At 39.1% G+C, this 288,358-nt stretch overlaps 5 protein-coding genes across 20 annotated transcripts in view; 1 reads left to right on the forward strand and 4 right to left on the reverse strand.

Annotated features, from left to right (window-relative positions):
- Positions 1-23,519: 23,519 nt before the first annotated feature.
- RFNG (RFNG O-fucosylpeptide 3-beta-N-acetylglucosaminyltransferase) lies at positions 23,520-49,011 on the reverse strand. 2 transcript variants are annotated; one of them, XM_074260493.1, is made up of 8 exons: positions 48,288-49,011; positions 45,336-45,384; positions 42,761-42,863; positions 42,379-42,532; positions 41,504-41,592; positions 41,235-41,400; positions 25,116-25,201; positions 23,520-24,687 (listed from the first exon to the last, which is right to left on the reverse strand). In XM_074260493.1, exons 1-8 carry the CDS (start codon positions 48,654-48,656, stop codon positions 24,621-24,623), a joined length of 1,083 nt encoding a protein of 360 aa, XP_074116594.1. In that variant the 5' UTR covers positions 48,657-49,011; the 3' UTR covers positions 23,520-24,620. The 2 variants fall into 2 exon arrangements, with proteins under 2 accessions (XP_074116594.1, XP_074116593.1); XM_074260492.1 differs by having other exon boundaries at positions 25,116-25,232; positions 41,197-41,400; positions 48,288-48,999.
- GPS1 (G protein pathway suppressor 1) lies at positions 48,997-56,705 on the forward strand. Of its 9 annotated transcripts, none has more exons than XM_074260481.1 (15): positions 49,036-49,117; positions 50,083-50,286; positions 51,364-51,456; positions 52,131-52,312; positions 52,683-52,847; positions 52,957-53,092; positions 53,223-53,300; positions 53,595-53,655; positions 54,035-54,120; positions 54,322-54,416; positions 54,704-54,842; positions 55,130-55,210; positions 55,369-55,506; positions 55,636-55,770; positions 55,939-56,705. In XM_074260481.1, the coding sequence occupies exons 1-15, from the start codon at positions 49,052-49,054 to the stop codon at positions 56,011-56,013; spliced, it is 1,734 nt and encodes a 577-aa protein (XP_074116582.1). In that variant the 5' UTR covers positions 49,036-49,051; the 3' UTR covers positions 56,014-56,705. The 9 variants fall into 9 exon arrangements, with proteins under 9 accessions (XP_074116588.1, XP_074116586.1, XP_074116587.1 ...); XM_074260482.1 differs by having other exon boundaries at positions 49,037-49,117; positions 54,737-54,842; XM_074260483.1 differs by having other exon boundaries at positions 49,037-49,117; positions 53,598-53,655; positions 54,737-54,842.
- A 634-nt stretch (positions 56,706-57,339) lies between these two features.
- Positions 57,340-72,418, reverse strand: DUS1L (dihydrouridine synthase 1 like). Of its 3 annotated transcripts, none has more exons than XM_074260491.1 (14): positions 72,146-72,418; positions 69,526-69,772; positions 68,664-68,772; positions 67,240-67,290; positions 66,572-66,684; positions 64,249-64,331; positions 63,432-63,535; positions 61,930-62,074; positions 61,374-61,470; positions 61,111-61,199; positions 60,401-60,561; positions 59,768-59,805; positions 58,384-58,459; positions 57,340-57,818 (listed from the first exon to the last, which is right to left on the reverse strand). In XM_074260491.1, exons 1-14 carry the CDS (start codon positions 72,352-72,354, stop codon positions 57,676-57,678), a joined length of 1,665 nt encoding a protein of 554 aa, XP_074116592.1. In that variant the 5' UTR covers positions 72,355-72,418; the 3' UTR covers positions 57,340-57,675. The 3 variants fall into 3 exon arrangements, with proteins under 3 accessions (XP_074116592.1, XP_074116590.1, XP_074116591.1); XM_074260489.1 differs by having other exon boundaries at positions 72,142-72,366; XM_074260490.1 differs by lacking the exon at positions 72,146-72,418 and adding an exon at positions 71,567-72,005.
- A 27,703-nt stretch (positions 72,419-100,121) lies between these two features.
- On the reverse strand, positions 100,122-152,822 carry FASN (fatty acid synthase). Its single transcript, XM_074260494.1, has 43 exons — positions 152,491-152,822; positions 146,473-146,614; positions 144,636-144,788; positions 141,464-141,637; positions 140,430-140,630; positions 139,513-139,635; positions 137,898-138,013; positions 137,276-137,410; positions 133,672-134,131; positions 132,935-133,122; positions 132,418-132,607; positions 130,471-130,565; positions 129,667-129,801; positions 128,699-128,902; positions 125,907-126,022; positions 124,222-124,397; positions 120,497-120,688; positions 120,174-120,254; positions 119,818-119,997; positions 118,935-119,114; positions 118,532-118,735; positions 117,391-117,701; positions 115,919-116,308; positions 114,123-114,287; positions 113,847-113,965; positions 113,602-113,756; positions 113,089-113,292; positions 112,581-112,731; positions 112,066-112,244; positions 111,582-111,701; positions 111,192-111,314; positions 110,769-110,992; positions 110,084-110,285; positions 109,750-109,901; positions 109,266-109,357; positions 106,735-106,886; positions 106,270-106,515; positions 105,767-105,955; positions 104,322-104,549; positions 103,848-104,068; positions 103,081-103,179; positions 102,157-102,408; positions 100,122-101,832 (listed from the first exon to the last, which is right to left on the reverse strand). Exons 2-43 carry the CDS (start codon positions 146,597-146,599, stop codon positions 101,695-101,697), a joined length of 7,542 nt encoding a protein of 2,513 aa, XP_074116595.1. The 5' UTR covers positions 146,600-146,614; positions 152,491-152,822; the 3' UTR covers positions 100,122-101,694.
- Positions 152,823-156,450: 3,628 nt separating this feature from the next.
- Positions 156,451-288,358, reverse strand: part of CCDC57 (coiled-coil domain containing 57) — a 275,586-nt gene continuing 143,678 nt past the window's right edge. Inside the window, exons 11-19 of one of the 5 annotated variants that reach the window (XR_012481117.1) lie at positions 282,937-283,159; positions 278,331-278,431; positions 275,077-275,274; positions 247,187-247,409; positions 233,025-233,134; positions 228,085-228,204; positions 222,889-223,105; positions 214,389-214,519; positions 213,378-213,436 (exon numbers count right to left, since the gene is read on the reverse strand). Coding sequence is in view for 4 of the 5 variants with exons in the window: in XM_074260495.1 (XP_074116596.1) it covers positions 158,041-158,246; positions 222,889-223,105; positions 228,085-228,204; positions 233,025-233,134; positions 247,187-247,409; positions 275,077-275,274; positions 278,331-278,431; positions 282,937-283,159 (1,398 nt within the window). In the remaining variant the exon portion in view is untranslated. Of the gene's footprint in view, positions 158,247-213,294; positions 214,520-222,888; positions 223,106-228,084; positions 228,205-233,024; positions 233,135-247,186; positions 247,410-275,076; positions 275,275-278,330; positions 278,432-282,936; positions 283,160-288,358 lie in introns of those variants that run through there. The other 4 variants (XM_074260497.1, XM_074260496.1, XM_074260495.1 and 1 more) reach the window with 4 other exon arrangements.

A 288,358-nucleotide genomic window follows, 5' to 3' on the forward strand; every position in this document is an offset into this window, starting at 1 on the left:
ATCCTGAACACAAGCCATGCTCTCCCTTAAGGGATTTCAAACTATATATTTCCCAGTCATTCTCACTAAATATTTTTGTCACTCTTCCACCTACATTGTATCTTTACCAAAGATTCAAAATATCTCTCAAAGCTAAACTTTTTAAATTCTGGTCTCTGTCTGATTGTCCTTTAATAAGGAGTAATATTTTTGTATCCAGGGTAGAGAGATAAAGGGAAATTGATATGCTTCTGTATAAAATTTTTTGATTCATCTTTCTTTTTTTCCTCTCTGATATGTGTCCAATCAAGGACAGATATATGGCTTTTTTTTATTTAGAGAGCAACAAAATTGCCATCATTCTTCTTCTCTTCTCTGTCTTCCATAATACTCTTTACTTTGTATTCAGTCACACTCTTGACTGTGATTATTATCCACAGTTCTGGAGTTGTACAATGCAAAGAATCTATACCAAAAAGAAAGAAAGAAAGAAATGCAAAGAGCTCAGAATCAGGAAGACCTCGCATCAAGTCCATTTTCACATTTAACTAGTTTTGTGAGCCTTGGGAAATTCATAACATCTCAACCTGCCTCAGCTTCTTCAAATCCATATTGTTTTTCTTCCCTTATCTTCAATCTGTACCCATTCAGCAGCTTCTTATCTCCTGAAAGTCTCCCAAAATTCCTGGAGAATTTGGAAGGAGAAAAACATTCTCTTTAGTGGGGAGCAGTTGCTGCACTTGTCCTTTTCATTTTTATGAGACTCCCTGACTCAAGGGAATATTCCTATTCCTTGTGACAATAGTCAGAATCCCTTAGTCTTCCACCCAGTCAGCCTATCATCTAAGATGTCCCTGGTCCTTTCTTCTCCTAGCTGTCTAGAAGGCATTCAAAGGAAATGGTAACAGGTCAAGGTGGCATTTCAGGAGGGACCTGAAGGAAGACAGGGAATTCAGGAGGCCTAGATGAAGAAGGAGAGACTGCCAGGGATAAGGGACAGCCAGGGCCAATGCACAAGACAAAGGAGAGGGAGGGTTTCATCTGAAAAGCAGCAAGGAGCCTAGAGTCACTGAATCACTGAAGATGGTGAGACAGGAGAGAAGATGCAAGGAGCCTGGAAAGAGGATAGGATGGGGAGGGGCTTGTTGGAGTGGGCTTTGGGGGTGGTTGTGGCAATGTGATCTGATACACCCTAGTCCTATTTCTGCCACTTCCTAGATCTATGCTCTTTGGAGGTACTGCAAAGCAGGGAGTTCCCTTTCCCTGGATTCCATAGTAAATGGAAGGGAATAAAGGTTAAGGAGGCTGGAAAGGGGAGGTGGTCATTGGTGAAAGCCTTGGAATGCTACACAAAATTTTCCATTTGATCATAAAGTAGATAGTCAAGTCTCTGAAGGTTATTGAGTTGGGGGAAGTTGAGGGAAGTGACATGGATCTGTGTTTTGGGAAGATTAATTGCACAGCTGAGTGGAAGAAGGACTGCTGTGAGGAGAAATGTGGCTATTGTTACATGAGATAATTAGTATTTGCTCCACAGTAATAACAATCCCAGATGCCACAAGGGTGTCTATAATAGAAATGTTACAGTGTTAAAAACTGAAGGTATGGGGGATGTGAGGATGGAGAGAGAGTGAGGATTCAACACTGCCATGTAGGGTTTTGATCAATGGCACCATCAACATTACTAGGAAAGTTTAAAAGGTGGAAAATTTTGTAAAGTAAAATATGTTGAGTTTGGGGAATGTTAATGGAATTAGAGTAGATAATGAAAAATGAAAATTATCATTCTCTGTAGATGATATGATGGTATACTTAAGAGAATCCAAGAGAATAATCTAAAAATACTAGGAACAATGAACAGCTTTAGCAAAGTTTCAAGGTACAAAATAAATCCACATAAATTATCAGCCTTTCTATAGGTTACCAATAAAGTCTATCACCAAGATATACAAAAAGAAACTCTATTTAAGATAATTGAAGATCATATAAAGTATTGGGAGTCCACTTCCCAAGACAAAGTCAGGAACTAAATGAATACAATGACAAAGCCCTTTTCACAGAGATAAAGTCAGATCTAAACAATTGGAAGAATATCAAGTGCTCATGGATAGGCTAAACTAATACCATAAAAATGGCAACTTTACCTAAATTCAGCTACTTATTCAGTACCATACCAATCAAACTTCGAAAAAACTACAGAGCTAGAAAAATCATAAGAAAGTTTATCTGGACTAACCAAAGGTCAAGAATATCAAGAGAATTGATAGAAAAAAAATGAAAATGAAGGTAACCTAGTTGTTCCAAACCTAAAATGATAATATAAAGCATCAGTCATCAAAACTATTTGGTACTGGCTAAGAAATAGAGTAGTTAATCAAGTGCAATAAGTTAGGTTCAGAAGATACAATAATCAATGACTATAGTAATCTAGTGTTTGAGAAACCCAAATTTCTGGGATAAGAACTCACTATCTGACAATAATTGCTGAGACAACTGGAAAATACTGAAGTTCCCGAGCAAGAGAAAATACAGGACAGCCAAAATAATGTAAATTTAAGAGCGTTTATTGCTGGCCAGCTATTAACTCCCACCAGAACAGAACTAGGGGAGTCAGTCCTGACCAGTTTCAGGGACACACATTTATAGGAGAAAACCACAAGAATATTCCAAAACATTTATCACACTAAAATTCCATCCTCAGACGGCAAAGGTTAACAAGGAAACAATATTTCTTTAAGTTTTATGCTTGTCAAGTTATCAAAGACTCTGGTTATAGATAGGGTTAGGGCAGCACATCTGGGGGCCATGTGTGTATGTGTGATAGGAAATACCACTTGCATTAAGGAGTGAAGAGCTGGCTACACAGTTCTGACTGCAGACAGAGTTCAAACAGAGGTAACATTCTTGCGGTCTCAGAAGTGCAAGATAGGGGACAGTGTCCATCATTTCAATACAAAGTCTGAAACTAGGCATTGACTATCACCTAAAACATTATGCCAAGATAAAGTCAAAATGGGTTCATTATTTAGACATAAAGACACAAGGTTCTGCAAGGGTGAATATTGAAAATGATCTATGCATACGTTTTGAAAATAAAAAGCATTCACAAAAAAGAAGCATATTTGATTTGATTTGATTTGATTTGATTTGAGAGACTAAATTACCTTAGCTCAAATGTTTGCCTGTTGCTTGTTAAAGAAGTAGAATTTCCCCTAAAAGTGATCTAGGACTTTGCCCGGATGAGATTGGTTTATTTTATTTGGGAGAAGAAAGGGAAAGGCCCTGTCTTGAAAAAAAAAAAAGAATGTTTTTAAGGAGTTATATGCAAGCAGTGTCCTTATCCCTTTCAGCTTCTTAGGAAGCAAAAATTGCTAGCCCAGGCAACTTCTTTTCAGTAGACAGTCCCAGGAGAGTTCCAGGTGCTTACTAAGTCCTGGAAGAAGCAGAGTAGGAAGGACCTTAACAGACACTACAGATGCCTGGGAGTGTAGTCTGCAGGCTTAGAACACCAAAGTTAGGTCAAAGTTCTTAGGGTGGAGTAAAGTCAGGAAGCTGCTGGAGCTCTCCCAGTTTCCCAAGAAAACCATAAGAAACCAAGCTTCTGAACAGAATCTGATGGAATGAAACTACTCTTTAGCTCAAAACACACTGAAAAACCTTCAGGAAAGGTCAGTCTCACTGGGATGAAAAGGGTGTTGAACCTTGGTCACATAGACTCTGGGAAAGTTGGTGAGAGCGTCTTCACGTTGACCTTGCAAAGCTACAATGTTGACAGGGCTGGTAAGTATCTGAAACTGAATTTGATTTCAAATCTTCCTGACTCCAAGGCCAGAGCTCTCTTCCATGAACTGTCATTAACTGAAGGCAATTTGAGGCATCTTCAAATCCCTCTTCCCCAAAGCTCTTCACAATGTACTAGGGATGAGGGAAGAAGGTGATTTTGATTTAAGAAGAACACAGGATGGGATCAATTATTATGCTCATATACACACATGCACCTGGTCTTGTAAACTCCAAAACTACAAACCAAAGGAAAAAAATACTGCAAGCTGACAGATGAAAATAATTCAACTGTTAAGTAGCAACAATCAGAATTACCTAGGACTTAGCAACTTCTATAATAAAGAATTGGAGGGCCTGAAATACCATATTCTGGAAGGCAAAGGACCTGGTGAAAATTCTACTGGAGAATTCATGTTTCTTCTTTGTAGAACTGCCTACTTATTTGTTTCCCTCTCTTATGTTAAGAGAGAATAAACTGTGTAAAAGTTTCTTCCAAATTTCACTATATTTCTCATACTTGTTCTTAATCACATTATAATATCCCATTCCATTCATGTACCATCAATAATTTAACCAGCCTCCTATTAGTAGACATTTAGTTTTCTTCTTCTCCTTCTTCTTCTTCTTCTTCTTCTTCTTCTTCTTCTCCTCCTCCTCCTCCTCCTCCTCCTCCTCCTCCTCTTCCTCCTCCTCCTCCTCCTCCTCCTCCTCCTCCTCCTCCTCCTTCTTCTTCTTCTCCTCTTCCTCCTCCTCCTCCTCCTCCTCCTCCTCTTCCTCCTCCTCCTCCTCCTCCTCCTCCTCCTCCTCCTCCTCCTCCTCCTCCTTCTTCTTCTTCTTCTTCTTCTTCTTCTTCTTCTTCTTCTTCTTCTTCTTCTTCTTCTTCTTCTTCTTCTTCTTCTTCTTCTTCTTCATCTTTTTTGCTACTATATATACTTTCTGATTACTAAGTGGTGCAATGGATAAGAATACTGAGCTAGGAATTAAGAAAAACAATTTTCCTGAATGCAAATCTAGCCTCACACATGTATTAGCTATGTGACCTTGTGCAAGAAATTTTACCCTGGTTACCTCAGTTTCCTCACCTGTAAAATAAGTTGGCAAAAGAAATGGGAAACTGCTTTAGTATGTTTAATAAGAAAGCTCCAAGTGAGATCACAGAGAGTGAGGGAAAACTGAATGACAACAACAAAAAAACAGCATAATGTAACCATGAAAGTCTACACATGAGTTTGGTGTGTCTGTGTGTCTGTGTGTGTGTGTGTCTGTGTGTGTTTTATAGCATTTTCAGGGTATATTCTCAATATTGAATTTATCAAGTTAGAAAGTGTTATTTTTATAATTTTTATTTTTCTTTCTAGATCACTCTTCAAAAAGAGTCTGACAATTCCACAAGCATTAAATATTTGTTTATTTCATATGCTATTTTAAAATCATTAATTACAAAGTCAATTAAGGAATTATTTTCACCAGACTTGTTGACTGATGATTCCCTGGGGCACCAAAATTGTATTCACTGTGGCCTCTAGCTAGACCAGGGCTTTTTAAACTTTTTCCACTCATGATCCCCTTTTCCCTGAGAAATTCTTATGTGGTATCAGATATATACATGAAGTGGAAAAGCATCCCAAATGGGACCATGAGAAATATAATCTTGAATCTTTGCAGTTAGAAGTTTATTATTAGTTCTTCACTCCCTACTACAGATGGTATTTTTAACAACCCCAGATGTACTGTCCTGAGAGACCTGAGACCTTCACGACCTGATAAGCTAGCTGCTGCCTGAAAATGACTCCCTTAGAGTTCCCAACACTGGGAAGTTGATTTCACGGACATGGAAACCTGGGTTCAAGGACATCGTTTTCTTTAGTATTTGTTGATACCTTCTCAGGATGGCCCAAAGCCTTTCCTGTGAAGTCTGAATCTGCTTTGGTCATGGCCAAGAAACTTGTGACTGAGATTCGGGCTCCCTTTCTCCCTCGGGTCTGACAATGGCCTGGCTTTTGTTTCTAATGTTGTTCGGTCCCTGGCATAGGACCTCGGGTTCAAGTGGGACCTGCACTGTGCCTATGGACCACAGGGTTCAGGTCAGATAGAAGGCATAAACAGGACACTTAAGGAGCACATTTCTGAGCCCCAGTTGGGAACTGGCAAGACCTGGGTAAGAGCCTATTCAGTGCTCCATCCCCATCCTTCCCCACATGGGGCAGGACAGCTCTTATGATGTTGCTAATGATTTCCTTTTCAAGTGTCTATAGATTCTCCAGGTCACTCAGGCAGTGGTCAGAGCTCTCTATCTTGCCCCTGCCCAGCCTCCCCCACCCCAGCCTGCTGGACCGGATCTCCACCGGGGGGAATTGGATCCTGACCAGGAAATTTCCTCATGGCTCTTCATTGGGACCCCGCTGGACCAGCCCTCATCAGGCCATCCTCTCCAGTCCCTTAGAAGTGAAGGTGGCTGGCCAGAAGGTTTGGATCCATCGTTCACATGTGAGGCCTTGCCCTGCTCCCTACGTGCCTGCAGAACCTGACTCAGAAAGATGGCCTGAGCCTCCCTCTTTCTTCCCCCGCCCTATTGGGGAAGCTCAGCCACTATTCTCCCCATGGATATGCGTGGACCTTAATAAGAACTACTGGGGGAGGTGGAAACCCGAAATGAGACTTATGGACAGCCATGGTTCTATCTGGACCTATGCCAGCTCTTGGGAAGGACCTGGGGTATCAGGTTTTATGAGCCGGAAGAGATTTGGGAGCCCTGCTCACAATCCAAAGAAGGACCTTCCAGAGGGAAAACATCCCCATAGGCCCTAATGCAGTTATTGATCTTCCTCATTTACCCCTGAGACCAGCCATGACCACTTCTCATCTGGAGGGGAAACCACAACAACACCCCTTCAGCCTCCACTCCCCCAGAACTGCTGTCTCCCTAGGAGACCTTTATGTCAGCCCTTGCTGGATTACACAGGCTGATAAACCTGACCAGCCCCACCCTTGCCACAAGCTGTTGGCTCTGCCTGGACCTGCCCCACCCTACTTTGTGGGCATAGGTGCCACCTGGGGCACAGAGGCCCCCTCCATCCTGAATCTTTCACTCTCAGCTAAGGATCTGCCCCCAGAGTGCACCGCCCACGTTCCCAGGTTAACTTTTGGGGGGGAGGGGGAGGCAGGTGCATCAAATCGGAAGGTTGTACAATCTGGAACACTCCCCATACAAAAAGCACTGTGTGGTGGTTACCGAGGTTCCCCCACACAAGAATAATGTAAACTCCCTAATATGAACCCTGACAGTGTCCTACCTTTGCATGCACTATGAGATTAACCCCTTGTATCAATGAATTTTCTTTGGCCTTGGAAGAATCCCCAGAGCTTTGCCTGCTTGTGTACGTGCTCCCTCAGGTCTCTCTGTATTCTGAGGAAGGAGCTGAAGAACATTTCGGTCTGTTAGATAGGGCAAGGAGGGCTCTCCTATTCTCATGTCCCTTCTAGGGGGGTTGGGGATAGCAGGCTCCACGACTCTAGGGACCACTGCCCTGATCCATGGTGACAGCTGTTGGCTCTGGGTCCCCAGGTGGACCAGGATTTAAAGGACCTGGAAAATCAAATTTCCTTCTTGAAGAACTCCCTAAACGCATTGGCAGAGGTGGTCCTAGAGAATCGTCGGGCCTAAATTTTCTCTATCTTAAGCAAGGAGGGGTACATATGACCCTCAGGGCAGCTATGCTAACAATGGGGTGTTGAGAGTCCCTCTCTGCAGTTAAACGACGAATTGAAGACCAGGAGATGACTCCACGCGGATCAATGTCTTGGTCCTAGTCACTTTTCAATTGGTCCCCCTGAGTAACCTCTCTTGTGACCTCCCTGATAGGCCCTCTTACCTTATTTCTACTGGCTCTACTGATTGCCCCTTGCCTAATTAATTGTTTAACCACATACATCAGGAAGAGGATCCAGGCTGTTAAGGTTTTTGTTGCCAGGTCACTTATTTTCCCCTGGTCTCTGATGAGTCCAGTCTCTGAGGGTGTCAAGAAAAGGGGGGAATGAAATAGAAAAGTACCCCAAATGGGACCATGAGAAATATAATCTTGAATCTTTGTAGTTAGAAGTTTATTATTAGTTCTTCACGCCCTACTGCAGACGGTATTTTAACAACCCTAGATGTACTTTCCTGAGAGACCTGAGACCTTCACAACCTGATAAGCTTAAAGAAATACTGCTTGTTGCTGTCTGGGAATGACCCCCTTAGAATGATAACTTTTTTGCCTCCTGTTTAGAATAGAAATTCCTTAATTATGACAAATGTACCAAGAAATATTTTGATGTCTCTCTCTTCTTTCTATAAATATGTGGCCCTGAGACCACTCATTCACTGACTCCCCTGTTCTGGTGGGGTACAGTCACTAGCTAGCAATAAACGCCCTTAAATTTTCATTATTTTGGCTGCCCTATTTTTCTCTCGCCTGGGTACTTCATAGGTACATAAAATAGGTGTACAAATCAAACATTTACTGATAAAAATCACAATTTCACAACTCCTATATTCAATTATAAGAGCCCACATAGAATCACAACATTTTAAGAAACTGGGGTCTAGATATGCAGTCCATCATCCTTACCTGGAACACCTGGATCACAGAGTGAAGGTTCACATTGATGGTCCTACAGACAGATACTCTATCAGTCATGTATGCCTCCATGAGTTCATAGCATATAGAGAGCTAGAAGTAACCTTAGATACCATCTAACTCAGGTCCCTCATTTTAGAGAAGTAGAATTTGAGACCTAGAAAGAAGAAAAAAGCATGCCCCAAGATTACATAAGTAATTAGTAGCAGGGCTGAGATCTTGTTTTTCATTACCTTCTCCCAACTCTCCAACATCTCTACATTGGACTTCACCAGCATTGTTTTTCCCTCCCCTTAGTACTTAGCACTTAGTAAGAACCTAACACTCCCCTTCCACATCCTTATTCACACAGAGAGTCTGCTCTTCTAGAAAGGAGTGGAACCATGATCTTGTGATGAAGAGATCCATCTATACTTAGAGAGAGTCATGTTGGAACTGAGTGTGGTTCACAACATAGCATTTTCACTTTTTCTTGTTGTTTCCTTGCATTTTCTTTTCTTTTGCTTTTTTTTTCTGTTTGATTTGATTTTTGTTGTGTAGCAAGATAATTGCATAAATATGTATGCACATATTGGATTTAACATATATTTCTGCCATGTTTAACATATGTTGGATTACTTGCCATCTAAAGGAAGGAGTGGAGGAATGGGAGGGAAAATTGGAACACACAAAAAAAAATTATCCATGCATATGTTTTGAAAATAAAAAGCTTTAATAAAAAAGAAAGGAGTGGACCTTTCATGCTTCTCTTTTCTGTTTTTGGTTTATATCCTAACTCTTTAACCCTTACAAGATCCAATTAGGGTCCCCCTCAAGTCCCCAGAGCCTGTCTTTATTCTTCTTTTCTTTCCCTCTCCCTCTAATCCCATCTCTAACCTGTCAAAACCATCTTAAAGACCTCCAAAAAAGCACAAAAGTACAGCTGCATTGCTTATCAAAAGGTCTATGGGACCTATGTTTCCCATAGTACATGCAGTGGTCTCCCAATTTCCCAGGTCCATGCAGACCAGCTCTAATATTGGATGCTGTGAAGCAAAGGAAGCAAATGTCAGGAAGATACTCCTGAGAAGAGAAAGGAAATAGGAAATAGAAAAGGGAAGAGGAGAAATGGGTAGAAGTATACAGGACAGAGAGAAAACTGAAGCAATATATGTGACCATAGACAAAATTATACCCTCCTTACAACTCTGTAACCTCATTTATAAAATGAGGTGGTTGAATTAAATGGTTTAAGATCACTTTCAATTTTAAACTTTTGTATCCTGTTATGTGGAATAGGGAGATAAGGTAAAGAACTCACAGGAATGTATGAATTCTGTTTCTGTATTTTATTTTCATTATTTCTGTGTTTCCCCTATGACCTGTATATGTGCAAGCCCATATTTACTTGAGCCTTGGCCAGCTATAAACATATACTTAACCTGAGCTGATGACTTTTATCAGTATTTGACACTTATCGATATTTAGTCTATTAGCTTGAGCATTGTCTGCTTAATTATCTGAAGCCTAAAGGCCTGATTTTCTGTTTCCTAGAAATCAGGTGATTTAGGGGAAACAGAAACTTTCTTCCAATCTCTCCAAATAGCAACAACCAATTAGATGCCTCTCCCTCCCCTTCTCAATGCTCTCTTACTTGTGATGTAATCTCTTGTATAAAAGCTGTGTATCTTGACTACTTCTTCAGCCCTCCTACCACGAGCTTTCCCTTTCCCTTATCTCATGATAGAATGGCTCATCCTCTGGAGGTTTAATAAACAACCTTTTTGTTTTCCATGAGTGATCTCTGAGTAGTCATTTTGGGTAAGGGTCTTCTACATCCCACACACTGTGATCTTATGTCTCAAGAGCTGTGAAGGTGAAGGACTAACACTTATTACTAGTTAAAGAAGATTGAAAGTGGGCTCAGAACACTGAAATTTAGTATACCTTTGAAAGCTCAGTTAACTGCTTAAAAACAACATGAGCCAGCCTTTCAGGTAGTAAGAATAATTGGTGTAACCAGCTAGTTTCCAATTGGCCTGTTTCCACTCCCTAATTCAATCTCTTTTTTCTGTTCTCTGTCTTGTAGCAGCTTCTCCAGGGCCTTTGCCTCATCCCCCACACATAGGGTGACATCCAGAGTATCAAGGAATATAATCCCTTTGGCTCCAACGGAATTATCTTTAAAAGTTGCTTGAAGTCAGAGTTCTTGACCTTGGCTCCCATTCCCTTTTCTTTATAATTTGATAATGGTCTCTGGATATAATTTGTATTATATTTTATACATTTATATAATTGGTTTCCTTTGTGTTTTATTTTATTTTATGCATTTAAAAACATATTTTGAGGAATCCATAACCTTTGTGATATCTATGAGAAGGGGCCCAAGACTCAAAAAAGGTAATAATTCCTTATTTTAAAAGATGTTTGGTTCCCCATGCCAAGATTAGCAAGCACTGCTCTGCCTGGATATGAGATTTAGAAAGTAGGGAATGGGGTTCAGGGCTGAACTTCCTCACCTCCTTGGAAAGACTGACCAGGTCCTCTTTAGTCCTGCTCACAGCTGCCACTTTGACCCCAGAGTCATTCAGGACAAAGAGATCTCTTACACCTCAGGTCCATTTTCCTGAGTACAAATATTCCTCCAAAATGCTACCTTTCTTGCCATACTCCTCACTAAGCTGCTAGAGTTGGGGTACTGGGCCCACCATGAATAACTTGTACACAATTATATAAACTTGTGATTTCAATTAATCTTCTATTCTGTGCTCCTCACTGAGCAAAAGAGACATTGAGAACTCCAACATATTTCAACATCGTTCTTTCTTTAAAAATACCTAAAATCGATTTAAAATTTAAAATAATTTAATTTAAAATGTAAATTGTAAAACTTTTTAAATTAAGCTTTCAATTGCCCTAAGACTTTTGGGACATGCTGTAAAAGATTAAACAATACCTTTTAGTGCTAGCAAGTATTCTTCACTTTCCTAATCATTGTTCATTACTAAACCTTGTGTTCATTACATAAGTTTTGATTGGATCAAGGTTCAGATTTCTTTGCAAAAACATGAGTTATTAGAAATACAGACCTTGTGTGGTTTCCTTTAGGATTATCTCAAGATAACCATACATTCCTGTCCAATTAATGTATACTAGCTTTGTTCCACAAACTCTTTAGAGACATGTTCCCTACCCTTCTGAATCTTCCTGAACTTAGGATTTTTTTTTTTCATTCAATTTTGAAGGGGAAACAATCAAAACCTTTTATGTCTTAAGAGGCCTCTTATATAAGCTCTCATATGACCATTATGGGACACGGTGTATGGTAAAGTGTAAATGAGATATTTCCCAGCAAGAAAATGGGACAGTCCAGTCAGAGTAGTTCCCCTGAGGATTGGCTAGTACAAATGGGATGGCATCCAGGGAGGAGATGGTGATATTTGGGAATAGTATTGTAGAGCGCTGAAACTCTATATGATTGATTTAAACAAGGTGTTAAGTCAGTGGAATTGTTAAGATAATGGTTGTCTAGTTTAGCATGGTGATTAATAGTTCTCTAGTTCAGTATGATTGAGTTAATCTTACAACAAATAATGGTTCCCTAGTGATATAATGATTGGCTTATACTCAGTATGATGAATAGATTTAATTGTAATAGAGTATTTAAGAGGCCAGAGCCAGACCTAGAGGGTGACTGGAACAGATTCGGGGAAGACAGAGGACTGGAGGCTGGAGCCCAAGCTCCTGGACTCAGAGAGACTTCAAGACAGAGATCATCATGGTGGTCTTCCTGCCCCCCCCCCCAGAAACCAAGACACATTCTGGAGGACCTCCAGAAAGCTGGCAAGGAAACAGATTGTGAAGGAGTTAATAAAAAAAATTTGGACTTTATCCCTGGCTATTCTCGTAGTGATTACTCTGCTGAAATGAAGGCTGGTCCAGAGACCTCCAGAAATCCAACCGGAACCGAGAGCCCCCACAGCTGTGGATCATAACATCTGAAGGAGCTGCAGGGCAGCCTTTGCTGACACAGGTATTGTGGACTGGGAATGAGATAAACTGGAAGCGGAGGGAAGAGGAGAGAGGTCAGAGAACAGCAACTGCCTCTGAGTCTCTCCTTGTGTCATCCTCTCACAAGAGGAGATCCGTTCTGGATTAGATCTCCAGCAGCCACTGTCAGGTGGCTCTGTGTATTCCAACATGGGACCTGTTGCATCTGTGATGGCACACCCAGCAATCCTGGACCCCCCCATTACCCACAGAGTCCCCTAGTCTGACCAGGAAGTTGTCACCCCACTGGCGAGGGCCCACAGAGTAAGACCTGGAGAGAGCTGGAGAGAGAGCAGTGATGAGGAGAGAAGATTATAGACAGTGTAATCCTTCCTTCTACAGAGATTTTTCAGGGTTCTTGAAGATGAGAAACTTCAGGTCCTCTGTGGGCTCACAGGGATATCCTGAAGGAGAGGTAACAGAAGCAGCATTTTTAATCCTAGAAATATGAGTCCAGCTGGGGGACCCTTCCAGTTTGACTGAGGTTGGAGTAGTCAGAATGACCTCGTATGGGCCTTTCCACTTTTCACCCAAAGGATCAGACCCTTGAGACTTTCAGGTTTTTAAGTATACCACATCCCCAGGACTTACAAGGGAGGCAGCTTGAGCATGAGCGTCTGTAGGTTTAGGGAGATGCTCATTTGCGTATTTGGGAAAGGGCTTTCTGAACTGTGCACCAAGCTGAGTAGTAAACTGAGTGGCCAGATATTGCTCCGAATCCACAAGAATGTCCGTGGTTAAGAAAGGGCTCCTATACAGAAGTCCAAAAGGGTTCAGCTTAATCGTCTCCCGAGGGGCAATTCTGACTGTAAGAAGCCCTAAAGGGAGATTCATTATCCATTCTTCTCCAGTCTCTAAGCACAGTTTAATAAGGACTCGCTTGAGGGTGTGGTTCATTTTCTCCCCCTTCCCAGAGGGCTGAGGATGCCAGGCAGAGTGGAAGTGGTAGGGGATTTTAAGGGCTTTGGCTCCCCCTTGGGTTACCTGAGAAGTAAAAGCCGACCCAATATTGCTCTGTAAGGAGCTAGGCAGTCCTAAACCAGCTATGATCTCTTTCAGCAAGCACTTTGATACTTCCTGAGCTTTTTCAGTCCTAGAAGGAAAAGCTTCTATCCAGTTTGTAAATGTGTCAACAAACACCAGAAGCAGCTTGAAACCTCCACGGGGGGGGGGGGGGGCGGGGGGTGGGGAGAGGGGGAACTATGGGTGAAGTCTAGTTCCTGTCCTCACCAGGGTCCGGCCTCTCCTCTGCATTGGCTTCAGGAGAGGTGGGGGCTTAACAGCTCCCTCAGGATTCCCCTGGACAGAGTGGGCAGGCCTGGCAGACCTGCCCGATTGTGTCTCCCAGCTTGTGGCCAGTGAAAACGCGCTTCACTCCAGAATGGAGAGCATTTCACCCCAGGTGTGGGGCCTGGTGCAGACCAGAGACTTGCCTCTGGGACTAAGAGGTGGTCTGAGGGTGTTTGAAACCAACCAAAGAGAGAAAGGCTGTACCCCCTTTCCTCTGCAAGAGCTTTTTCCTGTGGACTGTAGGAAGGGGCAAAAGAATCAGGCAGCTGGGGAATTAAAGGTGCCATAGTCAAGAGTAAACGGGCAGCAGCTCGAGCGGCTGAATCTGCCAGCCTGTTTCCCTCAGCCTGAAGTGAATCTCCCTTCTGATGTCCTTTACAGACTATGACTGAGAAGTCATCAATCCCAATACCACTCATTCTGGCCGCTCACTGGTTCTTGGCAGAGGGACAGTCCTCTTACCGAGCTAATCACTTAGAGTCTCCCCCACCCTCCATCTTCACCAGTTTCTCAGTCACTTGGGTTGTACACACTTACCTAATTTCAAACTTCCCTCAACTGGCTTATCTTCTCCTGGACCAACTAATCCTCTATCTTTGCTATCCTACTTCAATTTTTGCTGTCTCCTAGAATCTCTCTTTAGGAGTTTACCTGATTGGAGCAGGAGTTCCTGAAGCAAGTCCAAGGACTACCAGAGAACTCTCCAGCGCAGGTGAGGGTGGGGGTGGGGGAGAATGACTGCCCAAAGATTTGATACGGGAGAGACCCCTCATGAAATATCCCAGACAAGCCCTCAAACTGTGTGGGATAGTAGGAACCACAAAGACAAGCAGAGACTCTCAGAGTAAGAAAAGCAAAAAGGAGTTTATTACAGTCTTATGAGAGAGAGCAACTCCCACCTGACAAGGTGTTTTCCCATAAAGAAGTCCAAAACACAAACTGCAAAACATAAGATGTATTGACCAGAGGGCCACCCTTGAGCTTTTCTGTCATTGTTTGAAGAAGTCTGGGTTTACAGTGACCTCCAAATTGCTTCTAGTCTGACCTCCACTGCTATCATTCAGCAAATCAGATATTGTTTGGAGAGATATGACCTGGAAATTGTTTCTGCAGGTGCTGTAACCCTCCACTCCAGTAGCCAGAGTTCCTGAAGACCTGGGGTGGGAGGGAAGTTCTTACAATCAAAGTGTTTGGCATAGTCAATTGATTCAACATCAGATGTAGAAGCATAATGATTTTTAATCAGGTGGAAATGGCATTACAGAAGATACATTAACATCTGTTTAGCCATTTTCCATATGTATTGAAGCTGAAACTTCATACATATTGTCTACCTCCATTAGAACATGAGATCCATGTGAAGAGGGACTGTCTTTTATGTTTATCCTAAGCTTAAATACTGGAAAGGGGAAGGGTGGGAAGGAGGAGGGAAAGAAAGGGACAAAGACAGAGACATAGGAAGACTGGGAGAGACAGAGATGAAACAGAGAGAAGCATTTCCATAAACAAAAATAGAAAATATACAGAAAGAAGATTATGAAATTGTGAACTTCATTTCACATTATTTGCTTATTAAAGAATATATAATAAATCCTTTTTAAATTTTTTAAATTTTTAAATATATAATAAAAACTTTTTAAATTGTTCTGTTTGTCAGTTCTAAACTTCCTTCTGTTTGTTCATATGCATTAAAAATGTTTCAATGGCCCTCCTGTTCTGAGCATCATTATTGCTACTCTCCATTCTAACCCTGCCTTAACTTAGAAATGAAAAAGGGAGAAAAATCCCATGGTAATAAATGAAGTAACAAATCTAGCCAAAAAAAAAGTCAGACAGTGGCCATGTCCACAAGTGTGCATCCCATTTGTCATCTTGAATCCATCACCTTTTTTTGTTGTTGTTCAAGCATCTTTTAGTCATGTCCAACTCTTTGTGATCCTTAACAAAGATATAGAATGGTTTGATATTGAAGTTCAAAAGGAAACCCCAAAAGGTTGGAGTTGCAGACCAATATTTTGAGGGATATCAAAAAAATTTGCAGGCTTGAACCCATCCTCAAGTCAAGGGGCAAAGTTTATTGTAACTGCCAAATGAAACAGACTAAATTCCAAAAGAATTTAGTAAAGAACCAGGAGAAAGAAGATAAATTTATAGGACAAAGTTAGACCAGAATTTCATGTTACTTATTTGCTAATTCTATGGCTTACAGGTTGGTTTGAGCAGTTATTCACTATTGTTTCAGGAACGTATTTATTACTGACCAACAGATTATTTTACAGTCAGAAATGTTTGTTGGACTGTCCTTAGGCCAGAAGACTTTAGAATCTAAAAGACAGATTGTTAGAACAATAGCAACCTAAGGTCAGGGGACTTCTATATTTCTAGATATAGAAATATCTAGATCACTGCTATATTTCTCCTAGAGGCCGTACCCTATCAGAATCAATTCATGCTACCTAGGATTCTCTGAATTTGTCTCTTTTGTCATTTATTCCAAGGCAATAATATTCTATTAGGTTCATATGTCACAGTTTGTCCAGCTGTTCCTCAATTATCCTTTAGGAAATATAAGGCATTCTTTTTAGTTCTGATTCAGTTCTTTTCTTTTTTCACTTTTAATCCTGAAGGAGATGTGAGACATTTTTTTTCCTCAGATTATTTTTTTTTAACCCTACACTTCCTAAATTCTTTGTTTATTAAGTTTGATGTCCTCCTTTGATTAGAAAAGTAAAATTCATGAGATATCCATTCTTCCCACCACTTCTACCATGTTTTTTAATTCTTCTCACTTATTCCAGCGATGAGAAATAGAAAATCCCAACTGCTTCTTCCTTCTTTCCACACTACTATATTTCTGCTTGTAGGGTCTGGAATTCCCTAGCCAAGGGAATTCTGAGCCTCTCCTCCACCCCCAACCAAGGGGCAAACTGAATATATCAAAGAGATGGAGAGCTCCCTTAGATTATATAAATGATTTTTAAATAATTGGGTTACTTAGATAGGGTTGTGAATGAATCTCCAGTTCCCACTATGCAATTTAGAGAAGCAGCTAGATTATTTAGTGGATCTGTGCAAAGACTCCTAAAAAATCCCAAGGCAATTAGAGAAATCAGACAAAGGAGGAGGAGTTATAGAGAGTCAGGCGTGTATTAGTATGATTTTGCTAATGTTCTGATTTACTGTTTGGGAACTAGGCCTGGTTCCAGAACCAGTGCAGGTTGTTCAGACACTCAAAGCCACATGCTAGTTGATTTGAGTAAGTTCTTGCTAGACACTGTGTCCTTGTAATGGCATTCATCTCCTTGTTATAGCTTTACCCCACTAGGGATCCCACACACCCCAAAAGGGACCCTAAATTCCACCCCTAGAGCTCTTATCATGGTTTTCACAAATCCGGACCTCACACTGCTTATACCCTTAATTTTTTTCATCTTAAAATCCTCAAAAAAGAACTAACATACTCCTAGATACTTTTTCATATTTAATTCCCTATATTCTCTTACAAGACATTAAAGTGAAAGTGATGAGGTATGGGAATAAGGAGAAGAAATCCCCCTCTTCTCAGAGATGCAGGTCCAAATGCAAAAGAATTTGCAAACCCCAAAATCTGTGGCAAAGGGACACCTATTGCTTTTCTTCCTGTGCATCATCATATAGGCACTTCCAATTGCTAAATAAATTTATCTTTTTAGGGTTTTTTTGGACACATATTTGATTACAAAGTTTCTACTCAACACTGGTCACTTCATTAGAAATACTTACAAGTCCTCCATTCCAGTAAAAATCTTTATTTTTTTCTTGTAATATTACACTCAATTTTATAGCATATGTTATTCTTGACAATAAATTTATATTTTTTGCTTTTTGGAATATTGAATTCCAAGAGCTCTAATTTCTGGTAGAACCTGCTAGATCTTATGTGATTCTGACTGTATTAGTTCTTTACTACTTGATCTGCTTTTTTTTTTTTTTTTTTTTTGATGGGGGGTGGGGAGGACCTGACATTGGTAGGTAGCGAGATTGAGACAATTGGGGTTCAATTACTTGCCCAGAGCCACATAACTAGGAAGTGTCAAGTGTCTAAGCCAGATTTGAACTCAGGTCCTCCTGATTCCATGGCCAGTGGTCTATCCACTGTACCACCTACTTGCCCCTTGATCTGCCTCTTTCTGGTGCTTGTAGTATTTATTTTCTTTGATATGGGAGCTCTGGATTTTAACTGTAACATTTCCTTTGGGGGATCCGTTCATGAGATGATTTTTCAAAGATTTGAGTAATTTTTTATTAAGTATTTCTTATACTTATATAGTGATATAGTGACCAGACCTTTTTTTAATGCCTTTTTAATTAAATTTTTTTCAATTAACAAAACTCTATTTCCTCTTTCTCCCACCTCACAACCCAATTGGTGAAAAAAATAAAGCAAAACCTTTTTTTTAACAAATATGCATAGTTAAACAAAATAAATTTCTGCACTGGTCATGTCCCCCCCAAAAAACATGTTTCAATTAATCTCCTGAGCTTATCCCTTTTCTATCAGCAGTGAGCTAGCATTTTCATCAGGGTCCTCTAGAACCATGGATGGCTATTGTGATGAGGGTACCTATGAAGAAGTTAGGCAAGAATGGGTAAGGTTTCCTTTTCTCCCAAACTTGAGTTCTGAGTGAAGGAATTCGCTTTAAACCCAGAGGCTATGGTAAAAAAAAAGCTTTATTGTTAAAGAAACGCCAAGTGGGATTCTCTTGGCAGGCATATCATTCTCAAGGGAGAAGTGATCTGCAAAAAGTCATTTTTTTGAAGACCCATTTTATTTATGAGTCTAAAAGAAGTCTTAAGTGAATGTGAAATCTTGCCTGGAGTTGTGACTTCCCCCAAGAAAGCTTATCTTGCTCTGAGAGGATGCAAGGCCATTGGGTTTGTAGATCAAAGAGGACATGGTTTTTTGTGATTTTACATAATTTTACAGGGTTCACTCAGGTCATACATCTCCCCCCTCAAGCAACAAGCACAAATTCTTTTGGAAAAGGGTCTATGGTCTCAGTTCTTCCATAGCTACTTCCTGCTGAGAGTAGTCATAGAGTTGGTCCTAATTTAATGGGAGGTTGTGCTTGAAGGAGAAAAGGGAGATCTGAAAGCGGCAGCCGCAGTGTCTAGTGGATATGGAGTTTGCTCATCGTGGATATGGAGTTTGCTCATCAGTTGTCGCAGGAGAAGCTGGAAGTTGGCAGCTCAGAGCCTATAGGAGACAAATCTCATGAACAATCTGACAATACAGGGACCAAATATGAGCAAAAAGACCATAATCATAAGAGGAGGTAGTATAGGGACATATCCAGGAACTCTGCCCAGATCATCCATCTGGCTCTTTAACCTCAAGCCTGATCACAGGGGTACTAGATCCCTGTTGCCTCTCTGCCTTCCCTCCTAGGGAAGTTTTCCTGAATATTAATTCCAAATATTAAGTTTCTATATTAATTTAATGTGAGGGCTGAGTTAGCACCCTGGATACCTTAGAATCAGCCGGAGTCAGGATTAGCAAAAGTCCTTGGTCTTTATTTTTGGTCTTTTAAGAGTAGAAGTGAAGTGAATGGACACAGGATCTCCACAACATTCCTACTCCTCGTCTACCACCAAAGTGACCCTGGCTTGTCTTTCTCCACCTCCCTAATCCCTCCCACAATTCTCTGCATATACCAAAAGATTGAACCAGCACAGAATAGTGGGAAGGGCCATTTTCCAAGTATATGCTAATAGAGCATTGTCCAATCAGTAATTAGCCTTAAATGCTCTGTTGTCTGACCCCAGTGCATCAACTCATGGTTCCAGCCCTTTACAATTTTCAGGGCTCTGGCAGCCTGTGATGCGCCCACATTGGGGCCATCTGTAAAAATGCCTGACCCTGGGCATTCACTTCATTTGCGAACACCCTAGCATTACTCTGCACTTTACATCGCCAGGCCCTCAGAGAATCCTCTGGCCACTTTTTTTTTTTCTTTTGCAATGCACAAACCGATTTTACCCAGCTTACCTCATGCTGAGGTCTTCAGAGGTCTCTGGCCACAGTTTCATAAACTGTAGTTTAAATACACAGCAGGGCGCTCAAGAACACCCATGTGTAAGCTTAAAGTCTTTTATTCACGTGTTCACATTCTGCCCCGACCTCCTGTTGACTCCCAGGTGACCACCAGGTCAAAGAGAGACCCACATGTTCACAAAACCTCCCCGCTATTCCCAGGTAAACATCAGGTTAGAGAAAGAGACTTCCTCCTTCATAAAGCTTAAGTAGGGTCTGTGACGTCAATCAGAGAGGGAGACGTTAGGAAACTACCTCAATACGGCTAGAGTCCTGCCCATGATTTGGTCTCTTCCTGCACATGGAGCTCTCAAGCATTATCTCCTGGTTGCACTGAATGTGACCTTTGTCCTTTGACCCTTACAAGGGTATCCATATCCCCAGGGTTTAGTACAATGCTTTACACCATAGACACTTAATAAAGTCTTTTCCATTCATTCATATGCCATAGTTTGTTCAGCCATTCCTCAATCAGTGGGTATTCCATTAGTTTTCAGTTGTCATCACAAAAAAGATCTGCTATAAATCTATTTTGTTTTATATATGGGTCCTTTTCTTCGTTTTCTGATCTCTACAGGTATTGCTGTATCAAACGGTATATACATGGTTTAGTCATTTGAGGGGTATGGCTCCTGATTGTTCTCAAGAATAAATAGACAAATTTCACAGCTCTAATTGCAGTACATTTACATATCTATGCTCCCAAAGCTCCTTCAATAATTATCATTTTCCTTTTGTGTCATCTTTGCCAATCTGATGGATGTGACAAGGAAGATCACATTCAGAAGATAACAAAGCTCCTACATCCAAAGTCTCCAAGAAAAATAAGAATTGGGCTCCAGTCATGAAAGTTCATAAGAGAGAAAGAGGAAAAATTAGGAAAAAAAATTGAGAGTGATGCAAAAGGAAATGCAAAACGCTAATGAGAAGTGCCTTAAAAAGCAAATGGAATCTAATGAATTTATGCAATATCAAGATACAATAAAGCATAACAAAAACAAACAAACAAAAAATCCTGAAAAAAAATAAGGGGAAAAAATGTGAACTATTTCATTGGGAAAACAACTGACCTGGAAAATAGATCCAGGAGAGATAATTTTTAAATTACTGATCTACTTGAAAGTCATGATCAAAAAAAGAGCTTGGACATCATCTTTCAAGAAATCATCAAGGAAAATTGTCCTGATATTCTAGAACCAGTAGGTAAAATAGAAATTGAAAAAAATCCACTGATCACCTCCCAGAAGAGATCCCAAAATAAAAACTCCTAGGAATATTACAGCCAAATTCCAGAACTCCCAGGTGAGGTTGAAAATATTGCAGGCATCCAGAAAGAAACAATTCACATATAATGGAGCCAAGATTAGCAGCTTCTACATTAAAGGATCAGAAGGCTTGGAATATCATGTTCCAGAGAGCAATGGAGTCAGAATTACAACCAAGAATCCCCTACCCAGAAAACTGAGTAAAATCCTTGAGAGGAAAAGGTAGTCATTTAGTGAAATAAACGGTTTTCAAACATCTGTGATGAAAAGACCAGAACTGAAAGGAAAATCTGATTTTCAAAAATAGGACTCTGGAGAAGCATAAGGAGGTAATCAGGAAAGTGATTTCATAAGAGATTTATCTGTTTATATACCTACTTGAGAGGCTGATACTTGTAACTCATTAGAACTTACTATTATTGGAGTTAGGAGTATATATAGACAGAGGGCACAGGTATGAGTTGAATATAAAAGGATATTACTTTTTTAAAAAATTATGAAATTCAGGGACACAGTGGATAGAGCACCAGCTCTGAAGTCAGGAGGACCTGAGTTCAAAGCTGAACTCAGACATTTAACACTTCCTAGCTGTGTGACCCTGAGCAAGTCACTTAACTCCAATTGCCTCAAAAATAAATAAATAAATAAATGATGAAATTAAGAAGTGAGAGACGAATGTACTGGGAAAAAGGAAAAGGGAGAAGTGGAATGGTGCAAATTACTGCCATAAAAAGCAGCAAGAAAGTTTTTGCAGTGGAGGAGAAAAAGGAAAGGAAGGATTAAGAAATTAGAATTGTCTCAGAGAAATAATATACATACTTAATAGGGATATAGAAATCTATCTCACCCTGCAGTAAGGAGGGGAATGGAATATGGGGGATTTGGGGGGAGGGGTGCACAAGTGATGAGAGGCCATATTGGGGGAAGGAATGGTCAATACCAAAACTTTTGAGGAGGGACAGGGTGAAATGAGAGAATAAATGGGGGGAAATACAGTTAGCAATAATAATTATAAAAAGAATTTCAAAGCAAGTTTCCCTGAAAAGGCCTCATTTTTCAAACATAGGGAACTGAGTGAAATTTATAAAAAATAAGAACCATGCCCAACTGATAAAATGATCAAAAGACAGATCTGTGCCCAAATATTCATGCATATCTTTTGACCTAACTACACCACTACTTGGCATGAACACCAAGAAATTGGGCGGGGGGGAAGCAGGGAAAAAAAAGGCAAATGCCATACAAAAAATATTCATAACAGCTCCCTTCTCAGAGCCAAAAAAAAAAAAAAAATGGAAATTGAGGGGATACGCTTCAATTGGGGAACAGCTTAGTAATGTGTTTATGATGGAATATTATTGTTCTATGGGAAATAATGAGCAGAATGCTCTCAAAAAGAAAAAAACCTGGAAAGTCCTCATGAACATTTATAAGTGATCTGGAGTGAGTCATTTAACCTGTATGCTATTTCCTCATTGGTAAAATGGGGCTAATAGAACCTACTTCCCAAGGTTGTTGTGAGACTTAAATAATTTATGTAAAGTACTTTGCAAATCTTAAAAGAGTTGTGTAAATACTGGCTATCATGATTATTGTGAGTCAAGAGAAGGATGTGACAAATGTAGGGGAAGATTTGACAAGACTTGGTAACATACTGGATACAGGAAAGAGAAGAGTTACAGATGACTCAAATTATGACTGTGGATAACTGGAACAATGGTGGTGCCCTAGACAGAAATAATTTGGGGAGACAAGGATAATCAGAATGATCTGTAAGGACTAGCTAGACTCACTTCACTGAGAAGCATACACTTGGGGCATCTGTCTAGAGGCTATGAAGGCTGCTAAATCTCCTTGAGCAAAGCAGTTGGCCTGGATGGAAACATGAACCACCAGGGCCAGCTGGGTCTATGCTGCTATTTCCCAATGCCTGCCTTCCTATGGCCCAACCCAGCTTATTTGTGGAACCAGCTAATTTGTCTCAGGCATGGAACTAAGCCAGGGGATCAGTGAGCCTGGCAGCAAGACAAACACTGAGTAAACAAATCATGTCCCAGGTAGAGGATATAGGGTGGAAGGGGTACCAAGTCTGTCACAGCTGCTGGTCCCATGCAAGCCATTATAACTAAGGGGGCTGGATTTGAGTCTGGGAACAAACCTGATCCAGCCTGTAAATAAGATCCCAGAATGACCTTAGTGCCCTGAAGTTGGTGGGTGGAAACAGAATTAGGGAATTGGAAGGGTGATGAATACAACTTCAAAGACCTAGTCCTAATGCAGTTTCTAAGAGGTCAGGATAGGGAGGTGTATCCCTGAGGGCCTCCCATCCAGATCCCTGAACTTAAAAGCATGTTGTAAGGTTCAAATGTGATAATGCCTATGTTGCACTTTATAAACCTTAATGCACAATATAAATATTATTATTGTTATTACAGAGTGGGATAATGGAGCCAATGACAGTTACAGAAACGAGAGTCATTATTAACTTTAAATATTATTTATTTGGCTGAAAAACATGAACTGGTTGGTTGGGTTGATGGGCTCTCTGGCTATGGATATCTATGATCTTCAATACTGGCTGAATTAGCTTGGGAGCACACAGGAGGATGACAATACACCCTTTCCTTCCCATTCCACCCAGTTCTTGGAAGATTCAAAGGGTAAAGGAAAAATAGAAAACAAGGAGCAGATTGCGGGAAAAGCCCATTTTTTAAACCCTGGCTCAGGTTCAGGGCAGATCAAGGCTCCTTAGCTTTCCCTCAGTGCCCCAGGAAGGATGGGAAGAAGTCTGAGACAGCCAGAAAGCTAAGTGTCTTATCTGGTCCTCATCCATGCCCCCAGTAACTTTTGAGTAGAGGGGGACTTGGAGGTAGCTATCGAGAAGAACGGCTGCTCCCTTGTCACCAGACCCTCTTCAAATCTGTACCTATTTCAAAGACAGCATAACCCTAAATGGTCCTGGGCTGCCCTTCAAAGAAAAATGAAATCGTGGCCTGTAGCTCATCCAGTCTTCAAGGGCCCCTCAAGGGCCAGCAGCTCAAAGGTCCACCTCAAAGGGTGACTGATCAAAGGCTCTGGTTAATCAAGAATGATAAGCTCAACATGCTACTAGAAGCTCAGTAAACTGAGGCCCTGCCCTGTTTCTATTAAGAAAAGGGCTGCTAGTGCACAGGCCTGTTAATCCTGATAGACCACACCTGCCTTTACTTTTCTGTGCGATCATATGGGGTATGATCTCTTCCAGGATAGAGACCCCATCTTTTCCCTCCCTGGCTCTCTCCAGAGTTCAATGCAGGGTCCCAAATGAGCGCCAAGTACGCTCCTTGATTGGCACCTCTAGTTAACTTCTGCTTACATCCAGGCCTTCTCCAGATCAGCTATGACCCTGAGGAAGCCTGTGAAGATGAGAGAAGGAGAAAAAAGGTTCAATAGGCTCCATCATACTGCTGGTATCTGATACAGGCACAGGATTTCTCCTTGGCAGAAGCCAACAAGTCCATCTTCTCTACTTCCCATAAATGAGATCAGATCATGCCTCAGGATGGGTTTGTTTCCAAAATCAGACACTTCCTGGATTAGGGGTCACAGTGGCTTCTTCAGGGGACACCAAGTAGTGTCAGGGTAGAGAAGGCAATGGATGGATTTAAACCTGAAGAGAAGAAACAAGAGGTGATTAAGCGTCTTGTAGGACTGAGCTTTCCCAGATCACTCTCTTTTTTTGTTTTTTTGGTAGAAATATATGTTAAATCCAATATATGCATATATATTTACACAATTATTTTGCTGCACAAGAAAAATCAAATCAAAAAGGAAAAAAAATGAGAAAGAAGACAAAATACAAGCAAACAATAACAAAAAGAGTGAAAATGTTATGTTATGGTTCATACTCAGTTCCCATTGTTCTCTCTCTGGGTGTAGATAACTCTCTTCATCACAAGATCATTGGGACTGGCTTGAATCATCTCATTGTTGAAGACAGCCACATTCCCAGGTCACTCTCACTGGTGACCTACACACACACACACACACACACACACACACACACACACACACACACACACACACACACACACTCACCTTGTGGGATCCTGTTGCAGGCTGAAGGCACCACCCACACTTACTACATTCCTCCGATTCTCCGGGCCCCCGTAGCTCAGAGTAATCTGGGAGAGGCAGAGGGCAGATGATGAGAGTCTGTGCCTGACTGAGGAAGGTGTTTAAGAAGCTATCTTCCTGCTTTTCTGTAGCATAATTCTCAGCGATTGGGCCACCCTGGGTTGAATAAGTCCCTTAGTAAAAGAGTCAGAGCTATATTTGTGAATGAGAGAGAAATAATAGTTCAAAGAAACAAAACTAGGAATCAGAAGACCTGTATTTAAGACCTAGTGCTACTGTTTGCTATATGACTAAACGTCTCACTATCTAAGGCTCAATTTTCTCATTAGTAAAATGAGGAAATAATATGTGTACTTGGTCATCAATGAACATTTTTGTTAAAAGCTGAAATCAGCTTAACAAAGAGAGCCTCCATTCAAGCCTGGGAATGTGGGCTAAAAATTCATGAATCTAGAGCCCCCTAAAGGAAACACTGCTTTTTTTTCTTCCTTTTTTTTATGTCTGGCTTTTTATTGTTTTGTACATTGTTTATTAAAGAGAGGTAGATTAATACAATGAATGGAAAATCAACTTCAAAACTATGAAGATCTAGTCTGACACAGAGTGGCTAATGGGGCTCTGGACAAGTCATTTAAACTCTCAGGGCTAGAATGCAAGTGACAATGACATCCTAGGTTTGATCCCTAGTCCTACACAAGAAAAGGAAGATCTGCAACATATATTACCCTTGTGGGTACTGAGGGTCTCAACAGGACTCCCTTCCCTTCACAGATCATATTTTAGGCAAGCTTTGAAAAGTGCATTTTAGGATTTGCTAATTTTACACAAATGTACTGACTTTCTTCTTCAGTACTCTCCTCTTACTTTAATCACTTTACTATGGTTGCAAAACAAAAATTTCAAACAGTTCCTGGAATTAACCTGATTCTCATTGTTTTGTATTTATTTCATCTCATAAAGACAGGAGCTTAACAAATGTTAATTAACTGGCTGACAAAGAAGATTCAGTCTTCTCCCTTGTATAAAATAACTATGCTAAAGATCTTTGTAACAATTATGCATTCTTTTTCTCTTGTCATATTTATAAGATTATAAGTCATTCCTCAGTTAATAAGTGGTCAAAGGATATGAACAGGCAGTTTTCAGATGAAGAAATTAAAGCTATCTATGGTCACATGAAAAAATGCTCTATTAGAAAAAATGCAAATTAAAACTACATCTATCGGATTGACTAACATGACAGAAAAGGAAAATTACAAATGTTGGAAAAGATATGGGGAAACTGCAACACTAATGCATTTGCTGGTAAAGTTGTGAACAGATCCAAATAGTTGGGGAGCAATTCGGAACCATATCCAAAGGGCAACCAACCCTTTATCTAACAATACCACTACTTAGGTCTATATCTCAAAGAGATCATAAAAATGGGATAAGGAACTATACAAAAAATATTTAGAGCAGCTATTTTTTATGGTGGCAAAGAAACTGAAAAGTGAGGGGAGACCCATCTAATGGGAAATGACTGAACAAGCTATGGTATGTGAAACATAATGTAATGTTCTTTAAGAAATGATAAGCAGATAGATTTCAGAAAGAGCTTACAAGAAAGACTTACATGAACTGATGCTAAATGAAATGAGCAGAACCAAGAGAACACTCTACACAATAACCACAACATCTATCCACATCTAGAGAACTATGGCGTCTGAATGCAGATCAAAGCGTTGTTATTTTTCACTTTTTTTTCCACTTTCTTGTGGTTTTCCCCTTTTTTGTTCTGATTCCTGTATATGTATAATCTATATTAGATTGCTTGCTGTCTTGGGGCAGGGTGGGGGGTGAAAGTAGGGAGGGAAAAAAATTTGGAACTCAAAATATTACAAAAATGAAGATTGAAAACTATCTTTACATGTAATTGGAAAATAAAAAAATCAAAATTAAACAAAAAAAAAGAAAATGTTGTTTTTCATGAATAGCCTTTGAAATGATAGCCTGTGATGATACAGTGATATTAACGACAATAATGGCAGCTGCCATTACAATTGATTTAATAATTATTGGTAAAGCTGAAAGATGTCATTTTGGCATATGCCCCTCAAAGGAGTGAATGGTAGAAAGGTTCCATATGTTTCAAAATATGTAAAGAAGCACTTTTTGTGGTTTTCAAAAAAAAAAAAAAAAAAAAAAAAAACAGAAAGAAAACAAATAAAAACAGTGGCTGAACACCACATATAAGATTTAATAGAATTATTTTTTAATATTATTGATACTGAAGTATTTGTGTTCAGAGATGGCAAAGGAAACCCTGTGTGGTCTCTTGGTCCTTCTGTCCCATGACAGTAGCAGGGACATTAATTAAAAGAGGATATTCTATCTGTCTATTTGTCTCATCCTTCTTTTCTCCAGACTCCTTTTTGGACCACTCAGATAGTGTCTACGAGTATATGGCAGCAGGCACATACCCTCCTCAGGCCTCTGGCTGAATCTTTAGTTTTATTTCCTTCTTGAGCACAGATGACCAAATGTGGATCCTGAGGGCTATTTCTAATCTAGATTGATTGGAAACTTTTGAGTTTGAATGGTTGGGAAGTCTTGAGTCCTCTCTCCAAGTGCAATCTGTACTTTAGGAGAATCCCCAAGAAACCACTATAGCCCTTCTTGAAAGTGATCAATATTGGCTAAGATGACAGGAACAAATAACAATGAATGTTGGAGGGGCTGTAGGAAAACTGGGACACTGATGCATTGTTGGTGGAGTTGTGAAAGAATCCAACCATTCTGGAGAGCAATCTGGAATTATGCCCAAAAAGTTATCAAAATGTGCATACCCTTTGACCCAGCCATACTACTACTGGGCTTATATCCCAAGGAAATACTAAAGAAGGGAAAGGGACCTGTATGTGCCAAAATGTTTGTGGCAGCCCTTTTCATAGTGGCTAGAAGCTGGAAGATGAATGGATGTCCATCAATTGGAGAATGGTTGGGTAAATTATGGTATATGAATGTTATGGAATATTATTGTTCTGTAAGAAATGACCAACAGGAGAAATACAGAGAGGCTTGGAGAGACTTACATCAACTGATGCTAAGTGAAACGAGCAGAACCAGAAGATCATTATACACTTCAACAATGACACTGTACGAGGATGTATACTGATGGAAGTGGATATCTTCAACATAGAGAAGAGCTAATCCAATTCCAATTGATTAATGATGGACAGAATCAGCTACATCCAGAAAAGGAACACTGGGAAATGAGTGTAAACTGTTACTTTTACCTTCTGAATCCAATTCTTCCTGTGCAACAAGAAATTTGGTTCTACACACATATATTGTATCTAGAATATATTGTAATATATTTAACATGTATAAGACTGCCTGCCATCTGGGGGAGGGGGGTTGGGGGAGGAAGGGAAAAAATCTGAACAGAAGTAAGTGCAAGGGATAATGTTATAAAAAATTACCCATGCATATGTACTGTTAAAAAAAAAAAAGTTATAATTATAAAATAAAATAAAAATTTAAAAAAAAAAAAAAAAAGAAGAAGAAAGTGATCAATATTGACAGGCTTGCCAGAAGATACAGACCTAGAGGAAATAGTTTGACAGTACAAAGCCAAAGTAAGGGAACTAAAGAGTTAGTTTAACAGTTTTACCAAATGCTTCCTGCATTGAGGTTGTAAGTTTCAACTTCCTGGGTAAATATAACAGTAATTCTAAGTTACTGATGTCTAAGTTCTCCTGGTAATATGTCCTTAGTGTGTCTAGCTTTAAGAAAGCCATTTATTTTTTTCTAACAAAAAAAAATTTCTATCTTCTACTGTGTTTACATAGCATATTGAGTACTGCTCTATTTTCTTTTAGAGAGACACTACACATAAATTCTGTTTTATCTCCAGCACTTCAAATGCTGTTATGTATTTTAGGTGCTTAATCAATACTTGTTAAAACAGAATAATTACGCAATCATAATGTCTTGTTCTGATTTCTCACTGGGGATTGGAGGTGGCTTTGATAAGTGGTCCTATAAAGTCGAGAAGGACTGCAGATCTGCCCTGGGAAAGCAATCTTCCTTAACTGATGAAGAGATGAATTATTCTCACACTGACTCCTAGAGTTTTTATTTGTGTTGGTGGAAGGAACAGCCACATTGAGGAATAAATGACTAAGCATACCTTTTGATATGCTACTTATACATATTTAGGCACAGTCAATGGGAGTAGGGCAAAAATTATGCACAAGTAATTTATGTTAAATTTCAAATATTTTTCTAGAAAGCTCAAATTAAGCTGTACATAGTAAAGTTTCAAAGGCAGTGTTTTTCTGTTTTTACAAGAATGCAGGGTTTAATGTTCAAAAGTTGATACATTTGTGTTTCAGACAGTTATCTGTATAAAAGGTCCCAAGAGATAGATGAGAGGCTATTAGAAATTAGAATTACTAAAGAGAATACAATTAACCAAGACAAAGATCACCAAGCTAAGAACAGTTAGTTCCATTATTGATTTCAAGGATAATGGGTAAATTCACCTAGGATAACCTAGCATGAAGCATTGAGTATTTTACATAGTAAAATGACACAGGAAATACAGCCTTCCAGAATTGGAAACTAGAGACCGTTCAAAAATTTTAATACCAGACATCCAGACAGCTAAGTGGCAGAGTGGATAAAGAATTGGCCTAGAGTCAGAAAGAAGTTCAAATCTGAACTCAAACTTACTAGCTATGTGATCCTGGCCAAGTCATTTAATCCCTATGTGCATAAAAATGGGAAAAAGTAACAGCAAAGTAACTGCAGCATCTTTGCCAGACAATTGGTCTATGGAATCAGGAAGAATTGGACCTGATTAAGCAACATCAGAGACCTGGCTCACTCTGGCTGTGGACATGAACATATGAATCCATTAAAGGTTAAGTATAAAGGACAATTTGTGAGAATGGCACAGTAAAACACACTAAAACGACTAATGGGTAATTTATACTTTCCATATTTCAACTTGTAATATAGGGCTAGTTTTCTGGAGGACTTCCATATGGGCCTTGGTTTCAGCTGGATAGTCACCACAAAGATAGACAGGAATAGAATCTAATTAAAGTCTTTATTGTCTCCTTCACAGTCTGTGTCTGTCACAGTCTGAACCCAGTCTTGATCTTAGTGGAGGAGTGTAGGAGGCAGGAGAGCCACCAGGAGGATGGTCAAAGATGGAAGATCTCATTTCCAGTCCTCTCAGCCCTTAAATACCTTAGTATGATTACATCATTACAGCACACTATGTATGTGTGAATTAGAGAACCATTACATCACTATACTAAGTACTAAGTATATGTATACTAAAGATCAATTACACCGAGTTAACACCTTGTTATAAGCATCCTTATTTCAATTATACTTCTTCAAAGTTCGGGCCCTCTATATCAACTCACAAAGAGAACACAGATTACCACCAGCTTCAATAGTTTGTCAAAAATTTCTAATTGTAAAATGTTCAATCTACATGTAAGCTACCATGATGTGGAAGAAAAGATACTAGAATGAGGATCAGGAGTTTAAGTCTAGTCTCTGCTATTTGTGAGCTGAGGTCTTAGAGAAGTCAATGAAACAGTATCTGGCATACAGTAAGTGCTTAACAAATATTTATTAACCAAAACTCCTTGAGTCTCATATTTCATTAAAAAAAAAAAAAAAAAAAAAAAAATATATATATATATATATATATATGTATAGACCAGATAACTTCTATGATCCTTCCATCTCTAACATTTAATGATTCTATGAGTCAAGAAACTCAGATTTGAATCCTGGCTCTTGCTATTAGCTCACCACCTCAACTGTAAATTAAAGGTGTACTAGATGCACAAGAAGCTTAATATGTTTTATTACAGGGTAGATGCAGGACATCTAATTTTGGGGGGCAAATATTTATGGAATCCCGATGCATAAAGACATTAATTTTTATTTAGCAAACTAAAGAAATTAAATTTAATTTAAAATTAGGACTTTAAAAAATACACTTTAAAAAATAAGCAATTCCCCCTTCCCCCAAAGCCATTAGCTTGGCAAATCATATACCTACTCCTATCACTAGATGTCTTAAAGTCCTTTTTTGGCACCAAAAGTAAGATTCTTCCTGTACAGGCTGCTAAGGTATTAGGCAGTCACATAGGACACTGCTGCCCTCTACTGGAAGGTCTGAGCAGTTAATGATCCTTTTCTCTATGAGACCTTCACACACTCTTACCCATATTTCTAAAACTTAAACTATCCTTGAAAGTATCAGGCTTTGCACTTCTGTGGCTAGACCTGCTATTTTCTTGTGAGTACACCGTCCATCAATGGAGCTGACGACTCCAATAACTTCACATATAATTCCATAAAGTCTCGAGTATAGCCTCTACCTGCTGGCTTCTTCTCTACTTAATCTATCTCAAGGCCTACCAATGGAAGGTTGGCCATCTGTTGTTTTGCTCTTGATATGTTTGGCTCCCCCATTTCTCTCAGATTCCTTTTGTCCATTCCAAGTCATTTTTAGCAACATGCAAAAACTGCTTATTACCATCATGTCTATTTCCCTTTGAGTTACTTGTAATTTTAGCCCTTCTGTCATCATGATACTCTGTTTCGCAGCCATATAGAATCTGGGGAAGCTTATATGATTTGAAAAAGGACTTCTGGGACAGCAAACTACTGGGGTCATGGAAAGCAAGCACCTCGTACATTCCTCATACGTGGGCCAGATCCCTTCCTCCGGGACCATTCACTTTGTAGCATCCATACAAGAAACATAAGAAAAGAGATAAATTAATTCCAAGGAAGGGTGCCCAGCTCACTATACATCAGTCTAGGTAATGTAAGTTTTTCAATCCTGTTGATCTTATGAAGATGGGGGCAATCTCTTCCACAGAAATGTAAATTTTGCTGAAGGGACTTATACAGTATTCCAAGCTAGATATGCTTTTGTATGATGTTATCTATAGGGCACTATATATAGAAGCATTTGGAGAAGTTACCATCAGCAGAGAATTCTTTAGAGAACAGAATCCAACACACTGGTAAACATCTTTGATGAGCATTTATCCTTTGTTTCAACTATTATTTAATATCAATAGTCAATGTGTTACATTTATCACTGTAGTCTGTCCAGCTCTCAGTTAGCAGCTAGTACGGGGTTTGAAGTCAGAAAGATACACATTCAAATTTGATCTTGGACACTTCAGCAGCTGTCTCTGAGAAAGTCCCTTAAAATGCTTCAGTTCTCTCAACTGCAAAATGGACATGAGAATAAATCCTATCTTTCAGAGTTGTTGTTACAACAAAAATGAGAACATAATTGTAAAGCAATTTGCAAACACTGAGTGCTATAAAGTGCTATTATTAATTTGCATGACAAACCCAGTTTGAGAGCCTTCAAAGTTTTATCTTGCTCTGTAAAAACTAAATCTTGATTAAAAATGGCACTGGGAACCACAGCAGGACACAGTTCCAACTTTGCACCCAGGCACCAGACCCAGGAAAGCTAGGCAAGAGGCCTGACTAGCGTGCTCTCCAAAATCTCAGTTAGGCCTAGCAGGACTAATGGGAACTCTGCTAAAAACAGTTTCATCCAGTTCCAATGATCAACCATGATGATCAAGTTTTCCAGACTGTCTTGATTATTTTGAGTCTTGATGGAAACTCAGTCTTTCCAGTCTTTAAGATATTCTCAATATCTCAATATATATCCTGCTTTTATTTTTTCCTCCTCCCTTGAAATCTTAATAGTCTTGTTCCCCTCGAACAAGTGGTGTTCAATCACCAATGATTCTGCCTTACCCAGTTGTATTTGTTTGTGCTATTCAGGTAATCAAACAGCAAATCTCTATTACTTGTGATGGATAGCTTATCGTTGTTGCTCCATGTCAAGAACCAAATCTTTAATATATTATTTTTATAATATTCTTTTACAATTATGCTCTTTCAAATCTATTTCATATTTCTACTCCATATTATCACTTCTTGTACTTTTATTACCTCTTCAAGATCATGGAAGGAAGTGGAACTAATGGCTGATTAAGCAACATGAAAAGATAAAAAGAAGGGGACTTTTAATTAAGATGTACAAATAGAGGCTCTGGGGAAAGTGGGAGGGTGGACATAAAAACTCTGAAAGGAGACACTAAACTCTATTTGGATTTTGAAGACAGATGTTCCAAGAGAGGTGGAATCTATGAAAAGTCAGTCCAAATAGGGCCTGACTACCCTATGCAAGAGCTTGGGAAGAGGTGATGTCTGACTCTGGAACAAAAAGTCAAGTCAAGAACTAAGGCTAGAAACAGGAATAAAAGGAGGACACTGAACACAATGAGAAATGATCAAGGGATGCCCACAAGGTCAACAAACTTAGAAGAAACTCAACAAAAATCCACTAGCACAGCATCAGAGCTACAAAAAGCTTGAGATTAAAAAAAAAAATTGAATATGCAAAATAAGAGTTGTAGAAGAAAGTACTGGAAGAATAGCTAAGGAAAAATAGAAACCTCACCAAAGTAACAGGATCCCTGAAAATTAGAAGAGAACAAAGAACTCCAAAAAAATTTTTATTAAGAGCAAAAGATTACAAAAATTGGAGAAAATTTAAGATGAAAACAACTAAGCAACTAAAAAATAGGTGGGAGATATACTCTCTGAAAACCATGATCTCCCTAAATAGCTCTCAAAAAAGCCCAGAAGCTGTCCAGATTGACTGGAATCAGAAGATTGACAGAATGAGAAGTGAAAATAAAAAGAATCTACCAGATGATTTTCTGACAGTTGCCCTAAAACAAATAGTCCCATGAAGTCCAGAGTTTCCAAGTCAAAGAAAAAGTCAGCAAGAATCTTCAAGGACCAAGGAACTAAAGTCAGGACTACAATAAGACTTAGCAGCAACTACGACAAAAAGGGAAGAAAAAATTCAGAATAAGAGCCCAAAGTGCAAAAGATAACAAAGAAAGACCTTTAATGAAAGAGAAGAATTTTAAATAATAATTAAAAAATGATTAAAAAGGGGGCAGCTAGGTAGATAGAGCACTGGCTCTGAAGACAGGAGGACCTGAGTTCAAATCCTGCCTCAGACACTTAACACTTCCTGGCTATGTGACCCTGGGCAAGTCACATAACCCCAATTGCCTCAGCCAAAAAAAAAAAAAGAAAAAAAAAGAAAAAAAAAGAAAGAAAGAAAGAAAAAATGATTAAAAAGACCAGAGCTGGGAAAATTTGAATTGAAAACATAGGAATCAAGTAATACATTTGAACTTTAGAAAGAGCCTAAGCAAGGAGCAAGCACTTACATTCCAATAGAGGGAGAAAAGATAAATGTTCCTTCCAATTTCAAAAAGTGAGAGGAAGTTAAGACAAACGAAGTAATAACTTGGTTTGGTTTTTATATTCCTCGGGGAAAAGACAAGTAAAAAAAAACTTTAGCTTCAGTTTCACAGAAAGGATTGCAAAGATTAAAAGAAAAGAATAAGTGTAAGAATTAGTGAAGAGTGCTGATTGGGGGAGAGAGAAGGAGAAGGAATACAAAGAAAGCAGAACAGATCTTTGCAGAAACAAAAATTCAAAAAGTTTTGAAATGAGGGGCCAGAGCAAAATTTCTTATGCTTAAAAAGAATTTTTTGGAAGCAGGGGTAGCAATTACGATCTCAAAGTAACAACAAAAATAGCTATAAGAAACAAAATATTTTGCTAAGAACTTCACTGACTTAGAAATGAATCCTGGAAGACTTATTTTACATTCTTGAAAGAACAGGGGGTCCAGACTAGTATAGTGAAAAGTCTGATGACCTGGAGTCACAATGACCAATTTTAAATCCTGCCTTCTCTCGACCTCAGTATACTCATCTATAAAATGGAGTTAATAAATAGCACCTACCTTACAAAGTGGTTGTGACAACCAAATGAGACCTCATTATGGTACTTTATATACCTTAAAGTGCTAGATAATTGCTAGCTAGAATTATTATTAGAGGGAGAAATAGCAAGATTATAGTAGCCCCTAACTTAATCAAATAATGTTGAAAAGATAGATAAGAAAGAAATTAAGGATCCAAATAGAATTTCAGAAAAGTTACATATAATAGCCTTCTGGTAACTACTGAAGAGGGATGAAAAGTTATGTTATTTTTCAGTGGTACATGGCAGATTTGCAAAAACTGACCACCTAATAAGATATGAAAATCTCAAATACAGAAAAGCAGATTATCAAGCAAATTCTTTGTTGATCATAATGCAACAAAAATTATAACAAAGGCTATTTGAAGAAAGGATTTAGATTAAATGGAGGTGACTACTATTACTATTACTACTACTACTACTAGCAAATAGCTAACATTTATTGAGCACTTTGAAGTTTGCAAATATATCCTCACAATACCCTGAGGAGAAACAGTAAGTAGATATAAAACTAACAGTCATTCCTAAATAGGAAAATGGTCAAAGGACCAGTCTTTTTTTTTTTGCTGAGGCAATTGGGATTAATTGACTTGCCCAGGGTCACACAGCTAGTGTTAAGTGTCTGAGACACTTTTTGAACTCAGGTCCTCCTGATTTCAGGGCTGGTATTCTATCCACTGTACTACTTAGTCCTCAAAGGACTATTCTTAAGAAAATTAATAAGCACTCACAATCATGAATAAATGCTCCAAGTTTTTAATAATGAGAAATCCAAATCAAAACAACCCTCAAGTTTCACTTATATTCCACAAACTAGCAAAAATGACAAAAAATGGCAACCAGTCAGTGTTGGATGAGTGTGATGAATACAGAGAATCATGGAAAGATCTATAAGAACTGTGAAGAGTAAAATAAACAGAACCAAGAAAACAATATTCTAATTAACTACTATAACAATGTAAATGAAAGAAAAATATACCAAAAATAAATAAATAAAAAGTAAGCACCACAAAATGATAAAGATCAAATAGGACTCAAATGAAGGAATATGAGACAATACCTCCAACCTACCATTCTGTGGAGGTGGAAGGTCTATTGGTGTTACACATTGAACATGTCTTCAGAATTTTTCAATGTGTCAGTTGTGTTGACTTTTTTCCTCTCCAAAAAAGTACTATTGTTGGCAAAGGAAATGAGTAAGGGATGGGCAAAGGAAAGTAACACACAGGATAACTATGGTGATGGTAAGGGAAAAAAAACCAAACTTTTTTTTTTTTTTTTTTAAAGAACTTCTTTTAAAAAAACCATCACCATCACTCTGGGAATGCTATTATTACCCCCATGTTAGAGGTGAAGTATAAAGGAAGAGAGGAATTAATGACTTGTCCAGGATCAAAAAGCTAGCAAGTATCTAAGGCTAAATAAAAATGCAGGTCTTCCTGACTCCTGTTCCATTACTCTAGGTGCCACTGAATAATTTAATCTAATTTAATTTAAATAAAGCATTGGTAAGTCAAAAAACAAATCACAGAAACAGTAAATTCCATCAAAGAAAACAACATAGAAATCATTTATTGGTATGTCACTTAAAGCAACGAAGGGGGTGGGGAGGGAAAAAATTTATGCCTTTAAACACCTTCTCTCAAAAAAGAGAAAAGAACAGATCAAGGAATCAGCCCAGTACTAAAAAACAACAAATTACATCTTTCCCCCGCTAAAGAAGAGTTAGAAATCAGAGATGAATAAAACTGAAAAAACTCTATTGAACTAACAAATAAAACTAATTTCAAACTAATGAAATACAATAGACAAAAGAGAAAAATCAAATTGCCAATATAAAAACTGAAATAGAAGACCTCACAGCAACTGAAGAAGAAACAAAAGAAACTATATTGCCTAGTTACATGCCAGGAAAATCAACAAATGAAATGGGATGAATATATTTGCAAAAAATAAAAAATGCTCAGATTATCAGAATTATAGAGAATTTACATAATCTAAAATCAGAAAAAGAATCTGGAAAAAGCCATAAATGAACTATTGGGGGGGAAAAAATGCATAATGGCAAATAACAGTGATTTTAAAAAGAAGAAAAGAAAAGTGTCAATGGAACATTTTAAAAATACACAGAAGAGTAATATTTAATATTAAAAAAAACAAGCTGAAACAGATTCCTTATTTTATATACAATTCTCTTTTTCACAATTTTAAAATATCAAAAAAAATAAACATAATCTCAAATTTTCTACATTTCTCAGTCAATTGTACCAAGCTAATGATGTGGTCAGTTTCTTTGGAAGCCTGCCTATTAACTTCTCATGTTTTCATCAAGGACATCAGACAAGCATACATAGATTATTTTTACAAAGAGATCAGAGAGACAAAAAAGCTGGCAAATTGGTTGTGAAGTATATGATCAACTGTCAGGTGCCATTTCCCCAAGTATTCAAGTATTTTCCAGGTTTTTCTAGTATGCTCATATATGTGCACTATTTGGCTAAGCTTAACTTCTTAACATGATGACAGACTTAACATATTTACTTTGGTCCATTTCCTGTTTTTCAGAATTAAAATAATCCTTTTAAACAGGTTGGATCTGGATGGCTTTAATCATCAGGGAGAAAATGTCTTTATCCTATTTCCTAATCCAGTATCTATAGTGATGTTTTATTTATCCAATTAATGATCCAACTGCATGCATGCAGTTAATGTTGAAAGAACTTGGACATCCATAATCAGTCGTTCCTGTCTATTAAGACCTGATGCTTTTTTTTTGGTGACACTCTACTACACTCACGACCATGTCTAATGCCCTCTTTTCTTTTGAACAAAATACTTGTGATGTAGACTTTAGAGATGTCTACAAATCCCTGGACACTTTCATATTTTTTAACAGAAAACAGCAATCAACAAAATTAAAGATTTAAATAAACCATATTTTCAATGTAGTTTTTGCCAATGCTATCTTTGTAACTAAGGTCACTGAATACTCAGAGTACATATCAATATATATAATTTATTTAATATATAATTCTATTGGTGCAATCCCCTATGGACAGGGCAGACAGTCTTTGGAAGGTGTCATAACCCAAAATTTTATCATTCTGTTTGTGGCTTTGGTAATGAGCTAATTCAGATAGTGTAGTCTTCAGATAACAAAAAAACAGTAGTATATCACAGAATTTGAAAGCTGGAAGGGATCTCAGCAGCCATCAGATCAAAGTGTGTGTACTACAATATTCCAAATTTGTAGTCCTCTCAAAATTGAAGATCTCCCAGAATGAAATGAAAACCATCCCTTCTTGAGGATACCTGCTCTAATTTCAGACAGCTCAAATGGTTGAAAGTATTTCCTGACAATGAGCCTTAATTTACTTTGCAATGTCCTCCCATTTTTTCTGGTTGTTTGGGGCTAAAAAGAGTGTCATCCATCTTACATACAAAATTACAGATGTGACAGGTAGGATGAGCCACATAACTCACCTAATAAAGCTCATTTTATAAATGAAGAAACTAAGGCCCAGGGGTGAGAAGGGAATTCCCTAAGGTGTTCTCTGGCTCCAGAGTCCACTCATGGCTGCCATGGCAACCCCTGAAGCCTGCTCTTCTCCCTTCAACATTTACTCTTGGCTCACTCTCTGAGGCCTACAAATGTGACCACATCTCCCAAGTCCTTCCAACCTCACCTCCAGGACTCCTGCAATCTGGCATTCAGGCTCACTCAAGTCTGCCCCATCTGATAATTGTTCTCTGTCCTTCTTGTTTCCCTACAGGATCTGCCCCACTTCCTCCCACCTCTGGGTCTGGGGGGGTAGGGGAGTGCCTCTGTTCTTCAGCATCACTCTTCTCTTCTCCTCCTGTCTGACCCCTCCTCTGCAGGCTACTTTTTTGAATCATCTTCCACATCTCACCGCAACCATGGGTGCACCCGCAGGCTCTGCCCTGGACACTCTAATCTCTCTTTACACTTTCTCATTTGGTGATCTCACAGCTCCCATGGGTATAATTACCACCTCCACACAGATGACTCCCAAATAGATACATCTTTCCTGAATGCTCATCTCACATCCTTAAACTGGCAATTGGACATTTTGAACTGGATGCCCAATAAGCATTTTAAAATCACATGTCCCAAACAAGACTTATTATCTTCCCTACATCCCCTAGCCCCACCTCATGCCCCAGGCTATCCTTCTCCCAACTTCTAAGCACCTAAGTTCTCCACTTGACAATCACCTTCCCCACTACCCTGCCCCTCACCAGAGCTTGTTGTCTCTCACTTTTGCACTCATTCAAGCTCTCATCACCTTCTGGACCACTTGGACATCCTCCTTCCTGGAAATTCTGGCTCAAATTCCATCCACTTCAAATTGCCAAAGTAATTTTCTTCAAATACAGGTCTAAACATGTCAGCCTCCCACTCAAACTCCAGTAGCTCCTTAGGATCAAATGGAAATTCCTCTATTTGGCATTTAAGGCCCTGAGAACACAAACTTCTTATAAATAAGGACTGCTTTAGTCTTTGTACTTGTGTTCCCAGGGCCTCATCCAAAACTTGGCACATAGTAGGTACTTAATTGAATGACTGATTTACCATATTGCCCATCCTGCCTTCTTTCCAGTATTATGCTGTACACATCCAGCCTTCCTGAGGTTCCCTCTACAGTACAGACCATCACCTAGTTCTGCACCCTTTAACTGGATGTCTCTCCAAGTCTCCTTAGAATTTACTTGGCCGAAGCATCTCCTTTGTACACAAAGCTTCTCTTGATTCCCCCAATTGCTAGTCTTTTCCCCTCAAAATTACTTAGACATACGCATATATAGCTATGTGGCCTCCCCCAGTAAAAAAAAATGCAAGCTTTTGGAGGATACAGACTGTTTTCTTTTTGTCTGGATTTAGGGTTGAGAACTTGGATTCAAATTCTGGCTTTATGAGTGAGGTGTTCTTTCTACCCACATGACCCCTGGGCCTCCGTTTCCTCCTCCATGTTTTGTTACACTCCTGAGTACTGACACACAAGATAACTCCGCCTGTTCTTGAAGCATGAAGGAGCACAATGAAATCAATTCTGCAACTTTTTCACTGGCCTGAGGTGAGGGTTTGAGGCATCCTTTATGAAGTTGGCTGGACAAGGACAACCACTCATTGGACCCTGTCCTTCACAGTCCCTTCTCCTACACAACTGCCAACTTGAGGTCTGTTTCTAAAGCACCATGGCAACCTGTGGGACTCCTGGAAAAAAGCAAACTCCTTAGCAGGCCCTTGGAAGCCCTTCAGGGCCCACTGATTTCCTCCTTCCCAGGCTAAGCAGGCCCTACTTGCTGGGCCTATGTTCAGGGTCTGCCCAAAATCAGGAGTGCAGTCCTCTTCAATTAACCTTAGAATCCTTTCTTCAAGGCCCCTCTCTCCTCAGGGGTCTCCTAGGGGAAGCTTTCCCCAATATTGCTAGTTCTCTTCCCTTTTTAAAATCTTGTATTTGTCTGTTTAAAAATTGTATAACCCCACTTCAACATAAGCTCAGTGAAATCAAGGATGGCTTTTTGTTTTGCTTTTGTATTCCAGTTAACTAACATAGCACGCTGCATATAGTAAGGACTTATCTTTATCTCTTCCAGTTTCAGTTGTACAAGAATATAAGTAAGAAGAAGGTTCAGTTTTGTTAATGTTGTAAGGGATAGAGTTTAAGGTTTGGAATCAGGAAGGACTGGGTTCAAATCCTGTTTCAGATTGTTACTAGCCAGGTGACCTCAAGCAAGTCCCTACTCTTAGTTACCTCAAATATAAAACAGGTTATAGAGAGTTAATCTTTGGACAACTCCCCAAATCAAAAAGGAATCACAAGAAAATTAAATATGCATGTTCCTGGGTGACCTTTAAAAGATAATTGAAAGTTTAAAGAGCATTAGTGGAATGAGGTCCAATGTGGGGAGGGATTTTATTTTCTTCTTCTGGCCTCAGTCAAGACACCTGGCAGCATATTTACTAGTTCAGGAGTCAGTTCAACAATGACCAGGATCAAGTTGAGAGACTGACACAGATACAAAGAAATAGTCACCCAAGGGAGATAAGTCATTTCTAAGGCACACAAGCTTTGGGGTGGCTGTAGACTCAAGAGTTACCCTTTAAAACTGAGGGCTGGCCAGGACAGAAAGGGCCAGGTGAGATACCTGTCTGAGCAGAGTGTCGGCTGGCAGCCTTTGCAAGTTCTCCAGGTGAGAATGGAAGAGAGTACTATGTAGCAGTTTCACCTGCAGCAGCCCTTCGATGATATAGCCAATGGTGCAGTCATCAGGGAGTCTGACCTTCTCGGCAGTGCTGATGAAGTTACCCAGGCTGAAGGGAAGGAGAAAGGTGCTCAGAGCATGCAGGGGTCTGCCCTTCCCTCTCAACCTGACCTGAATGCTTAGAGCTGGGAAGCCCACAGGCTTCCACTCACCTGGCCCAAGGACTCATTTTGAGGGCAAGACCTCTGCTGATGCAGAACCCAGCTCCTCCTGTGGCAAACCAGAACTTGACTGTAGATGCCTGGGAGGCAAGCAGAGAGAACCCAACATCAAAGGTTGTTGGGTGAAAGGCTTCATTCCTAAGGCCTGGCACATCAGATCCCACCCTCACCCCCCAATTCATTTCCCAAAGCATGCCCTTTGTCTGGAGTTCCTGGTCTGACAAAGCATTGTTGGGTGCAATTTCTCTAAACCTCAGTTTTTTCACTGGTAAAATAAGGACAAGAATACCTGCCTCAAAGAAACAAAACAGATGATACATCTTAAACTATTTTGTGAGACTACAAAGCTATTAAGACATAAATATAAATTCAGGAGATCCTGGTCTTTGATCCCAGGGAAAAATGCTCCCCTTATCACTTTCTTTCCCCCAAGTTCTATCTCTAGCTCCAACCTTGTTTCCCCCAGGAAACTCAAGATTCTACACAGTAATTTCCCACTGGCCATTTTCTAGGTTCTTCCTTTTCAGATCTAGCTGCTCTGGGATGCTTTCATCCTGCCTTCAACTTCCTGGAACATCCCTATCCAGCCTCTTCCTTTCTGCTACTAAATGCTTCTCTATTTCTACCATCTTCAAAAAGCTCTCTTCAGTCTAGTCAGGTCACAGAAGAAAGGGAACATGGAGGGTATCCAGTCCAACTCCCTCACTTTAGGTGACTTGCTCGACTAAGGTAATTCAAGTATAAAAGGCAAATGGCTTTCCAAATAACCTCTCTTCCTAGTCTTAAGTTCTCTTAGTTATTTCCCTTTCCACCCTGATTCTCCCACTTTCAAGAAAAGAGTAAAAATAAGTTTCCAGATCACTCACAGTTCCACTTCCCTGGGCTCTGTCAGCTGCCTCAATAGGGTGATCCAGACTAGGTCGCCCCACATAGACATCCTGACTTGGGGAGAAACCAGAGAGCAGCTGTAGGAGCCCTTTGGAGTTCACATAATTGTCATCATCCACATGGCAGAACCATCTGTGAGGCATGAGAAGGAAAGAAACCCATTAGGCAGGGTAGGAACTATTACCATTGGCAGCCTCAAGAGTCCCAGCTGTTCAGCTCTGGCAGCTGAAAAGATTTCAGAGGGTGTGGGGGTTGGAACTAGAACTGAGGGATAAGGGTCTGTAAAAACAAGCTAACTTCTAGGACTTCATGGCTGGGATTTCTGGAGTTTCCTAATTTTTGTATTGGTAACTCACGTACTTCCTTCCTGACTCAATGAACTTGTCATATTCCACAGACATCTTGCAGCAGAGTGCCTGGCGTGTGTGCATGGCAGAACAATTGGTGTTGATGACATGATCTCCTAGATAGAATAAGAGATGAATGAATAGGAGGGGAGGCAAGATGGCAGTCAATTCCAAGGTTACTTCAAAACATGACATTTGAGTATGACATCTTAAAAGTGGCAACTTGTTATAGTTTAGAAAGCTGACTTTGGAATTAAGATGACTTGAACTCAAATCCTGGCCTCTTGGCCAGTCATCTTTTATATTCAGTGCCCCCCAGAACGCTCTAAGACTTTTTATGCAAATGAGTTGACAATATGAAAAATGGATGGAAGAGAAAGTCTCCATACTGAAAATTACTATCAATGAAATCACAAGTCCTGATCCACAGTATATTCCCAGCCATAGGCATAAACTAAAAATACTGTTGAAGTGGAAATCAGAAAAGAAAACTCTGAGAGCAGAACACAGCTGCTTGGTAAATTCTGTTGCCTATTTCTACTTCCCAGTTCATATGGCATCCTGGAGGCCAGCCAAACATTAGGGCTCAATATAATCTATACCTCTTATGTTTTAGTTCTGGAGTATATGTAGTCAAGTGATTTATTTATTAAAAAATAACTTTTTTTTTTTTTTTTAATAGGAAAGGGGCAGTGATGACCTTTATAATTCTTGAAAATTCTATCCAAAGGCTTGGTGTCATAAAAAACAGATCCAGGCTCTTGTGTGAAACCAATCACTGTTTTAGTGAGTTAAAGGTTCTGATAAAGGACTCATCTAGAAAATATACAGAGAACTGACTCTAATTTATAAGAAATCAAGCCATTCTCCAATTGATAAATGGTCAAAGGATATGAGCAGACAATTTTCAGATGATGAAATTGAAACTATTTCCACTCATATGAAAGAGTGTTCCAAATCACTACTGATCAGAGAAATGAAAATTAAGACAACTCAGAGATACCACTACACACCTGTCAGATTGGCTAAGATGACAGGAACAAATAATGATGAATGTTGGAGGGGATGTGGGGAAACTGGGACACTAATACATTGTTGGTGGAGTGTGAAAGAATCCAACCATTCTGGAGAGCAATCTGGAATTATGCCCAAAAAGTTATCAAACTGTGCATACCCTTTGGTCCAGCAGTGCTGCTACTGGGCTTATATCCCAAAGAAATACTAAAGAAGGGAAAGGGACCTGTATGTGCAAAATGTTTGTGGCAGCTTTTTTGTAGTGGCCAGGAACTGGAAAATGAATGGATGTCCATCAATTGGAGAATGGTTGGGTAAATTTTGGTATATGAAGGTTATGGAATATTATTGTTCTGTAAGAAATGACCAGCAGGAGGAATACAGAGAGGGTTGGAGAGACTTACATCAACTGATGCTGAGTGAAATGAGCAGAACCAGAAGATCGCTGTACACTTCAACAACAATACTGTATGAGGATGTATTCTGATGGAAGTGGAAATCTTCAACATAAAGAAGATCCAACTCACTTCCAGTTGATCAATGATAGACAGAAATAACTACACCCAGAGAAGGAACACTGGGAAGTGAATGTAAACTGTTAGCACTACTGTCTTTCTACCCAGGTTACTTATACCTTCGGAATTCAATTCTTAATGTGCAACAAGAAAATTGGATTTACACACATACATTGTATCTAGGTTATACTGTAACACATGTAAAATGTATGGGATTGCCTGTCATCTAGAGGAGGGAGTAGAGGGAGGGAGGGGAAAATTTGGAAAAATGAATACAAGGGATAATGTTATAAAAAAAAAAATTACTTATGCATATATACTGTCAAAAAAAATTTTTTATAATTATAAAATTAATTTAAAAAAAAATACTATATGAGGACGTATTCTGATGGAAGTGGATATCTTCAACAAAGAGAAGACCTAATCCAGTTCCAATTGATCAATGATGGACAGAATCAGCCACACCCAGAAAAGGAACACTGGGAAATGAGTGTAAACTGTTTGCATTTTTTGTTTTTCTTCCCAGGTTATTTTTACCTTCCGGATCCAATTCTTCCTTTGCAACAGCAACAACAACAAAAAAAATTTGGTTCTGCACACATATATTGTATCTAGGATATACTATAACATATTTAACATGTATGGGAATGCCTGCCATCTAGGGAAGGGGGTGGAGGGAAGGAGGGGAAAAATTCGGAACAGAAGGGAGTACAAGGGATAATGCTGTAAAAAAAAAATTACCTATGCATATGTACTGTCAAAAATGTTATAAAAATAATTTTTTAAAAAAGAAGTAAAAAAAAGTAACTTTTTTTTTTTTTTTTTAATAGGAAAGTCATCACAGCCCTTTATAATTCTTGAAAATTCTATCTAAAGGCTTGGTGTCATAAAAAAACAGATCCAGGCTCTTGTGTGAAACCAATCACTATTTTAGTGAGTTAAAACCCATTCTGGTCTCAAGTTCTTGTGTAAGAAAAGCTAAATATCCCTTATCCTCATTACCTGGCAGATGTAATACCAGTATTCAGTACAAATGGATATGATGGGAAACTTAATTACCTGCTCGAAGGCGTAACCCTGGGTCTTCACCATCTGTAAAGATGAAAGTCTGGAGAAAAAAAAAATTAGACCGAAAAGTTTAAAAAGTTTCTGGTAGAAATACTCATTGCCACTGACCCTTGTTAGTTGCACATGTAGCCTACCAAGGCCTGCTCTGTCAAATGTTCTGGTCAGTGTTTTCAAGAATAGAATCAAGGGGGCAGCTAGGTGGTGCAGTGGATAGAGCACCAGCTTTGAATTCAGGAGGACCCGAGTTCGAATCTGGCCTCAGACACTTAATACTTCCTAGCTGTGTGACCCTGGGCAAGTCACTTAACCCCAGCCTAAAATTTAAAAAAAAAAAAAAAAAAGAATAGAATCAGGAGAGATCTGTCTTTAAATAGTACTTCCGGCATTTACTAAATATGAATTTGAGCAACATAACTAACCTTTCTGTCTCTCAGTGTCCTCATCTGTAAAACCAAGTTAATCCCTATAAGTGTCTATACCTCATGGAGATGCCGTGAGGTTAACTTAAAATAATATATTAACACACTAAGAAATTTTAAAGCATTCCATAATGCCAGCTCCTGCAATCTACAGATTACTGATCCCTGTCCTCTCTTCTGTTAGGAGAGTAAAGCTGAACAGATTCATCTTTGCCTTGGTGCAGTCCCAAGGTTATTACACTCTCTTGGCACCCACAGAAACGTTTTCTCCTTCACTTAGTCAAACAACTATCAAGGTTAAAAAGGACCAGAAAAGAATAACCATTGATCTTGACACCATGTACCTCAATCCATTTTCCAATACTGTTCCAACCCACTTGCCTGGTGGTCACACCAGTCTGCTGCTCAAAAATAGTTGAGACCCCACCCTAAATTCCTTAGCCTAATCATTCAAGACTTTCCACAATTCAATCTCAACCTACTTTCCCGGTTTTTGCTCATACTATTCTCTTTCATAAACCAGAACACATGATTCAGCCCATCTGAACTACTTGTCATTTCTTGAACATGCCCTACCCTCTGTCCACACCTGTGTTCATGCTATTTCCTAAGCCAATTTTTGCCAGCCAACAAACTACCCATTATTCAAGGCTCAGCTAAATGCCATTCACTGCCTTATTAGTAACGATAATAACATTTGTATAATATCTATTATATGCCAGTAAGTGTGCTATCTACTACAAAACTTTCCTCAATCTACATAGATGGACAGGCTCTAGTCCTCCCTTAGTATTTTGTACTTCTCCAGTTCCCTTCTCTCTAGCCTATTTACTCATGCAAAAAGTTTATGCAGTGCCTGGTACCTAATGCTTAATAAAGATTTGATCATGTACATTTTTCTCCGCTTCCTGGACAGGAAGGAGCTAGAAGATCTGAGCTATGCCTTACTTTTTGCCTCTTTTCTTGCTTGCAGCCTCCCCAAACAGTATTAAGCATTTAAGAAGATGCTCTACGGAAAGGGACCTGTATGTGCCAAAATATTTGTGGCAGCTCTTTTTGTTGTAGCTAGAAGCTGGAAGATGAATGGATGTCCATCAGTTGGAGAATGGTTGGGTAAATTATGGTATATGAATGTTATGGAATATTATTGTTCTGTAAGAAATGACCAGCAGGAGGAATACAGAGAGGCTTGGAGAGACTTATATCAACTGATGCTGAGTGAAACGAGCAGAACTAGGAGATCATTATACACTTCAACAATGATACTGTACGAGGATGTATGCTGATGGAAGTGGATATCTTCAACATAGAGAAGAACTAATCCATTTCCAATTGATCAATGATGGACAGAATTAGCTACACCCAGAAAAGGAACACTGGGAAATGAGTGTAAACCGTGAGCATTTTTGTTTTGTTTTGTTTTTCTCCCCAGATTATTTTTACCTTCCGAATACAATTCTTCCTTTGCAACAACAACAACAAAATTGCCACAACACTGCACATATATATTGTAGCTAGGATATACTATAAGATATTTAATATGTATGGCTGCCATCTAGGGGAGGGGGTGGAGGGAAGGAGGGGAAAAATTCGAAACAGAAGGGAGTACAAGGGATAATGTTGTAAAAAATGTTATAATTATTAAAAAATTAATAAAAATAAATAAAATAAAATAAAATAAAAAGAAAGCATCTCTGGAGAGAAGCCCCCTTTAGCATGGTGGCAGCCAAACCGTAAGCTTTTAAATGCTTGTTTGCTTGGGGCAGCTAGATAGAGCACCAGCCTTGAATTCAGGAGGACCTGAGTTCAAATCTGGTCTCAGACACTTAACACTTCCTAGCTGTGTGACCCTGGGCAAGTCACTTAATCCCAATTGTCTCAGGAAAAAAAAAAAATGCTTGTTCGCTTGACAAAAATACGTTTAGGATGCAGTTTCTGGTAAAGTAAGCTAAAACCAAATGACAGACCATTGCACTGCCCTGCAGAAGACAGGTGTATGGAAGGGGGAGGCCTGGGAGAGGAATGGAATGTTCAGAAAATGGAAGTTCCCTGTCCCTGAAGCCTTCAGAGAACAGTGCTATATCTGACTGAGGACACACCCCCGTGCACGTATATACCTATGTGTGTATGCACACACGTACACATGCATATATGTGCATGCATGTATACATGCATGTGTAGTTGAATGTTTGTACACATACATATATATAAGAAACTGTTCCCTGTCCACGTATATGCAAAAAATACTCTAGTCTCGTTCCTAAAGTCACTCTGCAGTGCCTTCGATGCGCCACGCTCGGTGCTGCGAAGGTGCCATGTGACTGTGTTCGCCTTCCTCAGGAAGGCCCCCCTAAGCGCCTGCTCTCTGCCAGCTTGGTACGGTAAATCCCTGGGTGCCACCCTCCTGGGCCAGACAGTCCCCTAAACCCAGCCATGAAGGCCAGCTATGTGCCAGGTTCCCTGAGGGCTTCTCCCCTGCTAAGCAGGCCCTGCTCCTCCCGCAGAGGCGGGGAGTCCCTCCAACCTGCTGCTGGGCCCGGGAGATCCAGGTGCGGAAGAGCAGCTCCAGCCGGGACTTGTGATACTTCTTGGTGGTCTTCACCGCGATGAAGATGTCCCTGGGCTCCAGCCTGTCGGGCGTCCGGGGGTGCGCGGCAGGCGCCCCCAGGAGTTGCTGGAGCACGTCCTGCAGGGGCTGGGCCACGCCCCCCTCCTGGGGCCGCGGGGCGCTGGGCGGCTGCTCGCAGGTGGGGGGCGGACGGGGCGGCGGGTGGGCCCAGACCCCCCAGGGAGCCTGGAGGCGGGGAAGGGGCAGTAACAGCAGTAAAAAGGCTCCCAAGGCCACAGACAACACGAAGCAGAGCTTGCCGAGTCCCACGCCAGTGCAGGTCATCCTTCAGCCCCCACGGGCCACGGGCCCGGCCATCGCCGCCTTCCCACCCGTGAGCCCCGGGCCCGGGTTGGGCGGCCGGGACTCCGGACTCCAGGTGCGGCCGCCAGATGGACGCCAAGCACCCAGAGGATGCACGCCTTATCGTGCCTCAGTTTCTCCTCAGTGTTAGGCCCTGATCGCGGCGCGCCCCTACCCCCCGGCGCATGGGGAGGGAGAAGACTAGAGAACGGTAGCGCGAGCTGGCAGAAGCGGTGGCGGCGGGGCCGCGGTGGCGACTTCGGCCCCTTTAAGGGCGTCCCCCGCCGCCCCCGCGGCCGAGCCGGCTTTACTTCCCGTCCCTCCCTGCCCCTCCCCCGTGACCCGGATGTGCTCGTGGCGAGGGCCAGCTGACCCGGATGTGGACGGCGCCGCGGCGGGGTAGGAGGAAGATGCCGCTGCCGGTTCAGGTGTTTAATTTGCAGGTAACGAGCCGAGGGGCGGCGCCGCTCGGCCCGGCCCGAGCCCCGCGGCCCCGCCCCGCCCTGGCTCCGCAGCCCCGGGGCGGTACCGGGAGCCAGTGGGGGGAAGGAGCCCGGGCGGGCGATGTCCCGATTGGGGGGCGGGGGAGGGGACGAGAGGGGCCCCGAGGCGCACCGGCCTCCGCTTCCGCCGGCCCCAGCGGGCAGGACCCGTCACGCCCGGAGGCTCCCGGTATCTGGACTCCTCGCGCGGGGCCGGGGGAGAAGCCTGCGTCGAACGCTTGGAAATCCCCGCGGGGCGGGGCGGCGCGGCCGTCCTGACCCCGGGGTCGCGTCTGGGGAAGGAAGCTCCTGCTCCCGCGCCCTCTCCTTGGGCCGCTTCCACGCCCACCAGCCCTGGGAGTGGGTCCTCCGGCCCGCTGCAGGCCACGCCCCCGGGGCTCGCCGAGGCCGTGACCCTAGAAGGGGGCTCTTGAAGCCGGACAGGGGGCGCCCGAGGGAGATGGTTCGGGTCCGACCGGGCCCAGCTAGGCCCTCGGTAGGCCTTTCACCTCAACCCAGGGACCCAGAATCCTGGAGTCCCCGCTCGCCCGGGGTATGTGATCCTCTGTGGATGGAGCACCCAGGACAGAGGGGGTAGGGCTACCCTCCGAGAGTTTCTGGCCCCTCGTCCCCCCCTCCTCCCCCAGCTTTGCCCCGCCAGGCTGCTGTGCCGGGATTACCGGGACGCAGGCCCCTCCCTCCCTCACTCCCCCTAACCCCCCCACCGCCGCTGGGTGGAGATGTGCGTAGTCACGTTTGTGGCCCCATCCCTAGGACCCTGTGTGGTCCATCCTGGTATGAGCCTCAGGGGGAATCCAGGCGAGTCAGACCTGCCCCAGTTTGGCACTCTGGCCCCATAGGGGGTCTCCCAGTGGTGGAGAGGTGCTCTGGTTCCCCCCTACATTAACATTGTTTCTCCCCTTCAGCAGCCAGCCAGCTCTGTGTCAGGGTCAGGGGGTGCAGAAAGTCAGGACAGAATGAGGGATAGCTCGGCCCCCAGCTCAGCCTCCTCATCAGTGACAGATCTGTACTGCACCCCTCACAGCAGTAGGTCAGACCTCTTCCTCCCTGGCACAGCCGGAGACTTCAGCCTGAGCGCCAGTCTGTCGGCCTGTACGCTGCTCTATGAGGTACCTTCCAGGAGAGGGGGTCCCCAGCGAGGGAGGAGGGAGCAGAAACCCAGCCGCCCTCTGCCGTGGCTGGCCCTCACTGCTTTGCCAGCCCCAGACCAGGGATTCAGCGCCAAGGGCAACGAGGGGGGAGGGAAGAAACAGACAAGTCGGGCAGAGGCAGTCCCAGACCATTTCCCTCTCCCTTTACCCTTCCCTCTTACCCTTCTCCCCTAACCCTGCTAACTCTTCCCTCCTCCCCAGCAATTGGTTGTAAGATTACTGTGGAGTCAGCGGTACTACTTTTCCTGAGGTGGGAGGGGAGGGGCAGTAACAGTGCCCCGAGTTTCTGGAAACCACTGCTTATTGGCCTGCCCTTTGGGGTCTACCTAAACCTAGTAGAAGTGAGGAACAGGAGCTGATTATCTGACATTGCAGCCCTTGCACTTCTTTCCATTTTGGAAATACCCAGTATGATCTCCCAAGTTGATGCCTTTATCCTTTTCCCCATATTCATGGCTGTAACTTCTACTGCAAAATATTATTGCTCCATCTACATAGGACAGATGGTATGGGATGGCTTAGGATGTGGCAGGGTACCCTCTGCATCAAGTGGTTGAGGTCTCACCTGTTTCTCCTTTATGACTTTGAGGAAACCACATCAGGCCAGTAGTTGGGAACTTGCCTTGGGGATGTCAAGTGGTTACTGTCTAGCTCTCTTCATTTCTGACTTCCCCTCTAAAGATGGTGGGTTTGGAGGGACCAGGTATGGGAGGTTGTATTTATGGGCTCCTGGGTCCTGTTGAAGAATTCTTTAATCTCTCCCTCTACCCTCAGGTTGGGCAGCGTTAGAATGATGGGGTTGGTGAAGAAGTTGAGGTTGTGGGAGGCATCCTTTGGATGGAAAGTTCTGGTGGGTGGGTATAGTATTGTGCACAGGAAGAACCTGGTAAAACCATAGTTCTGGTCAGGGTTGATTGGGAGGGGGAAATCGAGAGGACAGAGAGGATAAAAGGTCAGAATAAAACTATATACTAGCTTGTCAGGGGGTGTTTTCCCCAGGCTAGAGTCTATGGGTAACTGATATCTGCATTGCAGGGGGCAGTGGAACCCATGCAGATTGATGTCGACCCTCAAGAGGATCAGCAGAATGCACCAGACATCAACTATGTGGTGGAAAATCCCACCCTGGTATGGGACAGGACGGGGAAGGGGATCGGTTGGGACCCAGAGTGGAGTGCCTCTATTTTGAGAAAGAAAATTCTTTGGAATAGGGTTTTCTTGGGCTACTTGACAGAGGGTACCAGCATGATGTTATCTAGACTGGCATAGAAAAAGGCAGGCACTTCTCCTGGAGAAGTGTGGGGATCCTACAGTAGTAATGTTCTAACTATACTTCTCTTCCTTCATTGTACACAGTGGCTAAAACAGTCTTCTTCAAACACCCATGATCATAGTTTTTAGACCTTCAGTGGCTCCTTATTGCCTATTGAATCAGAACACATATCCATTCTCCCCTTTTTCTAGCCCCAAGCAAGTAAACATACATCATTTTGTTTCTTCCTTCTGGTTTTTGTGGCTGTTGCCCCTACTTTGAATGCCCTCTCCTTGTTTTTGTTTTTTTTGTTGGTTTTTTTTTTTTGGCAATCTATGGTCCTGGTTCTGATCACTCTCTCTCCTCTGTACTTGTGTACATGTTGTGTGCAGCTATGCTTCTTCATGTACATGAGTTTTAATAACTGTTGGATCTGATATTTTCTGAGGGCAGGGATTGGGCTTCAATCTCCTTTTATTTTCAAATGGTACCAAGTACAGGAACCTGGGCCTTGAGATTCCTTATAAGACTCTTCTCTTTTTACTATCAGGACCTGGAACAGTACGCATCCAGTTACAGTGGGCTGATGCGCATTGAACGACTACAGTTTATTGCAGATCATTGCCCACAGCTTCGGGTTGAGGCCCTGAAGATGGCTCTGTCCTTTGTGCAGAGGACCTTCAATGTAGATGTTTATGAGGAGATCCACCGGAAGCTCTCTGAAGCCACCAGGTGGAGTATGAGGATATGGGAGAAGAATTAGGCTGCTTCCAGAAGCTATAAAGGGCCGATAGAACAAGTTCTGGTGCCTAGAGATCTCTGGACCTGACCATAGAGAAGAAAGTGGGAGTAGTTGGGATAAGTCAAGCCTATTAGCTCCTTGGGAAAGGTTCTCATGGTGGTAAGGGCAAGGCAGTTTAGATGAAAAAGAAAAATTCCCTTTGGGGGAGAGGAAGAAAAAATTATGAAGAAGGCTGGGAGGGAAAGATTTAGTCACTTACCCAAAGAGCTTGGATGTTCTACTACTATCCCCTTATTCTTCCCTTTATCTCCAATGGCCATATTTCTCCTGACACTACTACCACCACCATCCTGACCAAAGAGAGCTACAGAATGCTCCTGATGCTGTCCCTGAGGGAGGGATAGAGCCCCCACCCCTGGACACAGCCTGGGTGGAGGCCACAAGAAAGAAGGCATTGCTAAAACTGGAGAAGCTGGATACAGATCTGAAGAACTACAAAGGGAACTCCATCAAGGAAAGCATTCGGTGAGAAGAATAGGAGTTAACAGAAAGCTAGGGAGCCATGTGGGAGAGTTCAGAAATGGAAGAAATAAGTTCCTGGCTTTCTGCCTCACTCCATGCTTCTTCCTGGCAGACGGGGGCATGATGACCTGGGAGACCATTATCTTGACTGTGGAGATCTCAGCAATGCCCTCAAGTGTTACTCCCGGGCTCGGGACTATTGCACCAGCGCCAAACATGTCATCAATATGTGCCTCAATGTAATCAAGGTGGGAGTGAGCGAAAACTCCCTACATTAAGGGAAAAGAGATATGGGGAGAGAAGCCTACATCCCTCTGGGCACTCATGAGGTCAGTAGGTGGTACCATTAAACTACATTCCACACTCTCTGCCCAGCAGGTCAGTGTCTACCTACAGAATTGGTCTCATGTCTTGAGCTATGTCAGCAAAGCCGAGTCTACTCCTGAGATTGCTGAGGTAACCGTGCTGTTGTCTTACCTATACCATCTTGATCTTTCTTATTTGTTTTATTTCTTGGTGTTCCCTGAAACTTCATTTAGACTTCCTGTCCACTATACTTACACATACTATCTTTTCTTCAGGTTGGGTTTCCTCTGTAGGCTTTCTCAGCATTACTTCAAGTCATCCCTAGTCATTACATAAAACACATACTATCTGCCCCTCATTCTTTCTCAGGCTGGCCCCAAGGAGTAGAGAAAAGACATTGGTGACAGTTGTTCATTCTCTTAGTCTGTGTCTTCCATTTCACAGCAGCGAGGGGAAAGGGACAGCCAGACCCAGGCCATTCTTACCAAGCTCAAGTGTGCAGCAGGTAAGAGAAGACCAGGCAGTGTGTGGGTAGGGAATGAGGAGTGGATGGGTGAGCACAGTTTCCTGACCCCCTTCTCAACTCTAGAGTGAAAGAACATGCTTTTCCCTAATCTTCACATCCTGCCACTGACCTTGGAGTATGTAGGCAAGGCAAGTCAGCTTTGGTCTTCAGGAGTATGGAACAACCCCACTGTCTTTAGTTACTGGTGAAATCTACCCTGTTCTGACAGTTGTGCAGATCCAAACTCACAGTGAGGAACTGGGATCGGGTTAATTACTTAGGATTTACCACTGGACTACCAGGCTCCCTTAACAAAGGTTATTTTCCTTTAGAGGTGTTTTTTGGTTTCATTTGTCTCCTATTTTCTCATATCTCTTAGGTCTGGCTGAGTTGGCTGCTCGAAAGTATAAGCAAGCAGCCAAGTGCTTTCTGTTAGCTTCATTTGATCACTGTGACTTCCCTGAGGTGAGAAGGAAAGGGAAACAGAAGAGAGGAATATATAGCTGGTATGTAGGGAGGAATCTGAAGCCAGGTTGGTTTGGGCAAAGGTAGAAACATCCTTGTATTTCACTGTCTCACCCAAGTCCATTTACACAGCTGACCTATAAGTTATAGTCTATCTTACATTGGGTTCCTGAATCCTTTATCCTTGGTTTTTCTACTCAGCTACTGTCCCCCAGTAATGTGGCTGTATATGGTGGTCTCTGTGCACTGGCCACCTTTGATCGACAAGAGCTACAGCGAAATGTCATCTCTAGCAGGTGGGTGTGAAAATGTTAGTGCCCAGGATTAGGGGATGAGGAGGAAAGTGAATGGTAAGGGAAAGTGCTTAGTTCCACAGGTAATGCAAGTTGGTTTCTCCAACTCAACATAACCTGTTTCTCACTTCAGGCCCTGTCTTTAATCCAACTCATCCACATATCCCTGTTCCCCAAGCCTTCTCTGACCTCTTTTCCCGAGGTTGCTCCCTAAAAAGCCCAAGCCCCTCAGGGGCTCTCAAGCCCAGTTTTCTCTGTCCCTTTCCCTGAGCCTTCCTATTGGCTGAAAGGGGCCAGGAAACTGAGAGGTCTGGCGTCTGCAGCTCCTTCAAATTGTTCTTGGAGCTGGAACCACAAGTTCGGGACATCATCTTCAAATTCTATGAATCCAAATATGCCTCGTGCCTAAAGATGCTGGATGAAATGAAGGTGAGACCCAAGGGAATTTCATTTAAGTGAGCTTCATTTAAGTCTGAGAAGTAGGGGGCTTGAGAATAGAAATGGCTTATGGGCTAGGCAGTGAACTTGAGGCAAGAAGACATCAGGTGCATCTTAAGAAGGAAAGGACTGAATCCCTCAGTACCATCAGGAGGGAAACCTAATTAAGATAGGTTTAATCCTTTTTAGCCAAAGCTTTTTTCCTTATGTTGGGGGTATATTTGGGGGTTGGAAGACAGGGGGTAGTAAGTGTTTCCCTGACAAGTTCTCTGCTGCAGGACAACTTGCTGCTGGACATGTATTTGGCCCCCCATGTCAGGACCCTCTATACCCAGATCCGAAACCGTGCCCTCATCCAGGTGAGTTATATACTTGTGGAACACTAGCGTGGGGTGGGGTGGGGAGGGGAGGGGGGAGGGCAGGAAGTCAGGGAAATATGATGAGGAGGAGGAACTTAAGTTTGCAAAGCACTTTACATCTTATGATGGCTGAATTATTAGCTTATAATCTTTCACAGTATTTCAGTCCCTATGTCTCTGCTGACATGCGTAAAATGGCCATTGCCTTCAATACCACTGTGGCTGCATTAGAAGACGAATTAACACAACTGATCCTTGAGGGGCTTATCAATGCTCGAATTGATTCTCATAGTAAGGTGAGAGCAGAATCAGAAAGAGAAGACATCTCCTCAAGAGTGAGGAGGCAAGAAATTGGAGGGAGGGGGAATACACATAAGGAAGGAGGGGGATATTATTCCATGGCTGAGCCTCTGGTTGGATGACAGATTCTATATGCCCGGGATGTGGATCAGCGTAGCACCACCTTTGAGAAATCACTGCTCATGGGCAAAGAATTTCAGCGCCGTGCCAAAGCGATGATTCTGCGAGCAGCTGTGCTGCGTAATCAGATCCATGTCAAGGTAAAGGGGTGGAAGGAGAGGAGGTACGGAGGAAGAGAGCAAAGGAACCGGCATTTGGGCTCAAGAGGGATTGGGAATTTATTTAAATAGAGCCAGGAAGGAATGGATATTTTGTTAGCATCAATTTCCTTGAGATATTAGCTCACCCAACTGTCTGTCTTGTTGCAGTCTCCTCCTCGAGAAGGGAGCCAGGGTGAGCTAACACCAGCCAACAGCCAGTCACGGATGAGCACAAACATGTGATTGGGGTGTGACCCCCACGTGGACCCCAGGACTGTGTTTGAGCGTCCATCCCCCAACCCCATGCTCCCCAGGTCTCCCTGGTTCCAGAGGCCCAGCCTGCTTCCTTCTCCAGGAGCCTGGGAGGCTTCATCTTTCAATGAACAGGATGCCTCCTTCCCACTGGGCCCTAGGACTACCAGACTGCTGCCTCAGCGCCCGCCTTGCCAGTAGAGTTGTAATCCCACAGACTTAGTGGCAGGGGTTGTCAGGGGTCAACTGGGCTTTGCCCTCCCCATACAATGTTTTTCTTTTCTCTCCCCCTGCACAGCTGGGAACTAGAAGGCATGATGCCACTGACTCTTCCAGCCTGCCTGCTGTGGGGCACTGGGCTACTGAATTCCCTGGACTGACAGTTTCAGGTGCCTGCCTGGCTACACAGATTCCTGATGACCTCAGTCTTGGCTGTCCCTCTGTGCCAGGGGCTAGGGGATCAGGTCAGGCTGGGTCACCTTTCCTGCTGCTGTTCTGTAGTGGGAAGAACGGGGAGAGAGAGGCCTGGCTTGTGCTGGTATTTGTTCCCAATGAGCACAATGACGTGTGGCAGTACACTGCCCCCCCCATCCCCAAACATGTTCTTGTTCATGCAATTTTTTTTCCTGAGTTAGAAATGAGTTGTTGAATCTTTAGACCATTAAAAAGCAGAATAAAAACTCTCTCCTTGGGTATTCTTTGATGACTGCTCCTGTGAAAAGTGATTGTTATACTTTTAGCACTTTAGCTCCTTAAAGAGGGGAGAACGCTTAAGGGCAAATGGAAGAGACCTAGAAATTTCTGGGACATAATCTCAGACCTTGAAGGTTGCTAAAATCTTCACCTTTCAACCATCACTGGGGTTGGCTATTGTATATCTAAGGTGATGAAAAATAACAAATTAATCTATTCCCTACTTTTATTTCAGATGTATTTAAAGGAAATTAGAATTCCTTTGTTCCTTGGCTATATAGTACTCCTTTATCCTGTGGCTATAGTCATATTCTTATTTTCTGCTACTTGACTCACATCATAGAATTTGGCTAATCTGATGATGCTCTGTGTTTGTTTCATCCAAGAATCAGTCTATGATATGGGGAGTAAATAAGTAGGTCAAAGTAGCTTAGGCTTACCAGGCTCTGGGAACTGTCCTAACTAAGGGTGCTGAACTTACCTCATTGGTTATGAAGATGAAGTTAGTAAACTCTTGAGTTTATTGTTCTCTTTCCTTAACCACCACCCCTCCCCCCCATTTAGAAGGAGCTACCTGAATTTATTTCTTTTAGATTCACCTTTTCAATATTTCACACTGAGAACTGGATGTAAAATGATTATTTATTTTTTTTCAGTTTTTAAAACACAGAGGTTAATGAGGATAGTGGGCAGGCAGGCCCAGTCTGGGAACCTGCTCTCCAATGCAGCATTTCCAGAGGCCCCAATCTGGGCCCTGTAGTGAGAGGACCATATAGCATTTCCTTCTGTGTTAAAATAACAGGTGATTTCCCTGAGTAAAGGTGTTTCTTTAAATAAGACTTATCTGGAATTCAGCAGCAACAGCAGCAGCAGCAGCCCTGATACCATTATCAAGGCAGTGGCACTGGAACAGAGGCCCAAGAATGGGAAGAAGGGTTGTATTGGGTTCCAGTGGGTCCATCATCCTACACTACCCACAACTTCTGGGAATCCACCAGGTTCCTTCACTCCTGGATCCCTGGACTGGGGTTCTTGCAAGCTGGGCTGGCCACCCTTCCTTACAAGGGACTTCTCTGATTTGGTTTTAAAAAGCAATCCATGACCTGAGAATAGGAAGAAAAGTATAAAGAGTTGGGAAATAGGGGACATAGTTTTGAATAATTGAGAGAAATCCTTGGTGAGGATAAAGAAAACTTGGAAAGACTTGGTGACAAAATTGATGCAATAGTCTCCAATGAACAGGCTATAGTGCAAAAAAGATATGAAAATAACACTGCCAAAAACACTACAGAAGTTCTCTGAAGCTACCAAGGGGATGGAAAAGTAGGGATTAAAAGGCTAAGATGCTCCCAGGACCTGAAGAGAGAGAATGGTAGTTGAAAGATCAAAATTTGATGTTTTTCTACCTGGCCCCAGGAGAAGAAAGGTGGAGAAGGTGGTATGAGTCCAACATCTCACCTTCCTGGGAAAGTTTCTCAGAGTGGTAGGCCAGTGAGATAACTGGATAGACAATTCAGTTTAGACGAAAATCATTTTGTGGGGAGAGAGCAGGAAGAAAAAGTTTTGTCACCTCAATTAGCCTGGCTGTTTGTTATCCCCAACACCTGCAGCCCTGTCCTGCTACTACCAGACCCTATGACTTTTAGGACTAGGGAGCACTTCTCTTACCTGGGCAATCCGCAGTTTCTTTAAAAGCTCTCTTCTTGCAGCAGCCCCGGCACAGATTAAAAACACACTTATTACCCTAAAAACAGAAGTTATGGTGAAATGGAACTGAAGTCCTTTTTTTCAGAACCAAGAAATGAATCTGAGCGGCTAATAATGAATCACCTTACAAATAAAGCCAAGTGAGAGCTGGGAGAGAACTTAAGCAAAAAGAGAAGGAATGAAAGCTATTCTAAGGCAAGGCAGGCTGAGAACTTATGGCAGATGCTGACACTGTTCCCTTCCTGGTGTTAAAAAGTGCGCATCAGTGTTAAAGTCATGTTGGGGAAACCACTGGACTAGCTTACAAAAAGACATCTGCCTATCCAGGGATAAGATGAGCAGGACAAAAAGGGATCTTCTGATTGTAGGCCCCTATAGCCATCTGTACCTTTCAACACAGCCAGAGACGTAGCCTGATTCTATTCTTAATCTAGTCAGGGAGAGAAAGTATTTCAAATATCAGAATAGTCATTAGCAATACTTTTTTATAGTAACGACTAGCAGTGTTATAATAAGTACAAAGGCCAGAATTGCCTTCTCCAAGGTCTGGTATTAATCTTAGTAAGGAAGAATATAATGTAGACTACTAACTCAATCACATCTCTAAGACACAAGTACAAACATTCTGCAAAAGTGATACCTACTTCCCTAAAGGAAAAACCAGGGGGCAGCTAGGTGGCACAGTGGATAGAGCACCAGCCCTGAATTCAGGAGGACCCAAGTTCAAATGTAGTCTCAGACACTTAACACTTCCTAGCTGTGTGACCCTGGGCAAGTCACTTAACCCCAGCCTCAGAAAAAAAAAAAAAAGAAATCATCCTAAAGGAAAAACCAGAGTCAAAATCCCAAAGGAATCATGCCTACTGGCATTTGAATGATCTCTGGAACTGGGGCTGGTTCTGCTCACTATCTCTTCTAATGAGATAAGCTAACATAACATGGTTGAGCTGTGAACCTACTCTAATACCTGAAGGAGTGGAAGGAGACCTTTCAGGTCCATTTGACAAGAAGTGAGGATATTTCCTTTGGTGTGTTTTCCTTGATAAGGAGAGCTATGTTCCTAGAGATGCCATAGGCATAGATAGAATATTTAATAACCTCAAAACTTCTCAGCTGGATTGAGAAATTACAATTCCCATATCATCTAGTGAGAGAAGCATCCCATTGAGACATCTCTTTCTAGGAAAAATGGAAACAGCTTAATAAAGCCCTTAGAGAATGGTTTGAGGCCAGTGACAAAGTTTGAGCTTTTGAAAGGAACTAGGGAGGTCCACACACCAGAATATTTGGTAAAAGGAAGCTAAGAGTTATGTTCCAAACAGAGGAGTTGGACTGACAGGCCTACCTTTGGATTTCCGCACTGGTCACACTTTGCATATTTCGCTAGGTAAAAAGAAAAAGAAAAACATAATTGGTTGAATGTGAAAAGTCAGGGAATGCGGTTAAATTTAAATGAATCTGATAAAGAGGGGTGAATATAAAACAATTGTAGTTCCTTCCCTTATAAAATGCAGATTAAAAAGTTTCTACCTCCCAGGGTTGTAGTGAGAAATTTATCTTGTAATATATACATGCATAAATACACACACACACATACACATATATATTACTATTATTAATTTGGATTATGGTTATTAGTGATACAAGCCTAGTCCCCATACACTTTCAAAGTTGTAAGCACATGATAGGTCAAACACAGTATTTTGCACCAAAGTACTCAATCCTGGCTTTTGAATTACTGGACAATTCCAATTAAGGATTTCCTTTCATCATCTGTAATACAGATTTTCATCAGACATCTGTTATTTTCTATGGGGCTTGAACCATCTGTCCCACTGGAGTAATATCTCTTCTTTCTCCCCCCACCCCCATATTTAAATTAGAAGGCTTAACTTTTGCCTTAATATAAAAAAATAAAGAAAATAGAGAATGGTCAAGTATTCTTCTCAGAAATAGGCTGCACTAAGCTAAACCTTACGTTTCAAAGAAGGATCAAAGTTTTTGTTTGGGTTCCTCAGTTTCTTCTTCTGTTTGTTCTTTGAAAGAAAGTCTGAACTGCCATCATCTTCCTCTTCCAAGGCTCGCTTTCCCCGTGTGCTACAATTGGTGCTGCCATTCTCCTTGCTCATTTCTTTAGGCCTAAAGGAAAGATGCCACTGGGACTAAGGAAAGAAGGCTAGGTATCCTGCTAATACCCTATAAGTTCTATTATAGATAATGGAAAACTAGTGGACTCACAGATCTGCTGTAGTGAAGTAGGGATTCTTGGATACATTTAAGTCTCTTAGGAGAGCCAGAAAATTACAGAGGAATAAGGGCAAAAGAATTTCAGAAGAATGAAGTATTATGCACTGAGTGAATAGTGAACTTGTGCTGCACTCTTATAACTCATAGTTATAACTATGGAATTCTGGACTTTCATTTTGAAGTCTTGGCTACTTAACCAGCTACCAAATAAGACTACTAGAGATACAAAAAAAGTGGGGGAAGAGCTAGACCATGTCACTCAGCAGATATAAATCAGAATTTCTGACTTATTAGTCAAGAATTCCCAAAAAGAGGCAGAAGGGAAATAACCAAAACAGTTTCAAGGAAAACTAAGCCAAGAATATCTATGTAAAAGACTACAACGCACTCTCAATCTGTCCCACACAAGGCCAACCCTGGGGTAAGTACTTGATAGCTTACCCAGGTCGGACATATGGTTGACAGATCCAATGAAAGAAAGGCAATCCTCCTTTGGGCTTCTCTCCTTCCTTCTGACTGGCCATTTCCTCCTGCCAAAGTAGAGGTGTGACTGGTGACCTTCATTATCAGGACTGACAGATCTGGGTTCAACTGCTCCAGACGTCTTCCAACCACAGACCTAATAAAGCTAGAGTATCCAAGGGAGATGTAGCTAATACAAGTCAGTTCATTCCTAGGCTTCAATGGGTACTCCCAAAAAGTACCTGACAGCGTAGCTTCAGCTCTCTGCTAACATCAGCAATCCCTTCCAAGGTCTTTACTTTAGCCAGTTCCTCCCGAAGCTGTTGATGTATCTGTAGCCTAAAGGAGAAAAACAGATGCAAGCCCTTTCCACTAAGACAGGCTTAGGCTTAAATTCTCTACTTCCCTTGGGTGGTGGGCTGGGTGGGTGGGAGGGAGGGAACTGAGTTGCTAGACTGCTTTTCTGACATCAAGCACTAAATCACATTAGACAGGGTTGCTGGAAATTGCAATCATTTCTTTCCCTTCCCACAAAGATCCCCCTGATTAACCTCACCCATCTCAAATTACTCTATTAAAGTCCCTTGAGAACTTCCATCTGCCTGTCATATGCTATTATTTTGCCCCTGCTGATACGCTGCAGATTAAATCATTTCATAAACAATTTGGATCCCCCACCAGATTTTACATTTTTAAAGCATAGGGATCATGTCTCCCCCGTTCCTCTCTGATATTTAACCTCCACTACTACCCTTTGAACACGAGTATTCAATTGCTCTGCCCTCCAGAAAAACTCACGTATGATGCCACAGCTTGAAGAGGTGAGCCCGAACATAGGACAAGGGGCAGGGGTGCTGCTGAACAATCTCCAGATATTCCTCAGCCATCTCCCACACCAGTGGGTTTCGGCCCTCAAACAAGGCTGGGTTGTGTAGATTACCCTCTGAGGGATAAAAGAGAAACTCAGAGCTGTGACAATACAGAAAGCGGGGCAGCTAGGTGGTGCAGTGGATAGAGCACCAGCCTTGAATTCAGGAGGACCCGAGTTCAAATCTGGTCTCAGACACTTAACACTTCCTAGCTGTGTGACCCTGGGCAAGTCACTTAACCCCAGCCTCAAAAAAAAAAAAAAATACAGAAAGCAAGTCTCCTTTAGTACTGAGGATGGATGAACTTGTTTCTGAAAACCTTAAACACAATTCAGTCTGTAACCAATACCAAGCTGAGAAGCACATCAAGCTCTATCCAACATAGTTCTAGCTAGTAATTTTTTTTCCCAGCAATATTTCCATAAAAAGAATGGCACTTGAAAAAAAGAATCTAAATATTCCAATAAAAATTCAGAACTCTTACTCAAAAAGTTCAAACTGTAATATTATTTCCTCAGTAGCTAGAATGAAGACCAAGACAGTTGTGATGCACTAAGAACACCCCCAAATTTCTTCACCATCAGCTCAAGATAATAGCTTCCCTGACTCATAATAATACTGACCTAGAGTTACTCATAGAAAACAGCCCAGACTTGATTAGAAATTGGTCACTGGGGAGAGTCCCAGGGATAGACATGCATAGAGAAGGTGTTAATATGCACCACTAGAGGGAGTAACCACACTGATGAAATCATATATCTGTCAAAGTATACAAACATGATCTGAGAAATAAGCAACTGGCTCTATTGTTATATCTTTAAAACTGTCCTCCAAATTTCTAAAGTCATCAGTGAGGGAAACATTTGACTTTGAAGAATTTTCTCAAACTAATATTCAAAAGGAATGAAGAATGCACAACTTAGACTTGGGGTTAGCATATGCTTTAACTAAATGTAGTATGGTCTGCAGCCAAGCAAGAGGACACAGATTTACAGTTGGAACAAACATAATATCCCAAAGCTATGAGATGAGCATTTCTTCTGCTCTCCACCCAGGCTGCTCAGAAGAAAAATCTCTTAACACTGCTAAACACATGGCACCAGCTCCCAATCATAGCAACAAGATAAGAGTTCATAGGTAGAATTTGCCACTGAATAAGTGGGAAACTCAACAGATCTAAAGAGGCCAAAGGTCTTACCTTTACTCATTAAGTGATTTCATGCACAATTTGTATCCTCCACCAAATTTTACATTGCTTTTAAAGCAAATTGAATTTTATTTCTTCCCAGATTTTACATTTCTAAAACACAGGGATTATGTCTCTTAGTTCTTTTGTATAATTTCCTTTCTACTATTCAATCCCTTGCATCATGTTTTGCACATAATGAGTGTCCACATAGGGATTAGAGGACAGAGCCACAGAATCCTTACCTGCACTCATAACTCCATGAACCCCTGTTTCCTGGATGCACTTTTCTACATCATGGAGGTACTGGATGTTTCCATTTGCAAATACAGGGATATTAACTGCTTTTCTATTAAAAGAATTAGAAGAAAGTAGACATGCTCAGGATTTGGGAGAGAGATGACAATCCCTTTCTTACCACCAATCTTTACATTCTGTAAGACCAGCTGAATCAGGCTGCCAGTGTCACTGTCCTGCTAAGAAAGTGGCTGGTTTGGGGCAACTAGATGACACAGTGGAGAGAGCACCAGACCTAAAATTGGGAGGACCCAAGTTCAAATTTGGCCTCATGCACTAAACATGTACCAGCTGCATCACCCCAGGCAAGTCACTTAACCCCAGTTGCCCCACAAAAAAAAATAAACAAACAAATAATTTAATCCAGAACTTAATTTCTAAGTGCCTCTCTTTTGTGGATGGAAATGATGGGGATGAGATGGGGAGAACAAGGACTAGAAAGAAGTAGTGTAGGATTAAGGAATGATTCTGCTGCTCTATTTGTTGTTACTGTTGGTTATCGTTGCTTTTCCCTGATCAACTCCCCCATCCTGTTTGGATAATAATGAAACTTGATGTTTTCTTTGTGATTGAGATGGATTATTAAAGAGAAATCTGGGACATAAAGGACATTTGGAGACTGAGCATTGTTTCTAATCTATACTTGTCTTCCCCAATTCACATCCCTTATTCCCCTATAATAGAGGTACAGAAATATTCAGGGATTCATTTTTTCCACCAAGACTGAGTCTGTCTCTCTCCTCACAACATTAACCAAATACTTACCGAACAGCCTTTATGTGCTCCCAGGACGCAATTCCAGATAGTGGACCCTTCTGTTCCTTGGTACGTCCATGAACAGTTAATAACTAGAACCAAAAAATGTTCCCAACAATCAGGCTTTGAGAAGGCAGACAGTTGTTTGAAATTGCTGTTCTGTGATGCCCTTTACCACATCAGGTCTACAGAGAAATCCTTCTTAGAGAAGGCATTAACTATGAAGTTCTTAGAAAAAAAAAAACCTCAAAATTGTCCCCTATGAATGAATCTGGGCTTTGGAATTAGAATCCCCAACTGATAATTAAGTGGCCAAGTGTTTTTAACACAGAGAAGACATCTTTCTCTGAATAAGAGATAAACAATATGACAAGATAAAACATTACATTAAATTCAGTGTGAGAGTTACAGTAACTATAGGAGAACCTTGCTATTTGCCATACTTCACAATCTGGCATAATACAAATACATCACTGACAAGAAGATTTATATATGGAAATTTCAAAAGTATTTTGGGATAGAGAATAAGCATTTATATGATCTTACTATATGTGCCAGGAACTATGCTAAAAGCTTTACAAATACTACTTCATTTGACCTTCACAACATTCCTGTAAGGTAAGTGCACTGTACAGTTGGGGAAACAAAAGGCAAACAGAGTTGAAGTAACTTGTCCAAGATCACACAGCTATTCAGTATCTGAGACTGGATTTGGAGCTCCAGCACCACATTATTCACATTATTCCATATCCCTTTTATTATTTAGCACATGCCTTACACATAGAAAGAACTCAAATATTTGTTAAATTAAGGAAGTAGGTATTCTGACGGCAGAAAAACAAAAATGTGAATTTGAAATGTGAATTAAAAAGTGGAAGAGGTAAAAGTAGACAGTATAAAAAGGCAAAGACATAGAAAAGGAAAAAGTCTGTGCCTCTGACTGATTATGAGAGGAACTGGAAAGGTCTGGAAAAGGCATGGACAGTGATAGATGTCAGGTGGGGACAGACAAAGGTGTTCTTGATAAGAGCCAACATTCAACCCAGAAGAGAGAGAGAGAGAGAGAGAGAGAGAGACAGAGAGACAGAGACAGAGAGACAGAGAGAGAGAGAGAGAGAGAGAGAGAGAGAGAGAGAGAGAGAGAGAGAGAGAGAGAGAGAGAGAGAGAGAGAGAGAGAGAGAGAGAGAGAGAAAGCATAAGTATCAACAAAGATTCCATTATTTCTGGCAAGTCAGTAAATTATCAGGGACGCTAGTTCAAAAAAAAGAAAAAAGAAACCCTCTATAAATGCTAGAATAAAGGACCAAAAATTTTTTCAATTTCTTAAACTCAATAATTTGCTGGAGAGGAAAGACGATCCACTCAGGACTCCTTTGATCTACTTCTGTTTCTGTGATTCACTGTAAGACACAAAGCAAGTTGTTTCACTTCTCTGCCTTAAGCTTCCCTGGAAGGAATACATAATGCAGTAAAATCAAAGCATATCAGCATTGGAAGGGATCTTACATATCACATAAGGCTTGTCAGAAGTCAAACTAAGACTAGAACCCAGGTCATGTGATTCCCTGTTCAGTAGTCTTTTCATTGCAACAGAGATACCCGGTTTCTACTGATTTGTTTACAAAATTCTATTTTGAACTTCTGGCAAATGAGGGTTTGGCTCATCTCTAAAATACTAAAAACATAACTACTGCCTAAAAAATTATTCTCTTCATCAGTGAGAAAAAAACCCAAAGCTTGGGCCTGGAAGAAATTATTTTTGTCTTAAAGAAATATGCTCAGAACAGATGAATGGCAAAGTGAATGCATGTAAAAGAGAGGTGGAATCAAGTTAATAGCCAGACTTAAAGAGCTCAAAGTATCTTCTCCATAGTTAAAAAAGCAGCCCATGTTTTGCTTAGGTACATACTGCCTCCTCCAAATTTTGGTCACAGCAACATTGGGCTACTCTAGATCTGGCTCAAAGTTGGACAGCAGTAGGAAACCTTACAAGCACTGAGAGACAGCTCCAAACAATCACCCAACATGTTGTCCACTGTGTACTAAAGGAAGAAAGTAGCATTTAAGATATGAAGAGAGATCAGATATTTTAATGTCTGAGAGGGCAAGCATGAAAGCAATCACAGAAAGCCCAAAGAAAGGATAGAACTTTGAGGAAAAGTGAGGATGGGGCTCTCCAAGAGGTCTTTTTTTCCTTTGCGGCATTTTGTCTTGGGGTGAATGAATGAGGTCAGGGATCAACTTGAATTCTGAAATAACTTAAAAAGTTCAGGAAACATTGTTGAAACACTGGTTCTAGGTATTACTAGCCGAAACTGTCTCCTGCCTCACCTGGCAGCCAGCTTTCTCCAGCAACTGAGCATATTTCACAGTCTTGTCAATTTCTGGGAAGACACGGATTTTGCAGGTAATCGGAACAGAGAGTTTCTCATGTGCCAACAGAACTAGAAAAATTCAGAGAAGGATACTAGTAATGTGCACAAATTTAAGGGGAAAGGGAGACTGGGACACATAGAATTTAAGTGATTTGTCTAAGATCACATAGTGTTACCAGTAAAGCTAGGATAAAAGGCCAGGTTTCTTGATTCTCAGGAAGTATTCCTTTTACAAGTTCATATTATATAATTAAGGGAAGTGAGCACAGAATTACAAGTGTCCTTCCTGACATGGAGGCATTTTTTTCTTGCAAAAAACTGTGTGCATTGACAGTCTGAGAGGTCTCTCCCAAGATATTTCCTTTGCTTTCAGTCCCTGCCCTAACCCAGATACCTGAATAATTATGAAGAATGCTTACTTCCTGCCTTGGGAGACTTTATTCACTCATTCCCATAAATCCAATACCCCTAACAGTCTATCATTTGTATCAAGTTGCCATCTCACAGAAGGGAAAATTGACTCACTACAATAATAAGTGGTTCAAGTAAGTGACAGAGGCAGGTTATCATGCAGAGGTCTTGGAGCTCATTCATTTCTATTATATTTAGCAGTGATCAACTTACTCATTTTCTGCAGCAGATCCCACTCTTCTTGTAAAAAGGCTCCATAATGACCTATGGAAAAGGAAATATCACAAGCTAACAGAAGTAGAAGGTAGATAGGGAATGGTCCACAAGGCACACAAACTCCTTCCTCCCACTTCTCTCCATCTAAATTACACATTTGTCTCAACTACAGATATTGTCCTATGTTGACTTTGAGACATAAGTTTACATAAATTTAACTCATAAAAAATAGTATTTAAAAAATGTACATTGTCAGTTTTCTCTCCCAATGATGGAATACTACATTGGGACTACAAGGGAAATATAACATATGGTGTGGATACAAACCTAGATCATAGATAACTCATTTGTTAACATGCTCAAGTTAAAATAATCTAACCTGTTCTAAAGATTCTGTTTCATTTTTATTCTCTGCTATAACACCCAGATACATTTATTTAGGGTCTAATTGTAAGCAACATTGTTTTATTTGCTATACAAAGCAAATAACTGATTTTTTTGTACTTCTAGCTATATATTTTGAAAAATGACAGTAGACAGGGAAATCTTAGAAAATATAGTCCTTCTCCCTCACATATAGCTGGAAAAAAAAATCAGTGAATTTTATTTGCCAAGTTAGATAAAAGTACTGAACACACATTTATATATATTGTTGGCAGAATGGTTTTGGAGAACAATATCATCAGAGTTAGAAAAATTATCATACTTTCTGAGCCCAAATACTGATTACTAGGAATATATCCTAAAAAACATTATCAAAAGGTAGGAAAAAAAAACTAACTGTGCTAAAAATATTCACCATAACAGCATTTGTAATTATGAGAAATTATTAATAACCCAACTTTCCAATTGAAGAATACATGAACAAATTGTTAACATTTCTATCTCTATTTATTATCTCAACTCTATTACAGAGCAAAATATTAGAACACTACAATATAATTTAAAATAGCAAATATGAAAGAAAAAAGAAATATGGGGATAGGGCCTGAATCTATGATTTTACTGATATAAGAAACTCTTGGGTAATCAAACTACCAATGCAAGTCAGCTCAACTACTGAAAAGTAAATTCCATCTGCTAGAAAACAAAATGATTTTGTAGAGAAGATAATCTCTATTTTCAAAATAGAATGTACTTTCTTCTTCCGTATTTTACTGGAGTGAATACTTATTACTTTATAAATGAAAAAGTCAAAAGGTGAAAAAAAATTAGTGACTTGATCAAGTTCATATAAGAAGTCTGAAATGAGAGGAAGGAAGGAATTCTAAATGCTCTTCTCTGGGCATCTAAATCATACTGCGCTGTTACTTAGACAATAAAAGACTTCAAAAGGAACAAGATTCTGCCACTTCGGGAGCCAAGGAAGTTTTAGGCTTTTTTAAATTACCCTTTTCATAATGGCTCCTATTTGCTCTTACCTCTCTTGGCAATCATTTGAGGGCAGCCCAAATTCAGATCTATGGCATCACAATAATCTTGAGCCAGGAGAGCAGCCTTGACAAACACCTCTGGATCATTGGCACAGAACTGAAAAAGATATGTTGCCAGTCCATCATACCCATCAGAGCCAAGCCCACGGGGAGGTACAATACAAGGTCTGTATTTTCACAAGCTGTTGTGACTTCAAAGGAATGAGTTTGATCTTTGGTTGTCTTATACAGCAGTATTTCACAAAAGTAAAATTCTGTAGCTTGTTGGTAGATTACAAAGGGCTTCTAGGTTGCTGCTTATAGAAGAAATTCAAAGTCTATACTTTTGTTTCCCGTCTGAATTTCATATAATTAATAAGATCCAGTTACTACCTCTTTGACAGCACATAATAAAGCAACATAATTCTTCCCATTCGATTTCCTGATGATGTGAGCATATAGAGATGGGAAGATTAGTGTTATGTGTGGCTAAATGGGGTTAAAAAGAATAAAATAGCTTGTATGTTTTCATCTGACCAAAGATATCTGTGCAACAAAAACATTTCTATTATCTTTGGATTCCTCTTGATAAGTAATCCTCCAGCAACACACTATCACCAATGATTCTCTTCTAGTTTTTTCACTGATTTAGTTCTTGGAACTTATTCCTTCTTGATGAAATTTGGAACTAGTTTCTGGGAATGATACTGGTTTCAGACCCCTACTGATTACTGAAAAAGTTCTCATGTGAGATTCTCTACTTGGAACAACAGATATATGATATTATTAGGAAACAAACATCACCCCTTCCCTACACTAAACTCTAAACCTCCAAAAAAGATGCTTGTCTCCAAAATCTAGACTTTATTACCTGTACAATAAGGGGGCGATCTTCAGGACACACATCACAGTACAGATTCTCCTTTCGATAGTTGGCATCTCGAACAAACACTTGAGCATGTAACATAGGTGTATAGCACAATTGAGCTCCATGTCGACGACTCAATAGCCTCCAAGCCAGTTCACTTTGATCTACCATAGGGGCAACTACATAATGTGCCCCTTGCAAAGTGTGTCTCCAGAACTCAAACCCCTGCAGCTTTGGCATCTTTTCAAGACTGAAAGTCAGAGGGAAGAAAATGAAAGACCTTCAGTTTCCATGGAAAGTAAAAGAAAAAAATCCCTGCATCAAATTCAGCCTAGAGGGATGAGATCTAAGCCCCATAGAAATCAACAATCAAAAATAAAATGGGAAAGAATTTATAAGGAATATATATAAATATGCATATAATTTATTTTAATATATATAAATTTATTTTATCTTTTCTCAATGATGGTCTCTAAAAAGCTTTCTCTAGAATTAACTAACTCCGTCTTAGCTTCTCCCACTCCTTGGAAAGAATCAGAGATTTTTTCAAAGAACTGTTTAATTTTACTGGTGACATACTGCAAGGTCTTAAGCAAATCACTTATCCTCTCTTGTTTCATGATCTCTATAGAAATAGGAACAAGTATTTCTTGTAGGGATATTGAAAGGGCAAATGTCAATATGCTTTAAGTTCTTTGTCAGAAAGATGTTAAGGAAACTCAAAGTGTTATTTATTTGTTATTAATTCATAAGACTGAATGATATTCTACATTCCCTCTCACATCTTCTTTACAAAAGTGTCTCTTGTCATAATGAAAGCAACAAAGAATAGAAAGTCTCTCCTATATCCCCTGTGTCTAGTCAGGCAAACTATGGTCCTTCCCTGAAGCTATTTACTGATGGAGCCAAGACACTATCAAAGTTTGAAATAGCAAAAGAACAGACTGTAAGGAGTCACCTCAAGTAAGCATCTGTCCTCTCCTAAGAACAGCTCATTCTAGTTTCTGTAATACTAAGTTACCTGTTTGATAACTGAACAAGCGCCAAATTGGATAGTTTACAAATAAAACAGCATATTCAAGTTTCATAACATTACTATTGGGTTTATATTTACAAGGGGACGTCACTTCTCTATCATTTCTTTTTTTTTTTTTTTTTCCCTGAGGCTGGGGTTAAGTGACTTGCCCAGGGTCACACAGCTAGGAAGTGTTAAGTGTCTGAGACCACATTTGAACTCGGGCCCCTCCTGAATTCAAGGCTGGTGCTCTATCCACTGCGCCACCTAGCTGCCCCTTTCTATCATTTCTAAAGAGAGAAATTAAAAGGGAGAGATCACACAATCTACCCACATGGTCCGACGAACTGCTCAGGGGGGCAGCATGTGGAGGAGGAGGGGGAGAGGGAGAGGCTAAAGTCTTCCTCTAGGTAGTAACAATAATGGCGAGCATTTATATAGCACTTACTCTATGCCAGGCACTGGGCTAAGCATTTAAAATCATTATTTCATTTTCTCCTTAATAGAGAATAATTCTCAGAAAGGCTTATCAAAAAAAAAAAAAAAAAAAAAACTAAACAAAAGAGGTTGTAGAAGAGCATATCCGTTTGAATACTAGTTTCTGCAAAAAACATAAAACCTGCCGTAACAAACCCCATCCGGTTTACAAAATTCCTAGCCATGCTGTCTCGGGGAGAAGGGAGGGAAGAAAAAAATTAACACCGAGTTTTACAAAAATGAATGCTGAAAACTATCTTTGAATGTTTTTGGAAAAATAAAACACTATTGAGGCCAGGAGTTCCGTTTGATGGCAAGGGAGAGGCCTGTGGCGTCTTCGGAGGCCCTCGGCGCCTAAGCCGGCGGGGGCGGGGTAAGGGCCGGGCCGCAAGAATTCGAACGTCAGATTGGGAGTTCTGTCCCCAGGAAGCCATCTCTCCGCTACCCCTACCCTCGTCCTCCTCCTCAGAAGCCCCCGCTGCGTCTCCGAGGCCGAGGCCTTTTTCCTCGGCCTGAGCCCTTAGCTCTGCCTTCCTTGAGCCTACCACTCACGCTGCCGAGCTGCCGAGTCCCAGGGCTGCCAGCCTTGGTTCTCACTGCCCAGGAAGCCGCGGGCCAAGGCCGAGGGAGGCCTCTCTGGGGCTTAAGGGGCCCTGCCATGCTCTGCAGGCCCACACACGCGCCCTTCTATCCCGGAAGCCTTCCAAGCGTGCGGGAGACCCGGGATTCCGGGAGGGCTCTCGGAGAGACACGGGTTTCTTTTCTCGGTCAAGAAGATGGAGAAAAGGGAGGGGCGCTCGTGTGCACCCAGCTCCTCACTGCCCTCGGAGAAGGTGCGCTGGTTTGCAAGTAGACAAGTCCTGCTTTCTTAAAGCTCGGGGAGCCCAGCGAGTTCCCCGGGCCGGGGCTCCTCTGGCACGAGGCCCTCCCACCGGCACGCGCTTCCTCCCATTCCGCCTGCCCTCCCGGCCTGACCCCCAGCGCGCGGCCCTCCCGAGAGCACGCACGCGCTCTCCTCCGGCTCCCCTGCCCCCCAGTCCCCAGTCCCTCGCCCGGCCCTCGGGAGAGCACGCACGCGCTCTCCCCCATCCCCGGCCCCTCGAGCGCGCTGCCGCAGCCTTAGCTACCCGCCTCTCCCCCACTGGCTCCGGGGGCTCTGTCAGGGCCCGTGGCCACTGCCTCCGGGACCCGCGGCTCCTGTCGCCGTTTCCGGCTCGGCCTCGAACTCCAGCGCCGCCGTTAACCCGCTGGTCCTCGCCGCCTCTGCCGCCGCCGCCGACCCCGCACTGGAGTCGGGGCCATCCCTCTGCACAGAGGCAGCCGGACGGTGTCTCCGCCATCCGGCTCCGGGCGGCTTCGCGGTGCAGTAAGCAAAAAGGTCCCCCGGAAACAGCCCTGGGAACCAGGAGGGCCCGAGCCGGCAGCCTGCTGCGCCGAGGTCCGGAACGTGAAGGAGGCTCCTCATCCCGCAGTCACTCACTCATCCATTGGTTCGAGAAACCTTTAGCGAGCTCCCCTGTCAGGCCCTTCCGCCCCAGCTTTTAGCCGAGAGAGGCCGGCAGCGAACTGCAAACTGTGACCTCGAGTGTCCATAGAGTGCAAAGGGAGCGCCACCTGTCAGTTCCGCCACCTTAAGCAAGTGACTGCCCTTCCCTGGCGCTCAGCTCTCATCTGTAAAAGGAAGCCTTGGACTGCCAGGATCCCTGACGTGCCTTCCAGACCCGGGCAAACAAGGGGGCCTGGGAGAACACTTTCTTTTAATTTTCTGTTCCTTTATTTCTCTTGTGAGCATATCCATTTTTTTATTAAAGATTTTTATTTTTCAAAACATTTACGTGGACAGTTCTTCCACATGAGCCCTTGCTAATTAGTCCATGTGATCCATTTCCCCCCTTTCCCCACGCCCTCCCCTAGATGACAAGTAATCCACTATGTGTTAAACATGGTAGGAATATATGTTAAATCCAATATATGCATGCATATTTACACAAGTAGCCTGCTATATAAGAAAAAAAGGAAAGCAAAACAAAATGCAAGCAACAACAGTGAGAACGCTGGGCCGGGCTCCACACTGTTCCCACGGTGCTCTCTCTGGGTGCAGGTGGCTCTCTATCACTGAACAGGTGCAACTGGTTTGAATCATCTCCTTGAAGAAGAGTCAGGTCCATCAGAACTGATCCTTGTACAGTCTTCTTGTTGCTGAAATGTGTAATGATCTCCTGGTCCTGCTCATTTCACCCGGCATCAGTTCATGTCAGTCTCTTCAGGCCTCTCTGAAATCACGTTTCTTACAGAGCAATAATATTCCATAAACTTCATATACCATAATTTAGCCAATCCTTCTCCAATTAATGGACATCCATTCATCTTCCAGTTTCTAGCCACTACAAAAAGAGATGCCACAAACACTTTGGCACATACAGGTCCCTTTCCGCTCTTTAGTAATTTCTTTGAGATATAAGCCCAGGAGTAACACTGCTGGGTCAAAGGGTATGCAGTTAACTTTTTGAGCATAGTTCCAGATTGTTCCTGGGGAGGATACTTAAAACACAATTTGCCTCAATTTCCCCATTTGTAAAATGGGACTGGTATGGGGCCCACCTCCCAGGATTATGAGAATGAAATTATATTTGTAAAGTGTTCTGCACACTTATTTATGTAAATATTAGCTATCATTATTCTCAGTAATAATTGAAGTCCAGTAATCATCAATAAACTAAGACAAATTATGCTTTCTGAAGTGTTGAAGGAAATATTTGTATTTTTTCCTTGTCATCTCTTTGATCAATCCATAAACATTTATTAAGGGAATAACGTGTGCCAGGCTATGTAGTAAGAGCTTGGGGATACAAAAGGATGGTCCCGGCCTTCAAGGGAAGTGCATAGAGTGCTAGGTTTGAAGTCAGGAGGACTCACCTTCCTGGATTCAAATACTGTGTGACCTGGGCAAGTCAGATTAACTTTCCTCCTCTGGAAAATAGGCTAGAGAAGGGCATGGCAAACCGTTCTATTATCTTTACCAAGAAAACCCTAGTTGTTTTTTGTCTCATGAAGAGTTTTTGACTCATGAAGAATTGGACACAAATGCAGCATATATCACTCCAGATACCAGGCTGAACAAATCAAAAAGATTATCAGAGAAATATCAATAATATCAGATACCCATATGATACCACTTTGGTGGCAGAAAGTGAAGGATTAAGAAGTCTCTTGATGAGAGTGATAAAGGAAAGTGCAAAAGCCAGCTTGAAGCTTAAAAAAAAAAAAAAAAAAAGCACCCACCGCTACTGCCCTTTGTCAACTGATCCCATTATTTTCTGGCAAATAGAGGGAGAAGAAATGGAAGTAGTGTCAGATTTTATATTCTTGGGCTCAAAGATCACTGCAAATGGTGATTGTAGCCATGAAATTAAAAGATTCTTGCTCTTTGGAAGGAAAACTATGGCCAATCTGGATAACCAAAAAGCAGAGACATTACCTTGTCAACAATGGTCTGTGTATGGTAAAGCTCAGGTTTTTCCAGTAGCAATGGATGGCTATAAGAGTTAGACTGTAAGGAAAGCTAAGTGCTGTAGAATCAACACTTTCAGGTTGAGACACTGAAGAACTTAGACAAGGAGATCAAATCATTCAACACTTAAAAGAAATTAACTCAGACTATCCACTGGTAAGTCAAATACTGAAACTGAAGCTTAAAGGCTTTGCCCACATAATGTCAAGACAGGTCTCATTGGAAAAGCCCCTGATGTGAGAAGACTGGAAAAATATAATGGGGCTAGGTCATGAAGGACTATGAATGCCAAACCGAACATATTTTTTTTTAATTTGATCCTAGAGGTGATAGGGAGTCAATGGATTTTATTGAGTAAGAAGTGTATCATGTCTGATTTCTCTTGTGCAATAAGAGAATTGTATAAATATGTTTATACACATTGGATTTAATATATATTTTAACATGTATAACATACATTGGATTGCTTGCCATTTAGGGGAGGGGGGGAGAATAGGGGAAAATCTGAAACACAAGGCTATGCAAGGTCAATGTTGTCATATTATCCATGCATATGTTTTGAAAATAAAAACTTCATTAAAAAAAAAAAAAGGAATGTATCATGGTTGGATCTGATGGCTGAATGGTTGTAAGGATAGATCAGAGTAAGGAGAGACTTGAGGCAGGACGACCCACCAGCAGGTTATTGGAGTAGTGAGATAATGAGGGTCTGCACTATAGTGATGGGGGGTGTACACACAAGAGATGTTGGAGAGGTGAAATAGATGGGTGTCAGGGGCCGAACTCTGAATTTGAAACTAGGATTCTTACAAGGTGTTAACTCAGTGGAATTGATAAAGACAATAGTTGTCTAGTTTAGCGTGGTGCTTAGTAGTTCTCTAAATTCAATATGATTGATTTAATCTTACAACAGATAATGGTTTCCTAGCCATATGATGATTGGTTTATACTTAGAATAGAGCATATAAGCCAGGGGAGATGCAGAGACAGATTCATTCCATCTTTATCAGCCTCATGGTGGCTCTTCTGGGGGACTAAGAGGCTCGGAGACAGAGCCAGAGAAGTCAAGGACGCAGAGACAGATTCTTTCCATCCTCCACCTTTGTGGTGGCTGGAGGCTGAAGCACAAGCCCTGAGACTCAGAGCCAGACTCATTCACTTCATCTCACACCACTGTGGTGGCTGGCCTGGCCTCCTGCATTTCTCCACTGAGACCAAGGCCGGTCTAACCGCCTCTATAATTTTCTTGCTAGCCTGGGCCCCAGGCAAGGAAAGTAGATTTTCAAGGAGGCAATAAATTTGGGCAGTAACACCTGGCTAACCTCTGGTGATTACTGAAAAGAAGGCTGATCCAGAGACCTCCAGAAAACCAAACAAGAACATAACAGATAGCCTAAGCAATAGATTGTTTGGAGCTTGAGAGAAAGTGAGATGTTGAGGATAATTCCTATGTTACAAAACTAAGAGGCTAGGAAGATGGTATTGCCCTCTACGATGGGATATAATAATAAAATAATGAATTCTGTTTGGGGAATATTGAGTTGAAGTTTACTGGACATCCAGTTACAGATGTCTAAAAATTAATTGGATGTCAGCAGAGAGGTTGAAGTGATAAATAGGTCAATTTGAGACTCATCAACATAAAGATAGCAATTTAATTCCTGGGAACTGATGAGGTCACTTAGGAAAATAGAATAGAAGGAGAAGAAAAAGGGGCACCTAGCAATAGAGGTGCGATATGGAGGAGGTTCTAGCAAAGGAATAGGGGCAGTGTGACTGGTGGGAGAGTAAGCAAATAGCAGAGAGATACCCCTATACCCTGGAAAACACCTGAGAACCCTGAGGGGTAAATATTACAAATCTGACCCTGGGTGGACCCAGAGTGGAACCAGAGCATACCTGCTCTGTTACTTTTACACCATTGTGTAGGATAGCCTGAAGTGGTTAGGTACTTGAAGCCAAGAAACCAGTTTGGAGATTATGGCAATAATTTAGGCAAGAAGTCACAAGGACCTGAATTACAGTGGTAGCTCTTTATGAAAAGAAGAGGTCAAATGTGAAATATTGTGAAGGTACAAATAACAAGATCTTGCAAATCATTGGATATGAAGATTAAGAAAGGAGTTTTAAATGTGTTTATCTGAAAGCAGTGTATTGAGATTACTAACTATTAAAGTTTTACTATGTATTTCTTCCTATAATTCAACTAACTTCCTTATATATTTGATTGATTTGATAGCATGCAGCCATTTGCTGCACGTTAAGTTTTAATAATTCATTGTCTATGGTGCCTTTATGTTTATCTACTTTATTTCTGTCTCCTTTTAATCATGTTTATTTTTGCTCTTGCCTTGACTGAGATCAGGACCTGCTTTATTTTTTTTTCCACTTAAAGCATAATAGATTTTTGTCCTAACCCCTAATGTTAACCCTTTGTGGAATTTTATATTTCAAGTATGTTGTGTTTTGTTTTGTTTTGTTTTTTGTAAACAGCACATTATTGGATTTTATTTTGTTTTTTCTTTTCTTTTTTTTTGTTGAGGCAATTGTGGTTAAGTGACTTGCCCAGGGTCACACAGCTAGGAAGTGTTAAGTGTCTGAGGTCAAATTTGAACTCAGATCCTCCTGACTTCAGAGCTGGCGCTCTATCCACTGCTGCACTCAGCTGCCTCTGGATTTTATTTTCTAATCCTTGGTACTACTCTATTTATGGGTGAGCACATCCTATTTGGGTTCATGTCTGTGATTGTTAATTGTGTATTTCCCTGTCTTCTTATACTTTTTTCCTTCTCACTCTAGAAGACCTCTTCATCCTTATACATTTTCACCCTGGATTATTCCTCTATCCCAGCTGTCCCTTCCTTTGATTGATCATGAGTACCTAGACTCCTTCATTCTTCTCCAGGCCCTCTTCCTGATTCTACACTCCCTTTTTTTTTTTTTTTTTTTTTTTTTTTTTTTTTTTTTTACCATATCTCTGCCTGTTTAAATCTTTCCTTCCCTTCCTTCCAGCCCCACTTTTTTCAGCTTTTTTTTTTTTTTTTTTTGTATTGTCCTTCCCTTCAATTGTAAACTTCTTGGGAGTAGGGACTGTTTTTGCTTTTATTTGTATTTCCAGCACTTAGCACTGTTCCTAGAACATGGAAAGCACTTAATAAATGCTAGTTGACTTGACTGTCCCTCTCTCCTCTTTTGAAAAATAAGGTACTTGTAGTGAAAGAGGAGTATGTTCCACATTAATGATTTGTAATTAAAGTGTTCTGCTTCCATTCCACTGCTCCTTTTCTTTTGCACTTAATAAACCATTGATTATTGATTCTTATGCTTGTCTTTTATTTCTTTCTTCACAATGTATCTTTTAAAGTATACTTTGTTTTGATTATGACTAATCCCTCCCCAATTCTGCCCACTCCCTCTCCTTGCCTCTTTCCCTTTTGTTTAATGTCTTGGTGTGTTCTACCTTCCCATATTCAGTTGGATGAAAATAAAGTTCCTCTTGCCACTTGACCCCTTCCTCCATGCACTATCATTCCCTAATATAATAGGTTTCCCCTCTTCTCTTTTTCTCCCCAATGCATTCTTTTCTCCCTTCCCTTTCTTCAAAGCAAAATAAAACTACCATATCCATTATTTATTTAACTTTCTGTGACCCTTTAAAGCATTAGGATTTTCCCCTTGTCAGAACATAAGTTTTTTTGTTATTATATAGCTCCTTCTGGTCTAAATGTATTTACCTCTTTAGTTTCTCTTGACTCTCCTGTGTTTGTATTTCAAAGTTTCTACCTGTTGTCACCTTTTCATCAAAAAATGATGGGAAATCTATTGCCTTGCAGGATTACTCTGTTTTATAGAGCAAGTTTTTTTTTTTTTAATTGTAAATCTTTTATCTTTTGCATTTCAAAATGTCTATTCAAAATGTCAAAATTAGACATTTTGAATGTCTAATCTTATTCCAAGATTTCCTTTTCTTTATGGTGGTAGATGCCTTATCTTATGTAATCCTGCTGATTCTGGTTTCTTGACACAAGCTCAAGTACTTGCAGTCATTTTTCTTTCCCTTTGAAACTCTGAATTTTGGATTTGATATTATCCCTATCACAAGATTATTTGCACTATGATCTGAAACATAAATTGTGATGAATTTATGACATTCATCTTATTGCGTATTTAAAACACTGAATTTCCTTATTTGTAATGTCTTTATTTTCCATTGTTCATTTGCATATTTATTTAAAATTTTTTGAATATGTAAAGAAAGAGAAATGAATTTTCTTTGTTTTTTAATTAATAATTTTTTATTAAACCTTTTCAATTTTCAAAAGATATGCATGGATAATTTTTCAACATTAATCCTTGCAAAACTCTGTATTCCAATTTCCTCCTCTTCTCCCCATATCTCTCCTCTAGATAGCAAGTAATCTAGTATATGTTAAACATGATAAAAAATATATATGTTAGGTCTAATATATGCATACAATTATCATGCTGAATAAGAAAAATCAAATCAAAAAGGAAAAAATATGAGAGAAAATAAAATGCAAGTAAACAACATCAAAAAGCATTTTCACATGCTATGTTGTGATCCAGACTCAGTTCTGTCATTCCTCTCTCTGGTGTAGATGACTCTTTTCATCAAAAGAACATTGGAAGTGGCCTGAATCATCTAATTGTTGAAGAGAGCTATGTCCATCAGAATTGATCATCCTTTAATCTTCTTGTTGCCGTGATTAAATGATCTCCTGGTTCTGCTTATTTCATTTAACTTCAGTTAATGTAAGTCTCTCCAGGCCTCTTTGAAATTGTCCTGCTGGTCATTTCTTACATAACAATAATATTCAATAACATTCATATGCGGGGCAGCTAGGTGGCGCAGTGGATAGAGCACCAGCCCTGAATTCAGGAGGACCAAAATTCAAATCTGGTCTCAGACACTTAACACTTCCTAGCTGTATGACCTTGGGCAAGTCACTTAATCCCAGCCTCAGGGGGAAAAAATAATAATATTCATATGCCATCATTTCTTCAGCCATTCTCCAATTGATGGGCATCCACTCAGTTTCCAGTTTCTTGCTACTACAAAGAGGGTTGCCACAATCATTTTTGCACATGTGGATCCCTTTCCCTCCTTTCAAATCTCTTTGGGATATAAGCCCAGTAGTAACACTGCTGGATCAAAGGGTATGCACAGTTTAATAACTTTTTGAGCATAGTTCCAAATTGCTCTCCAGAATGGTTGGACCCATTCACAGTTCCTTCAACAATGTATCAGTGTTCCAGTTTTCCCACATCCCCTCCAACAATCATCATTGTCCTTTCCTGTCATTTTAAGCAATCTGAGAGGTATGAGTTGGTACCTCAGAGTTGTCTTAATTTGCATTTCTCTGACCAACAGTGACATAAAATATTTTTTTCATATGACTAGAAGTAATTTTAATTTCTTCATCTGAAAGTTGTCTGGTCATAATATTTGACCATTTATCAATTAGAGTGGCTTGAATTATTATAAATTTGAGTCAATTCTCTATATATTTTAGAATATATAGCCTGTATCAGAATCTTTGAATGTAAAAATGTTTTCCCAATTTTTTGTTTCCCTTCTAATCTTGTCTGCATTGCTTTGTTTTTACAAAACCTTTTTAACTTAATGTAATTAAAATTATCCATTTTGCATTCATAATGTACTCTAGTTCTTCTGTAGCCACAAATTCATTCCTTTTCCATAGATCTGAGAGGTAGACTACATTTTGTTCTTCTAATTTGATTATAATATGTTTAAAATAATATTTGTTTATGATATTCTTTATGTCTAAATCATGAATCCATTTTGATCTTATTTTGGTATAGGGTGTTTGTAATCTTCAGGCTAGCTTTCTGGAGGACCTTGGGACCAGCCTTGATCTTAGTGAAGGAGTGCAGGAGGGAGGAGAGCCACCAGGAGGATGGTCAAAGATGAAATGTCTAATTTCCAGTCCTCTCAGCCCTTAAATACCTCGGTATGGTTACATCATTACAGCACACTAGAAGAAGAACTAGAGAACCATTACATCACCATACTAAGTACTAAGTATAGATAGATAGATAGATAGATAGATAGATAGATAGATAGATAGATAGATGTAGATATAGATATAGATAGATAGACAGATATATATAGATATATATAGATATATAGATATAGATATAGATATAGATATAGATATAGATATAGATATAGATATAGATACTAGCTTCTGCCCTTGTTATAAGTATAGTTTCTCCAGAGTTCTGGCCCTCTACAAGTATTAGGTATAGGTCAATGCCTAGCTTCTGCCATATTAGTTTCCAATTTTCCCAGTAGTTTTTGTCCAATATTGAGTTTTTATCTAGATCTAGTTGATATATACCCAATTTTTCCAGTGTTAAAAGTTCAAGAATTTCTTAACCCTTTATTATTTTCTGAAATTGTGAGTGCAATAGGTATTTCTAATCAATTTATTCCTCAATTTATTGCCTCAAATATAAGAATAAATCTTAAACACAATACCAGATTATCTTTGGTCAAAACATGAATAGCACCCTTTTGGAGTAACCTTTTAGCTTTTATTCACACTTACAAGTTGTGTCCTGGAAATGTGGTTGCTAACTCAGGTTCTACAGGTACCTCTACTGAATGGTTATTCCTATTTTTCCTATTAGTAATTAATTACCAATCCAAAGTTCACAAGTCCCACTAATGTCCTTCTCAATAATGACCATTTCCCCCCCTGAGGCAGTTGGGGTTAAGTGACTTGCCCAGGGTCACACAGCCAGGAAGTTAAGTGACTGAGGCCAGATTTGAACTCCATTCCTTCAAACTTCAGGACTGGTGCTCTATTCACTACACCAACTACCAGCTAGTACATCTAATGGTTGTTTAGCAAAAGTATTTACTTTGGATCAGCTGGGTGACACAGTGGACAGAACACTGATACTTGAGTTAAAATTTTACTTTAGATACTTACTAGGTGTATGACCCTGGGAAAATCACTTAACCTCCATTTCCTTCAAAAAAAAGCACTTACTAAGCTGGTAAAATTACTTATTACAGATAAATAAGAATAATTGGTACAGAGCATTCCCTCTCAAAACCAACCATCCCACAAATACACACAGTATCCATGTGAAGAATTGGCTCACACTCAGGCATCTGTGTAGAATATATATGTAACAAAAGATGTACTCACAACTCCTGTGGGAAATTTTTCCCTTCAGAAAGTCCTTAAATAGCTATCCTTGGGTTCAGTACCTAATGGGAGGTGTTCTAAGTTGAGTCCAAGACTAGTTCTTTTTTGCTGAGCTGCTGCTTCTTTCATTTGACTTTCTGTATCTTTAGGTATGTGTGTCTTTGTTCCCAAACAGATATCATGTCTCCTACTGTCTAGTAGTTCCAATGAAATGGCGTATTGGGATAGGGAAAGACTAGAAAATGCCCCAACCCCTTTACTTTTTCTCTGGTATAGATGAAAGGGCCCAGCTTCCACCAAGAATTTTAAGCCTGGACTTTCCCACCAGAACTTTCTTTTAATTACTCCTCTTTATATCTGCCAGACCCCGGGATAGTTGGTTTGTTTTTAGAGTCAATCATTCTTATTCCCTTCTTGATTTATTTAGAGTTTCTTAACTCATAAAGTGATAACAAAGCATGGATTATTGATACATTAAAATCTCATCCCTATGTGGCTGCATTCTGTAGTCATATCAACTGAGCTATACAAATGTGTTGGATGGAGCTATGAATCACATAGCCTTTCAAAATCAGGATAAATCCTCAAATATTTATCCAAAGGTCCTTAGCATTTTCAACCTGAAACTGAGGAAAACTATCTTTTTTTTTTAGTAATAACTACATTATTGAAGCAAGGTATTATATTTCCTGTCAACATTTCTTGTAGTTCCCCAATTTTATCAGTCAAAAAACCTAGGAAAAGATACTTATTGTTCTGAACAAAATAGAGTAATAAATTGTATCGGTATTTCTTCATTCCTTCTTATTCTGAAGATAATCAGTTTTATCCTGAATTCCATCTGATGCCTGCTTCTTCATACTTGTCTTCATGTTCAATTTTTTAATGTAAAATTTCTCTAGAAAGTATTTTTTGCTTTGTTTATCAAGATTTGTCATATACTTGGATTAAATCATTACACGACTATCTAGATCTTTCCTCTTAAGTCTGTAAGCAACAGTTAGATGGTATTGTATTTCTAGGAAAATTCACTTTGGTTCAGTGTGTGACTTTTTTCTGTTTGCCTTTCTTACTAGGAAACCTTGTAAAGAAGATTCAGAAGTTGTTTACTTCCTTTGCCCTTAAAGGTCACAAAGCTAGAACAAATTGTAATTATCTCGCGAAAGCCTATTATTCAAGCTGTACTATCTCCAGAGGAGAATGCCATTTATCTAACCCTCTGGGTCACTTTTCCGCTGTGTTTAACTCTTTGGGCCCCACTTGGACTTTTCCGGGCAAAGATACTAGAGGGGTCGCCCTCTCCTTCTCCAACTTGTTTTTAAAGATTTGCAAACTGAAGTGTCTCATCGAGGGTCTTCTTTTGTACAAGTTATCCTTACATTACTGAGCCCACTGCGGAATAAGTTGGGAGTGTCTAGGAGTGTCCGCACGGCGTTAGACAGTTAACAGACACTGGGCCAAACCCGGGCTGTCACCGCTAGAGGGCGTTAGGATACACCGGGGGCACCTCCTGCCTCACACTGCAGGAGCGGGGCAGGTGTGTTCTCTCATTCCCAATAGAAAGTAACTGACATGCTAACTTGTTACAAAGGAATGGGGAGTGAATCCCAGTGCACCACCTCCGCCCACAGCAGGGGGCAGCGCGCCCGCGCTTTTGAGGCTAGCGGGCCATCGTTTCAGGTGCGGGAACAAAGCCCTCGCTCGGTTCCCTTAACTTGGATGACTCATCATCTTGGCTCTGCTGCCCACAAATTCTGGCATGGATTTCAGCCCTAAGCGGCTCCGGAACCTCGTGGGGACGCTCTGGGCCTGTATTGTTTGTACCTTACTCGATCTCGGTACACAGCCCGGGAAAGGCAAAAAGAAGCGGAGGGCCCCGGCTGACGTCGCCCCCTCCCCCGGGGAGTGCTCGGGGCACCAGCGGCCGCTCACCCAGCCCTCCCGAGGCTGTCCTGCGGCGGAAAGAGCTTGGAAACCTGGCTGATCCGCACGTCACTCCGCGTGGCTAAGCGTGGGGAAGCGCTAGAGAAACCCCGAGTCCCCCGAGAGCGGTCTCTGATCGAGTGCATGATTTCTATGTATCTTATGTCTGTATATTTCCTCTAAAGGGTCAGTTGCAGTAGGCCACAGCCATTATAATCATACTGGAATCAGATCTAACTGTTCATGGATTCATCTGTCAGTATTTTAAGTTGTTTTATACAGTCAGGGCCTGAATCTTTAAGGACCTTCAGTATTTAGGGGGTGCTTCCGTTACAGAGGGCACGTAACCTCCCCGACTTGCAGCAGGCGCCGCAGAAGCGGGAGAAGTCCGCGGGCTCGGTATCCTCCCCCGGCAGGGCCAAGAGTTTTCCAAGGCTCTGATTTGGACCCCCGGGACAAGTAAGCGACGATCCTTTAGAGGAGCAGGGGTTACGGTCGCAATAACGGCCCTTCGGAGCCTAGTGGCTGTGGATTTGTGCCCTCCTTGGAAAGAAATGTGATTCATCTGTTTGTAGCAGACAAGGGTCGAAGCGCCCATGATGACAGCCAGTTGGAGCGGTCACACATCTACTTTTTTTTTTCCCCTGAGGCTGGGGTTAAGTGACTTGCCCAGGGTCACACAGCCAGGAAACGTTAAGTGTCTGAGACCAGATTTGAACTCGGGTCCTCCTGACTTCAGGGCTGGTGCCACCTAGTTGCCCTACACATCTGCTTTTGAGACTAATCCGTTAAATCTTTAATATTGTAATACTATAATAATATTAAGTAATATTAAATACAATTTTTATTATTAATTTTTAATTTAACATTTCAAAATTTAAATTTAATTTTTTTATTACTAAGTAAATATTAAATAATAATAAATTTAATATTTAATATTATAATCATCACAATTGTGTGGGGCTCCTGGATACATGCTTTGACTCAAGAATCAAAAAATTCTACTGCCACAAAGAAAAGAAATTTTCTGAAAATAGATCTTATAAATATTGAAATTTCAGAAACATCCAAAAAAGTACACAATTGGGGTCTCACATCTGTAAGTAAATTTTAATTGAGTAACGCACGAGGATTATCTAGAAAATTTGTTGTTGTTCAGTTGTTTTCAGTAGTGTCTGATTCTTCACGATGCCATTTAGAGTAGTTTGCCATTTCCTTCTCCACCTAAATATTAGCTTTTTAAACTTATGTTAACAGAACGCAATGGCACATGCACGAATTCTAGCATACACTGTAAGACACAAAAGGTTCAGTATGTTATATATGTGATAAGACAGAACTACTGTTTTTTGAATCTTTCTGACTTGTACATCTTCCCTTATCCTAGATATCATATGCTACGGACATGATTTGACATCACAATTCTAACTTTAATTTGTCTTTCCTTTCTACTTGATAAACACTTTGTTCCCAAGTTGTAACTTTAAAATCCCTGCCATATGAAGTAATTTTTAGAACTTTCCAGTGGAGATTTCACAAGACACTTGTTAGAGAAGAACCTTTCAGCAGCAGTGCTCCAAACAGCTGTTTGAATGCTTTGTAATAAAAATGTTTGTTTATTTTTCTGAGGCTGGGGTGAAGTGACTTGCCCAGGGTCACACAGCTGGGAAGTGTTAAGTGTCTGAGACCAGATTTGAACTCGGGTCCTCCTGAATTCAGGGCTGGTGCTCTATCCACTGCGCCCCCTAGCTGCCCCAAAATGTTGCTTCTTAGCTCACCAAGCATAATGGAATGGCTCAATTTACTTGTGTTGACAGTATAAAAAAGAAAAGGCTTCTGATTTCTTAGGTTGAGTGATTCCCTGTTTACAGAATAGTAAAAATAGGACTAAACCTAGGCTACTGTGGCCAAAGTTACCCAGAAATAAATACTAGCAAAGATGGAGGGCCACAGCACCTCTGAAGAGAAGAGCTTAATTTTAATTGGCCCAGGGACATTTTTTGGGGTGTGGGCCACAGATGCAAAGTAAGGGAAACATATTTCATATTCAACGGCAGGAGCCCAAAGAAAATCTGGTAGGAGAAGAAGCATTGGACCAAACCATTCTCCTTGAAAAGCTAAAGTATTAAAGAAAAGGACGCCATGACAGTCTGATATAAGAACAAGTAGACTTAACAGAGCCAGGGAAGCAGACCTGTTACACTTATTGATTACATATACTGGAGATACAGTGAAGAAAATGCAGGATTATTCCTTAAGAAACAAACAAAACCTACTGAATTGGGTTAATAAAATGGATCAGGAGAGAAAGTTACCCAAACCCTGAAAACAATGACACTTACTTTGTCATTGATTCTTCATGGGCCTTTTCCACTAGACTGATAAGATCTTATAAAAAGATAATGATTCAGATTGAGAATAAGGACTGCAGTGTTGTCCTGGACAGTAGATCTCAAGGTGGTAACATATTCTAATTATTCTATCAGAGACATCTGAGAAAAATTCTTTTACATTTCTTAGAAAAGGCTAGGACTTGATGGACTGTAGTGATAAAGACTACTGTATCTGGCATATGTTAGAGAAAGCTTAAAAGTTTCCCAAGGAAGTTATTGATATCAACAAAAAGATGGACACTGATATGTGCAGATCCAACAACTCTCCCTTATTGGAACCAACCGAATTAGAGTATTTTTGGTTAAAATGTCAAGGCAGGACAGAGGTTCCTAACATGGCAGCCTTATGCCTGGCTGCCAAGGATCTCTGTCCACTGGAATCCTATTTCCGGTGCCCCTTTGTCTCTACCTTCACTTTTTACTAGCTAGACTTCCAAACCCCATAATATCATTCTAAGTTTTCGGGCCTGTAAATTCCTTTACAGGGGACTCTGCGCTGTCACTAGACTGTATTTAACTATGTATCCTTGAGCCAAAACCCCTTACCTAACATCACTACCATCTTCATAAAGGCTCTTCCAGCTTCATCTGGACGATTACAATTGTCTTTCAATATCCTTTTAGTTCATTCTATCCTCTATTCAACTACCAAAATGATTTCTGTAAACACATTTTTTAATAAATATGTCACCCACTGGAAAAAAAAATGTCAAGGCAGGCGGGGGGTCATAGATGATCACAGCTAGCCCTCCCACATACATTCTAGCTAATTCCTAAAAGGGTATCAGATAGAGCTGCACCATGCTCCCTCCTCCACTCCAGAATTGCACAAGAAGGTGACCAGAAGCCTGTGGGTGTTGGGACAACATCAGGAGAGATAAAAGTGATTTTATTACAAGGATAACTGGGGGAAAGGACTTTGGGGGTGTGTTTGGAGGGACCTGAACTCAACCTGATCTCACCAAGGTCAGGTAAGATTCAAATTTAGAGCACTGATGACCCAGGACGATGATGAGCCTGTGCCATCATCTAACTCAAGTATTGCAGCTGAGAAGTCAGGAGATTGCAAAAGAGCTAGGTCCACTAGGCTAACTTGTGCTATTACAGGTGATCTGGAAGCAATCGTTTCACCTAGAATCAGGTGACAGTAGAAGAGATTGCTGATGTAAAGGTACCCTGCTCTATATGTACATGTTGATTACTGCTTGTTTTCAGTTCGAGGAATGGTCACTGATGTAGCTTAGATTTTTCACAATGCTAGAGAGAAGTGTTATAGTACTAGTCAAATGCAAGTTTCCAAGGCATAATTTCACATACATTCCTTTAAACCTTACAGAGGCCCACACAGGCTGATCCCAGGTAAGAACTGTCCTGTGAGGTACTTGTATTCTGTGGAACAATGGAGCAATTTTAGGAGTGAGGTGCACATTCATCCATTAGACATGGATGCTGCAGCTCCCTCCCACCCACACATCCTCTCTGCTTCACATGTTGGGCAGCCCCTCAATCTCGGTACTGTATATAACCTGGATTTACTTATTTGCAGACATTGTATTCCTTCAGTAAACATGAGAAGGGTTGTCTCACTTTTACTTATATCCCCAGTGTCTAGCTTTTATTAGGTACCTGATAAATAAATACATATTGATTGATTGGTGGTGGTATGATCCAGAACTTTGTGGAACAGTGAAAAGGCTCCAGTTAAACCTCTCCCACGTAACCCCTCCACCCCACCCCCAGTCTCAGCTAGGCCTTTTGTGAGTGAGGACACTTAAGAGCAGACCTGGAGCAGTTTCAATTAACTTTGTCCTCAACTCTGCTGATCTTCGCCCTGGGCTTTTTGGGTAAGGAAGAGAGCTCTCAGTCTCTGGCATCGAGCTCTTAAAATCCTAAGGAAATTGTTGCTGTTTAACATTAACCTTTTTGCCAATAGCTTTTATCTTGTGAACTGGTTTTGTTTTTTTCCCCTAACTGCTTTGGGTACTGTTTTTACCTGAGGGTATTTAAATGTTTTTATTAAGGTGATTGTTTATTTGAACTCTCAGACTTCTTGGGATCCTTTGCATCAGATATGCAACCCACCATCAAGACAAATGAATTGCTATATTTATACAGCTGATCTACCAGTCTAATAACCTTGTCCAAAAAGAAGAAAATGAAGATTCTTAATGAAGCCATATGGGCTCCTAATGGGCACTGATTTCTTTTCTAGATAAACACTGATCATACCTTTAAAAACAGATCTACCTAAAACTATATTATAAAGCAGCAGTCATCAAAACCATTTGGTACTGGCTAAAAAATAGAATAATGAGTCAGTGGAATAGATTAAGTTCAAAAGACACAATACTCAATGACTGTAGTAATCTAGTGTTTGATAAACCCAAAGACTCCAGCTTCTGGGATAAGAACTTACTATTTGAAAAAAATTGCTGGGGAAACTGAAAAACAGTATAACTGAAACTAAACATTGACCAATATATAACACCCTATATCAAGATAAGGTTGAAATGGGTTCATGATTTAATAAAGAGTGACACGATAAGCAAATTAGGAGAACAAAGGATAGTTATCTCTCACATCTGTGGAGAAGGAAGGAATTTATGGCCAAAGAACTAGAGAACATTATGAAATACAAAATGGATAATTTTGATTACATTAAAAAGTTTTTGTACAAATAAAACCAATGCAGCCAAGATTAGAAAGGAAAACAAAGTTGGGAAACAATTTTTTACAGCCAGTGTTTCTGATAAAGGCCTCATATCTAAATATATAGGGAGAATTTATTCAAATTTACAAGAATAAAAGTCATTCTCCTATTGACATATGGTCAAAGGATATGAATAGATTATTTTCAGATGGAGAAATTAAAGCAATTTCTAGTCATATGAAAATTGTGCCCTAAATCACTATTGATCAAAGAAATGCAAATTAGTACAACTCTGAGATATCACTGCAACACCTGTCAGATTGGCTAAAATGACAGGAAAAGACAATGACGATTGTTGGAGGGGATGTGGGAAAACTGGGACACTGATACATTGTTGGTGGAGTTATGAAGTGATCCAGCCATTCTGGAGAGCAATTTGGAACTCTGCTCAAAAAGTTATCAAACTGTGCGTACCCTTTGACCCAGCAGTGTTTCTTCCCAAAGAGATCTTAAAGAAGGGAAAGGGACCCACATGTGCAAAAATATGTGTGGCAGCCCTTTTTGTGGTGGCTAGAAACTGGAAACTGAGTGTATGCCCATCAATTGGAGAATGGCTGAATAAATTGTGGTATATGAATATTATGGAATATTATTGTTCTGTAAGAAATGACCAGCAGGATGATTTCAGAAAGGCCTGGAGAGACTTACATGAACTGATGCTAAATGAAGTGAGAACCAAAAGAACATTGTACACAGTAACAAGATTATGTGATGATTAGCTGTGATGTACTTGACTCTTTTCAACAATGAAGTGATGCAAGGCAATTCCAAAAGATTTGTGACAAAAAGTACTATCCACATTCAACTCTTATAGAGACTGAATGTAGATCAAATCATAGTATTTTCCCCTTTTTGTTGTTATTATTTGTTTGCTTTTCCCCCCTTTCTTGTGTTTTTCCCCCCGTTTTGATCTAGTTGGTTTTTGTTTTTGTTTTTGTTTTTTGCATAGCATACATAATGAGTATGGAAATGTGTTTAGAAGAATAGCACATGTTTAACCTATATTGGATTGCTTGCTCTGGAGGAGCAAGTAGGGGAGAAGGGAGAACAGGAAGAAAAATTTGGATGGCTGAATGTTGAAAACTATCTTTGCATAGATTTGGAAAAATAAAATACTATCACAAGTACTTGTCTATAGTTGACAGATTCCACTATTCCTTTTTTTTAAAAAATGGGGCATTCCTCCTCTTTTCTATAATCTCTGAAAGATCTCTAACAGAGGATCAACAATCCTATCTTCCAAGACCCTGAGATATACTTAATCTTGGTCTGCTGACCAAGTCACCAAAGGCTAGCTGCTGTCCTGTTGTCTCCTTACTTATCTTGTGTTTAAACTCTCTATTTACCATTTTTGTTATGTCCTTTCAAGTCCAAAGATCAAGTGCCAAAGATCATCTAAGAAAAAAACAAGAAAAATAAGAGTTGAGTAACTACCTTTTCTATATCATCCATTATCATTGTCCTATCTATCTTTAGTAGTGATTCTACCCCTTTTTTGATCCTCTTTTTGTTCCTAACATAGGTCAGCCCTACTCCAGAGAGTTTCTGTGAGAAACTTTCACAGAACCATCATGAACAATAAGATACTTGTCTCATTAGGTTCCAATACCACTTTCTACATGTGATCCTTGGGTTTGGTCAAAGCTTACATAGTTAACAATTATAGTAGCTAGCATTTATGATAAAGTCATCATGGTACTTTCAAAGCTGTCCTGCTAGTCTGTTTCCTTCTCTCTTTTTTTTTTTCTCTTGTGCACATAAAAAATGTTTCAATTTTTATTTCTTCTTGGAGCAAGGAGGTCAGAAAGTACTAAGTAATTTTTAATTCCCATTTAACATGGTTTTTTTTGTTTGATTGTTTGTTTGTTTTTTCCCCAGAGTTTAGCCTACCTTTTAAAAGTCAGATCTCAGGGACAAAGTAGAGGAGAAAATTGATCTAGCAGGTCCCTGGGCTCTTAAGTGGTCTTGTGTCAGTATGCAAAAAAATTGTTCCAAATGAGATGAACTTGAACAAGAAAGAGAAAAGAAGGACAAAAAGAAAGAGATGAAATGTGGAGAGACAATTGGGCTCAATATCTGGAGAGTGCTCTGGTGTTATTTAGGGTATGGGAGATGGATTCAATCTGAGTGGAGAGATGAAAGGGAGGAACATGGCCATGGTATCTGAAGCATAGAGTCCCTTGGACTGGTACAAAGAAATTTCAGAAAGTCTTAACTTGTTGGCCCCTATACTCCTTCTTGAAATTCTCAGAGAATTTCATGGTGTGTAAAGAATTGATGTTTAAGTCTTTTACCCCTGGGGTTATGAGTTCTAAGATAACACTGTCTTTCTCCTGTGGGGGTGGTGATAGTGGGAAATTAGTTTTGTTAAAGAGTGGTCTCTGGGGGGAAAGGGCAAAGATACCTAATGATAAAACAGGACTCCATGGACAAAGTGCTCTTAGCCATTCTTCCCTCTCCGGCAGTGGCTAGAAGAATGGAGGAGGGGAATGGTAACCTGCACAATATTTTCAGTTAATCTGTAGAGTGAGGGTGTTTGATCTTCAAAGCTCCCTCCAGCTCTAACATTCTTTGTATTTACAGTGTAAGATCCCTTTAAGTTGTATTTTACATTCTAAGATCTCTTCCAGGTTTGACAGTCTGTTTTATATTCTAAGATCCCTTACAGTTCTGAAAGAGGTTATAACACTATAATCTGTTCTTCTCTCCCATTTCCATTTAATTAATAATTATCATTAATTAATTGGTTATTAGAGCCCTAGAACTTTCTTTTGAAGCTTTAAAACCTCTTCTTTTGAGATCAAACCTGTCATGAAAATAGGGAAGTTAAGAGCCAACAGAGCTCAAATGCTCAACTTAGTCTGGTTCCACTTTGCTTTTTTTTTTTTTTTTTTTTTTTGTTGTTGTTGTTGTTTGTTTGTTTGTTTTTCCTGGCATCCCTATTCTAATTCAAAAACTAGACTTTTGTCCTACTCTCACTTAGAGCATGAATCCCATGTCTATATCACATTTTCCCAAGTACAGTATTGCCAGGAGACAGTCTCTTTCCCCAAAATTTTCCAAAGACTTTTCTCTTTTTTTGTCCAATCTCCCCAATCCCTTCCTTATTGTATGCTTCTGGGATCTCCTCTAGTGTTTTACTCAGGTCTGGTCCAAACTATCCCACCATTGAAATGGATGCAAAATGGCACTCTATATCTTAGTGCCCCCCTTTAGACCCCACCAGTGATAGATAGGAGAGAATGTGGCCAACAGAAGTTGTATTTTTGGCAGAGGGCAAGATCTGTTACTCAGCTAAAAGAGCACTAGACTGGAAACCCCTTGAGAGCAGGGAATAAATCTTATTTCAATATAACAGGCCTTCCAGAAGTATTTATTAAATTGAATCAGACTGAATAGTTTGTCTCAGTGTCCTTTCCCTTCCTTCAAACCTCTTGCTAAGCGACAGGTTATATTAGAAAGACAATGTGATGTAGCAAATGGAGTGTTGGACTTGATCAGGAAGAGCTGAATTTAAATCCTAAATCTGATATTTATTAGTTACTGACTATGAGAAAGGGACTGACTTTCTTCATCAATAAATGGAGATACTGCTATTTTCATGACATTATGAAAAGATAATGTTAAGTGCTTCACACATCTGAAAGAGCTATACTCAGTATATATTGTTCCTATACATGTATGAATTTCAAGTCAGAAAATGAATATGGTGAAGTGCTATCATACATAACTTACTTTTATATACTGTCTGTGTCATGTTTTACAAAGATCTTATAATGCAACAACCCTATGAAATAGGTTTGTGCTATAGCGGGCCATATCCTCCATGTATTCCATGGCTGGAGCCCAGATAAAACTATGGACAGGAGGAAGATTTGCAGAGGATAGGCCTGTACATAATACTTAGCACACTATAACCCCTTTCCTCCTTAGGTTTCCAAGATACTGTAATAGAAGGAAAGATATGCAAATTCTTTCCTTGAAATCTAGGATAATAGGAAGCAGTGTCCACTAAAGCACAGCATGAGTCACTTTGGGACCTGTCATTCTACTTTCCTCCAGTCTTGCCTCTGGCAACTTCCCGTCAGTGACCCAACCAACTTGGCCAGCTTGTACTTTCTTGTGTTCATTTTCAAAAATATAAAAATGGTTCCTCTAGCACCTTTTCAGTTCTGCTTTACACTTCTCACCACCTAAAATGGTTATTCTACTTAGTCAGATGATTTCATCTCATTTCCTAGTGGAAATACCTTTGTTCATGCTACAACCTGCACCTAAGATAGTCTCCCAACTTCTTACTATTGGTTCTCAAGAACTAACTCAATGCTTACTTCCTCAGAAAAGTCCCAACCTTATCTGCCCTGTTGACATTTGTATTCTATGTCCCTTTCTGAACAAGGTGAAGAGAGGGAAAGAAGGAAGCATTTTTGGGTTTCTTTGTTTCTTCTGAGAAGTCAAAGAATGTTGGGAACTAGTAAAGAACTTATTTAGTTGTCTAGCCCAACGCTCTCTGAGAGGTGAGGTGACCTTTTCAGAGACATAGGTAGGTAGGAGCACAGCCTGGGCCCTGGGTTCAGTATGTGGTGTTTACTATAATCCTTATATGTTCATTTCTAGCTTGCCCATTCCATCAGCAACAAATTTGTTTTCATCTAAATTCTTTTCCTTTCTGCCTTACATCTTATGTCTATAACTGAGACCCATTGAAGCATAGGGCCCAATGGGCTTTATTGCCTCATCGAAGGTAAAAATTCAAAGGGTAGGGCTGTCTTCTGATGATTTTTTCCCTATATTTTCTCATGTTTGTTGGGTGAACAAAATATTCGTGGGGAGAGGTTTGTGTCACTGTACTCCTTCCTTCTCTGTGTTCAATAAGACTTATTTTGAAGAGTTCTAGTTCTCCAAGTTTCTGCTCTGTTATTCTATCTTAACAATCCTTGATCCTTTTTGGGAGTTTTGCAGCAGTGGAAGGTCCCTCTAGACTTCAGGTCATTTCCCTCTCCTGAGCTTCCATTTTATTCTATGCTCACCTCTAGAGGAAAGTGACTTCCATCTACTCTGTAGGCAGGATCTTTAGCTCCAACTGTGCCAGCCTCCTGAGGGAAATGCTGAGGAAAACTGGCCAGGGTGCAACTTCCTACCATGTGAGTTTGGACTTGCATCTCCTACTCTGTGGGAAACTATCTTCCATTCTTCCCTATCTATATTGTGTCTTTCATCTCTTGCTGCACCACCCTATGACTGATCTTCCAGAAGGAAGAGGTGTGGGGAAATGGGAGTCTTCCATTCCAATGCTGCCCGTGTTTTCTCTCTGCTCTCCAGTCTCTTGCTGGGAAGAGGACAGCATACTAGCATACTCATACTTGGACATACCTTATACATTCCAGTGATTTTGAAGTTTTATAGGTTATCATCTATCTAGACTCCATTCTCCATCATCTACTACTCAGTTCCTTATTGATAGCCCGCTCAATCCACTTTCCTGAAAAATCTACCCACCCCTTTCACTGTGCCCTCTAGAATGCCTATTTCATCAGCAACTAATTTGTTTTCATCTAAATTCTTTTCCTTTCTCCCTTACATCTTATGTCTGTAACTGAGACCCAGCTATCTCTCTAATAATACAAGCCTCCCTGATCACCCTTTCCAGTCAAGGTTGGGAAGTTGGAATACTTCTTGTTCCTCATTGCTACTTCTAGGCTCTTCCCCCATCATCTGCACTGGATAACCTTTCTTCTTTTGAGGGCCATACAATTCACATCTTTCACCCAATTAAAATTATAATTGTCTGCAAACTTCCAGGATCCTCCCCTTCCTTCCTCATGAGTTCAGCATCTGGCTCACAACTTTTATCTCCTCTGCCACTCACATCCTCACATTAAGAGACTCCATCATACATACTGATACTCCCTCAAATACCCTTACCTTCCAATTTCTTAGCCTACTCACTTCCTATGACCTCAGCCACCATACCTCCGATCTTTCCATCAATCACTTATAAATGTATCACCTCCCTTTTCAAGAACTCTGAAATTCTCTTATATGATTACAATTTCCATCTCTTCCTGTCTTCCCCTCCCTACCAAATCTTATTGTGATCTCTAATTTCTCAACCTCTCAGTTCTCTCCCGGGACCAGGCCATCACTCCTCACACATTCCTCATTTCCCCATTTTGCACCTATGTAAACCAGTTCCATACTATCCTCTTGAGTCTGTTTCTTCCTCCTCCCCCCTCTCATTTTGCCAGTTGTGCCCAGATGAACCTGATTTAGATCACTTCCGCTATTCATTGCTTTTGTTCCTATACATGTTCTAATGAATGAGGTGGGAAACAAATCTCCCAAATGCTGATTGGGCCCAGCTCAAGTTTGTTATCTAATCTCAATTAGGTCCTCAATTTCCTGCTGAAATCCTTCTACAGTTCTTTTCAGCTCATTATTCCATTCCACAGAGGCCCTTCCGAACCTTCTATATCTCCTCTGACTCCACCCTTTCAGCTGAGAATTTTCTCAAATTTTACTGAAACTGAGGCCATTCTCCCTTCCTCATCTTGTATCATTCAAATGTTTTCTGCCAATATTTCCTCCTTCACCCCTATCTCATTAAGAGATTGCCTTAGTTAGCCAAGGCAAACTCTTCTATTAGTACAAGGAATCCCATTTCATTTTGTCTCCTCCAGCAGATTTCCCCATCATTCCTACTCGTCATTTTTCTAACTCTTCTGGTCTACCAACTCCCTCCTCATTGCCTATAAATATGCTTGTGTCTCCCCCATTCTCAAAAAAAAAAACAAAAAAAAAAACACCTTACTTGATCCTTCCAAACCCACTGTTGTCCCACTTCATTTGCCTTGGTAATTAAATTCCTTCAGAAAGCCATCTACAGTAGGTACCTCCACTTTTCTCTACAGTTCAGCTTCTGATTTCATCATTCAACCAAAACTGTTGAAAAATTGGCTTTCCGAATCCAGCCATTCTGGAGAGCAATTTGGAACTATGCCCAAAAAGTTATCAAACTGTGCATACCCTTTGACCCAGCATTGCTGTTATTGGGATTATATCCCAAAGAAATACTAAAGAGTGGAAAGGGACCTGTATGTGCCAAAATGTTTGTGGCAGCCCTTTTTGTTGTAGCTAGAAACTGGAAGTTGAATGGATGTCCATCAATTGGAGAATGGTTGGGTAAATTATGGTATATGAATGTTATGGAATATTATTGCTCTGTAAGAAATAACCAGCAGGAGGAATACAGAAAGGCCTGGAAAGACTTACATCAACTGTTGCTGAGTGAAATGAGCAGAACCAGAAGATCACTATACACTTCAACAACAATGCTGTATGAAGATGTATTCTGATGGAAGTGGATATCTTCAACATAAAGAAGATCCAACTCACTTCCAGTTGATCAGTGATGGACAGAAATAACTACACCCAAAGAAGGAACACTGGGAAGTGAATGTAAATTGTTAGCACTACTGTCTGTCTACCCAGGTTACTTACACCTTCGGAAGCTAATAATTAATGTGCAACAAGAAAATGGTATTTACATACATATATTGTATCTAGGTTATATTGTAACACATGTAAAATGTATGGGATTACCTGTCATGGGGGGAGGGAGTGAAGGAAGGGGATAATTTGGAAAAATGAATAAAAAAAAAAAAAAAAAGAAAAATTTGACTTTCCATTTGATAAAATCCAACATCCATTCCTACTAAAGGCGCTTGAGAGTACAGGAATAAATGGACTATTCCTTAAAATAGTCAGGAGCATATATTTAAGACCATCAGTAAGCATAATATGTAATGGAAATAAACTGGAACCTTTCCCAGTAAGATCAGGAGTGAAACAAGGTTGCCCACTATCACCATTACTATTCAATATTGTATTAGAAATGCTAGCCTCGGCAATAAGAGTCGAGAAAGAGATTAAAGGAATAAAAGTAGGTAATGAGGAAATCAAACTGTCACTCTTTGCAGATGATATGATGGTATACTTAGAAAACCCCAGAGATTCTAATAAAAAGTTATTAGAAATAATTCACAACTTTAGCAAAGTGGCAGGATACAAAATAAATCCACATAAATCCTCAGCATTTTTATACATCACCAACAAAATGCAACAGCAAGAGATACAAAAAGAAATTCCATTCCAAACAAATATTGAGAGTATAAAATATTTGGGAATCCATCTACCAAAGAATAGTCAGGAATTATATGAAGAAAATTACAAGGCACTTGCCACAAAAATAAAGTCAGATTTAAATAATTGGAAAGACATCCAGTGTTCGTGGATAGGCCGAGTGAATATAATAAAGATGACAATACTCCCCAAACCAATCTATTTGTTTAGTGCTATACCAATCAGACTCCCAAGAAACTATTTTAGTGGCCTAGAAAAAATAACAACAAAGTTCATATGGAAGAATAAAAGATCGAAAATTTCAAGGGAATTAATGAAAAAAAAGTCAGATGAAGGCGGTATAGGTGTACCTGATCTAAAGCTATATTATATAGCAGCAGTCACCAAAACCATTTGGTATTGGCTAAGAAATAGATCGGTCGATCAGTAGAACAGATTAGGTACAAAGGACAAAAAAGGGTACATCTATAGCAATCTAATCTTTGACAAACCCAAAGATACCAACATTAGGGATAAAAATTCATTATTTGAAAAAAACTGTTGGGAAAACTGGAAATTAGTATGGCAGAAATTAGATATGGATCCACACTTAACACCATATACCAAGATAAGATCAAAATGGGTCCATGATTTAGGCATAAAGAGGGAGATAATAAATAGATTAGAGGAACAGAGGATAATCTACCTCTCAGACCTGTGGAGGAGGAAGGAATTTATGACCAGAGGAGAACTAGAGATCATTATTGATCACAAAATAGAAGATTTTGATTACATCAAATTAAAAAGTTTCTGTACAAACAATACTAATGCAAACAAGATTAGAAGGGAAGTAACAAATTGGGAAAATATTTTTAAAAGTAAAGGTTCTGACAAAGGTCTCATTTCCAAAATATATAGAGAACTGACCCTAATTTATAAGAAATCAAACCATTCTCCAATTGATAAATGGTCAAAGGATATGAACAATTTTCAGATGACGAAATTAAAACTATTTCCACTCATATGAGTGTTCCAAATCACTACTGATCAGAGAAATGCAAATTAAGACAACTCTGAGATATCACTACACACCTGTCAGATTGGCTAAGATGACAGGAACAAATGATGAATGTTGGAGGGGATGTGGGAAAACTGGGACACTGATACATTGTTGGTGGAGTTGTGAAAGAATCCAGCCATTCTGGAGAGCAACCTGGAATTATGCCCAAAAAGTTATCAAACTGTGCATACCCTTTGGTCCAGCAGTGCTACTACTGGGCTTATATCCCAAAGAAATACTAAAGATGAAAAAGGGGCCTGTGCCAAAATGTTTGTAGCAGCTCTTTTCGTAGTGGCTAGAAACTGGAAGATGAATGGATGCCCATCAATTGGAGAATGGTTGGGTAAATTGTGGTATATGAAGGTTATGGAATATTATTGCTCTGTAAGAAATGACCAACAGGAGGAATTCAGAGAGGCCTGGAGAGACTTACATCAACTGATGCTGAGTGAAATGAACAGAACCAGGAGATCGCTGTACACTTCAATGTTGTATGAAGATATATTCTGATGGAAGTGGATATCTTCAACATAAAGAAGATCCAACTCACTTCCAATTGATCAATGATGGACAGAAACAACTACACCCAGAGAAGGAACACTGGGAAGCGAATATAAATTGTCAGAACTGTCTATCTACCCAGGTTACTTATACCTTCGGAATCCAATACTTAATGTGCAACAAGAAAATGGGATTTACACACATATATTGTATCTAGGATTATACTGTAACACATGTAAAATGTATGGGATTGCCTGTCATCTAGAGGAGGGAGTACAGGGAGGGAGGGGAAAATTTGGAAAAATGGGATGTTATAAAAAAATTACTCATGCATATGTACTGTCAAAAAATTTTATAAAATTAATTTGAAAAAAAAAAAAAAAAAAAGAAAAATTGGCTTTCTCTCCATCCTGATTTTTCTTGCAGATGAGGAAAGGAAGAAAGCATGTTGAATGCAGGTGATGGTCTGGGAGAGAATCAAAGGCCCAAAGGATTAGAAGTCATGGAATAGTAGGGTATGGTAGAGGAATCCTGCATCTCTAGACTTTTGACACTGTTGATTCCTTTCTTTCTGATACTCTCTCCTCTTAAGTTTTTGGGACCCCATTCATTTTGGGTTCTATTTTGTCACTCAGTTCCCTTACTGGAATTTTTGTCCAGGTCACATCTACTAATACCACGAGCTCCCTTTACTTATTCAGCACTCCTTCTGATGACCTTATCAATTACCACCTTTATTTTCAAACTGACCAATCTTAATCTTTCTGCTCACCACTGTTCACACTCCTTCCGTTGCCTGTCAAGACATCTTGCACTGGATGTCCAGTAGAAATCTTAGAAATCCAGTAGAAATAGACTCAACCTATGCAAAGCTGAACTCATTACCTTTCCCCTTAAAACTTCCCCTCTCTCCCATGCTTACAACCTACATGTCAGTGCCCCTCCCTATTCAATCTGTTGCCAAGAACTGTAGATTGCACACACCTTCCCTTCTCTTCTCTGAAGTCCGTCTTCTCCCACCTGGGTCCACAGTAGCAGCCTAGTCACCACTGCCTGCTTCAAGTTTCTCCTTACTCCAACCCATACTCTAGTGATTCAATTCATTAATTCATTAGCTCATTAAACTCCAGCAACTGCTTATCAATACAAAATCCTTTTTAACATCCCAAGCCTTTTGCGTCCTATTTCTCCCCCTTGGGCCAATGTATTGTTCAATACAATAATGATCATCCTTGCAGTTCCTGGAACAAGACACTATTTCTTAGCTCCAAGGATTCTCACTGGCTGTTCCCCCATTTCTGGAATACTTTTCCTCATCTCCATCTCCTGGCTTCCTTTAAGTTTCAGCTCAAAATTCCACCTTCAGAATCTTTCATGATACCTTATAATTCTATTTTTTAAATTATTTATCCTATACATAACTTGATTGAATGTGTTTGCATGTTAACTCCTCCATCATGACTGTAAGCTGCTACAGGGAAGGGCCTGTCTTTTGCCTTTCTTTGTATCCTTAATGTTTGGGACAGTGCCCCTGCACATGGTAAATGTTTCCTGACCGATCGTCACCTCCAACCCTTTCTCTCTGGCCAGGGATTGGAGAGAAGACCACCACCAAGATTGCATCCCTGCCTATGGGTGGGATGCCAGGCAGAGCTCTACAGAAAGAAAACAGACGCATCAGCCAAATTGGTCAGAGATCCCATGTGGTTTAATATCAGTAGGGCTGTGGGATGGGGAGCAGGACAATCTCAAGAGTAACACTTTCACCAAGTGGGTGTAAGAATGAAACAGGATCCAAACATGATTCTTTACACTGACAATTACATTGAAATTTTCAAAATTTAAGCAGCAGTTTGAATTACATCTATCTCTAAAAAAAAAAAAAAAAAAAAAAAAAGACAAAAAAAACCCTTAAATTAAAAAAAAAAAAAACAAAAACAGTGCCCCAGCCACGATCCACAGAGGGGGTGGGGGTAGCAGCCAGGTACAGGCTCAGAACCAGCCTCCAAGGAGGCCCCCCCCTGCCAGAGGAAAAACAAAGGGGTCCCCTGGGGGAGGTGGTAGGATCCTGGCTCCTGTCCCAATAGCCTCTGTATCATAAATGCAGCTGGGAATCACTTGTCCATTCCCCTCAAGGCCTGTGTGGCGCACCAGCAAGGAGACTCTTGCTGGGTCCCAGAGGAATAAAATGTCTCTTTTCCCCCTTGTTGAGAATCAAGTCCTCACACAGACTCTCCCATGGTGGCTGACCTTCCAGTGAAACCCACACTTCTTTGCTCCTGAAATCACTCCAAGCCTGGCAATTCCTCTGGTGGAGTTTCTCCCCCCCCCCAATTTTCTTTCTGTTCCAGGAAAGGGCAGGAAGAAGGGGGGAAGGAGGAAACAAAGATTCCCACCACCCTATTCTCTCCCCTTCCTAGAGATGAGACAGGAGAATGGGAAGCTTCATCTCTTCACTACCAGGTTGAGATGGACAACTATGGTAAAAGCAGATCAAAGATGTCCCAGATAAAATACAGAAAGAAAGAAATAGCCAGAGAATTCTGGATTTAGGAAAAAAATATCTGCCAATGGATTTCTTTTGGTCTTTTCACAAATGGCAGATGAATAACCCGCCCCACCCCACCCCTTTTTGCTGATGATGCAATAAATACAAAGTTTCAAATGAAAAATGAAAACACAAAAAAAACCACCACATGGTTATGAAAAAGATTCAGCCCCATCTTCTTGCTGGCCATCAGCTGATTCTTCACAGATCAAAACCAGAAATCTCCAAATCAGCCTGGACCCTGGTGTCCTGGTCTTAGTACCTGGCTAGTTGCAAATGGCCTTATAGCCTTTAGTTTTTGCATGGGGAATATAGTAAGAGATGATCACAGACAATAATGGCCTTGAACAAATTTTACTCCTTACTCAGGAGACTGTGGGCAGGAGGAGGAGGGGTGAAGGTGAGAGATGAGTGAGCATGTGCACATGTTCCAAAAATGCCAGCTGAGGATGGCACAGGTACCAACTGAAACAGCAGCGGGGCAGGGCAGTAGGGTGGGTTACCACCAGGAGGACTTTCCTTCAGACCCAACTTAGATGCAAAATTGTATTAATGGGGTGTCTCCTTAGGGTGGGAGGTGGAGATTGGTGGGAGATGAGGGAAGAAGGTATGGGAGGGAATGTTTTAATGACAAGAAAAGTCATCATAATTCCATCTCCTGCTAGTGACAGGAGATGTGGCTGTGGGAAGAGACCAGAAGTTGGAGGAGACTTAGCCCTCTCGTACACTGACTCGAGGCTCTGCTAGCGAACTGTGGATGATGCCGATGATGGACTCCAGACCACTGCCCTCCAACAATGTGCGGTGGTCACCTTCAATGACATGGACAGACACCTTCCCGTCGCAGACCTAGAAGCAGCAGCCCAGGACTTGGTTAGGCTGCCCCCACCACTGCACCTCCCATGGAGTTTCCCAGTAACCTCCTTACTAACTGCAGGGATAGAAGGGACAGGGAGCTTCTTCTAAAAGGCTGGGGGTGCTGGGAGGGGGAGTCCCCAAGTGGCAGCCCTACAAGACTGAAAATGCTACTCCAGAGGCAGCAGGCAGATGAGGGAGAGAAGGCCTCTGGCATCAGTACCAGGTCAGGGGAGGGCCCAGCCTCGGGTGCAAAGGAGGCCTGGGGAAGGGTGTGACAGAGGGTGGTCCCAAGGTGCCTACTTTAGAAAGCCTCACCTCAGACAGGTTGTAGTCCTTGCCCAGGCCTTCACCATACTCGCTGCTGGTTTTGGCTCTTAACAGGGTCACATTGCCATGATACTTGATTTTGGGGATATATTGCTCTGCAGCCCTCAGCTTGTGGTAGAAAGAAAATGCAGCAAAGCTGAGCTCTGTGCGATTGATGTGCCTGTGATTCTGGGTTATCAGGTCCACTGTGGCAGAGACTCGGGCTTCCAGATCCTTCAGAGGCAGGAGCACCTCCAGCACCTGCAAGGGCAAGGTGTCCAGACAGAAGGGAACAGAGTGAGCAAGTACCAGAACCCACGCTCTTGGAAGTCTGACCATTCTTTACTTTGTTTAAAGCTCTGCAAACACGGGCCCACTTTCTCAGTCAGTGGGGCATAGCAGATGGGGGCCTGTGGCTGCTCAGGCTTGGCTTGCCCTCTGAATGCCAGAGGAACTTTAAATTCAGATCAGCAGGATGGCATGCAAGGCAAGCCCTCATTGAGCTGAACCCAGGCACTGGGCTGGGGCAGGAAACAAGACCCCATCAGACTTCACAAGAATAGGCAGAGAAGGAAGTGGGAGGGCCTGGGCATAAAGAACAAGCTAAAAGAAGGAATACAGCCTGGACTCATGGTTTATTTTAAAGGAATCTTGGTGTTGACTGGCATCTTTTCTGTGACTCAGGCCAGATTACTTAAGAGTACTTTTCTAGGGTTGGGTCTTAAGGAAGGGAGAGGGAGAGAGGAAGAGAGGGACGGAGAAAAGGAAAGGAAGGAGGGAGTAAAGAGAGAAAGGGAAAGAGAGGGGAAAGAGAAGAGGAGAAGAAAAAGGCTTAGAAGAGACATCCCACCCCATAGTACAGGACAAAGAGTAAGGTGATGGTGGGGGAGGTGTTGGGAAGAGGATCAAGGAGAGGGGGCTGAGGGAAATGACCTTGTTGTATTCAGCGTCTGTGAATTGCTGGACAAAGGCACACATCGCTTCTGTCTCTGCTTCTGCTTCACAACCTGGGGTCAGCTTGGCTCTATAGCTCTGGAAAGAAGAGGTAAGAATCAGAAGCACATGTCGCAGGGGACTGACCCATTGCTTTGTGGTCAGTATTCGTGGGAGGTATGGAGGAGGCAAGGTTCAGAGGTTGACCAGCTAGTCAAGGAGAGGGCTGGAACGAGAAACTATCTCTGATCTCAAGCACAACAGTTAGGAAATCTATCATACTTCCTGCCTGTCCCTACGCATATATTCCCATACTATGCCAGGAGTTCCAATCTGGTATTTTGTCATTGTGGCAATAAAGGATTATTAAGGCAAGTGGGATATGCCAGTATCACAAAGCTAATAAGCATTAGGTATCTGAGGCCACATTTGAACTCAGAGGCAGGTGCTTTATCTACTTAAAGGGGAACCAGAGAGTTTCCTGTTTTTTTTTTTTTTTTTTTTTTGTTGTTGTTGTTTTTCCCTTGAGGCTGGGGTTAAGTGACTTACCCAGGGTCACACAGCTAGGAAGTGTTAAGTGTCTGAGACCAGATTTGAACTCAGGTCCTCCTGAATTCAGGGCTGGTGCTCTATCCACTGTGCCACCTAGCTGCCCTGAGTTTTCTGTTGTAACCATAATTCTTCATTATTTGATAGTTTGGGGGCTGTGGTTATTGATGTATCAGGGCTTCTACTTGTCTGCACCTAGGTTGTCCCATTTTCCTTACCTGTGTGTAGGCTAGAACATAAGCATGAGACCCATCAAACAGGAAAAGGCTGTTGTTTGAGTGGGATGGGATTTGCTGGGCTTGTAGCTGAGAGCACATTTCAAAGGCTACACAAGCCCCATAGGAGTAGCCAGCGATGCGGTATGGCCCTTCAGGCTGGACCTGCTTGATGCAGTCAATGTAGTAGGAAGCCAGGCTCTGGATGCTGTCCAGGGGAGCAGCTAGAAAAGGGAGGAAGAGCAAATGAAATGAGAAACTGATATGCTGCAAGAGATTTAGGTCAGATCTCACTCAGGAAGGCCTTCCCAATGATTCGGAGGGTGAGACAATAGGACAGCTTAAAGGTAGGGTTGAGCAGCAGAGAAACAGCTAAGCAGGAAGCAGGGAGGATCTCCCCCACCAGAAAGAGGAGCTCTCTGGAAGCAGACTGCTTTATAGATCTCATCTTCCAGCTAGACTGGTGTGGGTGATTACCTTTGGTGCACTGCAGGCCATAGGTAGGGATGCTGAGTTTGGCAGCAAGGTTGTGGAACACGGTTATTGAACCCTCAATAGGGTGGACCAGGAAAAGAGGTCTCTCTGTGCTCTGCACAGCATTAAGCAGAGTGATTGTTGGCCCTTCAGGGTTTACCAGCAGATTCCCCAGATTCAATTTGGTTTCTCGGACGGGGGTGACTTCTTTGGCCGGGGGACACTTTGATTCTTGAAGAGAGAAAGTAGAGATATCTCATTACACACTCCAACCTGAGATCTCTTTACCATCCATGTCATCTTTGGTGAGCCATTTAACCTTAGTTTCCCCACCTGTAAAATGATAATCTCTTAATATCCTTTTTAGTCTTAAATTCTATGATAATTAGAGGACAGAACCTCTAAATTAACTTGTCTTCTCAGCAATTATTAAAATAGGACTCTTTGGATTTGGACTAGTAGGTATAGAAGATGTAGAGAATGGGGTCCTTCTTTCCTTCTTGATTTTTTCCCCCTTTCAGTTCATGATGCCATTAAGTTTCTTTTTCTCTATGTTTTTTTTTTCCTAGTAATACATGTATATATTAACTTTTTAAATACACATTGAGAAAGAAAAAAATCAGAACAAAAGGATAAAAATCATGAGAGGAAAAAAAAACCAGAAAAAACTATGTTCCACTGGTCTACTATTCCATTTTTTAGCCAGTACCAAATGCTTTGGATGATTGCTGCTTTATAATAGTTCTAACACTGCTAGGCCACTCATCCTATTTTTTTTTTTCCTTTCTATTAATTCCCTTGAATTCCAAATGAATTTTGTTATTTTTTCTCTACAAAGTAATTTTTTGTGTGGCAACTAGGTGCCGCAGTGGATAGAGCACCAACCCTGAAGTCAGAAGGACGGGAGTTCAAATTTAGTCTCAGACACTTAACACTTCCTAGCTGTGTGACCCTGGGCAAGTCACTTAACCCCAACTGCCTCAGCAAAAAGCAGAATAATAATAATAATAATTTTTTTGTGGCAGTTTGTTATGGCAATGAGAAACCAAAAAATTAGGTTTAATGTAAAAGATGGGGCTTGAGCTGAGTGCTCTATGAAGATAGTTGCACTTATTCTCCAAGATGTGTTTCCCTTAATGAAGATGAATATGTTAGTAGAGCTAAACTCTCCCACCTGGCTTCCCCCTTTGTGGCTACATACACATAATCACAATCAGTCAGGGGCAGCCTGCAGCATTGAAACAGGTCAAATTTAATTCAAGTATACAGCACTTGGAAACCAAATGAGCCAGGCAGAGAACAAGGGAAAATGACTGTCATCTTGAGATTGCTCTCCTAGAGACTCAAAAGAAGTTCTTCCTCTGAAATCTACAACTCCTCACTGTGTACCGTCCCTTTGCTGGTCCTGGGAACTCCCAAACGCAGGCCTCCTATCTATAATAACTCACCTTCTCCTGCTTCAGACTGGGAAGAAAGGTCTTTTAGCTTCTTGATGGTGAGCTGCCGGATCTCCCTCATGGCCATGACAATGTCATACTCGCGCTCCAGGGTCTGCCTCACCTCTACCCCCATCAGGGAGTCCAGGCCCAGATCGGCCAGGGTGCTATCTGGGTTCAACGTGCTTACATCTCGGATGCCTGGACAAGAGACACTTCCATATTAACGGTGTGGGCAAGGAGGGCATGCCTGATGCTGGGGAGACCAGGATAGAGCTTCTCTTTTCCACAGCCCCTCATGAGCTGCCTTGGACTGGGCTACACCATGAGTGGATTAGAGTAAACATCTTGACCTTGCTATCATTGGGGTTTAAGAAGTTCACAGGAGCATCCCAAGAATGCTCAGAGTCTCCCTGCTACCTGAGATGATGCCCAGGTAGAACACCTGCCTGCATGGCTATGACCAGGCAGGTCCTTAGGACAGGGGTCACTGGACAAGGTTCACCATGGCTCACCGAGGATGTGTGCCACTGCTTTCAACAGGTCCTTCTGGCTATCTCCATCACCACGGGATATCACCTTCTTCTCAGCTAGCACAAAGCTGCTCATGACAGGGTGGTTCTGGTTAAGGAAAAGATCCAAGACCTCCAGGCAGGAGGAGATACGCTGGGGTAGGGTTCCACCAATCACAGTGTCATTAGTGCCCATGGCTTCCAGGACAATGCCTACATCACCAATGGCTCCCCACTGGACGGCAAGGCCTGGCAAAGAGAGGATAGAATTTCCAGTAAAGCAGGATCCTTATGAGAACAGAAGACAGGGTGAGGGCTTGGCAGAAAAGGGTTAGGGTTCCTTGAAAAGCCATGTGCCTACTTAGAGGAAAAGTGATCTAAGCTGTTAGGCGTCCATCCTGTGGATGTGCTTAACGGGAGGAGGTTGGAGGGGCTCTACATGTATGTCTTCTCTCTGCCCTGGGTTACCTGGAAGGCCATCATGCTTCCGCTTCTCACAGATACGCTCCATGGTGGAGTTGGCAAAACCATAGTTACTCTGCCCGGCATTGCCTCGCCCACAGCTCACCGATGAGAAAGCCACAAAGTAATCCAGTTCTGGGCATTTTTCCCGTGACACTCTAAAGAAGCAACCCAAGAACATGACTCATCACTTGCTATTCCTCTTCACAGAGCCTTAATTCCTGGATGGTATAGTGAAAATATTTTATTTCTAGTTTTCCAACCCCTATCTGCATCTGGATATCCGGACTCTGATCCTACCATTCAAAGTAATGTTTTCAAAGAACATGTTCTTATTCTAATATAAGACTAAGCAAACATAATTAGGAAAGTAGATTTGAAAACCCAAGAAGATCACTCTGTAACACTTCAAAAATAACCAAGAAGATTTTTTTCTTGAATGGCAGAGCCGCTTTCCAATTGGTATGGATAATCAAAGACTTGTCTAGCTAATATGGATCTAGAAACTATGCTAGAGATAAAATAGGAGCATATAGGCCATTAGGTTCCCCCCAAAACACAAACCTTATATATCTCACCCCACTTTATTTATTTACAAAATGAATACATAAGTGAGCTTCTTATTAAATCATTAAGCCAGAATGACTGATGAAGGAGATGGCTTGCTAGACATAGCTTCTTTTATAAATCCCTTTTCACTCCCTTCTGTGTCTAATTCTATTCTAGCTAATAGGGATCACTTTCTTCTCAAAGTCTGTATACACTTTTGTTTGCTCATTTGTTCTATTGTCAAAAGACTCTTGCCTTATGTGCTGCTGATAAAGCTGGAGGAATTTTGCCAAAATGACTGGATTCACTGTAAGTTTACGTAATTTATATTACCTAATTTCAACCTGACTCTTACTGCAGCAAGGCAATTCTTTTATATCTCCCTAATTGATTCTCTACCCTATTCACTATTAATGGCTATTTAATTTAAACCTTCTCATCTGTCCTCAAGAATCCCATATACCTCATTCTTTACCAACCAAATGCAGACCATTTGCTATGAGTTCTATCTTCTCTCCTTCTCAGGATAATTCCTTGATCCTATGCCTACTACCTCTTCCTTTACTCCTTTTTTTCTGATGAAGAAATGGCTTTTTTCCTGGTCAAGGCCGATCCTTCTTACAAAAGTCCTTAAACTCATTCCCTCCTTTCTTCTCCAGTCAACTGGTCCTACTATCACTATTTCACTCTCGATAATGTTAAATTTCTCCCTAATTACTGTTTCTTTTCCTGTCACCTATATGCACTCCAGTCTCTTCTATCTTTGTAAAGAACCCTCACTAGATCCAACTATCCCTGTTTTCCTTTTATACAGCTTATTCCAGATGCTGGGCTATGAGATTGCCTTTAAATCTGCTCTCACTCTCTTCTAAACTCTGTAATCTGGTTTCTCAAATAAGACCACTGCCTCAAGAGTTACCAATATTTTTAGGACAGTTTACCTTTCAGACCTGTGGAGGAGGAAGGAATTTGTGACCAAAGAAATACTAGAGCTCATTATTGATCACAAAATAGAAAATTTTGATTATATCAAGTTAAAAAGTTTTTGTACAAACAAAACTAATGCAGACAAGATTAGAAGAAAAGCAATAAACTGGGAAAACATTTTTACATCCAAAGGATCTGATAAAGGCCTCATTTCCAAAATACATGGAGAATTGACTCTAATTTATAAGAAATCAAGCCATTCTTCATCTAATAAATGGTCAGAGGATATGAACAGACAATTTTCAGATGATGAAATACTATTTCTACCCATATGAAAAGGTGTTTCAAGTCGTTATTGATCAGAGAAATGCAAATTAACACAACTCTGGTTCTGTTAATTACTGATCAATTGGAACTGATTTGGATTTTTCTTGGGTAGCAAGACAACTTATGTATACATATATTGTATTTAATATATACTTATTTATATATATTTATAACATATTTAACATGGAGGGGACTACCTGCCATCTAGGGGAGGGGGTGGAAGGAAGGAGGGGAAAAGTTGGGACAGAAATTTTTGCAAAGGTCAATGTTGAAAATTACCTATGCATATGATTTGTCAATTAAAAGCTATAATAATAAAAAAGTTACCAATGTTTTCTTACTGGCCTTTTCTCAACTCTCATCCTTCTTGACTTCTTTGCAACATTGGATTCTGCTGACTAGTCTTCCTGGATGTTTCTTTTTCTCTGGATTTTTATGGTGTAAGCCATATGCCTGACCTCTCCTTTTCAGTCTTCTTTGCTGAATCCTCTTACACATCACATTCTCTAACTAGGGATATTCATCAAAGGTTCTGTTCTGACCCCTTTTCTCTTTTTTCCTACCCTGTTACATAGTGACCCCCTCAGCTATCATGATGGGTTCCACTGCAGTGCCTCCTACAGAAAATGCATTTAATAAATGCTTGATTGATTGTTGAATTGAACTGAGGATATCCTGTCAGAAGTGATTTAAATGGCAACATTTCAGATCCCCTTGCCCACTGGTCATTATACCTGTCCAAGTTAATTGTTCCATTGTACTTGGGCCTGTTGACATCCTGGAAGAATTCTGGGGTTTGGTTCTCCAACATGGCATCTTTCAGGACCTGAGTAGGAGGAGAAAAAGTCCTCAGTAATAAATAGGAACAGGGACATCTCTGCTCTTCCCATTGCAGAAACATAGTATAATTCTTCTCTATTTTGACCTTTCCACCTTGTCTTAGCCTAGGGGTCCCAATTCTTTCTTAAGAATTCTTAATCCCTTGAAGTCATATTCTTCTTAGAGAAAACAAATTCCCAAGTAGAAACCAGGAAAGAGATGTGGGACCCTTTTGAAAATTATTCAAGATCAGTAAAAGACTCCTACTCTGCCAGGGATCTGGTTTCAGTGACAGTCCTAGATCACATTATTTGCAGAGAGCAACTTTCTAAGACATCTGGGCTGCATCATCTTGCTGGTATGCACTCCTCTTCTGCCTGGGCCAGAGCCTCCACTCACCATAGCCAAGTTGAAAATGCCTCCAACAGGCCCAAGCTGGATGGCCTCTGCTATCAGCTGCTGGGCTCCCTCCAGTGTGCTGACATTACTTGTGGACACATGGACCTGGATGCCTTCCTGTTGCCACTCTTGAATCCTCTTAGCTTGATAGCCTATAGAAGCAATGGATCATGGAGGGATAGGCAATTTCCCCAGATTTTACACAGGGGCGGGGATTGGGAAGGGAAGGGCACATGTGAGGGCCTAGCAGGATCTCCTTGGGTTTTTGTTCCCCCATCAGCCCCAAAGAGCTTGGTCTTTGCCCTGACACAAAAATACTTTCTCTTCCACATACCAGTCCGAATGCCTGAACGTGAAGTCAGAACAAGTTTCTCAGCCCCTCGAAGAATAAGCCATTGAGCTAATTCAAGTCCAAAGCCACCAAGTCCTCCTGTGATGATGTAGGACTTAGAGCTGGGGCAAAACGTCTTGGAAATGGCTGAGATCAGGATGGGCTTTGTTCCTTTCACCACAGCTTGCTTCTCTTCTTCTTGCACCTGTTTCCCCCAGCACATACAAACACACACACACATATATATATATATGAATCTGAGCAATTGCACCTTTCAGAGGACAGAGACCCAGAGACTGAACTTTTATATAAGTCAAAGGAAGTAGAGTAATGAGTCCCAGGAGGAGAGTGATGAAGGCTATTAGAAACATCTTCCTCAAGAAAATAAATGGTGAGGAGATGGTCAGATCTACCATTTGGCAGGAAGAAAGACCTAATGCTGGAACTTGACTGCAGGAGCCTGGATGGATTAATGGGTGGATGTATGCGAGTTCTCTCTGGAAAGCTTAAGAAGTAGGGGAGATGCCGAGTGGCAATGGAGACAGTTATCACCTTGGTCTCCTTTGTGTCCAAGGGAACTCTACAAGGATGTTCCTTCCTAAATAGCTAAGCTCCTAAGACAATTACTTTCCTGGAATTTCCTGGACATAGTCCTTTCCTAATGGGGAACTGGGGCCAGTCTCTTCACCTTGATGATTACTTTGCCGATGTGCTTCCCTTGGGCCATGTAGCGGAAGGCATCCTCTACCTGGTCCCTCCCAAAGACAGTACACTTTAGGGGCTGGACCACGCCACTTTGGATGCCTGCCTTCAGCAGTTCTGCCACTTGCTTCCAGTCACCATTTTTTTCTTCAAAGAGGGCATCCAGCAGGATGCCATGGAAGGCCACATTCTTCAGGAAGATGGCCATTCCTAGGGCAAGAAGCGAAGCACGTGAGAGTCACCCTCTCCCCCCAAAGCACCTGCTGCAAGGGAAAGGAGATGGTGGTGGGAGGATGGCAGCACAGAGACCTCCCCCTCAGGTCAGGGCTGGGATCTGACTCAGGTTCGGTGGATTGGGATGCTCCCACCTTCTCATCCATGTCTTTGGAACCTGTACCCTATAGCTTACCTAGGGCGTGGTTGTTTGACAGATCAAACTTCCCAATTTCTAGGAAGCGACCATGCTGAGCCAAGCACCGAACACTGGCCTGTAGCTTCTCCTCTGCCAGAGAATTCAGGACAAGGTCTACTCCTGTAATGGGAGAAAGAGAGCCTGGCATCAGCCTCCGATCCTGACCCACCAGTCTGAAAAGGCTGTCCTATCTTCTAATTCCCCCGAGACCTTTCTCTGGGCCTTGAGACCCAGTCTCAATTATTGATGTTCGATGGCTCTTGGCTACCTACCCATCCTAAGAAGAAGAAAGTACCCTTCCCTCAAGAAATCATACTTCTCAATATGGTTGAGATTTTCCCCCACTTGGTCCTAGTCATCATTTCCTTTCTCCACTCCAGGGCTCACCTTTTCCGCCAGTGTGTTTCAGCACATGTTGTTCAAATGACGTGTTCCGTGAATTGGCAAAGCTGGTGGCATCGAGCTTGGGGAATCTGGCCTGGAGGTAGGCCCGCTTCTCAGCCGACCCTGAGGAGGCATTGTCTGCCGATCAGCCCAAGGGAGGGGACACTGCCTAGGGTATATAGTTCCCATCCCGAGGAGCTCAGACTCAAAAAAACTTTTAGGAACCCAGGAAATAGGAAGGAGGGACCTGGAACTGTGTGTGTGTGTGTGTGTGTGTGTGTGTAACCAACACTGAAAAAAAAAAAAAAAAAAAAACAGGGACTTCATTTAGATAAGAGAGGAAAAACACTTGATTCTGACTCCAACAATCTTAGGAATGCCACTGATGAAATACCCCTTTTTATTAGTCCCTCAGAGGAGGGAAGGGGAAGATTCCTCTTTCTTATCACAGAGGATCAGGGGGGTAAGGGGAGAACATGACTCTTACCCACTGTGGTAAAGACCCGGCAATTCATGCTCAGAGCAATTGCAATGGCAGCCTGGCCAACGCCCCCAGAGCCAGAATGGATGAGCACCGTTTCTCCCCTTTTTATGCCTCCACGGACTACCAGGGAGTAATAAGCTGTGGTATAGACAACAGGAACAGAGGCAGCCTCCTCCAGGGTCCTGAAAATGGGGAAGCCAAGGGGAAGAAGGTTCAGATGTAGAAGCAATTATAGAGTTAGTCCCTTAGTTACTAAAGCCTATGGTAGCACAGTTCTTCTTCTGGTTGCCTGGTTCCCTAGAACGGGGCTTCTTAAACTTTTTCTACTTCCAACCCCTTTTTGTCCTGAGACACTTTAATGTGACCTGAGCTCATAGGTGCATAAAATATGTATACAAACCAAACAGTTGCTGACAATGAAACATAATTTCATGACCACTATATCCAGGCACGAGACTCTATATGGAATTGTGACAAGTCTTTGAGAAGCTGAGCCCTAGACACTCACGCTAACTTACCAGTTGGCTGGCACATCCCAAAGGAAGTCTGAGGAAAGGAGTGCCGAGGTGGCCAGCCCTTCTGCAGGCACCAGACCCATCACCCGTCTGCCATCAGCATCTCGCCCGGAGAACTCCATGCCCATCATACAATCCCGGTTGGCCCATTTCCCTAAGATGAAGGGGAGAGCTTGGTGAGACCCCACTGCTTTTTCTCCTGGGCTGGGCCATTGCCTTCAAGGTATTTCTTCCTCCTTTCATTTCCTGTCTTAAGGAGCAGGCATGAGCCCAGAGGACAAGTGAGAATGCTACATGTAGCCTGTATTTGGAAATAGAATCTCTTTGTAGAAACTACCTTTCCTTTCACTTCTTCATGGATTCTTCCCTCTATGAACTACAAGGAATACAGAGTGAGTCCCCGTGTCTTGTTCTGGGCAGAGAGACGTGGACAAAGAGTTGCCACCATTACTCTCTCCACCCCCTCCCCTTCCCAAGCCAATTGCCCTATAGACAGCCTCCTGCTACACACCTGGGATGGCATCAGGAGAGAGTTTGCCGGTGGCCAACATGATGTCCCGGAAGTTGAGTGAGGCGTAATAGATCTTGCAGAGCTGCGCACTGGGGCCAGAGGGCTGGGCATAGCGCAACGGGGAACATACCCAGCAGATGGAAGAAAGGTCCCCCCGGGTCAGGACATTGACAAAGGCGTGCTCGGTCTGCATCATGGTTTTGCCTAACGGGGTAAGAGGAACACAAGAGGAGCCCAACAATGAGGGGGCTGGCTGAGTTACAAGAAGTTTGTTCTTCATAGAGAAAGATGTAGCCACATGAATAACCCCTGGAGTACAGGGGGTGCAGTGTTACCCCAAAACCTCCACCCCAAATCTTTCACATTTTGCGATTTTTCTCTCCTTCTTGTTTCCTTAGTAACCCAAGTGGGAGTTGGAGTTCAAGTTGCTTCCCAGGGCCCCAGGGAATTCAGCCTTGGGAAGGGAATAATAGAGGTAGACATGGGAAGAGGAGAAACTAGGGGGAATGTCACCTTCTCTCAGTGGGAAGTGGCGGAAGGCCCCCCATTTTCCATCCCGGTACACATTCATCACCAAGTCCCCTTGTAGTAGCTTCTGCATCTCTTTGGTGGATGGGTTGGTTTGGGGGATGGTGGAGGAGGAATTGAGGTTGGACACCAAGACACACCTGAAAGAGTTAAAAAGAGCAGAGTCAGGATGGGCTGCCTGGGGTGGGTGGGAGGGAAGGAAGACAGAAGTGCCCGACACCTTTCCATACCGGATTCTCTGCCCGCCTGGCTCTTTTCGGAGACAGTTCACCATTCCTACAATGCCAGAGGTGGCGCAGCCAGCCGCTGTCAGCCACACTGGTTGGTTGGAGGGCTCTGCCAGAATGTTCTATAAGAGAAGTCCATGGAAGAAAAATAAATTTTCCTCAAGTGGGAAGGAAATGACTTGAACATAGGAACTAAAGTATGTAACAATCTGGCTTTCCCATCAATCTTACGCTCATCAGAGCCTACCTGAAGGAGCTAGGGACCAAATGAACACTCACCTTTAAAGAGTCCACCCATTTGTAGTTTGTGTCTTCCACTTGCAAGAAGATGGGGCTCTGGGTAGGGGCTAGCCGGCGGCATAGGAAAATAGCAGAGCCATAAAAGGACTTTTTCAGTCCTACTAGATGCAAGGAAGCCTTCTGGAATTCATTCTCCCACTCTGCCTGCCAGGAGAGATGAGGAAAAGAGGTCAGGACAGGCCCTGGGACCCTTGACAGTCTATTTAGCACTGCCTCTTTTCTCTGACAAGTTTTATAGGACATGGTGCTTATGGGGATGTCCCCCACTTCCCTCACTTCTCCACAACTCTTTAGCAGATGCTTAAAATCAATTAATCAACATTTATTAAGAACCTACTATGTGTCAGACATTGTGCTAAGCAGTGGAAAAGGCTGAAAGACAGCCTCTATCTTTTTTGAATGGGGCAGAGGGGTATCAAGGTCCTTTTATGCTTCTTCCAAGTGCTAATTTCCTATTTTCCTTCCTCTGTCCTCAAATCACGTATTGTGATGCTCTTTTCCTTCCAGAAGTGAAAGCTTCTTTGGCTACCTGCTTCCTCAGTATGAAGTCACCTTGAGGTATACACCTGGGCAGGGTTGCTTCCCCGATCAATCTATAGAGGGACTTGGAAGGCAGTGGCAACTGCACTATCAGAGTTAGATCTTAAAGCCATTTAGTCCAGAAGTGAGGGGGTCTGCTACCTTTGCAACTTGGGGAAGGTCTTTTCAGTTTTGTTTCCAAGTAGGTGCTATTTTCACATACACCCTTCCCCCCCATAGTATTTTACATTGCCTTTTTTCTCTTATTTTCCCATCACTGGGGCTGATACAGAAAGTTGCAGCCCATTGCCGCGATTTTCCTCCTTAGCCTTCAGTCTGCCTCTTCCTCTCCACTAGGGTTTACAAAGGGGTATCATTATCATTGCTTTGGTGGCACTGATGGGATAATTACCACAATATCAGACCCCAGTAGGTCAGAAGCCCTGCTACAATGCAGTGATTCCCACAGTCATGACCTTCTAGCCTGAGACATGAAAAAGATTTTCTTTCCTGGCCAAGGTTGGGTCCTCTTCCCTCCTGTCTGACATCACTGAGAACAGACACCCGCCCCTTCACTGAAGCCACACAGATGAGAATACAGCTTTTACAACAAAAGCTAGAAAAGGAACAAAGCTCCCCAAACAGGAAAAAAAAAAAAAAAAAAAAAAAGGTGATCCAACAATCTATCATTAAGTATAACCCTTTGGCCCCTTTCTAGAGAGCCCTACTGTCAGCTGGAGATGGTTTCCCTCTTATTGTGAGGAGGGTGAAGAGGGCAGTGGGAGGGAACTTGCACTGTATGTATTCCCTTGGAACAAAACAGAATAAGCAGGCCCCAAATCCCTGGCCTCTCCACCCTTGACCTCAAGAGTATGCCCATCCTGCTTTGGAGTAGCTTAGGTGTCCCACAGTGTAGGATTGGGGATAGTGGATGTCATATAGTTTGGAGAGATTTATGATTACAAGATTATTTTGAGACTATTTCACTCATTTTTCACTGAAATTAGATACATGAAGAGCCTTGTAAATCTTAAAAAAACTTCATCATCAATCCTTCTTTTTCACCTCTACAAGGTATCTCATTATAAGGAACCCTGAAGGGATGTCAGACAAATAGAAAGAAAATTGGTTTGGGAAGAAACATCGACTATTCCCATGAGAGATTACTAAGGCCTAGAAAGAGATATTCATTGATGGTCTTTGGTTGGGACAGAATATTAAAGAATCACAAACACCTCCCACCAGTAAACTCTCACCTGACTTAAGAGGCTCTGTCTCTGATGCTGATTGGAGGAGGTAAGGAAGGCAACTACCTCCCCCAGGGTCTCGCCTTTGAGGAGAGTATGCAACAGTAGAAATCCTCCATCCTTGATGGCAGCTCTCATGTGGCTCAGGGCAGTGGTGAGATCCTTCAGGGTAGTTATGGTGCAGTTACATACTAGAAGGTCGGCGTTGTGCAGGTTGTCAGGGGCAGGCTCATCTGGGTCCCACTGGCCCAGGGAGATGCCCTGCTGTTGCAAGTGAGCTTCCTGGCCTTCCAGAGATGTAGACTGACGGTCGGTAGCAATATAGTCTACTTGGAGCATCGGCTGACTGTTGAGAAGGCCGGGAATGCGGGAGTACAAGTGTCCATCTCCAGCTAGAACCTTTAAATCCAGAGAAGAGAATGGTGAATGTCAGGGACAGGGAAGGGAAAAGTAAGGCATGTACCAGGCGAGGCTTCTCAATACCTCTTAATGCCCCTGGACTGGACACTATAGGGACTTCGTTGGCAGGTGTCACCCTCTCTCTGTGCTTCATTTTCTATCTCTACTCCTATCCCATCAGATCTCCAGATTCCTCTGAAAGCTATTCATTTTCAAATGGCTGATCAAATGCCCACCCAGCCAAGTATTTACAAGTGTCTGCTATGCATCTAACCTAGGATTATGCTAGACTGGTATAAGGTTTCCCACAGGGCCATGGGACACAGTCACTGAGCAGCCATTCTGATGGAACAGAGCAGATAGCACAGGTGACCCAAACCATGCCAATTATCTTTGCCCTGGGCCATACAAGGTCTAATTTTTGTTTTATCACAGATTATCTTCCTATTTATAGTCCCTCTGAGTGGATATGGAAGAGTTAACATTCCTAGGAGGCTCAAGGCCTCAGAGAATGGGGTCTTGGGTTCTGCTGCTGACTCTCAGATTCCTCCTCTGTGCGATGGAGGTGTTGGGACAAAAAGAAATCCCTTTCTAATCCTAAGATTCCTTCTAGCTCTGATATTTCTGATTCCTGGATAGAAATCCACAAATGGTTGGATGGCAAAGAGGAGACCTGGGGTGAACTGAATCAGTAGGAATTCAAAGTAAGTTATTCACAGAGTAGGTGACCAAGAGTGGACCTTCTGTAAGAATACCAGTGCAGACTTTGATTTCCTCATGCTAGATTTAAATATACGTAGTTACCAAGCCTATCTTAGTTGGCTGTATTGCTGTTTTCAAGGAAACATTTTGGGGAGGGGGCCTGAGTCTATGGTTTCCTTGAAGTGGAAAATTCCTAATGGGGAAGCTCTCTTTCCATTAATCTGGATTAGCAATTAGATTAGTTATGTAGAGAGAAACAGAGTCAAGCTAAGACTCTTCCCAGGGGGCTTTGTTGCCCCTTTTGCTACCCATCTTTAGTTTAGTCCACCACCAGGTACCACTTTCTGATGGCCATTTTCCTAGTAGGATGCCATACTTGCCTCCACCACCTTCATCTTGTAACCGGTGATGTTTTCCAAAGTTGTATCCACACAGGCCTTCAGCTCTTGGGAGTCCAGGAGCCCTGCCAGCAGGTGATCCTCCTGCAAGCGCTGCCATTCCTGAGCTACCACCTGCCCCAGCTCTACAGACAGGTTTCCATTGAGCTGCAGCTGGGAGGCAGCTGCCAGGAGATAGGGCAGCCCCTTCTGTGGGGGATCATTGGAGGGAGCAGCCTCTGCCCCAGTAAGCCCTGGCACAGAGAGCTTTACCCCATGCTGAGCCACCTTGGTCTGCAGTTTCTGGATCAAGCCTGCAAGGAGTGGGGATAAGTAAGGCCAGGCTGGGAGCAAGGCCCAGGATCCTTAGGTGATAACTAAAGCAAGGGGGTAGGTTTGGTTTCACTCTAGGATAGCTGCCAATTTGTCTTGATGTACTAAGTGCGATGAGTTTCTGCCTTCTCAGGCTTCACTTTCCCCATTTACAAATGAGACAAGAAGATGACTATACTTCAGGAGGTGTCTCTGCCTGTTCATTCTAAAGCTCCTGAAGTTTTAGAAAGACCACACATCTTGGCCCAAAGGTGGAAAGAACGGAAACAAATGCGAAGTGGGACAGGCTCCAGATGAAGAAAGATGTTGGTAGATTGGCCTCTAATGAGATGAAGCCTAAGTCCTACGCTTGAAAGCAGAACACAGGAATGGGGAAGGCCCAAGTTTAATGATGGTGTATGTGACATGGGTATCTCAGTCACCTGCTGAGGTGGCTGGTAACTATGTGATATGGCTTGTCCTCAGGTGGAAAGTTAAAAACCTGGGGAATGACTTCTGGGTATCTTGCTTCAACAGAGATGTGGACAAGTGAAAGTGTTTGTGGAATAGACAGGTGATCAGAATCTTATAAACCAAGTCACCTGAGGAACAATTGAGGATATTGGGAATATTTAATTTACATCTCTCCCCTGTTCTTGTACTCTGAGATAGGGTAAATGGATCCATATTCATCTTCTCCTTGTCTACCTCTGAGTTATTTTTTTTCAGTGTCTATTTCCACCTTTTTCTCTTCTGACCACTCCAACCCCACCCCCAACTACCCTGATCCCTCCCTCAGTGCCCCCACCAGAAGACCCCAAGATCTCTTTACCTTTACATTGCTGCAGCTCCCCCTGAAGCTCAGTGTTGTCAGTCAGGCAATCACTCTCCAGGTGAGGGACAAAACAGAATTTTTCCAGGATGGGTGTGTGGTGCTCCTGCTGCCTCCGAGGGGCCACAGAGGCATGTAGCCGTGTAATCAGAACGCCGCCTGCCACTGTGTTACTTAAACAGGAGTCCACCCAGGCGTCTGCCACTGCAGGGACAATGAGGTTTGATGAGAGGAAGCAGTGGCATTGCTTTGGATCTGGCCCCAGGATCAATAAAGCATCCCCATCATCACACATATTGCCTCCCTCCCTCCTTCCCCATCCCCAGTCCACCATGCAGAAGTTTTAACCACATCAAACAAGAGAGCTAGGGAGAGAACAAAGAGAAGGGAGGCCAGGGGTCACCTTGTGTCTCATCCTGGTGTTGATATACTTTTTGCTGGTGGGTGGCAGGGTCAATGTGGATGGAGGTGATACGTGTTGGGAGGCGTAGGGCGCGCTGAGATTCCCCAACAATGGAGATTTGCAGCATAGTGTCCAAGAAGGTTATCCAATTGTCCTTCCATAGCAGCTTTCCCAGGTTCCCTGTGGTAGCAAGAAGGGCTCCCACACTGGCTCCCAGAAGCCCATCACATTCCAGGCTCAGTTTTACTTCCCTCCCATTCACCCATCCCCCTACCACTGAGTAGCTGGTACCTAAAATACTTGCTCCAGCAAGATGCCTTCAAATAGAGTCCCCTTCTTTGATTTAATGGGTCCAGTTTTTTGTCTTACTCCCCATAGAACTCTCTATTAACATTTTTCTCCACCCAAAGATATGTAGAGAAAGAAACCAATTTGGGGCAAAAATTTGTCTTAGACAATCTCATATAAATTATAAAGCCCATTATGCCTCACCTATCAATAATCGATAAACATTTATACTAAATATCTACTATGTGCCAGCTCCATGCTAAGCACTGGGCTTATAAAAAGAGGCAAAAAGAAGTCCCTGCCCTTAAGGAGTGTACTAAGTTGCAATGCAGGACACAGAACCTAACTCGTACCCCTTAAGTACCCCTTTACTCTAAAATAAGAGACTCTGGGCAACTAGGTAGGTAGTGCAGTGGATAGAATGCCAGGCCTCAAGTCAAGAATTCTTAATCTTCCTGAGTTCAAATCTGGCCTCAGATAATTCCTAGCTGTATGACTTTGGACGAGCGCTACCCCTTTACTCCCTCTGCTCCACTGGCTCTCAGAAGAGTCTGGCCCCTCTGGGAGCTTTTGTATAGTAAACCACAAGACCCACCTTCGAGGTTGGTTTCTAATATCCCCTGGAAGTTGGGACCGTAATCGTAACCACGAAGCCGCAGCTCTTTGTACACATCAGCCTTGGACAGGCTGAACTTGGCAGTGGAGGCTGTTGGCCTTGGTCCTGGCTGGTAATCGAAAAGGCTGGCGTCTGGCTCCTCCCAGTGGTACACTTTCCCTGCAAGGAAGAGGGGGAGGAGGTAACAGATAGGAGTTTGGTGTCTGAGATAGGCCTAAGGAGCAGTTAAGACTGGCACATCCTTACAGATGGGAGGCTAAGAGACCTGAGCAGGCTTGTGGGCCAAGCAAGGACAGGGCTCAGAACAACTAGGCACGTGACAATCCCTCACTTACCACTCACAATCAGGGTCCCGTTATCAGACACTTCAAAGGTTCGAGAGGCCAGCATGAGTCGTACCTCCAAAGACACATTGCCTGCAAAGGAGAGAGAACAGAGCATTCAAGTGATAGGTACAGCAGGGATGGATGATTCCTTTCAACCTTCTGGTGTGTTGTCACTGGCCCCTCAGATTTTCTCTGGGACTTATAGTCCCAAATCATTATTTTATAGGATAGAAATTGTGTATCAGACAGGTGAGATTTAGGATTTAAATTTATTTCCCTCCCCACTGCACTGAAAGAGTTCTTGGAACAGTTTGGCAGAGTGGGCACTTTACCTTTTTTGGGCAGAATGGTGGCCTGATGCAAGGTGACATCCTCAAATACTATAGGCATCTCCTCCATGGCCAAGTCAAGGGACCGTGCCAGGGTTTTCCATACCAGGCACAAGTAGCCAGTAGCCGGGAAGATGACTCTTCCATCAATGCAGTGATCTACCAGATAATGATCTGGAGATTCAGCACTTGAATCTGTCAGGGAAAGAGAACACTTAGGCTTCAGGAAAGGCCCTCAGGGAAGGATGGGTCACATCTCTTCCTTTCATCAACAGGAGACAGTCAGACATGGATTGTGCAGCTGTAGAGGAGCCAGAATTGGTTGTCATTTTTCCATGGAAGAGGATGCAGCAGTGACCCAATCCCTTGGCCCCTGAGGCCTGGCCCTCTCCTACTCTGAGCAGAGTCTCCCGCTGCAAAAATCCCCATCACAATCTGCAATGAGTGGTTATTACTTGAAGACCTCACAGATGGGGAAGCCACTTCTCCAGACTGCCCTTTCACCTGTAGACAAACTTTCTTTTGGTCAATTTTTCCTGATCTCCTTGAGCCTTTGACCCACTTGCTCCTGGTCCCTCCCTCTAGGACCAGACAAACTGGATTCACTGCCCACAGCAGCCCTTTCCGCCACCTGCATATTGTCTTCACCAAATGTTCTCTCCTCCAGGCTAACCACCCTCAGCTACTTCATATGGCCCTTTCAAGACACTCACTAGTTTAACTCACTAGCTAAAAATTATGGTGGCCATAAGTGAAAGCCATCCTCACCGTGATAGGGTCTAGACTGCCTCCTTATTTTTGGAAGCCATGCCAGGTGTGCAGTGGATATAGCACTAGATTTGGAGGCAGAAGATCCAAGTTCAAATTTTGAAAGTACTTAAGCACAGTGCTTGGCACATAGTAGGTGCTTAATTAATTTCCTTATTTCCTTTCTGCTTTTCCATGCATTTCTAAGACATCTTAGATTAACTTTTTGGTTGTCCTAGCTTCCATTTTTGCTGGAAGCTAGGTGGCACTGCAGATAGAACTAGTTATATGCAAAATTAACAGAAGTGACCTATACCTTTATCTAAGTCATTGATAAAATGCTAAACTCTGGGATGCCCCACTGAAGTCTTCTTGCCTCACTGACTATTCAGCTAGTGTTGAATCCATTAAGTACACCTAGAGAGAGCATAGAGTAACTAGGCTTTTATGGATTTATGTCTGAATCCATCCAATTATATTATCACCTAGTCCCTGTCTCACCATATTCTCCACAATAACATCAAAAGCTTTGCTAAAACCTAGTTAAACCAGTATTTATGGCATTCTTCTCACCTATCAATTTAATAACCCTATCTAAAATTTAAAAATCAATAAAGCAACAGAGTTAGTCTGGAAGGAGTGGTTCTTCCTTTTTGGATGTTCACTTTAAAATCTTACCCAGCACTGAAGTCAAGCACATTGGCCGACAGTTGGCAGCCTCTCTCTCTCTCAGATCAGGATAGTACCTTTCACCTGGTTTTTGGTACCTCTCCCAGGATCTCAGCAATTCCATCTACTAAGAGCCACGTATGCCCTTCATATGGGCCAGGTGACTTAAATGTACCAAAGGCAGTAAGGTCCCTCTCTCATTGGTTTCTTATTTTTTTTTTTTTAGATGTCAATCCTTGGGGTCATTTCTGTTCTGACATTTTCAGTATAAATAGGATTTTTCTTGGCAGAGAATACAGAATATGACAACTGAGCAGTTTTTGCTCTGTTGTCAGTTTGCAATGTCCCACGTGCCCCAAGTAAAGGCAAGCATTCTATCTTCTCCATGTCTTTTAAAAATCCAAGTTGGTTGGCAAGGTCCCTGTGCATATACTTTAGCGTCTTTAGAAAAAACCCTCTTCCCCTCCTTACTTGGACTATTCCCATTTGTGTCTTAATAATCTCACTTTTTTAGTATTTCCCATCTCTTTGGGACTGAATTCCCCTGTAAATTTTAAGCCACAGGATAATAACAATAACAACAACAATTTTAAGACTTACAAAATATTGTGCAATTGTTCCCTCAATGCAGCCTCATTACAATTCTGAAGAGGTAGGTGGGTAATATCACCACTTCCATTTTACGGATGAGAAAACTGAATCAAAGATTAAGTGACTTGGCCAGGGACTCACAGCTACTAACTAAATAATCTGAAGCAGGATTTGAATCCCTGATTTTGGTCCATCATTCTTACTATCTAACTATCCCAGGATCTTATCTTTATTTTCTCTGAACCCATTGAAATCTGGGAAATTTGAAATTTAGGAAAAAGTTCCCCCCAAATCCCACATTTATCTTTCCTTACCACCCCAGCAATGAATTCCTCACTATTAGTGAGAATCACACCTAGAATAGCATTTTCTCTTGTGAACACCTCTCCTTTCTGTTATTATTAAATAGACATGCTGTGGATTTTTGAGAATTAATTTTTTTTTTAAACCTGAAAAGCAAAGGGCTTCTACTTTTTTGAAGAATGAAATGTTCCTTAAAGCTAATAAAGAAACTACTGACCCCTCCGTTGTTAACTGTGGATGTCTTCTAGCAGATGTCTGGATATAAAGTTTCCTTTGAATGTCTTCTCTGACATACCAGATGGACTTGTTCATTGACCTCTACTCTCCCTGAAATTGCTCTACACTTATGGCCTTTGCCACCTTTCCCCTGGACTATTGTAATAGTCAATAGCCTCCTAACAAGGTTTCTACCCTACCTCCAATCCTTGTCTTCCAATCTTTCTTACACAAGTTTGGTTCACCACTTTGTGCTGAAGATACTAACACAGTAATCTTTTTAAAGACCAATTTTTATTGATTAAGCCATGCCTCTGGTCAAGAACCAACAGATCTTCCCTTTGCCTAAGAGATGAAGTCCAATGTAGCTGTCCCTATCATTTATGGCCTCCATGGTCTGGCCACATGCTAGCCAACACGGTCTATTTATTTCCTCAACATGTATCCTCTGCTCTCATCCAATGGGTCTCCTCTCCTCACTTTTCCTTGTATGGTTTAAATCTAAATGAATAGTCTCTATGTTCCCCTATGGATCCATTCCTCATTGTTTTATTGAGCAGACTTCCCAGTGCTAAGTGGTTACAAACACCCACAGTGGCCACTTCATGATTATTATTTCCCCAAAGAGACTCCTTGAAGATCTCTACCCTTATGTAGACTCCCCCCCCACACCCAGAACCTAGGAAAGGGCTAGGAAAAAAGAGTGGGCCCTCAGTAAATACTGTTCCACACACTTTGAGCTGGAAGAGCCCTCAGCATTCATTTAGTTTAACCCTCTCCCTACAGAGAACATGCTGGCCAAGCTTTTAGAAGAGCCTTGATTATGGTAGTGTAGCTCCTGAGGGACACAGCCAGGGCCAGAATAAACCTCTAGACTCATTCCCCATGCTGGGGCAGCTGAAGTGGCTTCTTATATTGTACAGGAGGCCAACAGGGAAATGGACTTCTGAGTTGGAACTGCCACCTCCTGAAGCCTCCATGAGACTGAGTCCAGACGGGATCCTCCTACCCCCCAAATTCTCTCTGTTGGACAGGATGCTTATTGTCTAACACTGCCAGGGCCAGAGATAGTGCCAAAGGTTATGCAGCCTGTCAGCTGCAGACCATGGATAGGATAGCATGAGTTGGATCTCTCTGCATTATGATTTTGGCCACATCCATAGGGGACCGGGTTCCAGGGATCAGGGAGGGAGGAACCTTACCAATGTTGTAGATGGTGGAGGAAGAGGAGCCTCCTGAGCCATTGGGGAAATCACTGGTAGAGGGGACATCCCAATTCTGGCTATGGTCCCACTTGATATGAGGAGAAATGAGTGGTGTCCCCATGGGGGCAGGGTATTCCACAGGTGGAAAAAGGCCATTGGGATTCACGGTAATGCTGAAGTAAGAGAAAGAAAATTAATCAGCATCTGGACACACAGAACTTCTCAGAAAGTCTATGAGATTGTGAAGCAGTCATAAACAGTTTCGGAAGTGACCTGGGAGGATATCTATTCTAATTCCTAACCTGAAGATGAACCTCTGAGATGATACTGATGGTTAATAACTAGACCAGAATTAATAAATCCAAATGAATGTTCTCTTTAGTCACCTTGGGAAGAAAGATGGCTTTCATTGTACTGCTGAAGCTCAAAATGATTCTGACCTCTTTGGGAAATATCCTTGCAGCAGTCACACTGTTAGAGCACAATGTTTTAAATATCTTTAATGACAGACTGCCACTCAAGTCCTCCATCAATGACTCATCAAGGTTTGAAGCTGACCTTGGTTTTTGATAGCCACAGACAGTAAGCCCAGGCCTAGTAAAGGTTGAGCCTAGACAAATTCTGAGGGATTCATCATTTCCTTTATATGATTTGATTTGTTTGACTAAAAGCAGCTCCTTCTTGGATGGTGCCTCTTAAAAAAAAAAAAGAACCCCGAGTAAAGAGTAGAATCAAAAGACCATCCATGGGTGACACCCTTAAATTGTCTGAAGGATAATCAGTTTTTTGGGCCACAAAAACCTTAAAAGGCTTTCTACTGAGTTAGAGGGGCCAGTAGAGGGAAAGTATCAGGCAAAATATGAAACTTTGATTACTGAAGTAAATGCTAACAAATCTTCCTTGGAGGCAGATTTGATTTTTAGAAATAGCTCAAAGACTCTGGGAGCCAAGTCTGAAGAATAAGGTGAGTGAGCAAGCTGAGAAATACTATTATGGATTAGAAACAAAGTGTAGCTCTTAAACTAGCTTAACCATTTCTAATAAGCTCCCAAAACATTATGAATAAGGGTAGCATCACTTGAAATAAAATATCTAGCTTCTTAAAGGAACTACTTTGAAGAGGTCAACACTCATAGTAGTCATATTGATTCTTGTATATTTACTAATTTAAGGGAAAAAACCCAACCCAATAATCAAACTGTTTCTGTTTTATAGCCACCATATATAAGTCAGTACCCATTATTCATAGGTAGATAACTGCTTTGTGAACTAGTTATATCTCGCTGCCTTTGTCAGTGGAGTTCCAGATTTCATTTGGGCTGAGCTAGGGCAAGACAGGAATCAGACTGGGGACAGGTGGTAGGAGTGGTGGTCACAGTATTTAAATGGGTGAATGAATGGGAATGTTTAACAAAACTGAAATAGTTTTGAGTTATCCATACCTTTTCTATAGTAGATGAGTCAATAGAGAATTTGGACTAGGATCTCTCTTTTTTCCCCCTTTTAAGATAGTATTTTCCCCCCACTTATACAGGCTGTATATGTGCAATTATGTCAAACAGATTTCCAAGTTAGCAGGACTCTTTTTATTCTAGGATTCCCATGTGGGACTATGATGGTGAAACCTGGGCTAGTCCTCATGGAGTACAAATAGCCCCCATCTCCCCACATGACTCGCCTACCCATTTAGGTGGAGGTTTCCGATGTTGGTGAGGAAAAACTCCAGGTTATCCTTCTGGTCCTTCTTCATCAGAGGAATGATTGTGCAGGTTGGCTTCAAGGCTCTCTTCAGAACTGACTGAAGGGAGGGAGGGGGGAGAGAAAGACCCAGAGGTCAGAGAAGTTGTCTTATGATCAAGAAAAGAGAAAAAGCTGAGAAGCTCTGCTCAACCCTGGTCCCAACTCTAGCTGTTTGCTCTACTTCTTAGCCACAGATGTGCTTCCGTGTAGCTACCCTTTGCTTGACCTTCTAATTTATATAGTGACTACTACTACTTTTCTTTCCAGTCTGTTTTGTGCCCCCACTGAAAAACTTCTTATGCTTTCAAATCTAATGGCACCTACTGATTTCCCTCTGATTCTCTATCATTCTCTATGATCTCCTAGCCACCCTCCTCCCATACCCACTGAATTTCAGATATTCCTAGAGTTCTTTCCTCAACAGCATCCTTTCCTTCAGAGATCTCATGATTTAAATATGTAGATGATTCTTAAATTCCTGTTTGGTCCACCTGCAAGCCTGGATATTTTCAATTGAATGTCCTATAACCACCTTAAAATTGAAATGTCTAAATTAAATAAAATCCTAAAACTTATTCTTTAATTCTAAATAGCATTTTCTTAGTAATATAGTTTCAAAGCCTGACTTAACTTGGATTGATTCCTCTTCATAGGATTATAGATTGAAATGGAAGGGAACTTTATATGTCATTCAATTTTGATTTTTCTTCAAACATGTCCCTCTTATCTCTTTTCTGTTCCCACTCTAGTCCAAAAACTTCTCATACTTAGATGCCAAACCACCCTACCATCCTATCTCCCCAAATTCAGCTTCCTACTCAACCTTGTATAGGCTGAAAATAATCTTCCTCAAACATAATTTTCAACATGTTGCTTCTTTACTCAAGAGCCACTCACTGCCTGAATTCCTCAAGACTAAACTTTCTTGTCAGCTTTCAAGGATTTCAAAATTTGGCATACCTGTCCAACCTATTTTCCCACCCTTCCCTAAAAAAAAAAAAAAAAAAAAAAAAAAAAAAAAAAAAAATCCTCCATTTAAATTATGATTATTTATCTCTCTATATGAAGGTCATCAGCCTATCTTGTCTCCCTCAGCTATATTATTGCCCTTGCTCAACAGCTTTTCAAATACTCCCATCTAGATCTACTTTTTGGTGTTCCAAATCATTATTGATCAGAGAAATGCAAATTAAGACAATTCTTGAGATACTACTACACACCTGTCAGATTGGCTAAGATGACAGGAACAAATAATAATGAATATTGGAGGAGATGCTGGAAAACTGGGACAGTGGTGGAGTTGTGAATGGATCCAGCCATTCTGGAGAACAATTTGGAACTATGCTCAAAAAGTTTATCAAACTGTGCGTGTCCCCTTTGATCCAGCAGTGTTACTACTGGGCCTGTATCCCAAAGAGATCTTAAAGAAAGGAAAGAGACCCCACATGTGCAAAAATATTTGTGGCAGCCCTTTTTATAGTGGCCAGAAACTGGAAATTGAGTGGATGCCCATCTGCTGGAGAAAGGCTGAGTAAACTGTGGTACAGGAATGTTATGGAATATTATTGTTCTGTAAGAAATGACCAGCAGGGTGAATACAGAGATCATTATACACTTCAACAATACTATACGAGGATCAATTCTGATGGAAGTGGCTCTCTTCAACAATGAGAGGATCCAAATCAGTTCCAATTGATCAGTAAGGAAGAGAATCAGCTCCCAGAGAAAGAATACTGGGAAAGGAATGTGGACTACTTGCATTTTTATTTTTTTTTCTTCCCAGGTTATTTTTACCTTTCTAAATCTGATTTTTCTTGTGCAACAAGAGAACTGTATAAATATGTACACATATATTGTATTTAAGATATATTTAAATATGTTTAACATGTAGGGGACTACCTGCCACCTAGGGGAGGGGATGGAGGAAAGGAAGGGCAAAGTTGGAACAGAAGTTTTTGCAAGGGTCTATGTTGAAAAATTACCCATGCATATGTTCTGTCAATAAAAAACTATTAAAAAAAAAAAAAAATCTACCTTTTCCAGTAAGTCTCCCATAAATCAGCTCTTGTTCAAAAGAACACAAATTTATGGTTGAGACTTCTTGAATGCAAGTCCATCATTTAACAAAAAAAAATGAGGCCTAGGGAATCCACTTGCCCAGGGTTCACACGGACTACTAAATAGCAAAAGCAGGATTTGAACTACCTTACCACACTGCCCCTCATCATCTCTCTCGCTTCTGAATTCATATGGCACATATTATTTTTGGGGGGTGGGGATGAATGAGCTTAATAGCCATTTCCTGATTTTTCTTGTCACCTCGACATTATAAATTACTTGTAGGCAGAATTGTGACCTTGAATTTTTCCCCTTTAGACTCCAATAAGTGCTTTATTTTCCAACTCTTTAATGTCCTTTATGTGATTTGTCATGTCTTATCTGCTTACTACAAGTTCCTTGATGGTAGGGATTCCATCTGAGTTAAAATTTATATCTCAACACCCAATTCAGAGGATATGGTGCATGCCACCTAGAGGTACTTAAGAAATTTCTTACATTGTGCTGTATAGGCCTCCCCTGACAGCCTCCAGCACAGTGGAACATGTAGGAGCAAGCAAGAAATATTCTTTGCCAACTGCTAGAATGATTTTTCTGCCACTATAAGAGGACGACAACATTTCTGGCAAGCTCTTGGAGCAACTGTGCAACTGGCCTTCCCCCAGGGTCCCAATACCTGCAGCAGAGCGTGGGGGGCGATCTCCACCACCACAGCATTGTCAGGGACATGCCTCAGGGCCTCCTGGAAGAGCACTGGGCTCACCAAATTGTTGACATTGTATTCTGCTGAGGATGTTTGGGCCAGGGTACCATTCCATTGGTCCTCAGGGATGGAGGTGCTGAGCCATCGAGGGGAGCGGAGCCGGGGATTTTTGATCACCTGTGTGAGAGATAGCCAAGATTAAAAAAAGACATTTTGAAGGCCCTGATATCTATCCCAGTCACATTTTTGGCTGGTATTTCTTCTCTCTCTCTTTCTATCTTCCTTCTATCATCAACCCCCCCCTCCCAAGAACACCCCAATCCACTACATCATTTCTTCTTTCATCTTGTTCTTGAGTCTCAATTTTTTTTTTCCCTTTTCCTTCTTTTATGATCTCTGTAGGATACAGACCCAGTAGTAGCACTGCTGTATCAAAGGGTATGCACATCCTTAGTTAAGTCTCAATTTCTATGAGCTCATGGAGAGGAAACTTCAGAGGGCCCATGTTGGCCCAGTTTTTAACTTGATTCTAAACTTGTTCTCAGAAAAGACAGAAGAGCTCAACAGATCTCTAAAAGCACTTACTGTTCTCTCTTCTTATATATACCCTGCCTTACTAGAGAGGAAGCTTTTCTTGATCCAATCACTTTTATTCGGCCTCCCCTTGTCCCTCATCTTCTTGGTTCAGAACCAAAGAATGGCAAGAACTGGAAGGGCATGTGTCTGAAGTGACTATTATTTAAAGCAACACAATAGCTAGAAGCCATCTTAACTACCCTTTAACTTGTCCTATTTCCTTATTAAACTATAACTTCATGAGGGCAGGCACTGGGCCTTTGACTCTCTTTGTATTCCCCACTCCCTGGTGCTTCCTTGAGGCTTTGTTTCACAGTAAATATATGTTTGGGCTCCCAGGGGCTTCCAGACCCCCTCTTACTCACCTTCTTAAGGGCTTGAAGCAGCACAGGAGCAATGGACTCCATGAAGTAGGAGTGGAAGGCAACACCACCAGTGTTCACTTCCTTAGCAAATATGTCTTCATTCTTTAACTCCTCAATGAATTTGCTCACTAAAGCCTGGGGAAACACACAGATAGTGTTAGTTTCCTTGTTCTTCAAAGAAACAAAAGAGGTAAACATTTTGGGGAGGTAGGGATAAGAGAAGGCTGATCAGTGCCTTTCCTGTTATTTCTCAAAGCTACTGTTTCCAAAGCCTAGACTCTCTTTACTGGAATATGCAACAAGCTCATTTGTCTGAAAAACCAGCTGACAATCACCAAATGTTAAGAGCTGCAGGGAGACGTGAAAAATCATCAAATCCAACCATCTTATTTTATAAGGAAGGAAAGTGACAAAGGACTTGCACAAAGGCACAGAGGTAGCTCATGACTGTGCTGGGCCTGTGGCAGCATGCTGATGAATACAGGTCTGCCTTGAGATGGCTACTTTTTCCATTTTACTAACCTGCATCTCACAGAAAAGGACTTGTAATTTATACATGAGCCTCAGGAGGAGAGCCAGGATACTCTTAAATATCAAGGACCCAAACAAAGCAGCAGCTTAATCCTCTCATGACATACTCTGAAGCCTCATTCTAAGAGGTCTTAGAACCACCCTGAAAAACGTTTGGCCCCAATCTTGCCCAAGTCCTAATGAGTCCAGAGGAATTCTAAAAGAAGCTCTCTTCTCTCTGGCCTGAAAGGCCAGATTCTCTACCACCTTTTTCTGCCTGAAGTCCCCACTTACCTGGGGCCCTGAAATGGTAACTGTATCCTCAGAATTATGGCAGGCAGGGACAACACCCTTGGGACAGCGCTGTTTGCATTCTTCCCATGACAGCCCTACAAATGAGGAGCAGAAATGTCATTTCAAATAATGAAGGGCCAGGAGGACGTAGGAGTAAGGGATCCCAGGTAAACTAGGGTCCCTTTCTGTGGAGCCAAGACCCATTGTCCTCCCAGGGTTCCTTTCCTTACATTGGATTTTTTTGGATCTGGTAGTTGATGACAATCACAAGTATTTGAGGATAAGCATGTACAGGGTTTTCAGCATATATGCATGCCTTCATAAGCTGGTCCCTTGGTTTGGAGGGGACAGAGAGGGAGGCTATAGGCTTAAAGGGCTTCAGTGGAGTTTAGGAGGGAGGAGAGAAGAGACAATAAGGTTCTTAACTCAGGAATCCAGGTATAGGCCTCTCCTCCCTAGTCAGGACGATATCCAGATCAAGCCTTGGGCTTTCTGGAATAGATATTTCTAATAAAGCTATGTCTAGGCCTCATGCCTCCCCTTCACCACCTATTTCTATGGTTTAACTTTGCCTTTCTCAAACTTGGCAGGAAATCATTATACACTTCAACAACAATATATATGATGATCAATTCTGATGGATGTGGCCATTTTCAACCATCAGAGGATCCAAATCAGTTCCAATTGATCTTTAATGAACAGAATCAGCTACAGAGAAAGAACATTGGGAAATTAGTGTGGACCACAACATAGCATTTACACTCTCTCTTCCTGTTATGGTTTGCTTACAGTTTTGTTTTCTTCCCAGGTTATTTTTACCTTCTTTCTAAATTTGATTTTTTTCTTGTAAAACAAGATAATTTGTAAATGTGTATACATATATTATATTTAACAAATACTTTAACATAACATTTAACATGTATGGGACTGCCTGCCATCTGGGAAGGGGGTGGAGGGAAGGAGGGAAAAAGTTGGAACAGAAGATTTTGCAAGAATCAATATTGAAAATTTTTTTCTAATTTTTAATTTTAAAATGTTTCTATTTAGTTCTGGTAAACCAGAAAAAAACCCAACTGCTGTGAATTTGTCTTCCTATCTGTTTGATTTCGGTTAACATTTAAATGAGTGGCCCAGAAGCAGCTGTCATGAACACACAAGGCTCTGGGACAAGGGAAGGACCACAGAATGTGAGAGGTAGGAGATCTCCTTGGAGATCATCTTGACCAAGCTACTCATTTTTTAGGTGCTAACACAGAGGCCCAGGCAAAGTGGAAATAATTAGTCCAAGGCCACACAGCAGCTTGGGAATGAGAGAGTTGGAATTTAAGCCTTAATTCTCTAGTTTGTGTCCTTTCTTCACATATGGTATGCCTGGAAGGAGATACCTTGCACAACTATGGATAGGGGGAAATTTTTTTTTTTTTTAAAAGGTAAATTTTTTTTTAAAATTTTTATAATTATAACATTTTCTTTGGCAGTACATATGCATAGGTAATTTTTTTTTTTTTTAAACACATTATCCCTTGTACTCCCTCCTGTTCCGAGTTTTTCCCCTCCTTCCTTCCACCCCCTCCCCTGGATGTCGGGCATTCCCATACATATTAAATATCTTACAGTATATCTTAAGTACATCATATATGTGCAGAACCGAATTTTGTTGTTGTTGTTGTTAAGGAAGGATTGTATTCACAAGGTAAAAATAATCTGGGAAGAGAAAAAAAACAAAACAAAACAAAACAAAAAACAATGCTCACAGTTTACACTCAGATGGGGGAAATTCTTAACCAAACAAATGATAGAACTAATCAGGGAAGACAGAACAGACGTTTACCTCTATAGTCTGCTTGGGGCCCATGTGTTATTACTGATCTCACCTTGCCCTGACTTCTCAGAGGGACCTAGAATGGGCAACTCCACATAAAGGCATGGCAATTACTGAACACTTACCCACAGCTGCCATGCTTCCTGCAGGGAACTTGGCATCTTTAATGCACTGGCCTCTCCAGTAGGCAGCAAGGACAGCCTCATTCTGGGTGAGGCAGCCATCAGCATAGCCACAGGCTATCTCACCCAAGGAGTGCCCGATAATGCCATCTGGTTTTAAGCCCATTGCCGTCAGCATGTCAATCTGGGCAATCTGAAGAGAGGGAGAGAAAAGGGAGAAGTGAAAGACCAAAGATCACCAACCCTTCAGTCTTGGACCATTTCTTTGCTGGATCCTAAGACTAATGGTATGGGGGTAAGAGGCTGGGGAAGGAGTGGGATAACAGACTAAAAAAATGTCTCATCAGGCTACCCCTTATACTCCCACTCATGAGATTATCAGAAAGACAATCATATAGATCTTCTAAAGCCTTTTTCTTGAGTAAAGGATTACTTATTTTGTATGTGGGCCTAGGTATGAAGACCAATATGTCTATTGGATGACATACATAAAGAAACGGAGTAATGTCTTCTTTCCTACCTGAATTGCAGTAAGGCTGACAAAGGCATGGACAATATCATCAAAGGTGTTCTCATCAGTACTCAGAAGCAGGTCAGACACCTTGAGGCCATACTCTTTCACAGCCTCATCAGAGCGCAAGATGGAGTTGCGAAAGATGTCCAATCGCATGAGACTCAAGCCCATCTTCTGCCATTGTGTTCCCATACCTGTTTGACGGATAGGAGGATAAGGTTTAAACCCTCCCCTCCTTTCCCCCCTCCTATTTGCATGGAGGGAAGTATTTACCCCACTTCAGAATAGCTACAGAAGAGACAGATTGACAGGTGTGTATGTGGGAGAATCCCTTGGTTAAGCCCTTGGCACTGAGTGAGGATTACTGAGCCTGGAGAAGAGAAGACTCAGGGATGGGGTAGGAGGGAGAAGAAGAAAGTTTGGAAACCACCACACACACAAATGAGTTTCTTATAAATAGGAATGTTTTCATTCTTCTAGTTCTCACCCTTCCTCTCCCAGATATAAGTAAATGATGAAATGGGACTTAATGTGTAGCAAAGAGGATTTAGAACTTAACATTCTATGTCAATAGAAAAAAGGATTGCAGAATTAACATGGCTGTAGTTGCATTTAGAAACAGGAATGGACATGTTCTTCTCAATTCTAAGATTCTATAATTAGAGTAAAGCCCTGGCCCCAGGTAGGGTTTCAGGTGGAGAAGATCAGGGGGGAGGGGGTGGACAAAGAGCTGGAAAACTCACCAGAGCAGATGAACCAGAGGGGTTGTTCGCCTGAGGTTACCACCCGTACCTCCTTGGCATTGTCCTCACCACCCAGCACAGTGAAACCTCGGTAGGGCATGCTGGCTGTGGGCACCATGGCAATGTCATTGAGCATGCTCACAAAAGTCTGGTCTTGGGCCTGCAACTGGCCCTGCTCCAGCAGTGTCTCTACAGCTTCCTTGGTCCGCCCGCTGGCCTGCAGCAGGTGTGGTAAGGAGAGGGGCTGTAGGGAACGGGTTCGCCTAGTGTTGGGCTTGAGAATGACATGGACATTGGAGCCACCAAAACCAAATGAGTTGATGCCAACATTGCCACCTTTAACAGGGATTGGTCTGTCAACCACCAGAAGTGTTCCATCCAGGAGGGCAGGGATTTCAGGGTTGGGGTCCTTATAGTGCAGGTTAGGAGCCCAGACCCCATGTTCCAGAGAGAGAAGCACCTGTGGGTAAGAGCAGAATGAGGCAGAGGAATGTGGGTGACCCCTGGAGTATCTCAAAGGCAATCAGAAAACCTGTTCTCTACAGCTGGTTCTTCAGGGCTGAAGAGGACCAGCCTTTCTTCCCTCTACCTCTAATTGGGACTATTAAGTGAATCCAGTCCCACCCACTCCTGCTATCACTAATGAAGCTTTACAGGATAGCACCCTGGGAAATGGGAACATGATGCCTGGGAAATGACTTATGACTCTCTTATAATCTAATGGGACTAACATTCTGTAATTCTACTTCCCTGGGGAAGGTAACTATTATCTAGCCTATGAGGATCTCCAATTTGTCTATGAACCCTGGCCCTTTAGACTGTGGGGAGCCTACCTTCTAAATCTTAGAAACTGAGAACATGACATCTAGAAGGTATCTTAGAGGATCATTCAACCTCCTCAATTTAGAACTAAACCAACTCTGGATGTCAGAGTATGGTAATGACAGATTGAGTTATAGTTGTTGCTTTTCATCTATGAGCACCCTATGGGCATATAGATATGCTCCATGATTTTTTGTTATTGTTGTTCTCTTTAAAATATAACATAGTGCAAGAGTGGAGGGAGTCGGAGGGACTAATTGTGGACAATGGGATTAAAATATGCTTCACCACAGAGATCACCAATGATCCCACAAATACCATGTTTAATGGTCTTTTCTCAATTGAATTTTCTGCAGGAAAGGGACACTATTGATCCTTGAACATTCCTGGACTATGAATTTTGTGATAACTTCTCTCTTTGTTCTCTTCTTAACTCTCTGATCAGAGTTAAATCTCCTTTGCTGGATTACTATCCATGTTATACTCCAAGGCTCTTTCCCAGACTCTATATTCTCTCTTTTGTTGATCTTATCAATTCTTATAGGTTCAGTGATCACTTCAATGCAGAAAACCATCAAATCTTTATTTCTAGAGCTAGTCTCTCTAGAGCTCCAGTCCCACACCTGCCTAATGAACATTCCAAATTTAATACATACAAAGCAGAACTCATCTTTTTGCAAAAATCTTCTTTTGAACTTTCTTATTACCGTCAATGGTACCACCACTGAGTTTATAAGACATCTCCACACAGATATTCTATGAGCCATCTCAGACTCAATATGACCAAAATAGAATTCTGTATCTTTCACCTCAACCTTGGCCTCTTCTGAATTTCTTTATTTCTGTCTAAAGTGCTTACCACCTCTCCAGGAACTCAGGCTCACCATCTTGGTGTTATCTTTGCCTCCTCACTCTCATTTACTCTACCCAGACAATAAATCCCTTGTCTTCTTGCTTACCTCTCACACCTCTCCTTTCACTGCCATGGCACTCTTTCAGGCCCTTGTCACTTCTTACCTGGATTATTGTATTATCTTCCTAATTACTCTCCCTGTCTCAACTGTCTCTCTTCACTGCAAACCATTCTCCACATTGTTGACAAGGTGAAGATTCCTAAAACACAGGGCTGATGATGTCACCATCCTACTCTTAACCTGATGTCCTCTTAACTTTAGAATAAAATATAAGTGGTACTTTTTTTTTTTTTTTTTTTTTTTTTTTTTTTTTTTTGAGGCTGGGGTTAAGTGACTTGCCCAGGGTCACAACAGCTAGGCAGTGTTAAGTGTCTGAGACCAGATTTGAACTCAGGTCCTCCTGAATTCAAGGCTGGTGCTCTATGCACTGCACCACCTAGCTGCCCCCTAAGTGGTACTTTTGACCCACAGTTGCCCTGTGTTTGGCATTTAAAAGTCTGACCTGGTCTCATCTTACCTTCCCAACCTTACTACACATTAAGCCCTCCTCCATACTGGTCTTCGAGAAGTTCTTGATATACAGGACTTTGCATCTACATTATCAGGAGCTCTCTTATCTCACAACCAGGAATCCTTGGTGCCTTCAAGACCCAGCTGGCGAGTCACCTCTCCTGATCCTCCCAACAGCTTCTGCCTTCCCCTCCAAAGCTAGCCTGTAGCTTCTTTGTCTCCCTACATGTGGGCATGCTGTCTCCAGCTTCCTGAGGGAAGGGACGTCACTCTTGTCTTTGTATCCTGTATGATTACCACAGTGTCCATCACTTAATATGTGTGACTAGGGTGGCTAACTCAAGGAATGGCTGACTGCCTCCCCCATGCTATCCCCTTTCCTGTACTAGGGTCCCTCTACATGAACCCATCCTCAGGGTGTAAGCAGTGACTCTGGTTTAGCCTCAGAATAGGTATAAGAATTCAGACTGGAGATGGCAGGGCAGATAATAAACAGTAACACAAGCCTGAGGGAGGAAGATTGTAATGGGGGGTTGGGGAGCAGAAGGCTTCAGGGAAAAGAAGGTACTTGTATATCACCCTCCTACACAAAGCAGGAGGAGACTGATCACCTGTGGCTGCCTCCTCCCCCAGAGTCAAGCCCAATCAATCAACCACACCCAGTCAAACCAGCCAAGCCAGGCAGAGGTAGCAATTCCAATCTGGGGCCAAATCACTAGTTTCTTAGCTTCCATTAGGCTCATTCACTAATCAAAGAATCAAAGACAGTAGAGTTAGAAGGGATCTGGAAGTTATTTTGTCCAACTCCTTCATTTTATAGAGGAGGAAATGGATATGGATTGAAAATTTTGTAGCTGGAAGGAACTTTGGCAAATATATTTTCTTCTTTTTTACAGTTTAGAACTGAGGCCCACAGGAAATTCAGGGTAAAGTCAAGATTGGAAGTAAGAGCTTCTGATTCAGAGCTGAGGGCTACTCCTGTTCCCACAATTCTTATTAAGCCCTTTTCCATTCCTGCTTCCTGGTTAAACCTAATTATTTCTGGCAACAGCAACATTTAAAGGGATACTTAAGTGAAAAGACCACTCTGCAGACCAAAATTTGGAAAACATGATTGCCACACTCACTGAGACTTTGGCTTAATACCACATAAGACACATGACAGTAACTTTCCCAAGAAGGTTGCATACTTGAACATATAGAGAAAATCTATCTTGTATGAGTCAATGTCCTCAACCTCAAATACCCCCGCGTCCAAAGCTAAGGGGCACAAGTGCTCCTTCCTCTATTTGTAGAATGGAGATATTATCCTAACAAGCTACCCTAAGCAGGGCTGTGCAGTTTTCCCTATCAGTTACCTTGGACAGGGCTGCCAATCCTGAGGCAGGCTCTGGATGGCCCATATTTGATTTTGTGGATCCTATTAGCAGCGGCTCATGTCGAGATTGGCACAAAGCCCGGACAATGCCATTCAATTCTTGAGGATCCCCCACCTGGAGGAACAGAAGACAGACCATGAGTCCCTGGGCCTAGTTCACTTTGAAGACCATTTTCTTTCTTTCTTTCTCTCTTTCTTTTTAATTAAAGCCTTTTATTTTTTTAAAACAGTGGACAATTCTTCAACATTAGCCCCTGCAAAACCCAGTGTTCCAATTTTCTCCTTTCCCCCATGCCCTCCCCTAGATGGTAAGTAGTCCAATATATGTCATGGTAGAAACATGTTAAATTCAATATACATATTATACAATTATCATACCACACAAGATAAAAAAGAGAAGCAAAATAAAATGTAAGCAAACAACAACAAAAAGAGTGAAATGTTATGTTGTGAACTATACTCAGTCTTGTAAATGGCTCTCATTGTTGAAGAGAGCCATGGAGGACTACTTTCTAAAGGGCTGAGAAAACACCTGCACAATCCTGGTTGAAGTGGATGAGGAAATAAAGTAAGATGGGGGTAGGGGGAAACCATAATTTCACCTTGGTGCCAGTGCCGTGGGTTTCAACGTATTCCAGTGATTCAGGGGAGATTCCAGAATCTTTGTACAAAGATCGCATTAGCTGTTCCTGCACCTCTCCAGAGGGGTAAGTCACACCTGCAAGAAGATACCACTTTGAAGGCTTTGCCCACCGGCGCCTCCACAAGGCATCTATTGGGTTAGGCCTTTTAGATGAAATGCCCCATTTGCTGCCACATCTTGCTCTAATGCTCCCTCTGCTAAAGCAAGCCCCTCTCTTCTCAGAAGGCCAGCCAAACACAGAACCTGGGATCTCCAGATGCCAGATTCAAAATGCTGTATTCTAGGGATATAGTTCTCTCCCCAAAGTTATAGATAATTTCTTAATTGCCAAGTTAGTGATGACCTTTTTTCAGATCTCCAATTTTTTTTTTCTTAAACATTTGAGAACAGACTGACTATCTTCTTCTGGACACTATCCTTCCTGAATTTTTGTGACACTTCTCTCTCCTAGTTTTCCTTCTGTCTGAACCCATCTCTTTTGTTAGATACCTCTTTACTATGCATGTATCCCAAGGCTCTGTTCTCTTTCTTCTCTATACTCTCCCTGTTGTGACCTCATTAGCTGCTATGGTTCAATTATCATCTCTACTCAGATGTCTCTCAGATCCAGTTGTAGAATCTCTCGAGCTACCTTACCCACCAATTGCTCATTAGACATTTAAAACAAGAGATCACACTGGCAATTCAAACTAATTATGTCCCAAATAGAACTCACCCTCATTCTAGTCACATGAGTTTGTTACATGGGTGTCATTCTCTAATCTTCCCTCTCACTCCATTCAGTTGACAAATTTTCCCATTGATAATTCCAAAAGCATAATCATTAACCTGTTCAGACTTTTATCAGATCTTACCTGGACGATTTTGAAAGCTTTCTTATTTGGCCTCCCTATGCCTAATCACTAAGGTAATTTTTATAGGTCTGATCACAACACTACTCTGTAAATTTCAGGCTTCCTACTACCCCAGAATCCAATATAATCTGCTGCTTTGTTTGATATTTAAGCTGGCCATTTCTTCCTTTCTTGATTTGTTACATACTATTCCTCATATACCATCCAGCTCCATACCTTTGCATGAGTTGTCCCCCATGCCTGTAGTGCATTCTCTTTACCTCTATCTTTCAAAATCCTTACTTTCCTTCCAAGTTCAACTAAATGCCACCTTTTATATGCAATTTTTCCTGATTTCCAGAGTTGCCAGTGCAAGCCTTCCACTCCAACCCTTCTAATAATCTTTCTTCTATGTATTGTCTCCCTTGGGTAATTTTTAAGATACTTTAAGGCAGGCAACTAGGCATTGTCTTTGTATCCCCAGCTCCTAATACATGCCTGGCATATAGTATATGTATAGTAAATACACATGAACAAAGTAAATCAAAAAAACATATGTATCAGTTGATTGATATAATCTCCCCTAGCACCAGTTGAGGCTAAAACCTTCTTGGCCTTCAGAGAAGTTGTACTGGGAGGACAGAACAAGGCACAAATAACAGCATCTAAGACATGGTCCATCCACTGCTGCCAGTTCTCACTCAGTGACCATGGTATCCAATCCCTGACTTCATGACCCACCTTGCTCTTTGTAGCCATCTGTGTTGGTGCTTGCATTCAATACTGTGGCATAGACCCTCTTGGCCATAGATTTCTTCATCATTAGGACAGCCACCACAGCCTCAGCTCGGCAATACCCATTTCCTAAAGGGAAAGACAATATCCTCTCAGGACTTCATATTTGCTCTATATCTATCATAAACTGAGGCAAACACTAATTTTTGGCCCCTACCCTACCTGCCCTCAAGGATGTGCCTCAGTGTTAGTTTCTACTTCTACAGATGTCTTAGGGAATAACAACCATATTTAGTGTAATGTAAGTTAGGAGAAAGGAGCCAATAAATGCTAGAGCAGGAAGAGATCTCATGCCCTTATCTTAAAAGAACCGGGGAAAGGGAGAGTCAGAGAGCCTTGGTGGAAGTCCATGTTGAACGGCCCCTCCCACATGGCTGGGAAAATTCCTATGAAGCCAGATCATTAGCCAGTCTTTTATTGGATCTGGCTTATAATTTTAAAAATCAATAGGTGCAGATATTCTAATCCAATACAGATGAGAACAGAGGGCTAGAGAGCTGTTTAAGACATCACAGAAAGTTGGTGGCAGATCAGAGACTGCAACCAGGACTTTGGGCCTTTCTGCCATAGCACACTGCTTGCCTTCTTTTTTAAGAGCTGATGCTACTACTGTGGTGTCTCATCTAATTCTCAACACAACACTGTTATTGGGCTTTTATTTTCTCCATTTTTGAAGTTCCTGTTGCTTATCCAGTGAACATTCAGTGTAAATAGTGATAAACCATATTGCTTCTTCTTAATGGCATCACTAGAAAGGGGACTAACTAACTAAGGTAGGGTAGAGACCTCTTTATTCACTGTTGCTGTTACTTCTACCCTGGCCCTCCCTGTACAAGGCTGGGGTTAGTAAGCCCCTTCCTTACCTGAAGCATCGTAAGCCTTGCAGGCGCCCTCCGGACTGAGCATACCCAATTTCATGAACTGGACTGAGGTGTTGGGCTTGAGCAGGACATTGATACCCCCTACGATGGCAGCACAACATTCCCCAGAACTGATGGCCTGGAAGGCACTCTGCAGAGCCACAAGACTGGAGGAACACGCAGTGTCCAGGGCAATGCTTGGTCCTGCAAACCAGAACACAACTGATGGGACTGGGCAGTGTGGAAGCAGAGCAGAGCAGGAAGAAGCTAGGAAGTCTCTTTGTCTTCAGCAAAGCTGAGATGAAGACAGATAGACAGCATAGGAAGCTTGAGGACCTCCATAAAGGACTGTGTCTAGAAAGAAAAGGGGGCTGACCTGTGGACAGGCCTAAGAGAAGCTCCTGGGATTCTAAATAGCTCTGCCCTTGCCCAGACCCACAAGGTTCATTATCATACAATTGACTGATGTATTTTAGCCCAGATTTTAAGATGTTAAGGATCTCAGGAGAACCCCAGGGGCTTCCCAATATGTCCTTCATAAAATCATAGGTCTGCAACTAGAACTGGATGGGATGTTGGAGATACCCATTCCAAACCCCTCCTTTAATAGATGAGCTAAGTGAGGCCCAACCCAAAATGATGCAGGTAGTAAGGAACAGGGTGAGGGCCTCCAATCTTTGCTCATTCTCCTACTCTTCTCTCACTATCATGCTTTTTGTCCAGTCATGTCCATTTGGGGTTTTCTTGGCAAAGACATTAGAGTGGTTTTTCATTCCTTCTTTGGTTCATTTTATAGATGAGGAAACTGAAGCAAACTGGGTTAAGTGGCTTGCTCAGGTGACACAGCATGTAAATGTCTGAAGCCAGATTTGAATTCAGGATGATGAGTTCTCCAGATATGCACTTCGAGGCATTGTGCTTCCCTATTATTGGGAAGGTAAGAGGTCCAGAGAGGAGTGAGGGAAGGGGACTGTCAGAAGGCATAGAATATCAGTGTTTATCCTGTGGTATCAGTCCTCTTGACCCTCTTCACCCACCTTTTAGGTCGAAGAAGTAGGACAGTCTGTTGGCCATCATAGCCCGCTGGCAGCCAACCATGCTGTACCCCAAGAGTGTCTCCGGGTCTCTGCTCAAGGCTTCTGAAGTCTCTGATCCACTCACACCCACCCATACACCAGTGTTGGTCCCTCGGAGTGTAGTTGGGTTGATGCCTGCCAGGAGACCAAAATGCTGAGTGTGGGGAACTTGTACATTCAGAAGCCTCCTCCTGCCCTCCTTCTCTCAGCCAGGCAGACATGAAGCTGCCTTGTTATCAGGCAGTTTTCTCCCCTTGACCTTAGAGAATTCTTACTTTTGGCTGCATCCTCTAGTCCTATGATAAAATTTAGCTGAAGCTGTGATGTTTAAAGCCCAAGTTAGGCAGGGGGAAAAACCATAGGGATAAGAAAAGGGATTATCTTCCTAATAAGATACAGGTACGGAGAAAGCTGGAGGGAAGGCAGATTCACATCTCTACCTGCATGAGACCTAGGATTCAAGCCCATAGAACACAAGCCCAAGGAGGGACAAAGGGCAAATTGTTACATATGATGAATCTGAACTATAAGCACTGGGAGAACAATCTGTTTCTTTTTTTTTTTCCCCTGAGGCTGGGGTTAAGTAACTTGCCCAGGGTCACACAGCTAGGAAGTGTTAAGTGTGTGAGACCACATTTGAACTCAGATCCTCCTGACTTTGGGGCTGGTACTTTATCCACTGCGCCCCCTAGCTGCCCCCTGGGAAAACAATCTGATATGCTTCTCCCCAGGAATTCTGCTGCAAGCAGATTGAACATAATCAAGTGCTCAGGGCTGCAAGGAAGAGATGGACATCAATCACTTCTGGAACTCACAAGGGCAGGGGCAGAGAGATCACAGGAAGACCTTTGGGAAGTTTTCTCTATTTTACCAGGTGTGCCTCACAAGAGAACTAGTTAGGAGCATACTTCCTCACCACTGACCTTCAAATCAGCAGTGATATGTATGCAAAAAGTCAGGGTAATGCCTAACACCAATTAAGGTACAAGCCATGCCATGTGTTGGATTTTAAAAACTGTATCTTCCCTGAATGACATTCATAGATGAAAGGAGCATTCCTATGTTTTGTTTACACTTGGGCTGGCCATCACACATGGAAACAAACCAGATAGCCTCCCTTTTGCACTGTAGTACAAAAATTAGCAGTTATCTAAAAATGTTCCCCAATATTAGGAGGGTCCTAATTCCCCAGAGTCCCCCAACCAGAGAGAGCAAGTGGGCTTTTACAGGTCCAGCCCCACTCATTTTACAGATGAGGAAAAAGGGTTTGAGAAAGAGCTAGTTAAGTGTCTAAGGCAGAATCTAAACTCAGGTCTTTCTGATTCCAAGTCTAGAACTCTATCCACTGCTAACTACCCATTCCCCAAAAAGCCCTGTAGTATTAGATGGTGAAGCTTCTGCCAAATGGATTATAGATCTAGGGCTAGAAGGGTCCTCAAAATTACATTTTGTACGATCCTTAATTTTAGAAGGGAACAAATTGAGGCCCTTGCAATTTATGTGACTGGTCCTAGGTCACACAAGTGGTAAATGGTAAGGATAAGATTTGACACCAGATTCCAAATAAGTAGCTACAAGTAAGCTTTAGTCCTCTGAATCTAGGACTAGGAAAAGAGAAGTAAACTTCAGATCAAGTCAAAGACTATCTATAGTACTCCTCCCACCAGAAAATGCATTTGAATGGAAAAAATCCTTCCTTCTGTACAAGGAGGCCCTGGGGCTATTCAAGAGAGCCAAGGCCCACAACAGAACTCAGGCTCAGAGAAAATCAGACCAACCCAGCTTCCTGGTATTTATTCAGGCCACAGAAGACCTCCCCAACTCCCTTAGAAAAAAAAGAAGTTCATTAGGCAGCTTTTTTTTGATGCTCAAATTCTGGGGGTTTGGCAGAGCATTAGGAGTCCAGAAGGAAGTCAGGAGGGGAAGGAGAATTAAGCATAAGAAAGCATGAAATCAAAAGAGAAGGTTTAGAGTTCTCAAAAAGAGAAATGGGAAAGGGCAATAAGAGTAAAGAGTAGATAAGGAAAAGATAAGGAAAAGGAAATGATGAAGAGTGGAAAAGAGGTGAAGTAGGAAGGGAAGGGACTCTGGAAGCCACCTCCATCTATTAAAAGCAAGAAAGGCCCCTGCAGCAAAATGAGATGGAGCAAAGCCAGTGTGACACAGAACTTCAAAACTGTCAGGAGAATGGGGGTGGAAGCTATGGCTGCAAGGAGTGGGTTGGCAGAGATTAAGGAAGGTGGAACCATCACCAACAGAGATGTGTGGAATAAAGGCTGTATTAGGTTGGAAGGAGGAGGAGGAAGAGGTGGGAGTGACGTCTTAACCCAGGAAAGTGGGAGGTAAGCAAAAGGGAACTGGTTGCTGGCTGTGTGGTCATCTGTATCTGCAGTCCCTGAAGGTCTGCACCTGTCCTCCTTATGGCTTGGCTTTAGCAGCCAGTGCAGGTGAGAGGAGGAGAAAGATGAACAACTGGGAAATGAGCAGGATCTGGGCTATATTGGTCTTCAGAACCCTTCAAGAGCCACCTCTGTGCTTTGAAGCTCAATCAGTGATAGAGTGAGTGGCTGACTATTTTTTTTCTTTTCTTTTTTTTTTTTTTTTTACAGAGATTATCCCAAGAGTATTTGGGGGGAGTCCCAGCCCTAGTTCAGCCTCCATTTTAGGTCAGAGGAAATCCTGGTCCTAGTCTAATATTTCCTAACAGATACCTGTTGTCCCAAAGAATTCACCCCCCCTTCATTCAATGGACAAATCCTAGCTGACAAGAGTAATCAAACAATTGAGGATATCAGATATCAAAAAGATCTCTGAGACAGATTGGTTAAGAAACAGAAACCTTGTTCCTCAACCCCTGTCCACCCACCAGCCTTAAGTCAGGGCTGACTAAGATCCAGAGGCACAAATCAGTTAACCATTCCTCCCTAGGTGTCTCCAGAAGAGGTTGTGTCTGTCCCTTCCTACCCACTTCTGATTACATATAACACTCTGACCCACCTCCCCTGGAGCTCCCTCCATTCCTGACCTTTTGCAATGAGAGACCCAGTTCCAGAACAGGGTTGAGTTGTTCCCATATCCAGTTCCCCCAACCTGGCTGACCAGTGTCGGGGCTAGGGCCAAGACATACACTCACCTCCATCCACGATGGCTTCATAGGTCACTTCTAGGAGCAAGCGGAGCTGGGGGTCCATTGTGTGAGCCTGTTTGGGGTGGACCCCAAAGAAGGAAGCATCAAACTTGGAGAGGTCCTTTAGTTTCCCTGACCTCTTAGGCAGTCCATAGAGCCCTGTAAGGAAACAAACATTGGTAGTGGTCTGGCCCCAAGCAAAGAGAAATTTTTCCCCTCTGGTGGTAGCCTCCTCACTTTCTCCACTTCCGCCAAGAATCCCTGATCTCCAACCCCAGATATGCAGATTAAAAAAGTACATTGCAAGGGCAGCTAGGTGGCGCAGTGGATAGAGCACCAGCCTTGAATTCAGGAGGACCTGAGTTCAAATCTGAACTCAGACACTTAACACTTCCTAGCTGTGTGACCCTGGGCAAGTCACTTAACCCCAGCCCTAGGGAAAAAAAAAGTACATTGCCAACAGGCATCTCAGCTAAGCTTAAAATTCAGATAAAGGATAAAGCTTAGCTGGGCAGGGGCAACACACCCAGAAAACAAAGCACTCGGGGGTCTGGGCAGCATTTAATCTTCACCCCCCCCATTATCACAAAATAGTCTCAATAGGACTCCTGGCTTTGGCATAGCCATGTTACGAGTGCTGGAGGAAACACAGGGACCACATTGGCACTGCCCTTCCATTCCTAAACTGGGGAGCCCCTCGGCCCAGCCTGGCCTGGCCCAGCCTGATGTTGGCAGAGCCCTGAGGACTGGTTCTGGGTGAGTCACATCCTGCCAGTCAGGTAGGACAGCTCCAGGGAACCAACTTGGGCGTGAAGGGGGTTCAGGCTGAGTGTTTATCAGACAGGTTGTAAGACTGAGGGGAGGAAAGAAGGCAGGCAGCAGCCTCTAGGGACAGTGCTGGAGCAGAGAAGCCATTAAGGAAAGGGCCTAGAGGCATCTCTCAAATAGGCTTCAAGGACTTTTTTTCTTTTCCTGTATCACATCCTAGGAAAAGGTTTTCAGTATCAATTCAGAGGGTCCTAATTAAACAAAGCACCTCCTATCCCCCATCTGGGAGGCAAGTTGGCACAGCTTCAAAACAATAAGGATGTATATAAGAGAAGAAATGCTAATGAAGCTATTGTCAATTCTGGTCCATCAGAGTAGTTCTGGTTACAGGCTTAAAGAAAAGGAGACTACATTCCTGGAAATTACTATGCAAACTCCTCTAGGTGATAAGATCTCAATGGGATGGGGGAGGGGAAGAGGTGGGAAAGATAGAGGAATCTGGGGGAAAAGTGTCACAGGGCTACAGAACAGGAGTGGACCAAGGAGAACACTTCATCCAAACCCCTTATTTACAGAAGAGGAAGCAGAAAGAGCAAGAGATCCTTGGGAAAAAGGGAGACCTGCTATCTTGCCAAGACTGTTAGAAAAGGTTACTGAGAAGCAGGAAGAAAGCCCAAACACCAAAGACTTCTTTTTTGCACCATGAACTCTTCTGGCAATTGGGTCAAGCCTATGGATCTCTTCTCAGAATATTTTTATTTTTCTAATCTAATGGTATTTTATTTTTTCCAGTTATATGCTAAGCCAATTTTCAGAATGTTTTTAAATGCACAAGATAAAATACACAGGATTACAGAGGAAGTCAATTGTATTGATAATTATTGATTTTAAAAAAAACAAAACCCCAAAACCCCTAAATTCACTGACTCCAGGTTAAGAACAGTTGTTCTAGTCCAATCACTAGACTTTACAGATGGAGAAAGGGAGTCCCAGAGAGGGGGGAAAATGCTTTTCTATCATTAGTCCAAATCATTTCATCCTTCTTGTTCATAAAGCCCAGGTTCACAACACTCACCTGCCTTCCACCTTCGGTCATCATCTGTGACCATGTCCACACCTCCGATCAAATTATCCCAGAATTCCTGCAGGTTTTCTGACTCTGGCAATTTTCCGGCCATTCCTGCAATCACCACCTCCTCCATTTTTTCAGTTCTTTTCTGTAAGGTATGAAAGGGGAAAGGAGAAGCTGAAAACTAGGGATGGAGTCCCAGCATATAAAGGGAAAGGACAAGTTGAAGAACTGGTTATACATAGTTCCCGCCCACCACCTCCACTATCTTCTACTGACTGATCCAAGGGAGACCTCTGGTAGCACACTCTCCTGGGCACTCATCTCTCCTGGAGAAACCAGTCCCAACCACAGCTTCTGGGCCACGGTTGGTAACCAGGGAGTTTACTGCCTTGCCTGGAGGGGGGAGAGGGCCGGAATTTTTAGGTAAACTGAATGACCAAGTCCAAAAATGGGCAGAAACAAGGAGGAAAACTAAGTCATAATGATAAAAGACCCAATTAATCAACAGAAAAGAGAAAAAAAATTCCAAATTACACTCCCTCCAAAGCTCAAGTAAAGAGTTGTCTGCCCATCAAGAATCTTGAATCTTAACAGAAAAAAAAAAAAAAAGTTAAAAAAAAAAAAAAAGATCATCTTCAGGATCAAAGATAAGAGTCTGGATTTAGAAGCCTGGCCCCTTTCTACCTTTACAGCTTCTTTGCTGCTCTTCTGTTTCTCAAACTAGACATTTAATCTCCAACTTCGGGATACTTCTAGGCTTGGGGGCCTGGAATTCTTTCCCTCATCTTCAGGGTCTTTAGCTTCAAGTTTTGACTAAAGAAAGCCCAATCTTTTGTAAAAAGTACTTCTTAATCTTAGTGCCTTCCCTCTGCGATTATCTTTCATAGTTATTTGCATTAAACTGGTAACTCCTCAAGAGCAGGGATAGGTTTTTGCCTTTCTTTGTGCCTCCAGTGCTTAGCACCAGACACTTAATAAATGCTGGTATTGGACTTATTTTTTTTTAAGAGTAAAACTTAAATCCATGCAAAACTCAGAGGAGAATGGAAGACAGGAGTGGGAGGGATGCTGGAAATGTGGAGAGTGAGAGTCCAAACCAAGGTGGGGATCTGTGGCAGCTGAAAGATGAGAGACCCAAAAGCCAAATACTAGAAAGAAATTGTGACCTGAAGAGTAAAGTGGGAGCAAATCTGGACAGATGAAGAGAGAAGAGAGGAAAGGGATGTTAACACAAAACAAAACTGGGCAGGTTGACCCAGGAAATTCAACAGAGGTCCAAGTCTAATCTCTGCTTCAGGGGGAAGTGCTCAAGCTGAGCAGGGACCTGGGGAGGAAGGCACAAAGGACAGTGACTGTTCTGGACTCCCACTTGGCTTCAGCTCAGGGAAACTTGAAGGAGAAATAACAGCATTGCTTGTTGTCTTGCTATGAAATAGGTTGGGGAATTTATCCCTTACATTGATCTTTCTCTGATCCTCTCCCAGGACCTGGGTTAGGGAATTGCATTTCCCTAGGGTCTCCAGTCACAGATTAGGGACAGAATCCAAACCCATAGATTCTGACAGATGAGAGGAAACTGAAGATGCCCTCAACTAAGTAACAGAGCAAGTCATAGATTCGGAAGCTGGAAGGGATCTTAGAAGGCCATTTTAACGCACCTCTTTATTTTATATTTGAGGAAAATAAATGCCTGAGGATCACACATGCAGTTGTCAAACTAAGGTGCTAACTAAGCCTAAGTGAGGCTAGAACTAGGTCAGATTTTCATCTTCTGGCCAACAACCTGAGATTCCAGGCCACAAGGCACTCGGACAATTTCTTCTTCCTCTACCGGAAGAGCACAGAGGGCCAGGCCTTGGCCACTTTCCCTTAGGTGAACTCAGTGGCTTTTGGCCAATGGCCAGGGCTCTGAAGGAGCTGAGGCTCCTGGCCTGGCAGTCAGTAAGACCAGAGTGCTCCCCCACTAGCTCTCTCGGGAGTCAGAGACCCTCAACTTTCTGGTCTTCCCTCATAGGCCAGAGCAGGAGGTTCTTTCATCATCAACAAATCAACAGATTTATCAGTAAACAATGGAAGGCAGGGCCCAGAGAAAGCAGTTTGGGAGTCACAGGATTTGGATTTGAATCCTAGCCCCTCTCAAGGTCAATTGAACTATTATAGGAAAGTTGCTGTTTTCATTCTCTCCGGGCCTCAGTTTTTCATCTGTAAAACTGGGGAGCTGAAATTATTTGGCCTCTCAAAATCCTTTTGGTTCTCAATATTATGGTCCCACAATTCTACAATATACAAAGCACTGTGGGAGATACAGAATTGAGTAAAAGGATTCTTTCTCCAAGATCAATTCCATTAGGAATTAAGAATAGTCTAGCAGGGTAAGACAGGGCACAGACACATAAAAAAGATCAATGACAATAGAAAGCAGCACTGGACCTGCCACAGTGCCACAGGAGTGGCAGAGGCAAGAAATGCTAAAAGGAGGTCAGAGGTGGGTGTAGAAAGGTTCCTTTATAGCTAAAGCATGACTTCAGGACTTAGTGGTAACAGCACATAGAAGGCTCTGGATCTCTCAAATTTGAGCTATGTCTATAGCACTACTCCTCTCTTTTCATTCTTGCAAGAGGCTCGACTGGGCATCTCGGACTTGGGTTTCCCTTGGGTTTTTTCCCTTTCCCAAAGGAAACAGGTCAATTGCCTTGTTCCTTATCTTTCTTAAAGGAGGTAATTTCAGCATTGTGTGACTGGTGGTGGCTGGTCCTAGAACTTGATTGAAACCACACTTCTAAGCCTTGAAAGGTAAAAACAGCCCTTACTTAGGGCATCAAAGGAAGAGGTGCAGTCCCATTTCTAATTTGACCTACAATGGGCACACATGCTCCTCAGAAACCCAGGAAGGATCATGTGTCTGTCCTGCTACAATTCCATTCTCCAGTCAAGCTTTCCCAAGGATTTATCTCCCCGGCCTCTCTTACTTCCTGGGGCAGGGCAAGAGGTAGGGGGTCTGAAGGAGAGGAAGAAGGAAGAAGTGGCTTACCCTTTCATGGGCCAGGCTGTTTCTACCCACTATTGTCCTGATATTCAGATTAAGCAAGCTCAGGAAGACAGTAGAAAACACTCTTCTGTCTAATTTTGTGGAGAGTTCCAGGAACTCTAAGCCAAGGAGTACTTGACCTTTTTAGTTATCACAGACTCCTTTGGCAGTCAGGTCAATTCTATGGATCCCTTCTCAAAATTGTGATTTTAAATGTACAAAAGATATACATACAGGATTATAAAAAAAAAAAATCAATTACACAGAAATACAATTTTTAAAAGCAAGATTGTGGATCCCAGGTTAAAATCCCTCATTCTAGGTAATAGAAAAACTGGGGTAGACAGGTGGGAGAGCATAGGATCAGAATCTTGGAAGAAGAGAAAAGACCAGAGGAAAAGAACACAATTTGAGCAACTGATGGTACAGGTGAATTGTTTTCCATCAGCCCTTGGGAGTCTGAGAGAGCTAATGATGAGATATCAGGGAGTCCCTTTCTGGTGAGAGGAATTCATTATTTGGCTTCTCTGAGTGAAATCCTAATTCACCAGGTTTTTCATACAGGGTAAGCTTTTGTTCTCTCCTTATGACAGGGCCAGGTAAGAAAAACTGTTTTTCCTCCTGCTCAAAGCTCTTTCTCTTATGGACTAAGGCTTTCATTCACTCCATATGACTGCTGTGGAACTCCCAGGCACCAGCTTGCCGAGTTCCAGAAATCAGTTCCTCTGTTCTCTACCTACTTGCTATGCACATGGAGTTCTGGTTGGGAGGAAATGTTTGGCTGAGTTGGCTGGGCCCCTCCAAGGCCAAGCTTCCCAGGAACAGATTTCCAAGGCTATTTGTTGTGGGTCCATGTTTCTCCACTCATTCTCCATTCCTCCAGAGTCCTGCTCCCACTCGGGTGATCTGTCTTTTTTTCTCCCATGCTGGAGAAGTAACTATCAGCACTTAGTTTGGTCTGGGGCTTCTGAAGGGAAAGGTGCTGGAGAGAAGAGGTAGACTAGTGTTGTTTACTTTTGTACTCCGTAAGTTTCGGGTAGCCTCAATTTTAAGTGTTGAAATCCTCAACAAATACACTCAGAGATACACAAAAGGCCCTTCTCTGTACTGCCCATTTCCTTTGGCACTCTTCCTTCAGTTCTCTTATTTGCTTTCCCTTCTAGAGGATCTTAGTGGGGTACTACATGCAACTTGTAAGCAAAGCCTCTCCCCATGAGCAGAAAAATCATTCCCTCCTTTGCCAGATCACTGTCAGAACTAGAAAGAACCTTAGAGGTTCACTAGTCTAGCTCCTTTATTTTACATATGAGAAATGTGATGCCCAAAGCGGTGAAGTGACTTGTCCAAAGCGACCCAGATATCTAGTGGCAGTTGAGACTGGAACCTAGGCCGTAAGACTTCTCATTCAATATTCTAGGCACTGTAATCACCACCTTCCTGGGGAAAGGACCTCCAGGACCTTACTTAGGGCATCAAGGGAAGAAGAGGCTAGAGCCACATTCAGAGGCCATATAGAGCAAGACTCTATAGATAATGAGAGCACACATAGAGAAAATACAGAAATAGAGCACAAACAGAAAAATATTTTCCCCTAAAGAAATCAATGCTTCTAACAAGACTGAGAGATACATGGCTAATATGCAGGAAATCCCTCTGCTTGTCCTAGTTTCTTTGCATCACACACACACAAAGAGAGACTGGGCTGAGAACTTAGTTTCCAGTGGCATTATTCAGAGGAAGGGGACCATAACCCCCCTTCACCAGTCCCCATACACACAGAGGCTGCATTATGTGCAAGGTGAAGAGGCTGAAAGGCAGAGAGAGGATCGGGAATGTATTTTTTTTAAATCTTCAGATCTGTTTTGTAGCCAAGCCTGAGTGTAACTCCATCTCCAAGGGCTGAGATCAAAATGGCTGTTTGTAGAACCTGCACAATGCAGCAAGCACACTCCATTCCCATCTCTCCTTCTCTCTCCTTGGCTATTACCTCACCTACTCATTACATTTCCCCCATCCCCCATTCTAGCTCATCTGCCCCAGTCTTCCTCCCCCCCCCCCTTCCGGAGCAGGAAGGATTCCCTGCCACTGAGGTGGATTTTCAAACCAGATTTCCTTCTGTTCCTTGGTCAGGCCGCGGATCAGCTGAAACACTGACTACCAAAAGCTTAACCCTCTTTGGAAAGGAGGTTTAGGGTCAACTCAGGAATTTGATGCCTAACTGCTCCTTCCACAGCAAAGGTTAAAGTGCAGCCAAGGGTGGGGGTGGGGGTGTCAGGGAAATAGGCAGGGGGAATTAAAAAGGGGCTAACAATTTGAATCCAGTTGCTTAGTCGAGGTATAAAGGTTAAGCAAACATCCAGTACCCCCTCCAGTTTACAAGCTCCCCCAATTTCCTAATACAAGCAAAGAAAACCCTCCCCAGGCAGAATTTTTTTTTTTTTTTTTTTTTTTGCCACCATCTCCTGCTCCAGAGGCAGGTAAGCTTCTCCTTCAGCATCCACACGGGAGTAGTTACAGGGTAAGGAGAACTGCATGAGCTTTCATGAAGAAGCTCACACCCGGTTATTACGGACCTCTATCCCCACCCCCACCCCTTCTCTCTCGGGCCCGGCCTCCACTCGGCCCACGTTGCTCTGCCCCCGGTAAGGACCAGGTGGCTTGGATCCAAGTCCTGGATGGGGGTTGGGGGGAGGTCAAGAGGATGGAGAGGGAGGGCAGGCAAGGCCAAGCCAAAGGGGGGGCAGGATAACAACCTTAAAGGGGGGGCAGGATGGTTCACCCCCCCACAACCCCGCCCCTGCCCCGAAGCACGAGGGGGCTCCAGCGCCCCGCGTTCTTCCCCGCCGGCTGAAGACCGCTGGGACCTCGGATATGGAGCTTCCGAGGGACCCCAACCCTCCCTCTCGCTTCTCAGCCCCCCGGCTGGCGGTGGCCCGGGGCGGAGGAGGGAAGCACGTTGTCGGCTTTTTTCTTCCCTTTTTTTTGTCTGTTACCTGGGCCAGTTGCGGGACTGCGTGACGGACTAGGGGTCGGAGCCCGGCTCGGACAGGCCGCGGGGATGCTGCTGGCGGCGGCGGAGCTAGGGATGCCGGCTGCGGGATCCCGGGGCGGGAGGCTGAGGGGAGCTGCTGCTGCTGAGCTGCTGCTCGGGCTGCTGCTGAAGTTGCTGCTGCTCGGGCTGCGGCGGCCGCTTCCTTTCTCTCTGTCTCCCTCTAGCTCCAGCTCCCGACCCTATTTAAACAGCTGCCATCCTCCCGTGGCCACGCCACATGGGCTGACAGTTTGGCTCTTTCACGCAGGCCAATGAGCGGCCGGGCCCGGCTCCCGGAGCCGGCCGTGGGGTGATCCCAGTGCGCGGGGCTGGCGCGAGTCCCAGAGAGGGGACCCTGGTCGAAGGATAGGGAGGGGGCGCGGGGGAGGGGCGGAGAAGCGCCCCCCGGGCGGGGCACGGCGCGGGGGCGGGCCCGATGGCTCATCCTCCCCCTCCTCCCCCACCCTTGCCCCAGTCGGGCATCCCCCTTTTTCTGCTTTCCCCACCCCCACGCCCCCGGCAGCTTTCTGGCAGATAGCTGAATTGCCCGGGGTTGTTGCCCGGGGTGGCCCTCGCGCTTTTCTCGGGGATTTGGGGGGAGGGATAGTAGTCTCCTGTTGCCCCCTTCTTAGTCTCCGATTTGAGCCGTCCTGCCTACCCCCCCACTCCAGACAAAACCCGGGACTCCCGCGCGCGTGATTCCGGGGGGAGGGAGGGTGTGTGTGGAATCGGGCCATGTGTGCAGACGGCGCCGGAAGGTCCTGTAGCGCCATGTGTTCAAATATATCCTGAGGGAGCCGCGAATGGGAAAGAGGGAATGCTTGTATGGGGCCGAAAGGAGAGCTCAGGTGGCGTGGTAGCGAGGGTGGGGGCGCCTAGGCCTAGCCTTGCTGCGCGCGGCCATTCCCACTCCGCCACTTTGAAGAGAAACGGAGAGACTGGGGTTGGGAACAGGGGGGAGGCCCTCGGCTCATTCACTCGACCTCGGCCAATCGAGAAGCTAGGGGCGTGCGCGCCCCTGCCTAGCCCGGCCAATGGCGGGACCTGTGTAGGTGTTGCTAGGCGATAGGGTGATGTGATGGCTGCGTGGGTGGGTGGGAGAGCGGAGCGCGAGCCCGCGGGGCTGCTAGCCGAGCTGGGCGCCCGCCCGAGTCTAGCGGTGGACGCGCATGCCAGCCGCCTTGGCTTATGTGCGGTCGTTCACCCCGGCCGAGTGCGCTCCCGCCGAGGTTACTGCAGTTCACGGGCAGGACTGGGCGGGCTTCGCGTTTCCCTCGCCTTCAGCCCCAGGGCTGGGCGTGCTCCCTGCTAGTCGCTCTCCCTGGACCCCTGAGGAGGGCGCACGTCCTACTGGAGCCCCCCTCTCCCTCCTTTTCCTCGGGCATTGTGCCAGTTCCTCAGGCCAGCGACCCTTCTGGGCCCTTTTTGCTGTGAGGGAGCTGTTCGCCTCCAGCCCCCGCTTTCCTGGCTCGTCTGCTTTCGGTCGGATCGGATCCCACCTGTGACTAGGGCTTCGTAGAGGCCGGAGAGAGTTCCTGCTGCCTCGCTCCCAGGGGCGGTCTCGGACACCCTTTGAAGCGTGCCCAGAGTAGTCAGCTTTAGCCCTCCAGCTTTCCCCTTTCCGTAGGACTCGGGATAAACGCAAGCCCACTTAAATTCGGATTGCTTCCTCCCCTCCCCCCAGTGGGGTAAAAGCTCTTTGGGAACAGTAAATCTGCCATTTTTTGACCTTATCAGTTGTCTGATTAGGGAGAATCCGACAGAGAGGCACTTTAAAAATTTTTTTTTCTCCTTTCTTTGGCTGGGGTTGTTGTGACTTGCCGCCCATGGTCACACAGCTAGGAAGTGTTAAGTGTCTGAGACCAAATTTGAACTCAGGTCCTCCTGAATTCAAGGCTGGTGCTCTATCCACTGCGCCACCTAGCTGCCCCCACTTTTTAATTGGTAGCGAGGTGAGCTTACATGTGTGGAAGAAAATTTCTTGAGTTCTGAACAAGATGGAGTCCCTGCCCTCTAGGAACTTAGGATCTAGCAAGGGAGATAAGATGTTTACAGAGTAACTGTGACACCGGGGTAAAAGGGAACAGATCAAATAAGAAAGGTGCAGTGTGCTCGGGAGAGGGCAGAGATGACTCCTGGCCCAGGAGGAAGGCGAACTTTTGAGCTGATCAAGCTTTGGAAGGAAGGATAGGATTTTCAGCAAGATTACAGTGAGCTAAAGGCATTCTAGCAGAAGGGAGCTGCTTCATAGAAAAACACTAGACAGGAAAGTGTACATTTAGGGGAAAGAAGAAAGGAGCAGTGTTGTGAGATCTATCAAACCAGGTGTCTTCTTTGACGCTATTAGGTTTTTTTGCCTAATCCCTCATTCACAGTTCTTTGTTGTACTAGATTCCAAGTTGTCAAAATCTTGGTTTCTGGAAACAGGAGAGTAGGAGTTAGTGGGATCTTACTGTTTTGGTTTCCCCTCATTCCTCTCCCCTTCCTTTGTAGATGAATTTGCAAACTTCATCAGAAAAGAAAAAGAGCTATATAAGAACTTAATGCTTGAAAGATAGTTCAGCGCTGAGTTCAGAAAAGGCTGATTTGTGGTATTTTTCTCTAGTCTCTCCAGTTGTCCCTTGAATGGCCTTTGTTTTACCTCCTCTCAATTTCAGGAAATTTTCATTTCCTATCTATCTAGAGGTCACTAAAAATCTGAAGTTTTAAAATCTGGTCTCCTTCTTTCTTTCCTAATTTTAGAGGCAATGTCATTTGCAGCTCCCCTCAGGAGGTGACATTATTTTTAGCAAGCCTTGTAACTCTTTGGGGCAAAAAATGTGACTTTTGGAGTTCAGTCTGCTTAGTTTCTTGAAGACAGGAATGTAGTACTCTTCATAACTCCCTGAAGTGCCACATACCCTATTTTCCTGAATAAAGGACCCTTTGTAATGATCAGACATAAAGCCAAGTATATACATTTTAAACCTGTTCTCCCTATTTCTGCTAGCCACTTCAAATGTAACTGCAGCAAACTACTGATAAGTTGGATTATAGAAAGGCAAAGATGTTTTCAAATCTCTCTAAAGTTTCCACTCTGATTAATCATTATATAGCAAGCAGTTATATGGATTGATAATACCACTGGTATTTATAACATCTTGTAGAAGTAGACTGAGGTTCCTTTATATCCTGGGGAGAAGGTTAGGGAGCTACTTGTCTACTTTAGTGTGTGAGCTACATTTTCTAGAAAAGGAAACTGACAGTAAAATAATAAATGTTAACTCAAAGCCCTTAGGAAAATCTAGCTGCTCAAGTCAAATCCAATAACCATTTGGTATATATTCTATATATGGTAGACTGTAGTATATAAAAATGAAACTATAATCTCTTAAGGGGATTATCTGGAGTGAGATAATAAAAATTTTAATAGTACAAGGACCCAGGAGGAATAAAACAGTATAGAGAGAGATCCTGGAAGGAAGAATAATGTAAAGTTGGTAGGAGGGAGTTTAAGATCTGGTAAGGTTTTATGTAGAAGATAGATCTTGAATTGTATCTTAAGGAAAGGAAAGGTTGATCCAACAGGTAGAAAATGTGGGAGGAGGCCATTTCAGACCTTGAAAGACCATAAAGCTACAACATCTTGTACAGAATGTGGGTGGTACAATGAGTAACTTTGCATTGACTAAAGTAGTATTCTGCTAGGAGTAGGGAAAGGTTGAAACTTCTAGAAAATGGATAAAATAGAAATTGGGGGAAGAGGAGGGGCATTGAGTACAGAGCAGGGCCAGTGTTGACCTTGAGAAATGGCTGTTTTTGTAACAGTGGCATTGGGAATGCATGTGAATTCCCAGTGATTCAGTGGTAGGACCCTTGTAATATATGTGTTGCCGATGAAAGGAACCTTTTGCTTGCAAGGGAAGAGGCAGGAAACAACATATGCATTTATAGCAGAATAGATTTTAAATGTTTTTTTTTTTTATTATGAACTTAGCAATCATCAACACAAACATTTCAACATAAAAGGGCGATTGCATAAATGTAAATTTACAAGGTAGTGACATACTTGACCTATGTGTCCCCTTCTTTATTCTTCTTAGTATTTTAAGTATTTTGTTGATTTTTTTGGGCATCTCTATCACTACTCCCTAAGTCACCCATTCCCCCCTCCCAATTCTATTCCTCATCCTCTAGCAGATAATTATAATCAAGCAAATCAAATTAACAATGTGAAAATATCACATTCTGTAATTCTAATCTATCAACTTTTTGCCAAGAGCAATGTTTAGACCCTTTATCCTGTCTCTAGATCCCAAGGCTACTCACATTGGCCCTAAATGGGGGGGGAAAAAACCCCAACACTTAAGTTAGTGCCATAAAGTGGATAAGAAGCTGGTGAGAAGATAATGACCCAGGTGCCACGCTGCATTTGGTTCCTGCTTTACAAGGGGAATACAAATGAGATCTAAGGTAGGTCTTTGGAAATTCAAAACCTATATAGTAAGACTGTGCCATGGAAAGAAATAAGTAGATATGTCCACAGCCTGCAGCACACTGAAATGATCCTTACTATTTAGAAATAACTCTATCATGACCCATTTCTAGATGTTGGCAATAAGGCTGAGCTCATGACTGGGAGTAGAAATGTTTGTTCCTGCCTCTTGAAATGTAGGGCCTCAAAGCATGAAAGGACTCCAACTTTCTTCGGTGAGAAATTCAGTCTGAATTAATGATACAGACTGTTCTCATTTAAGAGGAAGCATCTGTGGGGTTAGCAAAAGAATGGCAGAGGATAATTTTGGATTGACATGAAAATGTTTGCTTTTCTAATGTGATACTATTTGATAGGTCTCTTTATCAAAATGTCCCAAGAAAGTATTGAAGACCCTTGAAAGTTTGGGACCCGAAGGATATAGCCCTCTTCCTCTTGCAAGATTGGTACTGAGAAGCTCTATCAAAATCATGGTTAAACCCTGCGAAGGGAAAATATACAAGAAACACTTCTACAACAAATAGATATCCTCTTCCTACTCCCTTGCCAGGTTTTAAAAAAAATAAAAATAAAAAGGAAAAATACCCATCCCACAAATAGGAATGCAGATGGAGCTGAGCACTGTCCTAAATTCGCGCTACCCTTCTATTGGTAGCCACTGGATGAGTCTAACGACAGAGAGCCAAGACCTAGTGAAACAGTAGGTCACTGTTGCTACTGTTACGCAGGAAAATAAGAGATTTTCATGAGATTATTGAGTTTTCATTCATAGTGTTAGTATTTATATAAGACAGCTTACAACCTACCACAAAAACTAATATAAAAGCTAAGATGTTTGTTAATTGTAATTAACTATGTAGGCAGCACCAAAAAGAGCCATCTGCAACAGAATGGGTAATAAAAGTTTCTACTCTGAATCTAGGAACCCACTTTTTTTCTGCTTTGCTCTTCCATCACAACTACACCAACAACAGCTGGAGACTCCAGTTTTAGATTCTGTCACTGGAGATAGAGGAGGTGGGCACTGTCATATTAAAGTTAGTCTTTCACATTATAGTTCCTGATTTTTGATGATTTCTGTGTAATTTTCAGTTTTGCAGGATGAGGCTTGGAGGGCTTGGTGGATTTGGGTCTTGGCTGGACCTCCAACTTCATCCCTTCAATGGTAAAAGCTCTGGGAGTCCCTAATGTATCCTGGTTCAGTTCTTGCAGGCTGTCAGCTGCTTTGGGTGCTGGAAGCTCTACTATGTAAAGAGAAAGAAAAAAAAAAAGTTTTGGTAATATTAAAGATTAAATAAATTTAAAAAATTTTAAGTCTTAAAATTAAGATTAAAAAGGCATGTGATTAAACATAGATAATAGGTAAGAAAATGAAGCTCTGGATATGTTAAGGAACTAGATATTGTTTTTTTAATTATTTTCCTTCTTCCTTCACTAGCAGGATCTCTCGAAACTCCTGAGTTTTTTTAACTAGAGCCAGAACAAGCTAGAGAGTCTACAGAAGCAGCTGTTGCAACTGTCTTGCACAACAGCTTTAGCTACTGTGTCCTGTCCTCAGTGTCCTGGGGGACAGGAGGTCCTTGTGAACATGTGCTCTTTAAATGCTTTCCTGATCCAGCCTTAGCCCTACAGTCTCCACTGGGGCACTCAGGACACTTGGACCTAGAGAAACACAAGTTCTTGTCATGACTGTTTCACAACATGAAATAGAAATCTCGGATTTTGGTCCTATTCTAAGTCAAAAGAAAGAGAAATGTGCACTTTTGTGGTTAATAGTTTACCTGAAGTTTCACCTCTCAGGCAGCTTTTCACTAGTTCTCAAGAGTCAGTGAGTAAGCATTTGTTAAATAGCTACTATGTGCCAGGCACCCTGCTAAGGACATAGAGTCCAAAGATAGACCTTGCCTTCAAGGAGCCCATAATCTACTGGCACCATCATCTGATATGTATGCTGTCAAAATGCATTCTAGTTAGTATCTCATCGTGGCCATTAAACTCCTACTGGATGAACAACAGCTAAGTCAATAATAACAAGAATAAAAAAAGCTTGACCCAACTATCTATAACTATGAGTAAATTCAAACATTGCATGAGGAGAAGTTTGCTATTTGAATCAGTCCTACTTCACATGGTTTAGCTCAAGCTGTAGAGCTGGAAAAAAGAAAATGCTGGAAAACTATAATTAGTTAGTTCTTTAACTACTACATCATTTTCCTTTTGTCTTTTATATGCAAGTAAGAGAATCCCAGGGTGATTGAGAAAATCAAGTCCTTGGGCTGCTTGCAAAACTAATCCATCCCTGTGTCTTGAAATGGGACTATATGCAGACCACTCCAGAGAAAGAGGGTTTTTTCCCCCCTCAGAAATTTCCAGTAATCTCTATCATTTTTCTTAACATCGTGTTAGCCTTTTACTTCTAAGATGATGCTTCTGACCCAGGATCACTACATGCAATACAGGTATTTAAAAACATTTTGGGGGGGGTGTTATTGATCTGTATATCCCTCTATTGTTCTTTACCAGTGATATGCATTCAAGACAATAGACTGAATTCACAGGTGAAGTCTATGGCTATGACTCAGAGCAAAAAGGAATTGACCCATGTGGAAACTGAACCTATAACCTCTACCTCACCATGACCTATTTTAAAAAACTGAGCTAACCAGACACAAAGTTAAAAACAGCCAACTGGAAAAGACCCAGGGCAGAATCTGAGCAACAAGGAAATTGATGATTGAGGTAAATCACATAATGAGCAAGTTGGCCAACTAATTGATTTATCTATACTGCTCCAATCCCTAAAGTTCAGAATCAGCTACATAATAATACAAAGGACAATAATGTTCTCCTCCTCTACTATACACAGTGGATAAAGATCTCATGAATTAACCTCTAGAAAATTTTAATACTTGGTGCTCTTGTTTAATTCCCAACCAAACCCATATATTCACTGCATTCACACAAGCAAGCACTTAAGTCTTGAGACTTAAGGTCTACAGATATCGGGGCTTGTCCATGACAATGATTCTCTCCAAATCACCATTTTGTAAAAGACACTGACTCTACCTAGTCATTTAAAAGAATGGAAAAATTGGACAAAGTATAAACTTAAGGGGGAAAAAAGACTTTATAAGGTAAATTTATTTGAACAAATGGAAATGAAATGACAGTGCTAATGGGGAGAAGAGGGCATGGAAGTGACTCGATTCTATTCTGAGGATGTTAGGAAGGGAAAGAAAGATTAAATGGAATACATTAGTATAAGAAAGGAGGAAGAAGAGATGGGATTTACTATTTCTCATAATTGAAGTATGTGAAAAAAAGTGTACAAATGTGGAAGAAGTGGGTTTCAAATGAACTTCATTTTCATCTGCATCAAAGAAGGGTTAAATATATACACTTTTGCACATGCATGCACACACACAAGAATTCAGTATAAAAATTCATAAAGCTCAACAGATGGAATATTAAGAGGGAAGATAATGTCACAGAGGGAATATCTGAAAGCATAACTTTTGATATTGTGTGAAATAGAGAGATCAGGTGAAGAACTTACAGGAATGTGTGAATTCTTTTTCTGTATTTTATTTTCATTATTTCTGTGTTTCCTCTATGACTTGTATAATATGTACAGGCCCATATTTATTTGAGCTTTGGCCAGTTATAAACATATTTACTTAACCTGAACTGATGACATTTATTAGTATTTGACATTTATCGATATTTAGTCTATTAGCTTGAGCATTGTCTGCTTAATTATCTGAAGCCTGAAGGCCTGATTTTCTGTTTCCTAGAAATCAGGTGATTTCAGGGAAACAGAAACCTTCCATTCCAATCTCTCTGGATAGCAACAATCAATTAGAAACCTCTCCCCCACCCCCTTCTCAATGCTCTCTTACTTGAGATGTAATCTCTTATATAAAAGCAGTGTAACTTTACTACTTCTTTAGCCCTCCTACTATGAGCTTTCTCTTTTCCTTATCTCGTGCTGGGACAGCTCATCCTCCAGAGGTTTAATAAACAACCTTTCTGCTTTCTGCTTTTTATTTTGAGTGATCTCTGAGTAGTCATTTTGGGTAAGGGTCTTCTACATCCTATACAATATCAAAGGGGTAATGAAATGAAAAACAAAAGCAGAAAAAGAAGAAAGAAACAAAGACCTGGAAACTAAAGGGCAATTATCAATCAAGAATGGCTGAGTAAATCTAATGGGATATTTATTATTGTAAGAAATGAAAAATGATGATTTCAGAAAGTCATGGTTAGTATTAAATAATACTTTATGAAGTGAGTGAGCAGAAACAGAAGAATAATTTATACAATGACAACAATAATGTAAAGAAAAAAATCCTGAAAAGTCTTAAGAAATTTGGTCAGAGCAATGATCAACCATATCTCCAGAAAGGCTAAAATAAAACATGTTTCTCATTTGGTAGAGAGGTGATAGATGCATGATATGGAAGGAGTCATATATTTTTGAACATGGTCATTATACAGATAAATTTTGCTTAATTATACTTATATGCTATAAGGATTATTTTTTTCCTCTGTTTTTAATTGGGAAAGGAAGGAAGAAGGGAGAGAGGGGTAGCAATTACAATGCCAGAAAGAGGGGGAAATAGGAGAGTCATAGACACATTTTAGAAATACGCATTGAAGAGTTCAGATAATAATTCAGAAGGAAGAAAAGCCAAGCAAGGCAGCTTTGGAAGTAAAATGCTATATTTATTATATAGTATGCCTTTAATAAAGGAAATGATAGGGAATAAAGATTCACAATTACATATACAATTTCACTTTTGTTTCTATTTTATATATGTACCTACTTTTTTGTATTTTTAAGTTCAAGATAAAAAAAATGTATAGTCAATTTAAAAAAACTGAAGAGGTTGGATTTTTAAAAAAAGAAGAAAATTATGTCAGGACAGCTGTGATAAAAATCACAGGTTAGAGGAGACCAGAACTCTGGGCCTCAGGGAATAGGGACTCCTAGATCTCCCAAAATGAAGAGGATGAGGAAACTTAGCAGGGAAGCCTCAAGAATTGGATAATAGTGGGAGGGGAAAGACTTCAAAGGGTGAGGAAGATTCCCAAAGGTAACTAATAGGGAATACAAGAGAAAATCTTAAATACCAAAAGACAAGAGAAGGCCTGAATGAAGACCCATTCCACAAACAGATAAACCACTAAAGAGGATAATGAAGAATAAAGGAAATGATTGAATCAAAGGGCATATTGCTGTGAAAAAATTGTAAATTATGGTTTCTTGTCTTTCTATGGTTATCCCAGTGTGTTATAATACTTGGAGTCTGAAAGTCTTTCTCAATGTCTAACATGTTCGTGTTGCTTCAGCCTATTTAGTCACCTTATCTCCCTTCATATACTTGGAAAAATGATATTGAATCCCTCTCCAACTTTTTCTAGAGTAAGTAAATTTAGTTCCTTTGGCCTTCTTTCAATGAATTTATTAAACAACATTTCAAATCAGCTTTTTTCTTTTTTCTTGCTCCTCTACAAGTTCTCTCATGCTTCTGTTGCATGCCCCTAGCATGGACAGTCCTGGAGTAAAGAGCTGATCAATATTGACCATAAGGATAGGATTACTGGACAGTTCCTGAAAAGAAACCTATTTGCTTTTGGAACAACTCCTGCTATGCTTATACAAAGACAGTTTACTCTAAATTATATTGCTGTAATATTTTTCATTTCTCCTCCGCAAATTAGGCTATTTTCTTCTTAGTTTTACTCAACTGTATCCTCACATATAACAGGAGACAAGAACTTTAAGTTCTAGTCTTAGCTTTGGCAGTGATTTATGTGATATTAAGTGAATTACTTAAACTCTATTTAACTTAGATCCTCTATCTGCAAGATGGGAACAATAATATTTATACTTGGAAGGCAATAAATCAGAAGTACTATTAAATTTCTGCTAGAAGGAAAAAGTTACCATGAAAAATCTAATACTACGGCAGCATAGTGGAGGCACAAAGAAGAATGTATCCATGGAAGAGAAAGTAGTAGTTTGATTGAGAGAAGAAAGAGTTAAAAAAGTAACATGAGATAAGGCTAGAGAGTAGGATCATGCCATATTGTAGATCATCTTGATCTAGGCAAAGGTGTCTAAACTCTAATTGGAGGACGTTAGGAAACATGACAAATTATACACAGGGCAGATTAATTTGGCAGTGGTATAAAAGATGAATTGTGATGAAGTGAGGGGTGGAGAATGTAGACTGAGAAAAATTGTTAGAAGACTATTTCAGTATTCTAGACAAATGTTTCTAGGCCTGTACTCAGGTGGAAGTAGAAATAGAGAGTATGGAGTTTTTGTTAGGAAGAATTGATGAAATATATAACAACCAGAATGAATATCATAATATTGAGGAGCCCAGTTAAATCTTCTGTCCAGCTGAGATTATATTCTGTAGTGAATCAGCCCAATCTAGCAGTAGAGTAATTTGTCTATAATGGATATTGATGGCATGCTCTATAGTAAACTTCATCAGGAGAATCAGGATTCTCTGAAGAAAGGACATAGAGACTTATATGGCTCCCCACCTGACTACCATTATAACTGTTCTTCAAAGCAGACTGTTTTTGTGAGAATTTTGTACTTTTTTTTTTTTTTTTGGCTATACCAGTTAAGTAAATGCTTTAAGAACTGAATCTACAGGTTGATTGTTTATGGAAAACACAATGGTATGGGCTCATGACCTATACAGAGTTAGGAGAAGTTACCTATAGGATTACCCATAGAATTTAAGTAGCAGTAACCCCTTTGGGAATCCAACTTGCCAATGTGAATTGGGTCGAGATGGGAGGAGGTATATATAGGATCAGAGTATGATAGATTTAGAGCATTAAGAGATTTAAGAGGCCATTGAGTTTAACTTTCTAATTACAGGTGAGAAAACTGAAGCATGGAGAAGTTGAGTTACTTATCTAGTATCATAAAGTCAGTATCTGATGGTGGGCTGCGATTTAGATCTTCCTGATTCCATTTCAAAGTTCTGTCATCCTCTTATAGGCTTACAACCTCTGTCATCTTGGACTCTTTACCCTCACTCACCCTACATAATTAATTCACTGCTAAATCTTGTAATTTCTACTGTCCCAACATCTCTTGTATACGGCCCCTATCTCTCTACTCACACAACCACAATTCCAGATTAGGTCCTTATTACCTCTCAGCTGGGTTACTGGAACAATTTTCTAACCAGGGTTTCTGCTTCAAGTCTTTCACTACTCCACTTGGGAGTTGCTAAGGTAATTTTTCTAAAAGGTAGATTTGACAGTATCACCTTCCTATTCAATAAGTTCCAGAGAACTCTTTACTATCTCTAGGAACAAAGTCCCCTGACATAAATACCTGGTCACTACCTCTTTTTCCATTCTTCCTACATTTTATCCCTTCCATGTATGCTTAACATTGTATTTCCTGTGTCTATGCCTTTGCCTTGGTTCTTTCATTCCTACAATGCTTTGCCCCTTCATCTTTGCCTCTGAATTTTCATGGTTTCCTTCAAAACTAATCTCAGGCCCCACCACCAAGGGAAGCCTTTCCTAGTTCCCCTAAACCACTAAGATTCCCTTTATCTACACTATGTTATCCATCATATATATTATATGTACCTAGTCATCTGTCCTCTCCTCCATTAAAATGTGAATTCTTTGATAATACAAAGAAGGGTCCTTCTTTGATTCTTAGTGCTCAACACAGTATCTAGCACATGGTAGGCACTTGATAAATATATATATTTTTATTATCCACTATACCATTCACAAACAATACTTTAGTACAAAGGAATAAATTTTAAATGATGGAATTTCAGATAGTCTAGAAGGTTACTTGCTAACTGATGCTATTTAGTTGTTGCAGTCATGTCTGACTCTATGGCTCCATTTGGGATTTTCGTGGCAAAGATACTAGAGTGGTCTGTTTCCTTTTTTAGCTCATTTTACAGATGAGGAACTGAGGCAAACAGGGATAAGTGACTTGCCTATGGTCATACAGCTAGTAATGATCTGAGACTAGATTTGAACTCAGATCTTTTTGATTCCAGGCATAGCACTCTATTCACTATATCACTTGTTTGCCCTTATGGAAGGTTGTTTAGGAATATGTTTTAGATTAAGAAGTCTTTCTGTGGCATTCAGATCACTCAGATCTGCTTACATTTGTTTTTCTTCTCTTACAACTAAAGTGTATACACTTTTCTTACCATCAGAGTTTAGCACTTAATTGTTCCTGTAACTGTTTCATGCATATTGGTATTGTTTCCCTTGCTAGAAATAAATCATGACATGCCAATTTCTTAGCCAATCACTTAACAAATATTTGTTGCATACTATGCCAGGTACAAGGTGATTAAGACATGACCCCTATTCATAATGAGATACACATGTAGTAGAGGAGATAAAGGTATCTCTCTCTATAGCCATATCTGTATAAATATATTCCCTATGTTTCTGTGCTCCGAAGAGAACAAAACTGTACTCTATTAAATACATGGAGGAGGTCCATGATGAAAATGATATAACTGTAAGGACATTGAGGAACAGATTTTTAAGATATCTAAAGGATGAGAAAATAGCAAAAGCATAGGAAGAGGGGAGAGAAAAAGGGAAGTCTTGTTCCTTCTTTCTTCCAAAAAAAAAAAAAAAAAACCCCAAAAAAGCTGTAACTACTGTCTAGTATGTCTTCTTTCCCAACTAGAGGCCAGAAATTTTTATGAGAATAATTTATTACCCATTGAGAGCATCTTAGATGATAGTACTAGAAGGTAAAATGATTTTCCAAGCGATTTTCCACAATAGACCACATCTTTTTCATTATTAAACTGACTAAAAGATGTGTCTAAAGAATGAAAGATTCCACTGTGTTGGTTGACAATGAAAAAAAATATTTTTTAAAATTATAGCAAAATGCTGCCTTAAAGGCTTTTCTATGACAGTGGTGTTCCCTGTGAATATGTTAAAATGTTATTTTTTATTCTATTCTATTATTTTATTCAATTATTTATTAAACAGTAACAATAACAAACCATAAAAGGAAAAGAGGATTGTGTATGAAGCTGAAAATCTATTATGAACAGCTTACTTTTCTTTTTAAACATATAATTCAGCATGCTATCTCCAAAACTGTCCTGCTTACATGTTTTCTATGAAAGTCTATTCTCAAAAAAATGCTTCAATGATCCTCTTTGTTTTCTTTTTTCTTTTAAATTTCAGTAACCTCATTGCTAGTCCTTTCCTTCCTCCCCATTCCCCACCTCCCAGACTAAAGAAAAATAAAACTCTTGTATTAGATATGATAGTCAAACAAAGCAAATCCCCATATTGTTCATAACCAGAAATGTAAGTCTTATTCTGAACTTTGAGGTTATCCTTCTCTGTCAGGAGGCAGATGAAGTATTTCATTTTTGGTTCTTTGGATTCACATTGATCAAGAACACTTAAATCTTTCAAAGTTGTTTATCTTTATCGTATTGTTATTATTCTGTGAATTGTTCTTTGTGTTCTACTTACTTTATTTCTACATCAGTTTATACAGATTTTCCTGGGTGTATCTGAAAAATGTCCCTTTAATCATTTCTTATAGTATAATAATATTTCATCATATTCATATAATCATTATATTAGAACTCCTAACTTTTTAGTTATTTGCTACTAAAAAAAAAAAAAAAAAAAAAAAAAAAAGCACTGCTAGACACATACATATTTTGTCCATGGCACACTATCTTTCTCTTTGACCTTTTGGTAGGTACAGTCTTAGTAGTGTTATTGCTGGGTTAGAAGGAATATAAAGGCTAATGACTTTTGGCATAGAATTTCAAATTGTTTTCCAGAGTTACCTGACAAATCCACAGACCAAACAACAGCACCCACAACTCCTCTAATAAATGTAATTTTTCTTTTTTTTTTTTTTTGGTCATTTTTGCCAATCTGATGGATATGAGTTAGAAACTCAAAATTGTTTAAATTTGCATTTTTCCTAGTAATTTGGAGCATTTTTATATAATTGTTGGATTTTTTCCTTTGAGAATTACCTGTTCTTGGCTTTTGATCATTTATCTTTTGGCTACTGGATAATATCCTTATATATTTGAAACAATTTCCTATTATTTTGAATATAGGTCCTTTTCATAAGTTTTCTGCAAAAATTTTTTTCCAGGATGTTTCCTTTCAATTTTAACTGTATTGTGGTTTTAGTTGTGCAATAACTTTTCAATTTTATGTAATTAAAATTATCCATTTTGCTTTCTGTTTTATTCGCTATCCTGTTTGGCCATGACTACTCCTTTCTAAACAGTTACATGTTTTCTTCCTTGAGCCTCTAATTTGCTTATGATTTGACCCTTTATATTTAGATCATATATCTATTTGGAGTTTATCTCAGTATCTGTGATGAGATTTTGGTCTAAATACAATTTCTGCAAGACTTTTTGTTATGCCGGCAATTTTTGTTGAATAATGTTTGCCCTAGAAATATCTCACTTGGATTGCCTTTGAAAAGTTGTAAAATTCTCTTAATGACTCCAAGCTTTTCCCTGAATCAAAGGCCCTTTTCTTTTTAATACCAAAATTCCTTTGTTGTATGTCTTTGCATGGGACACTACTTTCTGAATAAATAAAAATAAGAATTATCCAGAGAGCAATGGAAAGCTGCATGGTGGTATGAGTAGGCTGCAACACATTACAAACAGAAAAGTATGAAAAAAGTAAAGAGTATCATCAAAGCAATTTATGGAGGATTTTAGTAAATGTGGTGATAAAGTTTATAGCTGAGCCTAGTTACCTTGAGAAACTCCTCCAGCAATGAAGAAAAAACACCAGATGAAGCAATGATCAATCAAAACAAAAAGGAAGTGAGTGAAACAAGGTTGCCCACTATCACCATTACTATTCAATACAGTACTAGAAACTCTAGCCTCGGCAATAAGAGCCGAGAAAGAGATTCAAGGAATTAAGAGTAGGAAATGAGGAAATCAAATTATCACTTTTCACAGATGACATGATAGAGAACCCCAAAGACTTTGCTAAAAAGCTATTAGAAATAATTCAGAATTTTAGCAAAGTTGCAGGATACAAAATAAATCCACATAAATCCTCAGCATTTTTATACATTAACAACACAATCCAAGAGCAAGAGATACAAAGAGAAATTCCATTCAAAATAACGGTCGATAGTATAAAATATTTGGGAATATATCTACCAAAGGAGAGTCAGGAATTATATGAGCAAAATTACAAAACACTTGCCACAAAAATAAAGTCAGATTAAATAATTGGAAAGACATTCAGTGCTCTTGGATAGGCCGAGCGAATATAATTAAGATGACAATACTCCCTAAACTAATCTATTTAGTGCTATACCAATCAGACTTCCAAGAAACTATTTTAATAACCTAAAAAAAATAACAACAGAATTCATATGGAACAACAAACGGTCGAGAATTTCAAGGGAAGTAATGAAAAAAAAAATTAAGTGAAGGTGGTCTAGCTGTACCTGATCTAGAACTGTATTATAAAGCAACAGTCACCAAAACCATTTGGTATTGGCTAAAAAATAGACTAGTTGATCAGTGGCATAGGTTAGGTTCACAAGGCAAGATAGTGAATAAAAATAGCAATCTAGTGTTTGACAAACCCAAAGATCCCAAATTTTGGGATAAGAATTCATTATTTGACAAAAACTGCTGGGAAAATTGGAAATTAGTATGGCAGAAACTAGGCATGGACCCACATTTAACACCACATACTAAGATTAGATCAAAATGGGTCCAAGATTTAGGCATAAAGAACGAAATCATAAATAAATTGGAGGAACATGGGATGGTTTACCTCTCAGACTTGTGGAGGAGGAAGGAGTTTGTGTCCAAGGGAGAACTAGAGACCATTATTGATCACAAAATAGAACATTTTGATTACACCAAATTAAAAAGTTTCTGCACAAACAAAACTAATGCAAACAAGATTAGAAGGGAAGTAACAAATTGGGAAAAAATTTTTACAGTTAAAGGTTCTGATAAAGGCTTCATCTCCAAAATATACAGAGAATTGACTTTAATTTATAAGAAATCAAGCCATTCTCCAATTGATAAATGGTCAAAGGATATGAACAGACAATTTTCAGATGATGAAATTAAAACTATTTCCACTCATATGAAAGAGTGTTCCAAATCACTATTGATCAGAGAAATGCAAATTAAGACAACTCTGAGATATCATTACACACCTGTCAGATTGGCTAAGATGACAGGAACAAATAACGATGAATGTTGGAGGGGTGGTGGGAAAACTGGGACACTGATGCATTGTTGGTGGAGTTGTGAAAGAATCCAACCATTCTGGAGAACAATCTGGAATTATGCCCAAAAAGTTATCAAAATGTGCATACCCTTTGACTCAGCCGTACTACTACTGGGCTTATATCCCAAGGAAATACTAAAGAAGGGAAAGGGACCTGTATGTGCCAAAATGTTTGTGGCAGCCCTTTTCATAGTGGCTAGAAACTGGAAAATGAATGGATGTTCATCAATTGGAGAATGGTTGGGTAAATTATGGTACATGAATGTTATGGAATATTATTGTTCTGTAAGAAATGACCAACAGGAGAAATACAGAGAGGCTTGGAGAGACTGATGCTGAGTGAAACCAGCAGAACTAGGGGATCATTATATATTTCAACAATGATACTGTATGAGGATGTATTCTGATGGAAGTGGATATCTTCAACATAGAGAAGACCTAATCCAATTCCAATTGATCAATGATGGACAGAATCAGCTACATCCAGAAAAGGAACACTGGGAAATAAGTGTAAACTGTTATTTTTACCTTCTGAATCCAATTCTTCCTGTGCAACAAGAAATTCGGTTCTACACACATATATTGTATCTAGAATATATTATAATATATTTAACATGTATAAGACTGCCTGCCATCTGGGGGAGGGGGTTGGAGGAGGAAGGGAAAAAAATCTGAACAGAAGTGAGTGCAAGGGATAATGTAAAAAAATTACCCATGCATATGTACTGTAAAAAAAAAAAAGTTATAATTATAAAACAAATTAATTAATTAATTAATTAAAAAAAAAAAAACAAAAAGGAAGTACCAGCAACCACCTCCACATCTGCCATATCTGCCATGGAGGAGGCTAAGCTACATTTTCTTTTAAATGATACTGAAATGGCCCTCAAGATTTAATTGACTCAGGGGAGTAGCCAGGGTTCTGGTTATTGACATAGTTCCTGGTAGCCAAAGTACAAAAGTTAGATAGACCATGAACAAGTCAACATTGATTTAGGAAACTGGGCTGGAGTCAGGAAGACTCATCTTTCTGAGTTCAAATCTGGCTATAGACACTAACTAGCTGTGTGACCCTGGACAACTCACTTAACCCTGTCTGCCTCAGTTTCCTCATCTGTCAGGTGTACTAGAGAAGGAAGTTGGCAAACCACTCCAATATCTTTGTCAAAAAAATTCCAAATAGAGTTATGGAATTGGACATGACTGAAAAAATGACTGAACAACAAAAGGTCAACATAGGCAAAGAATCCATATTCAAATGAATCAATGTTGTATTCTTGCTGATGATTTTTCCCATGATTTGGATAAGTTTTTATTAACTATTAGATGATCTCTGAATATATCCTTTTGTTCTAATTTCAATCCTGAATCACCAGACTGGTCTAAATCAGGCCCAGCCCATAACACAGTCTGTCTGGAATTATAGCAGTTTAGCCACAACAGCATCTAGACTACAGAGGACATAAACCCAGGCCCCAGGAATTCCATTCAAGAGTGCAAAGGGAGAACAGAAGCTTGTTCCAGCACAAAGTATCAATCCAGAAACTTTCACTGGCAACATCAGTAAACAGAAGAAAATTCCCAATGCAGTGAAAAAAATGCCACGGGTTAAAAGAAGTTCAAGACATAAATCTAGAAGACGTTTAGGTAAGTCCAAGTACAACCTTAGAAAAAGAATGGCTTGGCTCTAAAGATTCTAAGATGGATGGAATAAGTAAAGCAAAAGACAAAAGGTGAAATTAGTTCTTTAGAGGAAAAAAACACATGCCCCTTCTGCTCTCTCTTACAGATCAATATTTCATTGCTTCCATAATGTACAATACATTTACTCATTCCCAAATAACCTCATTTATTTCCAGTTCTTCATTAAAACAAAATTAATACTATAAATATGGGTCCTTTCCCTTATCTTCTGATTTCTCCAGTGCATCAAACTAGTAGTAGTATTTCTGTTTCTTTCTTTTTTTTTCTTTTCTGAGGCTGGGGTTAAGTGACTTGCCCAGGGTCACACAGCTAGGAAATGTTAAGTGTCTGAGATTAGATTTGAACTCGGGTCCTCCTGAATTCAAGGCTGGTGCTCTATCCACTGTGCTACCTACCTGCCCCCTGGTATTTCTGTTTCAAAAGGTATGAACATTTAGTGACTTTTGGGAGGTACAGTTCCAAATTGCTCTCCAGAATGGCTGAATCAGTTCACAGCTCAACAAACAGTACATTAAAGTGCCTGTTTTCTTATTTTCTTATTTTCCTTTTATTTCCTTATTATTTTCCTTTTTTTTTTTTTTTTTTTGGTCATCTTTGCCAATTTGATGGGCATAAGGAATAAATTGTTAATTTAGTATTAGTGATTTGGGGCATTTTGTCCTATGGTTCCTTTTAACATAATATAATTTTGTTTATCCCTTAATATTTTTTGAATATTTTTACTTTGTCAGAAAGCATGATTATGTTTTTTTTTTTTAATTATTCATCTGATGAACTTTTTTTTTCCTGCATTGTGATGTTAAAGTTTTCTGTTCTGTGTTCTTTTGGAAGCTATAATTCTATACTCTGTCTTCAAAATCAGCATGTTTTCCTTGCCTAGTAAGCTTCTTTTCTTTTCTTTTTTACTTCTCTTCTTCTATATTATCCTTCATTTCTATTATTTGCATTCCCAAACTATTGTTTTGTTCTTTTTTGTTTCTTTTGGTGAGACTTGCCATCACAGAGCACAATTTTTCTATTCTGTTCTTTATTTTTGCTGTGTAAGCTATCCATTCTGTATTAAAAATTCTCATTTCTCTTCTTGACCACCCAGGAGAGCAATGAGCTGTAGTTCCATGTTCTTCTTACATTCTATAGGATCCTCTGTCTTGTCAAGTGTTGAATCATTTTATTTTCCTTTGAAGTATTATTCATAGATGTCTGAACTTATTTTCTAGATCTGAGATTGAATTTCTTTCTGTTGCTAACATTTCCCCTGTTGATTTATCTGGTCTTTGAGTTTTCTGCTTGAAATCTTTGGTAATTTCAATCCTCTTCTCCTCCCCCCAATTTTCCCCTTTCATTTTTGACTCTGTCCCTTCTGATGATGGTTTCATTGGATACTAGATCTTAAAGTGCCTCAGCTTCCTTCCTTGCTGGACAATTCATAATTCAGTGTCTCTATTCCAGGTTACTTTTGGATTATCAGAACTGGACCCTGTTGGATACCATGCTCTTTCCCTAATGTTTAGTGAAATGCTACACAGTCCTCTCCATGCATGGCTTGTTCTGTTCTTTAGTTCTCTGACTCAACACCAGCAGTTCAGAAAACTATTACACTGGTACCGTAGGGTTGTTTGCCTCAGGATTGGCACTTTGGAGCTTGGTCCTGCTGGTGCAACAAGGTTGTATGCACTGGTATTGGTTTTGAATTTTGCAGTGCTAATGCTACAGGGTTACAGCCCCCAGTGTAAACTTTTGCTTCTGAAGGGCTAAAGCCATGGTGGCTATCTGTCATGGCCAGGTCAAACTTCTGCAGCCTGGAACCAGGGTCTCCATGACACTGAAAAGAAGAATGAAGATTTGGATGTAGAGATGTTATAAGTCTATGTGTTAGGTCCTTGGATGTGCTGGTCATCAATACTGTGGGAGGTGGGGGAATGGTGCTGAGTGAGTTTAGGGTCAGTGAGTCTGTTCTTGGTGGGTTTTTTTCTTAAAACCTTTTTGATTCTGGGTGTTCTAGACTATGGAAATAGCTGAAGTTGCTTTATCTTTGGTGTACTTCTGTTTTGCAAAGGTTTGAGTAGTTGTAGGGATTGCAGAAAATGTTTAATCCTCCATCTTGGATGGAGTTGCTGTATTTTTTTCAAATGGCTGTTGATAACTTCCATTTTTATTTTTTAACTAACTTCCTATGACCATTTTTCTACTGGAAAGTTAGCTATTGTTTTTATATACAATAAGATTGAACCTTTGATCTCATTAGAGTTCTCCCAGGTGAGGAAACTTAAGTCTCTCAAAGTAGGTCAATATATTTTCTGCAACTTAGAGTATTAGCTAGAGGGCATTAAGAGGTTAAATGATTTTCTGGGAGACAAAGCAAGATGACAAAGCATTAGGAAGAATTATAGCCAAGTTCTTCCCCAAACTCCTCCAGGAAGATCTAGAAAGTGTACCAGATCAAATTCTGGTGAGAAAATACAAGAAAAAAATCATAGTGAGTCATTTTCCCAGCCCAGGTTGGCAGACCCTGGGGACTAGGTCTGGACAGAAATACACCATTTGTGAAGCATTCCAGTTTGGGGAGAAGTTGTACAAGAGCAAGGGGAAGCCCAAGACTTATGTTGGGGGGGGGGGAGTGGTACAGGTACCAACTAATTGCTGTTTCTCCTTGCTGGTTCCAGGTTACAGATAAAAGGCAGACTGAAGAGGGGTACCCTGGGGTGTTGTATCAGATAAGAAATGATATTATGAACACAAGTCCAGAAACAAGCTGCAGTAGCATGGTTTGGACCACAGGTGAAGAGCAGGATCTCAGTTCCAGGTTCTAGACTAATCTGAAGACTGTAGAGGAATAACTAACACAGGAAAGTGCTCAACACATACTAAATGCTTAACAAATGTGTACTTGGATTGGATAGGCTGATAATGGCTGAATCCTACACCAATGTATTATTAGTCAGACCCAAACCCTGGTCAGGAACACGAAAAAACTCAAGCTAAAGTGGGAGGTGGAGGGGCAGAAAGATTTTGCCCAGAATCAGATCACTTTGGGAGCACTGAAAAATGACAGGTCTCCATTCTGGACTGTCCCTGAAATTCTAGAAAACATAACATTCAATATCCCAAGAAAATGGTAACAGGAACAGCAGAAACTAGACTTAATATCAAGTCTGAAGTCAGGAAAGAAAATGAATCTCATCACAAAAGGGTATTCTAGAGAGAGAGATACTGAAGATACAAACCAAGAAAGAGAGAATAACTCAAAAACAAAAGTAAAGTCTCAAATTAAAATAAGAGTGGTTTGCTAGTGCTATTGCTAGCAAGTTGGTCCTGGAGTCAGGAAGACTGGGCCTAATTTTAACCTCAGGTACTTCCTAGTGGAGTGACTCTCACTCAGTTTTCTTAACTGTAAAATGGAGATAGTACCTACTTCCCAAGGTTCTTATGAAGATCAAATGAGATAATATTTGTAAAATACTTAGCACATAGGCACTTAATAAGTCCTTGTTTTCTTCCCCCTTTCCCTATCCGTAATTATAAAATATCTCTTTTCCTGATCCTCTAAATTTATTTATCACATATATCCTTTGATAGCTTGGTCCTGAATCTATTTGGAGCTTGTTGTGCTTTATAGTATGAAATCCTAGTCAAACCTATTTTTTTACCAGACAGCTGGCAGAATTTCACAGTAATTTTTGTCAAAATATTAAATTCTTAGCCCAATACCTATGATTTTTGAGTTTTCAAACACTATACTACTATATTCATTTGCTTCTGGATCTTAGGTACCTAATCTAGTTTACTAATCAACTTTACTATTTTTTAACCACTATCAAAACTACAAATAGTTTTGATAATTATTGCTTTGTAGTATGGATTGAGATTGACTATTGTTGGTTACCCCTCCTTACCCTTTTCCCCCATTCTTTTCCTTTGAGATATTTAATTTTTCTAGATAAATCTTATCTAGTTTTGTAAAGCAATTCTCTGGTAGTTTTTTGCTATGGAATTGAAGTAAATTCATTTATATAGTATTGCCATTTCTATTATATAAGCACACAACCAAAACATAATCAATTAATATTTCTCCAATTATTTCAATTTCAATTCCAATCATTTCAACATTCAACAATTAATGAACATTTATTCATCTAATTCCTTGTGTATTTTAGTAAATGGATCTTCAGATATTATATATTTTATAGTTTTGAATAAAATTTCTCCTTTTATCTCTTCTTTCTGGTTTTGTTGGTAATATACAGAGGGGCTGGGGCAGGTAGATGGCACAGGGGATAGAACACCAGCCCTAAAATCAAGAGGACCCGAGTTCAAATGTGACCTCAGACACTTACCACTTCTTAGCTGTATTCCTGGGCAAGTCACTTAACCCCAATTGCCTCAGGAAAAAAAAAAAAAAAAAAGGCAGGAAAACAAAAGGGGGCTGATACTATTTTGCTGAAGTAATTGTTTCAGTTATTTCAATGAAATATTTAATTTTGGGGGTCTTCTAGGATTAGAGACAGCCAGATGGCATAATAAATAGAATAGCAAGGCTGGAGTCTGGAAGAACTGAGTTTAAAATTCAACCTCAGTTCAAATCTGGTTGCAGATATGTGTTACTCTGGGCAAGTCATATAACTTCTCAAATTTCCTTAACTATAAGTTGAGATAATAACAGCATCTATCTTGCAAAGTTGTGAGATGGATGAGATACTGTTTGTAAAGTGCTTATCATAGGAACTGGTATATATAAGATTGGTGCCATATAAAAGTTTATTCCTTTCCATTCCCCCTTCTCTACCATGGAATCAAAAAATCCCATTAATTTTTGTTATTTATTTTTTGCTCAGACTTGTTCTCTCAATTTCTTTTTCTTGTCTTATTGAGATAGCTGGCATTTTTAATACTATTAACAAATAATAGTTGTGACAATAGATATTGCTGCTCTGATATTACTTGGAAAGGATTCTATTATCTATTACAGATAATGTTAACTCTTAGTTTTCAACAGCACAATTTACCATATTAAATAAAAATCAATTTGTTCCAAGCTTGTAAATATTTTCAATATAATATTTTGTAAAAGTTTTCCTTCATCTATTCAAATAAAATCATAATTATTTTATTACAAATGATATATTTACATTTTTAATACCGAATCAACCTTTTTATCTTTTTGTTACATTGATGTTGCCTCTTTACTAATTTTTCTGTGTTGATATTCATTAAATATTGACCTGTGATTCTCTTTACTTTATATCTTCTTAATCAGGGGACCATATTTATCTCTTAAAAGTAGTTTTGTCAGTTTTCCCTAAAATTTTGTTAACCTTTCCTTTAAATATTTAAAGGGCATACCATTTGGTATGTAAAAATATTTATACTGATATTATTTCATTATCTCTGATGCCTATATATATAAATATAATGTTTATAAGTATAAACATAAATATAATGCTTGTCTTTTTTAGCCACATCTGTTTTTATTGTTGCCTTTTCTGAGGTTATGATTGTTATCTCTCGTTTTTTAAAATTAGCCTTAAGTATAATAAAAAATTTTTGTTCTAGACTTTTATTTTAAATCTGTGTGGATCCTTAGGTTTCAAATGTGATTATTATAAATAACATATTAAGATTTTACTTTCTAATCCATACTGTTTTCTGTTTTGCAGGTTGAGTTCATCCTGCTCATACTTATGAAGGTGATTAACTATGATTTTCCCCCCCCTCCCATTAATTCTTTTATAGTTTTTTTCTCTTTTTCTTACGTGGTTAAAAAAAAAAAAAAAGGAGATGGAGAAAGGAAAGGATGTGATCAATTCTATTATTTTATATTTAAAGTAGTCTATTCTTTCTCTCTGTACCTCTACCAGCACCAGACTCAAATCGCTTTGTTTTTTTGATTCTCCTCTCTCCTTTATGATTTACCCTATAAAATTGAAATTTGTTTTTACTATTTTAGTTCTCACTATCTTCCTTCCTTTTTAAATCAGTTTCTTTTTCTCACTCCCATTTGCTTATTTCTTCACCAAATTATATGTCAAACTTCCTTTGTGAAATTTGGATGTGTGAGGGTTATAAGATCATTATCCATTCCTTCCTCCATGTTGATATACTTTTTTCCACATCCCAAACAATGATTCTCTTTTTTCTTCCTCTTTTTTTTTCCTTAGTGCATTCCTTTTTCCTATCCCCTCTCCCCCTTAATTCCTATGGTCTATACTTGAGAAGACTTTAGAGGAATAGGGGATGGAGGATGTCATCCTAGGAAAGGTGCTAGAGAAAACCCAGGAACAAAACTTATGAAAGTAGAAAGGTGGGTCTTCTCTGCACTAATAGACTAAGTACATCACCGAAGCAAAACCTGAGCATTCTTGATTTCTGTGTTTATTTCTTAACTCTTTGTAAACCTTGACTAAAGTAGTAATTCTGAATGGACATTAATCTCTTCTCCTTCAACTAATATGTAAGCAGTTGTTCTATTAATTTAAATATGTAATTAATTTTCCAGGTATCCTTTAAGTTATGTGTTTATACATTTAAAAATTTTTACAAAGAAGTGTATTAAAGTTCCTTTCTTTCTTTCTTTTCTTTTTCTTTTTTTTTTTTTTTTTTGTGCTCCCAAGAATTTTCCACATTTTTATGAGGTAAGTTATTCTTGTTATAAAATTTTGGTTTTTGCCTTTGGAATTTTACATTTCAAGAGTTTATTTCCTTTAGAGTACTTCAAACATAACCTCATGTAAATCTGACTGTGATTATTTGGTGTTTTCACTATTTACTGTATACTTATAAATTTTATTTTCATTGATTTGGAAACTCCAGAATTTGACTATAACATTATACAATTTTGGGGGGGAGGGGAATTCACTTTTAATTTCATGTATTTTGTGTTTATATTAAACAAATTTACAGATTACTCTCACTTTGTGAGATCTCTTATAACAAAGTAAGTAAAACTAATAACACAATGACCTTTAAATGAAAGTGCATGCAACATTTCCTATCTGTGGTACCTCCCACCTATCTACTTTTTTATGAAAAGATATTTATTTTCTCTCCCTCCCACCTCCCACTCTATTACAAAAGAATTTAAAAAACACTTATTCATAAGCAAATAAAATAAAATTCCCCAATGCCTGGACCAGTCACTGTTTTGGATTAAGGGCATAATGGGAACTATATGTTTCATTTTGCACCTTTAATCTATCGCCTCAATACAATGAATGATATTTTATCAGTTTATAACATGATTATCAGTCTTCTAGAATAATTATTACTGAATAGATTATAGTTCCTATAATTTACCAATTGTGTGTTTTTATATTATTGTAATTGTATAAATTGTTCTTATTTAATTCTTTATAAAAGTTCCTGAAATTGTTTATTTTTATAACAACATAAAATAATATCGTTTATGCTATACAATAATACCAGTTATTTATTTATTTTTGCTCTGCTCATTTCATTCTGTGTCAGTTCATAAAAGTCTTTCCATGTTGTTTTTTCCTTATGCTGAAAAAATTGGAGTTAAGTAACTTTCCAGGGGTCACATACCTAGGAAGTATTAAATATCTGAAGATAGATTTGAACTCAAGGCCTACTAACTTCAAGGCTAGTGCTCTATCCACTGAGCCATTTAGCTACCCTTCTATGTCTTTTAAAAAGGATCTATTTCCTCATTTCTGGCAGCACAATAATACTCTTTTGTATTCATATACCACAACTTATTTGGCCATTTCACAGTTGTTAGATATTCTGCTAATTTTTAATTTTTTGCCACCACAAAAAGAGTTGGTGTAAACATTTTTGTTCATAAAAGACCATCTCTCTTTGATCTCTTTTAGGTATAGGTCTGGCAGTGATATAACTGGGTTGAAAGACATACTATTTAGTAAAGTTTTGTTTTCCAAAATGATTGTACTACAAATCTACCATCAATATACCTATTTTCCCAAAACAGTTCCAACATTTATCATTTTCCTTTTTTGGCAGCTAGCTGATACAGTGGATAGAGGGCTAGATATGGAATTGGAGAAGACGTTGAGTTCAGATCCAGTTTCAGATAAGTGTGTGTTTCCTTATCTGTTAAGTGGACATAATATTAGCACCTATCTCCCATAATTATTGTGAGGATAAAATGAGATGATATTTGTAAAGCTCTTTGTAAACCTATTATTTTCATCTTAGATACTTAGAAGTGCTTTTATTTGTGAATTTGAATTTTTTTAAAAATTTAGTAGTGATTTGGAGCATTTAAAAAAAATATGACTATGTTTAGCTTGACTTCCCTTGGAAACTATACATGTGTATACACACACACACACACACACACATATATAAATAACATATCCTTAGAACATTTATCATTTGGGGAATGGCTCTTTTCTTATAAATTTTAATCAGTTCCTTATATAGCATAGAAATGAAATCTAAGAAAAGCTTGTGCAAAAGATTTAGTTGTTTACCTTTTAATTTTAACTTTTATTAGATTTGTTTGTGCAAAACTTTTTAAAATTTCATGTAACAAAATTACCTACTTTGTCTTCTACAATCCTATTTCTTACTCTTTTCCTACCTAAAGATGTTAGATAAAATTTTCCATATTTCTTTAATTTATTTATAATGTGACCTTTTATATGTAGGTCATGTCTTCATTTACCATGGTCTGAGTTGGCCTCCTTTATGTTGAATTCTCTCATGGCTTCCACTAGGCCCCATTTGTTCTCTTTCTTTGAAGACCTTGACTTTATTGAGGTTAATTCTGAAACTTGTTAGTTTTTTTTTTCTTCTTTCCCGGAGTTATGTGTAAGTTATCAGGGCTCCTTCACATTGGTATCTTAACTGCACATGTGACAGGAAATAGGAAATGAACTGGTCATGCCTGGACCAGTCACTGCTTTGGATTAAGGGCATAATGGGAGCTAGAAGCAGTCAGACCTTTTGAGGTCTGCCTTCCATGCATACTGCCTGCCAGCTAAGTGCTACTGGGAGGCACTAAGGCAGTGAGAAGTGGAGAAGTCATTTGGGTTTACTCTCCAAATGACCTCTATTCTACCAGCTCTGGCTCCAATTGAGCTCCTAACTTAATTTCTCCAAGCAACACAAAGGGCACTGGGAGTTTCCCCAACAGACTCCTTCAAGACATATGGCAAGCCAACTAGAAATTTGGACAAAATTTTTACATAGGTTCTTGCAACACAGAGGATGTCTGAAATTTCCCTTGTGGATCCTAGCAACATATAAGTCAATCTAAATGGATATGTGAACTCATTCCTCATTAGTACAACCAGGCTAGCTTAAAAAAAAAAAATCAAACTCAGAAAAGATCCACTAAAGGACTGTAGGGTTCTCTGAAAGTAATAAAATACTTGGAGTTGGTTATTTAGGGCTTCCAGGTCATTAGGCAAACCTTATTCATGTCAATCTCAAACAAAGCATCTGAACTTAAAACATAATACTCAAAAATAAAGTTAAAAAAAATTAACATGGATGACCTCCTACAATTTTAGACTGGTGAATCTAAACATTTTTTATCACATACATCTATCAGTAAAGAGATTTTGAGAAGGATCCTCTAATATATGTATTTTTACTTACATATAAATTATATGCATACACTACTGCATAAAAATTGCACATATCAGAAAAGCTGAAGGAAAGGCAATATAGCATAATAAATAGGGAATAGGCTTCAAAATCAGTAAAACCAGAGTTCAAATTTTACCTCTGACATTAGTTGTGTAACCCAGGGCAACTCATTTAGCTTCTTAATGCTTTAAGCAACTTTTAAAAACTCTGAATCAGGACTTCTTAAATTTTTTCCATTTGACCACTTTTACACTAAGAAATTTTTATGTGATCCTGGTTATTTATATATATATGTAAAATAGCTATACAAATCAAACATTTACTGATAATAAATCATAAAGGAATTTATTTTAAAACAATTCTATGGTATACAACTATTTACCATTTATTAAAGATGGAAGCAAATTTGCATACTAAGAAGATGGATATGTTTGTTTATTTTTATGTAAAGAATTAAATCTTGGTGGAACATTTGATACCTTTTACTGTTGCCAAATTTCTTGCAACCCTCACATTCAGTTACATGATCCCATATAGAGTCACTACCACAGTTTAAGAAACTTTGCTCTAAATTACTAAAGAGGTAACTGATTTGCTTTGTTGGAGGAAATACCTTCACATTGGAGTTCTCTGTACTGATGAAATCAAAGGTCTAATTCCTATTCCTATTCTGAAAGAAGGGAACCATTCAATGGAATACATCTGAGCAAAGGAAAATGGAATTTAGGAATATCAGTTAGCAGCAATGGGGAAGAGGAAAGATTGGAGAATAATCCTTAATAGTCAGAGAGACCAATTAAAAGACTATTGCAATGGATCAGGCAAATGGCATTGAGGATTGTGAATGAAGGGTGGCTGAATGATTCGAAAGAAGGGGACAGATATGAGAAATTTTGTGGAGGTAAAAATGACAAGATTTAGCAAATAACTGAATGCATACATGAGAATGAGAATGAGAAGTCTAGTATTCGAACTTCGGTGACTAAAAAATGGTGCTATCCTTTATAGAAATAGATAAAAGGAACAGTAGAAGAAATAAAATAACAACAGCAACATCTACTAGCATTTATATAGCTCTTTTAGATTTGCAAAGTGCTTTCACAAGCATAATTTCATTTTATTCTTATAACCACCTAGCGAGGTAGATATTATCTCCATTTTATAGGGTAAATAGAAGGTAAATGAATTGCCCAGTGCCAAATATTTAGTAAATAACTGAAGCTAGATTTGAACTCAAGTCTTCTTGAATCCAAGTCCAGTGCCACTTAGTTGTAATAAGAGAGGAGATGGTGGTTATGATTTAACTATTCATCCTATGGACCAAAATGAAAGTCTGGGTTGGAGGATCTTATTCACCATCTTCTCTGGACTATATCCCTAACTCATCTCCTTAGGAGTTTTGTAAGCCATGCCAAAGAAATCTTTTCTTTTCTTTTTTGCAATAAAATTAGGTTTAAGTTACTTTCCTAGGGTCACACAACTAGTAAGAGTTACATCTCTGAGGGCAGATTTCAATTCGGGTTTTCCTGACTCCAGGGCTGGTATTCTATCTATCCCCTGCACCAACTAGCCACTCCCAAAGAAATTTTTTTCACCCTGGAAGCTCACTCAACTTGTATATTGTTTCGCACATTGGAAGTAATCTTAGCCCTTTCACCTTTCTCTGATTTGCTGATTCCTTCCAGAATTCTGTTTTTAAAAGACTGAGGTGAATCATGTCTTTCCTCTTCTCTAGGTGGTTTTCTTGATTCATCTCCATGTCCTCTTTTGTCATCCCCCTTACAAGGATGTAAAGTTCTTGAGAATGGGAACTATCTTTTCAACCATATCTATATTCCTAGGGCTTAATACATTGCCTGTAAGTACTTAATAATTAAGTTTGATGATGATAGCCATTGCTTTGGAATTCAGAACTCATTTGCTGGGTGGTATGTGATAACTGTATGGCAGTCTGTTAGGACTCTGAGTACCTTAATTTTGCCTGCACATATTCTTCATGTGCCCTGAATTGGGGTTAGTTGCAGTTGTGCTAAGTAGCAGTAAGGAGCCAATTAGGAACCAGGGGAGGCCAGCAGTACCTACTGAGAGTATATCAGTGGGAGAGTTGGGCAGGAGGGAGAGTATAGGAGGTGAAGGAGGCAGTGTAGTTGTTGGATATCACCCTACAATTGGATGTCAGGGAGAAGGTATAACACATCTTTCCACCTTCTGACTGGCTATTCACAGACCCTTTGCAATCATACCACAGTCCCCTTGGACTGTGCCTTGGTCTCCACTTTGGGTACCATAATTCTAGGCAAAGTGGTAGTCACCAATATTTTAGGGATGCAAAATATTTCCTCATATCAATTTCCATATTCATAAATGGCATAGTAATAAACTTATGTATTTGCATGTAGCCAGGCCTCTACTACCAGGCTTCCATTGGCCTTGACACAAGGGTCTTTTCCCAAGGGTCTTTTCCCAAGGAATCCAGGTATCCCAGCAACATGAATTTGTCACCTGCCTCTTGGATTCTAGGATCAAATGTGGTTTTATCTTCAAGAATAGGAATATAAACTGAACTTATGAGTTTAATGACATAGGGAACTTTCAGGTAAATACATTTCCTCCACCAATGTAGGTTGGCATCTTCTGTGCAACCTTTTTAGTCTTATGAACTGCCAAAATAAGTTAGTATAAGCCAAAAAAATTGTTGTTGCTAATATACCTGCCAAGAAAGCAATCATGAGACAAATGTTGGAGGGGATTTGGGAAAACTGGGATACTGATACGTTGTTGGTGGAATTGTGAATGGATCCAACCATTCTGGAGAGTAATTTGGAATTATTCCCAAAGAGCTATCAAACTGTGCATACCCTTTGATCCAGCAATGTTACTACTGGGCTTATATCCCAAAAAGGATTAAAGAAGGGAAAGGGACCTGTATGTGCAAGAATGTTTGTGGCAGCCCTCTTTGTAGTGGCTAGAAACTGGAAATAGAAACTCCAATTAAACGGAGAATGGCTGAGTAAATTATGGTACATGAATGTTGTGATATTATTGTTCTATAAGAAATGATCAGTAAGATGATTTCAGAGAGGCCTGGAGAGACTTACATAAACTGATGCTAAGTGAAATGAACAGAAACAGGAGATCATTGTACATGGCAATTGCAAGATTATATGAAGATCAAATCTAATAGACATGATTTTCTTCAACAATGAGATGATTCAGGTCAGTTCCAATGGTCTTGTGATGAAGAGAGCTATCTACACCCAGAGAGAGAACAATGGGAACTGAATGTGGACCACAATATAGTATTTTCATTCTTTTTGTTGCTGTTTCTTTGCATTTTGTTTTCTTTCATTTTTTTCCTTTTTGACCTGATTTTTCTTGTGCAGCATGATATTTGTGGAAATATATATAGAAGAATTGCACATGTTTAACATATATTGGATCACTTGCTATCTAAGGGAGGGAGAAGGGAGGAAAAAAAATTAGAACACAAAGTTTTATAAGGGTAAATGTTGAAAATTATCCATGCATATGTTTGGAAAATAAAAAGCTTTAATTAAAAAGAAAAAAGAAAAAAGAAATCAGTCATAACTCTGATAAGAAGGCAACTATAGTCTCTACCAAGAAAGTGGTTACTCCAGCCAAAATTGTCGTCATACCAGGCAAGAAGGGAGCCACTCCAGTTAAAACAGCAGTACCCCCCCATTCCCAGCTAAAGCAGTGGAAATCTTGACCAAAAGGACAAAAAATGGAAAGAATGTCAAGAAAAAGAGCTCAGTAATCTGAAGAAAAGGATAATAAAAATTAGGAAGATGAGATTTTTTTAGTCATTCAAAGCCATAAAAGTGGAAGTAGCTCAGGCCAAACATGACTCTAAAGGTGAGGGGAAGATGATAGTGATGAAGAAGCTATGGATATCACACCTGCCAAAAGGAAAGCTGTTTCTGTGAAAGCTAACCCTGGGAAAGCCAAGGAACTGGAGAAAGAAGAGGAGGAAGAAAATGATGATGAAGACGAGGAATAAGAAGTGTCTGTGGAAGAAGCACCAGGGAAGAAGAAAAAGAGAAAAGAAATGGGTAAAGAGAAAGCTCCTCAAGCTTTCCCAAGAATTTGGGAACTGAAGTGTCTAAAAATTTCATTTTTTTCGCTGATAACCTGAATTTCAACAAAACATTTCTTTTTCTTTTTTAAACAGTTTTTTTTATTTTCCCAAATACATGCAAAGATAGTTTACAACATTCACCTTTGCAAAACTTTGTGTCCCAAATTTTTCTCTCTCTTTCCTCTCCAAGATAGCAAACAATCTGATATATTTTAAACATGTTCAGTTCTTCTAAATATATTTCCATATTCATAATGCTGTGCAAGAAAAATCAGATGAAAAGGGAAAAAAAAACAAGCAAGCAAACAAAAACAACAACAACAAAAGGTAAAAATACTATGCTTTGTATACTTTAACATATTTAACATGTATTGGTCTACCTGACATCTGGGGGAGCAGGTTGGGGGAAGGAGGGGAAAAGTTGGAATAGAAAGTTTTGCAAGGGTCAATGCTGAAAAATTACCCATGCATATATCTTCTAAATAAAAAGCTATAATAAAAAAAGAGAGCAAAATAATACCCCCCACACATACACATACAAAATACTATGCTTTGATCCACATTTAATCTCCATAGTTCTCTTTCTAGATGCAAATGGCACATTCCATCCCAAGTCCATTAGAATTGCCTGGAATAACATCATTGTTGTAAAGAGCCATTTCCATAACAGTTGATCATCATATAATCTTGCTGCTGTGCACAATTTTTTCTTTGTGCTGTTCCCTTCACTCAGCATCAGTTCATATAATTCTCTCCAAGCTTTTCTGAAATCATCCGGTGATTATTTCTTACAGAACAATAATATTCCATTATATTCATATACCATAACTTATTTAGCAATTCCCCAAATGATGGGCATCTGCTCAATTTCCAGTTCCTTGCCACCACAAAAAGAGTTATAAACATTTTTGCACATATGGGACTTTTTCCCTCTTTTATGATCTTTTTGGGATATAAACCCCAACACACTGCTGGATCAAAGGGTATGCACAGTTTTACAGCTCTTTGGGGATTCTTGGCCATATTTGGCCAAATTGTTCTCTAGAATGGTTGGATCACTTCACAACTCTACCAACAATATATTAATGTCCCTCTTTTCCTACATCCCCTCCAATATTTATCATTATCTTTTCCTGTTATCTTACCCAATTTGAGAGGTGTGTAGTGCTCAGAATTATATCACGGACTTCTTTGCAAAAAAGGACTTTATAGTTGTGTATGTTCAAATTGGTACCACTAGGAAATTAAGCTATGTGGAATTTGAATCTGTCTAAGACATGGAAAAAGCTCTGGAATTTAGTGGCTCTAAAGTTCTTGTCTATGAAATGAAACTGAAAAGGCAAAAGAAAACAAAAAGATCAAGAAGCAAGGACATTCTTAATCAAGAATCTGCCTATAAAGTAATTTATGAGGAGGTCAAGGAAAGGTTTGAAGATGCTTTTCAGTTTAGATTGGTCTGTACCAAGGATGGATCATCCAAAGAAGTTGACTAAACTGAATTGAAGACAGAAGCACATATGAACAAGAAGAGAAACAAGGAGCTGAGATTGATGGTTGAGCATTCAGTCTAGACTACATGGGGGAGAAAATTCAAGGACAAGAGACCTCAAGAGATAGGCAGAATTCCTAGAGTGCGAATAATAACAAGTCATAGCCTCAAAGACACTGGAACTGAATAACTTGTCTATGTTCCCCTGAAGAAAGTGTCTGAGGAAGTCCAGGAAGTGTCTAAGAAGGCAATACCAATCAGCTTGTACTAAAATAACTAAAAGATGCAATTCATTGAATTTGCCTTTTTGGAAAATGCAAAAGAAATCTTGAATCCTTGTAACAACATAGAGATTAAAGGCAGAGAGAGATCAGGTTGTTAGAGGGACATAAGATTGCTAATGTAAGTACCAAGGAGTCAATCTTATAAAACTTTTTTCATCAAAGATCTGCCCAAAGACACCACAGAAGAAACACCGAAAGATTAATTTCACAACTCTGTTGGGGCCAGGATAGTCATAGACAGGGAGACAGGGTTGTCTAAAAGATTGGTATGTATGGACTTCAACTCAGAGAATGTTAAGCCTCTGAAAGAGGCTATGAAACATAGGAAGGTTGATGGACTCATAGTAATTCTGGACTGGACTAAGGCTGGTAGTTTTGGAGGCCACAGTGGCAGTCATGGAAGCATTGGGCACAGCAGCTTTGGTGGCTGAGAAAGCAGTTATAAGGGGCTGAGGTGGCTTTGTTGGCAGAGGTTGAGGAAACTTTGGGAGTTAGAGTGGTTTCCAAGGAGGCTGAGGAAGAGGAGACAACAAGTCACATGAAAAGAAAATAAAGTTTGAATAGCTTCTTCACCATTCTCTTTCCTCCTGCTACTTCAATGGACTCTAGGGGTTTTATTCTGCCATATAATCATTGACAGAGAACCTTTTGAGAATATTCCAAGATAAACATGCAGTCCAGAGGTCTTCTTGGAAAAACCTGGATGACATTTCAAGGGAGAGAGTATGTTGGTTTTGACTGGATGAGTGTTCCCTATAAGCTATTTTGCAGACAAGTAATAGATGTGTTAACCTTTTTTGTTTATAAGTTGTCTTGATTTTAAAGTGTTATACCCTTGCATAAAACCTTTTCTTTTTTAAAAGAAAAATAAAAAAGTAATTCATAACTTCTGATAACAGCTCTGTGTCTTTAACAACCCTCTAAAATTTAGCCAAAGTTACTCAAGGCAAAGGCTTATAGGACTGAGTCTTCATTTCACAGGAAACTAAGATAAAGCATATCTTTTAATATCTTAAGACAAGAAAACTTTATGGGTAAAACATCTTATTGTTATATTCTTTTGTTGTATACCAAGAAATATGTCTACCTTAAAATATGTTAATATTGTAAATAAAAATAATATTGTCTGTCAATAGGGAACATAATTTTTAAATTAATTTGTAAACTGAAATGACTTTTACTCTTTGATATAAAGGCTATAAATTTCAATTTTTTGATCAAAGATATTATTAGTTGTATATAAAAATGAAACATCATTTCCTTAAAAATAAGCTCTTTTAGGGGCAGGTAGATGGATAGAGCACCAGCCTTGAATTCAGGAGGACCCGAGTTCAAATTTGATCTCAGACACTTAACACTTCCTAACTGTGTGACCCTGGGCAAGTCATTTAACCCCAGCCTCAAAAAAAAAAAAAAAAAAAAAAAAAAAAAGCTCTTTTGTTTTAGGCTAAAATTTTTTTTTAAATCCAAATAAAAGGAATTCTATTCCTGGAAAAATTTTAAATAAACTTTTAGATTCCTTGTGTTTGCCTACTGGGCATGGACTAGCTCTAGTTTTGGAAAGAATGATGTACCAATAACGAGGATGATACAAGAAATGGAATTTATGAAGAAAAGAGAAGACCATCTTACATTTCTATAATACGACACTGAAATTTATTTAATATTATTTATATATTATTTATTACATATTATTGACATTCCAAATATTTATAATGATAACTGGAAGAAGACCATGAACTGATATCTCTTTTAAAAAATTCCTCCTTTAACCTCCTTTCCCTTTCTTATGAAAAGAAATAGAAACTTGATTCTCTTCCACTAAATATTCCCTTAAGAATTCTTATTTCTAAGATCTCAGAAGTCTCCTAACACTAATTAAAAAGAATAAATGTCTCATAAAAAGTCACTCTATCACATGTTAGTTAAAAGAAAAATGTGCTCATTAGTGCTCTCTCTAAATTATGTCTCAAATGTCTTAAGTGTTTTGATATAGGTTTCTGATGGCCTTCAATGTCTCAACAACTATGTGTGTTGAAGTTCGCTGTATACTTCTAGCACAAGAAATTGAGATCAGTTATAGAGAGCATGTCAGACGAAGAAAAAAATTAGTAAATTTTAGTATCTATTGTATCTATTATTTAGTATCTATTTCATTACTGAAAGGTTGATCAAGTAATAAATATTTTCTTCCCAGCTGCATATGAAAGATTATTTAATAATAAGGTAATAGATACTTATGATGTACAATGGAGGAAGATAGATGAATTCAGAATTGAAATACTGAATAAGTATGTATAAATATATGTGTACACACACACAAACACACACACACACATACCACTCAGAGGAATGGGATGTTGTATATGCATTTGCAAACACATTTGTGGCTCACTCAGTTTTGTCACATATTTAAACAAAGCACTTGGTGAAACTACACTGAAAGTTACTAGTGTGTTAATCTGATCTCCCTTTCCTTCAGATACAGGACCTATCCCCTTTTAGTGGAACTAAAAGAGAAGATTGTCCTTATTCCCTGGTTTTGGCTTGTTCTGGAAGACACACAGAAAACAAAAGGGTGGCTTTTTGCAGTAGTTGTCCTTGCCTTGTTAAGAGATATAAAGTCCATATGGAAACTTAGAAGTATTCCAGGATTCTCTGGCTGATTTTTTCCTCTTGATAACAACTTTTCATTGAAGTCACTCTGATTAATCCAACTTCTATAAATTTTAGTTTATATTTCTTAAGAGGTAATAACTCATGAGACTATAATCCCATGTGAGCTAAGATAACGAAAATGGAATTTGGTTGTAGTAATGATCTCCACTAGGAGTTTTCTAAGTGCTATATCCAGAAAATAATTAAAGAAAATAATTAAGAAGGCCACAAGTGACCTATATAATAATTACATGTGATTCCATAAAGCTCTACATTATTCTCTGGTAATTTTAAAGTTAAAATGAGTACATTAATTTCTTTTTGGTTTCTTTCTGCTTTTTTTCTACCTCTTTTTTATCCTTGAATCAGATCCACTAATCAAAAAAATGGGGCTAGAGGTACTAAAGGGAAAGGATATGAGGAAAACAGGGAAGCCACCTGAAATCTTCATTAAGCTTATAGGGATTTTCAGGCAGGTTTTGTACAGTATTGTACTACATTGTAATTGTAAAAACAACTTGTAGTTCTGGTCTAATGTTAGTAGACATAATTTAGTGACTACAACTCTGCAAGGATGTTTGTAACACAGTTCCCAGAGAGGAACAAACAGTAAATAAATAACAAAATATCAAACTATCCCTGCAAAATATCAAACTATTCCTGTAGGAACTAGGAACCTAATGTCACAGAAGGCTTCATCATCAAAAGGTATGAGAATAGCTAACATTTACTGAGTGCTTTAAGACTTACAAAATCTTTTAATATAAGTAGTCAAGGTGAGTGACTATGGTTATTATCATGCACATTCCACAGAGGAAATTTAGGCACAGAGAAACTAAGTGATTTTGCCCATGGGTCACAAGAATAGTAAGTATTAGGAATAGTAAGTGTTAGAAGTGAGTTTCACCATTTCCCTGGTCTGAAGTTGAGCATTGAAAAAAGATCTGAAAGGGAACTTTTAAAAAGACATGTTAAAGAGAGGAAAGAAGAAAGGGAATACTTTAAATTTAAACATTACAGCAAAAGTCAATTAAAAAAAAAATGTATCCATGATGTAATCGATCTAATTGAATTGCCATCCTGATCATAAGATGAAAATAGTAATTATCTGCCATTCTGTGAAATGTGAATGCTGAAGGTGAAAGAGAGAGAGAGAGAGAGAGAGAGAGAGAGAGAGAGAGAGAGAGAGAGAGAGAGAGAGAGAGAGAGAGAGAGAGAGAGAGAGGGAGGGAGGGAGGGAGGGAGGGAGAGAGAGAGAGAGAGAGGAGGGAGGGAGGGAGGGAGGGAGGGAGAGAGAGGGGGAGAGGGGGAGAGAGAGAGAGAGAGAGAGAGAGAGAGAGAGAGAGAGAGAGAGAGGGAGGGAGGGAGGGAGGGAGGGAGGGAGGGAGAGAGAGGGGGAGAGAGAGAGAGAGAGAGAGAGAGAGAGAGAGAGAGAGAGAGAGAGAGAAGAAGGGAGAGAGGGAGAGAGAGAAGAAGGGAGGGAGGGAGAGAGAGAGAAAGGGAAGGAGAGAGAGAGAGAAAGAGAGAGGGAAGAAGGGAGAGAGGGAGGGAAGGAGAGAGGGAGAGATAGAAGAGGAGGGAAAGAGAGATAGAAAGAGAGGAAGAAGGAGGAAGGGAGAGGGAGAGGAAGGGGGGGGGGGGAGTTGGTCAAGAAAGTAGAAAAATCCTTACTTAATATGAACTGCCATTTTTTTCCCATAGTCACAAGATTAGTAATTGTTAAAAAGTGAGAGCCCCAAACAAAACTTAAGTTCTCCTCTGGTTGGGTGTCAGTTCCCGTGGCATTTTCCCCTTGTTTCTAATAGAGCCTAAGTGAACATGAAGCCTTTTGTTTCCGACCTAGTCAGTGATCTCACCAGTGCTGAGAACATTGTGTTTTGATTTGGTGGCATTGGCAGTTGATTGCTACAGAATTCATGTTTCATTCTGAGGTGACCCGTAGGAAATTGTTGTTAAAGAAATGCTAATTATCAGAAAAACAGAAATAGAAAACCTTTCTTATGAGATTATAACCAATTACAAAAACATTTGGAGAAGTTTAGAGCAGAGGTGTCCAAAGTAGAGCCATGGAATGAAGGGAAAGTAAGCAACCAATTAGAGTATGTGAATATGGGTCACACCAAACCTCAACCTCCCCCACTGTAGCCAATTGTGAATTTGTCTCCAACACAAGTACATTACTCCCTTCAAAACTCCTCCACTCTGTCCTCCTTTACAGCTGGCCTTTTGTGACCCAGGTACATACAGCACCCACACCATCTCTACCATCATTACAGAGGACAAGCTCTATGTTCTAGAAAGCAGTGAGTAAGCTAGTGAGTAAGCTCCCCAAGTGTTTCATTTAAATACATGAAATATCTATATGAGCCACAAATATATTTGCAAATGCAATACATATTCCCACTCACATGTGTATATACATTCATGTAGCATATACATATGTATGTATATACAGTCTAGCCTGACCTTATCTTTTAACATTTTGTGGATATTAATGCAGTTCTCAGTCTGAACATTTATTTTCTCTTTCAACATGACCAGTCCACTTTCCTTTCTGATTATACCTTTATCTTATGATATTCCCTACAATGCTTATATATAATATTAGTAGTAACATGCTACAGCTGTTACAGACTTCTCTCAATTGCTCTTTACTTCCTACTTGTAATTTTAATTCTTTAAAAAACTGTGATGTTTCATGTTTTTTGCACTCATGTGCCATCACCAAAAGATGACAATGTTTCTATAGTGAGTTATTGTAACCATCATTGATAATGGAACCTTTTGGCTCCAACACCTCATTAACTAATATATGAAGCAATAAAAATGGCACACAAGAAAATAAAAATTGGGAAGAGTGTCTTATCAGATCAAGTACATATATAAGAAATCTGACTGGAGACCACATAATTTGAAGGCATCAAGAACTTGAATTTCAAGTTATCTTAAAGAGGATAAGATACTAAATGTATGGGAAAAAATCACTGAAGTTACCAAAAGTATCAATTAAGAGGACTCCTGTAAATACTGACCTAGATACTACTTTACCATCTCAATAAAAATATTTATAATAACTTATACACCCACTATGGGTATACTTTATGAAAGTATGAAAAGGGAACAAGCAAGTTTTTAATACTTAATAAAAGTCTGGGGCTATTCCTGAATTGGAAATGGGGAGTAAAAGAGGAACAAAGTACTTCCTCACACATTGTACTTTTCATCTCTCTTTCCTGACTTAGTTCCAGAATACATCTTTTCTCTTGAAGTGTGCTAACACTCCTTATATATGTCTGTCTGTATGTAGCTCCATCTCTCTTCTCGAAGCTCTTACACTTCAAATTTTTCTGGCAGGAGACCTACGTTGCTCTCAAGAAAGGTAGGAAATTAAGAAAACCAGTTCTAACTACTGGAAGTAGATAAATGGAGAATATATTTTATTTAAATTGATGTGGATTGAACAACAAATGGAACACATAAATGAAGTGGATAAGAATGTAAGAAGAGCAGGAGGAAATTAAAACATTAGTCCTAGGAATAATATGAACCTTACTACTTTGAAGGGGTGACATTAATGACTCTGGCCACTAGGGTACACTGTGCTTCAGTGTATAATACACAGGGGTTTTTAACCTTTTCTAAAGTCATAGAGATTTTAATTTTTAAAAAATATACAAAATTCATGGAAACTTAAGTAAGCAGCTAAGTTCTACTTTCCCCTCAAGTTAAACAAACATTTTAAAGTTTCTATTATATTCAAGATACTATGTTAGAATACAGGAGAGCAGTAATTAGATATCTTTCTTGGAACAAAGATATCTAATAAATTTAATAAATCAGGAAAATATTTAGATTCTTATTTAAGCTATAAGTTAGAAATCTCTGATTTACAAAGAAAAACTTAATAATATATGTGAGGCAAATGGTAATATGGTTTAATTTTTCTCTTTTTGAGAGAAATGCCAGTTCTAGTCCTAACTCTTGTTTATTATAACAGGTCATTTAGTTTCTCTAGGCATCAATCTCCTTATCTGTAAAACAACAGGGTCAGATTACATGATGTCTTAGGTTACTTTATTTTCATTTCAAATGTGGTACAATTTTATATAAAATTTTAGTTAAACATCTGTGTTAAGGCAGCAGATGGTGGGAGAGGTGAGAGTTAGAAATTAAAAGAAAATATTAGAAATAGAATAGATTTGTAATAGAGTTTTTCTTTCTGTTTTAAGTTGTTCTTCATTAGCCAAACTAATATAATAAATGTTTGCCCAGAGGTGGCTAAACTTGGAAATAAATGTGTAAAAAGGGTTTAAAAAAAAAGAATAAAATTTAGAAACAGAGAAACTAGATTCAGAAATAAAATATTCACATAATTCCCCTCCTCCTACTTTTTCAGGAACTTTCCTAAGTCATTTGAGAGACTGTCCCTACATAGAAGGAGTTCACATTCTAATGGGAGGAGATTGAAAGGTAGTCTCAGAGGAAAGGTCTCCAGGTAAATAGGGTAGGGACAGGGCAGTAAAGGCTTTCTGTACTATGAAAGATTTGAGCTGAATCTTAAAGGAACTTGGGGAAGCTAAGAGACAGGTAAGGTGATAGAGCATTTCAGACAGAGGGAGAACAAAGAGTAGGAAACAGGAAATGGAATGTCATGTATAAAGAATAGCCAGTAGGCCAATGTAACTGGATTAACGAGTGTGTAAAGAGGAATAAAATGTAAGAATCCTGAAAAGATAGGAAGAGACCTGGTTGAGAAGAGTGTTAAATATCAAACAGAAGATATTATATTTCCATTGAGGTAAAAGGAAGCCCCTGGATTTTAAGGAGTAGGGCTTAAACATCTTTAGATCTACAAATTAGAAAAGTCACCTTGGCAGTTAAGTGGAGGATAGATTGTGGTAGGAAAGACTTGAAGCAGAGAGATAATCAGGAAGTTTTTAGGTTTGAACCAGAGTAAAGTGGTGGGCTGTTTGAGTAGAAAGATGGGGTTATACACAAATGATGTGAAGGTACAAACAACAAGACTTGACCATGGATTGTGTATGTGGAGTGACAGTGAGGAGGCAATGATGACAATGAAGTTGTGTGTTGTCCCTAGGAAATGAGCCTTTGACAATAACAGAAAAGTAGAGAAAAGGGAAAGGTTTTGCAGGGTGTGAGATAATGAATTCTATTTTGGACATGTGGAGTTTGAGATTTTTATGGGACAGTTTTTAAGGATGTCTAAAAAGCAGAGAGTAATGTAGAACAATAATTTAGAGAAGGACTAGGATTGGATACATGGATCTGGGAATCATCTAGAGATAATAGAATTCATAGGAGTGCATGAGATCATCACATAAGATAGAATAGGAGGGAGAAGAGGGCTTAGGACAGAACTCTAGAGGACAGCCACAGTGTACTTAACAGGAAGATCCGACAGAGAGAAGAGCAGACAGGAAGGGAACCAGGAAAGGGTGTCAAGAAAACATAAGAGGAAGAGTATCCAGAAGGAGATGATTATCAACAGTGTAGAAGATTACAAAGAGATAGAGGATAAAGATTGAGAAAAGGTCACTTAAAGATGCAAATGTCTTATCTTCATTGAAGCCTTTCCTGATTAGTTTACTGCTCTCTCCTTCATTTTGTATTATTCTTTGTTCTCATTGCATCCCTCTAATAGAAAGCAAGGGACTTCAGAGTAAAGCCTTTTTCTTTTTGAAGCTGTGTGGCTTGATGACCCCTACACAAATTGAAATCAGAGACTCTAGAGGTAGAAAAGCTAAAAGGATTTATTACATCTTGGAAAAAAGGGCAGCTCACAACAGAAAAAGTGTCATCAATAGAGGAATGCAAAGCACAAGCTACAAATCACAGGATTATGAAGACCCTAACATAGAAATTCCTCCCCCCACCCCTGCACCTCTTCCATTGGCTGGGAATCCAAGCTTCCATTATAAATGTGGCAATCTACCCCAGAGACAAAGAATACTAGCCAATGACATTACTATATTAGGAAGTTAAAGCTAATGTGGCAAAAAGGTTAGGGGGAACAGGAGGGAAATGCATGTTTATCTACAACTTCTTAGCCAAATTATAACTAGGGCATAGGTTGTGGTCATATCCTTATGAGAGGTCTTTACTCAGTTACTACTTATTCCCATTCATTTCCAAAGTCTAACACAGTACTTTGTATATATAGTCAATAAACATTTATTGTCAAGCACTCAGTTCCTGCTTTTGAAAAGCTTACAATCTAATGGGAGTAAGCAACATGCAAGCTATAAACAAGGATAGATTAAAAATCATAAACTAAGAGAAGACACTAGAATTAAGAGGGATTGAGAAAGGTTTTCGGTAGAAGGTGGGATTTGAATTGGGATTTGAAGGAAGCCTGGGAAACCAGAAGGCAGATAAGAAGGTATAGCGTTTCAGGCATAAAGGGTAGTCAATGAAAAGTGAAAAGTCCAAAGTCAGGAAATGGAGTTTCTTCTTCTAGGGAGTCACTAAATTAAAGATTATGTGGGAGGAAGGAAGAAGTAAATTGAATGGTATAAGAAGACTGGAAAGAGAGGCAGAAGAATGGCAGATTATGAAAATCATTGAATCCCAGATATGATTTTATATTTAATTTTGGAGGTGATAGGGAGCCATTGCAGCTAATAAACATTAACATTAGCCCTGAGCCTAGAAGACCATAGTTAAAATATGGCTTTAGACATTTAGTAGCTGTATGATCCTGAGCAAATAATTTAATTTTTATTTGTCTCAGTTTTCTCATTTATAAAATGGGGATAATAACAGCACCTACGTTCCAAGATTGCTGTGAGGATATAAAATTTCCCTTAAGGATTGTTTTGACTTATTTTGGTATGCTGTCTTGTCACCGCTTAAATGAAATTATCTATTGCTTCAATTTTCTGTTATTATCATCATTTTGGAACTACCTATTTTTTAAGATAAATTTAGTCTCTCATTAATTGTTAAGTTCTTCATAGGCCTTTTATTGAATATATATATATTTTTTACTATATATATATATATATATATATATATATATATGAAGATTTGTTTAATGATTTTGCTTTTCTGCTTTGTGAGACATGTTCTAACATATGACCAAAAAAGATCAGGGACAAAGAAAGGATGTGCATAACCACTATTATTATTTGATAGAGTGCTAAAAGTACTTGTTATAGCAATAAGAAAAAAAGAAATTGAAAAAATAAACACAAAAATAAAGAAAGCAAAATTATTGTGTGTAATTTATTTATTTTTTTTTGAAGATATGATTGTTTACTTCAAGAATCCTACAGAGGCAACTAAAAAAATCAAAACAACAACTTCAATAAAGTTTTAGGACAAAACACAAATCCACATAAATCAACAATATTTCTACATGCAGTAGAAATGCAGTAAAGACAGAAAAAGAATGATTATTTTAAAATAACTACAAATTATGTAAATATTTTTAAATTTATCCTCTAAGACAGATATAGGAACTACATGAATACAATTACAAAAAGTCTTTTTTATACTTTGTGAAACTAAGTAAATACAATTATAGAGAGATCTAAATAGACAAATATTAATTGCTCAAATAATCCAACCCAATATAACAATGACAATACTATCTAAATTAATTTGCTTTTTCAGTATCATAGCAATCAAACTACAAAAAATTATTTTATAAAGCTAAAAAAGGAACAAAAGGCCAAGGTCATTATTTCTCCAGGGAAATAATGAAAAAAGTAAATGGAAGGAAAGGGGATTGGCCATCAGGATAAGATCTCTACACTACACAGCAGTAATCATCAGAACTATTTGGTATTCTTTAAGAACTAGATTGATTAGAGGAACAGAATTAATATATAATATATATAAGCAAAAGAGCATAGAAGCCTACTATCTGATAAACCTCAAAACCCCAGTTTCTGTTGTTTTTGAAAATCAGGTAAACTTAGAAGTTCTTATTTAAGGTCCATTTTCCCTCCTGAAGGACTATACTCTGTTTTTCTAGGTATGCTATTTTTGATTGTAAGCTAAAAGTGTTTAATACAATCTGGCACATAGCTCAAAAATTAATAAATACTAATTTCCTCTCTTTCCCCCTTCCCTGCCCTAAGACTATTATCTTTTGTGTTTTGGAATATCATATTCTAAGCTCTCCACTTTTTCAAAATTTTGGTTTCTAAATTTTATGTCATTCTGACTATGCTTCCTGGGTATCTGGATTTTTTCTTCTAGTTGTCTGGAGTTGTTTTTTTTTTTTTCCCTTTAACCTGGAAGCTCTGGATTTTGGTATGAAGTTTTCATTTGGGGATATCTTTGAAGAGGTGAGACTGGTTTTTTAAGAAATTCTGGCAGTTTTCATCTATTATTTCTTAAAATGTGATATTGAGGCTTTTTATTTTTTAGGGGGAGAGGGTAATGAATTTCAATTCATCCAATGATTTATTTAAAATTATATTTTACTTTTTCCTCAATTACATGTTAAAACTTTTTTTTTTCCCCTGAGGCAATTGGGGTTATGTGACTTGCCCAGGATCACACAGCTAGGAAGTCTTAAGTGTCTGAGGGCAGATTTGAACTCAGAACTTCCTGACTTCAGGGCTGGTACTCTATTCACTGAGCCACCTAGCTGCCCCTAAAACAATTTTAACATTAAAAAATATTTTGAGTTTCAAATTCTATCCGTCTCTTCTTCCCTTCCCTAAGACAGTAAGCAATCTAATATAGGTTATACATGTGTGGTCATGTAAAACATTTCCATATTAGTCATTTTGTACAAGAACTTGAACAAAAAAAAGGAAGAAAGTGAAAATGTGTATGTTTCAGTCTGTGTTCAGGCATCAGTTCTTTCTCTGGTGGTAAATAGTATTTTTCATCATGAGTCCTTTGATATTGTTGCAGCAGAGAAAAAAAAGAATAATTTACAAGGAAATAAAGAAAAGATGGACATGTGAATATAATTTCTTCTACTAACATATATATATATATATATATATATATATATATATATATATATATATATATATATGCACACAACACACATACACTTTTTTGAACTGGTAATTTGTTGTTCTATATTTTGAATCCTTCATAATGTTCTGCTGGGCACATGACAATGTTTTTTCTTTTGTTTTGATTCAGTTTGCTTTATATTCCTTTTCTGTTTTTCTTTTTTTTTTTTTAATTCTGCTTCTTTGAATAAAATAAATTTGAAAAAAAATTCTACTTCTTTCTTTTTTATCTTGTTAGATTTTGTTTAGATCTGAAAAGAGTACTTTGAGACACCCACAACTACTGTAGTTTTTCTCTCAACTTCTCATGTAATTTGGTTAATATTTCCTTTAAGTATAGCTTAAATAAATTAAATACCAAGACTTTTGATATTTTATATATTAGTATGGAAAATGATTTGTTATTTGTAGTACCCTTAAGCAAAATTTAATTTCCCTGTTTATCTAATTATAATCAAGTTTATTTTTATTGTCAGGGCAGGTAGGTGGTGCAGTGAACAGAGTGCCAGGTCTGGAGTCAGGAAAACCTGAGTTCAAAAACAGCCTCAGACACATACTAGTTATGTGACCCTGAGCAAGTCACTTAACCCTATTTGCCTCAGTTTCTCATCTGTAAAATGAACTGGAGAAGGCAGGGGCAAACTACTCCAGTATCTCTGTAATGAGGTCACAAAGAATCATCAGACACAACAGAAATTACTCAACAATTTTTATTGTCATATCTAAGACCATGATTACTATCAATGCTCTTTTTGAATTCAGGAGTATAATAGTTTTTCTCTAGATTTTTATTTTAACTCTATGTGAATCTTTGTTTCCAATGTATTCTTCTAAATAACATATTGCTGGATACTGCTACTTTTTTGTGTTATTACTGAATTCTTCTCATCCAAATGCACAGTAATATTCATTAAATATGTATTTCCCTCCAGTTTCTTATACTTTCTCCTCTCTAGGTTTCCATTTCCTTCTTTACAAAATGTAGTGAGAGACAGAACATGTTCGGTATGAGCATTTTAAGCCTTATTCAATCTGCTTCCACTCCTCAGCGCATCTTTTCTTGCTCTCACTCAGATGACAATCTAGTTTCCTGTTCTTTTTTTCCCCTTTCCTTCTCATCTCTTTGTACTTCAGACTCCAGTGTTAGACTTTTACTTTTAGTTAACCTTTTCTTTAACCCATTTTCCTTCACCTATCTCTAAGATCCTTCTTATTTTCTTGGTTTAGTTGAATATTTCTCCACCAAACTCTTTTTGTGTGTGTTCTACCTTTGACCAAATAAAATGAAAATGTGATTCTAGTGAACCCACTCTTCTCCCCTTCTCCCATGTTTGGAAGTCTTATACTTGTTCAAACTGATTTGTTTCTTCTTCCCTTTCCTTTTTAAAAAAATTATTAAGATTATCAAACTGTAACAAAATCACTCCCAGGTCCCCTATCTTATTTTACTCCTTGTATGACCCTAGATAACATGAGGGCTCTCTACCTCGTTTTAGTTCAGTCCTTTTACTCATGTTCAACTCTCCATGACCCCATCTGAGAAAGCTACTGGAGGGTTTGCCATTTCCTTCTCTAGATCATTTTACAAATGAGGAAACTGAGGCGAAGAAAATGAAGTGACTTGCCCAAGTTCACACAATTACTAAGTACCTAGGTCAGATCCAAATGACTCTAGTTGTAGTGCTTTAACCACTATACCACCTAGCTGCTTTCTTCTCTACTTGTTAGAAAAAAAGACTTCATCTTTGTTCAATTCATTTTGACTGCTCTTCCAATATTTATTCTTTTATACTTCTTTCAACTCTATCAGGAATGCTTAGATACTCTCTATTTAACTAAAAGTTTATTTTCCTCCAGTAAGCATAATCTTAGCTTTGCTATATAAGTAATTATGGGTTATAAGCTTTTTATTTTTTGTTCTTTGGAAAAGTGTGTCCTATCATCTCTATTTTACTGTTCATTGTCAAGTGTTGTGTTATCCTAAGTATGGCTCTTTGTTGCTTGATCTTTTTCTTTCTGCTGAATATAGAACTTTTTTTTTTTTAGCTGAAGGTTCTGGATTTTGATTCTATTGTTCCTGAGAGCTTTGATTTTGGGTTTTGAGGAGATGACTTTTTAAAATTTACTTTATCAAACAATCAGTATTTATTAAATACTTACTGTCTTCCAGCTACTTTGCTGAAGCAGGGGAATACAAGTCCAAAAATGAAATTATATTTATTCAAAATGTACCTGTTTTCTAACAGGGGGACCAAATACATATAAGATAACATATAATCTAATCATAAAGTTAATACAAACATATGAAATTCAATACAGTTGGGAGGGAGGATGAATTCTAGTCGTTGGAGAAGTCAGAAAAGGCTTTTTTGCTGAAGATGGTGTTTGAATTGTATCCTAAAGGAAGAGTAAGACTCAATAGGGTGAAGATAAAGGAGTAAATTCCAGGCATGGAGATGGAGGACTATCTAACAGCAACAGAGAAAAGGACAGTTTGGACAGACCCATGGCATGGGAGGGAAGTAATGTCCAATGAAGCTTGAAAGATAGGTTAGGGCAAGGATGTGTCAGGCTTTAACAGTTAAACAGACAAGTATATATTTTACTTGAGAGGCATTAGTAATACATAAATTTGAATGAGTAGAATAGCTACATTGTCAGATCTATATTTAGGGAAAATTACTTTGGCAGTTGTGTTTTCTTGGGCATCAGTGAAATATGTATAGATGTTCTAATAGGTCTTAACAGTTTTCATTTATGATTTCTAAAACTGATGACATCCAAAACCTTTTTTATGGGGGATGGGGAGAGGTCATGGTTTTCAGACCAGTCATACTTGTATTTTTTTTTTTCTTTCATTTACCGCTTTTACAAGTCATTTGTTTTTGATACATGATACCATGTATTCTTTTTTTCATTTTTTTTGGACTTTATTTTACTATTTCCTGTTGTCTCATGGAGTCATTAACCTTTGTTTTGCTCATTCTAATTTCTGAAGAATGTATTTACTTGTAAGGTTTATATCTTCTGTATTAAATTCTTAATTATCCCTGTAATTCTTTACTCCAGAGTTCTTATTTCTTTTCTAAACTTTTCTTCTATCTCATTTAACTTATATATTTTTAAAACTCAGTTCCAGGAGTTTTTGCTGACCTGTGGCCAGTAACCTTTTGCTGGCCCTGGCAAAGGTAAGCTTGCTGGAAGGTCTTCAGGTTTTAAATTATAGATTCTCTCTTTTTCTACACTCTCTTAGCATAGCCCAGGATTGTAGGTTTAGTCTATAATCCTGCTCTGTGATCAGTGAGAGTTTACACTATTTTGTACTTCCTGCTCTTCAGGTTTAGCTACAGGTTCCATCTAACATCCTAGCTGGATCCATGACCTCTCTTTTCTGGTCAGAACAACATAGCTACTGGCTAACTCTTCCTGTTCTTCACCCTGTACACAGCCACAGGCCCTTTGCTGAATGTTTGTGTCAACCTTCCTGGCTAGACCCCTTCCCCAGTGCCTACAGGCCTCTGTCAGTGCCCTTGTGTTGACCTGGATTAGAAAAATGATACACTGCAGTTTCTTCTTTAATTTCTTAACCACCATTTTTCTTGATCTTTGTTGGATAAGCCGTGGGAGAGTGCTGGGCTCTTCTGTTTCTACTCATTTTACTATTTCTATTAGTCTTTCCCATATCTACATTTAGCTATCTTTAGTGCTGCTCCTGAATTGACAATTATTTTTTATGGGTAGAATGCTATAGTAGAGAGAACACCTCAATAATATAAAAAAATCTGGTTCTGAATTCTAGCTCTGTCATTTACTAGGTGTGTGATCTTAACCTTTACTGATTTTAGTTGCTTCATCTGTAAAGTGAATATAATAAGATCTGACATAATTTCCTTATAGGGTTGTTCTAAGAATTAAACAAAACAATTCTTTGTAAAAAATTTTCCAACCATACAGTATTAACTAAAGGTGTCATTATTTGCAGAATGAATTATTTTCTATAAAGTTATGACATTATACAGTTCAATCATCTACAATTTCAATAATTACACTCCAAATAAACATTTTTCAATTGTGTCCAATGCTTTGTGACCCATTTGGGGGTTTCTTGGCAAAGATACTGGAGTAGTTTGCAATTTTGGGGGGCATATTCTTTTGTCCTGGCCCTGCTCACCTGCCCCATCCTGTTCAATTTTTCTATAGCACTTCCCACACCCCTGACCATTGTCTTTTGACCTACTTATCATTAATATAGATGTGTACTAATCTGTTCACTATTGCCACAACTGTATACCAGCCCCATCTGTTGTCCTGATTTGCTATTAATGATATAAACATATACCTCCTACACCAAGAATTGTTCTCTCTTTGTCTCTGTCTTTTAACTGAGAGTGACAACTTCTGCTTTTTGCTATTGTATCATCACAGTGGTGATGGATGTAAAGTGGTTATAAAAGATGGTGACAGAATAAAATAACCAAAGTGAGAAGATAAAACTAAGTCCTAATTAGTGTGAATAATAAGTCCAATAAAGTAATCATCTTATTTGAATTCTTATTACTCAAAGTTTAATACATGCTAACATATGGTAATAATTCCAGACCCATAGAAATATATATTGTGAATTTAAATAATACAACCACATCACAAAATTCATTATTTGAACTAATTGGGATCTGTCTATAATGCCTCTAGTCCCAGTCAACTTCATTATTTCTGCTCAATTCCAGCATCATATACTGGAGAATACAATGATAATCAATGACATGAAAGTGTTGCTGATGTGGTGGCTCATGGTCAGGCTAGGAAGCAAGTGCAGAACGTCAACAACTAAATGAGCAAGGCATTTACTTTTAGGGTTACTCCTGGTCTTGAACAATTCAATTGCTGATAATTTCTCCAATTTGAGTTTTCCTTGTATACCTTCTGATGGAGATACTAACTAGCAGATTAAAGGATTAAAAGGTAGGCAAAACAGGAAAGAGAAGGAAGAGAGACAAAGAACCTATGCAATTCAGAGTATATGATGAACCCCTCAATAGCCCCAAGAGATGGTCTATTTTGCCAGAGATATTTAAATTCAGATTCACTTAAGAAAAATGTAGTCAGGAAAAATCTAATTTTGAGTTCATTAATTTCACTGTGCCTTTCTAAATGTCTCTAGAATTTTTCTTCCAAGTCTTTTTTTTTTCATATCCCAGCTATAACTACTCTGTAGAATAACTAGATATATTTATGTAAGTATTACATTTCAAATTATCCATGGCTCTATTTCAATGGTGGTGGTTTCACTATTTGGTGTCAGCAGAAAATAATGCATTCAAACACGGAAAAAATGTTTTTGGTGATGATTATACTATGAACACAGACACTCCATCAATCTGATTTTACATAAACTTACTGACCTGGAGGAAAGGAATCAAGTTATTGACTGGTTTGTGACACTGTATGTTCTAAGAAATGAATTCCTATGGAGATCAATTTAAATCTTTAGTTTCCAGAAATTAAATTTTCATCCTATGATTTCATATAAATTGTTCTAAGTAATTTTCTTACTCTTTCTTTCTCTCCTTCCACCCCCTCAATTTTATGTAGATCTTTTATTAAAAAGACTGATGAGGGTGGCATGGTACTGTAACATATGATTATTAGTTATTATTAGTAATTAACTCCAAGTGACCTGTGTAATGTTCTTTGAAAAGGATGATTTGTTTACTCTTATGTTGCTATTTCAGCTGTAAAGATAATTTGCCATTTATATCATGAGACTTGATAAAATAATTTCTGGGGGAAAAAAAAGAAGTGAATCCCTTAGCATAATTCTATGGAAAGAGTTTTGGGATTCAAGTTCTAGCTTTGCTACTCACACAGCAGCCATGTGACTTTGAACAATTACCTTACAAGGGGCAGCTAGGGGGCGCAGTGCGTAGAGGACCAGCCTTGAATTCAGGAGGACCTGAGTTCAAATGTGATCTCAGACACTTAGCACTTCCTAGCTGTGTGACCCTGGGCAAGTCACTTAACTCCAATTGTCTCAGAAGGAAAAAATATGTATCTTATGAGTGTTTTTATAAAGAACACCATAATAAATTTGAACTATTCTTATTAACCTAAATGTTCATAAGGAAAGTACTTGGCCATAACTAATGAAAAGACTTAGACCTAGGAGAGATCTTAAGAGATCTAGTTCAATCAATCTTTTCATTTTTCAATGGAAGATACTAAGATCCAGAGAGATTATGTAATATGCACAAGACATTAAGTAGCATTGCCAGAATTTAAATCCCACGTCATAAGATCAAAGCTCACAGACTAATATCAAGCCACTACTGGGTAGAAATCCACAAAGAGCTCCATGAGACTGATCAGGCTGTTGCACTGGGACACAGACCAACTAGTCCATATTCAGGTGATGACAATCACCGTAAGGCAGAACTGTGATGAGGAACTTCATTTCATTTTAGACTTCTCTCAATGACAGAGACATTGTTCTCCTAAATGATAATGAATTCTTGGTATTTTTTCAGTACTGATTGTGCCTTCTCTTATATACTCCCAACACATGGGTTCTTCTTTTTCTTCTTCTTCTTTTTTTAATAGCTTTTTATTTACGTATGGGTAATTTTTCAGCACCAACACTTGCAACACCTTCTGTTCCAACTTTTCCCCTCCTTCCCCCTATCCTCTCCCCTAGATAGCAGGTTGACCAATACATGTTAAATACATTAAAGTACATGTAAATGCAATACATGTATACATATTTATACAGTTATTTTGCTGCACAAGAAAAATCAGATTTAGAATTAAGGTAAAAATAACCTGAGAAGGAAAACAAAAATGTAAGCAGACAATAACAGAAAGAGTGAAAATGTTATGTTGTAGTCCACGCTCATATCCCATAGTTCCTTCACTGGAACACATGGGTTCTTAAAGAGGAGTCAATATACTTCTTGTTTCCAGACTCTTTATTGTCTTTGCTTGACAGTCTCTTCCTTCTTTGAGGTTTATTTTATATTTTTCACCTAATCCATATTCTTGTGGTTGGAGAATATTCTCTTTTCATCAATAAGTTCAATGTCTGATTCAATATTTTCCTGTTAGCATCTAAACAATCTCCCAAAGACACTCACATTCCATTCCCTGAATATTTAGTATCTGACCTTCTTCACTTTCCCTCAGCTACACAGTATAGAAGCTCATACTCTTGATCTAGCCATTACACCACAAGTTTTCCACTGCTATAATCAAGAACTTTGAAAATTCCTTTTATTCATTATAATTTCCTGTCAGACTCATCTGTTCATGTTTTACTCTTCTTAAACTTATTCTTGCCTAATCCTTTAGTACTTTCCCAACCATTTTCTCAATTCCTCCCTTCCCAATCTTGACCCTTTGGTTAACTCTTCTCAAATCTCTTGTTCCTGTGTCCTTTCACTGCTCACACACTATTAACCCTGGATTAATCTCACCATCTGCCTCCTCTGCTCCTACTCATGTACTGAATAAAGTTGGAAGAAGTTGCACAATTGTGCTAACTGGATCTACTACAAATTTGTTATCTAATCTTATCCATTAATTTAATGCACCAAGGCAGTCCTTTTACTCTTTCCTTAATAATTATTCCACTCACCACAAAGACTGCTCCAAACCTTTTTTATTTTTCCTTCAAGCTTCTCATAGGACTTCATTTCCACCCTCTCAAATTAGTTCCTAGCCTCATACTTGACCAATATAATGGATGCCATTACCGTGAGCTTCCTCTTTCCCTGTGCTCTATATTTTGTAACACCTTGGTATCAAACTACCTTTATTCCAGTCACTGACGAAGAAATGGCCATTCTTCTTGCCAAGGTCAATCCATATATATGTACCCTTGATCTCATCTCTTTTTGTCTGATTCAGAAGATTATACTTACTATCATTACCCTCATCTGTTCTTCAAAGTAGATTATAAATGAGCCTAAATCTCCAAATCCTTCCAAAATTCTCATTATTTATTCTTCCCTTTCTTACCCAAATTCCTTGAAAAAAAATCACCTATTATTCAAATCCTCCATTTATTCTCTTTTCATATTTTCTTCAAAACTCTTTACATCTGACCTCATCAAGAAACTGAAATTGCTCTCTCTAAAGTTAGCAATTATCATTTGTGTATAGAATCTAATAGCCTTTTCTCAGAGTTCTTGGCTTTTCTGCAGCAAATGACACTGCTGACTTTTTGTGGATATTTGCTCTACTCTGGGTTTTTGACATTGTTCTTTCATGGTTCTCCTTCCTACCTCTTTAACTATATGTTTTGCTACCTTACTCTAAGTATTCTCCTCAGGCTCTGCCCTGGGCCCTCATCTCTTTTCTCTCCTAAAGAGAATGCTTTGGCTCTTAACTGGTAAAGTCAATAACTCCCATGGGTTCAATAAAAATGTCTATGTAGGTCTCAGACACTTAACACTTCCTAACTGTGTGACTCTAAGCTAGTCACTTAATCCCAATTGCCTCAGAAAAAAAAAAAAAAAAAAAAAAAAAAAAAAAGTCTATGCAGAATTTCAATAGGCTTGTGATGGAAAGTGCTATCTGTATCCAGACAGAGAACTATGGAAATTGAAAATGGATCAAAACATAGTATTTTCACCTTTTTGTTGTTGGTGGTGGATTGCTTGTTTGTTTGGTTTTTTTCCTTTTTCATAATTTTTTCCCTTTTGATCTGATTTTTCTTGTGCAATATGACAAACATGGAAATATGTTCAAAAGAATCACACATGTTTAACCTATATTGAATTCCTTGATGTCTTGGGGAGGGGGAAGGAGAAGGGGAAAAATCTGGAATACAAGGTTTTGCAAAGGTGAATATTGAAAACTATCTTTGCATGTATTTGGAAAAATAAATAAAATACTATTAAAAATGTCTATGCAGATAACTTCCAGCACTATGTATATATATATATATATATATATATATATATATATATATATATATATATATAAACATGTACATCCATATATATACATATATATATGTATATATCCAACCCTTTTGTTTCTCCGAAATTCCAATTCCATATCCAGTTCCAAATCACCAATTACCTGTGGTTCATTTCAAAATCACATATCTCATATTTATGTCAAATTCAAAATGTTAGAATAGAAGGCACTTTATTTTTCTCTCCAAATTTACTCTTTTTTCAGACTTCTGTATCTCATCCTTCCCAGTCATCTGATTTACAAACTTAGCATGAACCTTGACTCTTTCCTCTTGCTTTTTTTATATCCAACTGTCAAGTCTTGTAGTTTATACATCTGTCATATCCATCACCTGCTCTTCATTTACAGTCAGAGCAAAGAGCAAAATGAATACTATGTGTGACTGTTGACTCTTGTCACCTCTTGCCTAGACCACTGCGACAGATCTCTTAATTGGGCTCTCTGCTTTAGACTCTTCCCTACTCTACCACAAAGCCACCAAAGTCTGACCATTCTACTCTGTTAGGATTACAAGGTGAGAACTCAGATTGTCTGAGCAATTCTCTAGCTCAGAATTCACACCTTTAGTTCCAGCCTTTAGGGGGAGTTTGCACCTTTGAACTTCTGAAAAGGAGTGTTTACACAATCTTTGGGAGGAGCAAGTTCATTGAAGTAATTTTCTCACAAGCCTCGTTGAGTTCTCACTACAATCTCTGCTAGGATAAAAGAGGAGGGCAGGAGGGCAAGGAGTTAGTCGAGTCTGTGACAGAGTTGGGACGGCAGGCTGGAAGGAGAGAGTCTGGCTGGGAGATTGAGTTGAGACAGCAGTCCCTAAGAATAATTTAGAGACGACCAGAGCTTTACAATTCCCAACCTTCACACTACTCCAACCACTCAATAAACTCTAGAGATTCCCTATACTGCAGGGATGAAATAACACTTTTTTTTTTTAACCATTAAAAGCCCTTTACAATCTACTCATCCTACTTTCCAGTCTCCCCCAATAACTCTACTGTAAAGAAAAACTAGTCTTTTTTGTTGTTCCTTACATGGGATACTATTTTTCTGACCCTGTTCTGATTTTTTCCCCTCTCCCACCTCATCCTAAAATGCTCTCCTCCTTGATTTCTATTCTCAGTTTTTTGGAATTCTTGATTTTCTTTAAGGCTCAGATTGACTATTACCTTCAGCACTTCTATCTTCAAATTTAGCTACATTTGGTAACTAGAGCTCTGCTATGCTCTTTTCTGAAAGAGGAAAAGACTCTTAGCCTAGGACTGACAGAAGCCTCTGTAGTTCTTTCTTCTCAAGCACTCAAAGCTCTGAGGTTTGGTATCTTCCAATTCTGCAATGAAAGGAAGGAGATATATTTGTTCTTAATTCTTCCCCAGGGCCAAGATTACATTATAATCACATAGTATTCAGTTTCATTCCTTTTTTTCTCCTTTTTTATATTATTATAATTATTTTATATTTCTTTTTCTTCTTTGGCTTTCCCTGTATTAGTTCATATAAGTGTGATCATACTTCTTTGATATCTTCATATTCATTGTTTCTTACAGTGCAGCAATAATTCTATTAAATTTGTATCATGACTTTTGTTTTTTTCACTCATTTCCCAATTGAAGGACATAATTTTTTCTTAGAGTTCTTTTCTACTACAAAAATGATGCTATGAATAATTTTGGTGTATATGGGTTTTTTCCCCCTAAATTAACCTTCTTGTGGTATAAGTTTTTCTCCTATTTCTATTCACTTTAATCTGCATCAGTTAATGTGAATTTTTACAGGTTTATTTGAAACCACTCTCTTTATCATTTCTTAAGAGCATAGACATATTCCTTTACATTTACATACTAAAACTTGTTATGCTCTTCCCCAATTCATGAGTACCCTCTCATGATCCCAACTGAATTTTAGATATTAATTCCCTTTCCAATTCTTTCTTTCATAGTTCCCGTGAAATTCTCGACCTTTTGTTCTTCCATATAAATTTTGTTGTTATTTTTTCTTGGTCATTAAAATAGTTTCTTGGGAATCTGATTGGTATAGCACTAAATAAATAGATTAGTTTAGGGAGTATTGTCATCTTTATTATATTCGCTCGGCCTATCCAAGAGCACTTAATATTTTTCCAATTATTTAAATCTGACTTTATTTTTGTGGCAAGTGTTTTGTAATTTTGCTCATATAATTCCTGACTTTCCTTTGGTAGATGGACTCCCAAATATTTTATAGTATTGACAGATATTTTGAATGGAATTTCTCTTTGTATCTCTTGCTGTGGGATTTTTTTGATAATGTATAAAAATGCTGAGAATTTATGTAGATTTATTTTATATCCCACAACTTTGCAAAACTTATGAATTATTTCTAATAGCTTTTTAGCAGAATTTTTGGGGTTCATCTGCAAAGAGTGATAGTTTGGTTTCCTCATTACGTACTCTAATTCCTTTAATCTCTTTCTCGACTCTTATTGCCTAAGCTAGCATTTCTAATACAATATTGAATAGTAATGGTGATAGTGGGCAACCTTGTTTCACTCCTGATCTTACTGGGAAAGGTTCCAGTTTATCGCTATTACATATGATGTTTGCTGATGGTTTTAAATATATGCTCCTGATTATTTTAAGGAATAGTTCATTTATTCCTATACTCTCATGTGTTTTTAGTAGAAATGGATGTTGGATTTTGTCAAATGCTTTTTCTGCATCTATTGAGATGATCATATGGTTTTTGTTAATTTGGTTATTGATAGAGTCGATTATCCTAATAGTTTTCCTAATATTGAACCAGCCCTGCATTCCTGGTATAAATTCCACTTGGTCATAGTGTATAATCCTGGGGATGATTTTCTGTAGTCTTTTTGCTAATATTTTATTTAAGATTTTAGCATCAATATTCATTAGAGAGATTGGTCTATAATTTTCTTTTTCTGTTTTCAACCTGCCTGGTTTAGGTATCAGTACCATGTCTGTGTCATAAAAGGAATTTGGTCGGACTCCTTCAATCCCTATTTTTTCAAATAGTTTATATAGCATTGGAGTTAAATGTTCTTTTAAATGTTTGGTAGAATTCACATGTAAATCCAACTGGTCCTGGGGATTTTTTCTTAGGGAGTTGGTTAATAGTTTGTTATATTTCTTTTTCTGAGATGGGACTACTTACTTCTTCCTCCGTTAATCTGGGCAAGCTATATTTTTGAAGGTATTCTTCCATTTCATTTAAGTTATCGAATTTATTGGCATAAAGTTGAGCAAAGTAGCTCCTAATTCTAATTTCCTCTTAGTGACAAGTTCTCCCTTTTCATTTTTAAGACTAACAATTTGCTTTTCCTCTTTCCTTTTTTTAATCAGATTTACTAAGGGTTTGTCTATTTTGTTGGTTTTTTCATAGAACCAACTCTTAGTTTTATTAATTAATTCAATATTTTTTTTTTACTTTCAATTTTATTAATCTCTCCTTTGATTTTTAGAATTTCAAGTTTTGTGTTTGTCTGGGGGTTTTTAATTTGTTCCTTTTCTATCATTTTGAGTTATAAACTCAATTCATTGACCTTCTCTTTCTCTATTTTATGCAAGTAGGTCTCTAGAGATATAAAATTTCCCCTTATTATTGCTGTGGCTGTATCCTACACATTTTGGTGTGATGTCTCATTATTGTCATTTTCTTGGGTGAAGTTATTAATTATGTCTATGATTTGCTATTTCATTCAATCATTCTTTAGTATGAGATTATTTAGTTTCCAATTATTTTGTGGTCTATTTTCCCCTGGCTTTTTATTGAATGTAATTTTAATTGCATTGTGGTCTGAAAAGGATGCATTTACTATTTCTGCCTTACTGCATTTGATTTTGAGGTTTTTATGTCCTAATATATGGTAAATTTTTGTATAGGTTCCATGAACTGCTGAGAAGAAAGTGTATTCTTTTCTGTCTCCATTTAGTTTTCTCCAAAGATCTATCATATTAGTTTTTCTAGTATTCTATTTACTTTTTGACTTCTTTCTTATTTATTTTGTGGTTTGATTTATCTAATTTTGAGAGTGCAAGGTTGAGATCTCTCACTATTATAGTTTTGATGTCTATTTCTTTTTGCAGCTCTCTTAATTTCTCTTTTAAGAATTTAGATGCTACACCACTTGGTGCATATATGTTTAATATTGATACTGTTTCATTATCTATGCTACCCTTTAGCAAGATATAGTGTCCTTCCTTATCTCTTTTAATGAGATCAATTTTTGCTTTTGCCTGATCTGAGATGAGGATGACTACCCTTGCTTTTTTGGCTTCACCTGAAGCATAGTAGATTCTGCTTCAACCTTTTACCTTTATTCTGTATGTATCACCCTGTTTCAGGTGTGTTTCCTGCAAACAACATATTGTAGGATTCAGGCTTTTAATCCAGTCTGCTAACCGCTTCCTCTTTATGGGGGAGTTTACCCCATTCACATTTATGATTAAAATGACTAATTCTGTATTGCTTGCCATCGTGTTAACCCCTGCTTATACTTTTCTACTTTGCTTCCCCCTTACCCTCCTAGACAGTATTAAACTTGTGAGCACCACTTGCTTCTCACAGCCCTCCCTTTTTAGTATCCCTCCCCCACCTTAGAGTTCCTCCCCGTATTTTACCCCTTTTCCTCACAATTTCTGTATTCCCTTCAGCTTAGCTTACTTCCCTTTTCACTTTTTCCCTCCCACTTTTCAATGAAATGGAAGGAGTTTCACCATAAATCGAATATGTCTATATTTTTCTCTTTAAGCCAATTCTCTCCTAGATCTATTTTCCAGGTCTATAGATTTTCCCAGTAAGTATTTGACGTTGTTCTCCAGCTTCTCATTTTTTTTGTTTTGTTTGACTGATTCTTGGGTTCTCTGTGAATCATTCATTTCTATTTGTTCCATCCTGACTTTTAAGGAGTTATTTTCTTCTTTCACAGTTTTTAGTTCTTTTTGTAAATGCCCAATTTCATTTTTAAATGAGTTATTTTGCTCTATTGAATTTTTTTCCATTTCCCTAATTTTTTTTTTGAGAATTATTTTCTTTTTCCAATTCAGAAATTCTATTTTCTTGAGACTTTTTTATCTTCTCCAATTCAGAAATCCTACTTTCCTGTGATTTTTTTACCTTTTCTAATTCACAAATTTTGTTTCCCTGCATCTCCTGTGAATTCTTTATTTTTTCCAATTCCAATTTCAGGACGTTGTTATTCTCTATCATAGCTTCCCTTTCCTTTCCCCATTTTTCTTCAAACTCTCTTAACTTTTTAATAGTCTCTTCTAGGAGAGAGTTATGTGATGGGGGGCAGGAATCGTTCCCCTTTAGGCTGTTATCTGCTGACTCTCTACTGTTAACTTCCTCGGGGTTGGATACCCGCTCTTTCCCTGTGTAGAAGGAATCTATGGTTTTTCTGGCTTTTTTGTTCATACTTAAAAAATCTTTTGGGGTCTGTCCCTGGGGTAGGAAATTATTTATTTACTTCTTTACCAGCTTCCTCCCAGACTGGATGGATGCAGCGGCTCTTGCGCCTGAGCTAAGAGAGAGCTCTGGGAGAGAGTTCCCCACCCCCTCCCTGGAAGTGCCTCAGAGGTGACTAGCACTGCTGTGCCCTGGGGGCGCTGTGTTTTAGGGGCTTCCCTGAGGTTGAGACTGAACAGCAAAGGCGACTCAAAGCCTAGCCTATGCGTCCCGGTGGGGCGTGGATGTCAGTAGCAGGTGACGTGAAAAGCCCCTGCGCTCAAACTGGAAGTGTCTGCCAGAAACCACGGTCCCTAGTTCAAAGGTTCTGCTTCTCTGGGACTTCCTGGAGCTGAGTTCCACTCCCTCCAGCTAAGCTAGGCAGTGTGTGTTGCCTTGGGCCGTATCCGCCCACTTCTCAAACTCTGAACTAGTCTCAGTTGGGAGCTAGGGGCCACACCCCCTGGTGCCGAGATCTGATGAGTCACCCCTAGGTTCCAGGAAAATCTAATCTATCTGAATTTTTAAAATATTTTAGATTTCTCTTCTGAACTGCTATATTATAAGCAGAGAAGAGCTAACAGCCTGTGCCAGATTCCTTTATCTCAGTGAATTCTCTGATCCCAGAGCCCTCCCCAGCGCGATTGGCGCAGTATGCTAGCACCCAGCCGTCTGTGCTGGCCTCTCTTCTTCCTCCCCTGGGAACTGACCTTTTCTGTTGAAACTCCAGATTCTCTTCAGCTGGTAAGTCATGCTTCCAGTCCTTGTGGTATCTATCAGTCCAGCGCTATTTCTGAGGCTGATTTATCTAATTGCTTGTGAGGGAGTAAAGACGTTCACAGAGTGGTGTGTTTCTTCTCCGCCATCTTGGCTCCGCCCCCTCTTTAAGCCAATTCTAATGAAAATATGATACATACTATGTTCATCCCCCTCCTTTCTTTCTCTCAGATATAATAGGTTTCCTTTGCCTCTTCATGAGATGTAGTACCACCACTTTACCCTTTTTTTTCTGGTACAATTTCCTTTCCATCTCTAGTGTCTAGAACAAATTATTCATATGTTCTTTATATATCTTTATGGCAGAAATATAGTTCTCAAGATTTCTTTTTACCTTTTTAGAAATCTCTTGAGTTCTGTATTTGGAGATCAAACTTTTTGTTTAGATCCGGTGATCCAACCATTCTTGAGAGCACCTTGTAACTATGTAAAGGCAATCAAACTGCATACTCATTGATCCAGCAATTCTACTACTAGATCTGGATCCCAGCAACTCTTTTTCTGGTAATTAATTGGAAACTGAGGGGATGCCCATCCACTAGAGAACAGGTGAACAAACTGTGGTATATAAATGTAATGGAATACTATACAAGGCAGATTTCAAAAACAATTAAGACATACACAAATTGATACAAAATAAAGAAAGCCAAACCAGGAGAATATTGTACAGTGATGAACTGGAAAATGTTATCCATATCCAGAAAAAGAACTGGTGAAATCTGAATGCAGATCAAAGGACACTGTTTTCACTTTATTTTTTCATAGTTTTTGTCCTTTTGCAAACTGTAATTTTTTTTTTACAAACTGTTTCTCCTTTCTTTCACAACATGATTAATTTCAAAATGTTTTACATACATTATTAATTAGAGAAATGCAAATTAAGACAAGTTTGAGATACTACTACACACCTGTCAGACTGGCTAGAATAACAGGGAAAGATAATGCGCAATGTTGGAGAGGATGTGGGAAAACTGGGACACTGATACATTGTTGGTGGAGCTGTGAAAGAATCTGGCCATTCTGGAGAGCGAATTGGAACTATGCTCAAAAAGTTATCAAACTGTGCATACCCTTTGATCCAGCAATGTTGGAGAAAAAGCTGAACAGACTTCCGGCCAAGATGGCGGCGTGGAGGCAGAGAGCTGCTTGAGCTCCTCGTTTTCTCTCAGAACTTACTTCATGACAAGCCTCTGACTTAATGCTTGACCCAGAAAGAAATCCACAAATTATCACCAAGAGAAGACATCCTTGAAAGTCGCCAGAAAAGGTCTGTGTTTGCTCGGGGGAGGGTCAATCAGACTGGGCGCAGACTGAGGGCAGGCAGCCAGAGCGAGACAGGCAGCTCACACAGCTCAGACCGGAGAAGGAGGGGTGTGATCTCTGCCGTTTCTGTGAAAGGGCTTTTGCCCCAGTGTGGATGCTCCGTCTTGGCAGCAAGCCAGGAGCAGTGGAGAGGGTGTAAACACCGGAGGTGAAGATTAAAACTCCAGAAAGCCAGCGTCTCTCAGAGCCTGGACACCTCCAACCCCCACCTGGACTGACTCGGTGCGTTCTCGGAGCCTCAGAGCGCAGACTCAGTACAGTCATTGCTGTTCTGTTAGTGGCTCTCTGCTGCCCTACCCCCAGTCTGTAGAGGAAGCCCATTAATACCATCCAGCCCCATCCCCCGCAAAACAGACCAATTGTTTCTCTTGTCAGTTTGTTTTCTTTGATTCCTACTCTGACAAAATGAACAAAAAATTCAAAAGGGCTCTAACCATTGACAGCTTCTGTGTGGAGAGGGAGCAGACTTCAAATGCTGAGGAGACTAGGAACAGACTGTCCCCAGATGTATCCCCTGGGAGGGATATAAGCTGCTCCTCAATACAAAAGAACCTCATAGAGGAAATCAAAAAGGCTCTCACAAGAGAGCTGGAAGAGAAATGGGAAAAGGAAAGGGAAGCTTGGCAAGAGAGCCTGGAGAAGTCATCCCATGCATTCAAAGAAAGAGTGGATAAAGAAATCAAATCATTGAGAAACAAGATTAGTGAGCTGGAAAAGGTAAACAACTCCAAGGAAAACAGGATTAGTGAGCTGGAAAAGGTAAACAACTCCAAGGAAAACAGGATTAGTGAGCTGGAAAAAGAAATCAGCTCTCTAAAAAATAAAATGGATAAAATGGAAAAAAATTCCATAGAAGATAAAAACTCAATTGGACAATTACAAAGAGATATAAAAAAAGTGAGTGAAGAAAATACATCATTGAAAATTAGTCTGGAACAAGTAGAAATGAATGACTCAAGGAGAAACCAAGAGGTAGTCAAGCAAAACCAGAGAAATGAAACAATTGAAAAGAATGTCAAGTACCTTACCAGAAAGACAACAGACCTGGAAAACAGATCCAGGAGAAACAATGAGAATAATTGGACTCCCTGAAAAATGTGAGGAAAAAAAGAGCTTGGACACCATTTTCGAGGAAATTATCAAAGAGAACTGCCCAGACGTTTTGGAAACAGAGGGTAAAATAGTGAAAAAATTCATCGATCACCTACTGAAAGGGACCCTAAAATCAAAACGCCAAGAAATATAGTGGCCAAGTTCAAGAACATCAGACAAAGGAAAAGATATTGGAAGCTGCTAGAAAAAAGCAATTCAGATATGGAGGATCCACAATAAGGATAACCCAGGATCTAGCAGCGTCCACATTAAAAGAACGCAGGGCCTGGAACATGATATTCCGAAAGGCTAAGGAACTTGGTATGCAGCCAAGAATAACTTACCCAGCAAGAATGAGCATCGTTTTCCAGGGAAGAAGATGGACATTTAACGAAATAAATGAATTCCATCTATTTTTGATGAAAAAACCAGACCTACATAAAAGGTTTGATCTTCACATACAGAACTCAAGAGATTTCTAAAAAGGTAAAAAGAAATCTTGAGAACTATACTTCTGTCAAAAAATATGTAAAGAACATATGTACAATTTGTCTTAGAAACTAGAGGTGGAAAGGAGATTATATCATAAAAAAGTGTAAATTGGTGGTACTACATCTCATGAAGAGGCAAAGGTAACCTATTATATCTGAGAGAAAGAAAGGAGGGAGATGAACATAGTGTGTATCAATAGACATATTCGATTTATGGTGAAACTTCTTCACCTTCATTGAAAAGTGAAAGGGAAGGAGTAAGCTAAGGGGAAGGGAATACAGTAATTTCGAGGAAAAGGGGTAAAATAAGGGGAGGATCTTTAAGATGGGGGAGGGATCCTAAAAAGGGAGGGCTGTGAAAAGCAAGTGGTGTTCACCAGTTTAATACTGGATAGGAGGGTAAAAGGGAAGGAAAGGGGAAAAGCATAAGCAGGGGTTAATAGGATGGCAAGCAATATAGAATTAGTCCTTCTAACCATAAATGTGAATGGGGCAAACTGCCTCATAAAGAGGAAGCAGTTAGCAGACTGGATTAAAAGTCAGAATCCTACTATATGTTGTTTACAGGAAACACACCTGAAACAGGGTGAGACATTCAAACTAAAAGTAAAAGGGTGGAGCAGAATCTATTATGCTTCAGGCAAAACCAAAAAAGCAGGAGTAGCCATCCTCATCTCAGATCAAGCAAAAACAAAAATTGATCTAATTAAAAGAGATAAGGAAGGGCATTATATCCTGCTAAAGGGCAGCATCAATAATGAAGCAGTATCAATATTAAACATATATGCACCAAGTGGTGCAGCATCTAAATTCTTAAAAGAGAAATTAAGAGAGCTGCAAGAGGAAATAGATAGCAAAACTATAATAGCGGGAGATCTCAACCTTGTACTCTCAGAATTAGATAAATCAAACCACAAAATAAATAAGAAAGAAGTCAAAGAGGTAAATAGAATACTAGAAAAGTTTGATGTGATAGATCTTTGGCGAAAGCTAAATGGAGACAGAAAGGAATATACTTTCTTCTCAGCAGTTCATGGAACCTATACAAAAATTGATCATATACTAGGGCATAAAAACCTCAAAATCAAATGCAATAAGGCAGAAATAGTAAATGCATCCTTTTCAGACCACAATGCAATTAAAATTACATTCAATAAAAAACCAGGGGAAAATAGACCAAAAAATAATTGGAAACTAAATAATCTTATACTAAAGAATGATTGGGTAAAACAGTAAATCATAGACATAATTGATCCAGCAATGTTACTACTGGGCTTATATCCCAAAGAGATCTTAAAGAAGGGAAAGGGATCTGTATGTGCAAGAATATTTGTGGCAGCACTCTTTGTAGTGGCCATAAAGTGGAAACTGAGTGGATGCTCATCAATTGGAAATTGGCTGAATAAATTGTGATATATGAATATTATGGAATATTATTGTTCTGTAAGGAATGAGCAGGATGATTTCAGAAGGGCCTGGAGAGACTTATATGAACTGATGCTGAGTGAAATGAGCAAGCCCATTACATACTTCAACAACAATACTATATGATGGACGTGGCTCTCTTCAACAATGAGATGAACCAAATCAGCTCCAATAGTGCAGTAATGAATAGGACTAGCTACATCCAGTGAAAGAACTCTGGGAAATGAGTGTGTACCACTACATAGAATTCCCAATCCCTTTATTTTTGTCTGCCTGCATTTTTGATTTCCTTCACAGGTTAATTGTACATTATTTCAAAGTCTGATTCTTCCTGTGTAGCAAAACAACTGTATGGTCATGTATACATATATTATTTTTAACATGTACTTTAACATTTAATATGTATTGGTCTACCTGCCATCTGGGGGTGGGGGGGGAAAGAGGGGAAAAATTGGAACAAAAGGTTTTGCAAATGTCAATGCTGAAAAATTATCCATGCATATATCTTGTAAATAAAAAGCTATAAATAAAAAATTTTTTTACATGATTGCACATATATGACATATCAAATTGCTTACCATCTTAGAGAAGGGGGAGAAAATGGAGGGAGAAAATTTGGAAACCAAAATTTTATAAAAAAGGAATATTAAAATTTGTCTTTACATGTAATACTAATTTATTTATTTTTTTTTTCCTGAGGCTGGGGTTAAGTGACTTGCCCAGGGTCACAAATCTAGGAAGTGTTAAGTGTCTGAGACCAGATTTGAACTTGGGTCCTTCTGAATTCAAGGCTGGTGCTCTATCCACAATGCCACCTAGCTGCCCCTAATTAATACTAATTTAGAAAGAAGTGACATTTACCAAATAGTTTTAGCAAAAGCCCAATATAGGGAATCAATATCAGCTGTTGACTCCATTAGCACTGCTGCAAAGAGATTCAGAGACATTCTTCAAAAGTCTTTCTTTCCCTCTAAGATACTCTCAGAACTGATAAGTGTACTCATCACCTGAGATGTTTGCTTCCTTCTTAGATTTTACTGGTATCATGCTCTTGTGATGCTCTCTCTATCATTGATCTCTGGTTTATTGTAAACATTTGTAACTAATCTCTAATTAAAATGGATGTTGCTGAGGATTAGGAAACTTTGCAGTACAACTAAAGGCTTTAAAGGACAAGGTATTGTCAGCTGACTTTCAATGAGCTCTTGACAATCAATCACCACTTCTTTCTCAAGTCACTGATAACACCTGGTCTAAATAAATACAAATGTTTAACTTACAGTTAACTCAGGAAAACAACACAGAATAACAATCTGCTGTCCAAACCTGCCAGATGAACTAAGCATAGGACACATGTAAACATTCTCCAAAGATATATCATACCTAACTTTTCTAGTATTCTGTTTACCTAACTTCTTTATTTATTCTGTGGTTTGATTTATCCAGTTCTGAGAGTGCAAGGTTGAGATATCCTATTATTATAGTTTTGCTGTCTATTTCTTCTTGCAGCTCTTTCAACTTCTCCTTTAGGAATTTAGATGCTACACCACTTGGTGCATATGTGTTTAGTATTGATATGGCTCCATTATCTATGCTACCCTTTAGCAAGATATAGTGCCTTTCCTTACCTCTTTTACTTAGATCAATTTTTGCTTTTGCTTAATCTGAGATCAGGATGACTACCTCTCCTTTTTTGACTTCACCTACAGCATAGAAGATTCTGCTTCAGCCTTTTACCTTTACTCTGTATGTATCACCCTGCTTCAAGTGTGTTTCCTGTAAACAATATATTGGAGGATTCTGGCTTTTAATCCAGTCTGCTGTCCACCTCTGCTGTATGGGGGAGTTTACTCCATTTACATTTGTGGTTAAAATTACTAATTCTGTATTTCCTGCCATTTTGTTAAACTCAGATTATGCTTTTCTCTTTCCTTTTCCCATTATCCCCCTGCCTAGTATTAAACTTATGAGCACCACTTGTCTTACACAGCCCTCCCCCTTAGATTCCCTCCCCTTTTCATAAATCTTTCCCTTACAATTTCTGTATTCCCTTCTATTTATCCTACTCCTTCTCTTTTCACTTTCTCCTCCCATTTTTCAATGAGGTAGAAAAAGTTTCTCTATAAATTGAATATGTCTAATATTTTCTCCTTTGAGCCAATTCTGATGAAAGTAAGATTCATACTATGTTTATTGCCTCTCCCTTCTTTCCCTCAGATAAAATAAGTTTCCTTTGCCTCTTCGTGAGATGTAGTACCTCCACTTTTTCCTTTTCTGGTACAATTTCCTTTCTACCTCTAGATTCTTTTTTATATTATAACAGTAAAACCAAATTATATATGCACTCTTTATGTATACTCATAACAGAAATATACTTCCCAAGACTTATTTTTACCTTTTTATGTTTCTCTTAAGGTCAAACTTATTTAGTTCCAATTTTTTCATCAGAATTAGATGGAATTCACCTATTTTATTGAATGTCCGTCTTCTTCCCTGGAAAAAAATGCTCAGTTTGGCTGAATAAGTTATTCTTGGCTGCATACTAAGTTCTTTTGCCTTTTGGAATATCAGATTCCAGGCCCTTTGATCCTTTAATGTGGATGCTGCTAAATCCTGAGTGATCCTTATTGTGGCTCTTTGGTATTTGAATTTTTGTTGTGTTTTGTTTTGTTTTGTTTTTTTCCTGGCTGCTTGTAGTATTTTTCCTTAGTCTAATAGTTCTGGAATTTAGCCACAATATTTCTTGGAGTTTTGATTTTGAGATCTCTTTCAGTAGGTGATCGATGAATTCTTTCAAGGTCTATTTTACTTTCTGATTCTATGACATCTGGGCAGTTCTCTTTGATGAAAAACAGTGTTGGGGCAGCTAGGTGGCGCAGTGGAAAGAGCACCAGCCCTGAATTCAGGAGGACCTGAGTTCAAATCTGATCTCAGACACTTAACACTTCCTAGCTGTATGACCCTGGGCAAGTCACTTAACCCCAGCCTCAGGGGGAAAAAAAAAAAAAAGCAAATGGGGGGGGGATGAAAAACAGTGTTTAGGCTCTTTTTTTCATCATAATTTTCAGGGAGTCCAATAATCCTCCTATAATCTCTCCTAGATCTGTTTTCCAGGTCTGTTGTTTTCCCAAGTAGGTATTTAACATTTTTGTCTACTTTTTTCATTTTTTTGGTTTTGCTTGACTGACTCTTGGTGTCTCCTTGAGTCATTCATTTCCATTTGTTCAATTCTGATTTTTAATGAATTATTTTCATTTACTTTTTTATTTCTTTTTGTAATTGTCCAATTGAGTTTTTAAATGAGTTGTTTTGTTCTATGGAATTTTTTTTTCCATTTCACCAATTTTATTTTTTAAGGAATTATTTTCTTTTTCCAATTCACTAATTCTATTTTTGAGGGAGTTGATTTCTTTATCCACTCCATCTTTTCATGAGTTACATGCCTTATCCAATCCTCTCTTACAAAGTTTCCCTTTCCTTTCCCCTTTTTCTTCTAGCTCTATTGTAAGAACCTTTTCAATTTCTTCTATGAGAACTTTGAGTGGTGGGGACCAGATCATATGCCTCTTTGGGGTTTCATCTAGAAACAAAACTATTTTTAGTCTTCTCAGAGTTTGAAATCTGTTCTTTTCAGTATAGAAGCTATCTATAGTTAGAGCTTGGTTTAACTTTTTACTTATTTTAACAATTAAAAAACAAAACGCTGCAGCCTGCTTTCTGCTTTTGGAGCAATGTGGGGTTACCAAATTTCCTTAACAGACAACAGGAAGTAGCAGTGAAGCAAAAGTGGAACAGTGATGGCTGCACTGTGGTTAATATGCTGAGATCATGCAGAGTCCCTTCTTGTACTGGGTGGGTATGGCCAGGTCCTGAGAGACTCTAGTATTTTGGGGTTATAGTCTTTACTCCCTGTGTTTATAGCTTCTCTGCTGATTTACTGGCTTGCTGCCAGAGCAAAGTAGCCAACACTGTGGTAAAGTTCTCCCTGCAAATTTTCAGCAGCGAAGATCACACCCCACCTTCCTCCTGTCTGCTCAGCACAGCTGCCTTCTGTGCTCTCACAACCTATCTGAGTCTGCTCCTAGCCTAGCCCCTTTCTGTCCCCATGCTTGAGTAAAACCAGATCTTTTCTGGTGAATTTTGAGATTATATTCTGTTGGTAATGTGTTGTACTCCCAATATTCGTGGGTTTTGACAGTCAAACACTAATTCCAAGGCTGTTTCATAAAAAAAAAAAAAAAAAAAAAAATTGAAGGTAAAGGAGGCTCAGAAAAATGCGTGTGTCCTCTCCACCATCTTGACTCCATCCCCACATGTAAACATTCAGTTTAATTATCTGTCACCTCTTTAACTCATATACTGCTTTTTTGTCTCCATCTGATCTCAAAGAGCTTTCATTTCCCTCTTCTCCATCTTTCTTATATCATCTGTAGTTCTATCATATATCTCTCCTCTTTTCAAGTTGTGTCCGACAGGAACTAATACAATTCAACTCTTTTATTGTTTATCTACTATGTGTGAGCTAGGACGTCAATTCATATACTGTCTCCACCAAAAGCATGGTCTGAGTGAGAGTGGAGAAAAAATGTAAATTGGAGCCTGACTGCACCTGCAGTATAAGGGCATGAGCTACCTATGTTGCTTAGGCTAGATGGAAATTCATTGATAAAGGCAGAAGTGCTTACCTTTCACAAGGTAAAAACATTGTACATATTATAACATATAACCTGGTCATGGAGAAATGACTACTGTTTACAACTCAGTTAAAGATCTCTGTTTTAAACAATGTACATTAATATTTATATTCATGCCACAGTGCTACATAGCATTGCAGAAGAGAGGGACCTTCTCAGCTTCTCATTTGCTATTGCTAATATACAAGAGAGGTGTGCAAGAATATGCTTTAAAAACACACCCACATAAGCCTTCATAAACAGAAGCATCATGGTAGTGGAAAGAAAAATAGATTTGTGATTTAAATCCTACTTCTGCTATTTATTCCCTGACACTTTAGCAAGTCATTTACTCTTTCAGGGCTTCAGAAGAGCTGAACTTGATGGTCTCTTTCAGTTCTAAATTCTATAATCTTATAAATAAGAGGAAAAACATTACATTTATTTGTTTCTGTAACAGCCTTAGATACAACAATATAATCTTCATTATCATCATTACCACCATCATCCTCACCAATAAACTTTACTGAGTGTCCATTCTGTATAATTAATTATTTTTTTCTTACCTGTAAGGGAGTCATCTTGAGAGGTGAAGCCAGAAGGATTAGATCCCAAATCCAATATCTGCCATATATCCTGAAGGGAGCTACCAGCCTGAGATGAGGATCTTTGGGTATGGTACCTATTTTCTTCATGTAGCTGTTGGGTCTCAGTTAGCATTGGAGATCTGTTTTCTTTTTCCTGAGCTGATTTACTAATCCTCATGGGAGTGTTAAGCTGGATCTATGAAAGTTAGAAAAGATCTAATGATTCCTGAAGAACTCCAGAAAATGACAAGGCTCCCAGATCCCAGGAACCTTTTGATAAAGGAAAAGGAAAAAATAAAAGGAAAAAACTAGAGATTTCATTAGATGAAATTTAGAAGACTGATAGGGCTGACTGTTTCTAGGACAGTGCTTTGCATTTGTATCAATATTTAAAGAATCTATGACTTCATCTTTATCTCCTCTATTCCTTCCTCCCCATTAGTTGCTGGACCTAAAAACATTACTTACTTAGGTGTCAACACCTTAATGATAAGACCCTATAAATATCACTAGGATGATCTCCAGACAGACAGGTATATAATTTATTACCAAACTGGAAATTTTTCCAGGTTAATGGAATTGGCTTGAGTTTATTAGCATAGTATTTGAAATTCTAAGGTAACTACAGTCCCATGAAAGGACATCTGAATAGAATTTCAATACATATTGAGTCTTGCACATAATAAATACAATAAAAGTTTAAGTTAACAGAATTGTGGATCTCCCTTATACACAGCAACAAGAATAATGTGGCTCTCTTCAACAGTGATTCAAACCAATTCCAATTGTTCAATGATGAAGAGAGCCATCAACACCCAGAGAGAGGACTATGGGAACTGAGTGTGGACCACAACATAACATTTTCACTCTTTCTATTGTTTGTTTGCATTTTGTTTTCTTTCCCAATTTTTTTCTTTCTTGATCTGATTTTTCTTGTGCAGCAAGATAACTGTATAAATATGTATACATATGTTGGATTTAACATATACTTTAACATATTTAGCATGTATTGGACTACCTGCCAGCTAGGGGAGGGGTGTGGGAAAGGAGGAGAAAATTTGGAACAGAAGGTTTTGCAAGGATCAATGTTGAAAAAATTACCTATACATATATTCTGTAAATAAAAAGCTTTAATAAAATTTTTTAAAAGTTTAATAAAAAATAAAAAATGGAATTGTGGATTTCTAACTTTTTTTTCTTTTTTTTTTTTAATTATAGCAAGAAAAATCGGATCTAGGAAGAAAAAAAATTGAGAAGGAAAACAAAAATGCAAAATAATAGAAAGAGTGAAAATGCTATGTTATGGTGCACACTCACTTTCCACAATCCTCTCTCTGGGTATAGATAGCAATTTTCATCACAAGATTATTGGAACTGCTTTGAATCAGCTCACTTTTGGAAAAGAGCCACATCCATCAGAATTAGTTATCGTATACTCTTGTTGCTGTGTACAATGATCTCCGGATTCTGCTCATTTCACTTAGCATCAGTTCATGTAAGTCTCTCCAAGCTTCTCTGAAATCATTCTGTTGGTTATTTCTTACAGAACAATAATGTTCCATAGCATTCATATACCATAATTTATTCAGCCATTCTCTAATTGATGGGCATCCACTCAGTTTCCAGTTTCTTACCACTACAAAAAGAGCTGCCATAAATATTTTTGCACATATGGGTCCCTTTCTCTCCATTAAGATCTCTTTGGGATATGAACACAGTAGAAATACTGTTGGGTCAAAGGATATGCAGTTTGATAATTTTTTGAGCATAGTTTCAGTTTGCTCTCCAGAATGATTGGATCCATTCATAGTTCCACCAACAATGTATCAGTGTCTCAGTTTTCCTACATCCCCTGAAACATTCATCATTATTTTTTCCTGTCATCTTAGCCAATCTGACAGGTGTGTAGTGGTATCTCAAGAGTTGTCTTAATTTGCATTTCTCTGATCAATAGTGATTTGGAGCACCTTTTCATATGACTATAAATAGTTTCAATTTCTTCATCTGAAAATTGTCTATTCATATCCTTTGACCATTTATCAATTGGAGGATGACTTGATTTCTTATAAATTTGAGTCAATTCTCTATATATTTTGGAAATGAGGCCTTTATCAGAACCTTTGAAAATAAAAATGTTTTCCCAGTTTGTTGCTTCCCTTCTAATCTTGTCTGCATTAGTTTTATCTAATTATCTATTTTGTGATCAATAATGATCTCTAGTTCTTTGATCACAACCTCCATAGGTCTGAGAGGTAAACTATCCTTTGTTCTTCTAATTTATTTATAATATCATTCTTTATGTCTAGATCATAAACCAATTTTTACCTATCTTGGTATATGGTGTTAAGTTACCAAGATAATTTGGTATATGGTTATCTTGGCATATTTTGGGTCAATGCCTAGTTTCTGCCATATTAGTTTCCAATTTTCCCAGCAGTTTTTGTCAAATAGTGAATTCTTATCCCAGGATGTCTAACTCTTTAAGGTGCATTTGGGTATTAGGAGGAGTTAAATCATAGAGGACTCTTCAAATCTTAGACCCAATATTTTATTTAGATTGAATATATTTTGGAGGAAATGGAAAGGTCTAGAATGATCTTTCTGAATGAATAAGCATGGAGAAAAGGAGAAAGACTGCTGATTAAAGGAAATAAATAGCAATTTTTGGATGTGCATATGTGAAGGCATCTGCACCAATGATTTTACCTCATGGTATAGAAACTCCTTCCACCAATACACAATGGCAATTCTTCTGAAATTTAGAAAGTTTGGGGAAATTAATTTCTAAGGCCTAATTTCCCTTTGCTAATCAGAAAGAAAATCCTCATTTTAGCATGCTCTTTAGGGTACAGCAATCACTACTTAACTCAGTTATATGATGAATATTTATTTCATATAAATTCTGATACAGATGAAGTATTGTTAACTAATTTCTGATTGTTAACTAACTTCATTTTTGAATAACGTAGATCCATGGCTAGATTTAAAGCTGCTTGAGGAAATTCAATTCATTTGTATTAAATATTTATTATGTGAAAGTGTATAGCTTATTTATATATTATACCATTTCTTTTTTTTTTTTTTTTCTAGCCTGCTGAACTGACTCAAAAAGCTGCTATTTGTGGATGGGGATCTCCACATAGCATCCACCTCAATAATCAGATCGAGTAGAAACATTTTTTATGACAGCTATAATTAATTAATATTTCAAGATCCACGAGTGTAGGAAAATCTAGAAAACGTAAAGCAGTCTAGTGATGAATTTGAGTTATCAAAGGCTAAGAGAAGTGATCTTACTTAGGTATGAAGTCCAAATCTAAAGCTAAGAAAACATTTTTGTCTTCAAGAATGGGATCACAATTTCTCTGAATCATATAAAACCATGTGTACATTGGCCTGTTAAAACAAAGTACATTTTTGAATGATTTTTTTTTTATCCAAGATGGGGGAAGGTCAGATTGTGTGTATGTCTGTGCATGTGTGTGTGTGTGTGTGTGTGTGTGTGTGTGTGTGTGTGTGTGTGTGTGTGTAGTGTTTCTGGGCAGAATTCCTAAACAGGAAAAAAGTGACTCTGCTTAGGAAAAAAGAGGATTATCTAAGAAAGGCCTCAGGGAAACTATTTTGTACTGAATAAGGCCTAATAATTGACTATTTTTTTATATTCATAATGAAATACAATGTGGAGATAGGATAATAGATACTTGTAGCTTTCTCCTTATTACTGATCTTGAAAAATTCAAATGTCAATTTTGGCTAATGGCTTTGTTTTTTAAATTTTATTTTAGCCCAATTACTTGCTATTTCTTAAACCTTTTGTTATTCCCTTTCTCTTCCTTTCTGATAGAACATTATATGCTGGCTCTCTTTTTTGAGGGTAAGAGTGAGCACCTTTTTTTTTTTTTCTTTCTTTTTTGACTTGATTTAAAAACAATTTTTTTTAAAAAGTTATTGATAATTTTGGTTTTTACTTAAGTTTCATTTTTAAATACACCTGTAATAACTTCCTGACTTATCAAGCCATTCCTTGTAACAAAGAATAAAAAAATCTTGAAGAAAAAATGTAGTTCAGCAAAATTAACCAATGTATCAGGTCTGACTCCATGTGCAATGATGAACTTCTTTTCGTCTAAAGTTTCTGATATACAGAGCAGTTTGATTTAATCAAGTCTCAGATTCTTTCTACCATTACAGATGAAACTGCCTCTTATTTTATTTTATTTTTTTCTGCTCAGGCCTCTTAATTCCTATTGCTGTCATTGAATTCTGTTTGATAAATGCCATTTTGAATAAATTGTTTTATCATATAAGTCAACTCAAGATCAATGATTTATCTTTTTTTTTGAGGATGATTTTTTAATTTCATTTTTTAGCTCAAGATTTCTTTTTTTCTTTTTTTTTTAATTAAAACTTTTTATTTTTCAAAACATGTGTGGACTCTTATTCAATATTAGCCTTGTAAAACCCTGTGTTCCAATTTCTTCCTCCTTCTCCCATACCCTTCTCTAGATGCCAAGTAGTCTAATATATGTTAAATATGGAAGAAATATATGTTAAATCCAATATATGTGTACATATTTATACAATTATCATGCTGCAGAAGAAAAAAAGAGAAGCAAAGTAAAATGCAAGCAAATAACAACAAAAAATGTGAAAATGCCATATTATGAACCACACTCAGTTCCCTCAGTCCTCTCTCTAGGTGAAGATGGCTCTCAATCACTGAACAATTGGAATTGGTTTGAATCATCTCATTGTTGAAGAGAGCCATGTCCATCAGAATTGATCGTCATATAATCTTCTTGTTACCCGTGATTAATGAAGATCAATGAATTATCAAAAAAAAAATCTTATCATCTTTTAGAAAATGAACCTGCTACTGTTTAATGTGATGTAGTAGAAAGAACATATTGGACTATTTGGAATCTGAGGATTTGGATGTGGATCCCAGATCCATCACTTATTATTTAGTAAGATTAGATAAATTATGTAAACTCTCCAAGCTTCAGTTTGCTAGTATGCAAAATGAGGGGACTGGATTAGATTAAAGTCTCTTTCTTTTCCAAATTTTAAGTGGAGACTTTTTTTTTTTTGGTGGTAAATATAGCACAATCACCATGTTTTCCATGTTAAACTGTAATACAGATTTCTATATATACTGAAAAACTGCTACTCTACCTGAGCAGGAGGCAACTTCGATTTTTCCTCAAAGTAGCTTAAAGCATCATTTCTGGTCAAAGTTTCTGGGGCATTTTCAGAGAATCTAGAGAAATAGTCTTGCTGGGCATACTGTAGTTCCTGGCATAAAATAGAATCAATACAAAAGACAAAATTTGACATGAAGAGCATAATAAAGTATTTCCTACTATTATATAAATGCAATAAGTATTTCCTACTAAGGAAAAAAAAAACTATGCCCAAGTTGCCAGGGTCAGGGAGCTGCTTGATCTGGAGACTATGAGGTATCATTTCCCATGTTTCTAATCCCCTGCCTTTACTGCTTTCTTGGTAACATAAAAGCTGTACAAATGTTATTTCTTTATTCTTTACAATATTTCTAAGAGAGGAAAGAATGGAAAATACAAAGTCCTACATCCATCCACTCATACCAACCCACTGGAAATGGATAAAACAGAGATTTAAATATATTGTCACTATGTTTGGGGACAGCATGTGAGAGACTGGCTTACAGATATTTAAAATCACAACACTTAGAAGATATCTTCTCAAAAGGTTTGGAATTGGGCATATGAGTGGAAGAAATGTTTTAAGGTTCAGCATGTAAAACTTTTAAATCCCTCGTTATCTAAGGAGCAAAGAGTTTGATTAAAAACAAAACAAAACAAAACAAAACAAAAAAACTGGCTCAAGGAGTTATCTGTAGATTATTACTATCCTGAGTCCCTTAAGAAGCTGGCTTAATTTCAGCAACACCAGCTCATATTTCTAGAAAAATCTAGTATTTTAGTTTATATTATGTGGCAACTAACACAAGGCAGATAGGTGGTACAGTGTTCAGAATGTCAAGCCTGGAGTCAGGATGACTCTTCTTCCTGAGTTCAAACCTGGTCTCAGACATTTATTATCTGTGTGACCCTGGACAAGTCATGTAATCCTGTTTGTTTTAATTGTTCATCTGTAAGATGAGTTGGAGAAGGAAATAACAAACCACTCCAGTTTCTTTGCCAAGAAAACCCTAAATGGGGTCTGGAAGAGTTGGACACAACTGAAAAATGACTAAACAACCACAAACACAGGTTAAATAATTTAAGTGCATCACTAAAAACAAGGTCAAATCAGGAATCTCACATATTTGTTAAGTGTACAGATAGTTGGCCATGAATCCTTCAATCATAGCAACATAAACTAAGCATTAGGAGGAACCCAAAGGACTTCTATTATAATTCCTACTTAATCATCATCCCATATGTAACATCCCCAAATAGTATCTTTCACCCTTTACAAATTCCATTCAAAATAACTACAGAAAATACAAAAAATCTGGGAATTAAGGAGAAGTACACCTTCTTCTCTCTAAGGCTAGCCCTTTACCCATGTCCTTGATCTATCTATTCCATGATTTTTTCCTGTTAATTATCTCTGCTTACCTCCATGCCTTATCCTCTACCAGGGTTTATATTTTTTTCTTCTTTAATGCTTTGCAAATAAATATTCTATTTTTAATCACTATCCTTTCTCTCTCTTCCTCTATATCCACTTCAGCCTCAATCACTAGAAATCTGTGTTTTGCCTCACTCCTATATTGACAATGCTCTTCAAGTCACCAAAAATTGTCTAGTGTTTTTTTGTATTTTAGCTTTATTTCTCTGCAGCATTTGACTTATTGTTCAGTCATTTCAGTCATATCTGACTTTTTGTGATCCCTTTTATGGTTTTTCTTCCTGGAATACTTTGTCACTTCCTTCTCCACTTCATTTTACAGATGAGGATACTGATGCAAAAAGGGTTATGATTTGCGCAGTGTCACATGGTAAGTGTCTGAGGCTAGATTTGAACTAAGAAAAATCTTCCTGACTTCAGGTCTGGCGCTCTATTTACTGTGCCATCTAGCTAGCTGTTTTACAGCATTTGACACTATTCAATTAATCAACAGGAATTTATTGAGCTTTGTATGTGCTAGTTGCTAGAGGTACAAAAGTGTTCTTGCCCTCAGTGAGCTTAGTCTATTAAGGGAATCAACATGTAAATAAATATAAAATACATACAAAACAAATAAAAGACATTTCATGGGGGTTTGGAAAAGGTGTTAGCAGCTGAAGGGAATCTGAAAAAGCCTCCAATAAGAAGATGGCTCTTGAGTTGACAGAGTCTTGAAAGAAGAGAAAAAGATAAGGATGGAGTGTCTTCTAGATACAGGGGATAATAACCTGTGCAAAAGCAGAGATAGGAGATGGAATGTCATTTATGAGGAATAGCAAGTTGGTCAGTTCAGCTAGAATGTACAATACATGAAACACAGAAATATGTACTAAGCCCAGCAAAGAAAGAAGTGACAGGGAGACATTCAAGTCTATACTATATTTGCCTATGATCTTTCATCTTAATTTCCTCTCCTTAACTTGAACCCTTTGCTCTATTCCAGTCAGCCTCAAAGTTTCTCCGTTTTGTTTTCCATCTACTGTTTTATTGTAAGGGTCTTTATATATATATATATATATATATATATATATATACTGTATTGGTGCTAATTACATATTTTCCTTCTTGACTTTGAAATGTTTCTCAGCTACTTATTAGTTATGACAGAAAAGTTAGAGGAAGAAAAACAGGCAAATGAAAAAAAAAAAAAAAGAGAAAGGAAGCTAAAAGAAGAAGGAAAGAACACAGAATTAACTTGGATCTCCTCTTCTTGAAATACTTAGTTTCTGTGACACAATCCTATCCTGGTTCTCTTACAATTCTGGCTGTTCTTTCTCTTTTGCTGGTGTCTGTTTCTTCTCTTACCACATAAATAGAACTTTTAACAAAATTCTGACTTTAGACCTTATGTTTTCTGTCTCTAACTTTCCTCCTCGAGGATTTCATTCTTATTTATATCTCCAACTACTATCTTTATGTAGACAAATCTAAAATCTCTCTAGTTATAATTGCTCTCTTAACGTCTGACCCTCATTTGAGCTGCTTTCTGTACATTCTCAAATTTAACATATTTGAAACCTAACCTTATCTTTCTTTGATCTTTCAAATCTATTCTACCTTTCTGATTTCTTTATTTATGTTGTAGTACCATCATTCTCTTAGTTAAGCAGGCTTAATTGTAAGTCATCTTTGATCCTTCCCTTTCCCTAAAATCACTCAATTCTAAGCCAATCTGCTCTATCTCTTCCATCTGTCCTGTCCTTTTCTTTTTTTTTTTTCATTTACCTCCATTTTCATCTGTCTTTTCATTTTGAGGGCTACAACTCAAACTAAAGAATTATCTTTTTGAAAATTAAGAAAAAAACAAGTATCCACTTATCTCCATCCATTCCTCTTCATGTACCCTTTGCTCTGATACAAATATATCCTGAGCTTTCTCATTTGCAAATCTTTTTTAACATTGCTACTTCCCCTTCAAACTTCATCTGTCAAAATACTACTCATTTTTCAAGACCTAATTTGAACTCCTCCATGAAGCCTTTCTTGATTTACCTTGTCTTTCTTCTTATGTTACATAATACTTTTTGAAAATGGCACATAATATACCCTACTAGTAATTTCCTAGTGAAAGGAAGTAGAATATTTTTATTCTTATGGTGATTTTTTTTTTTTTTTAGGTCTCATCTCTTCTACCACGCTGTGATTTCCTTGAAAGTTAAAGTTATATCTTATTTATCTTTTATCCCCTACAGATTCTAGGAGGGGCTGGTTTAATAAATTTTTACTGAAGTGAAGAAAATATACAATCCTAGATCCAAATAAGAAAACTTGACAAATTTTGTGTATGACTACCTCACAGTTCATAAATTGTTATTTCTTGTTATACAAATAAATACTTTGTTTTTTTTAATTGTTCTATAATTCAAAAAATTTTCAATCAATGTCTACTAGGTCTTTAGATTTCTGTTTACTATTAGCTGTGATAAATGTTTGCTTATTCTTATGGAGGAGATAGTTAAGCTGGCCAGGAATAAGCAAACTTTTATTCTTCCTTTAGTATATCTAGGATAAAGTAACTTTTATTCTGAACCTTTAAAAGAACATCATAACCAAGAAAATGATATTCATATGAGAGAGTAATTATTAAATTTTCATTGTATTTATTCCTCAGAAATCAAAAAACACTACAAATCAGTTTGTTTTATTGTTTGGTTAATTGTCTAGACTTTAAAAAGTGATGGAGAAAATGTTAATAATGTAGATAAAATAGTGTGTGTTAAGTGAACTTTTATTTATTTATTTGTTTGGGTGAGCTGGTTGCTAAACATTTACCAACATAATCATTGATCATAGTCCTTTACTGTAAATATCTGATAAAGTAGTAATTCTATTTATCGTTCTTTTGGAGATGGGAGAATACAAGGGGTTGGTCAGTCAAGGCCCTTCTCTGGCTTTGCCAAACATGGAAGTCATTGATATTGAAGTCTTCCTTGAAGGTGTGAAATGGGATCTTCCACACTCCAGATCTTGTCTATGTAAATATATTTCTGCTAGGAGGGCTAACTTGGGTCCCCATCGATTGGATTATTTAAACTGTGACATGAGATTAGCTACATACTTATATAATTAATCTAGATTAATATCTGAATAGTCAAAAGAAGAATTTGAGTCTAGTATCATTTTCATTGATCTGGAGAAAAAAGAAGTATAAATGTGTGATAGGGAGAGGGAAGAAATAGTCAGGATGAAATAGCCAATACGTGGTTAAAATAAATCAATTTCTCTGCCTGTCTGCAAAATGGCAAGCACAGAACTATTATCTCCCTATTTCTAGCTTTGTTATATATAGATGAATAAGATTATGTAATAGATAACAGCTCCAAAGCTAAAAGATGAATATCCTTAGGCAGAGCAAAACCTGTGACAAATATAAAGAAATCTAAGTTACTCTAACTTTGCTTGTTCAACATAGGAACATCTTGATCAAAAAAGTCATTTCTTTAGAAGAAATGTGTTACCTGGGTTGTGAGATTGCCCTGAAGCTGCTCCAGAGGTAAGAAGCGATGTCCAGTATATAAGGCCCCAGAAATGCTTTGAAATGGATGTTGTGAGAACTTCATGGAATGCCCTGCAAACAAGATGACATGAGTTACAAGATATGCTTTTCTAGTAAGCATTATATTATCTAGTAAGTAGTCACCAGTGTCATAGTCTTAATATCATTCTCCATTAATTGCTTCCTGGAAACAATTTCTAGATATCTTAATGACTGCAGAAATAAATTTTCCTACATTCCCTATCCTGGCCCCTACAACTTGTTAACATCTTACTAACAAAGCTAACTACTTTGATGATTTCTCTTCTTTCAGTTTTTACTTCATTTATGTTCACAATTACAGTCCAGATTCTCCCAAACTGCTGTAACTACTTAGTAAGCCAATGTATCTTTCTGAGCCTCAGTTTTCTCATATACAAGATGAAGATGGTTAGATCAAGTGCTCTATTATGTCCCAGTTGATTCTAAATACTAAAGCCTAGCAGTGGATAGAGCACTAGCCTTGAATTCAGGAGGACCTGAGTTCAAATCTGGTCTCAGACACTTAACACTTCCTAGCTGTGTGACCCTGGGCAAGTCACTTAACCCCAGCCTCAGAAAAATAAATAAATAAATGAATGAATGAATGAATGAATGAATGAATAAATAAATAAATACTAAAGCTTATCCAAGAAAAAAAAGCTCCTCAATATTAATTAATATTAGAGTTGTCCTAGTTATACAATATTAAGATTTGAAACTTTCAGTATGACATTATCCTTCATTATTATCAATAATAACTGAAAAATAACATCCATTATACATTACTTGTTCTCTATTCTCATTCTCTGTCTTTTCATTTTGGGGACTATAAAGCTAAAGGATTTTTTTTTCCTCTCTATCATGGTCATAATTTATTTAATATTTGTATGGTTAGGAGCAGCTAGGTGGCACAGTGAATAGAGCACCAGCCCTGAAGTCAGGAGGACCTGAGTTCAAATTTGACCTCAGATACTTAATATTTCCTAGCTGTGTGACCCTAGGCAAGTCACTTAACCCCAATTGCCTCAGCAAAAAAAAAAATTATGGCTATAGGTTCTTGAGTTTGGGTCAAAACTATGTTTCAGATCATATGTTATTCAAAGGGAAAGACAACATTTATCAAACATTATTGAGAACATAATATGGCACAATATATCTGAGATGCTAGGCATTATCAAGAAATTTATGAAAAATAAACTGGAAAACATTGTATTTAACTGCTCCCCACACAGATTTGCACAAACTGGAATACTATATAGATTTGGTAGCTGAGAGCTAACTAAGAAGGGTGGAAAGGATACTGAACTGCAAAGTCAGAAGATCTGGCTCTAGGCCTAGCCCTGCCTGTGCAACCCCAGGCATATCACTTTTTTCTTATTTGCCAAATGACTTTTCCAATGCAAACATTTAATTATCTAGAATAAGGTCTAGCACTCCTTTTTTGTGTATGCTTCTTTACGTACTGTTAGAGATAGAATAATGGCTGAACAGGTCATGTGTTTAGATCCAATCCATTTGGCAATTAATATATTATGTTTTTAATACTTTTGAATGTTAACAAAAATGATTATCACATAATAAATCACTTCTGACTGCGTTAAGTTATGATAGAAAGGTTTTTAAAGCCAAGATAAATATTTCTAGTAGAAAAAAATGCTGACAAAATTCTTTGTTATGGCAGCTTTCTGGGAAGAATTAGGTGGGGAAATCTAGGCAATATCAAAACAAAAAATATCATGATTAAAATATATTTTAAGATGCTGATATGCTAGTCTTGCCAATGACTATTTATTCTCAGAGTAAAACTATATTCTGGGTTGATTTTACTAACTGTAGAATTCCTGGACTTGAGAAAGAAACATAGATTAGCATATTTCACAATAACAAAGCTTTGTTGAATATTAACCATAGCTTGTCCAAATAAATGAAGATGCAGAAATGGACTATATTCAAATTCTGGTTCTGATTCTCTTTAGTCAGACATATGATTAAAAGGAATCATTAATTTAAGAAAGAAATTTAGATGACAAAAATTTTTGGAAATTTTTTTTGAAGTGAAGTATACTCACTGAAGAAAAGTCTAGGATTAGGATAAAGGAAAAGGTAAAATAGAACTTATTGGATATGAAATCTATCTCAGTATCCAGATTCTACAGGGAATGTCATTGCTGGTGTGGAAAAATCTTCTGTCTCTCTAGGCCACAAAAGAACATTTTTTGGGCCACTTGCTGTCAGATTCATCATCTTTTCCCTTAATTCCCCATTTTTTCATATTTACAAGTTTCTCTTCCCTCCTTGACACTTCCAACACATTAAATTATGTTAACTGTTTCTAGGAACAAAGTATAGACCAAAAAAAGGGATACTATTATGTATTATTTAAAGTCATTTTAATTTTAATTTTTAGATGGAAGTAAATTAGAAATTTCTGGAAAAGTCCTTATTTCAAGAAAAGAAACTGTACTTTTAAAGAGGTTTTAGAGTCTATGTCTCCCGTCCAATTCAGAAAATATGTAGGGACAGCTAAGTGATGCAGTGGATAGAGCACCAGCCCTGAAGTCAGGAGGATCTCAGTTAAAATCTGGCCTCAAACACTTAACACTTCCTAGCTTTATGACCCTGGGAAAGTCATTTAACCCTAAATGCCTCAGCAAAAAAAAGAAAAAGAAAAAAGAAAATATGTGTAGTGGAGTTTGACTGGAGAACTTCGCATAGATCTTCATATTTAACTGGTTCTAATACCTGTTGCTTACTTCTGAACTATTAAAAAAGTTTGAAAGGAGAACATTTTTACATATGATTATCATAATTATAGGAATCCAAGGGGTGAGAGTTATACAGATTATTACAAGATTAAAAGCTCCTCTGAGATATAAAAATAATAAGGACAATAATGGTAGTAGGGACATAGTTGTGAAAGTCTTAAAGAAACATAGAATCAGGGGGCAGCTAGGTGGCGCAGTGGATAGAGCACTAGCCCTGAATTCAGGAGGACCAGAGTTCCAATTTGGTCTCAGACACTTAAAACTTCCTAGCTGTGTGACCCTGGGCAAATCACTTAACCCCAGCCTCAAAAAAAAAAAGAAAGAAAAAAAGAAACATAGAATCAAAGAATTTCTAGAGGCATGCTTCTCAGCTGATGTGGTTGAGGTGGTTATGAGGAAAGTAGATGCAAATCTGCAACTGAGATTCTGGAGCTAGGGCACATACACAAAGGACAAAAGGCTAAGAGAGATAATTCATTCTTGGATCTTGATGTAGAAGAAAGGGTAAACAAAGAGGAAAATACAGGATGCCCTGAGGCTGAAGTCAAATACTAATTAAATACTTGAGTTATTAAATGTCTTTAGATCCCTTTTCTTACTGTAACAGAAGTGGTTCTGGAATATCCCAGTTGTAATTTATAAATTAGATAATCTGTAAGATTGGAGGATGATGTGGCAATCATTCACAACAGCTACTTATGAGTGTATGAAATGATCAAGGGAGAGTAGAGAGAGGGAGGGAGGGAGGAAGGGAGATTTAATGGAAAGATTGGAGTTAGAGTCAGACTTAAGTTTCAAATTCTGGCACCTCCATTTACTCCTATATGATTGTGGACCAGTCTCTTAAATCTTTCTGAACCTTAGTTTTTTAACCTTATGAAATGAAGGTGTCAAAAAAGATAACCCCTAAGGTTAGAATTTTTAATTCTAAATATCTTGGGAAAATGTCTAGCTGGGGCAAGAGAAGAAGTGGAAGTAGCCACAAGGCAGAATTGTAACAAAAGTCAAGCGGAAAGTGAATTTCAAAAAGGAAGGAGTGGTCAGGAGAATCAAATACTATCTGATTGCTGGAAGATAGAGAAAAGTCAATATGATTTAACGATAAGGGGTTACTATTGACATTTGTGATGTGAGGGAAGTAGATAACAGCAAGTAGAAGTAATAAATACAGACTACTCTTTGGGAAAAGTTTGTAGTACAGGGAAAAGGAAGCAACACTGAGAGCTCAATAGTGTGTTTTTATTTGTTTAGTACATTGGAGACCAGAGATATTGGTAGTCAAGACCGTGGAGAAGGAAAGATGAAAAAGGTAAGAAAGCAGCAGAATCATTATGTAGTGGGGTGCTGGAAGAAAGAGAAGTGGATAGAATCAAAGATGTGGGCATAAGGTAAAAGCGATTTGAAAAACAATTTTCTTTGAAAAGATATTTTTAACTGGAAGATGAATGGATGTCCATCAATTGGAGAATGGTTGGGTAAACTATGGTATATGAATGTTATGGAATATTATTGTTCTGTAAGAAATGGCCAGCAGGAGAAATACAGAGAGGCCTGGAGAAACTTACATCAACTGATGCTGAGTTAAATGAACAGAACCAGAAGATCACTGTACACTTCAATGCTGTATGAAGATATATTCTGATGGAAGTGGATATCTTCAACATAAAGAAGATCCAACTCACTTCCAGTTGATCAATGAATGAGATGAGGTGAGATCTTTCAAGACAGTTGTGAAAATTGAGTAAGGCTTCATCTACTTCAGAGTTCGAGTAGGCCTGAAGGACTTTGAAGTTCAAGTAAAGGACATTGCCTTCCCCTCCTATGATATCTCCCTATTTCATCCAAATATGGGCAACTATGTACTTATTGGTCAAGTTCAATTTCATGGGTAGATCTCGCATTTAGAATGTAAGACTCTCAGCCAATGAGGATGAGGGTCAGTGGTGGGAGGGGGCGTTTTGCGTTAGGGATTAAAGGTGCTGTCCTGCCCACAGGAGGCGCTTCCTCTCTTCGATAGTCTACTCGAAGAGTGGGACGCCCTTCTCGCGAGAATGTACAATAAACTTTGCTTTTCTCTAGAGCTCTCTCCAGCTTTTTTATTAAATGGTGTTCCCTCACCATTTCCGTACCACACAGTTTGGGGGCTAGTCCGGATCCTTTACTCGGTGAGTAAGTGAACTCCTGGGTGCTAGTGGGATGGCGCCCTGCCTTGATTTAGGCAGCCCACCAGCATCCAGGGGCTTCTCCTTGCTCGTAGAGTGGACCCGAAGTGGAGAAACTCAGAGAAAAGCAACGGAAACTCCGCGGTGAAAATCCCAACCGGTTGGTGGAGGACAGATCAGTCAAGTAATTTGTTGCGCAGCAACCCAGAGGTAAGCGTCCTGTGAAGCCCCTTGAGTCTAGTTATAGGTTCTGGAGGGGGCTGTAGACGGTAGACAGGAAGAGAGCTAGGCCTTCCTGGGTGACTGGGTTAACTGGCGACGGTTAGCGGGTTTGGGCGTTTAGGAGTCTGTTAAACTCCTTCCAAATTCAATGGGTGTGGCCTAGTCCCAGCCAGCCCTCGCGGAGAGAAATGAGAAAAATATCAGAAAATACCAGTAGATATTCCCTTGGGAGATAAATTAAGTAATTGGAACAAACTGCCAAAATATGAGGAAAAATAAAAAGCAAGAAAAAGATGATAAGGTATTGTTGTTTTGTTGCAGACTGGTGGTGCCAAAAGGATTAAATGGTACCTGAAAGGAAGGACCTGAGAGGATTTAATTCCATTAGCCCTTCCAGGGGCCTTCGGGCGGGGAGGAGAACTAGGTCTTTTGAAACAGGGGTCGTTTCAGCTGACCAGAAATAGCTGTTAGTAGATCCCATTTGGGATCAGAAACCCTGTACATGGGGAAGTTTGTGGGATTGAGCCAGTGAAGATGGTGGCTTCCTTCCTCTTCCTCCCACGTGTCCTGACTGCAGCAGGGCCACATGGGCCAGGGGAAAGAAACTGCTATTTAGTGAAGTTCATTGTTTTAAATATGATAGCAAAGTAGTTTTATATTATTGGGAATTTAAAGCTGTGATTGGGATTTTAAGTTAAAACATAGGTTTTTAAAACAATGCTGGTAGCTTACTTAGGGGAGGTTGTGGTTGTATCTCCCTACTTCGATGGTATGTTTGCTAGAGGTATTGGCTAATTTGTAACTGAGCTATGCCTTAAGTATTTGTCAGCTCTGTTGGGCATGTATTAAGTTTTATGAAATTTGGGTCAGTTACGTGCAAACATTGAAGTGTAAAGTTTAAAAATATATACATATATATTTACTTAAAGACGGGACAGGAAAGTAATTAATAGTTTAAATGGAGCTATGATATATTGGGTCGGGAAGCATGGTGGTGTGGGGGAAGGGTGACCACGTGGAGAGGTCCCTCCCATTAAGTATAGTGGGGTTTTTTGTTTTCAATAACTGCACCTCCTTGCTGATTTAGATATTAATTATTTCTACTGTTTAAAGGAAAAGCCTACATTTATATGGTGTTGATAACTGAATGTTTTATTTTTATTTTTCAAGTCTATAACTGTTCTAAGGAGTTGGAACTGAAGTTTTCTGAAAACAAGTTATTCAATATTTATTTACATGCGTGATAGTCTCCTTGTTTAAAGATTATTTTAATCTGATCTGATAATTTGATAGGGTTATTTGCAAAAATTTTAATCCTGCTTCCTTTTTGTCCCCTGGAGAACAGAACTATTGCTATTTTGGGAAATTTACTAGTCTGTTGTGTATAATCTGATAATTTCTGTAAACAGGGGGGGGAAGGGAAACTGAGATTTCAACTGGTCAGAAAATTGGGAAAAACTGATGTCTTATTTCAGTTCAGGCCTAATTGGAAACTACTTACTCTTTGCTTACCTCATCATTTTGGTTCCCTGATGAAGGACCTCGAAAATAGACATAATTTGGGTACTGAATAGAACTCTGGAAAAGGTAAAAGATTTTTTTTTCTTTTTTTGCACCGGACATCCAGGCTGCTTCTGGCCTGGATCGTTGTTAGAGCTCTATGCTCGGCACAATTCTTTTAAGAATTGCTGCGATTGACAAAAGGTCTCCTTTTGTCTCGCTCTCTTGTCTCTACAGATAAGGGAGAGGCTGCAAAAAGTTGAAAAAGCTCTTTACCTGTCCACTAGCTAGACACACCTGATTTTAGCAGATGCTGGGTTTGGAGAAGGCTGCAGAGACAAAAGGCCTTTACAGGGGACTCTAGCTGAAAATTTGCTAGACTATGATTGGCTAGCTTATGTTTTAACTTTGAATTATTGTCCTGACTCAGTCCTGCCTCAGTTTCCTTGCCTCTTAGTTCTGCAAAACCCCCGCCTCTATCAGAATACTTGATAAGACCTTATGTTTCAGAATAGCAGAATGTCTCTCCCATTACAAGTTAATGGGAATCTATTATCAAAACTTCTTGAATTTTCTTGTGTGGAATTAGACATTCTGTATATGATTGTATTTGCATTGGATGTTTTTAAAAACAAACTGATTTGTATGAATAATGTTCACTTATGAAAGATCTACTTGGATATAAACTCATTGGGACAAATTCCTTATTGTTATCAACACAAGGTTATGATAAATATTTGTTTAGAATTTATGTATGATTCTTCTAGGATGGTAAATGGGAAAAGAAATGGGTTTGTTAGAACTTCCACTGTTACCAAGGGCAGTCTACCTGCCCATTGGTCTGCTCAAACTTGTGAATTGCTGTGAATTGTATGCTTTAAATCAAGCGTTAAAATTATTGTGTGACCAAGATGGGAATATATATACTGATTCTAAATATGCCTGGGGTGTGGTGCATGTATTTGGGAGGATTTGGGAGGAAAGAGGATATGTAAACAGTAAAGGTAAAGAACTGGTTCATCATACACTAGTCAGAGAGATACTAGAAAATATTCTGACTCCTAGGAATATAGCAGTAATACATGTAAAGAGACATCAGATGGGAAATTCTTTTGAGGTAAGGGGAAATAGATTAGCAGACCGGGAGGCCAAGGGAGCCGGAGATCAGGAAATCTCTCATATAATGGCTTTGATACCTGTACTTCCCCCTAGTCTACCCTCTCCTAGTTTTACTCAGGAGGAAAAAGAGAAGGCCTCAACTCTCGGAGCAGTTGAGAACTCGGAAGGATGATGGCTCTTACCTGATGGCAGAGAGGTACTGACCAAAGCAAGTATGAGGCAAGTCCTTCAGCAACTGCACCAGGGCAGTCATTGGGATGTCCAAAACCTGTGTGATGCTATACTGACAAGGTATGTTTCCCCCGGCCTATATACTATGGCTCGACAACTGGTGGATGGTGGTCTTGTTTGTCGAAGGACTAACAGGGCTGCCCAACGCCAGCTTCCAAAAGGGGGACCACCTCCTGGAATCAGACCATTCCAAAGCATCCAGGTGGACTTTACTGAGCTGCCACCAGTGAGTCGAGTTCTTGCTGGTCATAGTGGACCATCTGACCTCATGGGTGGAGGCATTCCCGTCAGGCCGAGCAACTGCCTCGACAGTAAGTAAGGTCTTATTAGAACAAATTATTCCTAGGTACGGAATGGTGGAGAGGATAGACTCGGATCAGGGAACACATTTTTCTGCCCAGGTATTGCAGAATCTGATTAGGGCCTTAGAAATCACTTGGGATCTCCATACCCCTTGTCATCCTCCCTCTTCTGGGAACGTAGAAAGATGAACCAAGAAATAAAACGGCAGCTGACTAAGTTATCTTTAGAGACCCAACTACCTTGGACGAAATGCCTTCCTCTCGCTCTGGTTAGAATCAGGACCAAGCCGTGTAGAGATATTGGGCTTTCACCTTATGAATTATTGTATGGTCATGCTTTCCAGGCTTATCCTAAGGGAGACTGGGACCCTATTTTAGAAACTAAGGATTTGTTTGTTAAGAGATATGTTAAATCATTGCTGGAACATTTGCAAGGACCAACAAAAAGGGCTAATAGCTCAGACTTCTAGGTTTCCCTGTTCATAGAATTCAGGTTGGTGATTGGGTGCTGATCCGTTCCTGGAAGGACGAGAAGCTGACTCCGTGCTGGGACGGACCCTACCAAGTGATACTGACTTCAGATACTGCGATTCGCACCCAGGAACGAGGCTGGACACACCACACCAGGACAAAAGGACCTGTGGCGCCACCTTTATCAGAGTGGACAGTTGAAGACAGGGGAGACCTCCAATTACATAAGAGGAGGGGACCTCCACTGAATGGGAACACTGATTCTGAATCCAGTGCATTGTAACTGTATGACTTCTCTTTTCTTACTCTGGGTCTCTTTGCCTGTTTGTGATTTGATATATTTTCCTTTGGGAAGTTCACCTTAACTTCACGGTGTTATAATAGTTGAACATTATGAGGCTCTCCCTAAGCTTTGGGTTTATCTATTTCCTTATGACCTTCTAGAGATGAGAACCAATTTCTCCTGCTCATGCAGAATATAGGGAGGACATTTAACTTATCAAATTGTTGGATCTGTGGTGGATCCCAACAATTGAACCAATGGCCATGGGTACCTGTCCCCTTAAGCCCAGCCTGGATCCTTAGCAACAGATCCCAAATTCATAATGGGACCGGTTTCCAGATTTGAGAAGAGAAACATCAGTGGTCATTGACAGGAGATAGGAAAGGGAAATACTGCTTAAATCAGACAGGACAAGGTTTGAAGCTGGGAATTAGTGTATGTGAGTGGACCTATTCGAGAACAGACCTGAGGCCAAAGACAATTGACTGTACAAAAATGTCTAAATATTGGCAGGATACGGGGAGGAATCCTCAATTGAAGTGTGGGAAGGACTAGAAAGACTGTACCTTGGATGTTCTCCCAGAAATAGGAGAGCAGGGATATTGCTATCAACAAGTCACTACTGCTGAGTGTAGTGAAGTAGAATGGGATGTATTGAGATGTATAAAAGAGAATAAGAGGAAAGGGAACATATACATTGGGTACAGTTACCAATGGGGTTGGTATAATGTCACCCCAGGGACACCCGGGCAACATGGGACTCTGTTTTCCACATTTTGGAGTACCTCTAATCTAACAGGCCAGTGGCCAGTTGCCAATTGTAGTTGGAGAAAAGAGCAAGGTTTATGAAAATGCCAGTATGACCCCTTTGTGGGGGAAGCCCCCTAGGGACGAGAGACCAACAATATTACCCTTTTACAAGGAATAGCTCAGACATTTCCAAGGGAACAACCTGCTCTAAAGGGTCATTATTGGATCTGTGGTTTAACTGCCTATACTCATCTGCCTCTTAATTGGACAGGGAATTGTTATATTGGACTAATAAGGCCAAAAGTTTTCTTTCTTCCCGAACAGGCAAACCAATATTTAGGGATTCAGTTGTATGATAATTTGGGAAGGGAGAAACGGAGTTTAGATACCTCCATCACTTGGACTGGAGATGCAAATGGTTGGGGTGAGGCCTGGCCTCCAGAAAGAATAGTCAAAGAGTATGGGCCAGCGACCTGGGCTCAAGATGGAAGTTGGGGATATAGAACTCCAATATACATGTTGAACAGGATAATTAGGCTTCAGGCAGTTGTAGAGATTATCACCAATCAGACAGCTGAGGCACTACATCTTTTGGCTGATGAAGCTACTCAAACCAGAGAGGCTATTTTACAACATAGACTTGTGCTGGATTATTTGTTGGCTGAGGAAGGGAGAGTTTGTGCTAAACTAAATTTATCCACGTGTTGTATAAAGATTGATAACAATGGTAATCTAGTGAAGGAAATCACTAAGAACATTAGGAAACTTGCTCCTGTTCCTGTACAGACTTGGACCTCACTGTTCAATACTTCTTGATAGTCCTGGTTTGGGAAGCTGGTGGAAGCAGCTCCTTTGGTTTGGCCTTATAGCTCTTAGTGGTGTTATATTATTCCCTATCTACATCCCTTGTTTGATCAGATTAATAACCAGAATTGTCCAAAACTCATCATCTGGAATGATCAGGTTGGAAGAGAAAGCTGAAGGGTCTGTTAAATAGATGCTGTGAGGAATTCATAGGGAATGTGAAATTATGTTACAAAAATTTGAAGAGATCTCAGTGTACAAAATAAGAGGAGGGACTGAATGAGATGAGGTGAGATCTTTCAAGACAGTTGTGAAAATTGAGTAAGGCTTCATCTACTTCAGAGTTCGAGTAGGCCTGAAGGACTTTGAAGTTCAAGTAAAGGACATTGCCTTCCCCTCCTATGATATCTCCCTATTTCATCCAAATATGGGCAACTATGTACTTATTGGTCAAGTTCAATTTCATGGGTAGATCTCGCGTTTAGAATGTAAGACTCTCAGCCAATGAGGATGAGGGTCAGTGGTGGGAGGGGGCGTTTTGCGTTAGGGATTAAAGGTGCTGTCCTGCCCACAGGAGGCGCTTCCTCTCTTCGATAGTCTACTCGAAGAGTGGGACGATAGTCTACGATAGTCTACTCGAAGAGTGGGACGCCCTTCTCGCGAGAATGTACAATAAACTTTGCTTTTCTCTAGAGCTCTCTCCAGCTTTTTTATTAAATGGTGACCCTTCACCATTTCCGTACCACACATCAATGATGGACAGAAACAGCTACACCCAGAGAAGGAACACATGGGAAGTGAATGTAAATTATTAGCACTACTGTCTATCTACCCAGGTTACTTATACCTTCGGAATCCAATACTTAACGTGCAACAAGAAAAGTGGATTTAGACACATATATTGTATCTAGATTATACTGTAACACATGTAAAATGTATGGGATTGCCTGTCATCTAGGGGAGGGAGTAGAGGGAGGGAGGGGAAAATTTGGAAAAATGAATACAAGGGATAATGTTATAAAAAAAATTATTCATGCATATGAACTGTCAAAAAATTTTATAATTATAAAATTAATTTTAAAAAAAGATAATTTTTAGACAGGAGTAAAGAAAGGAAAGATGGATGATGAGATACAAATAAGGATAGACAAGGGACTGTCAGCAAATTTAAACTGCTAATGAGTGACAGGAGCTTGGAAAGAGTAGATAATATCTGAATTGGCTTCTCTAAGGGATATGGTAAGGAGTCATTTAGAGATGAAGGATTTCCAAGAAGCATTGGGGTTTTATTTTAAGTTAGATGGGAATTTATAGTGAATCTTGAGAGTATGGTTTAATGATTTTCTCAAATAATGTTCAGAAGTTACAGAATAGCCATCAGCTTTTGGCTTAAGAGATAGGAGGGAGTTTACATAATAAGAGCATAATAAGAGAGTGACATAAGAAGAGCATAGGAAAAGTATGTCTTAGGAAGGCGTAACTATAAGTTAAGTTACCAGAAGAGGTGAGAAGCTCTCCACATGCTACAAAAGTGGAACTGTGCTTTCAGTGTGGTATAAAAGTCAACAGATATTTATTAAGCACCTACTGTGTTCCAGGTACTGAAAAGGTAAAAACCAGTTCCAATTCTCAAAAATCTCACAGGCTATTGGGAGAAATAATATGTAAACCATTATATGCAAACAAAATATATACAGGATAAATTGGAGACAATCTCAGAGGGAAGGCATTAAGATTAAGTAGATGGGAATAGAAGATAGGGCTGAGCTGAATTTTGAGGAAAGCCAGAGAAGCCAGGAGGTGAATATATGAAAGGGTGGAGGACAATGCAGACACAGGAAAAAACCAGTAAAAATGCATGGAATTGGGATGTGCAAGGAATCAAGGAAGCCGGGAGTCACTGGATCATAGAATATGTAAAGGAGCTAAGATGTAAAGAAGAATGGAAACATAGAAAGGACTAGGTTAGTGCTTTCTCTTTAAGACTGCCTTTCTCTGTATCCCCAGTACTTAGCACAGTGCATAACATATAGTAAAAGTTTAATGATTTTTCTTGATTGGATATGGCTGGTGAGGAGATGAAAATGACTTAGATTGTGAACCTCAAAAAAACCAAAACATCTAAGTTTCAGAAAAGAGGAAGATTTTTGGGGAAAGGTTCAATTTTGGATATGTTAGTTTCAAGATAAGATCTCCAATCTGAGAAGTCCAAATGAATTGGAGATATAATACTGAAGGTAAAGAGATTTTACAGCTGGACAAACTGGAAAGGTGGGAATCATTTACATAGAAATAATAATTGAGTTGAGTGAAATATAGGTAGGGGGAAAGAGGGTACAGCTCAGAACCTATGGGGAGCAGATCTTGAAAAAAAGGAACTCTTTAAAACCTAATGTGAATTAAAGAAAGTTTGACTTGGCAGGAACATCAGGGTATAACCCCCTTGTTTTGCAAATGTGGAAACTGAGGTCCAGTTTAGGGAGGCGATATGTTCAAAGTCACAGCAATTAAGTAGTGCTGTATAATTTTATTTCAGGTTTTCTGACTTTAAAGTCCAATCATTTTTCATCAATTTGCCTTTTTTGAATGATGAGTCTCTTCTTCTTTGTAAAGGTGTAATTTTTTTTTTTTTAAACAGGTAATTGTTATGTACAGGTACATGGGTTTTGTGTACATATGAGGACTAGTTCTTTTACATTATGGTTAACTGATAATTTTTGATTTGACCCTCATCTCTCTTATGTTTATTGTGGCAATTTATTTGTAATATTCTGTATTATACTTATGTCATCTGTACATCTTTGCTTTTCCTTTTTGTATTCAAATGGCTCTTTAACTTTCTCAGAAAATCAATAAGAGTTTCAGGATAAACAAAGACCTAACTGGAGCCTAGCATACTATAGTTTCGAACTTCAGTCTTAGTTAAAAGACAGTATTGCCTTTATGCTGTGAAAGACTGTAGGCCAGTCTGGGAACATGGTAGCCTTTTATTAATGAATGTTACAAAGCTGTATAGAAAGGGCCTTAAGACTTTTTTGTTAACCTGCGGTACTTTCCTCACAAACATTGCCAGGGAAATTGGCTTGTAGAGCTCTGATTTCTAAAATAAAATTCTACTCTGTGTCAGTCACTTTTGACCCCAAGTTTATTCCACAATGAGGTTATTTTGCTTTCCTTCTTGCCTTCCTGAGAAATCAGAGGATAGATCACATCCACCCACTCCTTGCCCCCTTTATATATACAGTAAAGGCTTTTTACTTGTTACTCTCTATTTGGGGACCACATGGACTTGACCTTTCTCCCCACCCCTGGTCTGAAACAGCATCTAGTCTGAATAATATATTGTTCCAGGAATGAGTGGATTGCTAGGGAGGAGTTTAAAGAGGCAGACTACAAATTCTATTCATTCAAAATCATCCTCTCATTCTATTCCTAGAAACCGAGAGTTTCATGTTCCAAGAGACTAGAAAATCCAGTCCTCAGGATGCATTTACCCTTTGTTTTACCCAATTCAGCACGAAGTCTGTTCCCCATTTCAATGAGCTGCTGCTTCTCTTGGCTTAGGCTGGAGATTTTTCTTGCTGCTTCCTTCAGTTTCTTCTGCAGTATTTGCATGGAGAAGGTCCCAGGAAGTTGGGCCTGATCCCCAGCAGCCATTTGGTCAAACTGGTTCTTTCCATCTGAAGCTCCCTCTAAAGGCTTTTTGGTCACCAAATTCTGTAAATGAAAGCCCAAGAAAAGGGCTGCTCGTTTTAGATTTCAGCTACAAACAGCACATACCAAAAACAGGCTGGCAAAACAATAAAGTCTTCAACTGTAAAACAGAATAAAATTGCAAAGTATACAGATCAGGGATTTACTGCTTAACATTTTTGTTGCCTAGCTTAACTGAACTTTGCCTCTCTAGTACCAAACTTGACTTTCTTTTTCTTTAATGACAATAAAAACAAGAACAATTAATATTTGAAATTTGAGGGTATGTATATGGTTGCATGCTTAAGCAATATGGCCTAAATATCCAATATGTATTATTAGTTTTCCCCTTTCCCTTTTGTAATAGATAGGAAAACAAAGACTAGAAAGAAGTGGCCAATCCAGTATACTTGGCTATTAGATGTTAGACAATGAATTTGAGATATCAAGTGCTCTGTATTATATAGTGCTCTGTAATGAGACTTTGTTATTGGTCAGAAAGATAGCCATCTCTGACTGACTACCTGTGTAAGATAACAGTCCATAGTGAAATCTCCTTTTAGGACTTTTATTGCTGGTAATAGAAATCCATTTTGTTGAGGAACCCTCATTCCTTCAGGTTTATCTCTGCTGTTGCCTTGTTTTGATTTAAAGGACAATTCGTTTTTGTTTTACTTATCTTACATAATTTCTCTTCTTATATTTTATTCCTATATATTCCTCTGTAACTCTTACTCTCCTAAATATGTTTCTTATAAGTAATACTGATAGAATTTTAATCTGCTTTGGTGGAAAGATTCATCAAAGCAATGAAATCACAGTTCTCTGACACAGTCACATTATGCTCCTTCTTTGTTTCAAACCTTTTTTGTTTCAAATACTATATTATCCTATTGCTGACTTCCATTATCTACTCGTCTTTTATTTCCTTTTAAATTTCTGTTACTGCCATTGGCTCTACTGAGTGGGCACAATAAAGAACTTTAATCAACATAAGGCACTCAAAGCCTTATTGTAGACTATCTTGTCTAGGATCCTAAACCCCAAACCCCAGGAATAACAACACACTTTACCCCAGACTACTGGCCCTGTTTTCAGCCAGATTACCACAGTTATCATCTTTTAGAACAATCCCTTTGGAGACTAACTCTACCATCCTAGGAGCCACCAAAAGGAACACCAAATGCCAAAAAAACTGTCACTGAGGTTCATGGCTCAAGAGTCCCATGAACAGAAGTACTCCTAGACTATCAACCCTAATTCCAACCTACCCCCCATACTTGGATACCAATATCCAGGAGAGAAAGGCTTGTAGAAAGAGAACCTGGTAACTCTAATCCTTTTCAGATATACAGTCTCAGCTTCTCAATAACTACATCAACTAAAGACACAGGAAAAAAAAGTTCCTAACATCAAAGTTCATGGTACTATTAAATAATTAACATAAGAAACAGTCATGATTTTGTTAATGGAAATGACACTAAAGCAGCTACATTACCATCTGCCTTAATATTGTAACCTAAGGCTTTTTCCAATTTTTTTGGAGCTGAATCCTTCTCCTATTTTGAATGTGTACTTCTTGATATGTCTTACTCTTCTATGTATATTCTTAATGCTTAACACACATAATGCTTAGCCTTTTACACAATAAATACTTCATAAATGTTATTCCTTCCCTCATTAATTTACAGGATTTAGCATACATGCTTGTTTTTCTTAATAGCTTATGCAGCAATTGGAATTGGAACAACTTAAATGAATGCCTACAGACAGTACAGACTGGTTAAGGACTAGGGGTTCCAAATACATCTAAAAAGATAAGTTTCCTTCCCTTTTCCTAAGTGAAAGCAATAGCATGAGAGGGAGATGAAAATAACTTCTGGGAACATAAGCAGTATGACTGGGAAGAAAACCACAGAGAATGGGAACCCAGAACATTGACTGGGGATCAGCACTATTGCTGCTCTTGTTGGGTTACAAACATGGGAAAGCCTGAAGTTGAATGACATGGGACCAAACAAAGACAATGCAGAAGAGATTTGATTATATTGGATATTGAGAATAAAACTAATAAAACTCTGACATTCTCATGTATTACTTTCTTCTTCTCATATGGAGTTTTTATCCCATTCTATTTTATTCCATTCCTGGAAGGGACCTCACAGGCCAAGGAATATGATCTCTTTATTTTATAGATGAAGAAACTCAGAATAGAGAAATTAATTGATCTGTCCAGGACCATATACCTCGTTATTAGTTGAAGTGGGATGTGACAACTACAAGTTCAGTGTCCATTAGTATATGCTGCCTCTATAAATCTATTGTTTTTCTATTATTTACTGAGAGCTATAAAGCCAAATTGGCTTCTCTAAGATATGTCATTATATGTATTGATGGGGGAAATGAAAACAGCTGAAGAGGAGGCTTTGGTCACCAAAGGTACACAGAGAGGGAAAAGTTCTCTTTCTAGTCACTGAGATTTTTCCAAATTTGAGGATTAAGTCAAATGGAGAAATTTTATTGATACATAATGGAACATATTCTAAGGGTTCAGCACTTCTGCATCCCCAAGCCCTATCCTGGTATAGTTTGTGTGAAATGAAAAATTTTTGTTGCAATAGTTGGGATCTTTAGTTTTATTACCATGAGGAGTGACACACTAGTTTTCCATTATGGTCTAGAAAGCTCTCAGGTTTGACTAACTAAAGCAAAGATCAATTTTCTTATAAGTGCTTCTTATAAATAGTATTTTATTATGAGAGCCCTTGGGATTTTTTTTGTCTCACCTAAATTTTTTTAATAAAAGCTTTTTATTTTCAAAATACATGCAAAGACAGTTTTCAACATTCATCCTTGCAAAATCTTATGTTCTAAATTTTTCTTTCTTCCTTCCCTCATTCCCTTCCCTTAGATAGCAATTAATCCAATATATGTTAAACATGTGCAATTCTTTTATACATATTTCCACATTTATCAAGCTGCAGAAGGAAAATGGGTTTTTCTAAAAAAGAAAAAAATCTCAGGAAACAAAGGATTAGTGATTTTTAAAAGTTTTCTCTATCCCCAATACTATTAGATATGAGGAAAAGAAAAGTCCTTTTAGTATGTCTTATGAAACTCCTAAGACTTACACTTTATCTCCATCTTTTGAGATTTCATGATTCAGTTCAAATGCCTGGTTGGAAAAGCAATAATTAACAGCTTCTAGGCTTGAATATTTTAGGATAAGGTTTTTTTCCAGAGATTCAGTTAGGAAACCTGAATAGTGGTCCTGAATTTGTCTTTATAAAAAGGAATTGGGGGCAGCTAGGTGGCGCAGTGGATAGAGCACTAGCCCTGAATTCAGGACGACCAGAGTTCAAATATGATCTCATACACTTAACACTTCCTAGCTGTGTACCCTGGACAAGTCACTTAACCCCAGCCTCAGAAAAAAAAAAAAAAAAAAAAAAAAAAAAAAAAAAAAAAAGAAGAAAAGGAATTGGCCAACAAAGGCCTAGATATTGCTATCATGCAAATGCACCATGCTCAAGAACTCTGAAATTCCCTTATCTAATCACATTCTATTGGATTTCCACCTATCCCTCTGCTTACCAAATCTTGTTCTTCATAGACACCCTCACCACAAGTCTCTCAATATAAGAGTTCTCTCCCAAGCCATCACTCCTATACCAGCAACAATTCTCCCTCCCTTCCTATTTTGAGTCTTTCTTAATCTACTACCAAAATGCTTTCTTGTTTTAAATTACCCATTTCAAGATAGAAATTGTACATTTTCCATTGCTAAGCATTGGTTTTTTAACCAATACTATGGTCACCTGTTCAGAAAAGTTGCAAAGTTTCTTTCTTTGATGATCTTACCCACAAAAAAAAAAAAAAAAAAAAAAAAAAAAAAAGTCCTTTTTTGGGGGAGAGAACTCTGCACTGTCCTGTTTTTAAATCCTTTACTTTCTATATCACAGATTGTGCTCTGCCAAGCCTCAGGCTTGAATCATTCCCTTCATTCACTGATTTTTCATTTATCCTGAACAAAGGTGCAGGAAATTAGCCACTATTCTGAATGAGTTTGTTACCTAATCTCAACTGGGCTCTCATTGCTGCAGTTCTACATCTCCCTAATAAGTTTGTTAGTAATTTGTTGTAGAGTGTTCGAAGTGACACTTTTCTCTCTTCCTTAAAACTTTTTGTGGCTCCTATCCTCTCAGCTGAAAACCTTGCCTTAATTTTTCCTGAAAAAGTTGAGTCCATCTGCAGATGAAGAGAATCCTGAAGAGAATCCTCTTCATCTCATATCACTCTGGCACTATCCCCTTCATCCCTTATCCCCTTCATCCCTATTTCACTTGAAAAGTGAGCCTTTCTTGCCAAGGCAAACTCATTCCATTCCAAGTGATCCCATTCCATCCCTAGCTTGCCTTGCATATATTTGTTGGCATTTTATCTTCTCCTTCTTTCCCAATAGATTTTAGGCTTCTTGAGGGCAGGGACTTTTGCCTCTTTTTATATTCCCAACACTTAGTAGAGTACCTAGCATATACTATATGCTTGATAAATGTTTACCGATTTAATGATCCCATATCCTCCACTAGACATCCCTCTCTATCATCCTCACTCTTACTTATCTTCAATCTACTAGCTGCTTCCCTACTTTCTACAAACATGCCTATGCCTCTTCCAGCCTTGAAAAAGCCTTACCCGATTCTTCCATCCTTGCTATTTGTTTCATATTTTGTCTGCATTTTGTGGCTAACCTATCTACAACTGGTGCTCTTACTTCCTCTTCTTTTAGTCTCTTAACTCTATAATGTCTTCTTAACACATAATTCAACAAAATTGTTCTCTCCAAAGTTATCAATGATCTAACTGCTGAAGCTAATGGCCTTTTCTTAATCCTCATTCTTCTTGACTTCTTTACAGCTTCTTAGATAGTCAATCACCTTCTACTCCTTTTCTCTCTAGGTTTTTTTGGAACACTATTCTGTTTTCCTACCCATCTGAACTTTCCTTCTCAGTATTCTTTACTGAATCTTCATGGAGGTCACTATCTCTAATCCTAGGTGTCCCTCAAGGTTCTATTCTAGGTCTTCTCTTCACCCTCTCTCTACAACTTTGCTTGGTGATCTCATCAGTTTCTATGGATTTAATTACCATCTCTATGCTGATTCTCAAATCTAAGATGCTGGCCTAAATTCTCCAATCTTACATCTCCAAATGTCTTTGAGACATTTCAAACTACATGTACCACAGATACTTTTTTTCCCCCAGTTATATGTAAAACAATATTTTTTTGGATTATAATGTACATTCATTTTTTACATATTTCCATATGAATCATGGGGAGAGAAAATCAGAACAAAAGGGGAAAACTTGAAGGAAAAAAAAAAGTGAACATAGCATGTGTTGATTTATAGTGGGTCTCCATAGTTCTCTCTGGAGGCGGATGGTGTTTTTCTTCTAAAGTTTATTGGGATTGCCTTGGATCAGTGAACAGCATGCTGAGAACCACCAAGTTTCTCATAGCTGATCATCGCATAATCTTGCTGTTGATGTATTTTCTTGGTTCTGCTTGTTTCCCATAGCATAGACACTTTCTTAAACTCATCATGCTCTAAACCAAAATCACTATCTTTCTCCTCAAACCCTACTCCTCCTATTTACCCTATATTATATAGTACAATATCATCCTTCCAGTCCCTCAGGCTCACAACCTAGGAGTTATTTCTCTTTCTCACTTCCAAATCTAGTCTATAAACAAGGCATGTTGGTTTCACCCTTGCAATACCTTGTCTTATGTATTCCTTTCTCTCCTTGGATGATGACACAGACATTCTTTGGATGCTGGTTTCTTTGCTATTCCTCATACAAAACCTCCCCTCTCTTAGTTTGGGGATTTTTCACTGGCCACCCTCCATATTTGTAATGTTTTCCCTCCTTATTTCTACCTCCTTGCTTCTATAGCTTCCTTCAAATCACAGTTAAAATTCTGTCTTCTATAGGAAGCCTTTCCCAGTCCCTCCTAATTCTGGTGCTTTCCTGCTATTAATTATTTCCAATTCATCCTGAATATAGCTTGTTGGTATATAGATTGTGAGTTCTTTGAGAGTTGCTTTTTTTGCCTTTCATTGTATCCTTAGCAGAGTACTTGGCACAAAGTAGGTACTTGATAAATGTTTATTGACTGATTGATTGATGGTCCTGGGAGTATACAGATTTTGGTGAGCCTGCTTCTAGAACTTCATGATGATATGGGACCTAAATTTCTTTTATAAAATATAAGAAGGTTTATTTTTTGGATTAGTTTTTGTCCAGCTGTTACTATGCTGTAAAGAATAGCTGGTTGGTGACCTGGAACTGAGAATATATAAAAGACCCCAATGGAGAAAACTCTTTCCTTCCTGCTGGCTACTTTATTAGTTCCAGAGGGAAAACAGAAGAAGTGATATCTTCCTTTCTTCAACCTCCCCAATCTAGCATATGGACTCCTAAGCAAAACTCTGACAGCAGCTAAGCTGGCTAAGTAATATGGCTCCAATTTGTGGGACCCAGACAAGCAATGGATCAAAGGCAGCTGAAATGCTAAGTCTTGCAGACAAAAGAACGACTTGTCCATTGACTACACTGAATCTGGAAACAAATTTGGTAAGATTGCTTTGTAGAAACCTCTTTTAGTTTGAGCCCATTTTCCCCAGGGACTGAGGTAACAAAGGGAAGATGTTTTTATATTTATGTTCTTGCTATAGCTTCTCAATAAGTGTCCCTTTGTAAAAGATAATAGATATTATCTAGCTAAATTGATATCAATGTATGGAAGTGATGTTAGCTGTTATTGACAATTAATATTGGATACATTGACACCAGAATAAAGGGTTTAGTTGATAGTATTAGAAGAAGTCCTATTACTCCTTAGGGTTAAGATTTAGAACCTTTAGGGGGAGATATAGCTATCTATGCTTGGGGAACACTACCTGCTAGTAAGTGTTGGATTAATCAAAAGATATGATTTATGCCCAAGGGGCTATAAAATCATGCATATATTTTGATCTAATAATACCTCTACTAGGCATGAATCCCAAGAGATTTTTTTTAAAAAGAAAAGGATCAGGGCAGCTAGGTGGTGCAGTGGTGCAGTGGATAGAGCACCAGCCCTGAAGTCAGGAGGACCTGAGTTCAAATCTAGTTTCAGACACTCAATACTTCCTAGCTGTGTGACCTTGGGCAAGTCACTTAACCCCAATTGCCTCAGGGGGAAAAAAAGACCTATATGTACAAAAATATTTATAGCAGCTCTCTTCTCAGGGCAAAAAAATTAGAAATTGAGGGGATGTCCATCATTTGGGATATAGCTGAATAAATTGTGGTATGTGATTATGATAGAATATTATTGTTCTATGGGAAATGATGAGCAGGATGCTCTCAGAAAAACTTGGAAAGTCCTCCATGAACTCAAACAAATGAAATGCACTGGTTACAAAGTAATAGCAATATTCTGGGATGATGAGCTGCACAACAATCCACAACTTGAAGAACTTATGATGAAAAATGCTAGCCCTACCCAGACAAGGAACTGATTGGATCTGAATACAGACTGAAACATTCTCTTATTCTTTCTCTTGCTCTCTCCTTTGCTTGCTCTCTCTTTCTCAATTTAATTTTTGAGTGTTTTTTTTTTGGGGGGGGAGACCTATGTTTCTTGTGAAAACATGACTTTCATGGAAATGTTCTGCATAACTTCACATGTGCTTTCTTGATGGAGGCTTAATGGGGATAAAGGAGAAAATCTGGAACTCAAAAGTTTTTTAAAACAAATGCTAAAAGCATTTAAAATGTAATATTAAATAATTTTTCTTAAAAAGAATAAAAATTCATTCCATTTTGACAATTCTATAACCCAGTAAGGAAAGCAAAAGCAAATATGTTCATACTTCTTGTACTAATAATCTGTGTAGCAGAATTGAAAAGTTTAAATTAATACTATATATAACAAACTAGGAGACTATGTAGTTGTAAAAGGTTTAGCCCTGTATATTTGAAAAGGTGTTCCTCCAAAGTCTGACATCTACTTTGTAGTTTTGTTATAAAAATCTTGTGTGTAGGAAAAGTTGGTTAGTTTAGACATAAAAATCTTCAATTGAACTACAAAGGAAACTTTATTCTTTGAAGTTTTTTGTTTCAGAAGGTAAAGCTGGGATAGCTAAGAAACTTGCTTTCAAAGAAAAGTCATTAAAATACAAAGAGAATAAATAAAATCAAATATTAAATAAAGTGCACTAAGGTTAATCACCTAATAATACTAAACAGGATTTCATCATGACATTAAATTTTAAAATAATTTCTCTGGTTTGGGGTTATCAAAAGCCAATGAGAAAATATTCCATCCTGTTTGGAGAGTATGTTGACAATTAGCAAATGTACATTGCCCCCTAGTGAAAAGTAAGGAAAAATTAAAGAGTATCACTTTGACTTTGACTAATTACATAGGCAGAATGGAGGAAATTCTTCAAAAAGGAAGACCATCTTCCTTTGAAAAAATGAGTTATTAAAAATTAAATTAAGTGGAATTTAAAAGTGCATGATAATGTTGCTCAGAGTCTATGTTTTTATCAGATATAGTGGCCTAGTACTGCTACTTAGATGCCCCATGAAGTCAGAGAACAGACTGCTAACTAGTTTCTTAGGTGAAGATTGTTACTGAGAGTAAAATATCCTTTATTGCACTTCTGTGATGCTAAACACTTCCTCTAAGGAAATAAAAACTGAATCAAACTAGTAAGGAAGCAAGTATGCTATAGATTCATCAAAGCCTTAATTCTTCCTCTCCTTTCCACTAGAATATGTAGGGTCTGTGCTTCCCCAAGGGGACAATAGATAGATTTAAGGGGTAAATAAACTTGAATGGGGAAAAGATTTAATTTTCTTTTACTAATCTTTCACAGAAATTTAGCTTCTTTGATTATTTCAAAACATTATTCTGATAAGGGGGTCTACAAGCTTTACCAGACTGCAAAAGGGGTCAATGATACTAAAACAGTTAAAAATTCCTATGCTAGAAAATACCTTTCTAAATTCCTTTGTATTGTGGAAGCTGTAGAGATATCTTATATGCAATTCCATACAGTTCTCGTTTTTGCTTTCATCTTTTACCTTTACTAATCATTAATATTTGAGGGAGCCAAGTTTGTGGAGTAATAGAAGTACAGTAAGTACCCCTTGCCAAAACTCCTCTCAACAGATGTAGAAAATATACTAAACTGAATCCTGATGGGGAAATCTGGAAAAAAAAAAGTTACAATGAGTCATTTGACTAGCCCTGCTGACTAATCCTGCTTGAAACAGGGATAGAGACAGAGAATCTGAAGATACTGGGTCAAGGCAGGGAAAGAACACCATGCAATCATCACTCCAGTAGCAGGGAGAGAATATACACCAAGACAAGGGGAGGTCCTAGACCCATAATGGGGTACCACCACATACACTTATTGGGGCATTAGTATAGTATGGGGGCAAATTAGCAGCTTTATTGCCCACTACCTCCTCCCAGAACATCAATCTGAGGTGGACTAACAAAAAAACTATACAAAGAATGGATTTCCCAAATGAGAGGCCATTGGTGGTATGTTGAGGATAGAAACTGAGAAAAGCCAGCAGCAGAAGCAATACGACCTAGATCTGAGGGACAGAGCACAATCTTACTTCTTTCTCCTATAAACCTACCTGCAAGAGAATAGCAAGAGCAGGAATCTCTGAACAAATACAAGTCTATAATTCTGCTGCTGAACAAAACGACAATGATAGAGTCCAGCAGTATTCTACTGTTGCTCAGACCAAAACCCAGATTGGAAATTTACGGAGCTCAGGATATTAGGGCAACAATTAGACTTTACCCTGGATTGCACCACTTTGGAAATACTGAAAACTTTCAAGTACCTGACCTGAGATCTCCCTAACCTTTTGTATAACACAATACTTAACAGTAAAGGGAACAGCAATAAGATAGCCCAGATCTTGCCATCAGATGAGCAGCAGAGAATAGCTCTAACATCAACTCTGAAGTCAAGAAGTAGTTTGGAAGAATGTGCAAACATTAAAACAAAACAAAACAAAACAAAACAACCTTTATTATGTTGATAACTTCAGACACAAATTCAGAAGAAAAAAATAAAAAACATTTGCAAGTAAAACCTCAAAGCAAAAAAATTCAACCAGAAGTCCTTGAAGAGATCAAAAGGTGTTTTTTTAAACAGTTTAAAATGTTTTTATAAATGAAGTGAGAACAGTAGAGCAAGAAATGGAAAAGAAAGATCTGTGGAAGAAAGAATTGGAAAAGGAATTAGTAGCTTGGCACAAGAGATACAAAACTCTGCCCAAGCAGCAAACTCTCTAAAAATTGGAATGAAACAAATAGAATATCAGTGATTCCATGAAACAGTAAGAAGTATTAAAAAATAAAAACATTTTTAAAAAGCAATATGAAAAACAAAGTCAAAAGACTAAATTAAATACCAGATAGTTACTTATCTGGAAAAGAGGACAAACAGAAAACATTTAAGAATCAGCGGGGTTATGACCAGAATAACAACTTGAATATGATATTTCAAGAAATCTTAAAACTATCTAAATTTTTAGAGGAATAAATCCAATCTCTCAATAATCATATTATGCCAAAAGGCTGTTTGGCACTCAAAATCCTTTATAAACTATCCTCTTCCACTTTTCTGGTCGTTTTATCTTTTACTCTCTGCCAAATGCCCTTTAATACAGTGTCACTGGCCTCCTGGTTGTTTTAAGATCAATACATCCACCTCATTTCTAAGCTCTAGGCATACTTTCTAACTCTCTCCCAAATCTGGAATGCTCTCTATCTTCTGAATGCTCTGAATACTGACTTCCATGGCTTTCTTTATTGTTCTTGTTCATCCTTTGTATTTGAAGATGACTGAATGACATCATGATGTTGGGATCAAGGCACAGTGTATTCAATAGTCAGAGTAAAGAGCTCAGAAGGCTCTAACACAAGTTTGACACAAATAGGCCCCCTTGAACAACTGGGATGAAGACCTTTCTACTTTTGTGCATCTGATACTTCCTTTGTGTCACTTTGGTTCTGCTTTGTGCATACAGCACAGTCTTCTTGGAAGAAGGCACACCAGGCTGGAGAGTCCTGTGCTAGCATCTCTGATGTCACACAGTCACTATTAAAGTTCTTCAAAGAGACCTTGAGAGTGTACTTGAATTGTTTCTTTTGACTTTCACATGAGCCTTGTTGGAGTTCTCCATAAAATAGTATTTTAGGCAAATGTGTTCTCTGCAGTAGAGTATGAGTGCCTGGTAGTTTAGTTCAAGAGAGAACTTCAATGTCTGGTATTTTATCTTTCCAGGTACAAATGGAAGCAATTCAATTTTCTGGCATGTCCTGGTGGAGTGTCCAGGTTTCACAGGCATACTGACTCTGCAGACATTCAGTTTGGAATATATCCACACTCTGCTGCATCTCACCCTCAGAGGTTGCACTGAGGGCACAATCAACTGTTAACAAAAAGTCAAATGCCAATTATCCCTCAACTTTTATCTTAGGTTGTAGTCTTTTCAAAGTCAAATAGTGTGCTTTCAATGCAGTAGCTACAGTAGCTGACCTTAATGTTGTTTTTGCCCTTGTTGAAGACATGTGACAACATGGAAAACAAAATGTTAGAAAGCATGGGTGCTGGAAAATTATGAAAGCATCACCCTGTATCCAGGACCTATGCAAGCATGTGATTATGAAACGGGAATACAATACTGATGAACTTCTCTAGACAACCAAATTCCTCCATAATCTTTCACAAGCCCTCACAATTAAGAGCATCAAAGACCTTGGTCACATCAACAGACATTATGTATAGACCTCTGTTTTGCTCCTGGTATTTCCCCTAGAGTCGTCAGGCAGCAAACACTACATAGGTCCTTCCTCCAGCCTTTCTGTGGTCACACTGGCTCTCAGGTAGATGACTATCATCTTCTAGGTAAGGGATCAGCTGATTAAGGAGGACTTTGGCAAAATTCTTGCTAGCAATGTCTGAGAAACTCTCCTGTTTTCTTTTCCTTTATAGAGATGGACAATGGAGGCATTCTTGATCTGTTGGGAAGAAACCTCTTCTTGCCATATAACCCAGAAGGATGTCAGTCAGCTTTTATGAGCAGTGGATCCTTATAGATCTCTGCCAGTACGGAATTAGGTACTTTGGCACATGAGAGGAATCTAATAGCATTCAATATTTCTTTTTCAGTTGCAAGTTCAGCTAGAGAGCAATTAACTTCAACCTTAAGTATACAGACAATGGCTTCAGGATTGATTGATAATGGTTTCTTATGAATACTATAGAAGTGTTCAGCTTCTCTCTGCAGGGTCAGGTTTGATCAGTGTGGCTCCATCAGTGCTGTGTAGTTGAGAGGCACCAAAGGTTTCTGGCTCATAAATAGTCTTCAGGACATTGTAAAAGTGCGTTGGATTGTGACAATTGGTATAAAACTACACTTGCTTTCTTACTGAGCCAAGACTCCTGAATCTCTCTCTAAGCTTTCTTTCTGCTTTACTTTTGATGGAGTTAAATATCATTCCTTAGAGATAAACTGTCCTATTGGTAAACCTTGTAAGTTCTTGTTTTTAATTTAGCAACTTATGACTCTCCTCATTCATCAAAATAGTCCTGATGTTTGCAACTGTTTCGGCTCAGATGAGCAAATACTGTACTGTACACCACATCTCTAAATGCTGCCCACTCCTTTTAGCTCCACTATTATGAACATGTGCTGACTCAACTTTCCCTCCAAATTGTCAATAAACTGTTCTTGCTCAGAGAAGTGATCTAATGTGTCAAAGTTGAGTCTCCTGATAGCCATCTTGCCTTGGGAGTTATCCCTTTTATTGAATGTGAATGTTTAGTTTGGTCAGGATGAGTCTCTGATTGATCAGTACTGTATCATACATCACCTTTGTCACTCTCACATCCCATCTCTTCTCTTTATAATGAGGAGGTCTAGTGGCCCTCTTCAACAATGAGATGAAACAAATCAGTTCCAATAGAGCAGTAATGAACTGAACCAGCTACACCCAGCGAAAGAACTCTGGGAAATGACTATGAACCTCTACATAGAATTCCCAGTTCCTCTATTTTTGTCTGCCTGCATTTTTGATTTCCTTCACAGGCTAATTGTACACTATTTCAAAGTCCAATTCTTTTTGTACAGCAAAATAACTGTATGCACATGTAAACATATATTGTATTTAACTTATACTTTAACATATTTAACATGTATTGGTCAACCTGCCATCTGGGGGAAGGGAGTGGGAGAAGGAGGGAAAAGTTGGAACAAAAGGTTTTGCAATTGTCAATGCTGAAAAATTACTCATGCAAATATCTGGTAAATAAAAAGTGTAATTAAAAAAAAATATTGAGGAGGAGGTCTATTAAATGCCAGTGTTTGTTGGGAGGGTGCATCTTTGATGTTTTGTTGTATTTAGGTAACAAATGTTGGTATTGGTGGTGAGGAAGTCACAAGATGCATAATTCTTCAATTGTAAGTGATGATGGCTATTACAGTTTCCAACTCCTTTCCTTCCAAGGACTCTCTGTGTTAAAGTCACCCAAAATTACAAGCTTATCCTCTTTTAGCACTTCTATGCTGGGGATAGAATCAGGAAGACCCTAATTCAAATGTTTTTTCATACTTATTAGCTATGTGACCTTGGGCAATCACTTAACCTCTGTTTGCCTTAACCTGCTAAAGAAATAGCAAACTACTCCAATATTCTAGCCAAGAAAACCCTATGAACTTTGGTCCATGGGGTCACAAAGAATTGAATATGATTAAATACCTGAACAACAACAATTTGTTATAAGAATTAAAACTAGAGGGTGAAACCTATTATTTGGGGAATGGCTGAAAAAGTTATGATATATGAATGATAAGATACTATTGGGATGTCGGAAATAATAAAAAGAATGGTTTCAGAAAAATCTGGAAAGCCTTAAATGAACTAATATTCTAATACTGTGCACATGTGAGCATAACTAGAAAAACAATGTATACAACAATATTGTAAAGATAATTATGAAAGACTTAGAAACTGATCAACACAACCACAATTCCAGAGGATTCAAGATAAAGCAGGTTATCCACCTCCAGACAGAGAACTAATTAGATCAGTGTCAATTGAACATTTTTGTTTCTGTCTTTCAAACAGAGCTACTTCCAGAATTTGTTTTGCATGACTATGCAAATTTGTAATGGGTTTTGTTTTTCTTAACTTCCCAATGTAGATAGGATGAGAAAGAATAAAAAAGAAAATAGGATTAGAAGGGCAAAGTAGAAATAGAAAGAATATACTAATCAACTCCTGAAAGAAACCCCAAAATGAAAACTCTTAGGATAATTTTAGCCAAAACTCCAGAGTAGCCAGATTAATTAAAAAAAAAAATACTGCAAAAAGTTAAAAAGAAAGAATTCAAGTACCCAGGAGACACAATCAGGATCATACATAACTTAGCACCCACCAACATAAAGGAGCAGAATACAACATTCCAGAAGACAAAAGAGATAAGTTTAAATCTAACACTAAGTTCCCTAGAAAAAGTGCTATAATACTAAAGAGTAAACATGTTTGGGACAAGAAGACCTATCCAAAAATGACTACTCAGAGATAACTCATAGAAAGCAGAATTATTTATTAGAATCTCAAGAAGTGGACCCCACAGTGGAACAGATTAGATACAAAGGACAAAAAAGGGTACATCTATAGCAATCTAATCTTTGACAAACCCAAAGATTCCAACATTAGGGATAAAAATTCATTATTCGGAAAAAACTGTTGGGAAAACTGGAAATTAGTATGGCAGAAATTAGATATGGATCCACACTTAACACCATATACCAAGATAAGATCAAAATGGGTCCATGATTTAGGCATAAAGAGGGAGATAATAAATAGATTAGAGGAACAGAGGATAATCTACCTCTCAGACTTGTGGAGGAGGAAGGAATTTATGACCAGAGGAGAACTAGAGATCATTATTGATCACAAAATAGAAGATTTTGATTACATCAAACTAAAAAGTTTCTATACAAATAATACTAATGCAAACAAGATTAGAAGGGAAGTAACAAATTGGGAAAATATTTTTAAAAACAAAGGTTCTGACAAAGGTCTCATTTCCAAAATATATAGAGAACTGACCATAATTTATAAGAAACCAAACCATTCTCCAATTGATAAATGGTCAAAGGATATGAACAGACAATTCTCAGAGGAAGAAATTGAAACTATATCCACTCACATGAAAGAGTGTTCCAAATCACTACTGATCAGAGAAATGCAAATTAAGACCACTCTGAGATACCACTACACACCTGTCAGATTGGCTAAGATGACAGGAACAAATAATGACAAATGTTGGAGGGGATGTGGGGAAATTGGGACACTAATACATTGCTGGTGGAGTTGTGAAAGAATCCAGCCATTCTGGAGAGCAATCTGGAATTATGCCCAAAAAGTTATCAAACTGTGCATACCCTTTGACCCAGCAGCGCTACTACTGGGATTATATCCCAAAGAAATACTAAAGAGCGGAAAGAGACATATATGTGCCAAAATGTTTGTGGCAGCTCTTTTTGTTGTAGCTAGAAACTGGAAGATGAATGGATGTCCATCAGTTGGAGAATGGTTGGGTAAATTGTGGTATATGAAAGTTATGGAATATTATTGCTCAGTAAGAAATGACCAGCAGGAGGAATACAGAGAGGGTTGGAGAGACTTAAATCAACTGATGCTGAGTGAAATGAGCAGAACCAGAAGATCACTGTATACTTCAACAACAATGCTGTATGAGGATGTATTCTGATGGAAGTGGAAATCTTCAACATAAAGAAGATCCAACTCACTTCCAGTTGATCAATGATGGACAGAGGTAGATACACCCAGAGAAGAAACACTGGGAGGGGAATGTAAATTGTTAGCACTAATATCTGTCTGCCCAGGTTGCATGTACCTTCGGATTCTAATGTTTATTGTGCAACAAGAAAATGATATTCACACACATGTATTGTACTTAGACTATATTGTAACACATGTAAAATGTATGGTATTGCCTGTCGTCGGGGGGAGGGAATAAGGGAGGGGGGGTAATTTGGAAAAATGAATACAAGGGATAATATTATAAAATATATATATATATATAATAAAAAAAATTAAAAAAATAAAATAAAATTAAAAAAAAAAAAAAAAAAAGAAGTGGACCCCATCCTGGTCTGTGAGCCAAATTTCATAGCAGGAAGGGCCAGAGCCTTGAAAATGCTTACAGCTTTTATACATTTCAGACAAAGAACCTCCAAAATCCCACCCTCCTATATGTTGTGACTGGTCACATACTGTTCCCCTAGTTCATCAGTGGAATATAGTAGGCCATATTGGACAATGGCATGTAGTCCAGGCCTTATCTAAAATGACTCCAGAGAAGCCGAAAATGAGGCCTATAGGCTTGATCTACTTTAGAACCTGTAAGTTCTTCACACTTTTCCCACACAAACACACACACATACAAGCACAACCACAACCACAACATCTTTAATTAAACAGAAGACTTCTTAGAATGCCTAATAGACTACTAAGGATTTGTAGAAACTTCAAGCTCACACAGTAGTTAAGAAGTTAAAAGGATAAATATGAATGAACAAAAAAAAAGGACTAAACAAAAATAAACTAACATTTAAATATAAGTCACTGTGTCCCTTCTGAAACCTAACATCATGAGGAGTCATAGAGGAAATCAATTAAATGAATCCTTCCCCCCCAAACTCTTTTTTTGGCAAAGAATTCTGGTTAAGTGACTTGCCCAGGGTCACAAAGCTAGTAAATGTTAAGTGTTTGAGGACAGATTTGAACTTCAATTCTGACTATAGGGCCTGTACTCTATCCATTGCACCATCTAGCTGCCCCCTTATGTCTTAAAGACCTTAATGAAAGAATAGAAAGAGAGGAGAAAAAACACACTGGCAGGGGTGGGGAGGATGACAGGATGAAGGGGAAAAAAAGATTAGAGAAAATTATCTCAAATTATTAGGCTGTCCAAATACACATCTATTCAAAGAGAGGAAAACTTCACTTTCATTTGAATTGGTCAAAAGGAAGAATACATAGTATTGAGAGAGTGAGAAGATATTGATTGACTAAAAAAAAAGTTGGTCACCCCATGCCAAAATAAGATCAAAATGGGTATATAATCTGGGCATAAAGGGTGATACCATAAGCAAATTAGAGAGGAAGGGATAATTTACCTATCAGATCTTTGGAGAAGCGAGGAATTTATGACCAAAGAAAAACTAGAAAACATGAAATTCAAAATGTGAAGTGGGAGGAAACTTTTTCCTTTATTAAAGTTGTGTTCCCTTTAAAAAATTGTATAATAAAAAGCTATAATAAAAAAGACAGAGAGAGAAAGTCTTAGAATAAAAAATTACTGGACTTTCTTTACTTTAAAAAAAAGATTATTTATATAAATACCTAACTATTTAGGTTTGTCCTGTAGAAATTGATTTGTAAGTATTATTAATAGTATTTTATTTTTCCAAATACATGCAAAGATAATTTTCAACATTTACCTTTACAAAACCTTGTGTTCCAAATTTTTCTCCCTTTCTTCCTCTCTGGCATTCCTAGGAATCTGATATGGATTAAGCATGTGCAATTCTTCTAAACATATTACCATATTCATCATACTGTAAATGTTATGAAACTTTTTTTTTTAATTCTATATAATGTGACTTGGAGTTGTTGTCATTACCAACATCACTATTACTGTTAAGTGAAAAATGTATAAGCAAAGAATATATGAAATAAGACAGGCCAAAAAAAAAAAAAAGAAGAAGAAGAAACTGTATTTTCTTTTGACCTATGATCCCTTTCAGAGTCTCAGCTCCTCCTGAGAAAGGCATATTCCCCTCCAGATAAGTTATCTTCCTAGGATGCCAGAGCCTTTGATTCAATTAGAAATCCTGATCAAAAAGCACCCCTTTGAAGTGTAGTTAATTTCAATAGGACATCCGGGCTAAAAACTGATAAGAATCTAAGCCTGGGAGCCTTGGCTCCTGAAGCCCCAAGACTCCTTAAAAAGGGCAATATCTGGACTCATTCTTTGCAGATGGCCCTAGGTAGCTTGCTCAGCTGCCAGGACCCTTCTGCCCACTGAGAAAGCATTCTCAGCACCCAAACTCCATTTCCAAATAGGTCTTTGCCACTACAGAAGTCAGGCTCTTGGCAAACTGATTTCTATCCAACAATAAACTTTGATTTTGCAAGTAATAATTTGGGAATGAGTGAATTCTTTCATTCCTAAATTTGCAGCCAATCTAAAGGGGATATCTTAACAGCTCTCTTATTGCCACTAATCTCTTGACCACCAGGAATTGAGAGCATTCAAACCACATCAAATGGACAACTTTCATTGCATTAAATTAAAAAGTTTCTGCACAAACAAAATTAAAAGGAAAGTACAAAGCCGGGAAAAAAAATCTTTACAGCCAGTGTTTCAGATATAGATATAGATATAGATATAGATATAGATATAAATATAGATATATAGATATAGATATAAATATAGATATATAGATATATATAGATATAAAGATAGATATATAGATATAGATATAAAGATATATATAAATTTGACTTTGTCAAATTTATAAGAATACAAGTCATTCCTACTAATGCATTGTTAGTGGAGTTGTGAAATAATACAACCATTCTGAAGAACAATCTGGAACTAAGCTTGTAATGTTCTTGTTTGGTTTTCTGGAGGTCTTGGAGCAGCCTTCTTTTCAGTAATCACCACCAGAATAGCCAGGTGTTAAAGTTCTTTATTATCTCCTGCTTGGGGCTGGGAAGCTTTCTGGAGAGCCTTTCAGACTGGCCTTGGGCTCAGTGGGGAAGTGCAAGAGGCCAGCCACCATGAGGCTGATGAAGATGGAATGAATGAATCTGACTCTGAGTCCAAGGGCATCCAGCCACCACAAAGGTGAACAAGGGAATGAATCTGTCTCTCCTTAGCTCTAATAACTTGAGCTCCCACCTCTACTTGTCTTCTCTGGCTCTGGCTCTGACTCTGGCTAAGTTTGTCCCAGCTTATATTGTCTCTTATAATTACATTATCATAGGTGTGAATATTGTAGAATTATATTAAACTAAGTACATGTACTGAACTAGAGAACTATTAAGCACCATGCTAAACTAGATAACCATTGTCTTTATCAATTCCACTGACTTAATACCCTATAAGAATTCTTATTTCAGAGTTCTGACCCATAATATCTCCCTTTTTTTTTTTGTTTTAGAACACAAGGCAGTCATGACCTCCCCGACCTCTCAAGGAGGTGAGAACCCCAAAAAGGAGGTGATCACACCTTCCCTGACTCCTCAAAAAAGAAATGAAAACACCAAAAAAGGAGGTGATCACACTCTCCTTGACGTCTTAGGAAGGGAGATCAAAACACCAAAGGAAAATGGAGAATCAAACCAGATTAACGGGTTTCTGAAGGGTCTCACTTGAAACAGATATACATAAATCCATATTACACAAGCACAAAGCAATATAATACAAGCTAGTAGTGATGTAATAAATAACATGAATCAACATGAGGAATTATACATGTCCATAAGTCCTAGAAATAGTCCAAAAGGAATCTATTGTCCATTACTTCATGTGCCAGGAATCCAATTATTCCTGCAAGTGTTGAAGTCCTGCAAAAGTCTCATCATGTATCAGGGAATTCCATGATTCCTGCAGACTTTGAAGTGGTTTATCAATCTTATCATGTATCAGAGAATCCAATGATTCCTGCTGATTTTGAAGTTCTGCAACAGTCTCATTATCAGCCATGCTCTTTCCATGTCAGATGTCTCTTAAGTCTTCTCCTTTGTTTCAAGGTTTTTCTATTTTTCTGTCTTTCTCAAGGTGCTTGTTGGTATCCATCTGATTGTAAAGGGCTAGAACTGAGCAAATGCACTTGGATAATGGAGCATGTGAGACTAATTGCCAATTGGACGATTCTCTATTAACATGATTGAAGGTTGACTCTCCCCAGCTGTTCTGTGCTGACTTGATTGGTGGGACAAAGAGGGGGAAGTGACGTGTGTGGGTGGAGTAGGAGGAGGAAATTGAGGCATTCTCTCGTGGTGGTTGAGAGAGGAAGGTGGTGTGGAGATTACTAGATCCAATCCCCTGCTGGCGAGCTCAAGAGCACAAGAATAAAGACTTTTGATTAGCCTGACTCCGGCTGATTTCTGGGAAGACAGAGTTCCAGCATCTGATTCCTTCTCCATCTGTAGAAATACAAGCAAACCCTTTCTCTCAAGCAGTTAATCTATCTAGTCCCTTCCATTCACCACTTTTTGGATTTCTCCAGATCACCTGACAATTATATTGGAGCTGCTCGCACTGGACATTGCCCTTCTGTTGGATTAAAAAGCCTGTATTCTCCCCAGTTGTAATCCCTTTCTTATATCAGATTGCTTCTCTGCTGATTGATCATATCAGAATATTGAATTTCTAAAAACTCTCTGGGTATAAATTTGGCTACCATCATGCCCTCTGTTTTTTGTTTGAGATCTTGGGGCTGGGCTCCACCTCTCATTTCCCTGGGTCAATCTACAGTCTGAGGCCCAGTGGAAGACCTTGTTGCATTTTGGACATGAGGTTTTGAGCCTTGTTCTCCCATCCTGTCCTATCACTCTATCTCTATGCCTATATTGAGCTTTCAGATGCCCTACTTTACCATATTCAAAGCATTTACGAATCTCTCTGGAAGTCCCTTGCCAAGAGGGACCCCGTCTTCCCATGTTCTGCATCATAACCTGGGTATAAAAGGCATTTGTGCCCACTGTGACACAGTGTCTTATGATCTCCTCTAAAGGAGCATCTTTGTGTAGTCCCAAAATAATTCTTGTACAAACCTCATTAGCATTTTCTCCAGCAAGTTGTTTGATCATTATTCCTGTTGCTGAATTTTCACCACTCTTGTAACAGCTGTCTGCAGATGAACCACAAAATTAGCAAAAGGTTCATTTGGACCTTGCTCTATTTTCATGAAGGCTTCACCTCCATCTTGCTTTCCTGGGAAGGAGCCCCATGCTTTGATAGCAGCAGCAATTTGGTCATATGCTATCAAAGGGTAATTAATCTGTGCTGAAGTGTCTGCATACTGACCTTTACCTGCTAGTTGGTCAAAGGTGACTTGTGCATTAATTCCAGTTTGTCTATTTCATTGGGCTTGTATTCTACATAGTTCACTATATTCCAAAAGCCACAACAAGTTTTGTACAGGTTCTAAACATGTCCTTGCTAGACTTCTAATCACTAGGGTTAAAATTTCATAAGCCAAATTCTCTTAATTTCATAAGCCAAATATCATCTTAACATAAGTGAAGCCCCATAAAGAGTGCAACCCTTTTTCAAATCTTTAATAATTTCCAGATCAAAAGGAGTGTATCTTCTCCTGGCTTGACCTGAAGAATCAAATTCTTCAATAACAGGGTGTGCATTTATCAAATCAGACATATCCTGTCCTTTTTTAGCTTTTAACTAGTGCTTTTTGTAATTGTGTCATAGGCTGCTTCATAGGTAGTACTGATTGTGTCACTGCCCCTCCCCCTCCTCCTTCTCTCTCCACCCATGAAGGGTTAATTGAGGAGGGTAGGTCAGGGGTTGGCTCCTGCTATGAAGCACCACACTCCTTAATTTCATCAGAATTGTACTTAACTCCTTTCTTGTCTAATTCTTCATCCTTTTCACCTATTGTCAGTATCCTCCCCCTCCTGCATTTTCTTCTTTTTCCTTATTCTAATACTTATATAATTCCTTAAAGTTATAAGTATAAACTGTTTCTTTAGCAATTGAATCAGGGCCATTATCATTGTAATATTCACATAGTTGCTCTCCTACTAATTTCCACTCATCTGGATCTAATTCTTTTTCCTTAGAGAACCAAGGAAATGTGTATTTTAATATTTCAAAGAATTTAATGACCTGCATCCAAGTTACAATCAAACCTTGGTTTTTTATGAGTTTAACTAAATTTTCGACACATTTTCCTGGAGGTGGAAAAAGCTCCTTTCTAAACATTTGTCCGATTTTAGTTAAAACACTACTTTAGCCCTTAACAATGTTTCCATCTTGTTTTTGTACTCACCCTAATTTCTGGGTCACAGATGTAGGTTCTTAGTCCTAATGTTGTTTGGTTTTCTGGAGGTCTTGGAGCAGCCTTCTTTTCAGTTATCACCACCAGAATAGCCAGGTGTTAAAGATCAAATCCTTTATTATCTCCTGCCTGGGGCTGGGAAGCTTTCTGGAGAGCTTTCAGACTGGCCTTGGTCTCAGTGGGGGGAGTGCAGGAGGCCAGCCACCATGAGGCTGATGAAGATGGAATGAATGAATCTGGCTCTGAGTTCAAGGGCATCCAGCCCACCACAAAGGTTAACAAGGGAATGAATCTTTCTCTCCTTGGCTCTGAGAGCTTGAGCTCCCGCCTCCAGTCTACTTGTCTTCTCTGGCTGAGTCTCCCAGCTTATATGCTCTCTTATAATTACATTATCATAGGTGTGAATCTTGTAGAACTATATTAAGTACTAAATACATGTACTAAACTAGATAATTATTAAGCACCATGCTAAACCATTGTATTATCAATTCCACTGACTTAACACCTTGTAAGAATCCTTGTTTCAGATTTCTGACCCATGACATATGTCCAAAGGATTATAAAACTGTGCATACCCTTGACCTAATAGTGCCACTCCTGAGTCTATATCCCAAGGAAATCATAAAGGAAGGAAAAGGACCCATATGTGCAAAAAATGTTTATAGCAGCTCTTTTTATGATAGCAAAGAATTGGAAAATGAGTAGATGCCCATCAATTGGGGAATGGCTAAATAAGCTGTGGTATATGAAAGTAAAAAAATATTATTGTTCTATAAAAAATTATGAACAAGCTAATTTTTAGAAAGGCCTGGAAAGATTTACATGAACTGATGCTGAGCAAAACAAGCAGAACCAGGAATACTTTATACACAATAATAGCAATCCTAATAGACTTTGGACAGAAAATGCAATCTGCACCCATAAAAACAATTGTGTTTACTTCTTTTTTCTTTTCTCTCCCATGGTTTTTCCCTTTCATTCTGATTTTTCTCTTCCAACATGATTCATAAAGCAATGTGTATTAGGAATAAAAAAAAAATATATGTCATTCCTCAGTTGATAAATGATCAAAAAATATGAACAATTTTCAAATGATAAAATTAAAGCCATCTATAGTAATGTGAAAAAATGCTCTAAGTCACTATTGATTAGAGAAATGCAAATAAAAACAACTCTAAGATACCACCTCACACCCCTCAGATTGGCTAAGATGATAGGAAAAGATAATGAAAAATGTTGGAGGGAATGTGGGAAAACTGGGACACTAATGCATTGTTGGTGGAGTTGTAAAATGATCCAACCATTCTGGAGAGCAATTTGGAACTATGCCCAAAGGGCTATCAAAATGTCCATACCCTTTGATTCAGCAGTGTTTCTACTGGGTTTATATCCCAAAGAGATCATAAAGGAGGAAAAGGAACCCACATGTGCAAAAATGTTTGTGGCAGCCCTTTTTGTGGTGGCAAAGAATTGGAAAATGAACAGATGCTCATCCATTGGGAAATAGCTGAATAAGTTATGGTATATGCAAGCAATGGAATATTATTGTTTTATAAAAAATGATGAACAAGCTGATTTTAGAAGGCCTCGAAAAATTTATAAGATGCTGAGCAAAAGAAAGCAGAACCAAGTAACAGAAAGTAACAGCAAGATTGTACAATAATCAACCATGAAAGATGGTTCAGTGATCCAAGGCAATCCCAATAAACTTTTTATAGAAAATGCCATCTGCATCCAGAAAGAGAACTATAGATATTGAATGTAAATCAGCACATGCTTTTGTTGTTTTTTGGTTTGTTTTTTCTCTTGTGATTTTTTCCCTTTTGTTATTTTTCTCTCCCAATATGATTCTTAAAGAAATCTGTATTTAAAAGTTAATATATATGTCTAACCAGAAAAACAACAATTAATTTTTAAAAATTGGTGCAATGTTTAACATATATTGGATTATATATGTTGGGGGGGAGGGAAAATGTGGAACACAAACTTTTGCAAGAGTAAATGTTAAAAATAATCCATGCATATGTTTTGAAAAAAAAATGTTACAGTGAATAGAACACTGGGGCTAAGGTCTGAAAGCCTTGAGTTTATATAAATATAGCCTCAGAAGCTTACTAGTTCTATGACTGGACAAGTGACTTAATTTCTGTTGATATCAGTTTCTTAACTGACGGAGATAATATCATCATCTGCTTCTCAGGGTTGTTGTAAACATTAAATTAGATTTGTAAAGTGCTTAGGCTGGTGCCTGACATACTAGATACAATATAAATGCTTCTTTCCTTCCTTTTCCCTCCCTCTTAATAGCATCAGCATAGTTGAAGTTTACAAAATAAATCTTCAAAAATCAACTGTATTCTTATTTACTAATAAAAAAATCTCTAAAAAGTAATTCCAGAAAGGGATCCAATTCCAAATAACTTAAAATGCATCAAGTATCTAGTTTTCAACCAGATTCTGCACAGATCTAAATACAAAATATTCCTTAAAGAAATAAAATACAATTTATATAGCAACAGAATATCCAGTGTTCATGGCTGAGCCATGACAATATAATAAAAATGAAAATACTAACAAAATTAACTTAATATTCTCAATGCTATGCCAATCAAATTATCAACAGGATACTTTATAAAACAACAAATAATAACAATATTATCATAACATATTAAATAACAAAATTCATTTAGAAAAAAAATCTAGAATATCAAAGGAAATGATGAAAAGAAGTAAAAATAGCATTTCTAAACTTCAAAATATATTATAAAGTAAGAGTCATAAAAGTTATCTGTATTATTTTAAAGAAAAAGGAAAGAAGAGGGAAAAAGAAAGAAAAGAGAGGAAGAGAAAAGAGACAGGAAGATGTGGGGTACATCAATAGAATAGATTTAATAAGGGGAAATATGAAACAATGAAATTCAATAATGTAATATCTGATAAATTGGAAATATAAATCATGTAAGAAAAGAACTCCCTACTTGATGAAAACTACCAGGAAAACTAGAAAGCCTAGAAACTAGGCTTAGACTCACATCACAATCCCCAATACATTCTAAATTAATATCCTTAATATTAAAGATCATACTATAAAAAAATAAGTCTATGTGAAGGAGATGTATGTTAACTAAAAATAGGATAGCAGCAATTTAAAAAGATTAATAGATAAGTGATTACATAAAATTAAAAAGCTTCTGCATACACAATATTAATGTACTAGCTAACTAGCTAACTAGGAGGGAAATGATTGAATAGGAAAAAATTTATATTAAATTTCTATGATAAAGATATTTATATCTAAGATATAAAAATGAATACATATTAATCTATTGATCTAGATATAACCAAAATCCATCCCCCAATATATCAATGATCAAAGGATATGAACCAACAATTCTCAAAAAAATTTGCAAGTATTAATAATCACATTACAGAAATCTCCAAATTATTACTAATAATAAAAGTGCTCATCAAAGCACAAAACCTGAGGTTTTATCTAATACCTTAAAAACTTGCAGAGATGACAAGAGATGGAAATAGTCAACAATGGTAGGGTTGTGGAAAAAGAAAAAAGGGATCCTGGTATGAACAAAATTGTGAATCTGTACAACCATTAAAAAAAGAAAATTGGAATTGTGCAAAATTTAATATGTCCTTTGACCTAGAGATTTCATTATTAGGTATATACTCCAAGGAAGCCACTGATAAGAAAAATCCTCATTTACATACTCCAATTTATTTTTTATCAGCAATTTTTGGGGTAGCAAATAATTTGGAAACAAAATAGAAGATCACTGTTTAGGGAATGAATTAACAAACCACAGTACATCAATGTAATGGAATATCACTTGAATATAAGAAATGATGAATGTAATGAATTCAGAGAACCAGGGAAAGCGGAGTAAAGCAAGCAGAGTCAAAGAAATAATATGCACAATGACTGTAACACTGCAAATAGAAAGAATAACCATACACACCAAAAAATCAAAAGTGAATGTTGCAAGATTATAAAGAACAAGCATGGCTTAAAAGAGAAATATGAGAAGGCATCAGCACCCCATCCCCTTGGTAGAAGGTTCACAAACATTGCACAATGCATATATTTTCAGAATTCTTTTGATGATAGCTATGCTGATTTTTCTTGCTTCTTTTGTCTTTCACTATTATCAGACATTGAGGTGGGAGGTGACACTGAATAAAATTATGATTATAAAAAACAAAGGACATCAATAAAAACTTATTTTAAAATAATTAATGACTTCACTGGTAGCCACTCAGTTGTGCTTGTACAAGTTCTACAAAGAAAATCATATTGTCTCTATTCCTAGATATGACATTACATATATGGCAAAATATATTAGTGATTTCCATAGTTTATATTTATAAGACTCAAATGAAAAGACATTCTGAATGTGTACTTACAAATACTTTCTTCATGGGAATAACAAAGTGTCATAGATACAGTATTTGTATTATTAGAATTTTTGAAAATGCTATTGTTACAAAGATAATAAAACATTTTTCTTATAGAAAAATTAGATCAAGCTTTTGTAGTATCTAGTTGCTTGCCACACTTTAGGAAATATTTTCTGGCCTGCATTATTATCCAAATTTATGTTAAAACAGCCATTTTATGATAGAATTTTAGATATGCAGATAAAGCTGAAAGTCTATAATAAAAACATTAAGGTTGGTAGTTCAAATCTTAAAACATTTATTCAGTGTCTATTTTGTGTGAGAACTACTAGACTGCATTAAAGAGTTATAAAACAAAATCTTATGTGAGAGACAAAGTGTTTTTTTTTTTAATTTCTGTACTTGGAAGGTAGAAAGTTTCCACTTGAAATAACTATATGTGTAAATTCTTATTAAAAAATTTATTAATATTCTCATCTTTTTGCCTAATGTAGAAGATTTGTATGTTATAAGTAATACAGAATTTAAGAGGATCCTTGAAAAACTGAAAGGCCAAGTTTGATGATGCACACCTGTCTTTCCTATTACTGAAGAGGTTGAAGTTGGTGGAAAGCTTGAAATCAGTTTTGATCTGCAGTAAGGACAGTTGATCAAGTGTCCTTTACTATCTGGTATCAAAATGATGAGCCTTGGGGAGTGAAGAACCACCAAGCAAAATGTTCCAGGTGGAAAATAACCAAGTCAAAGCTTCTGTGAAGATAAGTATAGAGATAAGACTTGTGAGCAATAGTTGTGTTTTGAGCTTTGGTGAGTAGGACACCCAGAATAGATAGAAGGAAAGAAGGAAGGAGGGAAAGGAAGAAGAAAAAAGGGAAAGAATGGAGGGAGGGAGGAAAAAAAGAAAGGATCAAAGAAAAGAAGAAGGAAGGAAGCAAAAAAGGAAAGAAGAAAATAAAAGAGAAACTAATGAATAAATCACACTAGTTCCAACAAGAGATATTTTATGCAAAGAGTTGGGATTATCGAAATTGACTGAATATAACTTTAACCTACTCACCTCTTTTCCAAGTGTCAAAGACTCAAGGATTTGTTGATTTTTGTTAGAAGTCTTCCCTACTTCTTTCTTGGTTGTATTGAAATGTATCTTGAGTTCTGTTACCTGTTCCTGTAGACCTGAAATTTCTAAATGTATTTGATCTAGCTGGCTGGAAAGCTGGCCCTGGAATTCATCCATATCCAATGGTTTCCGTTGCACCTATGATTCCAAATCAAAAAGATACTATTAAAGGACTTTGCCCAGCTTCAGAAAAGATCAGTAAAACATGGAATAACATAAATCAAGGACATGACTAAGAAGGAATAACCAGAGACTTGATTGAAAGAGAGCTGAAAAGTTTTAATCCAATCCTTTCATTTAACAGATGGAGAAAATGATGTCTAGACAGATTGAGGAATCTGAGCTTGTCAGCTCCTCCTTATATATGCTCTCTTAAAGGTGTTGAATCTTGTGGAATTATAGTAAGTACTAAGTACATGCCAATTATTATCTCATTAATTCTACTGAGTACCTTGTTTCAAGTTCTGGCCCATAACATCTCCATGTAGGGTCAAATCAGTCATACTGAACCATGCTAAATTAGATAACTATTGTCTCTATCAATTTCAGTGACTTAGCACTTTGTAAGAATCCTAACACTCCCCCCCACTTTCCTAGAGCCCTCATTTCATTGATGAAATCATTTTTAACTCCTCTTTTTAAATTATTGCTTAATTTCTCCCAGGAATTTTAGTTGAAATTGTTCTCAATCTATGTTCTTCTTTGAGGTTTTACTTGTATGTTTCTGAGTCATTCTCTTCTGAATTTGGGTCTTGAGTATTTCTGAACCATAACAGGTTCATTTTTTTGTTTGCTCATTCTTCTAGTCTATTTTCCATCTTTGTACTTGATACTTGGCTGGTTCTGTTGCTGCTTTCTTGGTGGTACTAAGTGTTGGGTTTTCCTAGATTTCAAGAGTAACTCAGGCTGGGGATTGAACGCTTTCATTGCTCTCAAAGCGCTTTCAAAGATCTAGGGTAAATTTGCTGAAGTTGATAGGCTTCAGACTGGGCTGGAAGTTGAAATTGAAAATCAGTTCTGTTCTTGGGTTCTAAGTCACATAAGTGCTGCTTAGTTCTGACTTTGCTCCTCTCTTGAGAATACCACCTGAGCCCATAATTGCTCATTACCTTGGATTGACGCCTCTGGGCACACATACCTTCCTCAATCCACTCTGAATCTGAGATCCAGAACTGAGTAGACAAAGCTGTTGTTGTGCCCCAGTTGGAGTTTAAGAGGATGCTCCTTTATGGATATGGACCCGGTATATAGTCTCTCTCTTAACTGGAATGCTTCCATACTGACTTGGGTAGGGAAAATGTTTCAAGATTTTTTTTTTTTTTTTTACTCCTCAAGATGCAGTCCAGATCATTTATCTATCTGGATAAGTTCTGGGGGAGAGTTCACTCAACTACTTCCTACTACTCTGCCATTTTGCCTATACCCACTGTATGGTGTCTTGTAAGGATAAAAAGAACAGGAGTGTCAAATGTGCAGCTGTAATAAACATTACACTTACTTCTCAGGAAAATGAAGCAGTAGAGGGGAGAAGAGATAAGGATCACCTGAAAGCATTCTCTGCTAAACATCAATTAAATTCTGTTCTCATTTCTTAGGTTGGAGTTTACTAGTTTCAGTGTATGACCCAAGGTATGATGGAAGCATAAAAATCATAATCATAAAAAAGGGAAAAGGATTTTATACACGTGCACAAAAATATTTGTATACTGTTCTTTTTGTGGTGGCAAGGACTTAGAAATCGAGAGGATGCCCATCAGCTAGGGAATGGCTAAACAAATTGTGGTATGTAAATATAATGGAATATTATATTCTGATAAGCAGGAAGACTTCAGAAAACACTGAAAAGACTTACTGATGCTGAGTGAAGTAAGCAGAACTAGGAGAACACTGTACACAATAACAGAAAGATTGTGTGATGTTCAACTATGATAGACAGCTCTTTAGAGAAATTGTCTTGGATCACTTTTTTCCTCTTTTATGATTTCTTTGGGATAGAGATCCAGTAGAAATAGTGCTGGATCAAAGGATATGCATAGTTTAATAGCCAAATTGCTCACAATTGAGATCAGTTTACAACTTCACCAACAATGTGTTATCCCAGTTTTCCCACACCCCCTCCAACATTTATCATTTTCTTTTTCCTGTAATCTTAGCCAGTCTAAGAGGTGTGAAGTGGTACTTCAGAGTTGAGTTAATTTGCATTTCTCTAATCAATAGTGATTTAGAGCATTTTTTCATTTTCCAAGTCCTACTCTGACATATTGTTCCTATATTCCTTGACAAATCACTTAATCTCTTCAGTACTCTAGACCAATGGTCCTCAAACTTTTTAAATAGGGGGCCAGTTCACTGTCCCTCAGACTGTTAGAGGGCTGGACTATAGAAAAACCAAAACTATGAACCTCAGCCCAGTGCAGGAAGTGTGCATTGCTAACTCGAGTTGAGGTCAAATGTCACTTCCAGTCTGATTTTGCCATAACCTGGTGGGGCACATAAACGTCCTCAGCAGCCTGCATCTGCCGTAGTTTGAGGACCCCTGCTCTAGACAATTCTCTAAAATTATAAATTGCAGAGAAAGTGCATTGGTATAAGAAGTTTCCTCATCTAGAATTTCTCCATATCAATGAAATCACAGATCTAGTCTTCATTCCTTCTCCCTTTATACTACTAGAGTATTTTTGCCCAAGAAGATTAAAATGTTTGACACCTGGAAATGTTAGGATCTAAATTTTATATATTTGGAGATAGGCTCAAATAAGGAAAACAATTTGATGATCACTAATGGAGAAAGTAGTGCTAAGAAAAGAACTCAGTGCTCTTCACTCAAAACTAATTTTACTCTCAGTTAATTAAAACTAGTTCCTACTAATGCTTCTTTTCCTGGTGCAAAGAATTGATTGTCATGTAGGGATAACATTTACTCTGCTTAAAATCCTAGGCTGACTCTGGCCTTCAGAAAACATGTTCCTAATATCTAAGCAATTGGGTGGTGAATTAAAGAAATGAATAGTGGAGTACTTTGTTCATTTACATTGATCTTGACTTCTTTCTTGTCTGGAATTGAATTTTAAAGAAAGAAACATTTGCAAGAAAAGAAAAAAAAAAGAAAGAAAGAAAAAGAAAAACAACTTTATCCAAGCCAAGAAAAAATTTTACAACTGTTTAGACAATTAACAATTCTGGGGAGGCCTTACCTTTTGTTTAAGCTGAGTTACCAAGGAATCCAAGGAAGTTGCTTTGGCTTGTAGCTTCTTCAAAGACATTCCAATGGAAACTTTATCAGGCAGTGAGGAACCTGATGGAAAGATTAACTGATGTAATAGGATAGAATACTCCAAGTTTTAGCAAGAAACAGGTTGTGTGGATACCAACACTATCCCACTGTACTTTTTGGTTCCATGTGTAAAATATAGAACAATGGACATGAAAGAAACTGAGACAGGGTTTAGCTTTCTTTCTTAAGAATGAATAAATATCTAAATCATCCATATCAGCTAGCTGTAAAGTATTGAAAGTATTTTGGGGGCAGTTACTTTATAATCTCTCTGAGTAACTTATTCCGTTGCATGGTTTAATGTTTCTTAAAATTCAATTCTTCAGAAGAATTTTTTAAAAATTTAAAAGAAAATTAAAAATACACTCCATAACAGGAAATTAATCTTTGTTCAAAGATAGCAGGAATCTTTTTAAATACTACTGAATATCTGTTATAGTGTAGTCTAGGGAATAATAATTATCAAAATAGATTTAACTAGAGGATCCTGTTAATGTTTTCACTCAAAATGTTTACATGGCACTAAATATTAGAATATCTATCACAGAAAATGATTTTAAAAAGAGATGCACAGAGGCTTCAGAGAGAATGTAAAACATCTGGTAGTTGGGAAATTTTATATAATGAGATTGAAAAAGGAAGTTAGGCCCAGTTTGTTATGGTTTTTAACCAAAATAAGTTTTTATCTCAGAGGTAATGATAGTAAGGAAGTTACTGAAGTAGGGAACTAATATTGTCAGAACTGCACTTGAGGAAAATCACTTTGGCAATATGGAGAATGGATTGAAGAAGGAAGAAATGAAATGTCTATTTGAATGTTTAAAATGAAAACAAAAGCCCTTATTCTATAGAACTCCACAGAATCCAGTAATGTTTGAAAGTTAAATAAATGTGAAATAATTTGAAGTAAATATGATTGAAAAAAATCAATAAAATATTCATATTTACTGAAAATCTACAATAATCTCCCTCTACAAAATTATTATTTTGATATCTTATAGAGGTATGAAGGTGATTTTGGATTCACAAGATCATAGATCCAGAGTTAGCCATCTCTCTTAAATACCCAGCCCCTTTATTATATTATCCATCATGGCCAGCCAAGCCATTTGCTGCTTTCACTCCAACAAATATGCTCCTGAACAAAAGTGGAGAAAATTACACAATCATTCTAACTGGGTCCATTACAAATTTACAATATATAATCTCAACTGGGCACTCCTAACTTTTAGGCAATACTACTATACTACCCTAAACTCACTATCTCAATCTCCACAATGGTTTTTACAAACTTCTCCCTCTTCCGTTCTCTCAATTGAGAATCTTGCCTCATATTTCATTTTTATCTAATTTTTGTGAGACAGTTGGGATTAAGTGATTTTACCAGGTCACATAAATAAATGTCTGAGGCTGGATTTGAACTCTGTATTCCAGATTCTAGGGCTAGTGCTCTATCCACTGCATCATCTAGCTGCTTCATATGTTACAGAAAAAAAACTGAATCCATTGGCTTCCTCCTCTCTAGTCTTCCTTATCTCCAGTCTTGGATAGAAGTTCCTCTACTTAATACAGCTATTCTCTTGGCTTCTGGGGTTTCTATCACATGAGCCCACCACAGCCTAATAGAAGGTAATCGAAAACAAAGCCTTCTGCCTCTCTCTTCATTAAGCACTATCTTGATGAAACAGCCTTAGTCTTTGCCAAAACTAACCCCTTTCCTTGTTCAAGTGATTTTATACCATCCTGTATATGTCAACAGATTGCTCCCTCTGTCATGCTCATTCTTTCACTTATTTCCAATTTCTCTCTCTTGGCTCATTTCCTATTGACTACAAACAGGCCCATGTCTCCCCTATCCTGAAGAAAAAACAAGACAAAACAACTCATGATCCCATAGTGTTTTATAACTCTTCTGACCTTTATAACTAAACTCTTTGCAAAGACTTATCTACAATAGGTGCCTCCACTTTCTCTCTTCTTACTCTCTACTTAACCTCTTACAATCTGACTTCTATCCTTATCATTTCACTGAAACTGCTCTCTCCAAAGTTATTAGTGATCTCTTAGTTGCAAATTCCAATGGCTTTTTTTTTTTTCAGTCTTCATTCTCCTTGACCCCTCTACAGCTTCTGATACTACTGATCACTCTTCTTGATACTCTCTTCTCTCTAGGTTTTTTAAGACACTATGGTCCTCCTTCTCTGTCTTCTTTGCTGGGTCCTCCTTTAAGATCATGTCCTAGATGTTTTACAGAATTTTATCCTGGAACTTCTCTTCTCTCTTCATACTACCTCATTTGGCAAGCTCATCAGCTCCCACTGATTTAGTCACCATCTTTCACTGAGGAGTCTCAAATCTACTTATTTGGTCTCAAATTCACTGCTGATCCCAGCCTTTTAGATGTTTTGAGTTGGAATGTTTAGTAAATGTCTTAAACTCAACAGTCCAAAATAGAATCTTATTCACTTTCCTCCTAAATCCTCTCCTCATGCTACCTTCTCTATTATAGTAGAGGATAATATCATCCTTCCAGTCCCTCAGGCTCAAAATCTATCAGTTATCTTTGGCTTTATCTCTCACCCCATCCCCCCTTCTCCCCACATGCAATCTGTAGCCAAAGCCTAGTGATTTCACCTCTCTTAGATGGCCCCTTCTCTCCCCTGATACTACTACCACTATAGTGCAGGCCCTCATCACCTCATGCTTAGACCACTGTGGTAGCCTGCTGGTGGATCTGCTTGCCTCAAGTCTTCCCCACTCTAATCCATCTTCCATTCTACCACTAAAGTAATTTTCCTAAAGTGCAAGTGTGACCATAAAAACCCTCCTACTCAATAAACTGGACTGGCTCCTTATTGTCTCTAGAAGCAAATACAAAATGTTCTGTTGAGTGTTCAAACCCTTCCTTATCTAGCTCCCCCTTATCTTTTCAGTATTCTTATATCTTACAGATCCAGTAAGATCACTAACACTAGCCTCCTGGCTGTTCTACCAACCAGATACCTAATTTCTGGCTCCAGGCATTCTCTGTGACTGTCCTCCAATCTAACTTCTGACCTCCCTTCCTTCCACCTAAAATCCCACCTTCTACTGGGAGCTTTTCCCAATCCTTTTTGATTTGAGTGCTTTCCCTGTTAAATATTTCCTCCTTATCCAATTTATAGTTTGTTTTGTTTCTATTTTGTGTCTTTTTATTTGCATATAGTTTCCCTTATTCCATTGTAAGCTCCTAGAGGACAGGGCTGTTTTTTACACTGTATCTGTATCTGTAGTGTTTAGCATAGTGCTTAGCACACTTAATGTTTATTGATTGTGATTCTAATCTTGTTAGTACTAATCCATTTTACAGATGAGAAAACTTGTGGCCTAGGTAGGCTAAATTGATTTTTCCAGGGTCACGGGTGGTAAACCATCTAATGTGGGATTTGAACAGATTCCCCCTGATTCTAAAGTCAATGTTCTTGCCACTGTACACATCACCTCCCTCATTCCTGAAAGTTATGCTGGTGAAGTACAAGCTCTGGTCACTTCTACCAAGCTGGAAAGGCTTCAAATATAGGCCTAGTGACAGAATATATTTGTCAGAGCGTCAGTTTAATAAAGACAGGCTCATCACCAGGTAATAAATGCTTTTGACTACAGGAAGCCAACTACAAAAACAAAGCCATGTCCTCTGTCTGCCGTAATCCTGTTATTTTGGGCAGTGAGGGTGGTACACAGTGTAGCAAAGAGCACAGTTCTGACCATCTATAAACAACGCAATTGTTAGCACCTAAAGGTCAATCTCAGACCAACAAGGAATGACTGGACAAATAGTTCAAGAACTTAATATTATTCTGACATTTTTGCTATAAATGAATGAAACAAGTAGACATGGAAGATTAGAAAACAAGGGAACTGGTCATGGAGGGAGAACAAGAGAGAAGAGATAAACAGACATACACTAGTATCTATGAAGTTACTATTATCCTAACCACAGGAAGGTCTACAACACAAGGTAGTTAGTTAGGTAGATCCTAACTGGATCTATTAACCAGTAGTTAGTTAGGTAGATCCTAACTGGAGATTTCTTGAAAGACACAGAAAACATATACACACATATATACACAAACACAATATATATGCACACACAGATATACACACATATAAGCATACATGCACACATACTACACAAGAGCACCCCTAAAAAAGAAAATCATGAATCTAATAAAATATGACAGGATTCAACACAGTAAGTTTGGTGTAACTCAAACTCTAATTCTTTTTTTTCCCTCCCAGAAAAATGAGTACAAGTATTTATAGTGTACCTATTCCTCTTTATTTTTTTTTTACTTCCCCCTATTTTTCTCATTTCTCAAAGCAAATACCTTGGAACTGAAACAGCCTGAAAACCTTTGCCTTATTTTCTAGCAGAAAGATACTATCCTCAGAAGTAACTGTGCAAAAGAATATAAACCCTAGTCTTATCTACATGACTCTAAAACTAAAAAGATATAAATTTTTATTTTCCTTTTTTTTAAGCTTACCAGAAATTAATGTATCAGATGTAGCCTCTGGATCACAGGGTATTACATTTGGGATTTTCTTTCCAATGTTGTTAAAACAGGGAACTTGATCATTTAGAGCCTCCATTTCCCTTCTCATATGTGCAATTGCGGTACGCAAGTTTGTATTCTGTTCCTGCAGCTTCTGAATCTCACTGGATGGAAAACCTTTGCTTCCACTTATTCTGTGATCTGTTAGGAGCACCTGTAAAATAAACAAGTTTTTGCAATGAATCTCTCTCTGCATCCTGAAAAATATGAAGACATCCCTTTTTCTCATAATTCCTTTAAAAAAATAATCTGGTTGAACCAAGAAAAAATAAATTATACAAGCAAATGGGCTTGCAGAATACAGATTCCTGATAAACGAGATCATTTATGTAAAGTTCTTCACAAATTCTAGCATGCTACATAAATGTCAGCTAAAAAAAAAATAAAAATTTAACCACCAGTTGGTTTGTATAAATTAGGAGACACCTAGTTGTCCCTTCCCCATCTTTTTCATTTCAACTGGCTAAGATGGTTGCTAAATACTTAATCCAGATCTAAAGCACATCTGGGTTATCACTGCTTCTAGCTGTAGTGAGATGTTCAATTGCACTGAGGATCTTATCCATTCTTAACTTCTTTGGATACTATTTTGATATTTGATCCTCTGGATAAACAGGCCTTTAAGCCCCAAAGAATATTCCCCTAGACTGCTGGAGTATCATGAACTGAATTCAACTTATTATGTATATATTTTGTTTTACATAGTTATTTTCAAGAGGGAATACCTCATCAGTATGAGCTCTTTGAGAGGAAGGATTGTCTTTTGCATAATGCCAAGCATGCAGTAGATGTTTAGTTGTTATTATTGTTGTTTAGTTGTGTCCAACTCTGTGACCCCATTTGAAGTTTTCTTGGCAAAGATTCTAGAGGGTTGGCCATTTCCTTCTTGAGTTCATCTTACAGATGAGGAAACTGAGGCAGACAGGGTTACATGACTTACCCAGGACCACACAGCTAGGAAGTGTATAACGTCACATTTGAACTCAGAAAGAGGAATCTTCCTGAGTTTGAACTCCTTATCTGTTGTGCCATTTAGCTACCCCAGATATTTAGTAAATATTTATCAACTGTTTTGAAAACACAGGTTTAATTATGCCACCCTTCCTTCCCCATTCAAAAAAGACTCCAGTAGCTCCCTATCACCTCCAAGATCAAATTTTCAGTTTAGCTAAATCTTTCATATAACTCTTCCTACTGTCCCAATTTTCTTATACTTTCCTCCCCATGATCTAGTGACACTGCTTTCCTTGCACAAGATATGCCAATTCCCAACTTTGCATTTTTATTGGCTGACCCTCCACTTTACCTCTACATCCCCACTTCTGGGCTTTCCTGGGTTTCTTCAAATCCCAGCTTAATGGCCACTTTCTGCAAAAAGCCTTGTGTCATCCCCCTTAATGCTAGCACCTTCTCTCTGCTGCTTATCTCCAATTTATGTTATATACAGTTTGTTTGTGTACATTTATTTACTTGCCATCTTTATGTTTGCGAGCTCCCTAAGAGTAGAAGCTGATTTTTGCTTGTTTCTTGGTTTATTTATTTATTTATTTTGGCCATTCTTTGTATTCCTAACTCTTAGGGCCTTGCACATAGAAATAAGTGCTAAATAAATACTTGTTCACTTGACCTTTCTGTGTCCTTGGACAAGTCACTTAAATCGATCCTGAGCTCCAGTTCCCTCACTGTAAGACTAGGGCTCTGAGGTTCCTTGATAACTTTTCTGCTCAAGTAGTATCAATGAATACCTCCTGTTTCTTCATTTGTTTAACATTTAAAATGTTTCACAATCTAGCTCCAACCTATCATTCTATATTGATTTCTCATTGCTTCTTCTCATGCCTATTACATTCCAGATAAAGGAACTCAGCTGCTGCTAGCCCCCAGAACACAACATTCTATTTCCAGTCCCTTAGCCTGGAAAGTTATTCCTACTCAGCCTTGTCTTTTGGTATCCTTAGGTCTGTTCAACATTCAACCCAAATGCTACCTACCAAGAGGCTTTTCCTGATTGCCTCAATTATTTAGTATTCTCTCCTCCCTTAAAAATTATTAAGTATATTTACTTCATATATATATATATATATATATATATATGTATTTCATCTACCTATCTGTGCATGTTATGTCCCCCAGCAGAATGTAAACTCCTTCTGGGCAGGGACTGTTTGACTTTTGTCTTTGTAACCTCAGGGTCTAATTGGCATGCAGTAGGCATTTAACAAATGTCTTTTGAATGAATATTGAATATTTTTCCTTGATTAACTTGGTTTTAAAAATTATTAATCACAAACTTGCCATTGATAAAAAAATTTAACTTACATATTTAATTTCAAAGCATAAAATATCAAATTTTTCTTTTCTTCCTGCCAGTTTCCAGCTACCAAGAATTCTTTGCTTGTTCATTTAATCTTGTTCATTTTTATTTTTACATAATGATAGCATATATTGTTATTTTAATTTTGTTTTTTTCTAAACATCATTTATAAAATATAGTTTTTTAATAACATTTCACAGAATCAAAAATCTCAAAGTTGGAAGCAAAATTAAAGATTATTTAATCTAATCTAAACATGATAAATAACTGTATATCTTTTGTAATAATAATAATAATAATATTTTATTTTGTGTTTATTATGTACCAGGCATTTTTCATGTGGTTAGGAATACTTTTTAGATTTTTTTTATGAGCTGTTTATTCATATCCTTTGACTTTTTATTTTATTTATATTAGAATACTTCATATGTATTTATTGTTTATATATTTCAGATATCAAACCTTTATCAGAAAAATCTGATAAAGTTTTTTTTTTCTTGTACATTGAGTGACTCCTTTTCTCATCCTAGTTTGTATTAATGTGGTTTGTGCATAAGTTTTTCAATTTCAATTTCAAGTTTTTATTTTATCTTTTATAATTGCCTCTAGGGGCAGCTAGGTGACACAATGGATTGAACACTAGGCCTGGAATTCAAATTTGACCTTATTCACTTTCAGCTGTGTCCCCAAGTCACTTAATCCTGTTTGCCTCAGTTTCCTCATTTATAAGATGATCTGGAGAAGAAAACATTAAACCATTCCAGTATCTTTGCCAAGAAAACTCCAAATGGGGTCATGAAGAAAGGGACATAATTGAAAATGACTGAACAATGACAACAAAATTATCTCTATCTGGTTAAAAATACATCTCTTACCTATTACTGTAAGAGCTCTATGATCTGTTTTTCTTCTAATTTTATCCATGTAGAGTATATTTATGGAATATAGTAAAAGATACTGGTCTAAGCTTAATTTCTGACTGAAAAACTTCTAGATAGAAAACTTTACAGTTTTCCTATTTTATATCAAATAGGAAGTTTTTTTTTTTCTAGGCAATTTATGTTTTCTACTTTATGAAATACTAAGTAATTGAATTCTATTGTTTCTGAATCTCCCTTATCTGTTCTGTTCCACTGATCTAATTTTAAATGATACCAGATGATTTTGATGGCTGTTATTTAATATTATAATTTGAAATCTAGAAATGGTATTCCCCCTTCTTCTTACTTTTCATTATTAGCTAATTTGATTTTAAAAAGCAAAAAAAAAAGTTTATTAGTAAATTAAAATAAAATAAAAAAGGTGAATTCACAAATGAATAAAAAAAATAAATTCCTGGAGACTATTCTATTAAATATCAATAAAACTAATGATATAAATTATATAGAATATTTACAAAAATAAAAAACGTCCAATTTAAGAGAACAAGGAGTAAAAAAAGTCAATCACCCTGGAGGTTGTTTCCTGAAACAAATATCAGTTTTCTCTAACAAGAAACAAAGCTCTCTCTGGGACTTGATTGGGTTGGACCTCTACTGACCTAGCTTAAAGATCCACCCTGGTAAAATAGGGGGCCCCTCCAACTTGATACATTCAGAAACTAGGTGAGTCACCATATTCTTTTCCAGAAGTTAGTTTTCATAATGTCCTTTTTGCATATTCTTGCTGTGTTTGGGGCAAAGTAAGCCTCCTTTACTAAACCATTCAATAATTTGCAAGTGCCCTATTTTGTCTCTATGTCAAACTTGAACAGGGTCCTGATGTTAACACTATTTCTTTTTTTTTTAAATTAATTTTATAATTATACATTTTTTGACAGTATATATGCATGAGTAATTTTTTTTATAACATTATCCCTTGTATTCATTTTTCCAAATTATCCCCTCCCTCCCTCTACTCCCTCCCCTAGATGACAGGCAATCTCATACATTTTACATGTGTTACAGTATAACCTAGATATAATATATGTGTGTAAATCCAAATTTTTTGTTGCACATTAAGTATTGGGTTCTGAAGGTATAAGTAACCTGGGTAGACAGACAGTAGTGCTAACAATTTACATTCATTTCCCAGTGTTCCTTCTCTGGGTGTAGTTGTTTCTGTCCATCATTGATCCACTGGAAGTGGGTTGGATCTTCTTTATGTTGAAGATATCCACTTCCATCAGAATACATCCTCATACAGTATCATTGTTGAAGTGTATAATGATCTCCTGGCTCTGCTCAATTTAACTCAGCATCAGTTGATTTAAGTCTCTCCAAGCTTCTCTGTATTCCTCCTGCTGGTCATTTCTTACAGAGCAATAATATTCCATAACATTCATAATTTACCCGACCATTCTCCAATTGATGGGCATCCATTCATTTTCCAGTTTCTAGCCACTACGAAAAGGGCTGCTACAAACATTTTGGCACATACAGGTCCCTTTCCCCTCCTCAGTATTTCTTTGGGATATAAGCTCAGTAGTAGCAGTGCTGGATCAAAGGGTATGCTCAGTTTGATAACTTTTTGGGCATAGTTAACATTATTTCTAATATGTAACGAATATTAATACAAACATTTTAAATATTAGCAAAAAGATTCAGCAACTTATACTTTAATCTTGTTGGATTTATACTAGGAAAGCACATTTGGTTTAATGTCAAAAAATAAAATACTAATAATTAACAATAACAACAAAAGTCATATAACTATGCCGATAGCAGAAAAAGTTTTTGACAAGATACAACATCCATTCCTGTTAAAAATATTAGAAAACATAGAAATAGATCTTCCCTTATCATAAGAAGTAACTATCTAAAAAGAAGAGCCAGCATTATATGGTATGTCGATAAAATAGATAAGGTTTTAGAACCAAGGACTTTAACCAAGGACAATGAACCAAAAGTACAACATTAATATTATACAATAAAATATGTAAAAGTAGAAAGAGGAAGGTTTAGTCTACTTCTACAGCATTGAAAAAATTATGTTCTATGAGTAGGTTGGAATTTTACTAAGAATGCAGGACATTTCCAGTAGAGAGAAAAATCATCACAT

Source organism: Sminthopsis crassicaudata, chromosome 4 (genome assembly GCF_048593235.1).
Source record: "Sminthopsis crassicaudata isolate SCR6 chromosome 4, ASM4859323v1, whole genome shotgun sequence".
Taxonomy (NCBI): domain Eukaryota; kingdom Metazoa; phylum Chordata; class Mammalia; order Dasyuromorphia; family Dasyuridae; genus Sminthopsis; species Sminthopsis crassicaudata.

Excerpts from the sequence above, each read along its gene's own strand:
- GPS1 (XM_074260481.1), top strand. The coding sequence starts at position 49,052 with ATGTGGACGGCGCCGCGGCGGGGTAGGAGGAAGATGCCGCTGCCGGTT. Across the intron at positions 52,313-52,682 it reads AAGCTCTCTGAAGCCACCAG|AGAGCTACAGAATGCTCCTG; the intron begins GTGGAGTATGAG and ends TCCTGACCAAAG. Across the intron at positions 53,093-53,222 it reads TGTGCCTCAATGTAATCAAG|GTCAGTGTCTACCTACAGAA; the intron begins GTGGGAGTGAGC and ends TCTGCCCAGCAG.
- FASN (XM_074260494.1), bottom strand. The coding sequence starts at position 146,599 with ATGGAGGAGGTGGTGATTGCAGGAATGGCCGGAAAATTGCCAGAGTCA. Across the intron at positions 112,245-112,580 it reads TGGGATGTGCCAGCCAACTG|GACCCTGGAGGAGGCTGCCT; the intron begins GTAAGTTAGCGT and ends CCCCATTTTCAG. Across the intron at positions 111,702-112,065 it reads CCGGGTCTTTACCACAGTGG|GGTCGGCTGAGAAGCGGGCC; the intron begins GTAAGAGTCATG and ends ATGCCTCCTCAG.
- DUS1L (XM_074260491.1), bottom strand. The coding sequence starts at position 72,354 with ATGGCGGAGACACCGTCCGGCTGCCTCTGTGCAGAGGGATGGCCCCGA. Across the intron at positions 69,773-72,145 it reads CCGGAGCCAGTGGGGGAGAG|TCTTGAAAAGATGCCAAAGC; the intron begins GCGGGTAGCTAA and ends TCTGACTTTCAG. Across the intron at positions 63,536-64,248 it reads GAGCACATAAAGGCTGTTCG|AAAAGCAGTTAATATCCCTG; the intron begins GTAAGTATTTGG and ends TTCTTTTAATAG.
- RFNG (XM_074260492.1), bottom strand. The coding sequence starts at position 48,656 with ATGACCTGCACTGGCGTGGGACTCGGCAAGCTCTGCTTCGTGTTGTCT. Across the intron at positions 45,385-48,287 it reads TCTCCCGGGCCCAGCAGCAG|ACTTTCATCTTTACAGATGG; the intron begins GTTGGAGGGACT and ends TTTTTTCTCCAG. Across the intron at positions 42,864-45,335 it reads AGGGTTACGCCTTCGAGCAG|GAGATCATGTCATCAACACC; the intron begins GTAATTAAGTTT and ends TATTCTATCTAG.